The 221,184-nt window shown below is 36.3% G+C and overlaps 32 protein-coding genes and 1 pseudogene across 41 annotated transcripts; 19 read left to right on the top strand and 14 right to left on the bottom strand.

Annotated features, from left to right (window-relative positions):
* Positions 1-6,933: 6,933 nt before the first annotated feature.
* On the top strand, positions 6,934-9,452 carry LOC111788985 (indole-3-acetate O-methyltransferase 1). The gene is made up of 4 exons (XM_023669594.2): positions 6,934-7,107; positions 7,390-7,806; positions 8,112-8,387; positions 8,896-9,452. Exons 1-4 carry the CDS (start codon positions 6,997-6,999, stop codon positions 9,247-9,249), a joined length of 1,158 nt encoding a protein of 385 aa, XP_023525362.1. The 5' UTR covers positions 6,934-6,996; the 3' UTR covers positions 9,250-9,452.
* Positions 9,453-10,683: 1,231 nt separating this feature from the next.
* Positions 10,684-13,230, top strand: LOC111787619 (uncharacterized). The gene is made up of 3 exons (XM_023667636.2): positions 10,684-11,082; positions 11,415-11,573; positions 12,847-13,230. The coding sequence occupies exons 1-3, from the start codon at positions 10,804-10,806 to the stop codon at positions 12,952-12,954; spliced, it is 546 nt and encodes a 181-aa protein (XP_023523404.2). The 5' UTR covers positions 10,684-10,803; the 3' UTR covers positions 12,955-13,230.
* Positions 13,231-19,820: 6,590 nt separating this feature from the next.
* LOC111788978 (GDSL esterase/lipase At4g26790) lies at positions 19,821-22,978 on the top strand. The gene is made up of 3 exons (XM_023669586.2): positions 19,821-20,300; positions 20,735-21,230; positions 22,743-22,978. The coding sequence occupies exons 1-3, from the start codon at positions 19,929-19,931 to the stop codon at positions 22,940-22,942; spliced, it is 1,068 nt and encodes a 355-aa protein (XP_023525354.1). The 5' UTR covers positions 19,821-19,928; the 3' UTR covers positions 22,943-22,978.
* A 1,171-nt stretch (positions 22,979-24,149) lies between these two features.
* On the bottom strand, positions 24,150-26,814 carry LOC111787544 (uncharacterized). The gene is made up of 4 exons (XM_023667542.2): positions 26,039-26,814; positions 25,041-25,487; positions 24,624-24,948; positions 24,150-24,531 (listed from the first exon to the last, which is right to left on the bottom strand). Exons 1-4 carry the CDS (start codon positions 26,444-26,446, stop codon positions 24,395-24,397), a joined length of 1,317 nt encoding a protein of 438 aa, XP_023523310.2. The 5' UTR covers positions 26,447-26,814; the 3' UTR covers positions 24,150-24,394.
* A 6,695-nt stretch (positions 26,815-33,509) lies between these two features.
* LOC111788707 (GDP-L-galactose phosphorylase 1) lies at positions 33,510-36,474 on the bottom strand. The gene is made up of 7 exons (XM_023669157.2): positions 35,643-36,474; positions 35,293-35,417; positions 35,153-35,212; positions 34,803-35,048; positions 34,529-34,714; positions 34,190-34,438; positions 33,510-34,101 (listed from the first exon to the last, which is right to left on the bottom strand). Exons 1-7 carry the CDS (start codon positions 35,758-35,760, stop codon positions 33,748-33,750), a joined length of 1,338 nt encoding a protein of 445 aa, XP_023524925.2. The 5' UTR covers positions 35,761-36,474; the 3' UTR covers positions 33,510-33,747.
* Positions 36,475-40,132: 3,658 nt separating this feature from the next.
* Positions 40,133-44,316, bottom strand: LOC111789217 (prohibitin-1, mitochondrial). The gene is made up of 6 exons (XM_023669915.2): positions 44,155-44,316; positions 42,667-42,854; positions 42,416-42,532; positions 41,186-41,356; positions 40,697-40,909; positions 40,133-40,588 (listed from the first exon to the last, which is right to left on the bottom strand). Exons 2-6 carry the CDS (start codon positions 42,841-42,843, stop codon positions 40,394-40,396), a joined length of 873 nt encoding a protein of 290 aa, XP_023525683.1. The 5' UTR covers positions 42,844-42,854; positions 44,155-44,316; the 3' UTR covers positions 40,133-40,393.
* Positions 44,317-46,010: 1,694 nt separating this feature from the next.
* LOC111789276 (uncharacterized) lies at positions 46,011-53,334 on the bottom strand. 2 transcript variants are annotated; one of them, XM_023669992.2, is made up of 10 exons: positions 52,974-53,334; positions 52,498-52,569; positions 52,305-52,394; positions 52,138-52,180; positions 50,416-50,522; positions 48,659-48,754; positions 48,214-48,404; positions 48,072-48,141; positions 46,690-46,809; positions 46,011-46,431 (listed from the first exon to the last, which is right to left on the bottom strand). In XM_023669992.2, the coding sequence occupies exons 1-9, from the start codon at positions 53,157-53,159 to the stop codon at positions 46,699-46,701; spliced, it is 966 nt and encodes a 321-aa protein (XP_023525760.2). In that variant the 5' UTR covers positions 53,160-53,334; the 3' UTR covers positions 46,011-46,431; positions 46,690-46,698. The 2 variants fall into 2 exon arrangements, with proteins under 2 accessions (XP_023525760.2, XP_086977800.1); XM_087121674.1 differs by lacking the exon at positions 52,498-52,569.
* A 1,337-nt stretch (positions 53,335-54,671) lies between these two features.
* Positions 54,672-72,503, top strand: LOC111788824 (uncharacterized). Its single transcript, XM_087121486.1, has 23 exons — positions 54,672-54,958; positions 55,603-55,824; positions 56,078-56,108; positions 56,251-56,435; positions 57,986-58,145; positions 58,629-58,725; positions 61,569-61,738; positions 62,411-62,577; positions 63,171-63,347; positions 63,501-63,590; positions 64,152-64,232; positions 64,848-64,991; positions 65,170-65,252; positions 65,406-65,544; positions 65,636-65,719; positions 66,769-66,930; positions 67,068-67,155; positions 67,526-67,603; positions 70,230-70,296; positions 70,395-70,494; positions 70,702-70,818; positions 70,898-70,954; positions 72,094-72,503. Exons 1-23 carry the CDS (start codon positions 54,857-54,859, stop codon positions 72,226-72,228), a joined length of 2,736 nt encoding a protein of 911 aa, XP_086977612.1. The 5' UTR covers positions 54,672-54,856; the 3' UTR covers positions 72,229-72,503.
* Positions 72,504-74,714: 2,211 nt separating this feature from the next.
* Positions 74,715-76,623, top strand: LOC111787673 (mitogen-activated protein kinase kinase kinase 18). The gene has a single exon (XM_023667690.2). The coding sequence runs from the start codon at positions 74,763-74,765 to the stop codon at positions 76,188-76,190; it is 1,428 nt and encodes a 475-aa protein (XP_023523458.2). The 5' UTR covers positions 74,715-74,762; the 3' UTR covers positions 76,191-76,623.
* Positions 76,624-81,320: 4,697 nt separating this feature from the next.
* Positions 81,321-89,939, top strand: LOC111785978 (imidazole glycerol phosphate synthase hisHF, chloroplastic). The gene is made up of 19 exons (XM_023666336.2): positions 81,321-81,655; positions 81,742-81,824; positions 82,136-82,230; positions 82,362-82,465; positions 82,813-82,982; positions 83,097-83,211; positions 83,507-83,562; positions 83,659-83,697; positions 83,946-84,044; positions 85,065-85,127; positions 85,241-85,303; positions 85,411-85,493; positions 85,625-85,733; positions 85,819-85,872; positions 86,326-86,413; positions 86,671-86,708; positions 87,234-87,339; positions 88,405-88,571; positions 89,689-89,939. Exons 1-19 carry the CDS (start codon positions 81,475-81,477, stop codon positions 89,746-89,748), a joined length of 1,773 nt encoding a protein of 590 aa, XP_023522104.2. The 5' UTR covers positions 81,321-81,474; the 3' UTR covers positions 89,749-89,939.
* Positions 89,940-91,330: 1,391 nt separating this feature from the next.
* On the bottom strand, positions 91,331-98,683 carry LOC111788606 (Dihydrolipoamide succinyltransferase). Its single transcript, XM_023669001.2, has 15 exons — positions 98,529-98,683; positions 98,131-98,192; positions 97,952-98,026; positions 97,631-97,691; positions 97,497-97,527; positions 94,815-94,885; positions 94,429-94,503; positions 94,276-94,331; positions 94,128-94,172; positions 93,788-94,045; positions 93,576-93,670; positions 93,062-93,152; positions 92,853-92,963; positions 92,216-92,410; positions 91,331-91,858 (listed from the first exon to the last, which is right to left on the bottom strand). The coding sequence occupies exons 2-15, from the start codon at positions 98,179-98,181 to the stop codon at positions 91,667-91,669; spliced, it is 1,407 nt and encodes a 468-aa protein (XP_023524769.2). The 5' UTR covers positions 98,182-98,192; positions 98,529-98,683; the 3' UTR covers positions 91,331-91,666.
* Positions 98,684-100,197: 1,514 nt separating this feature from the next.
* LOC111788910 (uncharacterized) lies at positions 100,198-101,028 on the top strand. The gene is made up of 2 exons (XM_023669488.2): positions 100,198-100,513; positions 100,606-101,028. Exons 1-2 carry the CDS (start codon positions 100,230-100,232, stop codon positions 100,769-100,771), a joined length of 450 nt encoding a protein of 149 aa, XP_023525256.2. The 5' UTR covers positions 100,198-100,229; the 3' UTR covers positions 100,772-101,028.
* A 1,203-nt stretch (positions 101,029-102,231) lies between these two features.
* LPXK (tetraacyldisaccharide 4'-kinase family protein) lies at positions 102,232-106,416 on the bottom strand. Its single transcript, XM_087120998.1, is given in 11 exon segments — positions 102,232-102,596; positions 102,680-103,042; positions 103,115-103,576; positions 103,578-103,751; positions 103,937-104,017; positions 104,211-104,270; positions 104,560-104,769; positions 104,891-105,040; positions 105,272-105,502; positions 105,742-105,865; positions 106,195-106,416. Coding segments are annotated over 9 exon segments (1,230 nt in total). The 5' UTR covers positions 106,368-106,416; the 3' UTR covers positions 102,232-102,596; positions 102,680-103,042; positions 103,115-103,549.
* Positions 106,417-109,358: 2,942 nt separating this feature from the next.
* LOC111788062 (uncharacterized) lies at positions 109,359-115,134 on the top strand. Of its 3 annotated transcripts, none has more exons than XR_015419954.1 (10): positions 109,359-109,906; positions 110,310-110,355; positions 110,482-110,560; positions 110,653-110,698; positions 110,779-110,877; positions 112,054-112,122; positions 112,198-112,537; positions 112,653-112,798; positions 112,895-114,629; positions 114,765-115,134. XR_015419954.1 is itself a non-coding variant. In XM_023668208.2 (9 exons), exons 1-9 carry the CDS (start codon positions 109,466-109,468, stop codon positions 114,251-114,253), a joined length of 2,625 nt encoding a protein of 874 aa, XP_023523976.2. In that variant the 5' UTR covers positions 109,359-109,465; the 3' UTR covers positions 114,254-114,668. The 3 variants fall into 3 exon arrangements, 1 of the variants encoding a protein (XP_023523976.2); XR_002814096.2 differs by having other exon boundaries at positions 114,760-115,134; XM_023668208.2 differs by lacking the exon at positions 114,765-115,134 and having other exon boundaries at positions 112,895-114,668.
* Positions 115,135-118,011: 2,877 nt separating this feature from the next.
* Positions 118,012-118,760, bottom strand: LOC111787672 (protein S40-4). Its single transcript, XM_023667689.2, has one exon. It carries the CDS (start codon positions 118,611-118,613, stop codon positions 118,065-118,067), a length of 549 nt encoding a protein of 182 aa, XP_023523457.2. The 5' UTR covers positions 118,614-118,760; the 3' UTR covers positions 118,012-118,064.
* A 3,840-nt stretch (positions 118,761-122,600) lies between these two features.
* Positions 122,601-128,759, bottom strand: LOC111789373 (RNI-like superfamily protein). Its single transcript, XM_023670124.2, has 6 exons — positions 128,520-128,759; positions 128,212-128,345; positions 124,185-124,354; positions 123,979-124,056; positions 123,425-123,569; positions 122,601-123,150 (listed from the first exon to the last, which is right to left on the bottom strand). The coding sequence occupies exons 1-6, from the start codon at positions 128,680-128,682 to the stop codon at positions 122,740-122,742; spliced, it is 1,101 nt and encodes a 366-aa protein (XP_023525892.2). The 5' UTR covers positions 128,683-128,759; the 3' UTR covers positions 122,601-122,739.
* A 619-nt stretch (positions 128,760-129,378) lies between these two features.
* On the top strand, positions 129,379-134,753 carry AUG4 (HAUS augmin-like complex subunit). Its single transcript, XM_023667432.2, has 13 exons — positions 129,379-129,695; positions 129,889-129,936; positions 130,080-130,205; positions 131,335-131,679; positions 131,885-131,984; positions 132,245-132,290; positions 132,388-132,481; positions 132,574-132,645; positions 132,770-132,828; positions 133,188-133,256; positions 133,337-133,388; positions 134,406-134,483; positions 134,584-134,753. The coding sequence occupies exons 1-13, from the start codon at positions 129,561-129,563 to the stop codon at positions 134,659-134,661; spliced, it is 1,302 nt and encodes a 433-aa protein (XP_023523200.2). The 5' UTR covers positions 129,379-129,560; the 3' UTR covers positions 134,662-134,753.
* Positions 134,754-135,837: 1,084 nt separating this feature from the next.
* On the top strand, positions 135,838-137,245 carry LOC111788841 (protein translation factor SUI1 homolog 2). Its single transcript, XM_023669387.2, has 2 exons — positions 135,838-135,991; positions 136,754-137,245. Exons 1-2 carry the CDS (start codon positions 135,865-135,867, stop codon positions 137,125-137,127), a joined length of 501 nt encoding a protein of 166 aa, XP_023525155.2. The 5' UTR covers positions 135,838-135,864; the 3' UTR covers positions 137,128-137,245.
* Positions 137,246-138,821: 1,576 nt separating this feature from the next.
* On the top strand, positions 138,822-140,092 carry LOC111787671 (RING-H2 finger protein ATL32-like). The gene is made up of 4 exons (XM_023667688.2): positions 138,822-139,054; positions 139,206-139,339; positions 139,420-139,590; positions 139,967-140,092. The coding sequence occupies exons 1-4, from the start codon at positions 138,826-138,828 to the stop codon at positions 140,090-140,092; spliced, it is 660 nt and encodes a 219-aa protein (XP_023523456.2). The 5' UTR covers positions 138,822-138,825.
* Positions 140,093-140,733: 641 nt separating this feature from the next.
* LOC111785429 (OTU-like cysteine protease family protein) lies at positions 140,734-146,315 on the top strand. 2 transcript variants are annotated; one of them, XM_023665827.2, is made up of 9 exons: positions 140,734-141,183; positions 141,512-141,594; positions 142,705-142,750; positions 143,385-143,493; positions 143,852-143,943; positions 144,033-144,095; positions 145,476-145,594; positions 145,856-145,931; positions 146,012-146,315. In XM_023665827.2, the coding sequence occupies exons 2-9, from the start codon at positions 141,530-141,532 to the stop codon at positions 146,066-146,068; spliced, it is 627 nt and encodes a 208-aa protein (XP_023521595.2). In that variant the 5' UTR covers positions 140,734-141,183; positions 141,512-141,529; the 3' UTR covers positions 146,069-146,315. The 2 variants fall into 2 exon arrangements, with proteins under 2 accessions (XP_023521595.2, XP_023521588.2); XM_023665820.2 differs by having other exon boundaries at positions 140,735-141,089.
* An 83-nt stretch (positions 146,316-146,398) lies between these two features.
* Positions 146,399-148,980, bottom strand: LOC111785415 (actin cytoskeleton-regulatory complex pan-like protein). The gene is made up of 3 exons (XM_023665813.2): positions 148,522-148,980; positions 148,081-148,209; positions 146,399-147,988 (listed from the first exon to the last, which is right to left on the bottom strand). The coding sequence occupies exons 1-3, from the start codon at positions 148,978-148,980 to the stop codon at positions 146,498-146,500; spliced, it is 2,079 nt and encodes a 692-aa protein (XP_023521581.2). The 3' UTR covers positions 146,399-146,497.
* A 4,835-nt stretch (positions 148,981-153,815) lies between these two features.
* On the bottom strand, positions 153,816-159,316 carry LOC111785401 (heat shock 70 kDa protein 16). The gene is made up of 10 exons (XM_023665812.2): positions 158,937-159,316; positions 157,152-158,477; positions 156,744-156,956; positions 156,446-156,541; positions 156,268-156,363; positions 155,580-155,780; positions 155,124-155,270; positions 154,900-155,028; positions 154,688-154,818; positions 153,816-154,317 (listed from the first exon to the last, which is right to left on the bottom strand). The coding sequence occupies exons 2-10, from the start codon at positions 158,319-158,321 to the stop codon at positions 154,224-154,226; spliced, it is 2,277 nt and encodes a 758-aa protein (XP_023521580.2). The 5' UTR covers positions 158,322-158,477; positions 158,937-159,316; the 3' UTR covers positions 153,816-154,223.
* Positions 159,317-163,983: 4,667 nt separating this feature from the next.
* Positions 163,984-167,668, top strand: LOC111787881 (purple acid phosphatase 18). The gene is made up of 5 exons (XM_023667971.2): positions 163,984-164,263; positions 165,317-165,985; positions 166,731-166,919; positions 167,008-167,096; positions 167,272-167,668. The coding sequence occupies exons 1-5, from the start codon at positions 164,120-164,122 to the stop codon at positions 167,465-167,467; spliced, it is 1,287 nt and encodes a 428-aa protein (XP_023523739.2). The 5' UTR covers positions 163,984-164,119; the 3' UTR covers positions 167,468-167,668.
* Positions 167,669-168,113: 445 nt separating this feature from the next.
* On the top strand, positions 168,114-170,812 carry LOC111787880 (protein FATTY ACID EXPORT 5). Its single transcript, XM_023667970.2, has 3 exons — positions 168,114-168,428; positions 170,159-170,246; positions 170,527-170,812. Exons 1-3 carry the CDS (start codon positions 168,230-168,232, stop codon positions 170,597-170,599), a joined length of 360 nt encoding a protein of 119 aa, XP_023523738.1. The 5' UTR covers positions 168,114-168,229; the 3' UTR covers positions 170,600-170,812.
* A 15-nt stretch (positions 170,813-170,827) lies between these two features.
* On the top strand, positions 170,828-171,930 carry LOC147793396 (uncharacterized; annotated as a pseudogene).
* A 62-nt stretch (positions 171,931-171,992) lies between these two features.
* LOC111787879 (uncharacterized) lies at positions 171,993-176,068 on the bottom strand. Its single transcript, XM_023667968.2, has 7 exons — positions 175,550-176,068; positions 174,705-174,845; positions 174,260-174,625; positions 173,932-174,177; positions 173,058-173,150; positions 172,596-172,796; positions 171,993-172,504 (listed from the first exon to the last, which is right to left on the bottom strand). Exons 1-7 carry the CDS (start codon positions 176,024-176,026, stop codon positions 172,289-172,291), a joined length of 1,740 nt encoding a protein of 579 aa, XP_023523736.2. The 5' UTR covers positions 176,027-176,068; the 3' UTR covers positions 171,993-172,288.
* A 2,773-nt stretch (positions 176,069-178,841) lies between these two features.
* LOC111787977 (microtubule-associated protein TORTIFOLIA1) lies at positions 178,842-184,921 on the bottom strand. 2 transcript variants are annotated; one of them, XM_023668094.2, is made up of 5 exons: positions 183,844-184,921; positions 182,373-182,564; positions 180,837-180,936; positions 180,114-180,739; positions 178,842-180,045 (listed from the first exon to the last, which is right to left on the bottom strand). In XM_023668094.2, the coding sequence occupies exons 1-5, from the start codon at positions 184,552-184,554 to the stop codon at positions 178,993-178,995; spliced, it is 2,682 nt and encodes an 893-aa protein (XP_023523862.2). In that variant the 5' UTR covers positions 184,555-184,921; the 3' UTR covers positions 178,842-178,992. The 2 variants fall into 2 exon arrangements, with proteins under 2 accessions (XP_023523862.2, XP_023523861.2); XM_023668093.2 differs by having other exon boundaries at positions 180,114-180,760; positions 183,844-184,919.
* Positions 184,922-185,059: 138 nt separating this feature from the next.
* On the top strand, positions 185,060-187,347 carry LOC111787980 (uncharacterized). Of its 4 annotated transcripts, none has more exons than XM_023668099.2 (2): positions 185,060-185,212; positions 186,456-187,347. In XM_023668099.2, the coding sequence occupies exon 2, from the start codon at positions 186,570-186,572 to the stop codon at positions 187,074-187,076; it is 507 nt and encodes a 168-aa protein (XP_023523867.1). In that variant the 5' UTR covers positions 185,060-185,212; positions 186,456-186,569; the 3' UTR covers positions 187,077-187,347. The 4 variants fall into 4 exon arrangements, with proteins under 4 accessions (XP_023523867.1, XP_023523865.1, XP_023523864.1 ...); XM_023668097.2 differs by having other exon boundaries at positions 185,066-185,298; XM_023668096.2 differs by having other exon boundaries at positions 185,068-185,269.
* A 51-nt stretch (positions 187,348-187,398) lies between these two features.
* Positions 187,399-190,348, bottom strand: CHL (chloroplastic lipocalin). Its single transcript, XM_023668095.2, has 5 exons — positions 190,151-190,348; positions 189,092-189,215; positions 188,453-188,686; positions 187,919-188,209; positions 187,399-187,803 (listed from the first exon to the last, which is right to left on the bottom strand). Exons 1-5 carry the CDS (start codon positions 190,222-190,224, stop codon positions 187,525-187,527), a joined length of 1,002 nt encoding a protein of 333 aa, XP_023523863.2. The 5' UTR covers positions 190,225-190,348; the 3' UTR covers positions 187,399-187,524.
* Positions 190,349-195,757: 5,409 nt separating this feature from the next.
* LOC111789267 (septum-promoting GTP-binding protein 1) lies at positions 195,758-198,387 on the top strand. The gene is made up of 6 exons (XM_023669985.2): positions 195,758-196,274; positions 196,367-196,487; positions 196,559-196,655; positions 196,744-196,783; positions 197,654-197,737; positions 197,815-198,387. Exons 1-6 carry the CDS (start codon positions 195,846-195,848, stop codon positions 197,977-197,979), a joined length of 936 nt encoding a protein of 311 aa, XP_023525753.2. The 5' UTR covers positions 195,758-195,845; the 3' UTR covers positions 197,980-198,387.
* Positions 198,388-198,521: 134 nt separating this feature from the next.
* On the top strand, positions 198,522-201,718 carry LOC111789266 (uncharacterized). Of its 2 annotated transcripts, XR_015420037.1 has the most exons (3): positions 198,522-198,807; positions 199,470-200,984; positions 201,312-201,718. XR_015420037.1 is itself a non-coding variant. In XM_023669984.2 (2 exons), the coding sequence occupies exon 2, from the start codon at positions 199,636-199,638 to the stop codon at positions 200,626-200,628; it is 993 nt and encodes a 330-aa protein (XP_023525752.2). In that variant the 5' UTR covers positions 198,522-198,807; positions 199,470-199,635; the 3' UTR covers positions 200,629-201,115. The 2 variants fall into 2 exon arrangements, 1 of the variants encoding a protein (XP_023525752.2); XM_023669984.2 differs by lacking the exon at positions 201,312-201,718 and having other exon boundaries at positions 199,470-201,115.
* Positions 201,719-204,875: 3,157 nt separating this feature from the next.
* Positions 204,876-208,508, top strand: LOC111788804 (tryptophan synthase beta chain 1). The gene is made up of 5 exons (XM_023669321.2): positions 204,876-205,276; positions 206,011-206,367; positions 206,976-207,418; positions 207,517-207,611; positions 207,998-208,508. The coding sequence occupies exons 1-5, from the start codon at positions 204,932-204,934 to the stop codon at positions 208,171-208,173; spliced, it is 1,416 nt and encodes a 471-aa protein (XP_023525089.2). The 5' UTR covers positions 204,876-204,931; the 3' UTR covers positions 208,174-208,508.
* Positions 208,509-209,587: 1,079 nt separating this feature from the next.
* Positions 209,588-213,074, bottom strand: LOC111788855 (glucose-6-phosphate/phosphate translocator 1, chloroplastic). Its single transcript, XM_023669412.2, has 5 exons — positions 212,020-213,074; positions 211,465-211,690; positions 211,009-211,231; positions 210,296-210,509; positions 209,588-210,009 (listed from the first exon to the last, which is right to left on the bottom strand). Exons 1-5 carry the CDS (start codon positions 212,533-212,535, stop codon positions 209,998-210,000), a joined length of 1,191 nt encoding a protein of 396 aa, XP_023525180.2. The 5' UTR covers positions 212,536-213,074; the 3' UTR covers positions 209,588-209,997.
* Between the last annotated feature and the right edge of the window lie 8,110 nt (positions 213,075-221,184).

Raw genomic sequence — 221,184 nt, 5'->3', positions numbered from 1 at the left:
CACTTTCAACAAGGCTCTAGACCTTCTAACTCTCAATCGGGTTACCTTTTCAGGTCTCCTCGGTTCAAGCTCTCTTATTCTCTACAAGAAAAGACGTCATTTTCTTTGATGGCATAGGAATAAAATAGAACAATCGGACAAACCCCATTTTCAACAAGGCTCTAGACCTTCTAACTCTCAATCGGGTTACCTTTTCAGGTCTCCTCGGTTCAAGCTCTCTTATTCTCTAGAAGGAAAGACGTCATTTTCTTTGATGGGACGTAGGAATAAAATAGAACAATCGGACAAACCCCATTTTCAACAAGGCTCTAGACCTTCTAACTCTCAATCGGGTTACCTTTTCAGGTCTCCTCGGTTCAAGCTCTCTTATTCTCTAGAAGAAAAGACGTCATTTTCTTTGATGGGACATAGGAATAAAATAGAACAATCGGACAAACCCCATTTTCAACAAGGCTCTAGACCTTCTAACTCTCAATCGGGTTACCTTTTCAGGTCTCCTCGGTTCAAGCTCTCTTATTCTCTAGAAGAAAAGACGTCATTTTCTTTGATGGGACATAGGAATAAAATAGAACAATCGGACAAACCCCATTTTCAACAAGGCTCTAGACCTTCTAACTCTCAATCGGGTTACCTTTTCAGGTCTCCTCGGTTCAAGCTCTCTTATTCTCTAGAAGAAAAGACGTCATTTTCTTTGATGGGACATAGGAATAAAATAGAACAATCGGACAAACCCCATTTTCAACAAGGCTCTAGACCTTCTAACTCTCAATCGGGTTACCTTTTCAGGTCTCCTCGGTTCAAGCTCTCTTATTCTCTAGAAGAAAAGACGTCATTTTCTTTGATGGGACATAGGAATAAAATAGAACAATCGGACAAACCCCATTTTCAACAAGGCTCTAGACCTTCTAACTCTCAATCGGGTTACCTTTTCAGGTCTCCTCGGTTCAAGCTCTCTTATTCTCTAGAAGAAAAGACGTCATTTTCTTTGATGGGACGTAGGAATAAAATAGAACAATCGGACGTGAAACTAAAATATAACGATGAATGTGAAACATTTTAGGGTTTAGTTTGAAGTGTGTAAGAGAAAGGTAACAGTTTTGTCCCTTCATTGCTTTTAAAAAAGGCCCTAAAAGGCGACACCGTTCAGTCTCCGGCAGGCCGGCCGGCAAACCCACCTGAAAACAACCACTCATTTGGCCGTATGAACCCCTTCTGTTCGGCTCTGAAAATCTGCAAGGGTTGCAGAGATTTGAACAACATTTGCATCTTTTTCTTTCTTTTTTGACCATTCCACCATTTTTGCCTCCCTTTTTGTCTGCCACCTGGTAGATAAGGGTACGTAGTTTTGCATGGGTGATGAGCTTTTTTACAAATCCGACACTAAAAAGTTTCGGTCGGGGTATTCGAAAATTCGATGAACAGAAAAACTCGATCAACAGTACTGTTTGCGTTGAGTTTTGAGTTGGGTTGACGTCAAATAAATTAAAATTCTATGTCTTGAGTTGATTCATGAGTTTTAGTAATAATAGATTGTATTGAACCGAACCAACTGAAATTTATTGTTAATTTTAAAATATATATTTTTGTTTACGATATAATTATACTGTGAGATTCCACATTGGTTGAAGACGGAAACAAAACATTCCTTATAACAGTGTGGAAACCTCTCCCTAACTGACTGTGTTTTAAAATCGTGAGGCTTACGTCGATATGTAAGGAGCTAAAACGAACAATATTTGTTAGTAGTTGGCTTGAGCTGTTATAAATGGTATCAGGGTCAGACACTAGACGATGGGCTTGAAATGTTACAAATGGAATCTGAGCCAGACACTGAACAGTATGCCAGCGAGAATGTTGGGCCACCTGATTAGAGAGGAAAACGAAATATTCCTTATAAAGGTGTGGAAACCTCTCCCTCACAAACATGTTTTAAAATCGTGAAGTTGACGATGCTACGTAACGAACCAAATCGGACAACATCAGCTAGAGGTGAGCTCGAATGAGAAAAATAGAATAATGTGACTTATAAGACAAAACATGTTTTAAGCGACTATTAAGATAATCTTAATCTTAACAAAGAACGAGAATTTAAAAATTAAATTAAAAACATATTGGTTCAATCATTCTTATAATGATCATAGATGGTAATAGGGTTAGTTAATTTGGTAGTTAAAAGTTAGGAGAGAGAAGGCAAAAGGGGCAACCACCACCTTGTATGTCGTGCTCCGGCGACCATCACGGCGGCGATGACTTCTAGAGAGAGAAAGAGAGGACCATTTTTTTGTTTTCTTTTTGGTTGGATAGCGTGCAATTTTAACCGAATTTGACTACACGACCTCCAACATCCTCACTTCTATTTTATTTTATTTTTTTTATTTTAATTAAATTTTCAAAATTTTTAATAATATAAAAAAAAAATTTAAATTATATGAAACCTCATAATACTTTATTTTAAAAATAGCTTTAAATTTTTAATACCCTTTCAAAAATATATTTAAATTTTCAAAAATTTCATTAACCTTTTTGAAATTTTTTTTAATAATTTAAAAATATTTTTCAGTACTGTGTTTAAAAAAATACTTTTATAAAAGTAGTATTAACACTTCGGACTTTATAAAAAAAATTAAATTTAAAAATTCATGAGTATTTTTGAAACGTTGTACTCGTGATAAAGATTTTTTTTTTAATTTTTTAAAAAAATTAAAAGTTTTTTTAAAAAATTTAAAAATATTTGTAAAGTTTTTTAAAAAGTTAAAAAAATTAAAAGTATTTTTTAAATTATGCAAAAAGTTTAAAGATAAATTTTATGGGATCCAATTTCTCTAAACAATTTTTTCCCTCTTTCTTTATATATATATATATATATATATATATATATATATATATATATATATATATATATATATATATATATATATATATATATATATACATGATAATTTTCGGTGAGGATTAGGGTGGGTCCAAGGACAGGGAATGTAATTTCCTTCCCCGACTTTGTTTAGCTAACGAATAGAAATCTCTTATCGCTCCCTCCCTCCCACATTCTTCGTTTTAATGGGTATTTCCCACCTTCTTCGAGGCAGATCCTTATGAAGCCGTTAAATGAACGTCTCTAATCAAAATCAAAATTATGACTTCAATCGGTCGATAAGTTTGGCACGTCACGTCGTTGCAAGAGATTACGTGGATTGAAAAATAATGTCAATATTCAATAATTTAGTACTTAGTATATGTCTAAGTGGACAATTGAAATTTGATATCAAATCAAAATGTTTTATTTCTAAAGGGAATGATGATGTTTCAAAAAAAAAAAAAAAAAAAAAAAAAAAAAAAAAAAATATATATATATATATATATATATATATATATATATATATATATATATATATATATATATATATATATATATACTTTATTTTATTATATAAAAATATTAATTAATTTGGATTTTGATATCAAATCAACATTCGTACCGTGAACTCAACGTAATTTAGATTTTAGGTTCAGATCATATAACTATACAAAACAAATTTTGAACAAATTTTGTAAGAATTCAATGATTATAAAATCGACTGTGATAATTTCGTCTTATTTTAAAGAACGATTATTAAATAAAATTTAATGAGTTGATTTGATGTATGATTTAAGGGAAAAAAATTGAGTCATGTTACTTTTAATTACGAAAAACGTGGCGCTAGCCCTACCTTTTGTAGGGTTTGATTTTCGGTACCAAAGTTAGTCAACAAACAAAGCCTACAACCCTAATTAATAATTATAAAATTTTGTTACGTTCAGATTGGTTTAGAATATAAATTTAATTTTGTAACACATATAATGTTAATATGGATGTTCATAGGACGGGCGGAGACGGGAAAGCTCTTTTCGCATCCCCGTTCCTACCTCCTATTTCAATTCCCATCTCTCGAAAATTTTCATTTATTTTTTAAAGGATTGGGACGATGATCGAATCCCTACCGAAAATTTTTTACATTTTTAATATAATTTTTTAAAGAAAATATATTCATTTAAAGATTTTTTTAATGTATAATTTCAAATTTTCAATATAATTTTTATTAAAAAAATGTAAAACATCCTAATAAAAAGAGAACCATATTCATTTCTAAAAATTTAAATTTTAATATTAGAGTAATATAAATTTTTATTTATTTACTAAATAAATATATATACATGCATGTATATGTTTATTATATATATATATATATACATATATATATATATATATATATATATATATATATATATATATATATATATAACCGAATCATATTAATTTCTAAAAATTTAAATTTTAATATTAGAGTATAGAAATATTTATTTATTTACTAAATAAATATATATATATATGTATGTATATGTTTATTATATATATAACGGAACCATATTAATTTCTAAAAATTTAAATTTTAATATTAGAGTATAGAAATATTTATTTATTTACTAAATAAATATATATACATGTATGTATATGTTTATTATATATATATAACGGAATCATATTAATTTCTAAAAATTTAAATTTTAATATTAGAGTATAGAAATATTTATTTATTTACTAAATAAATATATATACATGAATGTATGTATATGTTTATTATATATATATAATATATATATATATATATATATATATATATATTCGGAGATTTGTCGGGGTCGAAGTTGGAGATGGGGAATATAATTTCATGCCCGACCAAGTTAGTTAACAGATAAAAATTTCTCTCCACTTCCTTCTCATTCTTCATTCTGTTCGGGTGGGTTCTTGTCCCACATCTTTAGTGATACATTTATAGACAACGCTAAATAGACAACATCATACAGTTACCTTTTAAGGAACATACATAATTGTTTGTTATCTAATTTGTTCGTTAATTATGATGTTAATTACGTAATTGATACATTATAATAAGTCTATAATTATTGATTAATAATTTAATTGTGGTGTAAAAGGGGAAAATTAATTAATTAATTAATTAAAAATTTGATTCATTGCCTATCATAATGTTGTCAACCATATTGCATGCCAAGCTTTATGATTCTATGTATTTAACAACAAGACAAACTTTGTTTCCCTATTTAGATTGTAATTATATTGCCTTGTTTTATTTTTACCTTTTTCTTTATTATTATTTTTTTTTCTTTCGATTTATTTTTCGAGTATCGTTAGAGTATTCAATCTTAGGTGAGATCCTACGTTATTTGGAAAGGAGAACAGAACGTTCTTTATAAGGGTGTGGAAACCTCTCCCAAATAGATGCGTTTTAAAATCGTGAGGCTGACGATAATACATAACTGTGATGTCTCACGTTGGTTGGGAGGAGAATAAAACACCCTTTATAAGAGTGTGAAAAAACTTTTCCTATACGCGTTTTAAAGCCTTGAGAGGAAGCCCGGGAAAGTCCAAAGAGAACAATATCGGCTAGCGGTAGATTTAGGCCATTACAATAACGGACCAAAGTGGACAATATTTGCTAGCAGTGGGCTTGAGTTATTACACTTAGTAACAAAAGTAGGTGTGAAATATTAGAATTTCAAATCTCGATTTAGATTAGGATTTGGAAACTAGATTCAGAATCTATAATTGTGACATTCCCGTTTGATTACAAAGGAACAAAAAATTGAATTTAGGGTTTCATCCATTTGGTGTACCAGTTATCGTGCCCACGGTAAACGCCGGGTAGCCAAGTGCGAAGCGGATAACTGCTGAAAGCATCTAAGTAGTAAGCCCACCCCAAGATGAGTGCTCTCCTATTCCGACTTCCCCAAAGCCTCCGGTAGCATAGCCGAGACAGCGATGGGTAGAATCTATAATCCTGACATTCCCGTTTGATTACAAAGGAACAAAAAATTGAATTTAGGGTTTCATCCATTTGGTGTACCAGTTATCGTGCCCACGGTAAACGCTGGGTAGCCAAGTGCAGAGTAGATGATTGCTAAAAGCATCTAAGTAGTAAGCCCACCCCAAGATAAGTGCTCTCCTATTTCGACTTCTCCAGAGCCTCCAGTAGTACAGTCGAGACAACTTGAGATTCTATGCCCCTACAGGGATGGAGTGACAGAAGTTTTAAGAATTCAAGGGAAGGTCACGACGAGATGAACCATTTATTATCACAATAGGTGTCGGTGTAAATGCAGTGATGTATGCAGCTGAGGCATCCTAATAGATCTGTTCCTACATGACATCAATTCCTTTTAGATTTTCATAAAATAAAAAAATAATAATAAAACCCTAATATTTCATATTAATTTGTCAAAATAAAAACAAAGTTTTTCAATTTTCTCTCTATTTAAATAAAACACAATTAAATTAATAGGGTAATATTACTAAATAAATAAATATATATATATATATATATATTAATCATTTGTACACCTATTATTATAGAATTTCTGTTAAATGTCGGGATAAACCACTTTAATTTGTTTAACCCCCAATTAACACAATGATTTATGTAAACTAATCAAAATTAGTGAAGATGATTTGTAATTAATGACTGTTCTTGAGTATGTACATATTAATCAGTGTGTAATTAGTAATTAATTTATTAATTTTATATTACACGTCATCATACCCATTTCTATTATTAGTAACTTTTTAATATAATTAAATTTTATTTGCATAATAATTATGTTTCTAGTCCCTAATCTTTGTGATATTTTGATTCTATACTTTAAAATAATAAAATATTAAATTACTCCCTAATCCTATTGAGTTTACGGTTAATAACAAAATCCGGCGGAAATCTAGGACTTTTTTCTTTTATGCATGTGAGCCCCAATATTTTTATATATTTGTATTTTCTGCCCATTAAATTCACCTTTTTTTTTTTTTAATTTTTTTTTATTACTATAATTTATTTATTTTTTTTAGCCCTTTTGTTCTTTATAAATATCCAACTCTCTTAAGCCAACCACTTACTCATAACTCAAGCCCCCCTTCCCTCCAAGCTTAGAGATCAAGCTTAAGCCCTTCCCATGGCTCCCAAGGGCGATAACGTGGTCGTTTCGAACATGAAACTCGAGCGAATGTTGAGCATGAAAGGCGGCAAAGGCGAAGGAAGCTATGCCGACAATTCTCAAGCTCAGGTACAGACCTTTTTTTTAGCTCGAGTTTAGTTACTAGTTAAGTTTGTTTTCATCAAAACATATAAACGTTCGTTCTCAATTATTATAACTCTATATTAGCGATTCTCAACTGGGTTTGTAATATAAAATTAATAACCCGACTTAATTTGACTATTCTGGGTTTTTAGCTCGAGTTGAGTTACTAAAAACATATGGTCTCAAGTGGGTAACTTAATTTGGCTGTTCTGGATTTTTAGCTCGAGTTGAGTTACTGAAAACATATGGTCGTTGGGTTTGTAACAGGCTCAACATGCTAGATCGATGCTTCATCTTCTTAAGGAAACATTGGACGGAGTTCATTTGAGCTCGATGGATGTTCCGTTCGTGGTGGTCGATCTCGGCTGCAGCTGTGGTAGTAACACCATTTACATTGTGGACGTAATCATCAAGCATATTATAAAGCGGTTCGAGGCTTTGGCCGTCGACCCGCCGGAATTCACAGCGTTTTTCTCCGATCTCCCTGGAAATGACTTCAATACCCTCTTCCAGCTACTCCCGCCGTTAGCCTCCTACGGCAGCAGCATGGAGGAGTGTCTGGCAGCTGACAACCACCGTTCCTACTTTGCCGCCGGCGTTCCTGGCTCCTTCTACCGCCGTCTGTTTCCGGCAAGGTCCATCGACGTGTTTCACTCCGCCTTTTCGTTGCATTGGCTCTCTCAGGTTTGTCATAATATTTGCGTGCTTTTTAAGTTCCATAATTTTCGTTTAAATATTATTATTATTATTATTTATTTTTGGTATTTGCATGGCATTAAAAAATGAAATTTTTTATTTTTTTATTTTTGGTGAAATTTAATTTTTATTCAAAATTTTTCAAATTTTTAATTATTTAATAAAAAAAATAAAATCAGCTTTTAACCCAAAAGGAAAAAAAAAACATTTAAAACTCTATAATAAATATTTAGAAATTAAAATCGAATATATTTTAATTTGATTGGAACATGTGGGTCCCACCGACACCACAGGTACCGGAGAGCGTGGTAGATGCGAGATCGACGGCGTACAACAGAGGGAGGGTGTTCATCCACGGCGCAAATGAGGCGGCGGCGGCCGCATACCGGAAGCAGTTTCAGACGGACCTTGCCGGATTCCTCCAAGCCAGAGCCCAGGAGCTGAAGAGGAGTGGGTCCATGTTCCTTGTCTGCTTGGGTCGTACCTCACTGGACCCCACCGACCAAGGTGGGGCCGGCCTCCTCTTTGGGACCCACTTTCAAGATGCTTGGGATGATCTCGTCCAAGAGGTACCAAATTGCAATTATTGAAATTATATGGATGGAATTTAATATATATCTAAATTATAAGGACTAAATTAAAATTTGTGGTAGGGGCCAAAAAGAAATCCCGACAAAATAATCACAGCCGTTGATATTTTTGTTTCATACGGAACTATCTTACGTAAAAATGCAGCTGAATAATTCCCCCACCACCTGTTTTATATCTCTCCTTTACCAGACCAAAAAGCAAAAATCACTTTATTTCAAAAGATAATGATTCAGTGCTGCCGGTCTCACTGAACCCCTTTTTTTTTTAATACTTTTATGATGAACATCTATCGGTCATGATTAAACCCCATCATTTCTACTCGTCTGATGTCCCCTCCGACAACTCCATCCATCCGTCCACTTGTCGGAAGGAGAATGATTGTGTTCCCCGACAATATTGTGTTATTATTGTTTCATGGAATTGCATGCATTATCCACATTTTCCTCTTTTTAATTTAAATATAATTTAATTAATTTTGGTATTCAGGGACTAATAAGCAATGAAAAACGTGATAGTTTCAACATTCCTGTGTACGCACCGAGCTTGCAAGACTTTAAGGAAGTAGTAGAAGCAGATGGTTCGTTTTCCATAAACAAGCTTGAAGTTTTCAAAGGAGGTAGTCCATTAGTAGTGAACCAGCCCGACGATGCTGCAGAGGTTGGTCGAGCTTTAGCCAACAGTTGTCGAAGTGTCTCTGGTGTTCTTGTTGACGCCCATATTGGTGATCGGCTCGGGGATGAACTCTTCTCTCGAGTCGAACGTAGAGCTACAAACCATGCTAAAGATCTTCTCGAGAAGCTTCAATTCTTTCATATTGTGGCATCGCTTTCCCTTGCATAAAAAAAACACAAAAATTATGGTTTCTTCGCCATTTTCTCTCATTATAACTTTGTTAGTGTGTTGTTTTGAGTCATTTTACTGACTGTGTATTGTTCATCTTGGCTTCTTGGAATCCCGAAAAGAAACATTGTAAAAAGAAGCTAAGTGTGCAGTGTAACCCTTCTCTTAGTTTAAGGCTTATTTGTATGTTCATAAATCTCAAACGTCTCTCTTTGTATGCAATCGAAAGACTTTATAAAACCAAAGTAGTTGTGTATTTATGGATGTACGTTCGATTGAGATCAGTGTCGGGGGCTGACAAGTAAGACCTGTTTCAAGTAGAGGAAGATTAGGGTTGTTTCGAGAGTATTATAACGTTCATATTATGTATTAGATTGAGATCAGTGTCGACTTAATGGCTAGTCGTGTACAGATGTAATCGTATTCTTCTTTCAAATAGCGGAATTCACTAAAATAATTGACAGACCGTAGTTCAACCTTCAAAATGAGCCAAACGCACTCCTGTTTAGTGTGTGATCTTTAGGATTTGAGTCGAGTATTGGATGATGGACAACAACATTGACCTTTGCCTGCTTATTCTTCATGTGTCACTCGAGGCTTATGTTTCTCCTTCTTCGAGGTGGAGCTTTCAGTGGTTGAGCTACAACGACCATCTTCTTCCACTGGCACTCGACGACAACGACTTCCTTGAAACCCTAAAGGCATGGCAACATGGTGAATTTTAAAGGAAAAATCATAGAGAACCAAGCCCCGTTTACCAACAAATCACAACCAATCCGAGAGAGTGTTCTAAGAATCAAATATATTTTCTTCTACGAGGACTTCCTAAACAAAATTACAATCGTAGTTTATCAACCACTAGCAAGACAATGGGATCGGAGAGGAATGAAGCTGCTTCACCGCAAAAGAACAGATTAAATAACATCGTGTATCACACTGCATTGACTGAAACCTAACAGAAAAGAATGACGATCCACAAAGCTTCAATGGCCGAAATCACCTTAGGAAGAACTTTATACTCTAAATCGATAGAGAGAAAATATTTACAGTGAGAATGTGAGAGGAATGGTGAAAACATTAACTCAATTGATCGTAAAAATGGTTAAAATGCACGATCTCGAAGAATGAATCAAAGACCTACTCGTGACTTGATCAACGAAAACTGTTGAATTTTTTATACTAATACAATAAAGTTAAAATGCGATCATTTTTTTTTTAAATTTAAATATATACTCGATTTCTATTAAAAAGATAAAACAAATTAATAAATTCAATATTATTCTATAATAAAAATATAATAGAAGATTGTAGACAAATATTTTAATATATATAAAAAAAATGAATAATTAACTTCCGAATTTATTTTTAAAATTTTAGTTATTAATGTAACACGTGAAATAAATAAAATATATATATATATATATTAAAAAGTAAGCTAACAATTCGGCGGTGGTTGTGTAGTTTAATTGGGAGTACAAAGATTCACCGACGCGGCGACTACGGTGTCAGCGCTGAAGATCACAGCCGAAACAAATCTTTGGGGCTTCAATTTCAATGGAGGGAATTGGATCCAGATTGGGCCGAGTCTCCTCCCGCTACGGTCCGGCCGCTACTGTCTTCAACGGCCCCGTCCGGAAGTGGAAGAAGAAGTGGGTCTTGGCTTCTTCCTCCTCCTCCGGTGTTGCTAATCAGTCCTCTTCTCACTCCCAATCCAATGCTCAGAAGCTTCTTCTCTGCCGCTGGACTCCGATTCCTCCGCCAACTTCCTCGGAAGATGACGGAGCCGCCGCGCCGCCCGATGAGCCGCCCAGACGGAAGTTCCGTTACACTCCTGTAAGTCTGAACAACTATCCGAATTCTTAAGTGAGTTTGCGATTGCGTTTGCGGTTGTTGAATGTGAATTGGTTTTGACCTAGGGAGTGTCGCTGATTTCTGAGGGAAATTAAGTGAGGGTTTTTTGAAGTTCTTAATCAATCTCGTATGTTGTTGATTTTTTAAGAACGATGCAATTCTCGGAACTAGTTTGTAAGAGTAATTTTGATTTCTAGTTACTGAGTAAAGCATTCTCTTCGTTTTTTGAAGTTCTTTACATTGTTGCCTGTTCTTCTAGATTAGAATTTAAGTACGAGCAAATAATTTAGCTGTGTTTTGGCTGTGATGTGCAGATTGCTGTGCTGGAGGAACAGAGAAATGCAGAATTGAGAAGTGTTAAAGATGAAATTAGAACAAAAGAAATGGATCAGTCTGCAGCAAAGACGGCTACTGTGAGCAATGAGGCTCAGGGAGAGCTAAATGTCAATGAGATTTTCAAGGAAGAATCTCAGGTAACTGACTGATTTCACCTTGGTTTGTTTATTGTTTTCTTGTTCTTGTTCTTGCTCTCTGTCAATGGCTGCCTTCTTGGTGATTTCTGATATTGATTGTTGTTCAGTGTTTGGCTGGATTGACTTATTAGATGTCTAGATCTTTTCAACAATTTACTATTCCTTACACATGATTGGAAGATATAGTTCACATAGTAATTGACCAGGCACAAGTATAACATGGCGTTGAGGAATCTTTTATGTTAATTGAAATGGTTACATGCTCATGTTGTTTATCAACAAACAATTAAGAACATGTAACTAGGTGTTTCTTTTTTGGCTTCTCGAGTTTGTAACGGTGAAATCTCATATTCAAGGCAAATGCAGGATGGTCAAATAGTATGATGAGAATAGCTTAGCGCATGGACGATCAAATAGTTGTCTGATGAGAATAGTTGAGCGCATGGACGGTCAAATAGTTGTCTGATGAGAATACTTAGAGCGCATGGACGGTCAAATAGTTGTCTGATGAGAATATTTTGAGCGCATGGACGGTCAAATAGTTGTCTGATGAGAATACTTAGAGCGCATGGACGGTCAAATAGTTGTCTGATGAGAATATTTAGAGCGCATGGACGGTCAAATAGTTGTTTGATGAGAATAGTTAGAGCGCATGGACGGTCAAATAGTTGTCTGATGAGAATATTTAGGGCGCATGGACGGTCAAATAGTTGTTTGATGAGAATATTTAGAGCGCATGGACGGTCAAATAGTTGTTTGATGAGAATAGTTAGAGCGCATGGACGGTCAAATAGTTGTCTGATGAGAATATTTAGGGCGCATGGACGGTCAAATAGTTGTTTGATGAGAATAGTTAGAGCGCATGGACGGTCAAATAGTTGTCAAATAGTTGTCCGATGAGAATAGTTGTGGTGCGCTCAAGCTAGCTCAGATACTCACAAATATACCGAAAGAGAGAAAAAACTCGTATTCAAGGGTCGGTGAAACATGGGTTGGTTGATTGGCACCAACTACATGGAAATATTGTAGGAGAGAAGAATTTTTTGTTACAGAACCAGATTTCTCTTTTTCATTCTGATCTCAGGGAACCTTGAGCAATGAACACCTGGTAGAATCGAAGCTATTCTTTACATACCACCATGGCAGACTCTAGGGATAACTTATCAATTCACATACTCATGAACTATGACATAGTTTTCCAGATTAGCATAATCATAGAAAAGTTGTAGATCCTTCTCAAGAACTTGATGAACCGGACACATTCTCTTCGCAGGAAAAGGGCAAGATTCTAAACAGCCTGCATGATGTAGGCAAGAACAATTTAGATTTGGCGTTGTGCTTGAACGGTCAGAACCAAGATTCTGCTGGTAAGAGCTCTTAGTATCTGCGAACAAGACCGAGCTCGAGCTGGCTTTGTCGTATGGGAATGGTATAGCAGAAATTAGTCTGTAATGTGATAGTATCTCATCCAATGGTTAACTTGGAAGCACATTATATTGTAGTTAGTGTTTGTATATGATTTAGGGCTAATGGGGGATGGATCAGTATATAATCTGGAAGAACCTTTTGGGAGTTTGTTTGTGGAAAGTGTATTTATTCTTCCTGAATAATGTGCAATCAGAATGCTGTAGGAAGAACAAATTGTGTTCTTTTTGTTCTTCGTTCTGTTGTTTAGAAACATAAACTTGAGCTCCATAGCAGTATTATGTCTTCAGACATCATTTGCCGAGTTATTTTCCAATGCTCGAGTTGTTGTGCGCCGAAAGCGGAACAAATGTACTCACAACACCAAAGTTATTCAAGACATACAATATGACACTCAAAACTTGATGATTTCAACAGCAGAAAGAATGGCATTATATAGCCTTCTGTTAAACCTAAAGATAAACTAACAAGCCAAAAAAAGACCTTGAGAATAGGTCTTGGTCCTAGAGAATAGGGCTTATGACAGTGTTCAACAATCTCCACCTTGTCATAAGATCTCCAAGTTGATAGCTAATTTGGTTGCTACCATGTCAACACACTACTCCCTTCCGACGTTGATGAAATCTAAACAATGCCAGAACTTTTCACGAGTGATAACCTTTGTCAACATATCAGCAGGGTTATCAGCTGTTCCAATTTTTAATAACCGAATATCCCCTTTGCTAATAATTTCTCGAATAAAGTGAAAACGGACATCAATGTGTTTTGTACGAGCATGATGGACTTGATTTTTTGACAAGCAAATAGCGCTCTGGCTATCACAAAATACATCTATATGTTCCTGCAAAATACCCAAGTCATTGATCAAACCATGCATCCAAATAGCTTCTTTAAAAGCTTCTGTTACTGCCATATACTCTGCTTCAGTGGTAGACAATGCAACAGTAGACTGCAATGTTGAACGCCAACAAACAGGTCCACCAGCCATAGTAAATAAATAACCCGTAGTAGATCGTCGCTTATCCAAATCACCAGCATAATCAGAATCCACATAACCAGCTACACGATTGTCAAGCTTAAACATTTCTTGTTTTTGAAACTTAATACCAACATCAATAGTGCCAAGAATGTACCTAAGAATCCATTTTACAGCCTGCCAATGCTCTTTACCAGGATTATGCATATAACGACTCACCATGCTTACTGCGTGTGAAAGATCAGGTCGAGTACACACCATAGCATACATCAACGCACCAACAGCATTTGTATAAGGAATGTTCTCCATATACCTTTTGTCATCATCAGAACTTGGACACATGGAAGCACTAAGCTTGAAATGAGGAGCAAGTGGAGTACTAACGGGTTTGGTTGAATTATTCAAACTAAATCTTGACAATACCTTGCGTAGATATTGAGACTGAGTCAACCAGACTGTACCTTTTTTCCGATCTCGCTCTATCTCCATTCCAAGTATTTTCTTTGCATTGCCTAAGTCTTTCATTTCAAATGTTTTAGAAAGCTCATCTTTGAGCTTATCAATCTCCATCTGTCTCTTTGAAGCAATTAACATATCATCAACATATAAGAGCAAATAGATAAACGATCCATCATCGAGACACCGATAATACACACAATGGTCAAATTGACTATGAGTATACATATGCTCTACCATGAAATGATCAAACCTTTTATACCATTGGCGAGGGGATTGCTTCAGCCCATACAAAGATTTCTTCAATCTGCATACTAAATGTTGTTGTCCAACTACTTGGAAACCAACTGGTTGCGCCATATATATTTCTTCTTCCAAATCTCCATGCAAAAAAGCAGTTTTTACATCAAGTTGTGCAAGCTCAAGATTAAATTGAGCAACCAAAGCCAACAAAATTCGAATGGAAGAATGTTTTACCACAGGTGAGAAAATTTCATTGTAATCAATACCTTCCTTTTGTGCGTAACCTTTAGCCACAAGTCGAGCCTTATAACGTATACCAGAAGAGTCTTCCTTTTTTGCAAAAACCCATTTACAACCAATTTCCTTCTTACCTTTTGGAAGTGGTACCAAATCCCAAGTTTGATTTATCTCCAATGATGCTATCTCCTGATTCACAGCCTCTTGCCAGTGTAAGCTATCCGGGCTCTGAATAGCATCTTTGTAGCTGTTAGGAACTCCATCAATCAAAGAGAAAGCATATGCTATCGTATCATCAAACCTTGCAGGTTTTCGAATTACCCTTCGTGGTCTATTCTTGGCGATTGACTCAGGTTCCTCCACTCTTTCATTCACAAGGCTTTGCTCCTCAAGACTTTGCTCTTTTTGTTCTAAGACATCAAAGTTATTATTTACCTGATCAATAGGTTCTTCGGTAGGAGCAACCACATCAGGAGAGAACACCACCTTCTCCACCTGCTTCAATGCCTCGTCATTATTTTCAATTTTCTGCAAAAACATTCCAGACTCATCGAATGTCACATCTCGACTATTAACAATTTTACTTGTTTCTGGACACCATAACCTATAGCCCTTCACACCTTTGCTAAAGCCCATAAACTTGGCTTTTTTTGCTCTAGGATCCAGTTTTGAGTTTGTCACATGATAATAAGCAGGACACCCAAACACATGCAATTTATCATAATCACTAACAGGACTACCTGACCATACCTCAAGCGGAGTTCTCCCACCGTTTCCAGAAACAGGTAAACGATTCACCAAGTGAACTGCATAACTGAGAGCCTCAGCCCAAAATGCCTTACTCAATCCTGCTTGAGACAATATGCATCGAACCTTCTCTATTAATGTCTGGTTCATTCTCTCAGCAACTCCATTTTGTTGTGGCTTACCAGGAACAGTGAAGTGTCGAACGATCCCTTCATCTCGGCATACTTTAAGGAATGGATCATAAGTATATTCTCCCCCGTTGTCTGATCTCAGCTTTTTGATTTTCCTATCCGTCTGATTCTCTACCATTTTCTTCCACTCTAGGAAGATTTGGAGAACCTCGTTTTTGTGCCTCATGGGATACATCCAAACTCTCTTCGAGTAGTCATCAATAAAGGTGACAAACCACCTCTTTCCTCCCAATGAGACATTCTTTGTGGGACCCCATACATCGGTGTGAACATAATCCAAAATACCCTTTGTTTGGTGTATAGCTGTACCAAACTTCACATTTTTTTGTTTACCAAATATACAATGTTCACAGAAATCAATTTTTCCAGTTGTGGCACCCTTAAGGACTCCTTGGTTCACCAATGTCTGAAGCGCCTTCTCACCAGCATGCCCGAGTCGCATGTGCCATAATTTCGATATGTCTTGTTCTTTCGAACTTGCCATAGCAGCATGCCCAATTATTGTGGTTCCGTTGAGGTAGTATATGCTACCTCTTCTAGTTCCTGTAATTGCCACCAAAGCTCCACGAGCTACTTTCAAATTCCCTCCTTCCAAAATGATGCGATAACCACTCGCATCCAAAACGCCAAGTGAAATCAAGTTTTTCTTCAAGTCAGGAACATACCTCACATCTTTGAGTTTTCGTATAACCCCATCAAACATCTTGATTTGTACTGAGCCGATTCCCATTATCTTGCAAGTACTATCATTACCCATATAGACAACTCCACCATTGAACTTTTTGAAGTCCAAAAACATCTCTTTGTTGGGACACATATGATAGGAGCACCCAGAATCAAGAATCCATTCCATGGTTTGGCTGGCTGATAGGGAGATTGTCAAGGCATCATCAGTGTCGTCATCTTTAACCACATTGGACTTCGACCCCTTCTCTTTTAAGATCGAACAATCTTTTTTCCAATGGCCTTTCTGTCGACAATATGCACACTCATTTTTATCAAGTTTTCTCCAATTATCAGATCTACCTCTCGACTTTAATCGAGACTCTCCACATTCGTTCCTTTTCCAAGTAGAAGTTCTTCCATGAGCAGTGAGAACATTTGAGCTGGAGTTTTGATACGTCTCCTTTTCCTTCTTTCGCATCTCATTGTTTATTAAGGCATTTGAAACATCTTCAAAATCAATATTAGTGATTCCATGTAGTAGGGTTGTTACTAAAAACTCGTAGGATTCCGGCAAAGAGTTTAATAACAACAACGCCTTGTCCTCGTCATCAATCTTAACATCAAGATTGAGCAAATCAGTGATGATTTTGTTAAAATCATCCAAATGCTCAGCCATTGAGATACCTTCCTTGTAGTCAAAACGGAAGAGTTTCTTCTTCAAATAGAGTTTATTTTCCATACTCTTCTTCATATATTTCGCTTCAAGCTTGTCCCATAATTCTTTCGCCATGGTAACCTTCATAAATGGATATTTCTGATCCTTGCCAAGACAGGATCGAATAATTCCACAGGCTTGCCGATTTAATTTTGTCCATTCTGCTTCTGTCATGTCTTCAGGCATCTCCTCTTGGAGAGAAACATCGAGGTCTTGCATGACCAGCAAATCGCTAACTTCGCCTCGCCAAACACCAAAATTATTGGTTCCATCAAATTTTTCTACTTCGAGATTGGAACTCCACACTCTCGATCCACGTCGTGATGGTTCGGCCATTTGCAATAATTAATCTGGATGTAACTCAAAAACACAATTCTTGAAAACTGATTTTCAAGAGAATAAACACGATTGTGAGCACGTCTAATGGTCGATGAGGCCCAAACTTTCACAATACCCCCAAATACCACAACAATGCTCTGATACCACTTGTTGTGCGCCGAAAGCGGAACAAATGTACTCACAACACCAAAGTTATTCAAGACATACAATATGACACTCAAAACTTGATGATTTCAACAGCAGAAAGAATGGCATTATATAGCCTTCTGTTAAACCTAAAGATAAACTAACAAGCCAAAAAAAGACCTTGAGAATAGGTCTTGGTCCTAGAGAATAGGGCTTATGACAGTGTTCAACACGAGTCACACCGACCGACTTCGGTTGGCCGAAGAACTCGTATAGCATTATACTTAAGACTGTCATAGAGAACATGAGAAAATCTTATCATCTCAACAACCAATGCAGTGTCTGTACCATACCAAACTGTTATACTGTACTAGTTTAGAAGCAGTATTTGCTAATGTATTAGTCAAAGTTACAAGATCGGTTAGAGTCGGGCAAGTACGAGAAGCTTTCTTTGTCCCCGTTCCTGTTACTAATTTCAATCTCCATCCCCACAAAATTTCTCACTTATTTTTGTGTGGATATGGTCGAGAAATCCGTTTGGGGAAGTTCTCTCTATTTTTGTTTAATTTTATTCTCAACCACAATAACCATTCTTTCAACCGTTTTTTTTTTTCCTGTCTAGATGTATAATTTTAATCTTTAACTTATAAAGAAATTCTAAACATAATATTATTATGCCGCCGATGAGATTCTACCCAAGAATTTGTTCATGTTGATTGAGTCTCTATTACCTATCCACAACTTTAAAACCATATTGAGTCATCTCCGCAGCTTTAAGATTTCAATTGCTCCATGCTTTAACAGTAGTATGTTGTTGCACCCCACCAAAGTTGCCGTTACTTGCTTGTTGATGAGAGGTAGAAGGAAAAGGTTCGGGATGAATTTAGGGACCTTTAGTCTTTTGATTCAAGTAGGAATCTCGAGAGAGCGAAGCATACCTTTTCCCTCATAGTCACGAGTATGTTGATAGTCAAATTATTCAATTTGAGAAATCAAGTCAAAACAAATAATCTTACTCATAAATATTTTTAGAAAAAACACAGATTTCATGATTGAAATTGAAATGCACGTAGCCCAGAGGCGCGTGGGGGAAGAAGGTTTACCTAGCGTAGGGATGCCTACAACATACATCATACATGCCAAGCAAAACGTGAATGCTTGAATACATCCAACGCGCATTTTTCGCGCGTGAAGCAACGTTGCAAAACAACAGCCAAGAAAGGACATTTTTTAATTATTAGGTTTGTTGAAGAGCAAACGTTATCTCATACCTCAAACAAAAATAATTAAATAAAAACATTAATTTTGAAATACGATTTCTTCCCTTTATTTACAAATAATTCTTATTATTTTTATTTCAAATTTTGCATTCCAAAGTCGAAAATTTAGAGACCCAAATAGACCTTTTGAAAGTAAAAGAACGACCAAATTGGATGTTTTTTAAGTAACAAAAGTCAAAACCAACGGGAGTCGAACCAAAATAGACATTTTAAAACATACCCTAATCACAATATAGACCTATACTAACACGAGTCGAGCCAAAATGAATATTTTGAAACATACCCTGATCATAATATAAACTCTATACCAACCTGAGTCAAATCAAAATAGGCATTTTGAAATGTACCTTGATTACAATATAGACCATACACCGACAGAGTCGAATCAAAATAGACATTTTGAAACGTATCTAATCGCAATATAGACCCTATACCGACACGAGTCGAACCAAAACAGATATTTTGAAACGTACCTTGATCACAATATAGACCCTATATCGACACGAGTCGAACCAAAACAGATATTTTGAAACGTACCTTGATCACAATACAGACCCTATACCAACACGAGCCAAACCAAAACAGATATTTTAAAACGTACCCTGATCACAATACAGACCCTATACCAACACGAGCCAAACCAAAACAGATATTTTGAAACGTACCTTGATCACAATACAGACCCTATACCAACACGAGCCAACCAAAACAGATATTTTGAAACGTACCTTGATCACAATACAGACTCTATACCAACACGAGCCAAACCAAAACAGATATTTTGAAACGTACCCTGATCACAATACAGACCCTATACCAACACGAGCCAAACCAAAACAGACATTCTGAAATGTACCCTGATGACAATATAGACACTACACCCGAAATCCAAATCTAAAATACACTTTAAAAAGCCTCCATTTGAAGCAACCCAAGAGATCAAAGCAAAAATTAATGGAAAAAACAGGCTCCTCCTTCATCTTCCTAGCGTTCTTCCTCCTTCAAACACTGACCAAACATGAAGCCACCAAAGTTCCAGCCATCATAGTATTCGGAGATTCCTCTGTAGATTCCGGCAACAACAACCACATCTCCACCGTTCTTAAGAGCAATTTTCCTCCTTATGGCCGTGATTTCGACGGCGGAAAGCCCACCGGAAGATTCTCCAATGGCAAGATCGTTACAGACTTCATCTCTCAAGCTTTTGGAATCAAAGCTACCATCCCAGCCTACTTGGATCCAAGCTTTAATATCACTGATTTCGTCACCGGGGTTTGCTTCGCTTCCGCCGGAACCGGCTATGATAACGCCACTTCTGATATATTTGTAAGTTGATTCTCGTTCTTTCAGAGATGTTCGTGGGTTGAATTGAGTCGGGTTGAGACATTTTTTAGAATCAACCTAATTGTTCAGGTTTTTTCAATTTAAACATCTCAAGAATCAACCTAATACCTAAAATTTTCATTTATTTGAACCGAACTAAATCCAAATACATTCGTAACCCGACTCAAACGGGATTGAATTGATCAAATTTTTCGACCTATTGAACTTTTTGAACACTGGGCTAAGGCTCGATATCGAGCCCGATAACTATTTATAGCAAAAGATGATAGGGAGCCTGATCATCTGGTCAATATTACTCCTTGCATTTTCTCTCTCATATGTCTATGTTCATTTGTCTGTCTCCTATTTCTTTGTGTTCATCTAGATCGAGTGTGTGCATTGTTGTACGATCCTAACACTTGATTCTTCTTGTACAGTCGGTGATCCCTCTATGGAAGCAACTCGAGTACTACAAAGAATACCAAACCAAACTCCGAGACTATCTTGGTGCTTCAAAGGGCAACGCCACCATAGCTAAATCTCTCTATCTCATCAGCTTAGGCACCAATGACTTCCTCGAAAACTACTTCCTTCTTCCTCGGCGATCGTCCAAGTTTTCCGTGGAAGAGTACCAGAGTTTTCTAGTGCGAACGGCTGCGGAGTTTGTGCGGAAGCTATACAAGCTCGGGGCGAGGAAGATGTCGATCGGGGGTCTCCCGCCGATGGGGTGTCTTCCATTGGAGAGGACCTCTAGCGTGGTTTTTGGAGGTGGTGGTGAGTGTGTTGAGAAGTACAATGGAATTGCAAAGGATTTCAATGGGAAGTTGATGGGGTTGGTGGAGATGTTGGAGAAGGAATTGGGTGGGATTCGGATTGTGCTTTCGAATCCATTTGATGTTCTTTCCGACATGATTGATCATCCTAGCTACTATGGTGAGTGTGTTCTTCAAATTCTGTTTGTGGTTTGGTTTTTTTTTCGAAACAAATGATACGATATGATTGACGGTTTTGTTAGGTTAGTGGGACGAGAGCAACTAAAACTAGGCGTGTTCAAAAAATTCTATGACTCGAAAAACTCGATCAAAGAATGGGATGGGTTATCAACATATTTGGATTGAGTTAGTGTAACAGTCTAAGCCCATCGCTAGCAGATATTGTTCTCTTTGGACTTTCTCTTTCGAGCTTCAGCTCAAGGTTTTTAGAACGCGTTTACTAGAGAGAGGTTTTCATACTCTTACGAAGAATGCTTCGTTTTTTCTCCTTAACTGATGTGGGACCCCCTAATCCACCCCTTTCGGGGCTCAGCGTTCTTGCTGGCACACCACCTCATGTCTACCCCCCTTTGAGCTTCAACTTCCTCGTTGGCACATTGCCCGGTATCTGACTCTAATACCAACTTGTAACGGCTCAAGCCTACCGTTATCAAATATGGTTCTCTTTGGGCTTTTCCTTTTGGGCTTCCGCTCAAGGTTTTTTAAAACGTGTCTACTAGAGAGATGTTTTCATACCCTTATAAAAAATGCTTCATTTTCCTCCCTAACTGATTGGGACCCCCTAATCCACCCCTTTCGGACCCAGCGTTCTTGCTGGCACACCACCTCGTGTCTACCCCCCTTTGAGCTTCAACTTCCTCGTTGGCACATTGCCCGGTATCTGACTCTAATACCAACTTGTAACGGCTCAAGCCTACCGTTATCAAATATGGTTCTCTTTGGGCTTTTCCTTTTGGGCTTCCCCTCAAGGTTTTTTAAAATGTGTCTACTACAGAGAGGTTTTCATACCCTTATAAAAAATGCTTCATTTTCCTCCCTAACTGATTTGGGACCCCCTAATCCACCCCTTTCGAGCCCAGCATTCTTGCTGGCACACCACCTCGTGGCTCGTGTCCACCCCCCCTTTGAGACTCAGCCTTCTCGTAGGCATATTGCCCGGTGTCTGGCTCTAATACCAACTTGTAACGGCTCAAGTCCACCGTTAGCAAATATTATCTTCTTTGGGCTTCCCCTCAAGGTTTTTAAAACACGTCTGGTAGAGAGAGGTTTCCATACCCTTATAAAAAAATATTTTGTTCTCCTATCACACCACCTCGTGTCCACCCCCCTTCGGGGCTCGGTCTGGCTCTGATACCAATCTGTAACGGCTCAAACCCACCACTAGCAGATATTGTCCTCTATGGGTTTTCTCTCTCAATGTTTTTAAAACATGTCTACTAGATAGAGGTTTCGACACCCTTATAAAGAATGATTCGTTCTCCTCCCTAACCAACGTGAGATCTCACACAACCCTAACTAAAACAGATAGTTTTTCCTCGAGACAGTCACAATGTAACTAGGCCCGAGGTATAGGTTTAAAAAATCGGAATATCTCGATAACGGTAGCCCTTTTTCTCTCGGTTTTTCATCTGTTTTTATGGAACTTTTGGACCCTTTTTGTTTGTGATGACAGGGTTTAGAAACTCAGCAAAAGCATGCTGTGGAACAGGCAGGTTTGAGATGGGATTCATGTGCTCAAGATTGAGTCCATTTACATGTGATGATGCCAACAAGTACGTGTTTTGGGATGCCTTTCATCCCACACAAAAGGCTCATTCCATTATGGCAAATCATATTGTTAAAACTTATCTATCAATCTTTCTTTCAACATAAAAACTTTAATAAATAAATAAATCCCTTTTCGTTTCACTTTTTTTATTTACGAGTTTACATAAACTATACGATTCGTGTTAAAATAGTAGTAAAATTTACGGGATTGTGCATGATTCGAGTTTACATAAACTATACGATTCGGGTTGATCGCTTGAGTCTATAGGCAGTTCCTCTCAAGGTCGGTCTCGTCTAATCGAAGTCAACTGACTCATGTAAAATATAGGGTGAGCTTTCACCGAACTGATCACTTGAATCTATATGTTGCCTCTCCTATCCGTTTCTCTACGATATGATTTTTTTTTTTCCTTCTGGTTGGATCAAACTTTGAGCAAGTTAGATTGGACTTTTGGAGTTATTTTCAAATTTGAAATTTCAAGTGGGTCGAGTTACATTCCTTAATGAACTGAATAAGGTTCATTGCCCAAACCAACCCAACTCTTTTTCTGGGTTGGATCGGATTGAATGGCTGGAACGGTTGATTTTTTTCTTAATTATTTTAAAAACTCGTATTTATCCATGTTATATAAATATCTAAAATCTCATATCAAACATTCGTAACAACACATCACCAATATTTATTACAATTGTCAAGTGGTCTTTTCCAGAAGTACACGAGTTAGGTCGAAGTTATTTTTACCAACCTAAAATTTTCAAACGGGTCGAGTTAAACTGACAAAAAGAAACTCAACCTGTAAACAAATCACCCTGAACTATTCGGTTTGTCGAGTCATTTAAGCACCCCTACCGCTAATGTCTGGCTAAAAAAAACTTCCAATTTTTGCTCACTCGATAAAATATTTTGATTTTTATTCAATTAATTTTTATCATAAAAGTGCTAATAAAATTTGAAATTCTATGATTATTTTGATTTTTTTTTAGGTCTCATTAGACCCTTAACTGAATTGCTAAACCTGAGTTAAGTTAAGCATGCGTGAGTGTGGTCACTTTATGGGTTTATGTTGGAAATCCTTTTTTACTATTTCTAATATAATATAATATAATAAAATACTTACAATAAAATAAAATAAAAATTTGTTAAAAGATAATTATAACTTGACTTTCAAGATTATTTAACGTATAAGTAATTATACACTTATAAACTAAGTCTAACCAAATTAATTCACCTAATTATTTCACAAGATTATTATTTCATTGTGGGTAAAAGTAAAGAAAAGAGGAAATTGCAAAAAAAAAATTAAAAAAAAAAAAAACAAAAAAACACTAAAATTTTCTATTATTTAACAGAAAATAAACTAGAAAATTAAAAAAAAAAAAAATACAAAGTAAAATGTAAATTATAAGAAAACAATAGGTGGGAGGGGAGAAGGGAACACTAATTAAACAAAGATCGAAGAATACAGCACACAAATACAAGGCAGTGGGAAGTGGGAATTAATTAATTAATTAATTACGATGATAATAATAATAATAATAAAAAGTTGAATTTGGGGTTTAAGAAAAACCGATGGTTTTGCCAAGCAGCCAAAGAACCAAGGATAACTCTATTCCAAAGATGGTGTGGAGTGTAGTCCTATCCAGGGTAAACCCGTATATGGTTATCCCAGCTCTGTTGTTCTCGAAGTACGTCACTGCATATTCACCAACCAAACCAAACCAAACCCATTAATCTATACTTAATTTCTACTTAATTTTCGATTTAGATTAGGAATTTTGGGATTACCTAAGGCCTGTCTCTTTTGGAATGAGATGGTGCTGTACGCGTAGGCTGGGATCAACTTGGTGTTGTCCAGTTCATCTTCTTCGTCGCAACCTTCCTCCCCCTCTGATTCCTCATCGCCGCGCGGTGTCACCGGAAACATAAGGTTTCCGTCGGCGGAAGCGGCGGCAGCCATGGGGGTCTCCCCGTCTGTCACGTCGAAAGAATCCAACGTCGCACATACGTGCCACTTGGCAGCAAGCGCCGTCACTGACTGCGCTTTGTGGGTGATTTTTGTGGCGCTCCGTAGTAGTATCATCAGACTTGTCAGTAGCGTCATCGAGCATAACTGCACCCATTTTCATACTTATTTTTAATTCAATCTAAAATTAATTGCAATCAAACAGATATTCTCCAATTTCGGGGTTTGATTTCACGTACCGCAAGTTCGCCGGCGATGTAGATGTTGAGGGAGGAGGACTTGGTAGTCATGAGTAGAGAAGTGAACTGGCTGCCGGTGACGAGGATCAACGACCACAATATGAAGGCGCGGTACCGGTGGCTGATGATTCTCAAGTGCCGTCTGATTCTCAAATGCTCGGAAAGGACCGACCCCACGTCGGAGTCTACCTGGAACACGGTGGCGAAGTCCTGCAGCCGTAGGATCTGGAGGTCGCAGATCAGACGGAAGAGGATGCACACTAGGAAGATCACTGTGGTTCTGTACAGCCACGACAGCAGCTCCATGGAGCACGCTACTGCGTCGCTCACTATAACGTTCCCCAGGAATGGGATTTGCGACGCGCCTGACGCGTACCACCAGATTTTGTACGCGCTCTCCGCTGCGAAGCATGGGACCACAAATGCTGATAGTACTCTCAGTGATCTCTGCAATAAATAAATAAAAATAAAAATAAATTAAATTAAATTAAATCGTCCTTTTCGTTTTCTTTTTGTTTAAAGTTAATTTCTAAGCATTATTTGTCCCTAAAAATAATTTTTTAAATTGTTCTTTAATTAAAAAAAAAAAAAAAAAAAAAAGAAAGAGGATATTATTTCTAAAAATAGAATTTGAAAAAATAAAACAAATTCGGAGAAGTTCATATTAAAATGAGTCTAAACGCTGAATGAGTTCTTACCATAAACAGAAAAATACCGCAATCAAAGGCAAAAAATTCCAAAGAAGTTGACAGGCAATTGAATGGACAGAAAACCGAATTAAACCAGCAGATTTGTCCAAAAGCCAGATATTAATCCCTAAATCTTTCACAAATTCAAGCTCTCTTTTAACTTCCATGGAAATTTCTCTAACGATTTACCTTGAATTCAAATTCAAGAACAAAAACGATTGAACAATCAAGGAATCAGAATCCAGATCCAATCAGTGGAATGCGAAGAAAGAGATAGATAGATGAATTTCGAGTTGGAATACAACTTACATTGAACTTGTTGGTGTATCCTCTTCTCACAGTTTCGCTTTCATCGCAGAGCCTATCGAAGAACAAGAATCTCCTAAGTCCGTACCTCCTGATGAAATTCGAAAGGCAGAGGAAGGAAACCGTCGCCACACTGCTAAGCGACAATTGAACGACGCGATCGAACGGCCTGGCGTGATGGCTATCACAGGAAGAACAGGCGAGATGGAAATGCGACATCGCTGGAACGACGATAGCGAAGAGGAAGAACACCGACCACGACAATCCAGCGCTCCAAATGTCCGATTGATCCACGCACATCCATCGCAAATACGATCTGAAGCTATGCAATTCGTCCTGAGCGTGAGAGGCTGAGCGATTGAACACCTTCGCCTTTCTGCTAATCAACGCCTCTCTGCTGGTGTCGCCCATGGCGATTGCGAGCGAAACTCAGGATTGTTGATTGTTCCTCCCTCCTCTGCTTGATTTCTTCGCTTTTTGTACAAATTGATAGGGACGAACAGGATTCCGATTGTGGATTGCTTGATTGAAGATGATGATAAGGAAATTGGAATTTCTTTCACTTCACCTTTTATAGGTTTGATTTGTTGAAGGTTGAACGAGAAGGGATTTGCAGAGAAGAACGAAAAAACTTCGCAACAATTGGGTTTAGGGGTTTTTTATTTTTATTTTATTTTTATTTTATTTTCATTTTCATTTTCATTTTTATTTTCTTAAAAGATACAAATGGAGGAGCGTATGTGGACAACATAAACAAGTGAAGAATCACAGCCAAGAAAATGACACGTGGCGATGCTTAATTCATTGCTTTTATTTATTTATTTATTTATTTATTTATTTTCAAAGTCTTCTAGATTATTTGAAAATAATGAAATTTATTAAAATTTCATCTTATAACCTAATCAAATTAATAACTTATTATTAAATTTATGCTCGATTTATGGTTATGTGTCGAATCTATTACGGAGGATTAAAAAAAAACATTTTAAATAATTCATCCACTCATAGCTAGCTAATATATTCTCGTCTGTCACATCTTGTCAAAAGAATTTTTTAAATTTAACCCTTTTATATATATATAAATGTTATTTAAAATATAATATGCTCGGGCGATCTCTTGAAAATTTTCCTAAATCTTAATCAAAATTTTGGGCCTCGAACGTTAATATAATTATTTATTTATTTATTTATTTATATGAGATTAAATATTTGAGTCGAGAGGATTAGAATAACATGATATGATATAATATAATGTGACATAATTGGGAGAGTAATTTTTTAAAGCTTGGACTTCCACATGGGCATGTTTGGTTTATATAAGAGAATTTCAAGTTAAACAAGCAATAATATTAAATTATATAATGATAGACAGTTGGCATAGATAACCAATTAAAATACACCACGTGGGATGCCTGAGATCGACCGATCCAGCGACAGGGGCTTGTTTGATGGTCAATGAACAGTTTTGTTGACTTTTAGTGATAACGTGGGTGATTTTTATTGGTTCCGTTCTCTCTTTTGTCTTTTTATGGTTTTTTTTAATAATTATGAAGTAATTAAATTACAATTTTTTATTAAATCTACACGCTTTAACATGATGGAGTTAGTATTTCTCGCTTATAAACCCATGATCATTCCCTAAATTAGCCGATGTGGGACTTCCATCATCCAACAAACATAATTCCGGTTGGGTCGTGTTAGTTTTTTTCTTGGGTTGTGTTGAACTATTCAAAAATCGAAAATTCGAGTTTGTTCACCGGTTGACATTTTTTAGTCATGTTAACCTAACCCACTCGAAAATAGGGTTATAACACAACTCAACACAACTCAATCCAACCAGACCCTACTTGCTTTACCAGATTTTACTTAATAACGTAAAATAAATAAAGTTTTTATAAATGATTAAAAAAAAAACACCTCGACAACCCTACCCAACTCAAAAATAGACGGTTAGTTTGAGTTGAGTTGTGAAATCTATTCAGGTTGTTGAAATTTCACGTTCGTACAAAAGATTTCCTTAACTCAATCCAACTTAACCCGTGTACACGCCGTGTAAAATATTGTTTAGGAGAATAATAAAAGAAAATTTGTAAAAAAAAGAAAAGGGAATAATGAAAAGATAATACAATAATGTAAAAATATATCTTATATTATACAATTCCCTCCCTTTATTGATGGGATTAATTGGGAATAAATAATAAAATAATAATAATAATAATAATAATATAATTGTAATTAAGAGACATAATTAATAGACTAAGATAGCTTCACATGCACTCCAACACAAACATCCTTGTTTAGTTGTCTGGTTTAAGGTTAAATATGAAAATAATTTAAGTTTAAATATTTTAAAAAATATATTTTAATTTAAAAATGGTTTATAGGATTCATTTTCAAAAATAAAAAACCAAAAATTCCGATCGTGAACGAATATTGCTTAAATTTTTCATTTTGAATGTTACGCGTTTTACACATTTTTGGCCTATTCGACGGTTTTATATTTTGTTTATATGTGTTATTATATCATATATTGTTCAACTACGAAGACCAAAAGAGATAACTTACTAACCTCGGACATTCATGACACCTATCGTTTGACACTGCATAAAGAATCGAGTGTGTGAAAATAGTCTTAGCAGTGACTCGTGCTTGTAGTCTGATACTTTCACTACAAAGTGTTTGGGAGCTGGAACGAAGGTAGAAGTGACAACTCGCTTTTTGTTCCTATGTGTTTTATGTCACGGTCGTACAGTTTCAACTGTGCGACGTCATGATCTTGACATGCTCATTAGGGGTGTACATTCAACCCAACAACCCGACAACTCGGACCAACCTAACCCGAACTATAAGGGTTGGGTTCGGTTGGATTAGTATTTCGGGTAGGATTGGGTTCATTTTTCTAAACCCGAATTGAATCGATTCGGTTTCGGGTTCGTGGGACAAACTCTCGGGTTGACCCGAGCGACCCGATCCAAATAAATATATAAAATATATTAAAAATCTTACAGTATTAATGAGTTTGCCAGAGTGATACTTTGGCCGGTCTAGTGAGACCCACGCCCGGATTTGATTTTTTTAATTTCTAATAATTTAGAACTACGATTAATATATATATATATATATATATATATATATATATATATATATATATATATATATATATATATATTTTAATATATGTATTTAGTTGTCTTTAATTTTATGACAATGTTGAACTATGTTAATTAAAAAAAAAAAATGGTTTGGTTGGACTGGGTTGTGAAAAGTTTTGGGTTGGATTGGGTTACTAATCCAACCAACCCGAACTTTTAAGTTGGGTAAAAAAAAATCCCTCAACCCAACCCAACCCGGACCATTGTACACCCTTCAGGCTCATGACAAACTTTAAGAGGAACTCGAGCCCTATGAACATTTTTCGCCCAACTATATGACTTTGTCGAAACTAATTAATTTAGTCTTATTTAAAAAGCTTTCTCTTTTTAATTTCTTGGTATAGAGATAATCGACATCTACAACAAATCTGACTTGTATACCCGACAATCTTTTCCGAACAAATAAACTTATAATAAAACCTAAGATGATATACTCCCGTTAAACAAAGAGCCACTCCGCCGGTCCACCACCGGCCGAGCAGCGATCCTTCGATGAATACAATGGCTTCCACCGTCCCTTCGGTTCGGCTAACCATATCCACACATACCATACACACAACGAACACGAAAACGACATTTATTCCCACATCTCCCACAATTAAACCGGCTAATATTTACATCAACACACAAACCTCTACAACATCGTCGCGGAAACGGGCAAACCTTACCACAAAACCCGCAGTTTTCGACGTCGGACCGAACATCAACACATCGATGTTTACAACACCTCATGATCTTCTTTCTCTTCCATCCATCATTTTGATTCTTCCAACAGAAGTGTTGTTTTCGGGAGCAATTATGGTTTTGAAAAAACTCGATATCGGCGTCGTGGTGGGTGTAATCGTGGAGCTTGTTGTTTAGCCACGGGGACGAGGGTAAGGGTTCGGGTTCGGGTTCGGGTTCGGGTTCGGCTTGGATGAGGAAGAAGAGGGAGAGGAGAAGGGAAATATGAGCTAAGGTTGAGAGAGGCATTAATGGAGGGTTTTAGAAGAAAGAAAGGGTGTTTTTTCATGTTTTGGTTGAACAAAAATCAGTGTTTTTTATACTTTTCTTATTACATCAGTTACGCCATTGCTTCACCTTCAAGTAATTAAACTCTTGGGAGGGAAATTAGGAGATGAGAAGGAAAAGAAAGATAACTTTTTTTTTACTTTTTTTTACTTTTTTACCCTTTTTTTTTTTTTTTTTTTTTTTAATTGAAAAAGTAAGAAATTAAATTTTATAATTTTAAAAATTCACCACCCCTTCAGGACCCAGCGTCCTCGTGCACCCCCGTTAGGGCCTAACGTCCTTGCTAGCACTCGTTCCTCTCTTCAATCGATGTGGGACGCCCGCCAATTCCATGCCCCAACCTTTAACGGGTCCCCAGCGTCCTTGTTAGCACTCGTTTCTTTCTTCAATCGATGTGGGACGCCCGCCAAATCCACGCCCCAACCTTTAACGGGGACCTATCGTCCTCGTGCACCTCCTTCAGGGCCCAGCGTCCTTGCTAGCACTCGTTCCTTTCTCCAATCGATGTGGGACCCCCGCCAAATCCACGCCCCAACCTTTAACCCTTATAAATAGTGTTTCCTTCTCCTCCCCAACTAATGTGGGATATCACAATCCACCTCCCTTCAAGGTCCAGCATCCTTACTGGCACACCGCCTCGTGTCTACCGGGGAACAGCCTCCTCGCTAGCACATAGTCTGGTGTCTACCTCTGATACCATTTGTGACGACTTAGGCCCACCGCTAACAGACATATTGTTCTCTTTGAGCTTTCCCTTTCAAGCTTCCCCTTAAGACTTTAAAGCAACTCTATTAGGAAAAGGTTTTCGCAACCTTACCAAGGATGTTCCGTTCAAATTTTTTATTTAACTGTTTGATAGTACGAAACGAGAGTCAAAAGCGGTATGATGAGGAGAACACGAGAGTTAATAATACCAATAAAAAAAGCGAGGGACAGTGATCTAGATTTTGAAGACGATATATCTTTATACGAGAGCAAACGAATAACGTATCGTTGTGCTCTCGTTAAGCAACGACAACATCAACGAGCGAAAATCGTATGCTCGAGTATACCTTAATATAGTGTACTCGTGTGTTCTTGAAGCTCAAGGCTTTGGCTTTAATAATTTTTGGGCTCAAAAATTAGACTTAGTTTTGTTGGGTTTGGGCCTAACTATTTGGATTTAAATTTTATTAATTTTATCCTTATTTGACCAAATTATTAATAATTATTAGTATTTTTAAACTGTTCAGTGTAAAGTTGGTAATAACGATTCACCATAAGAATCACTTAAATCAGAGCTAAAACGAAAAAGTTACCGCCGAAACAAAATGAAATAAAAAAAATATCTGACGTGACACAAAAAAAAAATATATATATATATATATATTATTTGAATTAAAAAATTACTCACATTATTATTTTAATATTGTATTACTATATTTATAATAAAGAATCGAAAAAATTCTTTATTCAAATTTTGGGAGGCAGTTAAGAAATTGAATAAGTCGAATTTGACCGAAGTAATATTATATTTGGTAACTCTTACTATTTTATTTCAAAATTATTATTGAAATAAATAATTTATTGCACCTTTTTTTCAAAATTGTTTATGATTTTGAATTGAATTATTTTTTATATACCGATATTAATTATCATTTTTAATTATTTCTTAAAAAAAAATTAAACCTACTTAAATAATTATTTAAATGGGCTGTGTAGAGGAGGTAGGATGGGTAGTTGGACAGATCTAGTATGGATCGTACATGGACGGTAGTTGGAGTCGGTGGCTCTCTTAGGGCTTCTTTCAAAAGGGCTTCCGCTTTAGGGGTGATGTCTTGGTGGAAGATGTTATTTCTTGAAACTGAGGTTTATTTGTTTTCACGTAAGTACGTAACTCAACTAGAAATTTTGTTAGCAGTTCAATTTCCAGTATAAATAGTCATTATCTGTAGATAATTGAGGCATATCTTTTTAATGTTTTTTTATTTAAATTTCGAGGTCGGTTTCTATAATATTGTATTAAGCTCCATAAAGAACCCGTAAATATATTTTTAAAAGAAATTTGACCGTAAATATATATTAATAATATATTATATTTATATTTGATCGATTAATTTGACCCGTTAATTCATATTCGTTTTAAAATCTACGGCCCACTTTATTTTAATTTAAAATAAGGCTTATTTCAACATTTAATTCCTTTATTATTATTATTATTTATTTATTTATTGAGGTTGAGGGTCAAATTCATGTTCCGAGGATGAGAGAGAAAAGAAAGCGTCGATTTGACCACAAAAAATCTCCCTTTTATTACGTCATCACTTAAAGGCGGCGGCGGTGGCGGCGGCGGCGGCTGGATTAATTTAATAAACTTCTACAAATTGTTTTCTAATTAATAGTTAAATATATCTTTTAATATCTTTTAAAATACTAACAAAGTGACGTAGAGGTTATTCGTTTTAAATAAATATTTTTTATTTTTAATATAATTTCAAACATTTTAACCAATCTTAGAAAACATATAATAAATTGAAATTTTAACGTTTAAAAAATACTTTCGAGTTTCATTAGGACCCGAAATCTCTTTCCACTTTTTCTCGGGTTCCATTTAAAGGCCTCTCCCGTGTCCTATTCGAGGGTCCCGTCTCTCTCCCGTTCCCCATTTCATAGGAGGCCCCACATTTGCATGCTAAAAGGACATTTAAAAGAAAAAATGTTTTTTACTTCACTAGAAAATACTACACTACAAAATCTTAAATGAAAACTGCCAAATTTCAAATTGACGTTCATTTAACTTAGATGAAAGTGTCAGATTAAATGCTGAATTAAATCAGTTCATTTAACTCAGATGAAAGTGCCAAATTTCAAATTAAGCCAAATACCAAATTAATTCAGTTCATTTAACTTAGATGAAAGCATCACATTCTAGAAATGAAATTACGTCATGCCTTAGGTCATACTTTGATTGAATAGTCATTTTCGTCGTGCTTTAATTGAATAGTCATTTTCGCTTTGGCTTTTAACATTATGAAGTTACTTTGTGACCTTCCATTCCATTCCATTACAGGTAAGATTGATAGAGATATCAAAAGAATATGGCAAAGATATCAAAGGGATATACCAATTTCTCTGCTAGTTCAACGTCTTTTGAATCTTGTCTTAAGCATCAAGTAGTTGATCATAATAGAGATTGACATTCGAGTTAAAAAGGTTAACCTTTAAAGAGGTTAATTTTATCAAAACTGTTAGATCCGCTCGAGATGTGTCTATTCGAATGAAGATTCCGGTTTTCATACACTACTATGAGCTCGTCTTAGAATTTATAAGAATCAAAAGTGAAGCTTTGTAGAAACTATTATTTCACTTGATGTACCAAACATGCATATATGAAATACAACAAATGTCCTATTAAAGCTATAGGAACAGCCAAGCTTCCAACCAAAGACCACAGAGTTATTATTCATAGCACCACTTCTACTACTCACACACACAGTTTCCACCATCATACACAGTTATACTTCTTATTCATCACTATCAAACCACCCTTGCAGACTAGTCACTGCATTGCTAAACTAAGCATTCCTGCGTACCGGTCACCGGGAGTCGAGGGGAGGCGTTTTTGGCGTCCACTTTCTTGACGCAAGCATCACTTTCCTCCTTTGGGCAACTCGGGCTACCTTCAGCATTTTCGGCATCGCCTGTATTGATGACTTCAAATATGAGCGCACACACTTCTTGAAACCTCTCTTCTGATAGGGATACCTCCGCGAGGAGCCTCCATGCGTTTTCCTCCGACGCCTCTTCATAATCCTCCTTCCTCTTCAATACCATGTGACCGCTTATCTCCCAAACAGCTGGGTTCACTTGGGTTTCGAGGAGCTCTGAGCTCACTTCCCCAAGTGCTTGTTTCTCGGCATAACACTGTTCGTTATGATCGGTCAGGTCGGAGTAATAATAAGAATATACATAATCGTAAGAGTAACGATACCATTCGAGAAAATCAGCTTACCTGTGGAAGAAGAAAGATCCGTTGCCCACAATCAGCAATTAAGACATTGAATGGAATGTTGTTTTCTTGAAGGCATATGCAGGCATCAGAAACCGAGTTCGATAGAGCTTGCAAAGAATTTCCGCCCTCAAACACAAGCCCTCTAACCGGATATTTAAGCAGTTCAGAGACCAACACTCCATCTTTCAACGTGATTATTTTCTTCATCGGCGCCTTCTCAATCGGGAAAGGGACCGCCAAGTAATATGCCTAATTCAATATTTTAGTTAATTCACATGTTCTAATGTCATTCGGGTGAACTTTAATTGGTTGTGAAATGCATATTAGAAGGCTAGATACCTGAAAGTGAAGGTGATTGATGGTGGCAAATGCGCCCAAGCTGTTATATCCGAGTCGAAAGTACGTATTCCCCGCCTCCGCTGCCATGTGAACAGCAAGCAAGAAGCTTTCTGGATCGATCCTTTGTGGGAAACACTCAAGAACACGCGGGATCAAAAGAACATGTCCATATTCAATAGGACTGACCTGTTGACATATAATGAAAATGATCTTAAGAAACAAGTATACATAAGAACTTAATCCAAAAACATGAAGAACAGATACAAGTGCATACATTAATGGCAACCACGCTAGGAGAATTTTCGACATCGACCGGGGCATTTGGAATAAACTCTGTATCACCACCATTCTCATTTGGTTCGAACCGAAACAGGACCTCTTCTTGCCCAACCTTTGTGAAGTTAAATTTGCTACCATCAAAGGGCTGGAGAACCTTATCAACTCGAAACTCAGTCGGCCTCTTCTTCAGATGGCGCCCCTCGTTCAACTGAGCAATGAAACCATACTTCCCAGGAATCACCTACAGGAAAATTCCCAAAAGATCCTTAGATTATATCCACATCCCAATTAAAAGATCACGATCCTCAACAAATCTTGTTTCATAAGCTCATCTAAAACTCGAACCTTGGTTTCGCAAGCAGTGACGTCGTAGCGAAAAAGCCCACGCTGCATCCGATCCTCCCACTACAACAATGGCACACCCTTTATAGATATTGAAACATAAGCATAATTGACAACCAAAGCATGTTCATCAACAAACTGACCTCCCCAAGAAGCAGTGAGTCAAGAAAAGCAACAGGAGGAACACTGTTCTCATATTGGCAGCACAAGCCTTTTGAACAAGCTATCTTGTTAAGCTCCTTGAAAGCATACAATGGAATCTTGGCTCCTAAAACAAGAACAAACGACCCGGATTTTCAACTAAATCATAATAAGCCAAGCACATCATCAAACATGTTGTTCAAGAAGATATTCAAGACTAACAAAACGGCCATAATTACAGCCCCAACACCCACAGAAGGAACAAAATCATTGTAGACTATGAATCAAGAATTCAACAAAGTAAAGCAAGAAGAAAATACCCAAAATCGTAGCTAGGCATTTTAACAAATACCTTCAATGCAACACTTATTGAGACAGTTCCGGCCGCACCCACCTCTGCGAGAGACTTCCTCGGCCTCGTCCTTTTGGTAATTAGATACCACAGTAGGAACGCGCTTAATACTCAACATATCGACTGCTTCTAATTCAATTCAAATCGAAAACAAAAATCGCCGCCCCAAGAAAAAAAAAACGCGAACAGAAACTTCCTGGCGTTAAATCTAAAATGGATAGAGCTAAAAAGAATAGGATCCTTAAAAAAGGGTAATACAAGGAAGAGGAGGAGAATTAAAAACCACCGCCGGCGAGAAAAAGAAGATCGGAAGGACTACCCCCTTCAGAAGGCAGAGCACCACGCCCGCCGTGCGGCGAAGGATTGGTAGGAGTTATACAACCCTTTCGTCGTACAGCCCGGACATGAATGAACAGCCGGGAAACTACGTGTATAGCCGTGATGTCTACAACTTGACAAACCCGGGTTTTACCCCCACTGGAAAAATCCCTAGAGAGAAATGGCTTCTAATTTTGGCGATCTTTCTCCTCCGTAGCAAAATCCAAGGCACAAGTTCCTCAAAATCGAAGGTGGGGTGTTGATTTTGATGCAAAATTTGCAGAACCCAGAAGGGGAAACGGAACGGGAAGACGAAGGAGAAAGCGAGAGCGAGAGAGATCGAGAAGCGAAGAAGGGTAAAGGGGTATAACTGTGGGGTTGAAAGTGGGTGAATGGAGAGTTTAAATGGCGGAGATTAGGATTATATAGAGGAAGATAAAGAGAACGGGTCGAGGAGAGGAAATTTGTGTGGTGGAAGAATGGCGGTGGTTGTGGCTATAGTTCAGCCATGAATCTCTACCAAATGCACCATGCCCTCTCCTCATCGACCAATCTAACATTCTGTTAATTTCAAAATTAAGTCGGTTTTCCTTTTCCGTTTCCTTTTTTTTCTTTTTTTTTTTTTTCAAAAATTATATTTCCTTCTCCTCTCCAATAAATATGAAATACCGCTCGAAAATGACTTCAATTACCTTACTGGTCGAAAAGGGTCGGAACTATATATAATTATATAATTTTTATCCAAAATTGTAAATTACCGTCAATACTTCATAAATATTTAAAAAAAAAAATACTGAGTATAAAGAATGTCGAAATATTAAACAAAAGGTTAGATGGGTATGAATGTTTAATATAATCAAATGTCTGAATCACCATGACTTTATGGAATATTAAAAATATTTTTAAAAAAATATAATATTTATAACTTTGGAAAGAATTTAATCGAAAATTTAATCTCTATTATATTCGGAGTTTATGTTGGGTGAAATAATTATTTGTTATAGCAAAATTTTTAAATTATTTAAATTATTTTATTATACATTTAATTTAAAATTAAAAATTTCAAGTTGAGATTGATAATTTTTTAATTATTTAAAAATACTATTTATGCATTATTTTAAATTAATAATTACATAAAAATCAAATTTCAAACTTTTCCGGTCAACGGACAAATGTTAAATATTATTAATCTTCGTGATAATTTTAAAACGGATAAGATTGGTAGAGTTGACCTGACAAAATGTCAACCCGCAAACCGACTCATGTTTTTCAATTTAGGAAGGGAATCTCAAAACCATAAATAAGGTAACTGTTTTGTCTTTACGAACAAGAGCAACAAATGTCATTGGCATGCGCTAGCATTATAACTTCACTCGTTTCTGTATTTGATGCGCTAGCATTACAACTTCACTCGTTTTTGTATTTGATTCATCTCCGGGTAGCCCTAGTATTTTCCTGTTTCACTCGTTTCATATTTTCCTGTTGGGCTCGTTTATTAGACTTAAACTTTTGGTTAGAAAGATTCACCGAAGTAGATAGAGACAGAAAAGTCATTCACATCCTGTCTTTGTCTCTTATTTCAATTTATATCTCCGTAATTTTTTTTTTTAATAATTAATATTAGTTCAATATTTAGTTTATTATCAATTTAATTTGTTAATTTGGTCGAGAAGTTAACTTATATGTTATTTATTTATTTTTATTATTTTTCTTTAAAAAAAAATGTCCCAATTTGGGTTGGATTATGAGAGTTATTCGAGTTATTTACAGTCATCCATCTAGCCAACTCAAATTTTCGAGTTAAAAATAAAAAATAATAAAAATATGAAAATATTATTTAAAGCAAGTTTTATTTATTTATTTATTATTATTATTTAAGAAATTGACAGTTGAGAAATTTTGTACGTTCCATATTTGCCTTTATTTATTTCTTTCTCGGGAAGGCATATTCATTTGAATCTTCATATTTCCAAGGGATTGATAACTTGGGGAGAAATTAATTCAACTTTACTTAAATTACAATTTTACCCCTATAACTTTTAGATCGGTGTCGATCAGTCCGTCAATGTAAAATAAAAGTCTAACGAGTCTTAATTTTTAAATTTGCACGGATATCTAATATGTTATAAGTTTATATGACACTTTTAAAATTTGCAAGTTTACTGCACATAAAATTAAAAGTTTAGGGTCTCATTAGACACAAAATTGAAATTAAGGGATCGATTAAATATATACATTAACGTCGACCTATTTGAGAGCGGTTTTCACGTCATCAGGTCTACATAAATATACGTCTATTTTTTCTAATATAAATTATTTTGTTTATATTAAATTGAATAACAAAAAATAAAAAGTTTGTTAAAGGAATAATGAGAGAACTTTGGGTATATTCCTCATCAAAAAAGTGTGATTTGTTGGAATGTTTTAGTTCTTTCTTCAAAATGATTAGGCGTTTCAAAATTATTTTCGTCATTTCTTCCAAATGGCTCACGGTTGCCCTAACTTATTTATTCTCCATGTTATTTTGAATGAAATTAGGCGCGTAGAATGATCTTGTATGTCTGCATTGTATGAAGCGAAACCGAGTATAATCTTTAATATTTATCATTTGATTCATAAACTTCTCTAGAACTAGACAACTTATTCTCGAGTATGTTTGTTGATCTTTTTGGATCAATTTTTTGCTTGCATCCTCTGTATTACCGCGGCTGCTAGCACAGAGTTAGCCGATGCTTATTCCCCAGATACCGTCATTGCTTCTTCTCCGGGAAAAGAAGTTCATGACCCGTAGGCCTTCTACCTCCACGCAGCATTGCTCCGTTAGGCTTTCGCCTATTGCGAAAAATTTCCCACTGCTGCCTCCCGTAGGAGTCTCGGTTGTGTCTCAGTCCCAGTGTGGCTGATCATCCTCTCGGACCAGCAATTCATCATCGCCTTGGTAAGCTATTGCCTCACCAACTAACTAATCAGACGCGAGCCCCTCCTCGGGCGAATTCCTCATTTTGCTCCTCAGCGTACGGGGTAGTAACAGCCCTTTCCAGCTGTTGTTCCCCTCCCAAGGACAGGTTCTTACGCGTTACTCACCCGTCCGCCACTAGAAACACCACTTCCCGTTCGATTTGCATGTGTTAAGCATGCCGCCAATCGAGTTGGGTAGGCTCTTGGCCGATAGATTTTATTGAAGAATCGATCAAAGTCTTGAAGTTTCGTGCATTTCAAATGCATTCGAGTTGCCTTCAAAGAAGTTTCGATCTTTGAAGCTTTTTTTTTTTTTCTTTTCTTTAAAGTCAATTTAAAGTTTTATGATTTGAAAGTCTTTGTTTTGTGAACATTTCCCTTATCTTAATCTTTTAAGGCGAATTATTGGGGTTCTATTTATAGAGCTTTTCATGGACATATGGGCTTCGCTTTAGTGACTTTTGGGCTCAACTATTGGGCTTGGGCTTTGTTAAATTTAGGCTTAGCTATTGGGCCTTGGGCCTTTTATTAGGGTCCATGCTAACCCGTTTTGATCAAACTCACATTAGTTATTGGGTAACAATAACTAATTTGCGTTACGAAAATGAAAAAAATACATATATACCGTTTTAACTTTTTTTAAAATAGACATTTTTTTCTAATTTTTAAATAGAATTCCTAAATGACAAAAATACCCTTTTAACACAACTTGAATACAAGATATTAAGGTTATCCATGGACTAAATACTAACATTTTTTTTAATTATATGTCCAAATTCTTAATTTAATTTGAAAAATGTATTACTAAATAGATAATATTTCTTGTAACGACCCAGATCTACCGCTAGCAGATATTATCCCCTTTGTAACGACCTGGATCCACCGCTAGCAGATATTGTCCTCTTTGTAACGACCCAAATCCACCGCTAGCAGATATTGTCCTCTTTGTAACGACCCAAATCCACCGCTAGCAGATATTGTCCTCTTTGGACTTTCCCTTTCGGGCTTCTCCTCAAGGCTTTAAAACGTGTCTGCTAGGGGAAGGTTTCCACACCCTTATAAAGGGTGTTTTGTTCTCCTCCCCAACCAACGTTGGACATCACATTTCTATTAAATAACCCTAAGTTTATAAGATTTTCAGTTAATAGTAAACTATCTCGGAAAATAAGCAATTACATACGATGCATGACAGTTGAAATCAAGTCACCACTATGTACCCACACAAGAAAACAGTTGAAATGGCATTAACAAAATGTGCTCTAATTATTATTATAACAGCAAAAACTACTGAAGAGGATCTAAATTGGCAGCCATTTAAAGCAGGCTGCTGCTCATGCTGTTCAAAAAGAGATGATGATAGTACTTACTACGTACACCATTCCATTGATGTAAGTAAATGCTTCAACATTCACAATTAATCAAAGAAACGAGACAAGGAAGTAATATAGCTTGTAAGTTTGAAGGAATGAGGATGCTTACTTCTTTCCACTTGGCTCCAATTTCATATCTTGAAGGTTCAGCAACAGATCATCTGAATTGAGGTAAACCCTGTTGGATGAGTGCGCGATTGTGTGCGCGATTTCTCTTGCTGCTTCGATCTTCCTCAGAGTCATGAACGCCGGGTTATTGGCAACAGCTTGCCCTATCAGCTGCCCACTCTTGGCTTCTCCCTGGTACCCACATCAGAGAGAGCAAACAATTTATGAACTGATTAATATATATTGCAAACCAACAAAGAAAGGTTGGTAATTAATTCTTTTATTATCTGTTAACCTCACCTGGGCTCTAATGACGGCACTTTTCTTGTCCTGTTCAGCCTTTTCGACGACGAATTTAGCTCTTTCGGCTTCTTGGGCAGCTACTTGTTTGGCTTCAATGGCAGCTGTAAACTCCTTTCCGAAAGTTAAACTTGTTATGGACACATCATCAAGAGCAATGTTGAAATTGGCTGCTCTCTCAGTTAAAGTCTTTCGGATTTCTCTACTTACAGCCTGAAAATGAACAAGCAATCAGCATGAAACTAATATAAGGAGGTAAATACATAACGTATAAGTAGAAGGAACAATATTCAGTTCGGCTATTAAAAAAAAAAATGAATCAATGAGATGAACAAGGCAGATACACATTGGAAACCTAAATAGCAGAGAATACCAAAACTAGCTGTCACCCCACCAGTAGTAGGAGATGTAAGGATTGCTACATAGAATAATTTTTTATTTGATTGCTAGTTCTTACTGTTCATATGTTATGATAAAGTCTCACTTTACCTCTCTTTGCGTGATAAGTTGGCTGGCATTATACTGGGCGACTACAGATTTCAGAGTTTCTTGAATGATTGAAGGCAGAACTCTTTCGTTATAATTTTCACCAAGTGTTCTATACATTGTAGGTAATTCATTCGGCAGAGGACGGGTAAGAACTCGGAGACCAATCCTAACCTGCACACCAGTCCGAAGATATATAATTAATCGGCATAACAATGATGGATAATTGAAATACCTACAGAATTCCCAAATTGGCAAAAAATAAATAAATAAAAACTAAGAACAGCAAGTAATGCTCATTGTAGGCAGGGCACAAAATGAACCTACAGACCAAAAATTAATAACCAAGAAAGTCATCTGAATGAGAAAATGAACTCATCAAATCCATTGTTTGGAGATTTAAAGGTAAAACAAATTTAAACAAATTTATCACACACAAGATTTCAAGGTTTTCCAGGATTTAAATAATATAATTTTTTTTTAATAGAAATCAGAAGACGATGATATTTATAAATCAAGGCGATACAGAAAAAGGGGAGATGAGATATCCCCACCATACCAAAGGGCTACAAAATGCTCCCAATTGGTGTAAATCTGAACTAGATCAGAATCTGGAAAGGGAAAAGAAAACTCGTGCAGCTGCAACCCACATAATTATTAGTATTGGTCATTCAAGTGTTATTCCACTAATTTCAAAAGCTTAAAAGGTCTTAAAGCAGTAGAAACAGTAAGAGTACTAAAAGAAGATCAATAAACATCATCATTCATTTTACGTCCTCATTTGAAATATTTAGAATTAATTTTAGAATTCAACTGAGTAGAATACAAAGCCCACACTCTATAACTTTACCTCACAGAACAAATAGAAAAGAAAATAATAAGAGAGAGGATGAAAGACAAATCCAATAGAGGGATAAACTAACTTGTTTATAATGACTTGAATCCTCGACAACATTAAATGGATGCTTTAAACAAAGGATATGACATGTAAACCCAGTTGATTGCTAAATATTATAAGTTATAAATTCCAAATGGGGTAACACAGAACACATGGAGACACCAAAACATCGGCCAGTTTTACACGTAAAATCTAAACATGTTCCAAGTTTTGAGCTATTTGCTTGAATGTTGAGTATTGAAAGTAGTCTAAAGCAGGTCCGAGCTTGCATTCATCAACAATAAAAATAAAATATTAGAAAAACATGGCATCTTCAAATAAAAGAAATATCACACCATCTGCAGGTCTCGGCTTCCAGAAGTACTCTCCACTAAATGGGGTCGAGCACGGACATCGTATATGATTGGCCTCTCAAACCAAGGAATCATCAGATGCGTTCCTTCGGGATAAACCTAAAAGTTATGACAAGGAGAAAATTGTTCAAACTATATTGCTTGAGGCAACCAGGAACCATAGATGCTTACATGCTAAAGTCGGCCAAGAACCAGGTATTATAAAAATGTTTCAAGAATGGACCAGATTTAACCTTATCTTTCACTCCAACTACACGATTAAACACAATAGCCCGATGCCCTCCCTCAACATTGTAGAGACTGTTGGCAGCTGCATATAACCCAAGCCCACCAATAATTCCAATCTTCACCAAAGCAGAAGCTGCACCACCACCAGGTACATTGGGAACCCTAACATTGTTCAAATTCATATTCCAAGATGCTGAAAATTCAAAAAAAAAAAATAAAAGGTTAGTATGGATTAACAGTAGAAATTAAACAGATGAGTTTTTTTACTCAGAAAAACATGCAGACAGTTCGAAATATGAGTATATAATATAAGACGACAAGAATCCATGAATTGTAGAACAGAAGATAACAGTAGGTCGATGAGAAAACACAAATAAAATTAATGGAAGGGAGAAAACTGGGTAAAGTCAGAAGATATACAAAATAAAATCTAACATCAACAAACATTTTCTCACAGCTGATTAAAAATAAATAAATCTTTTATAGTATACAAGTAAACTACATATTTTAAACTAATATAAATGATGAAATAGTTACTAATCAACTATCACGAGAATCCTAATTTTAAACAACGTATCAAAAAGTTCCCATCAATGCTTTTCTAGGCACTGAACATGTTGTAATAGTTCATCTATAGAAAATAAAGGGAACCAGCATTCAAAGTTGAATAGAAAGAGAGAGAGACAGGCAGGGCAAAGCTCAAATAAACAAGCAATCTAATGGCCCCCACACTTGCATATACATTGAAAAGCATTGTAGAAAAAAGAAAAAAAAAAACATAATAATCCATTTCGTATATTAAAATTTAGCCAAATACATTCGCTACAAAAAGGAATTGTAATCTTCGGTTCCAACGTTCTCGTTTAAATTTGGCCAAATCATCCTCGTCAAGTGAAGAATGATTCCACCTACTTGAAAGATCCCTGGTGATTGGATTTAATATTAGTTCGATGTAGGTGCACAAATTTGACGAGTAGCTGATTTTTTTTTTTTTTTTTTTTTTTTTTTTTTTTTTTTTGCAAAACTTAGGATGAAAGCAGAAAGTGGCACATGTGGAGGGGCTAATGACGCAAGATGCTGAGAAGGGCTCTAGTCGCAGAGGCCTCCATGCCACTAAAGATGATCGCATTCCGGAAGCTAAAATGCTCCAGGTAGGAAAAAATTTGAATTACTCAACAAATTCATTGCTGGGTAGAATATACTCATCGGATAACTCCAATCAAAAACACAAAAACAAAGAACCCCAAAAGATTTCAATTCCCATATACCGTACCAGCTTCCGTCCACGAGATTCAGAAGTACGCAAGTATCCAAGCACAAGATCATATAAATCAAGTTACAAATAATAGCCAGATACCGATTTTCAATCAAGTAAGAGAGGAAATTGCAAGAGATTGGAAATGAATTTGTCGTTCGACAAGTTTAATAGTGCATCAAATAGAAAATGTCATTGAATAATCAGAGAAAACTGAACCGAAAAGTTGAGAGTTTACCTGATGAATCTTGAACGCAACCCGGGGGTTTAGGGTTTAGCTGGTTGAAGGAGTGGAAGAAGCTCTGATTTCAGGGCGTAGGGTTTTATATGTCTGTCGGGTCCTCAACTCTGGGCTTTTCTCAATCGGTGGCCCATTTTAGTACCACCCATGTTCGAAAATAACATGATTTTTTTTATTAAAAAAAATAAAAATTTGACTATTTTACCTTTATTTATTTTTTAATAATTTGATTCAAATTATTTATTACCCATTTGATATTAATCGTAAATAATTTTTTACAATTAAATATAAATTCACATTTTCAACTCAATTTTCCATTTATTTGAAATTTATTTAATCTTTTTTAATCAATAATTCAGATGACTTAGAAATTAATAAAGAATATCGAGGAAGAGTGTTAGACGAGGAGTGAAATCTCACTTGATTTTTGTTCAAGATTTAACAGCCGAAGTCTGTCTCAAAATAACCGTACACTACCTATACTACCTATAGTACGAGCTGATTTGCTATTCATCCCTTGGAAAGAAAAAGGTAATATCGAAAAAAGGAAAGAGCGAGATAGTTGTTTTTATTGTTTCTGCGAACGGAAGATCATTTGCTTGACGAATGAAATTGGTCGACCTTGTTTTGGCTTCCGCTAAACATTATTTTCGTTGGTTAAGTTTTATATGACTAAACATTGTAAGAACGAGTTTTTTCCTTGTATCTACTCCCTCTGTAACGACCCAGATCCACCACTAGCAAATATTGTCCTCTTTAAGCTTTCCCTTTTGGGCTTCCTCTCAAGGCTTCACTAGCAACTCTCAAGGCTTCACTAGCAAATATTGTCGTCTTTGAGCTTTCGCTTTTGGGCTTCTTCTATATTGTCCTCTTTGAGCTTTCCCTGTTGGGCTTCCTCTCAAGGCTTTAAAATGGTGTCAGAGCCAGACACCGGACGATGTGCCAGCCTTCTCGCTGTTCCCTAAAGGGGGGTAGACACAAGGCGGTGTGCTAGTAAAGACGCTGGCCCCAAAGGGGGTGGATTTAGAGGAGATCCCACATCGATTGGAGAAAGGAACGAGTGTCAGCGAAGACGCTGGGGCCCAAATGGGTGGATTGTGATGTCCCACATTGGTTGGAGAGGAGAACAAAACACCATTTAGGTGTGGAAACCTTCCCACGGAAAACCCAAAGAGGACAATATCTACTAGCGGTGAATCTGGATCGTTACACCCCCATCGTAGATGGTTCAACCATGCCTAATACGAAATGATTGAGAACTACGATGAGGTTGAAATATCCGAACACACCGATGATTGAAGGCATTTTTCGATATCTACATTATAATTTTCACCGAATAAAAAGGTATAAATCAAAATATAGACTAACATAAAATTTTAATTTTAATGAATTTGAATGAAATTGTTACCGGTATACAAAAGTTTTTCATAGTGTGAAAACATTTGCTTTGTCTTCTTCAAAGGTTTTTTAATGACTACCTATCATAGATGAAAATTTCTACTGCATTACTTTCATTGTGACCTCGACATGTGGAATCATTTAACGTCATAGTACTAAGATTGTTTAAGAGACATAATACAAGTTCAATAAATAAATAACGAATATCCAAAAGAGTTCAAGACCTATCGGTGCCAGAAAGTACCCAACAGTAAGTAACTTAATACTCTCCCTTTGATCAGAGAACGAGTCAAAACCAAAAGAACCATGAAAAAAGATGTTCTATCTTTAATCAACAATCAAGATAACGAGTCAAAACCAAACGAACCATAAAAAATAAAAAAAAGCCAAATACTTGCCTAAGAAGGACAGGGCCAAGATTTACAATGATTTACGCCTTAAAATAGAGTGTATAATTAACTACAAATTGAGTCACTCTTTCCATTCTCAACGACTATCAAAAAATCCACAATACTCGACTTTCCAATCAAGTGCATGACAAATCATATAAAAATACAACACAATATTTTCTTTCCATACTGTGGTTTGGCTAAATTAAATATGAATCACAACACACCTATCTATGTTTACCTATTTTTACCATAGTAACAGTTGAGAGAATTGGAAGGGAAACTTTTTGTCTTACCTCCTCATCATTTCTCCCATTTCCTAGACAGGCATTGCAAGGAAAGACAGATCCCAATGTTAGGATTGACTTACAGATTTTAAGGATGAATTGTATGAGATTCATTTCAACAATGTGAAGTCCACTCGAGTCTGTTCTATTAGTCACGCCCTCTAGTCGAGAGTTTCGGAGAAAGGTTTCTCCGTTAGGACCTATCATAAAAGAAAATAACTAAAATATTCAAACACAAACAACAGTAGCAGCTAAAATGCAGCTAAAATGCAGCTAAATAGTAGCAGCTAAAGTGCATTTACTCGAAAAGGCATTGTTCAAGCTATAATACATTTTATATTTCAGATAGAACATCCCTGATTACAAAAATAATAAATTCTTACAGTTAAATAAATAAGTTTTCGCAATGCTGAAAACTGTGAAACTACATGACAATTCTGTAAAAATTAGAAACATACATTTGAGTTCTAGTTCACCATCATGTGGTCAAATCCAGCCCCTGCCTGAAGTGCTGGAACTCTACTCATTCCTACATTGTGTAGCAACTGTTGCAGCCACCTCCTAGTGGTTGCATCATCCTGTAAATATTAAAAGTTGGAAATGATTCAAACAGAACGCAAATTCATGGGGCCTATAAAGTGAAACACTTTTAGAATTGGAAGAAACATTGGTTTTGAGAATAGTTGATATGAACCAAAGCATCTCAAGAAGAATCAAGCTTTTGTTGCTTTATTTATGCAACAAAGGCTTCAAGATATTCAAGTGGGACTTCATTTATTTTTAGATGGTTACATGTGATGGATGATAATTTAGAGTTATGGTGTTTCTTTAATGTATTTTAAGGTTTATTTAAATAGCGGCTACTTATGATCATAAAGGATACATAGTGGCTAATTATAGTCATAAAGTATGAAAGCTACAACTCTTGGAATGCAGGTTTTCATTTTGAGGCTATATAATGTCATGTATGTTATCTTTGGAAAGATAGACTTGTAGTAAACAAAGCATTTGTGTTTTCCTTTAGCCAAGGACTAAGTTTTTTTTGCATTCTACGTAGTTTAGATTGCATATTTAGAATCATTCAAGTTTGACATGATCGATTTTGCTTGTGGAGTGATTCGAATCTCAATCAAGTGTTCTTTCCTTGAGATATTTGATCAACAAGATAATCTCAATTTTACTTTCCCTTGGAGTGATTCTTTATCATTAGGGCCAAGTGTTCTTACTTTTCCTTTGCAATTCTATGTAGTTTAGATTGCATGTTTAGAATCATTCAAGCTAGACATGATCGATCTTGCTTGTAAAGTAATTCGAATCTCAAACAAGTGTTCTTACTTTGAGATATTCGATCAACCAGGTAATCCAAATCCTACTTCCCTTGTTGTGATTTCTTATCATTTGGTATAAGCAGTATTTTTAACCGATTAAAAGCACCTTTTATTCCTCTACAAGTCATATTAAACCACATCCTAATTCAGTGCTTTCTCTAAATCACCGCAAAGTGCTTTTCAATACTCAAAAGAGTACATAAATAAATCATTATAACCATTTAACTAAACAAAAAAATTAATTTAATTAGTTAAACGCTTTTTCTTTTGTTCTTTTAGCCATTCTAAAAGTCATAACAAAAATCCCCACTTGGATAAATGGCATAATCATTCTACTCGAAATCTTAGCCTAACATTGAACATGAACTAAAAGAGTACATAACAAGGAAACTTCACTTGATTAAATGACATTTTTTTATATAACTATTATTCAGCATAGCTACTCGAAAATATTCTCTCTCATCAGAAGCCCTGGAAATGCAAATTGAAGTCCATGTAGAAAAGGCACTTACCCGGAGGCAGCCATTGAAAGTAGCATCTCTCAACATGTCTGGAAGACAGCTCCTTAAGGCATCGCAAGCTCTGAACAATGGCACAAGTTAAAGAAACAGGGAAGACGAATACCTCAAATGAAATGCGAATACTTTTACCCACTTTGGGTTATCGGACAACCGAAGATAACATCGGATTATGTGTTTCAACAAACGAGAGGAAGGCTGTTCAGAAAGAGCTGCTACCATATTCCCCAGAACTCGACCAACAGCAAAAAATCGCTCAGCTGTAGTACAAATATAATCCAACCCCACATCATCCAGCAAAATTTTCTGCACAATAAATGTTGCAACCTGCAGCTCAAAATCATTAGTCATTGTAGCTTTGGTGAAGTCAAATATTTAGCGTAATGAGCACATAGAATAATATTTCTAATACTTGGTTCAAAATATGGATTTCAACTCCCACAAAATGCCATTTACATTCTATAATAGATAATTTGCTAGTGATATAAGGTATAAAATGAGATAAAATTGCAGCCTGTTCACATTGGTAGAACATAGAAAGAAAGAAACAGAGAAATAGAAGTAGCATCAGGAAACTCAACTGTTTTTGACAACTCGCTTCCCATTTCCATGGTACGCAGGCATAGAGGAATTATTTCAGTTGACAGAAGAAAACTGATTACTTCAGTATCATCTACCTGGTAAGTCAAGGAGGAAAACAGAATTTATCACAATTTCAAAAGACCAACCCGATTTGACGAAACATGGCTTTCACCCCAAGTAAAACAAAATTAAAATGATATCACCTCTTAAAAGTGTGTGCATGTGCACCTTGAGATATTGTAGAGAAAGGTAAGAGGTATACCGTTATATTTCGGTATACAGGCTTTAACGAAACACTCTTATACATAGACTACAATATCGAATTCTCATTCAAATAATGAAACACTGACCAATATCATGTCTGCAGACCAAAAATGTAACGGCCCAGATCCATCGCTAGCAGATATTGTCCTCTTTGGGATTTCCCTTTCGGGCTTCCCCTCAAGGCTTTAAAACGCGTCTGCTAGGGGAAGGTTTCCACACCCTTATAAATAGTAGTTTGTTCTTCTCCCCAACCAATGTGGGACATCACAATCCACCCCCCTTCAGGGCCCAGCGTCCTCGCTGGCACTCTTTCTTTCTTCCAATCGATGTGGACCGCCCCCAAATCCACCCCCCTTTGGGGTCTAGCGTCCTTACTGGCACACCGCCTCGTGTCTACCCCCCTTCGGGGAAGAGCGAGAAGGTTGGTACATCGTCCGATAACCTGGCTCTAATACCATTTTTAATGGCCCAGATCCACCGCTAGCAGATATTGTCCTCTTTGGGCTTTCCCTTTCGAGCTTCCCCTCAAGGCTTTAAAACGCGTATGCTAGGGGAAGGTTTCGACACCCATATAAATGGTGGTTTGTTCTCCTCCCCAATCAATGTGGGACATCACAAAAAAAAGTTACCAGACATATCTTTTTCCCCCTGAATATACTGAAACAATTCTAACTTATCTAAGTTGATCACGCTAAAGCTTTATATGAATCATTTCTTAGATAGATTCTAAATGACAATATCTTTACCAATTTACCTTGGGGCACATATTAGGTTTTCTTTTTCTTTATTTTTTTCTTTCTATTTTTTCTGGCTAAGGAAGCCTAGAAAAAGGTCATGCAAAACATAGGCCATCACCACATACCAGAGCCCCCAAAAATAACTACAAGAAAGAGTTTCAGTCTTTAATGATCTAACCAAAGATCAATTATCACCCAAAAAGAGTTAGAAGCATAAGCCAATCAGAAAATACGTACAAGAAAGTACAAAAAGTGAACATATTAAAGCTAGTCACATAAACCAGCTTTTTCTAAAGTAAAGGATCAAGTAAGTTAAACAAATATTGTGGAAGTCCAGTGAAAATGATGTTAAAATCCCATCATTTTTTAACTTATTCTGATGGCTTCTTCAGTTATAAAGCAATGTTTAACTTGACATTAAAAGAAACAACAAAAACAAAAAGACACTGACCACACTTGATGTTTAGAAGAAAGATTTAGATCTTGTGACGTATTAAAAACAAAAGGTGCGGAAATTTATTATATACAAGAAAGATTTGGATCTTACGTGGTAATAAAGACAAAAGGTCCGGTAGTTATGCAATTAAAGTTTCATTTCATTCTCTCCACATCCTACTTGCATACTTTTGCATTTATATACAAGGTGAATCAAAACTTTGTAAGTGCCCATTAAAAAAAGAAAAAAAAAAAAAAAGAGAGTAAGCTCATGCTTTAAAGTGAGATAGAGAGAAAGCTCATGCATTGAAGTGAAATACCTTCACCAACGCACCGATGACACCCAAGCTAGTAAGGCGCAAGTACTCAAAAGGCCTTGACTTGCTTGTTGTGTTAAGGAAAGGATACAAATACAACGGTATGTGAGCTGCAGAGGATAAAATTCAGTATATTATTCAATTTTTGAAACAAGCAAGTTATAAGAATAGTGGGAAATATTATGAGAATTCAATCATCTTAAGTGAGTGAAATAAAATCCTAGGACTGCTAACTGCTCCGTGTCGCGATCGTATGTGGTGATTTTGACACACTCACAACAAGTCTTAAGGAGAACTCAAGCCCCATTCATATTTTTCGCCCAACTTAGGTGGACCTTAGGTGAGATTTGTCTTCGCTAACCTAACACAATATGCGCGGAGTCCAAGCTTGTTCGATCATACACGCCGCTCGTGCATGCATGTTCAATCGTCTGTGACTCTAGCTAACTTGCCTCCACACTAGGCCAAGGCTTGACCTCTCTACTCTAGGTCAAGGTCTCTCGTAAGCACATCATCATCTAGGTTCCCATCGAATGATCCATGCATCGTTATGTTGTCCCATGTCCCGGGATAGCTCGGCCATCGCGTTTTGCTTGGATATATCAATTGGAACTGACCCACACGTCGTTCATCTCATCGGGGCATCCCAAACATTCATCCATTTGAGTTCTATTGGGGCATTGGACCCTCCCGTGTCAATGTTGAATCGTTTACGGAATCCATTCCGGACAGCAAGTGCATAATCCAACCTTCAACACATGGGCTAGGGTGCAATATCGGCACACCCGTGCCGTCTGACACTGTCCTTGAGAGACCCTTCTCAAATGAAGAAATCTGAGACACTCGCCCCGCAACGCACGCCCATGTTGTGACACACGTATGTGCTGCAAGGTAGCTCGCTTAGGCCACAGGGCCTAGAGGTGGTGGAGAGCTAACACCATACCTCCCCCATAGTACATTTTGAGGCATTTCCAATCTTTCTCTAATAAACGTCATTTTGGCGAGCAGTCACACGACCTCATGCAACGCCCGTCGAGTTGACACCAAATTTGGTGAGCTTTCATCTTTCATATAGATGGACTTAACTCCATAGCCACATGCCGAAACTCATATCGAAACTCCGACTTCTAAGGTTATGGCCCGGCGCCCTACCCGACCCTTTTCGAGCTTGTCTTCAACACTCAAGCCGCCTCGTTCTCTCGAACCTTATGTATGTCTCAGCTTGGCTTGAATGCACACTCTTGGTGTGTTGGATGATGCACCATCCTCCTCCTCGCCCACATCATGGCACTTCTCAATCTTGGCCCTCACGTGGCCAGATAGGCACCATTTGAGGGTCGTCCCCTGTCTGTCTTGCATGTGGTGGTCACAACCTACTTCTCTCAATGAGGTTGTGACACTCAACACCCAAATCATATATGTATGCGGTTGTGACACTCAACACCCAAATCATATATGTATTCAAATACGTTTTGCCAGACATCCAATAGAGAAGTAAAATTGTGGCTTATGCAGAAGTCATATTTTTATGATGTCCCTTCTCCATTATGGTGCTGATCCTTTTAAAGTGTTTGGGAGCTATGCCCCCCCCCCCCCCCACCCCCCCCCCCCCCCCCCCCCCAAGAGTAACCAGTGTAAATTTTTTCAAGGACACGTTGACCGTGTGTTGATGAATGAATTAAAGAGCAAAAAGAGTTCGAACATTAACAAGACCAACAACATTACCATTGAGAAACAACATCCTTGTATCTGAGTGAGAGGCTACACACTGCAAAAGACGCGCAGAAAGAGATAAAGACAGCATAAGTTGTAGTTTTATATAACATGTGCATGTGTCCACAAAACCATATACAATTTCATTCCATGATGTAACAAGTTCACCAAGGAGTGACCTGAAGAAGAGCAAGAGCATTGCAAACTCTATTCGACTGCGCAGGTGTTAGATTTGGGGGTGAAAGAACAGGATATATTGATACAATCTCCTGTTAGAGCCCAAACAACAACAAAAGATTAACAAAATACACGGTGACATAAAGAACATAACATTTAATCACGGCAATACTTTGACAACTAAAGCAGACATACTTGCAATAAGGCAGCAATGGTTCCAAAAGAGTTCCATAACAATGGGGCCAAATCTTGAAACAGCTCCCTCTTCTAAAAAATAAAAACAGAAACAAATTATTAACTGCATGTATATACAAGAAAAGAGGAAGAAGACTGCTCTATTAGCTTGGAATCAAAAGGTCAAATTCTTCCTTTCTTTCTCTTAATCGGTTGGGTTAAGTTTCATTTGCTTTTGTCTCAGTCTATTCCATACAAAACAATTCACAGAGAAGCACTAACATGTCCAAGGATGAGAACTAGGTTCGACCTCGCATCAAGCCCCAAATTGGCTGTGATGAATCACGCAGCAACGATAACTTAATATCAAACAAACACTGCCGCTCACCCCAATTACTTTCAGCCACAGCAAGTTACGAGAAAGAAAGAACCAAATAAAGCACCAATACCACACCATACCCTCCTCCTCTAAGTCCTCAAAGATCAAGGAATTTTACCTTCGAAAGTTCAAGTAGAGCGTTCTCCCGGAGATCCGGATTGCTGAGGTCGAGCACCAACTGCTCCGAAGAAGCCATTTTACGCTCCTTGTTCGGTGGAGCTCCAGAGGCACTGGGGATGGACGGACCAGGACCAGGACCTCCAAACGCAACACTCATGGAGTGCGATTGAGGGAGATTCGACATTCTCGACGCTCAAGAACCTTCGAGCTTCTACGATGCTCTCCGATTTCACGCCGGCGAGGAGAAGTATGGAAGTTCGTTTTAGTTTATCAGAGACAACCTTGGTTTGGGTGCAGCCGCTAGATGTCCGCCTGGGGGCTGGGGCGTTCCTGGTCCCTGTCTGCCCTCCCACGTACTCCATCCGGCCTTATATTTGGTCTCGGGTCGGTTCAAAATTATATTAATAACTTTAATTTTTTTTTACGATAATCAAAATCATTAATCATTAACGATTAAGTAATTACGAGACTTTATCACATGAATTTCTTATGTTATGGTTTTTTAGATTCACCCGAAAAATACGTCTGATACTACTCGTTTCTCACCACGACAATGTATTACACCTTCACAGTGCACGTTTGGTGAATTTGAGATTGCCACACGTAAAATATCTTTTTATTTCCTTTTAAGTCCTTTTGTCGTTCTTATAACATCTGGAATAATAATTAATGTTTTCGTCGTCTAATATATAATGTTCGTATATCAAAGAGATAAACGACCAAACTCCTTGTAATATACAAACATTATACATTAAACGTAAACGAGCGGCAAACTCCTCCATGTCCAGTTGTGAAATTACAAAACGCAGTCATATGTTTAAAAAACCATTACGAAACAGACAGGCTACCTCGAGTCATTTCAACAAATTCGTTACACTAACGTTGCACTGCAACATTTTGAGCGGGTCTTGTGTTTGTTTTTTATGACGTTGCATCACGAGTGTGCTCTTTATACTCGTTGTCAATACAAGTTCATAAAAGTAAATTATACGTTCGTACACTCGACCTTTCACCTTTTTTGTGCCTCGAAAGTTGATAGAGTATCTTCTAGAATTACAATACCGTGATCTCACAAACCTCGTCCTTGTAGAAAAGCTTCTATACACGACTTACAATAACTCTAATCATCATCGTTTAGTTTGTCTATGTAACGACCCAGATCCACCGCTAGCAGATATTGTCCTATTTGGGCTTTCCCTTTCGGGCTCTCCCTCAATACTTAAAACGCGTCTGCTAGGGGAAGGTTCCACACCCTACCCTTATAAAGGGTGATTTGTTCTCCTCCCCAACCAATGTGGGACATCACAATCCAGCCCCCTTCGGGCCCAGCGTTTTCGCGGACACTCTTTCCTTCCTCCAATCAATGTGGGACCGCCCCTAAATCCACCCCCTTTGGGCCCAGCGTCCTTACTGGCACACCGCCTCGTGTCTGGCTCTGATACCATTTGTAACGCCTCAGATCCACCGCTAGCAGAGAGTCCTCTTTGGGCTTTCTCTTTTAGGCTTCCCCTCAAGGCTTTAAAACACAGTAGGAGAAGGTTTCCACACCCTTATAAATGATGATTTATTCTCCTCCAACCAACGTGGGACATCACTGATAGATTGTTTTCGCGGTTGACCCTAATATGAATGATCTTAATCAAACACAACCGAGGGACCTTAATTACAAGCCACTAACGCATCATAACACCTAGATGAACGATACAACGTCAATTTCTAGAGTAGAAAGAAGTAAAAGAAATGTCAATTTAATTGGCGAATAGGTTTTCACAAATTTTTTGAACGAACACAGAGCAACAATTTCAATATTTTGAAGTGTCTGCTTTGGATCGAATGCACAATTTCTATCGTGTGTGGAAAAATTGGAATCTCAAGTCTTGAATGGAGTTCAGACCTCGGGATTACAGTGCTGAAGCAAAGCTGTTTTTGCTGCATCGTGATCGCGCAGAAACGGATCCTCTTTCTGTTCCATCGTCCCAGCAGGTACAGATTTTGTTTTGTTTTGTTTTGTTTTTTTTTGGTTCGGTTCTCCGTCATTGAATCATACTCAACTCGCTGATACGGAAGTCAGTTTTACACTATCTTCGATTCATGCATGTGGAAATTTTGTGTGCACTGACATTAGAAGCCAAGTAACATGCTAATTGGTGCGTGAGCGTTGTGGGGAGGGAGATTTGGAGATGAAATTCCGTAGGATTTGGACAGAGAAACAGGCATAACTCAGAAGTCGGGGAAATTGATTACACTGAACAATAACAGAGCTCGGTGAGAAAACTCAAGTAGTGATGCGTGGGTTTGGTGAGAATGTCAGCCAGCTCGTTTTCAGAATGGAGGAAACTGAATATTAGGAGGTTTGTTAATAGCCTGTTCTTGGACGAAGTGATTATCTATCTATACATGTTTCACTGTGTGCACCACTGGGTTTGCAACTAAGCAAATTACATTTACAGAGTAGGTTCCTCGAGAATAGTCTTCACGCAAGAAATTTCAGTAACACTTACAAAACCATGGTGTTCAACGAAACAAAATATGTTTCCTTGGTGCAATGACAGTTATTTCTTTAAATTTTAACATTTCAATTAACCCTTTAAAGTGCTGAAACAAATTCGGTTAATATCTTACTCTAGGCCAACATTGCTGATGATCAAATTGTCAAATATGATGATCCACTTAGAGCGTCAGATGACGATGCAACTGTTTCAGGCGTCTATTTGGAAGATAAAGAAAATTCTTCTGCCACAGGAGTGCCTTCTGAATCTGTCTTTCCACCTGCAGAAAGGGATTGGTCCTCGTTCACGAGATTCATGATGCAGAGATTTTCTGTCTCTAAATTGGTCTCAGTTACTTCAGTAAGAACCTTTCACGTCTTCTTTTACTTATTTTAAACATTTCAATATTCGTGCTATATGAACTTCGATTTGTTCTTAAATTTAGGGGAAATTATGCTCTTTACGTGTAAGAATGGATGTTTCTACATAGCTTATTCAAATTCGTGAGCCATTAAATGTTCAGATTTTGGCATGACGTGAATATAGATTTTCAATTTTAGTTTCAATCCATCTTATTGTTGGTAATAATTGATTTTTTCCCCCTTGATTATAGGTGTCCAATGCAATATTAAAAGTTGGGAAAAGTATGGCACCTACTTTTGTTATTTTACTTTTAGCACCTTTCACTTCATTGGTCAGTACGATACTATATCAGTGGCATAAAGTTGCTAGAGCAGGTCATGTTTTTTAAGGTTACACTTACACATTGATGGCTTGGGGTAGCAGCATATGAGAGATCTTCAACTGACAAGCATTTGGAGGAACTTGAAGATCCTCAGAACATTACAGAAAATGAAGTCAAGGTTGTTACACGCCAAGATTATATTAACCGCTTGCGTGAATTCAAGGATGACTTGGTTCGTGCTTGGAATGCAAGTGATCGCGTGACATCTTTGAAGATATCTGTGAAGGTTAGTATTACTTAAAGACATACTACTTTTGTGTTCATTTCATAATTTGTTGTGTGCATGACCGTGCATCTTTGAGTTCTTATGTTATTCTACTTTTCTGTTGCAAATTAAAAAATCCTCCTAAAACTTATGTTAGTTACAATACATTTCTTGTATTTTAATTTGGTCAACCATATCCTTAAACTTTTTTTTTTTTTTTTTTTTTTTTTTTTTTTTTTTTTTTACTGCAATGTCACTCTTCATGTTAAATTTGTTAATTTTTCCAACAAATGTAATTATATAGCTCATTCCTAAGATAATAAGGTTGTTATCCTTAAATTTTAACTTTTTGGACTAAATAGTAGAGACTCAGAGAGATTGGCATAATAAGCATTACTTAATTGTGAATGAAAAATATAACAGATATAAGGATGTGGTTGAAAGAGTAGACGATTTTGGGAGTTAAACTTTGGCTCTTAAACACTAAAGAAGTGGATGAAAGGGGGAACTTCTTCAATTGGCTATTGCCACCACACGCTAACTGAGGAAGTTACAATTTACATCCTTAAATTTCAACCTTTTTGGGCTAAATAGTAGAGACTGTGAAAGATTGGCATTATAAGCATTACTTAATTGAGAATGAAAAATATAACAGATATAAGGATGTGGTTGAAAGAGCAGACGATTTTGGGAGTTATCTTTTTTGAAAAAAAAAAAACTCAAAGTTTGGCTCTTAAACACTAAGCTACTAAGGTTAGTGTTTAAGCTACTAAGTTTTTGGAGTTAAAGTTCATTTCTAAGCTACTAAGGTTGTTACAATTTACATCCTTAAATTTCAACCTTTTTAGGCTAAATAGTAGAGACTGAGAGAGATGGCATTATAAGCATTTCTTAATTGAGAATGAAAAATATAACAGATATAAGGACGTGGTTGAAAGAGCAGACGATTTTGGGAGTTAAAGTTTGGCTCTTAAACACTAACAAGTGGATGAAAGGGGGAACTTCTCCAATTGGCTATTGCCACCACATGCTAACTGAGGAAGTCACATGATTCACATCCATCTTGTTGCTAACACCTACAATGTCATGATTATATTGGTTTACCCTTGTTCTTTGGCAGCTTAATAGGTTGTTGTCCTTTCAGAGGTATAAATATGGAAATTTATTTGGCAGCTGGATGGGAAAATTCATGAAGGAAACTAGATATCAGATAAAAAGAAATAAAAGAAATGTTATCCCGCGCATGTATAAGGAAGAAAAATTGGGGAGTGTAACTTACAAGAGAAAGAAAGAGGGTATTCTATTAGATTGTTGGTATGATAAGTAAGAAAATAAAATAAATTAAAGGAGAGCCACCCGCTCCCTCCCAAAGTTTACCATTTTGAAACATCAAAGCTGAAAACTTGTGGATTTAATTTGGAATTTATCGGATTCAAAGCTTCACAATGTTGCTCTGTCTCTCTCTCATTTGTTTGTCATTATTCTCCTAGAAATATATGTATGACATGGGATGCTTTTTTATCTCTTCCTTAACGTTTTGTTCTTTTTTCTTTTTCTTGTTGATTTCTTAGGTTGCCAAGCTTCTGAAGGATACGTCTGTTTTGCAATTTTATCCCACACTTTTTGTTCTAGTCACGGATATTTTGGATATGCTTGGAAATTTTGTGTGGGATCGCATCAGGAGTAAAGCTGAGTTCACTGAAGATGGGGCCAGATTTTGCTCCTTGCCAGGTTCTTTCTTGACAAATATGTATTGTTTAAAGATCTTTACTTTCAAGCATAATTTTGAGTTTGACTATTGCCATAAATTCTAATAGTATTTATGGGGTAGGATTTACATAAGTTGCCACCTTCCTATTGTTGGGAGGAGTGGGGAATAACCTCTACATTGGATAAAAAAAGTTTGTCTTGAGAAAGGCATAGGGACAGCCATGGGTATTTTTTATTTAAATTTTAAATTAATTAATTAATTAATTAGTTTTTATGAATAACCAAACTTTCATTGAGAAGAAAATAATACTTGAGTTTTCTTTTTGTATGTCCTTGTATTCTTTCATTTTTCTCAATGAAAGCATGCCTTCTTACCAAAAAAAAAAAAAAAAAAAAAAGTAAGTATGGTTTTAGTAAGAGACACCAGGAAAAATGTTTGTTATTTATTTTTTAAAATTTCTATATAATCAGCTTGATTTTCTTTTTATTGTAATTTTGATGCAGAGCACTTCAAAATAAAGGACATTTGCCAAAACGCAAAGGAAACATGTTATAACTGGTTTTGCAAAGTTGGTGCCATTCAAGAACTTCTTCCGCGCATGTAATGTCATTTCTTTTTGTTGGTTCATTTTTAACTTATCAAAGTTTCCCGTTTCTTTTATTTTTGGGTAGATATATAATTATGTCATTTTGCTTTTATGAAAAGTGGAAATTGAAGATGGGATATATTCAATTTGATGGGTAAATGATCCATAGAATGTGGGCTCTGTCAGATCAGAATTTTTTTAGAAGGCAGAGTTGGTGGGTTGGTTGGCCATGGCAAATGGACTTGTACTTGGTCAGTTTTTGCATTTTTTTGTTCTGGTTTTCTGTTACTATTTCACTTGTAAATTAACGTTTTAAGAGAAAAAGATGAAAAAGAAATAGAAGTGAATGATTAGACGATGCATTTTACTTGCCCAGGTCCACACCCCACCCATTAAACTCTCACACATTAATATTAAGGTGAAGTAATGGATACTTACTAGTTGGTCCTTCACATCTTTGAAGATATGTTATTGAAATAGATAAGTAGAGTTGGCCTTTTTTTTTTCTTGGTGCTTCACACATTGGATGAATTAATTATTTTATCTCATATTGGATGATGTTCATCTCTGATTTTTATTTATTTATTTGGGTTGAGAATAGTTTGAATTTAGACCATTCTTTTGTGTACACATTTATTGCATGATTTATGCAATGCCACAAGCGCACAAGTTAAGTTTTAATATAGTGAATTGAGTATTAGAGTGTCGTTCATATGATTGGTTTTTCTAGTTCAATTAAGCACTTTGAATATGAACACCCAATTTTATTTTAGAGAACAAAATCGAATGATGAGTTCAAAACTTCAATAAAACAATAACAAGAAAATATAGGTTGGGAGAGGAGAAAGATATCTTAGGGAATAGACTTCAAGTATTAGCCCCACAATTTAACTAAAAAAATAACTAAGACTTATCATGCAATCATTCCATCAGTCAAGAAGTAATATGCATTACTGATTCTAACAAGAACAGTTAACTCTCATGCAGTGTTATAAAATCAACATCACCGTTTAGTTTTTACTAACATGTAAGGAATTTAGAACTCTTATTCTAACCACCTCTAAAGGAGCCGTAATTTTTCACTAGTCAAAAATGCCTTTAGTCATGTAATTAAGGTCTATTCTAGACTATCCCATTTTCAAGTGTAAATTTTGATACAAAAGACAAACAATTTGTGATCAAGAGATCATAGACATTAAGTACATAAAAGCATGAAGAGAATGAAAGATAATAAATCAAAGCATTCAATTAATTAAATTGCAAAGTCTAGCTGCATCTATTCCTGTTCACTATTACAACTGCTAAACTCAAATACAAAACCATAATGAAATCACATAGTAAAGGGAAAAAGAATGAAACTATGTTTATGTATTAATCTCCGTTGTTGTTGCAATCTCCATGATCACAAGCTTTGAAATATCTTCCTCTTGCTCCCAAAAGTCTCTTCTCACTTCCTACACAATGCACTTTTCGAATTAGGGTTTGTTCTCCCAAAGTTGGCTCCTCCAAAACAAGTCTAAAAAAGATGAATTTTTAGAAAATATTGCCACAACGTCGAGACGCTAGGGACAATGTCTTGATGTGCCCTATAAAAATTAAAAACCACGATCTTCAAATTTGGAAGTTGAGCGTTGAGACAATCCCAAGTAGTGTCCCAATGCTCCGGACAGAGGCACTCTCACACGCATTTTGACAGAGGGGACATGTGAATGGTTTTTCAAAGCGTCTTGATGCTACGACTTGCATTGCTAGACTTTTGGCTTGAATGACTACTTGTGAGCATGTCAACGCTTTGGTACACGTCTTTTGGCTTGTTTGGTGCATTTAGGAGCGTCTCAATATTGTCCCCTTGGACTTTTGGCTCGATTACTTCTTCTCTTGACTTGATTACTTCAAATGATGTTTAATTAGCAAATGATGTCTAATTAGCTCTGTTTTCACCACAGTATCTCCAGAAGCTCCGATTTTGCTCCAAATGCTCGAATATTGCAAATAACACAAATAAATGCGTGGAAGTAACCAATAAAGCCACAAAACTAGTAAAAACTAAAGTCTAAGGATAATACATTTTTTTGTGCTATCAGGCTTTGTAGTGATGCTCAAATCACAAGAATTTCTTTTGTAATTATAGCCAGTTCATGGTTACTAGCAACTGTGAGGCTCTTTTGTATTAGTTCCTCTTTGGGAGGGGTTCTCTCGCCCCACCCTTAGGGTGCCCTCTTTTGTGGCTTTTATATGTTCCATATCAGTTTCTCCCCCCCCCCCCCCCCCCCCCCCCCCAAAAAAAAAAAGCTGAAATATTAAATATAAATGAAAAATCATCAAATATTTTAGTTAGATTTAACTTTTAAACTTGTCTATTTAAGTTACTGACTACTGAGGCCTACAAGTAAAAATGAATTAGAGGTGTGTGTTCTTGTAGTCACTTTTGTGGTATCAAAGTTTATCCGTTAACCTTACATTAACCCCAGTTACTTGAACGCCAAAAGGAGGAGGAAAGTGTAGATGTTAATAACTATTTGATGCCTAGGAATTTGTGAGTCTCCTTTTATGAATTAGAGATTACTTTTTTGCGTATCTTAGTGTAGTTGGAACTATTAAATTCTGTATTTGGATCATTCTAGTGGCTTGAATTAAAGTAGGGTGAGAAGTTTTTTACCAAACTTTTTGTCATTGAGTTTTGTCTTGATCAGAGGACCTGATTATGTTAAAACTTCTTAGCATACATTGGGTGTTTTGTTGAACAAGGTCTTTTGGTGAGCTAACTGCCAGTTTATCATCAGTAGAATTGCAATAACCGTTTGTTTTATGGAATATTTAGCTAGCACTAACAGTAAGTTGTTTCTACGTATTTCAGTTATTTGGAGTTGGCTTTATTGCCTTGTTGGCAATTCTTGGATGATCAACCTGTTGTCGTCATACAGCGCTTGGTGATGATGGCTAGAGGAATAGCTGATCCTTTGGCATCTGCTTATTGTCGTTTGTACTTGACTCATTGTGCACAGAAGTTGCCCTCGTGTGATATAGGTACGTCAAATTGGCATACAATTGGTTTTCACATATTTGTTGCTTGCGTGGCCAGGAGGGGGTGACTATTACTTATTCCTGCGGGGTTATTTTTCCTGTTCCTAGTGTCTGGATTTATTGAGTTCAACCCTATAACATTATTTGTAGGGTTTTATATATTTTCCTATTGCCTCTTCTATATAAGTAGAGATATTTCTTGTAATTTCTTTGGTTTATACTTCTTTACATTTTTTATAGCTTCCCTGTACTAAAAAGACATGTATACATGAACTCTCTTGTGGCCAGTTGATGGACGTTTTTAACCTCCCTTGGCTTGGGGTTTTGTTTCTTATCAAAGAAAAGGAAGAGTTGATATTATGGTTGCTTCATTTGAAAATGTTTATACGTGAGTTTGGAAAGCAGATGCTTAATATTTTTCAGTGTAATTGCTGTTAGATGTATTATATTCTTGCTATATGATGCTAGTTTCATATTTAACTTCACATGAATTGGAAAGAACATGTTTATAGGCCAAGGAAAAGTTTTTAAGCCTGGGCATAAGATTTCCTCAAATTTCTTGGTCGAGTTTCTGGTTGATGCATAAAGAATATTGAATTGGCCAATTTTTGTTCGAGATGTGCTACTAAAATGATGATTTCATTCTTATCGTGAGAATCATGCACTTGTTACCAGGATTGCTAGTGTCATGTGTCAATGACACGAATGCTCAATTGAAACATTTCATACCAGCAAAAGAAACCAAAACTGGCAGTTCTACGGATAGCAAAGTCTTGCTTGTTGGTGTGATAGAGCCTACAATCGAATATATTGTAAAATGCATATTTAAGAATGTCTCTCAGGTATGCTGTCTTTGAGTATGAAATGAGGTGTTTGCAGTTTTTACACGGGGTTACATTCTGTCCTGAAATTGTCCTAAAATAGACACGAAACCAGTTTGATTATTTACTGTATACACACTCGATATTAAAATATCGACCACAGCTCTTTTATTCCGATTCAGTGATTTTGGGGGAGGACACAAATTTGAAGAAGACAGGAGAAATTAAAATGAAAATGTTAAGAAGTGCAGATGGGGATGTTTTGAGATTATCAATTAAGTTGATTAACAATGTCGGAAGAAAGAAGAGAAGTAATTTGAAAACAGAATTAAATTATATATGAGATTTAAAAGAAAGAAGCGAGAAAGGATGAGAGGAAAAATGTGGAAGAGATTCTCTAGAACAAGGGCATTTTTCAAAAGTGGAAAGAAGAAATCAAAACCACTATCATTTCTAACGAGCAACTTATGAAAAGTATCATCCAAAACATGGAATTCGAGAAATCAGTGAGCCCTTTGAAACCTTTTCAAAAACCAAAATACATATTACGTAATGTTCAAGCAACAAAAATTTAATTGACTGATATTCATCGTCTTGCCAATTTCTTCTTAAAGAGACAATTAGAGGGAACACTTATAGCGCTTGGACTGGGAAGAAATATGGAGAATTCACAGTGTGTCTCAATCGTTCTTCATTACATACTAAAGGAACTTCCTGTTGAAGTATTAAGCTCGAAGGCTATGGAATTTCTCCACCTTATTGATCGCAGCAACGATTCATCCTTCCGTCAGGTATTTTTTATCTGGAGATATGCAAATTAGTTCCTCTGCATTTGAAACCATCAAAACCAGTGCTGCAATATTTATGAGATTTTCATAATGGTCATTTATGTTATTGTAGTGACTTTTGGATCTTTCAGTTTTCTCATCTTTCTTTTGGTTCAGTTCTTGAATTACAGGTTACATGGGATCAGGCTTTGTGAAAGGAGACCTCCTGTGGATATTGTGGATGCCGTAATGCATAATGTACTTGAGGTAAGAAATTATATTTAGTTTCATTTTATGTTTCTTCAGGAGAAGTTTTGGAGAATTATTTTTTTTATTATTTTTAAACCAAAAAAGCTTGAGCTAATAGATTGGAGTAAATCAAACTTTTTCAGTATATCATTAGTACTCCACTTGTAGGCATGAATATTAGCATAAGGTCTAACAAGAAAATAATATTGTGAGGCTTGAACCCCATACCCATGGGATACATGTAAACTAGCAAAATATATTATTAGATAATGCTGTATATCATTTCATTCGCTAGCCATCTATATAATTCTACCTCAGAGTATAAGAAGTTGGCCTAGGTGCCTAAACTAGTAGCTTCGCTTTAGTTACAGTATGAAATATTCACTCTACCATTAAAAGTAAAACAATTTCTTTGATCCAATGTTGCGGCTTAGGGAAGGAGATGGGTTATTCTTTCTTTCTTATCCTTTTTGCATATCTAGCCAACAATAACTAGTTGCTTGAAGTAGTTTTTTCTTTTCGGTTTTGCAGCATGATGTTTTTGCTCCTCTTACCACATGAATGTATTTACTATACCAGGTTATTGCGCAAAATGAGAGCCTCGACGAGTATCTGACAGTCATTGATGCCTATTTGGATATTGTACTTCAAAATCATTTGGTAAACTTGAGCCAACACATGACCTTGATTAGGATCATTTATTACTTCATTATCTTTTTGCTTACATTATATTACCTCTAGCCTTTTGCATGAACTGTGTCTTCAATCCTTTTCTATGAAAGAGAAAAGAGAGAAAAAAGAACTGTGACAAATCTTGGTCATGTAACTTCCTGGCATATCCCCTTTTTCTTGCGAGGGTTGATCTTTTTCAGGCTGAGATCCTGGCCATTCAGTTTGTTCATTCTTCTTCTTAGAGAGAGGAAAAGAAAAAAGAAAAAAAAAAAAATTGAGACCACAAGGCCATAGTGGTGGCAGTCCCTAGAAATGCCTTTTATTTTCACTGTACCACATTTCAAGTTATGAATTTTAAATTGATGTAACTGTTCAACTAACAAACTAAATGCTTTCATCAGTTTTTGAAAATTAGTCGACTTCATATTTTTCTTCAGCTACTTTGACTTGTCATTTTGTTCATTTTTATGAGTTTATCATGATGACATCGGATATTGAAGTTTTCACTCGACATCTTCCAAAAGATTCTCCTCCCCTGATATCACTTTTTGTTCAATATTGTGTTTCAACGCATCTGAATTTGAATTATCATGAACTTTCCAGGATAGCCGTGTAAAAACGATTTTAGATGCGATTTCACAGCGAACATGCAATAGAGGGATAGATGAGAATGGACTCCTCAGTTTGCAGTCAATTATGGGGAAGCTTCTTTCTCATTACCAGCATTTGGAAGATGTATTTGCACTAGTATGGATCCTCGGTTCTTATCAAACTTCTTCTCCATGTTTCTGTTCTTTGTATTGTTTGTATTCGAGCTACTATAAGTAAATTTATAATAATCTAATTACTTTTAGATTCATATATGCAAATCGAGAGTTTGACGTCCTTATTAATTGCCAAGTCTCTTGGATTTCTTTCTTCCTAGAGCCATTTTCTGGAGATTTTGGATTTGCTTGTCGGGAGACCAAAAGGCATTATCATTATTAATATTCTTAAGATGGCTACAAGGTAACTCTTCAGTTGTTTTTGGTCATTCATTTATTCATTTTCTATATATATGTGCGAATGTCATGTATCCTACTTCCTGAACCATAGCTTTTTGCATTGGCCTTTGAATTCTATTTCTGGTGGTACCTGTAAAATTATTATTTCATTGGACAGGAGCTCCTATATACGTGATCCAGCAACCGTAGAATTGCTTTTTGAAATTTCCCAGGCTCTTAATGATAGCTTTGATTTTGCCAACATGAAAGATGATGAAAATCAACCAGCACATTTGCTTTCTCGTTTTGTCCAACTGGTAACTGAGTTAGTTGATATCTTCGGTTCTGAGATTTCATTTTCTATAGTCTAAGGGTTTTTGGTGGCTTTGTATGAATTTCGTCGTACAGGTGGACTTTGGGAAAGAGAGGGAGCGCCATCTAGCATTCCTTGTTGAGTGTCGTGGAGCATTTGGTACCATAGATGAGGTTAAGGTGGGGCATATTTCCTTATTGTAAAGTGATTGACAAATTGACCTTTTTCTATCCTGATAGCTTCTTGCAGTTTACTGTATAATTGATGTAAATCAGTAAAAGAATTTCTTGAAGAAATTTTATTGATGAAAGTCCATCTTAAATAAAAGGCAACAAAGACCTTAAGTAGGCTAATCTCACAATCAAACCGTAACTTAATAAATCAGTATATAACTAACTAAAAATGGTAACTTAGAAACCCGGTTACACATAAAATATCCCAGCCTGTACAAAATACAGAAAACTTAATAATGTGTTCTACTTATTACACCAATTACTGTATGAAAACGAGATTCAGGTCTTTTGGAAGGGAAGGTTCTTGGTAGTTCTTGATGAGGGAATCATTTTTCTTGTCGAACCGTTGATCTCCCTTCATTTTTCTTTTCTTCTTGTACTATATTTGTTGGATATGAAGATTTGTTTTCTTCAGAAGTTTTGCTATCGAACCCATGAACTGCTGCTTCTCACGCATATTTGTCTTTATTTCTTCAATAGAGCTTTTAACTGCCAACATACGTTGTGTCAAAGCTTGAGGGGATAATGGGTTTCAGAAGTTGAAGCATTTAGACTGGTTAGAACTGTGTCATCTGCAGTCGAGTCTGGGGGTTTTTCCAGCCATCAAGTCCCCTTCCCCGAGGGTGCTTTGATACCAAACACTGATGAAAATCGGTAAAAGAATTTATGGAAGGAATTTTTTTGGATGAAAGTCCATCTCACATAGGAGGCATCAATGGCTTTAAATAATCTAATCTACTATAAAACCGGTAACTTAATATACCAGTTATAATGAACTAAAACAGGTAACTGACTAATCCGGCTACACAAAATATCCTAGCCTATACAAAATACGAAAAACTTAATAATATTTTTTACTTATCTAATGATTATTAAAGGCAAAAGTTAACAAATACACCGAAGGTCACTGTGATGTCGAAATATCCCATAAGATGGATTCTTCTTTCCATACCAGTCTCAAGTCTCTTGATGTTGTTGCTTTGACTTACTTTCAGGACACTCTCGTGCATTGTAGCAATGGTTTAGCAGTAAAGGCTTTAAAAGATGCGAAGAAGCATGGCAATTTTGTCAAATCCTGCATAGCGTTTTCTGAAGTCACATTACCGTCAATATCAACTCATATTAAGCAGTTCAATCTTTACCTTGAGAGTGCGGAGGTAATTTTATCTTTCCTCTGTGTTGATGTTATTATTTGAAAATTGTAAACACTTGCTAATCTCTCATATAACTTCGTGGCCACTGAATTAGAGAGTTGCATAAATAATCAGATCCGTTATTCATTTTCTTATGTCAGGTTGCTTTGTTAGGTGGTTTAATTTCTCATTCGGGTGATTTAATAGATTCAGCAATCAGCTGTTTGCACAATGTGGACATTAAGGAAGGTCAGTTCATCACTTCATTTTTGGAAGCTACTGCAGTTTTTATTTCTAACATCACAGTCAAAACTTCAATTGGTTGAATAATCAAACTTAAATTCTGCCAAAGAGAATTATTTGAGAAACATGCACATTACGGCTAAAATGATTTGAGTCTTTTTTTTCTTTTAATTTAAATGGACATATTTAGCAACTCTATATTTATGCTTCATCAGTTTGCTCTGCATAAATGTTTGGATTTATTTCTAATTGAGCGATATGTTTCTGATTCTCTATTATTGGCATCCAATTATTTTCCCTATTGTTTAGAGTGGTTTGCATTCTTCAAATAAATATCATGTATCAAAGTAATAGAAGCATTAACTTCCTTGTATAGGCTCCCGCGCAGCAGCCGACGCTGATCTTTTACTCTCCTCAATTCAAAAGTTATGCAGCCTCTTGGTTATGCTTCCTGGTAGTAAAATTCTTTCAATTTTTCTTATTTTGATAAAAGAACTTGTTATTATATCTTAGTGCAATTTTTATTTTTCATCGTGCTAAAAAACCGTATTTATGAGCTTTAGTAGACTGCCAAGTATCTTCCCCTCTATCCATTTTCAAAGCAATATCTTAGGTTGAAAACTTCAACAATAAGACTTCAAAGAAATTCATTACAACCCAACTATGATATAACTTTTCAAATGATGAAGATTGAGGCTTGCATATGTTCACTTAGTTCTCTTTTTAACTTTTAATGGAATAAAATTATATTTATTCCAACAATGAAACAGTAAGATACATGATGACGTTTTGCACAGGAGAAAAGCTCAATGCAAGGAAGGAAAGAATAATAAGAAATAAGAATAAAAATTCATTAATAATTATACCAAATTAAGATATTTACAGCTAATATAAACTAACACTCCCCTCAAGCAATTTTAAATATATTTTCCACTGCAAGCTTGTAAATCATTCTATCAAATTGTGCTTTTGGAAGATAAGGAGTACATATCACACCCATATCAAATTTCTCCTTTTTGAAGTGTTTGTCAACTTTGATATGCTTTGTCCTGTCATGTTGAACTGGATTATAGAATATAGAGATGACATGCGTGTTGTCGTCGTAAACTTGCATAGGTGTTCTTATACAACTTTCACTTCTAAGCTGCATGTGTATCCATATTCCTTCATAGATACTGTGAGCTAATGCTCTAAATTCTGCTTTAGCACTATTTCTAGCTACAACAGTTTATCTTTTTGCTTCTCCAAGTGACTAAGTTTCCTCAAACAAAGGAACAATAGCCAAGGGTTGACTTTCTATCCATTCTACTTCCTGTCCAATCTGCATTAGTATAAACTTCAACCTGTAGATGGCTATACTTTTTCTTGTAGTTCCCTTTTTAAGCAACATACCTTTTCCTGGAGTTCCCTTTATAATTTTTGGATATGTGTGAGACAAATAAATGAGTTTTTCCACAAGTATTTGGTATGGTTCTTTATCCTTTACTTATTCATCTTTTGCAGCTTCCGATTTCAAATTTGGTTCAATAGGAATCTTAGCTACCTTGCACACAAGCAAACATGTTTCTCCAAGTAACTCAATGATATATTTTCTTTGATTCAGAAAGATACATTTTCTAGTTATTCCAAATTCCATTCCTAGGAAGCACCTTAGCACTCCCAAGTCCTTGATTTTAAAGGCCCTGGCAACTTTTTCTTTAAAATGGTAAGTTCTAGTTCATCAACACCTATAAGAATGATGATCCTCATAAACAACATTTCAACCTAAAAGCTTAAGTTGATAAGTTATGGTGAATTTAATTATATCAAATACTTAACAAATCAAAATCGCAAATAGTGTATAAATGATCACCTTGACTTTGAAGAAATTCGAAGTTCGCAACTACTTTCCCAAGAGTAGCAATAACACTTCCACATGCAACTAATAGCAAGAGATATAGACTGGCCTACTTGCTTAATACTTTTTTTTCAAAAAGAAAAAGAAACATAAAACTTTCATTCAAGAAATAGAACTGAAAGACACAAAAGAGTAGCAATAACAAAGAACGACAAAAGCTGAAAGACAATACTCTGAACCCACAGACACTTGAAAAATTAGAAAATTGACTAAAATGTTTATTGATAGTTAATTGGGTTTACAGTTTTTCTCTCTTTTTAGAGAGGTACATGTGCCTTTTATAGTAAAAGCTAGCTAAATCCCGGGATACTAGATAACAATACTAAAAAAATAAATCTAACTAAATTCTTAGATATTAGGTAACAATATAGATATAATTAAAGTTAGGGTTTACGCGGATATAATTAAGGTCATTCCTTCAACACTCCTTCTCAAGCTGTGGAATAGATATCATTCATTCTCAGCTTGGATACTAACCATGAAACATTGAGCTATGAAGTTCTTTTGTTAGTATATCTGTCAGTTGAACTATGAGGGCACATAACTAATGCAAACTATCCCTTTCTCCAATTTCTTCTTGATAAATTATCGACCAATTTCAATATGCTGTGTCATATCATAGTGAATAAGATTATGATTGATGTGTAATATTGATCGCACGACTTCGATGACACAACTTCAACGGTAGCTATAAAGATTCTGAATAAATTTGGTCAAGGTGGAGGATTGGTAGCTATGAAAACTCCAAATAAATTTGGTTAAAGTGGAAGATTGGTAACTATGGAGGCTGCGAATAAATTTGGTCCAAGATGGAAGATCGGTAACTATGAAGGCTGCAAATAAATTTGATCTAAGGTGGAAGATAGCTATATAGGCTACACCGATTAATGAGACCTCCCAGAATAGAATGACTTTGATATCATGTTGCAAGTGTAAATTATATTGCTCATATTCTTTCTTCATTTTAAGAGAGGTAAGCATTCCTTCGACATTAATTAATATTTATTGAGCTTTGCACCATGACACCAACCTGCCTGATTTATTGCCCAACTGTTTGGGAGTAAACCAATAGAAAATTCCACACGATCGTTTTCTTTGATTATGTTAATTTAGACTCTTGCACACACATGCACGTATGCTCGCACAGTTTCTCAATTCCCATCCCTTTGCCTCTCTTTTGAAGGTAATCCTGATCATGGAAGTGCATACTTCCCGAAGATTTTGGTATCATTTGTAAATGATATACCATGGTGAGCATTTACTGCATCATAATTGTTGCAAATCTTATTTCATTTTTTTTCTACTTCACCACTATCATTTGTACATGGGTTCTTGAACATCAATGCAGGATGACACCTAAAATGAGGACAAGGATTTTATGTGCTATACTTTCATTGTTGGCTACATGTTCCCAAAATAGACTCCCATATCATGCAGATAATGGACTGGTATGTTGTCTCCTTTAGTTGATATCTCGAAAAATATTGTTCTCCGTTCTAAGATCTTCTTACATGATACGACGACGTAATATATTTAGCAACTTTCCAGAGATGTGAAATTGATTGATGAGCAACATATGAACCTCCTAATTTTTAGAACCAACAAAATATCTTTGCTTGTTATGAAATGAGTCTGAAGTTCTATCTCTGTTGCAGTTCTGGGGTTCGAACAATGTCTTCTTCGGCGACTCGGCCTACTTGCATGAACTTGTCTCTTTGTCTGAGCTTATTGTACAGAATTTAGTTAATGCTATTCAGCAAGAGTCTTCTGGGGTAACTATGATTTCCACTTAATTGAAGTGCTGTAAAGGAAATCATTGGATCATTGTTACTAACCCTCTGTTCTGATTAGGCCGCACGTGGAATACTGGCGCTTGAAGTTTGTGATTCCATCTTATCGTCTTTCACTGTAAGTTCCCATCAAATTTTTAGACTTGAAAAATATCTTCCACCTAATATTTCCAATCCTTTGATATAAAGATAATCATTGGCGAGACATTTCTGGAATTAATGCAGAAAGATCCCACGTCGAGAGGGGAACTAAACATTCCTTATAAGGGTGTGGAAACCTCTCCTTAACGGACGCGTTTTAAAACCGTGAGGCTGATAGTGATACGTAACGGGCCTAAGCGGACAATATCTGTTAGTAGTGGGTTTAAGCTGCTAGAAATGGTATTAGAGCCGGACACCGAGCGGTGTGCCAGCAAGGACACTGGCCCCCCAAGATGGGTGGATTGTGAGATCCCACATCAGTTGGAGAGGGGGAACGAAACATTACTTATAAGGGTGTGGAAACCTCTCCCTATCAGACGTGTTTTAAAATTGTGAGGCTGACATCGATACGTAATGGGCTAAAGCGGACAATATTTGTTAGTAGTTGGTTTGGACTTGGGCTTGGGCTGTTACATAGGTAATCAAGCATTTTAATTGCATCATTTTGGTCACATTCATTGAGGAAAAATAGAAGGGAAGTACGAAGTTTATATCGTTTATAAACGCAATCACAAACTTTTTGAACTTATATTTTGTATCAATATCTGGTTCATTCTTTTCTCTTAAATTGGTGGGTGGTCGATTAGGAGCAAATTATACTTTCCCTTCCAATTGTCGTAACAACCATGGTTGGTGTAACAACTCAAGTTCACTACTAGCAGATATTGTCTTCAATGGACTTTCCCTTTCGGGCTTCCCCTCAAGGTTTTTAAAACGCATCTGCTAGGGAGAGGTTTCTACACCCTTATAAAAAAACGCTTCGTTCCCCTCTCCAACTAATGTAGGATCTCAAGCAAGAACTTGCAAGTTTCTATCGTAGATATTGTCCTCTTGGGGCTTTTCCTTTCGAGCTTCCCCTCAAGGTTTTAAAAACGCATCTGCTAGGGAGAGGTAACGCTTCGTTCCCCTCTCCAACCAACGTGGGATCTCACACAAGGACTAGCACGTTTCTTGTAGAAACTCCGTGAAATTACTAAATAATCATTTTTTCCTCTCAGTGCAGAAGAAATAGTCTAGCATATTTTCTTCTCATACTTTCATCTTATTGTATGACAGTTAAAAGACGAAACATATGCAATTTGCTCCAAGCTGATGGAGACTGCTAAACTGTGTATGAGTGACCGCAACAAATATTTGCAGTCAACCTTCCAACGCCTAGAGGAGAAGTCACAATCGTCAGTGAAATGCTGATGGGAATGTGTAGTGAATATTACGTGAATCAATTGGGCAAGTGGCCTGGAAATGGCCCCATAGGTTGAGATTGATTTACTCATTTTCTAAAAGTTGTGTGATTTTAGTGGTAGAAACTGAAAGTTGATGGGTGAGAATGAAAAAATGTAATAGTTGAAGCACTTCAGTTGAAAATGGGATAAAAAATGAGGGACCAAATTTCAATTAAGCCAAAGTTGGTCCCCCAAAAAATGAATAAAAATACTTAGTGTCCCTGCATGTTGCAGAGTTGTTAAGGGGTAGCTTTTTACTGCAATATTTTGCCCTTTTCATTTGCATCTTTATCAAGAAATCATGACGACAGCCTTATGCGTCAGTGCTTCCAAAAGCCAATATGCAAAATGGAGCCGAGTTTCTTTCACAACTTGAAGGTCCAATTTAATGCAATCTTTTTAACGTGTAACGTTCAAGTCTATCACTAATAGATATTATTTGCTTTGGTTTGTTATTCATTGCTAATAGATATTATTTGCTTTGGTTTGTTATTCATTGCTAATAGATATTATTTGCTTTTGTTTGTTATTCATTACTGTTAGTCTCTCGATTTTTTAAACATATTTAATTTTTAACAAAAGAAAAGGTTTTAAAAAGAGAAACGGTCCTCAATTTTATAAACTAAATGTTTAAGAGCATTAGTACTAATAAATTATTATTCATAGTTTAAGAGTATTATTGAAATTTTTAAAAATTCAAAGATATTTTTTAAACATTTTTATAAGTTTTAAGGGTATTGGTGAGACAAACCATAAATTTTAGCGAGATTAAAGAAAAGATGGACGTCTTTTCATAGCTATCCTAGAAAAAATATTCTTGTGATAGGGCTCGTTCGTGGTAAAAAAATATAGTGAAATCACACTTCTTATTCTTTGACCCTGCAACTAAAAAAGATGTTCACTCCTTAAAATATCATATATACATAGATGGGAACGAGTTGCATTGCAAAAAGATGTTCACTTTTTAAAATATCTCATATACATAGACGGGAACGAGTTGCATTAAAAATATTTATAGAATAAGGATTTCTTTTTTTTTTTTTTTTTTTTTTTTTTTTTAAGTTTAGGGGCTTAGGGCTAAGCCCCTGTTGGCAAAAAGAGGCAATTCTGTAAAAAAAAATGGATTATGGAAGGGCCTGCAAGCAAACCCTAAACCCAAATCATTTGGAATTACTTCCACGTTACTCATTCACATTTTCCCACCCAAAAAAAAAAAAAAAAAAAAAAAAAAAAAAAAACTCTCTCTCTCTCTCTCTCTTCTTCTTCTCTCTCTAAGATTTTGTACACGTCATCAATTAAAAAAACATTATTGTATTACACATTTACAAAACTAAGGGAACAGATGGAATTATGCTCGGATTGATAATGAGCTATGTTCACGTGACAAAAATATATCGATATACTATTTGAAAGGATGTCAGGGAGGTGTTCGTGGGTTCTGGAGTTTAGGGCATTTTAGATTCAACCCTATACACTCTGGGTTATCCTATTCTTGAGATCGCTCTTATTCAGATATGGTATTTGTTCATTTATGCATCCCTTCTTTACTTGAGTGTCGCGCATTCAAGTTTGTATTGAAAATGCGTAAAAGCAAGTACGAATTTTAAAAACTTAAGTTTAAAATAATAATAAAAACGAATGATTATTCAAAAGAATTTAATATAAAATTGGATTATTATTCTTTTTTAAAGAATTTATTATGATATTATATTTTGAACAAAAATTAGTTGCCCAACTTTAAAAAAAAAGTTAATTAAAAAAAATAATTAAACTTGAAAATAATAAAGGAATCAAATGCTTTTAGCGCCGCAAAAAAAGGAGAGACGAGAATATGCTTATTATGCTCATGCTGCTTGGGTAAGGTCATAATGGTAAATCAATCAAATCTGGGGGCCACACTAACGTTACCGACCTATTGGACGCACAGCTCCACGCGTCGTCAGGTAACTGGCTGTCTCTCGATACTTGCTAATTCTATACTCTTTTGTTTGCTGGCCTGTCTTCTCCTCCCTCCTTCCGCCACGTGGCACTTTTATAGTCATTTCAATTTTGCCCCTTCGCGCTCCCTACGAACTCCACCCAACTTGTCGTTATGGCCGGTTCTCCTTTATTTATTTATTTATTTATTTATTTATTTATTATTATTATTATCCAAAATAAACCCTTTTTTAAAATAATTAATTAATAATGATTTAAAAAATTAAAATTTTAGCTAATAATAATAAAAGTAGATATAATTACAGTTATGTCCTCAGGCTGTTAATTTGATTAATTATTTTTTAGTTACAAAAGTATTATAATTAAAAATTAAAAGTTTGGGAATTCAAAAAATAAATATATTTAAATAAGATTTTTATTTATTTATTTATTTATTTATTTATTTATTTTTGGTTACCATTGAAAAAGACGCGGCGTTGCGATGGATTATATAAATTCATAATCTCTTCTTCCTCTTCTCCACAATTTCATCTCTCCCTTTCTTCTTCTTCTTCTCTCTCTGCCATGGACTGGACCAGAGGCCCCGCCGTCGGCCGCGGTTCGTCCGCCACCGTCTATTTGGCCACCACCACCACCTCCTCTTCCTCCTCGCGCCAATTCGCTGTCAAAACCACTGACCTCTCTACATCGGCGTTGTTGCGGAAGGAACACGCTCTTCTCTCTAATTTGAACTCCCCATACCTAATCAACTGCTTTGGTTTCGACGTTGAGATTGAGAGCTCTAAGTCGCCGGTTTTCAATCTGTTTATGGAGTATTTACCGGAGGGGACGCTGTGGGATGCTATTCAGAGACATGGTGGACGGATGGAGGAATCGATGATCGGGGCGTATTCGCGCCAGATTCTTAAAGGATTGGAGTATCTTCACGCTAATGGATTGGCGCATTGTGATATCAAGAGCCGGAATCTGTTGTTGAGTGGTGAGGGCTTGAAAATCGCGGATCTAGGTTGTGCGAAATTTGTGGAAGGAGGAGGAGTTTCTGGAAATGGAGTTAGGGCTTTTTCTGGTTCGCCTGCGTACATGGCGCCGGAGGTTGCGAGAGGTGAAGAACAGGGATTTCCAGCGGATGTTTGGGCGTTTGGATGTACGGTCATTGAAATGGCTACTGGTAATCATCCATGGACAGGATTGGAGGATCCGGTAACAGCGTTGTATACGATTGGTTTTTCCGGCGAGGTTCCGGAGGTTCCGCGGTGGTTGTCGGAGGAAGCGAGGGATTTCGTCGCTAAGTGTTTGATAAAAGACCCGAAAGAACGATGGAGTGTGAAACGGCTTCTTGAGCATCCGTTTCTTCAGGGATTTGATTCTGAATCCGAAATTGAATGTTCGAGGAGGAAAACGACGAGTTCTTCTCCAAGCTCTGTTTTGGATCAGAGCTTTTGGGATTCAATGGAAGATTCGGAGACTCCATTGAAGGTGAGCCATCAAGCTTCTCTGGCGGATTCTCCGGCAGAGAGGATTAGAAGCTTGTCTGGAAATCTGTCTTCCAATTGCGATTGGGAAGGGGATGATGAACGAGATTGGTTCTTGATCAGAAACAACGACGTTGGCGGAAGAAGCCATGGAAATGGATCTGTGAGCTCAGATTTTCCTGAAGAAGAAGAAGAAGAAGAAGAGATGGTAACATTGAACTTAGAATTTGAACAAGATTTAGTGTCGTTCTGTTTGGTTGATGATGATTTTAGTATTATGAACATTGAATTTGAGACTGATTTCATGTTGAATACTGTGCAATTTGTAGGATCAAACGAGTATTGTTCTTATTCATTAATGCAAATTGATCGATTGTTGCCTCATAATCTTCTTTCAATATGTTTCCAAATTTCTACAAATCTCATCCCCTTGTTCAAGAATCATAGATTGATCAAAGTTTTTTCAAGTCAATTCAAGAACAATAAATCCAAAATATATTTTTACAAATTTGAAAAATGATTGAGATAATTTGAAGGCAAGTTAAGGTCACAAAATTTAAATGAATTGGAGGAATTTATTGATTTTATTTTACTTTTTAGATTACTTTATTTTTATTCTTTCCTTTTCTTTTTCTCTCTCCTCTCCTAACCCTAGCATTTTTCTCGTGGTATTATTATTATTATTATTATCATTTTCATCATGGCTTCTTGGTTAATTGTACAGTCGTTTGACAAATGGCATCAGTGTTTGAGTCAGAGTCAAACGTTAGTTAATTAAAAGAAAGATTCTGGGTATGAAAAATTAAAAGTAAAGTCACTATGACTTATGCTTAAAGTGAATAATATCATACTGACGTGTAAAGTCTTATTCTTTTAGTGGTATTGGAGTCATGCATTTATTTTAACTTAACCATGTCGATAGAATTCTTAATTGTCGAACAAAAAAATTGTGAGTCTCGAACGTGTAGTCATCGTGTGACTATGTGACTTACGTGTCAAACAAAAAAAATTGCAAGACTTGACTGTGTTTGTGTGAGCCACGAAGGTGTGGTAGAACTTTATTAAACTAGCAATGTGTTCGAGAGAAGTGGAGTGATCTAGAATAGTGCTAGATGGATAGATGACTGCCTAAGAAGAGTCTTTTGGAAAACTTCACGAGAGCTTATGCTCGAATGAACAATATCATACTCGAGTAGACGTTTGTTGTTTCTATCATTTAACGTTACTTGAAAGGTATTAATTTTATTAAGAGACGAACAAAGGCAAAAACTGGCAGACATTTAGGGTTGGATGACCTCTCGGATTGATTTAGATTCTCTACTAGTTAGGTATAACATCTTTAGAAAGGATCGTTTGGTCAATTCAAAGATAGTCCACTAGACGAGGCACCTTGACAATCCTTTCACTTGTAGGGCCAAACCATTATGGTTGACTCTCATCCCTTCTTGATGGGTTAGTCTCGTAATCAATTTTCCTTAATTTTACGCTTCAAACTTTGTTTTGTCTACGCAAACTTTCATGTCTTTGTATTTTTTACATCATCTTACCCAATTAATTAAAAATACATAATTCAAAGACGAACGTTAAAAAAAATAACAAATCAAATTAAGACACATTATTTAACTTCAAATAATATATATATATATATATATAATTAAAATAAAACAAGTGTGAAATTACACTTTAATCCATTAAAGTATTTGGATGTCATTCTCAACATTGGCCTTTGATTTAAACGTGGGATTTCAAATTTCTAAAAGCTAATATGAGTTTTCAAATTTTTAATCATTCCGATCCTAAGAACAACCAAAAAGAAAAAGTTACGTAATTTCTTTTTATTAATTATATTAATTATTAACAGGAAGCTGATACGATAATTATTTTTTAAAATTTTAACTATTAAATTAAAAAAAAATTGTATACAAGTCGACGTAGCACCCATCACATATTGTTGTGATAGGTGGTGGTCGCTTTCGTTTCTTTCGTTTATAATTATATGAATTAATTGATATATGTTAATGAAAATTAAATTAAATTACAATTTAAATATTTTTTTTAAAGTAATATGCAAAATTTAAATGTATTTTTATTAATTTAATCAGTTAAATTTTGTAGGTGGGTTTGTAACATATTCTGTTCACATTCAAGTGGTTTGACTTAGATGTTGAGTTGACTTGTGGTGGAAACTGCCCAGCTGTTTGACTTAAATAAAATAATAATAATAAATAATAAAATAACCATTTTGTAAAGTCAATGAATTTATTTGTACTTTTTGTCTCAATTCCATGAATCAATTACCTAAATGTTTTCAACCATTAATGGTGCATTGTCCATAGTTTATTTATTTATTTATTTCATATTTTATTTAATGATGAGGACCATATATTTTCAATATTAAAATGAGTTGACACTTCATAATGTCAACCCCTACTACTAGGTTGGAGGACAAAGTCATTGCTAATCAAGGTCAACTCTTTTTAATGGGCCCAATAATTTTAAAATTTTTTATTTTTAATATTTAAACTCCTTATCTTCAATAAATAAATAAATAAATAAATATATATATATATATATATATATATATATAATTATTGAATTATGTTGGATTTAACTTTTTTAAAAAAATGATATATTTAATATAATATTATTGATTGATTTATGAATATGTTTTTTTTTTATAAATTTTGTAGAATAATTATTTACAACATCATAATATATTATATTTTAACAAAAATTAAATTGATTTTATAACATAAATTAGTATATTTATTAGAATTTTCTTTTATAATTTTTAATATAATTATGTATTTTAAAATTTTAAATTAAAAATGGATAATAATAAAATATTTGAAATTGTTGAAGTTCTTCCATTAAATATATGTCATAGTTTCATAAAATGTCCATAAAAAATAATTATTTCAAATTTAAAATAATAAATTAACTAATTGACTTTTGAAACCAAGACATTGATTGTATTAATAATTAATAATGATTAAATTAATTATGTTGTTTTTGTGGCTTTGAAATATTTTTATTTAAATGTATTTGAACAATGCATGAAAAAAGTGCATATTTTAACATTTTTTAAATGGACCAATTTGCCATTGTTTTTACATGTAAAAAGTCGTATTTGCCCTTATGACTTTCAATAAATATGGATAAAATGCAATTTTTAACGTTTTTGGACTATTTAGGTCAAAGTTCGATCATTCATCCCTTCAATTTTTAGCTTAAAAAAAAAGACTGGTTAACACGATTATTTAAACATTGCATAACATATTGATCGGTTTAATTAATGTAGATTTGACCCATGAAGTCCGCTAGCCAAATAAAATTACGAGATTTGATGTGACACCCGAGTAAAGGAGAGGTACATGAATGAACCGAGACCACTTCCGAATGAGAGTGATCCTGAAAATATGATAACTAATAAAGACTTAAAAGAATTGAAAGTCACTGCTGTATCATCAAAGTGCACTTTCCTTTTCAGTGGTTGAATCATAGTAACTCTATGATTAAGCTGCTGGACATTTATCGTTAGGTATCGAATTTGAATTATGAATTATGATACCGAATCCTGGACGTTGGTCATTACATGTGAGAAAAAACATGTTCACTCGTCTACACAGTCATGTTTTTTCTGTTTGTTCACCCGTTCTTATTTTATTAACAGACTGCATGGTCGTTTCTCATATATTAATATTTAAATAAAAAATACAAATAACAAATAATTTTAAGAATCAAAAGCAAAAAACTTAAAAGTTGTAATTAAATCTTCAAACTTTAAAATTAAATGGATAATTTTTTTTTTTCATTATAATTGGAATAGTGTTTTCATATATAATGGGATGTATGAGTACTATGGTGGGCTTCCATTTTGTTGGGCTTTGTTAAAATTATTAAAGAACAAAATTGAAATAATATAAGTGGCTTTACACTAGGAATCACATCCGATATGGACCGAACTGTCTCACGACGTTTTGAACTCAGCTCACTTACAATTTTATTAGGCGAACAACCCAACTCTTAGAACATACTACAACCCCAGGTGGCGAAGAGCCAACATTGAGGTGTCAAAACATTGAGGTGTCAAACCTTCCCGTTGATATGAGCTCTTGGGGAAGATCAGCCGGTTATCCCTAGAGTAACTTTTATCCGTTGATCGACGACCCTTCCACTTGGTACCATCAAATCACTAAGGCCGATTTTCGTCCCTACTCGACAAGTGGGTCTTGCAGTCAAGCTCCCTTCTGCTTTTGTACTCGAGGGCCAATCTCCATCTAGCTCAAGGAAACCTTTGCACGCCTTCGTTACTTTTTGGGAGGCCTACGCCCCATAGAAACTATCTACTTGAGACTGTCCCTCGACCCATAGGTCCTGACACAATTATATATATATATATATATAGTCTATGAATATATTATTAAATTGAATGAAGGGTTAATTTACGAATTTGCCCTTAATTTGATGTAGTAATGAGAATACATGCCCAAAAGTTCCCAATATTTGGGAAATTTGTACGAATATTTTTTTTTTCAAATTTATATATTAAGAAAAGAAACAAATTTAATATAATTTATATTTTATTATATAAATCATTAATTAAAAAAAATAAAAATAAAAATAAAAAACTGTATAAGATCGAGTAGAATACTGAAGAAAAAAGGGAAGAATATATTGCTTGCAAGAATAAATATATTCGAATGCATATTTTATTAAGGAAATTTCAAAGGGTTTTATTTATTTTTCCAATTTTTTTTTTTTTTTTTTTTTTTTTTTTTTATGAACTATACATAATTATATTAAATATAAAATTTGTAAGACTTAAATAATTAAAATTTTGGACTTTTATTATGATTTCGTTCTAAAATTATCGATATATGATTTTTTTTAATTTTCTTATTCTCTATTTACTTTTAAAAATAAATTGGATCATAATTTTTATTGATATTTTGTTAAGATTTTATAATAATAACCATTTTATTTAGATTTTAAATAAAACAAATGTAAAATAATTATAAATTACTCGCAAAATATTTATAATTAACTAAAAAAAATCATTATTGAAATTTAAAATTTCAATAATATTCTTAAACTTTAGTTTGGAGGGAAAATGGTTAGTATTTTATTTTAAAATTTTAAAAAGTTTTAATAATATTTTTTAATTTTATTTTTTTTTAAATTAAAAAAATACCTTTTCAAATTAAAAAATAATAATTTTTTTTACATGTAAATGGAAAACGTCTATAATACTTTAAGATTAATCCAAATTTTTTAATATTCTTTTTTAAAGTTTACGAGTATTTTTTAAAAGTGATACTAACGATAAAAAAATATTTTTTGATTTTTGTAAATTAAAAATTATTTATTCTTTAATAAAATAGTATTTTCGAAATAAAATATAAACATATTTTTATTTTTATTTTTGAAAATTTAAGATATGTTTAATTTTTAAAATTTTTTTTTTGAAGGTATTATTAAATGTTGAAGAATATTTTTATTAATTAAGTTTTATAACCTTTTTAATAAAATATTGTTCCAATTCCACGTCAGTATTTTGTAGTATTTTATTTACAACACATTGACCAAGCATCATTCTAATGGTTATAATAATAATAATTAAAGAAAATTAAAATTAAAATTAAAATTAAATCCCACGGAGGTTAGTTGGCCATTTCAGTCGAACGCCGCCACACCGGTGCTCTCTTCTTCCTGCCATTGCCAATTCAATCAAAGCTCGAAATCTCCGTCGTCCAGACTTCACGGGTACAGTTCCTGCCGGCAGTGTAGTTCCACTGATTTTAATGGAAGCACCGCCGTTCTCTATCGCTGTTTCTTCTTCTCGGACTGTAATTCGATCATTTCCGTCGTCGTTTCCTACGAACTCTCTCGTTTTTCTTCGCAATAATCGTTACAAAACTTGTCATCTCAAAGTTAAGTCCACCGGTAAGTTTGCGGTTCGTGCCTCATTTTCGGGTGACTCAGGTACTCTCTCTCACTCTCTCTGTGCTAAGGAATTTGTTGCTCGTTTCAATGCTCTCCTTCTAATTTTCTCGTTCTTGTTATTATAGTCGTGACTTTGCTGGATTACGGTGCTGGTAATGTTCGTAGTGTGAGGAATGCAATTCGTTACCTTGGCTTCGACATTAAAGATGTGAGATTCTCTTTCTATCTCTTTCTGTTTGGCCTTGTATGGATTTTTCCCTGTAATAGGATAATGAAACAGCTAATGATTGAAGTTGCAGCAGTTTGTACTTCGAATTTGATTAAAATGGTTTTTGTTATCTGAATGCTTTTGATTTATGATTTGTTGAAAATCTTGTACTGATTCCTTTATTTTGAATTTAAGTGTTGTTGTTGATAGTTTAGTCAATGAGTAGTTAGTGTGCCTCATGCCATTTCTTATGATGATTTTCTTTTTGTAACAATCTAGCAACAACTTGACATATGAAAGCTGATTTTTAGGTGCAAACTCCAGAAGACATTCTAAATGCAAAACGCCTAATATTTCCTGGAGTTGGTGCATTTGCTCCAGCCATGGATGTGCTAAACAATAAAGGGTATCTATTTACTTTTAACCTCTTTTAATTTTAACACACATGTGCCATAAACTATCCAGAATGGGTTGAATGGTGCACATTAAAAGCCGTAAGCAGTATTTATGGTTTGGAGTACGTGTGATGTTTTGCAGAATGGCTGAAGCACTCTGTACTTATATTGAGAATGATCGCCCATTTTTAGGCATTTGTCTTGGGCTTCAACTACTCTTCGAATCAAGCGACGAGAATGGACCAGGTTTGAAACTGATCTTTGCATTTGTTTTATTTTTTGTTTGAATGGAGACTGTAAACATTTCGTTGAAGAGGATAAGAGGTTACAAAGAAGAGAAATGGCCAAGGCATAAATAAGAAGGGAGGAATAAGTTTAGAATTCTTTTGAGAGGATGCACCAATGTAAAGTAACAAAAAATATTAAGTCAAGGAATTCAAATTCTCTTTGCATATTAAATGTCCTTCAATTACTCTCCTTCACAAATTCCCATAACCCAACAGTGAGGGTCTTTTCTTGAGGTTGAATTAAATGATCATTTCAAAATCGCTTTTCCTATGATAAGATTGAATTACACTTGTTATGTGTTTCAGTAAAAGGACTTGGCTTAATACCGGGTGTGGTTGGGCGTTTCGACTCCTCCAATGGTTTTAGTGTACCCCATATTGGGTGGAATGCTTTGGAAATCTCAGATGACTCTGAGATCTTGGACGATATTTGTAATCGTCATGTCTACTTTGTTCACTCTTACCGTGCTATGCCAGTAAGATAATGTCTCGTTCAATATAATTCTTTTTCCACATGATTTTTTATGAACACTTTCCTTCTCTCTCAACATTCTGTATACGGGTGTCCTCATTCTTTTCTCATATTTCAGTCTGACAAGAACAAGGAGTGGATCTCTTCTACTTGCAGCTATGGTGACAGGTTTATAGCCTCAGTTAGAAGGGGAAATGTCCATGCAGTTCAATTCCACCCAGAAAAGAGTGGAGGTAAGATATAATTTGCTTGTGCTCGTTGTTCCCCTTTTTCTAAAAAAAGAAAATGGATGATAAGTTTCTTCCTCTAAATTTCAATACAAAACAAGTGGAAAAAGAAAAAACTTGATGTCTTGGTTGAGTTTTACTGCTTTAGAATAGTGGCATAAACTACTTCATTGTTACAGTCTTTCATGATTGATTTAATTCTATCTTGTTTGCTCTTTGACCTGTTATAACTCTTTGTTAGAAAATTTCAATATTGTTGCGTACTTTTTAATGATTAGTGGCACATATGTATAATTACCAGATGTAGGCCTGTCTGTTCTGAGAAGATTCTTGTTTCCAAAGTCAACTTTGACCAAGGTATGTTAACTTTCATTCTTTGACGTGAACATGTTATCTACATCACGTTTTTTTTTTTAAGATTAACTAACAATTTGAAATGTTCATTTAAGACAGAAACCTACTGAGGGGAAGGCATCAAGGCTTGCAAAAAGGGTAATAATCACTCAACACTAACAATATAACACCTTCATTTTAATTTACGTTTTCCACTTATATATTCTTACCCCGCAAGGCAGAGCCCTTAGAAGGTAATAAGCCTTGCAAAAAGCTCATCATTTTTCTTATCCCACTTGGGTATTTATGTCCATCCTTTCATCCTCTGTACATATTCTTGTTAAAAAAAATTGTCCTCTGTAAATGAGATAGGGGGGACTGTCACCAAATCTTTTTAATTCTCTTAGGTAATTGCTTGTCTTGATGTGCGGACTAATGATCAAGGGGATCTGGTTGTTACCAAAGGGGACCAATATGATGTAAGGGAGCAATCAGAAGAGAATGAGGTATACTAGTTTTTCATGCCACAATAAACGTTTTGATACAGTTTTCGAATAAGATTAGTAGCCAGTTGGGGTATGTGTAAGTTAGTTTCGATATTCAATTGTGAAAAAAATTTCTATGTAAAAGCTTTTAAACAATTTTCCCAGCTAGAAGTGCATTTATTATTTTCAGTTATAGTAAGGCAGCATATATTGATATAGTTGTAGTCTTTAAAGATGGAAAGAGGGAATTTTGAGTTGTGATGCATTTGCAGCTCAGCAAATCCCTCTGGGCCTCGAATACATCTAAATTTAATTACTTTCTTTTTGGGTAAAAGGTAGGGTTAATTGTTGTAGCTTTTGTTATATTATAGGTCATGGCTCTTGGAGAGTTTTCCTCCCTTTTGAGGACCCTTTTATGCCTTGTTTTGCCTGAAAAAAAATCTATTGTTTTTTTTTTGGGGGGGGGGGGGGGGGGGGGAGCATTTACACCAATTCACAATTGTATTAACTATAGCCTAGAAAAAACCCAAAGTAGGATTATTCCCCTTCTTGAAAGATTCTTCTGTTTCTTTCTCGCCAAATGTTCCAGCAAAAAGCTCTAATACAATTCTCCCACAAAATCTTCTTCGGCCTTGTGAAAGAGTGAACAAAAGGAGGTGTGGATCTTCTGGGAGGACCATATGCCAATTGAATGCCGAGATTCTTACGTTTCTATTTTTAAAAAGAGATTCAAAGAAAATCCTAATACCAGCTAAAAATCTGGCTGTCTTAGAATTTGCAATAACTTTTCTTTCTACTAGTTTTTATCAATTATGTGATCATGTCCTGGAAAATTTAGTTAGTATAAACATATAAATATAGGACCTTAATTCATAACTTACGTATTTTATAATGCTGTTTGGCAGTTTATTTTAATACCAGTGGTTAAAATGCCAACTTTTTTTATTTTGAGGGACTGATTAGGGTAGTGTTCCCATGATCTTTCAATTTGCTAGGAAGATGCTTCATTTTATGGTAATGACACTATTATTTTATGTTTAGGTGAGGAACCTTGGCAAGCCGGTTGAGCTTGCTGGACAATACTACAAGGATGGAGCTGACGAGGTATGCCTCACCACCTTTTATCTTAAAAACTGTCATCCTCCAAGTAATTATTACTTTCAAAATGATACTATTCGGCTTTTAATCTGCTTGGTTCTTATGATGTCAAATTGTAGGTCAGTTTTCTGAATATAACTGGTTTCCGTGACTTCCCTCTTGGCGACTTGCCAATGTTGCAGGTTAGTTAGATTGTATTTGCAATAATTTTCCACTATATTGTTGCCCGATAAATAATTTTTGTTCTAGTTCTTTTTCTAAACTCTATCCTCTATGGTACTCATCATAGGTGCTGAGATACACATCAGAAAATGTTTTTGTACCATTGACTGTTGGAGGCGGAATTAGAGATTTTACAGATGCAAATGGCAGGTGTGCTCTTTATATTAACTAAGGGTACTTATTGTTTTTAAATACTTTGATCAACGTTACTGGTAGTATGTTACGCAGTTATGCTGCTTTGATCTACTTCACGAACGGTTTGTCATGCATATCCTTGTCAGACACTATTCTAGCTTGGAAGTTGCTTCAGAATATTTCAGATCTGGAGCTGATAAAATATCTATCGGAAGTGATGCAGTTTATGCTGCTGAGGAATATTTAAGAACTGGTGTAAGTGTTATATCAATAATCTGTTTTGAGTTTACTTGTGTGCATGGTTGTTTCACTTATATGGTTCTTGAATATCTGCTATCAGGTAAAGACTGGAAAGAGCAGCTTGGAACAGATTTCTACTGTTTATGGAAATCAGGTCGGTAATAGCAATAGCGCCGGCTGTCATTTTTATCATTCATGTATTTGATCCTGGTACTGAAATATAAGGTCCAGATTCCAAAGGACTTGTTGATACTGCAGTGACTGCTTTTCCTTGTTACCTGCATTTTCTAAATAACATTTTTTTCTCCATTTTTGCATTCTTGCTTTATCTGTTTGGATGACGGCTTTATTCTTCGGGCTTCCGGTAATGGAAGCATTTAACAAATTACCTTACACTTCTCCTCTGTCTTTTTTTCTTAAACTCTGTCATGTCTAATTAACCACATCTATAATTTGTTCCTGTTTGTGATTAACTGATTCACTCACTGAAGAGGCTTGTATATTATGAAACAATTTATTAATTTAGTGTACATAGATGTTTAGTCTTTGTTCTCGATAGCCTGAATAATAGCAATCTCAGTGAGTTTGTCCAAAATCTACATTTCAGGCGGTCGTGGTAAGTATTGATCCTCGAAGAGTGTACCTTAAAAGTCCTGATGATGTGGAGTTCAAAGTCATTCGAGTTACTAACCCAGGTAAATGGATATTTCATTTCCATTGTCTCCTCAAAACCCCTCTAGCCCCTGTTGTGGATTAGAGGTGTACAATGATGGTGAATCCTGCCCTTGCAATGTTTTATTTCTCTCTTGATGAATGGGTGAAATGCATGACAATGGGAACTATTAAGCTAAGTGTTTATTGATAGACCAAGTTTACTGATACGGTTATACGTTTGAGAGAATCTGTTTGAGCTTGGATTGAATTTATAAAGGTGAATTTATGTTGATTTCAGGTCCTAATGGAGAAGAATATGCATGGTATCAGTGTACAGTAAGTACTATTTTTACTCTCACATTTACTTCGCAATGAAATTTTCTGAATGCAAATTTCTTTTCAACAAGCTGCCAATAATATACTCCTAGTTTTTCATGAACAAAATTGAGAGTTTGAGTTACTACGACACACTTTTGCTTCAGTTGAAACTGAGATTAGAAAACTCCCAGTTGGTTTTTATTTATTTATTGTTTCTTTTATCTTCCCCAAATTTCTCTTAAACAGAACTTATATTAAAAGCAAGGTGAGGGAAAGATCAGATTGGTTTTTAGAAAATTGTCAGAAAATAAGGGAGGGAGAGTCATAAAAGGTAGAAATAAAATTTACTCTTAATTTCAACGTGGGGGGAGACTTAGAGACTAAAAGAATGCCGTTTTTTAATATAATTCTTTTTCTTTTTTTTTTAATTCAAATTGTTTGGGCTCGTATCCTTTGCTGAGTAATCTAGAATTTGGAGTTTGTTGCTCAGTGCTTCCAACCTTAAAAAAATTTCTTTAAACCATTTTTTTTTTTGTTCGCTAGGTGAATGGAGGTCGAGAAGGTCGACCTATTGGAGCTTATGAGCTTGCAAAAGCAGTTGAGGAGCTTGGAGCTGGAGAAATACTGCTAAATTGCATAGATTGTGATGGTAAGGATGACAGTTCCATGCAATAAACATTTAATAATCACTCTCTTCCAAACATAAGTATCATCTTCGCTTTTTCCTTTTTGTTTTCTTTCAATGAGAAACCTCCTACTACATATTACAAGAACTACAAAGGTTGGAAGGATAGAAATCCTTCAGGTTAGTCCAGGGAGGACATTAACAAAAGACTTACCACTCGGTCATTATTGCATAACTTGGATGTATGAACTGGCCGTAAGAAATTAGCAAATGCATAAGCTCCCATGTCTCTCCCTCTATAGCTCTCTCTCTTTCGTAGTCTCTTTGAAGATTGAGGCTTAGCCCCACTGCTGTCCGCAGAGACCCACCACTGATTACTAACAAACTAGCAATGAATAAAAGCAGTTCCATGCTTTTCTCCATCCTTGTTCACATAACCTGCGAGGATTGAGGTAAAGGTCAAATGACTTTTTTGAACTCTGTCAATGGTGTTAATTGAGCATAAGCTCTCATGGCTTTGCTTTGGGCTTCCTCAAAAGGCCTCATACCAATTGAGATGTATATCTTACTTATAAACCCATGATTATTCCATAAATTAGCCAATGTGGGACTCTCTCTCAACAATCTTCAACGGGGTCCACCTGCTAAGACATTTCCTCATTTGAACTGGAAACTATGGACTTTCAAATACCCTCGATTAATGGGGAACCCTTGATGAGGTATGATGGTGAGGAGGGGGGCCTGTTTGAGAATTTATCTGAAGCCTCATAAATTCAATTTTCCATCTTGACTGAGATTGTCTAGCCTTCCATGATTGAAAGATAAGCCTATTTAGAAGCTTGATTCCTTAATCGATTCAAATAGTCGTAGACTGCCCCAATGCTTTGAGGTTGACTATGGGAAGAGCAATACGATTGGGGAATTTCAATATTCTTAGAAAGAACCTCCCAACTCCCAATTATTTGAGAAACATGTAAATAATTGTTTGAGAAAACATGCATGCTTTTACTTCTTGCTCTTGTATGGAGGATAATCTGTCTTCTTAAATACTATTACAATCTAATTTTGTTTCTGACTAAATTTTCTCAGGTCAAGGAAAAGGATTTGATTTAGATCTAGTAAAGCTGATATCGGATTCTGTGAGCATCCATGTTATTGCCAGCAGCGGTGCTGGGTGTTCTGACCATTTCTCAGAGGTGTTTAGCAAGACAAATGCATCTGCTGCCTTAGCTGCTGGCATTTTCCATCGCAAGGAGGTATTCCCTGAGATTCCTTTATCTTAGTTGTGCATACAAACTCCAAATGATCTGATACCATGCTTTAGCCTCGATTGACGATTTATTTAGAATAAAACTGTCGTTTGATTTAATCAAGTTTGAAACGTTCATTGCCCCTGATTTTCCGAGAGCATGTGATTAACTGTCACCTATATGCTCATTTAACATAGTGTGTAAGACGGAGAGCTATATGACATTTAATTCTATTAAGTCTGAACATCATTAATACTAACTTCTTAGATTTGATGCACCGTAGGTCTAGGAAAATCATAGCTCACACCCCGAATTCTTAACTAGTCTAAAATCAGTCAGCCTAGCTGTATTATCATAAGATTGTGATTAACCTTCTCCATTTGATAACCATTTGATTTTTATTTTTGGGTTTTTAAAACTGTGTTTTGTTTTCGCACTATTTTTTTTTTCCAATGGTTTTCATTGTGGTTAAGAAAACATTTGTATTTTTGGTCAAATTCGAAAATCAAAAAATAAGTTTTTAAAAACTACTCTTCTTTTTTTTTTTTTCGTTTTTAAATTTAGCTTGAATTTTGAAACTAATAATTAACTAAACAAAAAAAATTGTAGGTAAAAGTAGTGTTTATAAACTTAATTTTCACCATTAGCCGGTTGTACCTGAAAATCTGTCTCAGGACATATTCTTACGGTTACCAGTTATATGGGCAATCTTCCAATGGTTTGTTCCCTTCCATGGGAAAGGGAGCTTTTTATGAAAAGTCGGGAGTTTGACTTATTTTGTGAGATCTTTCGAGCTAGAAAGATATTATATCTTCAGGAGTTGGGATAGTTCTGGTGGCAATGGTTGGTCGGTTGATATTTGGACTTCTGTTTTTAAGTCTTTTGTAACTATCCACTAAATCATATTTTACTTGATAGAAACTTCTTGAAATTTGGCTTCTTTTTTGTGGGGTTCTGTTTTTGTATTCTCGTGTGTTCTTTCACAAATTTGGCTTCCTTTTAGTGGGCTTTTGTGTTCTGTATTGTCGTGTAATCTTTCACTTTTTCTACTTGATTATTAGAAAAAGAGAGGGAAAAAGCAAGGTTTGTTGTCCCTCTAAGCATCTAGTGGTGTGGATGACAGGTGGCTATTCAGTCCGTAAAAGGGCATTTATTAAAGGAAGGCATAGAGGTCAGAATGTAATGACATCAAAGGTCGGCCTGTGTCGCAGGAGAGGCATCAATTTTGAGGATTGCCAAAAGGCAAGTTGGAATACTACAACCTTTGTGTGGTATTTAATACCCTCTGATTTTGCTGTCATCTGATGCTGATTTAATTTATGCTGACCTCTAAGTTTGTAATTTATTGAATAATTGAATGAGACAAAAAAAAAAAAAAAAAAAAAAAAAAAAAAAAAAGAAAGAAAAAGAAAACCCCTTTACTTCAATTAGGAGAGAAAAGAAGACCACAGGATTGCATTGACTTCGTATTGATTGTTCTTATTAATTTCAGATAAATAATATTTAGTTTGACGATATCTGCCATAATGCCAATTCAAACCGAGTAATTGAATGTCATTTTTCCTCATAATTATTTATATTCCAAACGTATTAAATTGTCTTTATCTTCCCATGTAACTTACTGTAACGATGGAAATAAATATTGTGATGTAAAATCCTTGCATTGAATGTAGACTGATATATATAGATATATACAAATATATGTACAAAATGTTGTACTTGTTGAAGAACTTGAAAAGCTAGTCGCTAAGAAAAAGGTAGAACCATAAATACTATCCGAAATAGTAAGCGTACTTGATAATATTTCATTCTTTGAAAGCATATGAATACTAGAGCCAGTGAAACGGTAGCTACTAAAGCGTAAATTACTCTAGAGCCAGTGAAACGGTAGCTACTAAAGCGTAAATTACTCGTTTTTCTTTTCCTGTGAGTATAACATGATGAGCCCAAGTTACGGCAACTCCGGATGAAAGGAGAATAGGGGTATTAAGAAAAGAGATTTTTCCGAGGATCTAGAGATATTAAGAAAAGAGATTTCTCCGAGGATCTAAAACTCCAATCCGAGCGAATCAATTTAAACTTTTGTTTGAGGATCATTAGTATATAATTTTCACACTATTTTCTCCTTGGAGAATGTACGATAATTTGTATTGATTTACAGTAAATTTAAGTAAAAATAGTTACAAATTCCTAACAAAAGATCAAAATTGATTCAATTAAAAAAGTTTAGCCTTTAAACAACCTTTAAATTGATACAATGATCGACCAATAGTATAAGAATATAAATTGACCTTCTACAAAGAAAATTATAAATAAATGAATTCTACCTTGCGATGTCATGAACCTACCCTTTTTCACAATGTTATCATGCAAGCTTTTGAAATCGATATTTCTCGGGCCGTTGTCCCGAGTTATTAACTAATCTTAAGTTTTCATTTTTCAAATGCTTAAACCTCAACTCTTTTGTTTTGAGCGGGATGAACATGAAATTCCCATCAGTTGTAAGTATTCCTCCATTGTAAATGTAATTATTGAAACCTACTGACTGAACTTCAACAATGAAAGAAATAAAGCAATTACTAACCAAGAACTCAAAAGTTCGAACTAATACATCGCAGCCTCGCCGAGCTGAGTTTCAAACACAGAAGCTGTATTCGCACGAGGAAAGGAAACCATCCCTGTAAAACTTGTCAATAGAAGTGCTTACAGATTAACACAACAACAAAAAAAAAAAAATCAAAATTAGAACTTGAAACATTTCCAGGTTGGGCAATAAATCCCATAGATGACTTCATTATAAAAAATAATAACAATAATAATTCAACAGCATGGGCGTGGCAGTTCCCACAGCACAAATTCATGGAAAATCGCTTAAAAAACATGCTTTCCAACAAGATCCTCATTCAGTATCAATTATGAGACAAGCCGCAATTACTTATGGGAGCACAACAAGTATGGGAAAATTCTACAAAACTTTAAAAAATCTGAGGAAAACGAGTATTTATTTCTCAAATGGTTTGTGAAGGTTTTGGAGTTTTACCCTCTTATGGAAACACTCCACGCTGATGATATCTTCATGACAGCTTTGGTTTTCAGAGACTTTAAATGTCAAGGAGAAGTCTCCGTGGGTCTTCCACGACATCTTTGATGCGGCGCAAAAAGAACACCGCCTCTCTCCCATCAATGAGTCTATGGTCATATGTTAGAGCAATGTACATCATTGGCCTTGACACAACGTTGCCTCCAACCACAACCGGACGGGGGACAATTGAGTGCATTCCCAAGATTGCAGACTGCCAAGAAATTTCAGATTTGCAGATTTTTATCAACAAACGTACGAAACGAACATTTAAAAAAAGGAAGGCAAATCATGGATAAGATAATATATAATATATTTAATTTTCAAGGATGCGAAGTCGGGGTTGGTTGCTCGTATTAGCTCTAGAATTACAATGGTTATCCGAGTAGCAAACTATAACTGATTTAATGAGCCATATTTTCGTAAGTATCCATGAATTTCTTTGTTCAAAAGTTCCATTGGGAGTAAGGTGATATCATTGAGAAAGTAACTGCATGACATGGTTATTTGAGACTAAAAATGTGCATGATATTTTAGGGCGGGGGGAGGATTCATGACTATGAGCACAAACCTGAGGAGGATTAATAATGGGGGTACTCAAAAGGCTTCCATAAACACCACCGTTGGATACGGTGAAGGAACCTCCAGCCATCTCGTCAATTGATATGGTACCGTCGTTTGCCTTCTTTGCAAGGGTGTTTATCTCCTTCTCTATGTCAGCAAAATTCATCTTATCAGCATTTCGAATTACTGGCACAACAAGACCCTGCATGAAAAAATGATGAAACATAATGTAGCAACTTTATATCTCTTCATGATTCATGATCTACATCGTGAGCAGAAACTTTAGTTCTTTGAATGGATTCTGGTCAGTGCCAATCTATATTGATATCATGATCGCTAAATTCAATGCGGATTTTGATGTCATACTTCAGAGACCAGAAATCCTAGAAGATGGCCCCTTTAAAACTTCAGATGTGATGGACCTTTATAAAAGATTAGTCAACTAACAGGAGCAAGTGCCCTCACAAATTTTAGGCCTCTCTTGGGTTTAAGAGCAACGCCAAGGGAGGTCTAAAATACTGTAAGGAATCTATTGAGAAACTAGGAGGAATCATAGTCCCTTTTCTGTTATCCGTTTGCAGTTCACCATTAGGTTCCTTTACAACAAAAAGAAAACTACCAAGGCATGCAAAACCTGAACAGACCTTAGGAGTGCCAACGGCTATGCTAATGTCTACATAGTCTCTGTATATTATATCATCCCCATCAATCACAGCATTAATAATAGGTTGATTCTGAAGCCCACTGACAGCAGCCTGAAACATGAAAAGAAGAAAATGAATTGGCAAAACAATCATAATCACCTCGTTCACATCTGGAATTAACATATCCACAAAGTTAACAGAGTACATACTTTAATAAATCCAGACATAAGACCCAACTTGACTCCGTGCTTCTCAACAAAAGCATCCTTGTAATCAGAACGAAGCTTCATCAAATTTGTCCTACATAAAAGCAGTTCATAAGCTAAACATGAAGCAGCAAAGAGCTAACATAAATGCATGAAGATGTGAAAATAAAGCCAACTAATAAGATTTCGTACTAAAAAATGCATCCAATAGGGAGCTGCAAACCCCCAACATATACTTAAAATGCCCAAAGATAGCTACAGTCTAAAGTGGATTTACATGTTGGAAATGGGAGGATTAGATAAAGTAAGTAATCCTTTTTTTTAAAGAAAACAAAGAAATCACTAGATATGCATGACATGATGGATCAAAAAGGTTGAAACTAACAATGTTTAAGGAAGTAACCGGAAAGCCAAGCAAGGTAAATATGGGGCTGCATGGTAGTTTCTGCATGGGCAGAGGAAAACCAATGCAAAAAAACATGTGCAAAGACCGATAATACGATTGGTGTAAGCTTACATGTCAACTTCATTGAAGGTGGTCAACATAGCAAATGTGTTCTGAGAATCTTTCAATCGTGTAGCAACCCTCTTTCGAAGCCTTGTCATTGGAACCTAAAGACATGACAATCCCAAGGAGTAAAGTCATAAGGATAAGATCATAAACATACAACGAAAAATATATAGAAAGTGAATACGAAGGCCATGCAGAATTTAAATTATGGTCCTTACTCTTCTTTCCCTATCCTTGGGAGGAAGTTGGGGTTCAGTAGCCGAGCGTTTAGGAGGTGGTGGAGATGGTGCCTTAGGCTTCACGCTAGTAGGTGTTTCAACTTTAGGCTTTTCTACTTTTTCAGCTGGAGCAGCTGGAGATGCAGCTTGCTCTGGTGCTTTCTCAGAAGGAGCAACATGCGTTACACCTTCACCAGATTTTGAAATAACAGCAACCTTGGTACCTGGTTCCACGGTATCTCCTTCCTTGGCAACAAACTGCGAACATTTATATTAATTACCCATCAAGTTACAAGACGCATAGAAAGAAATTAAATAGTAGAAGTCCAGAAATAGTCACCTTCTGGATAATACCAGCTCCTGGACTAGTGACATCAATTGTAACCTGATAGAAAATTAGCAGCAAAGGATTTAAATGAAACGTCAAATCATTTTCAGAGGGAGAAGGGGAAAGAAAATCAATTTTCCAATATAAAACTAAAAAACACCTTATCTGTTTCAATTTGAGCAATTGCTTCATCCAATTCCACTCTATCACCCGGATCTGTACTCAACATATAAGAATGGCTTCTTAATAAATCACCAGAAAACCAGTGTATTATGTAGCAATAAGCAATATACTTAATAACCAAAGAACATACTCTTCAGGAATTTTGCCAGCGTTCCATCAGTAATAGACTCGGCCAATGGAGGGACAACAACGTCAAGCAGATCCCCTTTATTGCCAAACATGACAATAGGTTAATTACAAAAAGAAAAAAAGAAATGTGGCACTTAGACGACTAAAGTGGGCCTCTTCTTATGTGAACTAAACTTTTTATTGATGATGTGAAAAGCCACAGTAGGAAACCAAAGGAAATTACAAAAGGGCTCTCCTATTAGTGTTAGCTATAAGAGTCCTAATGTTTCTAGCATGACAAACAGCGTTAGCTAACCACAAAATTTTATACAAAGGCAACTAAAGCACAAGAAATGTTCAAGACAAAACACAAACAAAAACCATTAAGAAAAGACAGTGATATCGCACCATTATCTGAAGAGAATTTCCGGCCATTCATTTGCATCATAGGTCTTTGCAGCATACTCACAAAAGTTACCCTGATCACCATATTAAAATTTAAAAACCAAAGGGGACAATAGCAAAAGAATTAAAGAAAATTTCTCTTAAAAAATATCGTGATTACAAGGAGCCCTATTGAAAAGAAAATTTATACTTGCTTGGCATTCCGCTGAAACCAAGTTTTCAATTAGAAAAGCACATTGTAGTGGTTGTTATAACAAGTAACAAAAGATTTATTTATCAATCAAATGACCAATTCCTCACTCAAGATATAGTCTTTACAAGTAGAGCTCAAATAGGCTAATGACAAATGGCTCATGTTAAACTAAATAAATATTATAAGTTCAAGTGGGAACTCTTTGTTATATGTTTTTTCTTCCATTTGTGGAAGTCAAGTTTCAGGTTGAATTGGAATCTCACAATGCACATAAAAAAGATTAAATAAAGGGTTTGCAATAGCCTTGAAAATCTCAAATCCAATCCAGAACGATAATAAAATTTGTCGTTACTATTGGGAGACCAAAAACCCAATAGATTGAAATAGAGGATGGGCTTCCAACACTGCCTTCCATAAGAACAGAAGAATAGCACCTGGCATTGGATTCTAACTGCTTTTCTTACAAGCGGGTGCCAAACTAGGCAACAAGGTAATCTTTTCTTTTTTATATAAGAGAATTTCATTGATGATTTAAATTTACAAAAGGGATGTATAATCCATGGTGTTTACAAAAGACCTTCCAAATTTGCAATGACAGTCTACACCAAGATATAGCTTGGAAAACAACATTGTCAAAAAGTTTTGTATACAATCTAATCAATTCTTTGAAGTTTCAAAATTGCATCAAGCTCCTCTGACAAACTGACAAAAAGAAATTCTCTTTTGGCCATTTGCATTTCCAAATTACTAGAGCTGAGTTTTTATGTAACAAGGGTTTGGTTCCCTTTAGCCCTGAGAATAGTAACTTCCGAAAGAATTCACTTGATGCTCCCAAGTGTCCATTCTGTTTTATTTCCTCTCATAATACAAAATCCATTTAGCCACCCGAGAGCGCCAAGTCCAAATTCATAATTCCTCTGTGTCAGGACTCGGTTTACCCCTCAAACCTCAAACTAAATTCTCCTGTGAGGTTAGACCAGCCAAAAAGGCAAGAAGCCTCTTCATCAGTGATGCTAAATTCATAACTGGCCTCAAGTAAAAGCCTCCAAACAATCCTTAGAAAGTACTTATTTTGGGAGAATTGCGTGGGTGATAAATTCCTTTATCTTGTGTTTTCTTGCCCTCATAACCCATCCTCTTGGCGATTGTGCCGTGTCTTCTGTTATTTAGTCCTTGGCCACTTCCTCTTTATTTGAATTTGGTTTTCATAGCCCCTTGTCTAATGGGGAAACCTTCAACATTTTTACTTTAAACATTCAACATCTTTATTTATCTTTAAAGACATTCGTAATTGCTCGTTAGGGCTTATTCTTTCTTATTTGAACCTTTTCTTGATTTCAGGTTAGCTTCTCTTTGGGTTGTTTCGTAGGCTTATTTTATGCTAGCCCTTTTGTATCCACCATTTATGTTTCCCCACAGAAGCTTGGTTTCTCGATCAAAAAAATATACTAGAGAAATCATCAATGACATCCTTGGTTTTTTTATTTATTTCATCACGATTACTTGGTCCAACATGGAGAAAAATTGTTTCCTTTCTCACTTCATAATTAGGGGTCTTCTCCCTCTTTTTATACATTGGAAAACATAGTATTGACATGAGAATAATAAAATAATAAAGATTTTAATCATATGGAATTTTTGTGAGAAATTGGGGACAAAGAAAAAGATAACCTAAAAGTAGTTAAGAGATTCTTCATTATAAAAAGTTAAAGAATAAAATACGAATGAGAGATTCATAATACACTAAAGAGTGTGCACTTGGACTGAAACACACGACAAATTGTGTTTTAATGAGGGCACCTCGCTTCTTTGAAAGAGGTGCTCACCCCTCATTAATTCTATATTGTATTTATCAAAAAAGTTTATGTGACATTATATATACTTGTGTTTTAAATGCAAAACAAAAACAATAAAGACTAACAATGCTTTTCATGTAAAGTACCACATATGTTGGGTCTATGTTTGGAGATAGATGTCCCAAGATTTCTATCAAATGCAAAACAAAAATTCAACAATAAAGACTAACAACGTTTTTCATGTAAAGGATAGAAATAAAATGGTGAAAGTACAAGGACTAAAATAAAATAAGTGTAGTCATTCAAAGGCAAAAATAAGATTTAAACCTAATGATTCGTGGTAGAAAAAACAGTTTAGTGGGGCATCAACCAACAATTACAAAATAGTAACAATCATCTTTTTAAAAAAAATGGATTAGGATATAACAACAACATAAGTTCATGAATTTACCATTCAGTTGGAATCAACAAAGAATATGAAGGATTTCAAATGACATGGTATTAAAAACTAGAAATGATTTTGAATTCTCAATTTACTTTGGAATAAAATACATTTGAAATGAATGTACTAAAATTTTGTTGTTTGGATGTTATTACGAAAATGGAAATTTTGCAATTATATCCTTCTATTGGATGAGATAATTTGATCAGTTCAATCTGATAATCTCAAGGTATAAAGCGATTATGGTAACTGACCTTAGAGATTGTGGACTGCTAACAGGACCACCTACAACACGGGCATCAATCAATCAAACGAAATCATATATTTGAACCAGTTGCATGAGGTAGGAGCTTAAGCAAGTACGTAGAGAAGTTGTAATCAAACTTACCAGGTGAAAGGAGGTGAGAAAAGTTTCTGACATGTCCAAAGCTTCTACATTGGTGCAAAATCTAAATGTGTAAAAAAAATAAGGCATGTAAGATACATGAATAATTCATTGCATGAAAAAATTCCAAAAAACATCCCCGTTAAATTTCATTTCATTTCACAGAGAGGTTTGTTTTAGGAAGATTGAAGAGATACATAGCAAATACTTCTTGCGTACAACAGGCCATTCGTGCCTTGTCAAAACATATCCTATCTATCAACATTAACAACCACCTCCAGACAAAGCGCACAAGGAGACAAAGACATCAGAAAACGTAACAACCTCTTTCTCAGCAACGTTGCGAACTCTTCCTGCAGAAATGGAAGGTCGAATTGCCCGCAAATATTGCACAGAAAACTGAAATGAAAGCACTACAGAATCAGATAACTGTGCATACCGATACAAATCCTATACGCATCCCGTAGACCTTGAGAAAATGGATAGAATGCACTGAAACTCACCAGATTAGAGCCACCAGACGCAATCCGTCGTCTTACGACTCCAAAACTCATTTTCTCAGCTCCTGATCAAGCAAGTAAAACGAAAATCAAAGCACCAATCAAGTCACAGTATGAAAATCCACAAAAGTGCTTTCTTTCCCGATTAAGTCGATGAGAATACATCCAGAGACAAAACAGAAACGAACTCCTCAATCAAATGCGCACATCGAAACAAACCAAAAAGAAAAACGCAAAAACAAAACAAAAACAAAAATAAAAAGAACCTAAAATCAAAACAAGATCACAGAAACCGATTTCCTAATAACTCAAACAAAACAGAGAGACAAATTTCTCAGCCGCCAAACGAGAACTAAACAAATACAAACAAGAACAAGAACAAATCGATCGAAAGCACTTACCGGAACGACAGAGACTGGAGGTACTCCCGGAGATCAACAAAAAAAAAAGGGTTTCGAAGAGAAACAGCGAGGGGAGGAAGACGGAGTAGGGAGGAAAAGGAATGTCGAACGCGTTTCGATTTGTTTCCTTTACGCCATGATATGGAAAATTGGAAGGCTCGAGGCTCGCACAGGGTGTGGGCCAGTTCAAGTGAAACCGGACACGTGTCTTGTTTTCATTGGAAGATAGTAGAAAGTCAGAATAGGTGTGAGAGCTCTGTATATTAAAATATTATTTTCACACTCCCACTTATATTTTTTTCAATGTCTAAATTTAATATGGTTAAATAATAATTATAACTAATAAAATAAATAAATTTTTCGATGACCAAAATAGTAATTTAGCTAATTTTATTTTTATATTTCTAAAAGGGCAATTTCATTGGATCCCATTAGATTTTTTGTGGTTTGACCTATTTGCCCCTCGTTTTATTGTCCTATTTTGAATTTTAAAACTTTTAATAATTTAGGAAATAATAAATTACAACGAGAATTTTTAGCCGAATATAATATGGAAAGAAAATCATTACCCACCTAACTTTGTAATATTCCACGTGGAATTTAGCCATTTTGTTTTTAATATGATAAATGTGAGAGCATTAATTTGAACGTTTGGTTGTTTTGATCCGAGCTTGAAGTAAGTCATCAATTAACGTTTTTGAGATTTTTCGTGGGCGCACGTGTCCCAACAAAATTTCGACGTAGCCAAGCTGTTTTTCATCATGATTTACTAGCCCACCTCGTCTAGGTCAAATCCTTTTGCTCGTGTCAAGCTTTGGTCAACTTACCGATGAGGCAAGCTTCTTTAGTCAACCCTAATTTAATGGGAGTTCGATTTACACCATGAGATAGCGAGAGTCGTGCCCCATGGATTAGGCAAATTCAAGTCTTGATTCGGACCTAAGAAAATAAATAAAAAATTAAATTTAGGAACGGAAAGTTTTGCTCACTTCGACGTTATTATCTGACAACTAAATTTATAAACTAGGAACGAAACCCCAAAGTTTTCTGCATTCTTGATTATAAGTAATGGTTTGACCATTCAGTGGATCGATATGTTTCAAATTTGGCTCCTTATTGGAGCGTCATACATAGGACATTGAGACAACGACAGTCGATCAGTATCAACTAATCTATAAACTGGGAACGAAAATCAGGTCGGGTCTTTTGCATTCCTAGTTAAAGTAATGGGTTGACTATTCATTTGATCTATTCGTTTCAAATTTGGCTTCTTACTTATTCGAGCATCATACAAAGGACTTTGAGACAACGACTGTAATAACCCAAGTCCACCGAGCATTTGTAACCGTCCAAACCCACTGCTAACAGATATTGTCGGCTTCCGTCCGATAGGTATCGTTGTTAGTCTCACAGTGTTAAGACGTGTCTGTTATGAAGATATTTCCACACTTTTATAAGGAATGTTTCATTCTCTTATCTAACCGATATGGGATCTAACGACGATAGCCGATTAGTGACACAACGACGAGCACCGAACAATGATAGAAAATGAGAACGAGAGTCGATCTAAAATCAATTTAAAATTTGTTGCCACAACTTGTGAGGTCAAAATCGTCAAATTACTAAAATGATTTTTTTTTTTTTTCATTTAAATTTCGCATAAAAGTTATCCAAACGTACACCGCGAATAGAAACCCCAAAATGGCTTGGCAGAGTCTCTACCTTCCTCCGCCGGTAAAATCCGTTTTCCCGATGAATTGCGTTACCTCCGCCATTGAGTTGCCTGTTCTCCGATCTCATTTCAAGCCAAATCGCCGGCAACGGCAGCAGAACAACTCACAATCTCAGCCACGGATTTACATTTCTCCACAAAGCAACCGATTCGCTTCACTAACAGCCAACGCAATTCCAAACTCTCTAGTTCTCCCAAACAGTACTATTCCTCCGTCGCAGTCCGGCGACGTATCGGTCCTCCTCCAGACAAGGTGCGCTACTTTCTCATTCTTTTAGATTCGAAAATCGAGCCAATCTGAGATTAATCTCCTCAATTTCTGTTTTCTTTTGGCAATCTGTGTAGCGGCGTGCTTCTGATCGTGTATTTTATAGCGAATTTCATTGTGCCGGAGTTCATTATGAAATCGTACAGTACCGATGAGAGCGAGGGGAAAGCATTGATGGAAGACGAAGAAAAAGGCGCCAGTGAAAGGAGGAAGAAACAAGGCTTTGGCGGTAACAAGAGATAGCGAAAATTGAAGGTAAAGCCATTGAACTTTTTTCGTGTTCTGTACAGAAATTGCAATTTTCTTTGCTTTTTTTCGGTGCTTTTGTGTGGTGAAGGTGAATTCAGGATTGAGTTGCTTAGAATAGAGATTTGGAATCGGATTCTCTGTGATTTTCTTTTGCCATTTGATTGAAAAAGGAAATTCTTGTTGTTTGTTTGAAAATATTGTAAGATCACTTGTGAGAAATGGAATCTGGTAATGAATGGAGTTTTAGACTATTCGTTTATCACCGAACAATGTTAAAAAAAAAAAAAAAAAAAAAAAAAAAAAAAAAATCATCCACTTGTGCACATAAAATCTATCTTCAATGACTAAAGACGTTTTGAAGATCATAAGACTCAAGGCTAATGAAACGATTTCAAGGATTTTAACTAGAATTTGGAATACTGATTTGAATTTTAGGTAAGGTTGTTACAAGACGTGGTTCAAAAACAAACAAAGACGAAAGCTGGTGGGCATATGACACTCGGAAGAGGGGTACATGAATGAACCTAGACCACATCCAAATGAGAGTGATCATTGAGGATAAAATGGTTAAGAAATGCTTAAAAAAATTGAAAGTTACCTGTACCAACAACGGACACCTTCCTTTTTGGTGGCGCTTGAAATTTTCGTAGGATGCATGTGAGTGAAGACAAAACATGATGGGAGGACTCGTGTTGGTTTGTGGGGACAGTCTTCACTCTTGAAAGAGAAAAGCAAGATCCGAATCATAGGGCCGGGTTGTTACATCTAAAGCTATTGTAGATAAGCTAAAGGCATTTGAAGTGTAAAGATTTTAATAATGATCACCAAGCCAAAGACCGATCTAGTAATATCAATAGGCTAGAGATTGATCCAACAATCAACAAGTTGGCTCGAGTACAAGCTGTCGAGATATTTATACATTTTCGAAGAAAGAACTAGTGGAAAATATTAAACATTGTACTTCACCCAATCAAATCAAATCAATATAAAGACAAGTTCACATTTCTTTATTGTAATTACATGTGAATGATACGAGCTATTGGATAACTATATCAAAACTCAAATGTGAGGAGAAAAAAAAAATAATAAAAATAAGTTCACATGAAAATACTTTTATTAACAATATTTTAAATAAAAATTATAATACTATTTTAAGATAAATAAGAAAGCATCTATTACTCTACATTTTTGTTTACTCATTTATGACTTGGTACTATTCCAGTACTAAAAAAACAAAAATTATTAGACGATCTAATTCCAAAGAAACTGAAGATAATACAACGGAACAAATTGAAGAACAAAAAGAGAGGAAGGGAATTGAGCTCGGGCCAAGGAGGCATCGTCTCGCTTTGTGTTATGTTTGTGCATTATAAGCTTTGCTTATTTTCTAGTTCAATAAATTACAAGATGGAACAACCAACCTTTTCGTAATTTACTATAAAATTATACTCAAATTGGTAAACGAACATCAAAAATTGGTTCGTTTATTCGAATTTTAGTTCCAAAGAAGTAAAACATGAAAGTTCCCTCTTTCTTATACCAATTTTAGAATCTATGAGTGTTGATGTGTTCTGTTTGTTGGTTAGATTTTGTAATAGACGATCACATGAGAAATTGTTGAAGCCATGTGCATAGTTTCCTGTGGAAGCCATGAGCACAATACCAAAGCCAATAATTTATATTACTCTTTTATGCTCAATCATGTAAGGTAGGGCACGTCGTGCCCAACAAACTACTTACTATGGAAACTTCAAAACGTGACAGACTAGTGTCCCCAGAACCTGATTGAACTCCTCTCCCTCTCGGTGTCACTCGTATCCTAAATCATAATAAAAATTAATATGATTGAAATCGGCTAAAAATCCAACGAAAATAGACCAAACTAGTTGAATTGAACCATACCAGTTCGGTTGGATTGGACCAGCCGGATCGGATTGAATTGGATTGATCGCTCGTCCCTTAATTCATAGTGAGCGTTCACATGGTTTTTTTTTTCCCTTTTCGACAACTGATGAGCGCATGGTTTCCTCCTTGATAAACTTTGTACTTTATGATAGAGGGTAAACGATGCTGCATCAACAACATTTTGAGGTTGAAGTAATGAAAATAACTTCAAGTTGAGGTAAGATTTGAGTATTGGATTGAACTAGCCGGTCAATTGGTTGTCCCTTACTTCACAATGAGTTTCTTCTCTTTTCGACAGCCAACGAGCGTACGATCTCCTCCTCGATAAACTATGCACTTTATAACAAAGGGTGAACGATACTGCATCAACAACATTTCGAGGTTAAACGAACAAAAATATCTAAAAAATTAAGGTAAGATTTGAGCACTCACTCTCACAAGCGTGTGAAGTGATATTGGAGGCGAATACGAGACCGACCACGACCAATTAACGACTAGGAACAAACAGAGATGCTTTGAATGGTTGTAAATCTAAGAATGACAAAGCAATGAAATCCAATAGAAGGAAAAAGAGTGAATTGTGTATAAGAAACTAAACTTCAAATTGATCGATGAGAAAACTCGAAAATGTCTACTAGCTGTGAAACCCTTTTGAAATATAAGGTTGAAGACGACGGGCAACAAGATTCTATACAAGTTGTTGTCGATTAGTGAGACGTTGGTCAATGATTTCACCACCTCGATTATAATAACAACAACAATATTATTATAATTAGTTTTCCATGTTCTTTTTTTCTTTTTTAATTTTTCAATATTACATGAAACATATGCGATACATCATAATTGAACATGAACTATTTAGATGGTCTAAGATCTAACCTCAACTGCAAACTTTGAGCTCAGAAGACCTCATTACAGAAGACAATTTCAGTCGTACCGTCTTCTCCAACAACTCCTCGAAGCGATCCTCGTTACAACCTTTGATGTTCATGATTTTCAGTTGAGAACGAAGGGCCAAAACACGGTATGGATGCAAGTTCTCGAATATCGCTGGATCCCGATCATAATCCTGGGAAGATATAAGTTTTCAGATACAAATTCCACTCTAACGAAAGGTCAAGTCCAGGAGACGACACGGGTTCTAACTTCTAAGATAAAATTTTGAACCTAAAACCTTGAAAGATTACAAGGGAGGACTGACAGGCATCACAATCATGCATAACTTAGCAAGATGTGTATTGTTTGTACTCTCACCTTTTCTGTAACAACAATGACTGGTTTAGAGGCAAACGTCTTCTCCAATTCCTCAAGCTTTATTTTAATCAATGCCATATCCTATATGATTTGAAAATAGACAGTTGAGGCGTCAACAATACAAACGGAAAGTGGCGAAAAAGGTCGAGAGAAATAATTCGATTTATACATTTCTAGTTTGTAAGACCTGGATTGTTTGTGTAAACACCACTATGTCTATAATGTATAGGCTATTGTATGAGACATGACAGACTTGCAGTAGAAAAATAGTTACCCTGTCTTGAAACATGTGATGGTCAGTGAAGTCGAGTTGATCAACATGATATGCTCCTATCTGCAGGGAACGATTTTCCAATTACAAATGAAAACATTAGGTACAAAATGGATAAGACGATTGAAATGCTAATGCAAACAACAGAAAACATCGGTCAAGCTACGATCTTCTTGAACGCATAAAAACAAAGCCAAAAGTAATGAGAAGATGAAAACGAAAAATGGATAAGACAGATTGAAATGCTAATGCAAACAACAGAAAACATCGATAAAGCTACGATGTTCTTGATCACATCAAAACAAAGCCAAAAGTAACGAGAAGATGGAAACGAAACGAATTGTTGCGTTACCTTCTGCATTGTCTGCACAAAAGCATCAGCAGAGCCAATGGCAGAAACACATAATACAACACTGTTAGACAATGTTCCCAAAGATATTCTGGAATTGACATTTGTAACTTCAAAGAAGAATGAGGGAGCCATTTCGGTAAACACCACAGTAAGCGAATCCTTAATTTTCCGCAACGTTGTAATGATATCTTCGATTCTTTGTGCTGAAATCTGTGGTTTCAAGGATAAATTTCAAGTTTACATAGATTCAGACTTTATAACAGGCAGTTAGATCTTCCTGAAGAAGCTGCCAGCAGCCATATGCGATAAAAGTTCGATCCACGTTCTTTACCAGATTAGCATGATGAACAATGGCAACGTCTGCCTTCTCGAGTGCAGCCAATGGTTCTCTTAAAGGTCCAAGTGGTATTAATTGCCCATTTCCCCACAGTGTTATCCCATTGAACATAACAATCTCCAAGTCATGGTGCAAACTCCAGTGCTGAATTCCATGAACAATATTAAGCTATCACAGTCAAAAATCTGTAGCAAAAAATCCATTTCCAAAGTCTCTAAACAGCAAAACCTAGTAAAAAATCAGAATCAACAAGGCTTGTGAGTGCCTGATAACCTATTCATACCACTGGTTCTATCCGTCGCCCTTTTACAAATCTCGTGCATGAGATCCCCAGTAAAAGCATCATTAACAACTAAGAGTTAGACGATTACATACCTGCATTCCATCATCAAGAATAATAGCACCAATTTTTTCGGACTTCGGAAGATTTCTCGCTTGTTCTAAACAACGCTTCTCAGTCAATGTGCTACTCCGAGATCCAACATAACCATATTTGTTAAAATACCAAGCAGCAGTTGCTCTCCTATCTGCTCCAATACCTACTTTAACGAGACTCCCAGCAAGATGCCTCCTAAGCATTTTAGCTTCATCCCCACCAGCATAGCCCTGGCAGGCATCAACCCAGCAGGATTCATGATTTCCATCTTAGTTTATAGAATACCATAAAGCTATGGACAATTAACAAACAAATAATTCTTGAAGCACCACCAAAACTTAATTGCCATCTTACTTCAAGCATCAAAATCAATATTTCAAGCAGCAAAATCGAACTTTGGCACACATCAATCAGTACTGAAATTGTGAAATGTGGAAAAGAAAATCATGTTATCTTCAAATTGAGTTACCCTATTAAGAATTAGAGGTGAAATCCCAGAGCTCGCAAGCCATAAGGCAATGAACTCGACCATTGGTGTTTTCCCATTGCCTCCCCAAGTCAAATTCCCAACACTAATAACTGGCACTGGCAACCTTCATATCAACATACAGAAAACGTAAAAACACCAAAACGAAATAAAAATTACAAGAAATATCAATAACTAAAGAATGAAGATTAACACAATCCAGTGCATCAATTTCCAACTTGGCTTCGCTATTACGAAACAAATCACGCAAAAACACGCTAACCAGCACAAGCAACTCAACTCACTCATACTCCCAAATTTTCAAAAACCAGATTCAAACCTTTCAATGCGGCTAAAAACCGACCATAAAACAACATCTAGACCAGAAATTGATCTTAAGTTCATAAGAAATTGCGTTTCATGATAGTCGTGAACAGCTCAAAATAGGTCCTATACCGATGCTTGGAACATATGCCGTAGAGGTAGAAACGGTGACGAAGGGACAAACCGAGCTTGTAGAGAGAAGACGCCATGTAGAGAAAGGGGATGAGGGAACGTTGCAGAGAAGAGAGCTTAGCGTGGTCCCTGCTGTAGGCGATTTCGATCACCGACTTCTTCAGCTTCTCCATGGATGAAGACGAAGGAGCAAATGCTACAGCGATTGGAGGGGAAATTGAGAAAAAATTATATATATTTTAAAAAATATAATTTCAAATAATTTTTTTAGTATAATTTTTATTATAAAAATAAATAAATAAAATAGTCTCTCAAATAAAATAGAAAACCAAACAATAATTTTAGTATCTAATATTTTAAAAATGTTTCAATTATGTCTATTTAATTTAAGAGTTTTAAAATTATCTAATAATTTATTAAATTTTTTAATACTTAAAAATTTGTAAATTTATTATGCATAATTAAAAATTTTAAAAGCTGGAGACTAAATTATAAAAATACTCCGACAATTAGTACTCAAATGTAGTGGTGTACATGATTCGGGTTGAGTCGGGTTGGGAGAATTTTTTTGACCCAATCTAAAAGTTCTGGTTGTATCGGTAACCCAACCCAACCCAACCCAACCCAACCCAAAACTTTTTACAACCCAACTCAACCCAACCCTCTATTCTCGTGTTGGGAAATCTTCTAGGGTAAAAGGCTAAAGGTCGAGGTCCTATTACTTTCTTTCTTGAAGTCCAGCGCTGGGTCTGGTTGAGATCAAGTAGCTGTTGCTTTGCTAGTAGGCCCACTTAGGTTAGTGTGCGGGTTGGATTGTCAAAAAAATTTTAAAGTTTTTTCTTTTTATCAATAATTTATAATTATTCGGATTCAATATTACATAAAATATATTAAAAGTACACAAACAAACACAAATCACTGACAAAAAAAAATCAATAAAAAACATCGAACGAAAATTGTAACATACTAACATAGTTTTAACATTGTCATAAAAACAACTAAATACCGACATTTCTTGAGAATTAGTTAAAGTAACCAAAATATAAACATAAATCATGGAATTAAATAAACAATAAAAATGATTTTTAAAGATATTTTTTAAAATTAAAAAAAAATTAAAAAGGTATTAATCAAAATTTTTAAATACATTAATTTTTTAAACAAAATATTAATAATTTTTATCTTAATTAATGTTAATGTTATTATTGAAAATTTTTAAATAGTAATTTAATTAAATTATAATTTATAAATCCACCAGGCCCCACGTAGCACCAATCAAATTTTCATTCCAGTCGATTGTCGCTCCGATCGCCGCGTGGCTTCATCAGAGCCGTTCATACGATACAAAACAACCTAGAATCTGACTGCAATTTTAAAGAACAGCCACGTGGCAGACGAAGTAAACAGAAGGCAGAAGGTTGTAAAATGACGGAAATGTCCTGTCCGGCAGACGTGTGAAATAATATATCCTACAGTGGGTTGGACTGGGTCCCACTGTCGCTTTCGCAAACAAATTTTGAAAACTACCTCTCACTCGCCTAGGTTACGCGTGGGTTTCACGTTAAAAATTGGAAGGAATTAAAAAACAATATTTTAAACCGTTTTTTCTGTAATTAATCTAATTTAGTTTAATAATTACGATTAAATGGAAAAATAGTAATAATAGCAATAAAAAATTATTACCTTCTCCCTTCAAAATTAAATGAATTAATATTAATATCGTGTCCATTATTATAAATTTAGTAACAATATAAAAAATAGATAGATAATAAATAATAATTAAAAATATATATTTATATTTAAATTAATTACTCAATATCATTGAAAGGTGAAATGAACCCATTAATAATTATTCATATATTATTGCAGCTCAGCCTAAGCATATTTGTTCAAGATTGAGGGTATATTAGTCATTGTGGTCGTTGTACGTGTTTTTGGACTGAACATAATATTTTCGTTATTAATTGAATTATTAGTTGATTTACATGAATTAAAAATTTCACTTACTTACCACGAAGAACGGCTCAAAATTTATTAAGATTAAGAGTGTACATAGATTGGGTTGGGTTGGGTTCGGTGGTAAGTCTTTTAGATTAACCCAAAGTTTATACTTGGTTGGATTAACGACCCGAACAACCCAAATAAAATTTTCAATCCTCTATTTTGTAGTTGGGTTACCACGGTTTGTTACTTACCTACGATGTATGTTACATTAATAACTAAAAATTCATAAAATTCAAATATCAAATATTTACAAATCACAACATATTTCTAACATTGGTTACAAACGTCGAATATTTTAATTTTTATAATAATCTTAAAAGTAGGTGAGATTGAGCTCTAACTGTATTTTTTGGTTGAAAAAAATGTCAACTTTGTAACGGATCCAAATTTTTAATTATTTAAAAATTCAACTCAACCCATGATTCAAGCTGATCCGATTATTGGGTCATATATGTTGGATGATGAAAGTTCCACGTCGACTAATTTAGGGAATGATCATGAATTTATAATCAAGTGATACTCTCTCCATTGGAATAAGGCATTTTGGGAAAGCCCAAAGCAGAGCACGAGAGCTTATGCTCAAAGTGGACAATATCATACTGTTGTAGAGAGTCGTGTTCATCTAACATGGCCAATCGTGCCAATAGATTGGTAAATCCTCAAATGTCGAACAAGGGACTCGAAAAGAAAATGAGTCAACCCTTGATCAACGGGGCGTACTTGTCATGCCAAATATTCATGAAAGTTGGTCAATTTAATTTATTAAAATTTAAATTTCTACAGACTAAGTTTTGACTTTTATTTATTTATTTATTTATTTATTTAGATACTAAATTTATAATTTAATCTTAGATTATTATTTTTGTATCTTAATTCACGCGCTTTAAGCGCGTACGCTATAAAAGTGAGAGAGAAATCACGTAGAACCACGGGCAGGAGCAAAAGCAACACGGAAGGTGAAGCGGGCAGAGATCGGGTAGCGGGCAGCACTACACGCCGTCTTACAAGAGCATCGTTTTTACGCTGGAGGGTTAAAACAGGAAAAGTGGATGAATTTTAATCCCGAAGGGTGGTCAGAGCCATAGGTTCGGAAAACGAGGCTGCAGTTGTGGTTAGGTTCGGACCTCACAGATGCCTCACGAAAAAGCCAAACAGCATCGAAAATAATGTACCGAAGAAAAGGAGTGACAGAGAGAGAGAGAGAGAGAGAGAGACAGAGAGGGAGTGAATTCTAGAGAGAGAAAGTCTCGTAGTGAGAGAAAAAGGGATGGGTCAGATCGTGAAGAGGAAGAAGAAAGGGAGACCATCGAAGGCAGATCTGGCACGGCGGTCCGGTGGAGGACTGATATCATCGGAATCTGAACCGCGACGGAGCCTCCGCAGCCGGAATGTGCGGTACAACATCGATTTCGACGATTTTCTTGAAGAAGACGATGAGGATGAGGAAGAGAACGAGAGAAGAAGAGAGAAGAAGCTCAAGCTTGTTGTGAAGCTGAACCAGAGCAGAGACGGAGAGCATCTGTCGCCGGTGGCCAGACTTTCTAGGTCAGGAGCGCGTGGAGAGGACGCGGCGGAGTACGGTTCGTCGGCGTCGGAAGGGGAAGATGAACCAGAGAGGAAGCCATTGAAGAAGAGGAGGATTGGCGGAGGTGAAGAAGAGGATGACGATGAAGATGGAGATGAAAATGAAGATGATGACATTGATGAGGTACTTGAATACAAACAAGATTGATGAACAAGAGAGGCGTGAGGGCAGAAAGATCACTGAGATGTTTACGCCATTGGCCCAGACTTCAAAATTAGTGTTACTTCTTTTCCATTTCTCAAGCATCCGTTTCACTCACTCTCTCTCTCTCTAGGTCTTTGGAGAGGTTTTAAGGATTTTGGGGTCAACTGTCAAAAACTAACACCCCTACAGAATCTGATCACGCTCTCCCACCTTTCTCTCTCCACCACTCACTCACTCACATATCATTCTCTCTCTTTCCTTGTTGTCTGCCTTATCTGTCTCTGTTTCTGTCTCTTTCTCGACTTGTTTATCACTCGTGCTGTATTGCGAATTTATGAGTTTGTTTATATGCCCTTTTATTTGACACAATGGGTTTTGACAGGAAAGGGGAAGGAAGGTGGGCTCGAAGGGGTCCGACTCTGTTCCAGGTTTATGTTCTTTTCAATTCAATTTGTGATTCTAGTTTGCAGGTTTATTCCAATTTTGTCTTCTTTTGATCTTTGAGATTAGTATTTGATTTGGGTTTGTTTAATTTGTGGTGTTCCTTTGATCAGGGACTCCCCCAGATCGATCATCCGGGTTGCCATTACCTGATAAGAAGACATTGGAGTTGATTCTTGACAAACTTCAGAAGTACGGGGGGGAATTGAATCTCTTTTTCTTTTTTATTCTGTTATGATGTGAAAATTCCAAGTTCTTAGAATTAATATCTGAAATGATGGCAGGAAGGATACTTATGGTGTGTATGCTGAACCAGTTGATCCTGAAGAGGTCTGCAATTTCCCCCTCTTTAAATGGTTGTTTCAAGTGTTCTTCGGCATCCAAATTTGAAATAATGTTTGTTGTTGTAGCTTCCTGACTATCACGATGTCATTGAGCATCCTATGGACTTTGCTACCGTTAGGAACAAGTTGGCTAACGGATCATATTCAACTTTGGAGCAGTTTGAGGTGGGTGCCCAATTCTTTGGTTGAAGAATTTTCTTCGACATGCACGTGCCTTTAAGGTTATCCATTTGTGTCCTGGCTTTTCCAAGCCTTTGATGATCCAACGGTCAATTAGAGCTGTGGAATGCCGCTTAATTGGGGGCTGACTAAGCGACAAACATGATGCCACGAAGGATTCATCCCTTCATTGGACGTGTTAATGTGCCTGACAGTCCTATGTTTCTTTGTCTCCTTTTGGGGTGGGGGTTGGAACAGTTGTCAGAATATCATTGCTTTGTACGTTAATGGCTGATCTTTTCTCTTTTCTATCTTACTCTTCTCCTTTTCTTTTTTTTTTTTTTTTATCATGGGTTGGGGCCGGGGGTGGGGGTGGCGTGTGCCTTTAAGTTTCCTAGCCTAACATGTAAAACCACCATTGATTGCTCCATGGATATTTGGTTTTCTATGGTCGATGATAACATGCTGCTAATCTTCTAACCAGCTGAATTTCATCTAATCTTTAATGCGTATATCTAGATTTCAATTCTGAATGTTTTTAAGCGTTGGCTCATCCAGTGGAGCTTAGAAACTCATTTGGTTGTACTCTTTTAGGCCTATTGAAGTTTCCATACTCCTCTTGTAGGATTACCCTTCACCCCGGATGAAATTTATGTATTTTTTTCATACATACAGTTTAGTCTCAAATAGAACTGTGTCTCTGCATTCCAACATTCTTCGCCAAGTTTAATAGCAGCTTCTTCCATTCATGGAAATAAGTCAAAATAATTCTGCTATGTCTAAACTTTTGGAGTTCTTGAAACTTGGAATGGAGGATTTTTGACAATGGGAAGAGACTGGATGAGGAAACTTGGGATTTAGGTTGTTCCACGTCGTAGTTGACTAGTCAATCTCAGAAACTTTATAGCCACTCTCTTCCTCTCACTCATTTATGTAAATTAATTGAATCTTCTGGCTTGTTGGTTTTCAGTTGGGTTTCCTTTCCTTTCACTCTGTGTATATATTGTCCATCAAAGTATCAGTGCTTTGCCACTGCTGCCCTTGCGTTCTGAATATATTCTGTAGTTTTGCTATTTGGGTCAGTGAAGGTTCATTCCTTTTGATGTACTGATTTTGTTTTGAGAATAATGCTTGATGAAGGGGTTATTATATTTTGTTAATTATTGAGCGTCTTGGATGCAGCGTGACGTATTTCTGATATGCTCAAATGCAATGCAATACAATTCACCAGAAACCATTTATCACAAACAGGTATAGTTCTTCTGATGTTTCAAATTTCTTTATTTTGTGTCTTCTGAATTAGTTAACATACTTGGTTTTGTAAAGGCACGTTCCATTCAAGAGCTTGCCAAGAAGAAATTTGAGAGGGTAAGAATTGAAGTTGAACGCTCGGAGAAAGAGTTGAAGTTGGAGCAGAGTACAAAATTCAATTCATACATCAAGAAACAACCACCAAAGAAACCCTTTTTCAGGACTTTTCAGGAACCCATTGGATCTGATTTTTCCTCAGGTGCAACACTTGCTGGCACGGGCGACGTACAGAACAGTTCCAATCCAATCCATGGTGCTCACTGTGAGGTTCCTAACAATATTGATGGGCAAGTAGAGGGTAGTTCCTCCTTCCTTGATACTACTAATCTGGACAGGGCTGAAGAGCTCTTCTCAGGTATAGCGAAGAACCCCCCCCCTAATTCTCCAATGATTCTGCTTGATTCCTGATAACTCTGCAAGCAAGTTATTTGGGCGACATCGAAATCAGTTTGTTTTACTGACTTTTACAGGAAAGGGTCTTCTAGGTAAATTAGGGAGAAAGACATCTGTGTTTGATGACAACCGCCGTGCAACTTACAATATTTCTAATTCACCAGCGCCAAGATCGGAGTCGATATTTTCAACCTTTGAGGATGAAATAAGACAGCTTGTTGCGGTATTGTCACAAAGAAACTGGTCTCTGCAGTCACTTTTGAGTGGTCTTATCCTGTGATTTTCACATTTTCCCTTTCCTTTCTTTTTTGGCAATTAGGTTGGGCTTCATGCGGAGTATTCCTATGCAAGGAGTCTGGCTCGATTTGCTGCGACACTCGGTCCTAGTGCGTGGAAAGTTGCATCCCAGAGGATTCAGCAGGCTGTACCTGTTGGATGTAAATTTGGCCGTGGTTGGGTTGGAGAATACGAGCCACTTCCAACACCAGTATTATTGTTTGAGAACAACAACCAGAAGGAACTTGGTTTTAATAATAACAGCGAATTAAGAAAGGATGGAAAGCCTTCAGACACTCCTTTGCCAAAGAAGGAATGTCCTCTAAGTGCACCAAGTATAGAAGTGAATGGTCTCGCTAGAGGATCCACCTTAGATGGGAAGCCATCTTTCTTTAGGTCCACCACCCCAAGTCCCGGTCTATCTCCACGGAAAAACCGACAGACCAAGAATTTTACAGAGGGAGAGAAGGTTAAAAACCAAGTTGAGTTAAATTCCTTGCCCTCATTTAAACAAAGTAATGTTGATCTTGGTGTAGAGAAGCAGCTTCCAGCCAATCTGAATATAACTACTTCTAGATCTAGAGATATTTCGTCGGTAAACTTGAATCTTGTGCAATCTGCGACATATAAACTCCCCAGTGTTAATGGCGTGGTGACCGGAGGATTGCCTAATGGTAAATTCCCGAGCAATTGTTTGAATAGTCCACGGGCTGCTGTATCGTCTCCTAGCTTGCCTTCTCAAACAGCTCCAGTGGCAACTTCCCATGGACAGGACTTACACCCCAGTAAGCCAGTACAATTGATGAGAATGATGATACCTGAAAGAGCCCCAAAACAAGAGAATTCATCCAATCAATCTTCATCTGATTCTCTGCCAGCTTTATCATCAGCTCCTTCTGTAATGAGAAACGATTCTAATAATGCTGCTGCAGTGGCTTCTCGTGCATGGATGTCCATTGGGGCTGGAGGGTTTAAACAAGTCAGAGATAATTCCACATCTAAAAGTCAAATCTCTGCAGATTCACTGTATAATCCAGCTCGGGAATTTCATCCACAAATGACACGAGCATGGGGCGAGTTTCGTGCTGGAGGCAATCAGCTTCAGTCTGAGAAGAGTAATTTCCCTATGCAGGCATTTGTTCCACAAGCCACTCTTGTAGCAAATGAACAACAGCTGCAAAACCGGTCCATGATTTACCCTCAGCTAGTTCAGGCCGACATGTCTAAGTTCCAGTTGCAGTCGACTTGGCAAGCTCTCAGCCCACATAACCAGCCAAGGAAGAAACACGAAATGCTTCCTCCCGACTTGAATATTGGTTTTCATTCTCCTGGGTCTCCCGTGAAACAATCCTCTAGTGTTCTGGTTGACTCCCAGCAGCCAGACCTGGCTTTGCAACTTTAAGTGAAGGCTAGTTTTGCAAACAAGATTCATGTTAGTAACCTGCAACCTTTGGGGATGAAACCGAGACAACTTTTCCTCTATGTTGCACCAAATTACAAGAACAAACAATTTATCGGTACGACACAGATGATTGCATTCAGCACAAACTCGAAAATCCCGAGGTTGGAGAATTCATCCTAATTTATGTATTAGGAATGAGGAATATCCACATCAGGAAGCAATATCCACCAGCAGGATGTGGGATTGTTCTGTTGCAGTCGAGGAACGGATTTTAGCAGACAATATATATTATTTTTCGAGTTCTCCTACTGTAGAGAATGGATCACTCCACTGCCCTGCTGAGAGTCCCAGACACAGACACATTCCTAAATATCAGGTACCCCCCCACCATAAAAAATGACAAAAAAAAAGAAAATGATTTTCTTTGTGTCAATTGCTTTGAAAGTGCTGAAAAATTTGCTATCTGAGAAATTATTGAGGATAAAAATTCTATTTTTGGGTTGTAGAATAGTCACAGGTGGATTGATGAGCTATAGATCTCTGTAATTACATTACTTGGATAAAATCCCACTTTGGTTCTGCTGCTGCTGCTGCTTTGATTGATACATCCAAGATTTACGTACCAATGGCATAGTGCTGTAAGTAACTACTGTATTCCAGTTTGCTCCAATGAGATGATCTTGATTGTTGATTGGCTCACCATGTTCTTCATAAATGTTTGCATTTGTCATTTATTCTTAGATACAAAGAATTATGCACTTTTTCTGAACTGAGTAGATGCTTTAGAAAGACATGTTCACAAATCTAAATTGGATATGATTCCAAATTGATTGTTTGGTTTAAAGAAAGCCTTATATCCAACAAGCTAATATTTTCTTTTACACGTGATTGATTCTGGATGAGATTTGCCTTCTGCCTTTTGATTTTAATTTATTTTTTAAATCGAGTAGGTGGAGGTTGGGATTCATAGTATTGATTGTGTTAGAACGAGCACGACTCTCCACAATGGTATGTTAATGTCCACTTTGAGCATAAGCTCTCGTGGCTTTGCTTTGGGCTTTCCCAAAAGGCTTCATACCAATAGAGAGAGTATTCTTTGATTATAAATCCACGATCATTCCCTAAATTAACCGATGCGGTACTTTCATCATCCAACATACCGTCCGTCAAAAATATAATATCTTAATCAATTGTGTCGTGTTGACACCTTTTGATATTTCTATTTTTATTTGTTAAGATTATTTTTTATTAAATAACATACACTTTGGTTATTGGGATTTGAGCTTCGTTTTTGTTTGGTCTCTCAGTTATTTCTAAATGCTTCATGAATAGATAGAACGTCTTAGTCTTAGTCTGTAATAAATATTCTTTGCTAATGTTTATTGTTTATGGAAGAATCAATTTTATTAAAAATGAATTATTTTTTTATAATTATTTTTTTCAAAATTTATAAGTTTAACCGCGTCTAATAGGTACTTAAATTAAATATACGAGATAGAAGAAAATAGGAATCGTCGAGCAATTGACCACGAGAGAGACGTCGGAGAGGGGAGGAAAATAAAAACGTCGAGGTCTTTTAAAAAAATATAAAAGATTAATTAATAAAAAAATTCTTACTTTTCCCTTTTCATTTCCTTTTGTTATATATTTTTTCCTCTTAATTTTAGAATTATTAATTGAATTTTAAGATTTTTAAAAATTAAATTTATTTTTTACGATCTCGTTTCATCCAATCAGTTAAGACATACTCTCGATCAACAAGTCTAAGGTTTGAACCTCATTTCCACGGTCATAAAATATTTTTTAGAGTGAGATGTTCTTGTTCTTGTAATATTGATTATTTATTTATTTATTTATTTATTTTTTTGTGATTGATTGATATGTTTTTTTACGAGTTTTTTTTTTTACGTTTTGGTGAGAATGAATTTTTTACGAGTTTGATTTTGTGGCTAGGTTGAGATTAATGCATTTTTGTTATTTGATTTTGAGAGCGGACGACTTTAGAACTTTTTATTTATTTTATTTATTATTTTTTTTATCATAAAGTCTTGTAATTAACGGTTTATTATTTAATTATTTAATTTGTAATTTATATTATCAATTACATGTAAATACAAAGTCATTAGTGTAATCTTGAACACTATGAAGTTGACATTAGAAGGGGACCATGTCGAAGAAATAATCTAAGGGGTCTATAGTTTCAAGAAATAATCTTTCAAAGATATTGTATGTGTGGACATTGCGACCTCGTCCATGTGTCGAAGGTTGGAATTTACACTCGCTATTTGAAACGGATGTCGTAAACGACTTATCATGGACATGAGAGGATCCAATGCTTCGATAGAACAGAGTGGATGGATGTTCAGGATGTTATGACCGAAACATAGGTCTGTTCTCAATAGTATATATGAGCGAGCCGATGACATCTTGAGACTTGGGATGACATCTGATATGTGAGCTATATTGTTGGGAACCAAAATGACAAGATAGAATGTGACGCATGCATGTGAGAGACTTAGGACCAAGTAGAGGCAAGTTTGAGACTGATGACTTGACTAAGTTGGTTAAGTCGCAAATGATTGAACTTGCATACATGATGACGTGTTGTGTTCGGTTGGCGAAGACGAACCTTGCCAAAGATCTGACAAAGCTACAAACACAGAAAAAAAAAATTTATATGAGGTTTGAGTTTTCCTTAAAGTTTGTCATGAGCGTGTCAAGATCATGACGTCGTATGGTTGAAAATGTACGATAATAAAACGAGATAATAAAATTGAAAGTTGTATGAGGATGGTGACATGCACGTGATCTACGTATGGTCCGAGGTTGGTAGTTGCCACACAATTTGCAAAAGTCAAGCCTTACAACTTTGACTATTTTTTTTTTTTTTTCATTTTCTATTAAAAAATCTCATCTTATTGGTTTTAATTTTTAACCATGTACTTATATTTGTTTCAACTATATAATAATTTTTTTTAAAAAAGTTTATTATTATTATTATTATTATTATTATTATTATTATATTAAATATTTATCTTTATACTTTTAGAACTTTCCTTTAAAATATTAATTTTCATCTTTATCTTATTATTAAATCTATCGAAACATCCTTTACATTTTAAATTTATAAATTATAGAGATGACAGAAGAAAACCCGACTATCTATTTTATTTGATGTTCTCGAATGGGGCCTGCCCAATTTGACTGACTTTTAGATAATAAGAAGGCGAGTTGATCCGCTTTGATCTAGGAAAAACCCCAATAAGCCACCAACTCGATGCAAGTCACGTGATCTACCGCTTGACTTTTGCTCCACATCTCTACTCGTCACATTTCCATATGAAAAAAAATAGGTTTACCATGTTTCGTGAATAGCACCTAATCTATGCCGATTTTGACTAAATTATTAATAATAAAAAAATACTTTTAATTTTTTATTTTGTGAGTTTTTAAAAATATTATTAATATTTGTGATTATTAAATATTGTTTAAACGTATTTTTATTAATTTCGGTATAAATTATGCAATTGATTTCATTTGAAGAACTAACGGTTAGACGAACACTACTCTCCGCTTTCTGGTATGATATTGTCCACTTTGAGCCTAACTCTCATGGCTTTGCTTTAGTTTCCCAAAAGACCTCGTACGAATGAAGTTAATATTCCTCAGATGATCATTCTCTAAGTTAGTCGATGTGGAACTTTCATCTTCCAACGCTAACGACGCTAAATTATCACTAACCGAAATGGAAATGGAAATGGAAATGAAGAAAAGTTATTCACAAAGATTGATGATAAGTGCAAATGGAATGTCACAGTGATTCCAGAAATCCAGTTTTGGTAAGAACAGCATTCCTTACTTTACTCAGATCTCTCCCTTTCAATGTTCTTCCAACTCCTTCCAACACAGAGAACGACGAAATCTGTGCCCTAACTAACCTTTTTGCAATCAATTCATGCGGCGGAACTCTCTCCTCAAATCCTTCCTCCTCTTCCTCGCTCTCATCGACAACTCCGTCGTCGCAATCGAATTTCCATGGCGTTTCACTTCCGTTAGGTTTGAACCACTGCGGAATCGATTTCGGAGCCGATTTCGGAGCAATCCGAGCATTGCCTCTGCCGTTCAACCTCGGAATCATTCCGGAAGCGGAAACGGATTCAGAAATGGACGAATCGGCGAAGAAATCCAAATCATCGGAGGAATTTGAAGCTGTAATCGATTTCTCCTCGAGAACGTTCCACACGTCTTCTTCTTCGAAATCGCCGTTTCTGAAAGACCGCCACAGAGCGCTGCTCTGCATTCTCAGACCGTTTTCGCCGCCGTACATGGCTACAGAGAGAGGAATTTGAGATGAATCCATGGAATCTCAAGGTTTTGGGAGAATCCGTAATGAATTTGAAGAGAAGATTGCAGTGATTTTTAAAGAAGAAGAAGAAGAAGAAGAAGAAGAAGAAGAAAGAGACGGCTCTCTATCGTTTGCCGTAAAAGATGAAGTGTGCGCTTTGTGAAGACGACGTCGTTTTCATTGGTTTTGTTTGTTTTAATCGAAATAGGAAGATGCGTGTGACAACCAAAGTCTTAAGAGAATTAACATCATTTCATTTAACCTTATTCTTAATTTCATTTCTACTTTTGACCATGATATCACCAATTGAGGTTTTGCTTACTTTATTGTATATATATATATATATATACGCTCACGTTTTTTTATCCTTCGTATTTTTACCGATGATTTAGTTTTCTAACCATACTTGATAGATATAACGTGTCGGGTCGACTACCATCTTCTATGGGATCGAGCTAGCCTTGTGACTCGGGTTGGGATGTTAGTAAGGAAAAGTTGAATTTTAAACTCTCAGTGAAAAGGTACCAATCTGATATCATTTGTGACGTCCCATGTCCAAGTTTTCGATCTGGATTTGAAATCAAGATGCAACATTTGATGACCTCGACATTACCCGGCATCTCTTGCGATTTGACTGTATTATCGTGTTTTTTCCTTACTCACGTGCTTTCTTGAAACTTTTTCAAGAGGTCGCTTAATATAGAATTGTTTCGAGCTAAATATGTTAAAGCTTGGAGTTTCTATAATTGAGTCACCGAAAAAAAAAGATACACATTGTTGGTATAGATAGTAACTTCAATTCTTTTTAAATTTTTTTTCTCTATTATCCTAACCTTAGGATCACTCTCGTTCATGTGTGCTATTAGTTTATTTATGTATCTCTCCTTACTTCCCCTTATATATTTTTCATCCCGACTTTGTGGCTTCGTCGGACCTTAGGCGAGGTTTGTCTTCGCCAATCGAACATCGCTTGTGCAAAATCCAAGCTTGTTCGAGCACACTCACTGCCTACATGTGCATCCGACTTGCCTCTACGCTAGGCCAAGTCATTCAGCTCGACCTTGCTTCTGCTCAGGTCCAAGGTCTCTCAATACAACGTCGCATCTCTTCTTATCATCTCGATCCCCATCAACATGGTCCATATGTCTTGACGCCATCCCAAGTCTTGGGATGTCGTCGGCCATCATAACTCGCTCAGTCATACCATCAAGAACGGGCCCGAGTGTCGCGCATCTCATCAGGATGTCCCAAACATCCATCCATCTAAGTTCTATCGAGGCATTGGCCCTCCTGTGCTCATGCTAGTATCGCACCCCAACCTGCATATTAGAAGTTGCTACATACACCTGCTATCCGAGTGTCACATATGATTATAGTAGCATACTCTCTGACATAGATTATTATACAACTTTCATAGTACAGTTTTGTTCGACTAATAAAATACATAATAAAAACGTGCTCATAACCCAATATTATTTATATAATTATTTCAAAGATTTCATGACATTCATACAAATAACATTCTATAGTTTACTATATACTTCATACTTCTTAATTAAAAAATAATAATTTCACATGTTTATCAAATAATCATTATTAAATACACAGCTTTTTAAAAATATGATAAATATTAGAATTAAATAAATAAATAAAAAGTGGATCTTGTGAGGCTATGTCAAAGTTGACGGCCAGAGCTCTACCAGATAATTACTAAAGGAAAATAATAATAATAATAATAATAATAATAAGCATATAATATAAAGGATAAAAGTTAAAAAATAAATAAAAAAAAATATAAATTCTTTCCAAAGTTTTAATATATATTTTTTTTTGGTAAATTTTATGAGTATTTTTGAAACATGGTACTAAAATATTTTTCAACTTTTTAAAAATGTTTAAAGGTATTAATAACTTTTTTTTTTTTTAAATTACATATTTTTTAAACAAATTTCAAAATATAAAATGTATTTTTCGTATATAAAGTTTAAAAGTATTTTAATTAATTAATTTTAATTTTAATTTTTTATATCTCATTAATAAACTCAACTTTACTATATATATATATATATATATATATATATATATATATATATATATATATATATATAACGGATAAACCTCGATCTCTAGTGGTTGACAATATTATTCAACGTAGATCATTAATATAATTTTTTAATAATTTTTTTAACGTCATTCAACAAATAAATAAAATTGCTATTAAGTTTAATTTAGTATATAAATTTTTTAATAAGTCCATAAAATTTTTTAAAAGTCGTATTATAATTATTTTAATAAATTTATAGAATTTTAATTTTGTATTTAATAGATTATTCTGACCATTTTTTAAATGAATGGAATAAGATCGTAAAATTTAAATTTAAATTATTATTTTGGAAATTTGGCCTAAAAAAGACACAATGTGCTATCACTATCTTTTATAAATATTAAATTGAAAATATTATTTTTACTATACATAATAAATTGAGATTGTTAATTAAAGTTAGAAAATAAGAATTAAAAAAATATTTATTTATTGATTGAAAATAAATAAATAAATAAATGAATGTGTAATGATATGGACAAAAGATTCCTTCATTATTCTGTATTGTCGTTTAGTTAGCTGAAGCTGGCGGCCGACAAAAGCTTATACCGTACGGATTCTGAGAGGACGTCATAATGAATCTTAATTTTTGTTTTTTTAATCAATTTATTAATTTAGTAACTTAATTTCTTTTGTTTAATATTAGTAAGTTAAATTAATGAAAATATATCTAAATTAAAAGGACGAAAATCACTTTGAAATAAATAATTAATAATGAAAAAAAAAAACATAAAATGACATTTTTTGAGACTGGAGTAGAAAGCCGACCTTAATTATTTGTTTCAAATCGTGCAATTAAATTAAAAGCCATTTTTTTGGGCTTTTTTTTATTATTTTTTTAAAAGTTAAATAATTTGCTCACAAAATTGCAAATAATTTATAAAGTTAAAATATTAGTCAGAAAAAGCCATATTTATTGTACTATTTTTGTTCTTTTTTTTTTTTAAAAAAATATTTTTTAAAAAGGAATATATAATTGTATTAGATAATTATTTATTTTTTTTTTTTTTTTTTAAAGATTTTAAACTAAAAATCTATAAAATCATTTCTTAAGCTTAAAATGTTCAATCTTATTATGTATTTATTACTCAAAAATGAAAAAAAAAAAGAAAAAAGAAAAAAGAAGATGCTTTAATTTAACTATTTGATTCTTATTCGAATTTTAGTTTTTTGTTTTTTCTGATTAATATTTCATTACATGCGACTCGATTTTAATCTTAAGTGAGTTATGAACTCCTACCTGAGGTGGGGACTGAGTGAGTTATGAACTCCTACTTGAGGTGGGGACTGAGTGAGTTATGAACTCCTACTTGAGGTGGGGACTGAGTGAGTTATGAACTCCTACTTGAGGTGGGGACTGAGTGAGTTATGAACTCCTACTTGAGGTGGGGACTGACCAAATAGAGAGTTAACATAATATCATGAGAAATATAATATCTGTTAGAGCTTGAGCGGTTACAATAGATTATACGAGAAATATAATATCTGTTAGCAGTGAGCTTTGAGCGGTTAGATTAATTATTATTATTATTATTTTTATTAATTTTTAATAAAGTTAGAATATTGAGTAGAAGATATAGAAACTTATACCCTTTTGTGAATAATTTCATATATACCAAACAACCCATCTTTGGAAAAAAGAGTGAACAAATTAAGAATGAGTATTCTACTTATGTTCACCAATAGAAGTACTTTCCATAAACTTTGAACCGAGAACCATATTCGCTCGTTCATGTACTTCTAGAGTCGATCATAATCGAGTGTCTAAATTCCAAAATACAATGTGAAACACGTTTTCATTTGGCTCATCTTTGTAGCAAAAGCAGGCCACAGTCTTACTCGTTTTCAAGGTAATGCTCATACCTTGTTCCCTATCTCAAACGATATACACGCAAACGCCATTCTCAAGCATAGGCGAGCTAGATGAATCTTTATCAGTCTTGAAAAACTGTGTTGTACATAGGATTTTATCTCACAATCTTATATAAGTAAGACATTGTATGTTCTGAATAATGAAAACGTAAAGAGAAACAGTAGTAGCTATGTGTGACTCTGCAAAGTTTTACTTGCTTTAGAGGCCAAGGCCAGTGCCTTGGCTCTTGTACTCGTTGTCATCCACTCCCTCTCCGCACGTCTTTGATGTTGCCTCGCATTTTTAGCTCGTTTAGGAGCTAAGCGAGTGTCCCTTTCCAGGAATGCAAGCCTGAATTTTTCAGCCAAAGACAATTCTGAGGAATTCAATGGAGGAACTGGAGCCCTCGACGTGGATCTAGCCACTGCCCATGTTTTGGGATCGATATCGACAATGGCGTGTTCATCCAACGCGATATTTGGCAATGCTTCCCTTGGAACTCGCCTCCCAGTGAAAGCAAATGGTGATGGCTTCGGATTAACTGTGATGCGTGGGCATTCTGTGGAGAACATCTCCAAGGAGTTTTCGTCTATTTTTGGCTGCAGAGAGTAAAAAAGAGAGCAGGAATGATCAGAATTGGTAGGGACTCTAAGAATGCAAAATTAGTATGACCCATTTGATAACCAAAGAATTAGGCTTTCTAGAGGACTGTAAGATCTGAGAAGTGGTGTCTTCTGTTTCCTCGTTTTCGTGTCTTAGATCTTTCTAAAAACGTTCTTATAATCGGAATCCGATGATGAAATTGTTTAAGTATCTAAGAAAAGCAGGAACCATAATGAAAACAAATTAACTTGAGGGTGGAAGGTACCCTACCCAGACCAACCATCTTAGTGATTGTGCCCCATTAGCAATTTCAGCTGTATCAAGATCCTCCCATGAATCTCCTTCTATATCATCCAGTCTTGGTTTAAATATATCCAAGCACCTTCGCGCCGTATCGTCACTCCTCGGGCACCCTCTGCAACATTTTTGTTCATACCCTGTTATGAGGTTATGTTACTCCTAGTCAAAATACAATGTATATATAAAGAGAGAGAGAACCACAATGACAGAACGATGCAACAAGAACAGTAAATCAACAAACTTGTGTTTTAATCGTAAACTAAATAAAGACTATGTTCCACAGGCTAAAGTCGAAAAGGTATCGATCTACCAGATGAATTTGGAAAATTTGTTATTTGCTCAAGTTTTATGTACAAGAGGTGGTTAAAGCTTTCCATGGAGATACTTATAAGGCTAACTGGAAGTGATAGCAACTTCTTGGCAGTAAACTACCTATGTGATCTCACAACCATATAGAATAAATGTAAGAGAACCAATATTATATATTTCAATCGTGTATCAGTGGTGAGGAAATAGGCGAGTACCCGCAACGAAGTGTCTCCAAAGAGCAACAATGCTGGACGAGCTCAGAAACACCAGCAGCCGTAATCTTGTTGCATCGACTGCATTAAAACTCTTCTTAATGAAAAAATAAAGAACTTAAATTATCCAGCTATGCTATTGAACAACAGAAAATAAAATAAATAACAAACGAAAATAAATTCGTCAATGACACTTGTGAGCTGCACACCTTATATCCACAGCTCTAAGAAATTTACACGTCTTCGCAACTTTTGTTAATCCAAAATCAGAAACATCTGAACCAGAGACATCGAGTGTTTCCCACGAACTCTCTGCTAAGGAGATGACAACATCATCATCCAGTAATTTCCTTCTTCGGGCAATTGCCGTTATTGATTGCTGTGATTCCAGAAAACAGATTGAGAACGCACATGATAGACAGGTTTTTCAGTTAACAGTATATAAGATAGTAAACCTTGATAAATTGCAGTAATCCAAAGCCTTACAAGAGAAAATGGAAATATTCCAACCTCCAATTACAAAAGTGTATTTGAAGAAGGGGAAAGGAGGATTTTGAATTCCAAGAAAGGATAAAGCAGGTAGTTCCTGGGTACTTATTATGTTTAAATTTGAACTAAGGATAAGAACTAAGTAGTTTTTGGGTAGTTTTTGTTAAAAGTAAATATGTGGATATGAGCTTGTTAATCTGTTGTTAATTTTACCATTATTAGTTCAAGGTTCCCATGTCTATATATACTTGACTCTGCTGTCTAGAATGAAGTGAATTCTCTCATATTTGGCCTCCCAATCACATGGTATCAGGACACTAGATCGTTCATCGAGCAATTAGAATTTTGTGAATCAATAGGGATTTGTGAACCCTTAGGGTTTGAGGTTTGGAACACCTTCTTGGTGGGTTTGGTCTTTTACCTTGGGTTTTGCACATCAACGTTGTTGTCACCACTGCTGCAAAGGACGGTTACTGGAGCATTTTTTCTTTTCATCATCACCCATCCCAATCGCCAATCAGAAGGAACCCAATATCTGTCCAGAAAAACACCAGCGTGGGAGCTACACATGTTGTCAGTTTTGCCATCAATCCCACACTCCGGCGCATGAGTAACCAGAATTTTCTCCAGTTATCATGGCTTTCCTTGTTTGCTATTTCTGACTTGTTTGTGTGGTTATCGGTCATAATTGGTTCAGGTTAACAGCCGATTTTGAAAAGAAGTAATTTTTTTTTTTTATTGGAAACTCCACTCAAATAAGATTTTCAGAAGTTATGTGGTCATTTGGTTCTTATTTTGTGGTTTTATATTTGCCATTGACTTATGGTTGAACAAGAGCTTGCAGTGATGTCTAATGTGGCTCATTCAAGGACTCAATCCATCCATGGTTCATGTAAGAATCCATTTGTTAATTCTAGGGCCGAGTTTGCTAAATTTCAACACTAGTCCTACTACAACCATTGTTGGGTCGGGTAACTGAATTATTGTCATCTTCCATCCTCTACCAAATGGGACATAGACTTAATTAATCCCAATCTGTTTTCTACTCATTCTTCATCTACATTTCTTTCTCATGCTACTTTGGCAGATGAATCAAAATCGTCTGTACTTGGATATGGCACAATAAATCTAACCTCATCTCTTTCTTTGTCATCTGTTTTGCATTTAACTCAACTTGCTTTTAATTTGATCTCTTTAGTATGCTCACTCATGACTTTAATCGTTGTGTTTCATTTTATCTGGGCTATTGCTTGTTCCAGGAACTTGTGACAAATAAGACTATTGATAAAGGACATGAATTTGGAGGACTTTGTATTTCTTTAACATCAAGTACCAAAAGTTGCATGCTCCATAATAGTTTCTCCTCTTGTTGTCCATTGTCGTCTTGATCATTCATCTTTTTCAGCACTAAAAAAGATTTGTCCTCAATTTCATAACGTGTCTTCATTAACTTGTGATTCATGCAAAATTTTAAAGCTCCATCGTCTTAGTTCGAGCCTTAGAATCGATAAAAAAGCCAGTGCTTTTTGAATTAGTTCATTCCAATATTTGGAGTTCTTGTCCAGTTATGTCCAAACCTTGATATTTCGTTACTTTTGTTGGCGGGTTATTCTCGTATGACTTGGTTATATTTTATGAAGAATCATTCTGTTATTTTCTCACTTTTGTAATTTTCGTACTGACATTCAAATTCAGTTTTGTGTTTCCCTTAAAATTTTGAGACGCATCAATGTTGGCAAGTAATTCTTTGAAACACTTAGATTGTACCTATGTAAGCATGAAATTCTTCATCAATCATTTTGTGTCGGTACTCCATCTCAAAATGGAGTTATTGAACGAAAGAATAGGCATCTTCTTGAAACTACACGAGCATTATCCTTTCAAATGTGTGTTCCAAGGCATTTATGGGTTGACACAATTTCCACAGCCTACTTCCTGATTAATCGCATGCCCACCTCTGTTCTCTGTTTTTAAAGGTCAAATTCCTTATCAAACCTTTGTTTCCTATGTGTCAAAAATATTTGGTTGTACTTGTTTTGTTTGTAATAAACTAACAAAATTAGACTCCATATCTTTGAGGTGCATTTTCTTAAGCTATTATTGTGTTAAAAAAGGATATAGATGCTTTTGTCCTAGTTTGAATAGGTGTCTTCTAAGAAGCATAGACATTTTAGTTTGCCTAACATGTCTGTGTCTGACATCCTAACACTTGTTAGACACTTGTTAGCACAATAGACACGTATGAGACATTAATTGAACAAAATGAATATAAGTCAAACATTTGTTAGACACATAAAAAAAACTTGTTAAACATACTCGATAGACATAATGAGGCAAAAGGAGAAAATTAATAAATTTTATGAGAGAAATACATCAACTTGTTTTTTGAGCATATAAATGATAAATTTATTGACTTTGAATTCTTCCGATGTAAAAATGCTATATATATATATATATATATATATTAAATGCATATTTTAATAAACGTGTTCTTGTCATGTTTGTACCCTTGATTTTTTAAAAATGACGTGTCACTTTATTGGTGAAGTGTCGTATTTGTGTCTTGTATATGTGTATGTGCTTCTCAGGGTATCTTGTATCTTGTGATGTTACTTTCTTTGGGGACAAACCTTTGAGTTCAACTTTGTCTAGTATGAATTAGAGGGAGGATGATATCTTTTATCTATACACTCATGTCTCCTACACCCTCTCTAATTCTTCTCCTTTGACGTTTGTCCCTACTCGTCCCTCAAATACTCAAGTCTACTCTAGACGGAACCTTCTAGCAAATGTCTTGTACAAGAAGCTTCTTTACCATCAGATCTAGGACAAAGTGATGAGCTTCTTTTTGCTCTTCCATGTATGCTTATATATATTTGGTTCTACGGCATAGAATGAAGCGTATTCTTCCGTACTTGGTCTCGCAATAATAGTTACTATGTTTAAAAGTTTGAATAGGGAGTTATAACCCCATGGGACATTATGTTTTGTAGTTAACCCTCTCGTATTAAAGTGTCAATAGGTTGTAATCTCTAAGTTCTTATCGAATAGTAAATAAAAGAGATACCTATCATCCTCCATACAGAAGCTCTTGAAACATTTCTCCATTAACACATAGACTTTTGCCTCAATACTTCTAAATTTGCGTCAAGTTTGTCCATGGTTGATTGTACATTCAGAACTCTCAAATTCATCTCTACACTTCAAATTTTAAAATTTTCTTTTTGGGTTCAACAACACATGGGTAGGTGAGATTCAAACCTCTGATCTCTTAATCAAATTATATACTTAACCAATTGAGTTATGCTCATGTTAGCTCTCTATACAAAAATTTATCTATCCAAAAGTCCGGAAAATAATTGGTGTCATAAAATTGTGCAACCAAAATCAATCCAACATCAATCTTCTGCAGCATACTTGAAGTCTTGCATTTAACACAGCGCATTACAAAACTATTGAGGTTAATAAATTCAAGTGGAGACACGAAGTTGAATGAACATGCAACTGAAACCAGCATTGAAATAAGAAATGAAAGATATGAGGTAAACAAACTTTTTTTTTTTTTTTGTAAAACAAGCTAATTAACTGGGCACCGGGTTCATTAGTTTTTCAGCAGAACACATGGCCAAATAACGTTAAAGAGTGCAAGGCAACATTGAAAGAAGCAAGAAACCGACACAATTAATCCAATTCAGTCAATTTGTTATCCAGATTCAACATGAAGAAAAAATTCTAAACAAAACCAACCTTCACATCTGATGGAAAGCTGGCACTAATCTCATCCAAGTCAGAAATTATATCCTCCAAATGCTTGCCAATAAGTCCAACGCACAAACTGACTAAACTCGGAGTTTTCTTCCTCTCAAAGGGCAATCCTGTTCCTGTAAACAAAACAATACCTCGAATTACAAAATTACCGAACAAAATCCGCATTTACGATAAACAAATGCCACAATATTAGCAAATTGGCTCGCCGACTTAGAGCTCGACACATTAATCTTTCTTCAAATATTCAAAACCGATCAATCAATAGCAATCGAGAGAGGGGGATTTACCAGAGGATTGAGAAGTAGTAGCCTTGAAACTGGATTTGTGACTCGAATCGAGAGATAAAGATTCAGCAAAAGGATCAGAAGTAGGCTTGGAACTAAATTTCTGATTCAAATTAAGCTTCTCAAAAGTTTTGGAAATGATCTTCGCTTCTTCGATTGTTTCCATCAAAAATTGAAGGATTGGGGAGACGAACAGAAATCGTTAGAGAAAAAAAAAATAAAAATAAAAATAAAGGAACGAAAAGAAGAAAGCATTGACGGGAGAAACGGGGCAATCAAATTTGATTATAAAGGAACAGACACCACAATAAAATTGTGGAATTTTATTTTATTTACTTTTCAAAAATCAATTATTTTATTATTTGTTTTTAAAGCACTATTAATAATTAAAAAAAAAAAACACATTTTATCTTATTATATTATTTTATAATTTATTTAATTAAAAAACACTAAATTTACGTTAAAAAAAAGATATAACCACAACTCTGGACAATGGTAATATTGACTTCCCAAAATACCTCGTAACAATGAAGATAATATACTTTGATTATAAACTCATGATCATTTCCTAAATTAGGCTATATTGAGACTTTCATCCACCATTATAAATTTTTGACTAAATTAATAAAAAAATATATAATTTTTCGTCTTGAAGTAACCTTAAACTTTAAAAAAAAAATAAAAAATATCCTCACATTTAATTTGGGTGGAAAATGGTTAATAATTTATTTTAAAAATATTTAAAAAATTTTATTTTTTTAGCTTAAAAAATATCTTTAATTTAGGATTTTTTATTATTTTATTATTTTTTATATAAAATAAACAGAATTATAATTCAGGCTTCAAAATTCAAAAGGACACGATAAGGGTATTCTGGTAAATACAATTTAACATATCGCTTTTGCGCGCTGCAAAGGTTTCAACTTCCACTCTTCCAGGCCGGCCGGGGAGTAGTCTGCATCTGTGAAGAGATTTCGATACACTGGCTCACCGGAGCTCCGAGAACTGCTCTCAAAGGTCTCTGGTTCGTTCTTCTCATCTTCAATGGCGAAAAGCTTACAGGGCGGCGGCCAAAACCTCCCAGCAGACGTGACGCAGGTGATTGATCAGTTGGAGCGCCACTGCTTGGCTCCCGATGGATCTCTCGTCTCCAAGCCCGCTCACTACGACCTACTACTCGTATTCCATCTCCTTCATTCTCTTTTTCTCGATTCGTGCGTTTTATTGGTTGTCCAGGAAGTGTGGGTGGAATTGAGCGATACAAATTGATTTTTTTTGGAATTGATCCAGAAATTGACCTAATTGTGTAATCGAACTTGTTTCGGTTTGGTGTTTTTTACTCATTACTGAATACTGAAGATGAATTTTGCAGGCGAGAGAAGAAATGTCGAGGGAGAGATTGCGTTATTTGGAAGCCATGGTGGGTGGTTTTTACTTTGATTCTCTAGTTCTGGGTCCTGTAACATTTTAAAAATTGATTGAATCACTGGCTTAATTGCATCCGTTGGTTAGCTTGTATTTGTGATTATTTTGAGTGTGACTGTTGTTGTATGTTTCATGCAGGCAATCTACTCTGAAGCAATTGCGATGGTGGAAGAGTACCAACAGGCTGTTTCAATGGCGAACCTTGGCGGAGTTCGAGATGGTCAGGCTCTTTATCCACAACTAGGTTTGAAGAATTCGGCTCAGGTTTGTGATCGGAGCCATTGTATATATTACGATTCATAATGGAAATACGGTGGATGATGGTTGATAGCCTTCCAAGATACCTAGTACTCTCCCACAAATAAAACCAAAATCTACCTACCTCTTATACTCTATACATTCAAATTCAGTATGAATTAACTTTTTCTAACAAAATCAATCACTCACTAAAAATGAATATTGATAACCTTGATTTCTAACAGTTAGATTATATATTTAATGGACTGATTTTTCTTCTGCAATTGATCGAAAAAGTACTTTGTAATATATACATTTGATAAGGAAACATAAACATTTCATTGATGCTGTGAAGTGATGATAGAAGAATAGGTCTTATCTAGGAGTTACAAAAATATCTTCCCCTGAGATACGAGGGAAGAAAGACTAATTACAAAAAGGGGGTTGATAATTTAAACCACAAAAGATCTTAGTAGATGATAAGTTCCATAATCGAGTCGAAACTAGAATGCTTATCCGAGAAAATCTGAGTCTTGTGTTCCTTCCAAATGCTCCTAACTACGTTATAATATCACCTTTCTTATTTTAGTAGGAAGGATAATTGAGCTTAAACATGGATCTTTCTTTGCTTTTACCTTTAAATGACCTTTGGAAATTCAAATAGAATGGATCTGTTATATAATGGCTTGTTAAGAAAATGTAATGAAAAACTGTAAGGGTCGATATCTGCAAAATAGTGAAGTTGTGGAAACGCCACAAGTTTGCTGTTGTTTAAAGATTTTGTAACTTTTTTCAGTGCATGAACATGCCGCAGGTTGTTTTTGTGATGTTAAATTTGCTGCATATTGGTCTTCTGAACTCCTTTCTGCAATTCAGGCCTTGGAGACGATTGTTTTGTAATCATTTTTTTTTAATGTAACAAGTTATTCTAAGAAGCTTATGGTGCTTGGTAGTAGTATTTTTCTTCTTCAAATTTTTAATATTTTATTAGCCTTTCTCATGCTATGTCTCTATCAAATTCCCATGCATGTTAAAAGAAAGACAATTTTCTTTTATAGCGATAATCAATTTCTGAACTGGCCTTTAAGTATATGTCTAATTATACATTACACCATGTCTGTTTATATGGAGTGATAGCTTGCAAACCCTGTCTCAGGTTTATGAGACTCTTGAGCATCGAATGGTTGTAGCAGAAGCATCTCAAAGATTGAGACTTCCTCTTATATCAAAGGATGGTGAAATCCATGAGGAAGAGATTGAGAAGTTGAGTTTAGTATCTCGAAGTTCCCTTGATAGTACAAGCACCGGTGTCACAATCAGTTCAAGTTCTAACTCAACAAATTATGCGAGTGCGACTAGTGCTGGAAGCATAGTGAACAATAGTCTTTCGGTTAGCTCAAATGATAATGCAGAGCCTGGAGTAGGTGGTGTTCCCAATCGCTTTCTTGGAATCACCCCTGCCTTCTTATGGCAAACACAGCTCCATCAAGTCCCTTCCATGGTATGCTATCTATGTGGGGATGGATGAAGGGAATCAAGTAGTCGTCTATATTTCGTTTTTTCTGTTAGCTTTCATTGAATTGGATTGTTATGCAGCCCCCTGCTCTTACCAGACATTGTTTTTAACCACTTAATATTTTTGTTCTCAATATATGAAAGGCATCACTGATATAAGTTATCTGCAAATTCCTCTTATGTTATTATAGGATATGCCCGAATATCAAATGGCTCTTTCCCGTGAGATTGATGCTCGTTTGAAGACTAAATGTGATAAGGTAGCTGATGCTTTTGTGATGGATGATATTGGTACGTCTATGGCTCCTTATCATTTCTGTACAATTTTGCAAGCATGTTATACATGAAAGTGTGATGTTTTTTTTTTGGGGGGGGGCTTTCTAGCTTTAGTAGTTATATTTACTTTATTTTATGTACCAAAATGTTGATATTTACTAGATTTGCATGTTAAAATTATTGATCTGTCTTTTTTATCCTTAAACTGTTGAAAGGTTAGATTTAATAGGCAATTCACTATACGATGCATATCTTATGGCCTTACATTCATGCAGAATCATCATCTGGGCATCATAGCTCTAGTGCTCGGCTTCCAGAGAGGTCTGGTTGGCTCTTCCATGGCATTATTTCTTTGTTGTGTTTTTGTACCCCCACCCCCGAATTAGTTCATTTTTCTCACTAAAACTTCAATACATAGGGTCAAGTTGATCATTGAGGAGATTGAAAGGGAAGAAGAAGCTTTGCGGCAAGATCTTTACTCGGCAGACAGAAAGTTTGCTGAATATTACAATGTATATGACAGGAAGTTCATTTAATGAGTTTTTTTTTTATCCATTTTGTCGAAGGTTAATTGCATGCCTTTCTAATATTTTGTTCAAACTAGGTTCTTGAGCAGATATTGGGAGTATTAATTAAGCTTGTCAAAGATTTGAAGCTGCGGCATCAACATAAATATGTAATTATTGTTATTTTCTACCATAATGGATGGTTAAATTTGCGGGATTGGTTTCAGTTATTAGTTTTTGTTTTTAACTTTGTAACTTCAGCACATTTAACCTGGTTAAACTCAAATTATGTAGGACGATCTCCAGAAAACATGGCTGTGCAAAAGGTGTGAGACGATGAATGCGAAACTGAGGTCTGTTATAACTCGATGTTCATTGGATCCTTGTGCTAATTAAACAATCAAATATTCATACAAATCTTCTTTCATGTGTCAAACATCTGTTGAGCTCTCATGCCGGAGTGTGGCAATATCTGAAATGCGCCGACACTGACACTCTACAAAAGCAATAGTCTGCACTTTATAGTTCTTATTTGCATGTGTTCAATCAGCACATCCTAACTGAGCTCTTTATAGCATTGTGGAAATTCACGTTCATTTTCCCCTCCTGCATCTCCTTTTTGGAGCAGAATACCATTTTCACTGCAAATTTTGTTTTATTTCTCTAAATATGCGATGATCACGCTGTCGTAATTATGTACTTCATTTTTCAGTGTTTTAGAGCACGTTCTCTTGCTAGAGACTTACACACAGGAATCTATACCAGCCCTTCATAAAATAAGGTATTGTCCGAGTATATTCCTTTTAGTAGACCAGCGTATTATCTTCAAGGTAAATATAATTTGTAATGTTCTTTTTACAGAAAGTATCTTGTTGAAGCAACGGAGGAAGCTTCTATTTCTTATAATAAAGCAGTAAGTTTCTCTCTCTTTCTCTGTCTTGTCTCTCTTTATATGGTAAGAAACGGGAATATATTCATGGGAAATTGAAAAAAAGAAACAAACTAACCACCAAGGATAACTGAGCTCTGTTTAGAGAAAACTATAACAAGTAGCACCTCCAATCTGAGGCCAGTCAAAATAACTCCAGTAAAAATGCAATAAACGATTTTTCTCTATCTTGGAAGGTTCTGTGTTTTTTTTTTTTTTTTTTTTTCTAACCAATAAAGCCAAAAAAGAAAAAAGGAGCTCTAACCACACTTCCTTGGCACTTTAGCTTTGTTTTTCAGCCACCATGTACCATATAGAACAACTATATGTTCATCAATGGCATTGCTGTGTTTTTCAATCATACAACAACCATCATAGTATGCCTGCAGTCAGATGTCAAAAACCAAAGCAAAAAGTAAAAATAGAAAGAAGCAAGTCCTTCTCAAACAATCATCCCATGGATATCAGTGTGAGATCCCACGTCGGTTGGAGAGAGGAACGAAAGCATTCTTATAAGGGTGTGGAAACCTCTCCCTACCAGACATGTTTTAAAATCTTGAGGGGAAGTCTGAAAATAAAAGCCCAAAGAAGACAATATCTTCTAGAAGTGGGCTTAGACCATTACAAATGGAATCAGGTTAGTCATCGGGCAGTGTACTAATGAGGACGCTGGGCCCCCAAGAGGGTGGATTGTGAGAACCCACATCGGTTGAAGAGGGGAACAAAGCATTCCTTATAAGGGTGTGGAAACCTCTCCCTGTTTTAAAACATTGAGGGAAAGCTTGGAAGGGAAAGCCCAAAAAAGATAATATCTACTAGTGGTGTTTAGTTAACTCTCACAGCGTTGACAATTAAAGTGCAATAAGCACTCTTATTATTCTCCTTCTTTTGCAATCTAACCCCACTCTGAGATCAACTTGCAACCATGGTTTGCTTACTTTTATGTCTATCTTCGGACTTCGCCAGTGCGTTCTACGTCATTTAACTTTACATTTCTGCTAGGTCACTCGACTCCGTGAGTATCAAGGTGTAGACCCTCATTTCGACACAATTGCGAGGCAGTACCATGATATTGTAATGGTAATGTCTTGGGAAATAGCTTACCATTATCACCCTCTTTGTTGAAAATGGGTAAGAAGAGAAAACTCATAAGTAAGTTTTGCACACTTTTATTTTGCAGAAACTGGAGAATATGCAATGGACAATTCACCAAGTTGAGATGGACTTGAAACGCTTGCCAGATCAGTCAAGTACATGAAACATTTTTCATAGAATTTGTTCATTTGTCTGTATTGCTTCGTTTATTGTATTATGATCTGTTTGAAGTTAATATATTTTGTTTTTTCATCAGCAGCCTGTTCATAATGTATGATTTTTTGTCTTCTCAAATGTTTAGTTTCAATTGATCTCAGCCATTCTTCTGGTTTTTATGGTAAGTGTCACTACAAGAAAGAGAATTAGCCAAGAAAAATCTTGTTCAATGATAAAATTTTGAGAAAAAATATGGTGGTGCATAAATCCTTTAAAATTGCTCTAATTTACGTGTTTGCAAGTATTATTACGGAGAATTTCAATAGGTCAACTCAAACTCATCGCTAATAGATATTATTCGTTTTCGTTTGTTATGTATCGTTGTCAGTTTCACGATTTTTAAAACACTGTTACAGAGACGTTTTCACACTCTTATAAAGAATGATTCGCTATTCTCTGCAATCACAACTCCTTGAGGACTCAGCGTTCTTGTTGACACTGACATTTATAATAGTCCAAGTTTACTGATAACAAATATTGTCCGCTTTAACTTATTATTAGTCTACATTGTTTTTTAATTGATTTTAGGCTAAGTTTGGGATTAACCTAACTTACAACATAATAGTACGAAAGTCAGCTTTTGGTTAAAGAAATTAATGTTTTATAAATTTTAGTAGTAGGTTTTTCAGTAAATGAATATTAAATTATTGCTACTAAATTACACGTATTATTAAAATATATATATTGTTTGCATATTATTTATTGGGTATGGTAGGTATTTTCAAATAAATAATTTTAAAAACTATATATTTCGGATCATAGATATCTAAATTTTTTCGAGTAATCTTAAACTAATTATTTTTCTTAATTTACAGTTAATTTCTTTTAAAAATATTAATAGCGAGTATTATTTAAAATAAAAAAGTTTAATAATAATTAATTTTAAGATTTATTAAAAATGATTCATGTTAAATTGGGGCCCACCCAGAACCCCCGGCTTGGCCCACTTGGACCGGACCGTCCTTTTCTCCAATCGGATCCCGGTAGCGTTAGCGTTCAATGAACGCGTCTACATTCACCGCACTTTAACCATATTTTAAAAGAGACTTATTTTATTGTACACGTCAGCGAAGATCTGACCGTCCATTACTGATCTTGGCCGTCCACGTCATCTCCCTACATGTTCGAGAACAATCCTGACCCCATTCGGATGCGAATTCGTGATGGAAACATACGGATTCTTGCCGCTTTCCCCAAAATCTCTATAAATAATCCCCATACCGCTGAACGTTGGTCTCATCATTCGTTGTCCGTTCGCTGTTCTTCATTACCTTCTCGTAAGTCTTTGATCCCTTCTGAATAGTTGAATCAGTAATTTTGTATTCTGATTGTTAGCTCTACTTTAACTTGTGTTCCTGTTGTTGTTGCTGGATTTATCTTTTTGCTACTTTGATTTTGTGGCTTATGCTCATTTGACTTGATGATTTGATGATCGTCGTTGGGAGATTTCTGTTTAGATTGGATTTTAGTTTGTATTGGCCGGATTTTCGTCTTGCTTGATACGATTCTGTTGTTGCGTTCTTTATTGAAGTCGTGGATGATCTACGGTTTTTCTTTCTGGATTCGTTGTTTTGTTGTTTGAGTATTTGGTTAGATGATCGAGGAGATTCATCGTTCTGGATTCTTGTCCTGTGGTTCTCTTCATGTTTAGATTGGGTTTTAGTTTATATCGGCCGGATTCTCGTCTTGCTTGGTAAGATTCTATTGTTCGGTTCGTTTATTGAGTCATGGATGATCTAGGGTTTTTCTTTCTGGATTCGTTTGTTTGAGCTTTAGGTTTTATGAGTATATAGTTAGGTGATCGTCAGAAGATTCATCGTTGTTCTCTTCATTTGTTCAAGTGTTTTCTTATACGAAAAACCGTTTAATCCGGCCATGGATGAACAGGGGATTTGTTGTTGTTCATTGGTATTGATTGTATCTGATCCGCTTTGGGGTTTCTGTTGATTGGAAGCCATTGATTGTGGGAGTTGGCGTTTAAAGATGAGCCAAGGCTTACTTCTATCCATATTGATTTTGATATCTATGATGTGTTCCAGATTGTGGGTGTTCGAGTTTGATCCAAACAAGGTTGATGGTTGAAATAGACGTCCAAATCCCATCCGCTTACGATCCATTCGCAGACGCCAAGGATTCTGATGCCCCAGGAGGCAAAGAGTATGTTCATATCCGCGTGCAGCAGAGGAATGGCAAGAAGTGCTTGACAACAGTCCAGGGTCTGAAGAAGGATTTCAGCTACGAGAAGATCCTCAAAGACGTGAAGAAGGAGTTCTGTTGTAATGGTAACGTCGTCCAAGACAAAGAATTGGGGAAGATAATTCAGCTTCAAGGCGATCAGCGCAAGAACGTGTCTCAGTTCCTGGTTCAGGCTGGGATTGTGAAGAAGGATCAGATCAAAATCCATGGATTTTAAGCAACTTGTTTTATAGTTCATCGAATTGAATCTGTTTCTGTGTTTTCTTTTGAATGGATCTTGTGATGGCGGTCTGTGATGACGACTTGTTAGCAATAAAATGTTTGATTCTGGGTAACTTTTGTGGTCTTTCATGTTCTTAGCCAGGAAGTTTCAAGCTTTTAACCTCTCCTATGATTGTTTTAAATCATGTTCTTGTGGAAGTGTCAAAACCTTTAGCTTCAACTTGATATCAATTTCATTAAGCCAATATCCATGAACATTTGAATTCATAACATTAATTTTTAAATATAAAATTATATTTAAAGGGCTTCTTGTTTCTTGTCTTTGAATCATCCGCTACTGCTTGACTTGCTATGATTAAGTTGGCATTCATCAGCTACTGTTTAACTTGCCATGACTAAGTTTAAGGCATTCATCAGCTAAGTTTAGGGCATTCATCAGCTGCTTGACTTGCCATGACTAAGTTTAGGGCATTCATCAGCTACGGCTTGACTTGCCATGACTAAATTAGTCAGGCATGACTTTCGTACTATGTGAGATGAATACGACTCTCCACAATATTTGATATTGTCCTGAGCTTCTCAAAAGGTCTCACACCAATGGAGAGAGTATTCTTCGATTATAAACTCGTGATCATTCCTTAAACTAGCCGAACTTTCATTCACACTAATCGAGAATCATAAAAGAACGAATTTTCTAGAATTCTTGACTAGCTTAAAAAGAAACACATCCAACAGAAAAAAAAGAACGAATTCTCTATAACTCTTGACTAGCTTAAAAAGAAACGTCTTAAAAAATTAAATAACTAAAAATTTAACCGGTAAACAATATTTCTTTGTTTTATTAATAACTAAAAATTTAACCTGTAAACAATATTTCTTTGGTTTATTATCTATTTTTCTTTTCTACGTAGATTTTTAAAATTAAAACAAATAGTTTTTTAAAAATATATATTTTTTATTTATGGTTTTAGGTAAAGAATTCAAATATTTTATTATTGTGAAAAAAAAAACATTAATTTTTAAAACAAAAACTAAAAATTTAAAGACAAAACACTTTTTTTATATTTAAATTTTTAGCTCAATTAAAAAATGTCACATTTTTAAAAGCTACATTTTTTATTTTTTAAAACTTATTCTTGCAAAAACACCATCATAAAATCATAATTGATTTGAAAAAGAATCTCGAGATAAAGTAGTTATTTATTTATTAGCAAAATAAATGCGGCCATTAAAATTTAAATTTTTATCCAATAAATTTAATTAATTTAATTAATTTAATTACAATATGGAATATTTTTTTCATTTAATTCGTAAAGAAAATGGAACATTGACTTTGTTGTATATTGAACATTGACTTTAATTCTATCTACCGAACATTAGGTTCGATCATACTTAATACGTGTAACTAAAACATTAAACTCGTACCAAATCCTATATATGTGTGTGTCTAAATACACTAATTAAACTTTAAATACTCGATTACCGATCAATCTAAACATAAACTCAATTAATTAAAATATATATTAACGATTAAGATATCATAGGTTTGAATTATAGTCGGGATCCCGAAAAGATCATTTTTTCTCATTAAATTCACCGAATTGGAATTTTATCTACTTTCTGGGGGATTTCATTAATGCCTCTACCTATTCTCTAAGTCTTTGTTAGGTTATGCTTTAAAGACGTAAGGTCGATGGACGAAAAGCCCTTCTCGTCTCTGTTTCTACTACCTATTTTAATCTCCGTCTTTACAAAATTGCATATATTGAGTCAAGAATTTCACGGATTTTGCTTTACTATGTTGACGATGGTGTGGTGGTTGGTTGAGTTCAAGGAGGAAGTTTTCTATACGACTCTTTGCTTCTTTGTCAATTCGTTCAAGACAATCCTTTTTGCTTTGTATCTATGCCTTCTTGCTTTAGGTATGTATACGATCTTCTTTTGAAAAATTATTCGAGTGGCTTGACCATTACGAATCACGAGTTTCCACAATACTATGATATTGTCCACTTGTGGGACTCCCTCCCAACAATCCTCAACAGTAAATACGTATTTTACTTCTGACATTTACAGTAGGTGCAATGGTCGGGATAGTGGTCGGAGCTTTCAAAGGCCATGGCACCGACATCGACACTATTGTCGGTGCCACCGTAGCACTTCAACTATTGAACTACACAACGTTTGGATATAGATATTCTTTCCCAAATGTACGGTTTTCTTTTTCTTCTTCTTCTTCTTCTTTTAGTAAAACAAATACTCGTGCTTAACTTTTGGATAAAATTTTCAGGCGAGCGACTTATCGGAGCATATACACCGAGAGATATCGGAGTTCGTCGATGCCGCTGCCGGAGAAAGTTGTGTGAAAGGGATGCCAATGGAGAGTGTCCAAAAGTTGGCTGTTTCTGAATATGATCACCGCAAGATGAACAGCTCCATTTCTCGTTCCATTTGCTTAGAGGTATCATAATTTATATAAAATAAAAATATTTAAATTATATATATATATATATATATATATATATATATATATATATTTATTTATTTATTTGTTTATAGTTAAAGAATAAAAATAGAAATAGAATTGGAATCAAATATATTCTCATTAATATTCCTATCATTTAAATACATATCATTTAAATACATACAGGCTACCAATTAATACCTATGAAAATATAAACTAATTAAATATTAAGAATAAAATAAAATATACTATAAATTATAAAAGAAAGAATATTAAGATATAATATCTAAGATATATTTTATGAATAATATATTCTAAATATTATATATATATTTATTTATTGAGATTTTATTTTATTTTATAATATTTTCAGAAATTTGAAGATGGAGAATTTGGGAGGAGACTTCCAAATTGTGATCATTTCTTCCACGTGGATTGCATAGATCAATGGCTACGATTGCATGGATCTTGCCCAAATTGTAGAAAAAAATGTATTTAAATAATATAAAATTAATTTTATTTTTGTTTATAGAAAATAAGATATATATAAAAATTATTATAAATAGTATTTTAAATATTTAATTACCCCTTGGATTTATGGGTTTTATTTAATACGTCATAAATTTTTAATTTTGATTTTAATATATCTCAATCTCAAATTTTTTTAATTTTATATTTAATAAGTTTTTAATATATTAATATTTAAAAAAAATTAATGGGTTTATTAGATATAAAATTAAAAATTATCACCCTAAATATATAATATTAAAAATTTTAATTGAGATACAAAAATTTATAATTTAATTCATTTTAAAATTAAAATAAACCAATCATAATTAGAAGAATCCACTGGGTCGGGTCGGGTTAGACCTGAGCCGACAACCAAACAGCCCAACTCCAGGTTTGGTCCAGCCCACTAGTTACCTGTAGCCCAACCTAGAAGCCATGCCAGCTCATCCATGTTTCACTTCAGCCCGGCCCATATCAAGCCCAATTTCAGACTTCAACCCAGCCCAAGAAAGTTTATTAGTATTTTTTAAATTATTTTTTATTTTTTATTTAGTAAAATTTAAGAATATTTTTATTAATTTAGGGTTCATAATTTAATCCACAAATTAAACTAATAAAGGTTCCCAAAATGGATTGGAATCTACATACTTCAACGGATGAAATCAAGAACTGAAGAAAAAAATCGGAACCTTTTGGAACACTTCCAAGTTCACCTCGAATCTCGTTTTCTGTCGTAAGAAAAAAGCTCGTCGTCCTGTCAATGGTGGGGACACTTTCGATTCGCCTCGAGCGCCTTCATGTATAATTTAATTAGCCGCATCCAACAAAATCTGGCGTTAACGAGCATTGGCAACCGGAAATTTGAAACGGCTTCTTGATTGATTTTTTCTTCGATCGATTCAAGGAAAAGGAAAGCGTATCTGATTCCTTTCTTTCTTTCATCCATCTGTTATCTTCTATTTTCGTCGTCTTCGACTTTATTGCTGGTAAATCTCTTCTCCTTCTTCTGTACGCAGAATTGGATCTAGAAATTTCTCGGGTTTGAGCTATTGTGTTCGTGTTTTGGTCGAATTCGATCTGGTATTTGCAATTTGTGATTGATTATAGCGATTTAGTTTTGTAGTTTGAGAAGAGGGTTTTTCAAAGGATACGTTTGTGTGAGTTTATGTGTATAGCTACAAGGCTAGAAGCTTTGTTTTCTGAAAGGTTTTGCATATTTTGACTTTGTTAATCGCCTTCTGTTTATGTTTTTCTTTTTCTGTCTGGGCTTTTGAATGCTATGCTTGTGCATTGAGATGTTCTTGAGTGTTCTTGTTCTTGGTTATGTTCTGCTAGTGATTTCATTGCTTATTTGTGTATGGAATGTGAAGTTTATTGAAGCACCATCCCTTGATTGAATTGATTTCAGGTAATATTTACTCATACTATGGAAGGTACAATTCTTAGAAGGGTTATTCCATCAGATAACTGTTGCCTCTTCAATGCTGTTGGGTAAACTTCAAATTACTTGCCTATTCATTCCGGATAATGATTAAGAGATTAGGAAGCTGTATAGTCTATAAAATGGGTATATTTAAGTTGTGATATGTCAATATGTGAGATCCCACATCGGTTGGAGAGGAGAACGAAACATTCCTTATAAGGGTGTGGAAACCTCTCTCTAATAGATGCGTTTTAAAACCTTGAGAGAAAGCCTAAACAGGACAATATCTGTTAGCAGTAAGCTTGGGATGTTACAAATGGTATCAGAGCCAGACACTGAGTGGTGTGCCAGTGAGGACGTTGGACCCCTAGGGGGTGGATTGTGAGACCCCACATCTATTGGAGAGGGGAATGAAACATTCTTCCCTAGTAAACGCATTTTAAAACCTTGAGGGAAAGCCCAAAGAGGACAATATCTGCTAGCGGTGGGCTTGGGCCGTTAAAACTGGTATTAAAACTAGATACTGAGTGGTGTGCAAGCAAGAACGCTGGGCCCCCAAGGGGGTGGATTATGAGATCCCGCGTTGATTGGAGAAGGGAACGAAACATTCTTTATAAAGTGTGGAAACCTTTTCCTAGTAGATGTGTTTTAAAACCTTGAGAGAAAGCCCAAAAGGGAAAGTCCAAAGAGGACAATATTTGCTAGTGGTGGGTTGTTACACAATATGTGAGGGAGCAGATTAAGAGTAAAGGTTTCAAGACTAAAAACTGAAAGATTATAAACTTCTTTACATATGATTTTTAATTTTTTTCAAGACGAACTTTATCCCCCCTGTTTTTTGTGGCTCCACCAAGCAAATTAAGAGAGTTTGAAGATAATAAGCTATAGGCTTCTTGACATATAATTTTAAAGAAAAATATGGGTCTCCCTCTTGTTTGTGGCTGTACCACTGCCCGTTTCGAGTGTAAGTTCATGTACCAAGTTCAACTCTTTTTGAAACCGCCGAAATGTAATGAGCATACAAATACATTTGAAAATATAATGTTTAATGGGTCCTTTCCATTTTGATATTTTGGTGTTGTAGAAAATTCATTGTCAGTTGTACCCATGTCTCATGTTCATATTTGTGCTACTTCTGTTGTGCTTGATCTTTATCTTTGTTGTGTAATATATGTCAGTTATGTTATGGACCACGACAAAGACAAGGCTACCGAGCTAAGACAGGTTCTAATTCATCATATTTTATCGTTTTTGGAACCAGCTTTTACTGCTTTTCAATGCATCACTATTTCGGAGTTATTTTCAAATTCTAAATTCTTCGAAGGAAGATAGATCCAACCTGAACAACTTGCATTTAATTCCCTTGTAGTGTACATATACTCAAAAAATAAGTAGCAGAATTCTGTATGGCATGCTTGACCAAATTTTCATTGATGAAGAAGATGCATATCTGATGTGTAAAAATACTAGACTTCAAATGAAGGCATCTGTGAGATCCCACATCGGTTGAGGAGGATAACGAAAAATTCTTTATAAGGGTGTGGAAACCTCTCCCTAGCAGACGCATTTTAAAAATCTTGAGGGGAAGCCCATAAGAGAAAGCCCAAAGAGGACAATATCTTCTAGCGGTAGACTTAGGCCATTAGAGCATCGCTCTCCACCACACATCACTCCCAACACGCACACATAGAAACAAAAAGAACAAGGAAAAGGCATATGCTTAATCTATAGAATCATAGAGCCGAAAGAAATCTGGGATAGAACCCACACAGAAAAAGGCATGCTTAGCTACTTTTTTTACAAAATCGTATTTGAATTCTTTACTCTGAACATCTTGCACAATTGGTTCTCTTTTAAGGTCATAGCTGCAACAGTAGCTAGTGATCCAACAAGGTATTCTGAAGCGTTTCTTGGAAAGCCAAATGAGGAGTACTGTGCTTGGATTCTTGATTCAGAGAAGTGGGGAGGTTTGTATCTCTATTATCTTGTAGATCTTCTTGTAGATCTTCAATGGAAGAGTTTTTATGAGATTTTCTTGTAGATCTTCAAAACATGTAGTTATCCTGCTGTTTCTTGTTTTCTAGCATTAGATTATGGGTTTGGTGTTTTGTTGAACTTGTGGAATGAACCCTTTTGGGGGTTTTCCTGTATTCTTAAAAGTTGTAAAAGTGTTCTGCCATTATGTAGCAGCTGAACCCAAATCTATATTACTTGAGAGAACGTACTTTGGCATTTGAACGTGCCGGTGCACCTGGTTAGGCATCGGTTATATGCCATGTTAAGTACTCGATTTTCTTCTTTTCAAGTTTGTTTTCTCCGACGCAGGTGCCATTGAGCTTTCGATACTATCCGAATATTATGGACGTGAAATTGCAGCATACGACATCCAGACGACACGATGTGATTTGTATGGTCAGGTTAGGATTTTCTATTCTGATGACTCCATTGGCTCGGTAGGAATAATCTTTCTGACTTCCTGATGCTGATTATCTATCATCTTTGACAGGAAAAGAAGTATTCAGAAAGGGTTCTGCTGATATATGACGGACTCCACTATGATGCTTTAGTTGTATGATTTTCTGATTTCCTTAAATTTGCATATTCATACGTTTTTCGCGTATGTTTTAAATTTATCGTTATTTGGAAATCGGGGGTACAGAGAAAGAGCTGTTTACAATGCACATTATCGGGTTTTTCGGTTTGAACATGTAAGGACCCAGATCCATCGCTAACAAATATTGTCCTCTTTGGGCTTTCCCTCTCGGACTTTCCCTCAAGGCTTTAAAATGCGTCTGCTGGGGGAAGGTTTCCGCACCCTTATAAATGGTGATTTGTTCTCCTCCCCAACCAATGTGGGACATCACAATCCACCCTCCTTCGGGGCCCAGCGTCCTCGCTGACACTTTTTCCTTCCTCCAATCGATGTGGGACCGCCCCCAAATCCACCCCCCTTTGGGGCCTAGCGTCCTTACTAGCACACCGCCTCGTGTCTACCCCCCCTTCGAGGAACAGCGAGAAGGCTGACACATCATCTGGAACCTAGCTCTGATACCATTTGTAAGGACCCAGATCCACCGCTAGCAGATATTGTCCTCTTTAGGCTTCCCCTCAAGGCTTTAAAATGCGTCTGCTAGGGGAAGGTTTTCACACCCTTATAAATGGTGATTTGTTCTCCTCCCCAACCAATGTGGGACATCACAATGAGGGCAACAAAGAGATGGAACATGAGCTCGGAAGCCCGAAAGGGAAAGCCCAAAGAGGACAATATCTGCTAGCGGTGGATTTGGGCCGTTACAAATGGTATCAGAGCCAGACACCGGACGATGTGCCAGCCTTCTCGATGTTCCCCGAAGGGGGGTAGACACGAGGCAGTGTGCTAGTAAGGACGTTGGGCCCCAAAGGGGAGTGGATTTGGGAGCGGTTCCACATCGATTGGAAGAAGGAAAGAGCGCCAGCGAGGACGCTGGGTCCTGAAGGGGGGTGGATTGTGATGTCCCACATTGGTTGAGGAGGAGAACAAACCACCATTTATAAGGGTGCGTAAACCTTCCCCTAGCAGACGCGTTTTAAAGCCTTGAGGGAAAGCCCAAAGAGGACAATATCTGCTAGCGGTGGATCTGAACCATTACAGAACATGTGAGAAATATGCATAGTATTTCATAGGTCAGATTACATGATTTCAATTATACATGGTCAAGCTGTCACCGTGCCATTTCTTAATACAAGAACGTTTTGCAGATTTGCATTTTGTTTCTTGCTTTGAGATATTTGATTACATAAAATGCAGCAAGATGACCTTCATAATATGTTCTTTTGGCATGAACAGAAGACTGTAAAAACTCGTGGTTGTCCCATGATTTCGTGGTCTTGATTTCGCTCTGCCTGTTATCTTTCTACTCTGTCTTTGGTTGTGTCTGATATAGGCTTCCTGCATATTTGTCTCTGCTAGATGTCTCCATTTGAGGGAGCTCCAGAAGAATTTGATCAGACCATATTTTCTGTGAATAGAAACAGGAGCATTGGGCCCATTGAGGAGCAAGCTCTTCATTTTGTAAAAGAGCAGCAAAGGTAGGATCTTCTTCTGGTATCCTCTAAGCTCGACTCGTTTCTGGAACGTGGCTTGTTTTAGTTTACGTTTCTTCTTTGAATGATAAGTTGAGCTGCATGACTTCCCCCAAAAGTTGTCATTGGTACTATCATTCTCTGTTTGAATCAGTACAAATAACAATTCACAAGAGGAAAAGGTTGTAAGATAGTAAGAAATTCATTTTGAATATCTGTTTGCTTCTCACTTTGCAATGTATGGATATTTTCTTCTATCCGTTTTAGGAAACGGAGCTTCACCGACACCGCCAACTTCACTCTGCGCTGTGGGGTTTGCCAAATTGGAGTCATCGGCCAAACGGTATTCCTCGTCCAAATTTGATAGCTTCCTAAATTACTTCTTCAAACTCTTGTAACTCATTTGAAGAATCCAATGTCCAGGAGGCTGTAGAACACGCAAAAGCAACGGGTCATGTCAACTTTCAGGAGTATAGATGACATGAGGAATGTTGGGAAAAATAATTGGCTGATCGATTTGAGCTTTATCGACTCCTCCGATTGTTGAAGTACTGTGGCGTTCTGATTGTTGTAAGCTTATAGTACCTTTCGAAATCTTGATTGTCCAGGAAAGTGTCACATTTACTGACCAGAATGTTGTGTATTAGATTCAATAATCACAGAACAAAATCCGGCTGTTTTCCCAAGTGACTGAGCTTTTCTAGTAGCAGTGATGTTTCCTGAGTTATATGTAATATTCCTAAAATATATTGAGAAGCGTTCAGCATATCTATGGTTTATACCCGTAAAGGGAACTCGAACTCGAACAGATGTTTGGAAGGCTATTAATCGATTGATAAGTGAAATATTTGATACATCTGGAGAAAATAGAGGCATGAACAAATCTCAGGAAGCAATCACTCACTGCCTCTATATCTTCTGTTTAAGGGCATGCCTTAGCTGCAGTTTCTGACTATCTTTCACATTAATCTGGACTTTCCTTTGTCGAGCTATTCGAGCGTCACTTAAGTCGAAGGAACTCCACCGACCAATAAAATCTGGACTAGACCCGCCATTGCCTGATTCTGCTTCTGGTGATGATGCTATCCCATTCGACTCCTTTACTGGTATCGTCTTGATGTCCCCCCGACCGTTATTATGACCGGATTTCCATAGCCTCTTTGTTAAGTTTGATACTTTCTTTGATTTCTTTACAAGTTCTGAATAGACTTCACTGATGTTGATTGTTGTTTCCCAGTCTGTTCCACTCCCTGAGCCTGAGATGCTACTCTTTTTGCAATTCTTATTAGCAGCAGGTGGTATTGTGCATCCTTCCAGTGAATAACTCGAGTCCTGATCCTCAACTTGGCTCGCTGTTTCCCATCCACTCTCGTCGTCTATGTCGCCATTCTGATCAATACACGCATGTGAGGCCATCAGGGTGCCATCCACCCGTTTAGCTGCATCCACAGTTAAGTCGGGGCTCGTTGTTCCAGCTTTCGGGATCTCGGTAGCTGGACTGTAAGAACCATATGGGTTAACCTCCTTTTCTTGGTTTTCATCAAAGTTAAGTCCTTCAAGGATGGAGAAAATATCATCTGGCTTAGAAGGTTGGTAAGATAACCGCTTTATGTCTTGAACGTTCACTGCAGAAGCAGCCTGTCCTAGTAATATAGCTTCTCTCATCTCCTTAATATCTGAGATTGCTCCCCTTGATCTTAGGAAGTTTTCTAGATCTGAAACAAGCCTATTCATTTGAGAGTACTTCTCTTCTACAGCCACCTTGGCGTCGACCAGCTTCATTTGAATGCGCTCTTCGCGCCATACTTCTGCTAACTGCAACATCTTTCTCTCTTCTTCTGCTTCCTCTCTAAGTTTCGCAGATTCTCTCTTTGACGCCTCAATTTCCGCCTTGTCGTCTCCAATCTCTTTAGCAAGCTCTTCACACACTTGTTCAATCAACACCCTTTCCTTTCTTTCTTCTTCATAGTCCTGCATCAACTGCTTCACCAAAGACTTGGCATCAGCTAGCTCATGAACCAGCTTTGAATTGAAATGTTCTGCTCCTCTTCGGTTTTTTCTTTCATAGTTCAACTCAGTTCTGATACTTTCTATGAATACACGGATTTTCTCATGTTCCCTCATACGCCAAGCAGTCTTCTCCTTATCAACCTTTCTCAAGAAGCTCTCGAGCTTCTTTTTCGATACATGGCGTTCAGTTTCGAGTTCCAAAATGTGCACCCGTGCCTGCTTTAGTTCAGCTTGAAGTGCACATATAACCGAAACCAGGCTCATTTGATGGTCAAGAAGCTCTGTTTCATTGTAAATATGGCCCCTTTCATCTGAAATTTTCGAGCCGATAGGGTCCCATTTAGTTGCCCCCTCCATAACTGAGTCGGAGAATTGAAAGAACGGCTCAAGCTAATGGCAGGAATGGCAGAAGAAAACACTTCAAATTTATAGCAATCAATAAGAAATTGAAAGAGAGGAACATGAAAGTGATGTGACATTACCTTGCACAGAACGCCATTTCTCATACCAGAAGTTGATGGTTGGCTCTGTAACAGATCCCTTGTTTCGTTACTTAATATGTTGTTGTTATGATGGCGGAGAATTGGAACTCGAACATGGCCAGCAACTGGCTGCAAAGTGAACAATAAATGATCACAATGATGAACTGAACTGCAGAACTAGAAGCCAAATTACACTGAATGCATGCCTTGGAACTCATTTCGTTTCTAAAACTCATCTAATCACAGTTCTCAGCCAAAAAACAAAGATCCAATTCGAAACTACAGATCAGTTTTCATAATTTCGTTCCCCAGTAGGGAGAAAAATGCACATTCAATCTCCATCGAATGCAAGCAAATCACACAAACACAACAGCAATGTAAATTCCATCAAACTTTTCGTAGTTCGAGTCGATCGATTTCCAATTTACAAGAAACAGTTACCTGAAAACCGATCCCCTGCTCCTTCGTTCGTCTCAAACCTCTCCTTCCTCCATCAGCGCTCACCTCCGGCTTCTGAAACCGCCAAAAACCAGCAGCGAGCTTCCTTGCCGATACATTCACGTCTCTTTCCCGACTCATCCTCCGAAGATCTTTCCCTCCGTTCTCCGATTCCGACTTCTTCTCGTCCTCGTCTCCCTCACCTTCACCATCGACTCTCTCCTCGACCTTCCACTTCAGAAGCGGAGTCTGCGGCCGACTCCTCGGCCCAGACGGCGCCAATTTCCTCTTAATCAACGAAAGATTTCGGATCCTCCGCCGAGAATCCCTCCGTGAACTTAACGTCTGCCGAAGATCCAATTCCGGCGATTGGTTCCCCGACTTCGGATTGAGCGAAGAAGCGAATGTAGGAATCCGTTGAGATTTCGCCAACAGCGACAGCTTCACCGTCGTCTTCTCCATCCAGTTGGAAGATGGATGAGAGAAATCACAGTGAAGAGAATCGATTTTCCAGTTTTCTGAACGAGCTCGTAGAGCTATGACAGAGTCTAATTGACGAAAATACCCTTGAAAAAGATACCTTACGAAGAGATTTGTATTTAATTTAATGTTTCGATAATAAATATCTTGGTCAAAATTTTCTCTCCTTTATTAAATATCCCACACCTTTATTATCTTTTCTTTTTTCTTTTTTTTTTTTTTAGAATCTAGAGAAAGACCAATTACTTTTTTTTTTTTTTTTTTACCTTTGGATAAAAAAAATTTCACCTATTAATTAATTTCCTAAACTAATAATTTAAAATTTACTATGGGTCTTGCAATTTACCCAATTAAAATTGCACTTTTTCAAAGTTTTTACCTACTATAATAAATCTCTAATTTTTAATTTTGAAGATATATTTCATATTTAATTTTGTGAGTAATAAATCTCTAATTAATTTGGTATATAATAGAATATTAAAAAAATATTTTCAAAATGGAGAATAATTTAAAAATTAAGGAAAGGGTATAATTGTCAAAAATGAAAAGATATTTTAAACTTGCATATAAATTAATAGACATTTGGACAAAATACATTCAGAATTTTTGTAAATTGAACTAAATAAAGAAAAGGGGGCTGTGGCAGGTCGTCTCATGGATTCGTTTACGGGGAGCAAACGACACGTTCGTTAAAACCCACGCGCGTAAACAACCGCTGTAAAAACGCGCGTAAAACTTCGAACGTTAGGTATATAAATACGGCGTCGTTTTTGGCGCCGAAAAGACCTTTTTCCTAACATGGCGTCGCGCGTGAGAATCACTCTCCTATGTCTAGACTAACAAAGGATGGTTGCAAAGTGAACAGAAGTGGGCCCCGATTTGTCTGTGCCAGGTATGGATTTTAATTTTGAGAACCAATGAAAAGTTGACACGTGGATAGCGTTGTAGTTTGGTCCGAATATAATCGGGCTTCGAGCCTGTTGATGTTGTATAATAATTACTTTATAAATTAATATTTTTTGTTTAATTAAAATTTTTAATTTTTTTTTAACTCATATTAACATTATTATTTAAATATTGAAATTTGGATCAATCGAAAAACTATAGGTAAAAAAATCGGTGCATTGATGTGGAGTTATGTCACCCAAGCTTCAATGCTCGAGTTAAAATTGAATTTATGAAAAGCTAAAACAGTTGGAAAAGAAACATCGATTCAGTGTAATAAAAATCATCATTTTATTGAGTTGAAAATCCCGCTAGAATTTTTTAGATGCTCTACTAAAAAGACAGACCCCTATAACTTATCTTTTCAGGAGATGGTTAGCTTTGCCTTGAGCAGCTCGACCTTAGCTCGGTTTAATCTCAACTTGGGTGGTTCTTTCTTGAGTTGGGCAGCTCAACTAGTTCGACCTTAGCTCGATTCATCCTCAGTTTAGAAGTTTTCCTCTGTGTTTTCACCCACACATAATTATATATCGATATCGTAAGATTCATAATTTAATTTTAATTTAACATTAAATTTTTAAAGTGTTATTTAACAAAATAATAATAATAATAAATAAATAAATAAATAAAATCTTCTTATAATAAATAAATAAAAGCAACAAACATTTAAAAAATTGAATATGAAAAAAAAAAAAAACATCTCTATAATTATCTCCCTCAAAATTTTTAATTTTTACCGGAAGCAAATCTATGTGTTCAAAAAGACTATTTTACCCTTACTCGATCTTAAAAATTATATATATATATATATATATCAAAATGTCATCTAACATAAGGGAGTGAAACCCATGTTTGTTAATTTAGTAGAAAATCATGGATTTATAAGTGAGTAATGCTATATCTATTGGGATGAGACTTTTTGAAGAAGCCCAAGGTAAAGCCACGAGAGCTTATGTTCAAAGTGGACAATATCATACCATTGTCGAGAGTCGTGATTCTTAACACATAAAACTATTACAAAAGTGTATCTTGTTGGTATAGGCAGTGACTTTTAAGTCTTTCTTAGTCATTTTATTATCATAATCGTTCTCGTTCGGATGTGATCCCAGTTCATTCATATACTCTATTTTACTTGGATGTCACATAAAATTAGAAAAATGAAAGATAAATTAGTCGAGATTGAAACCAAAAATATAAATAAATAAATATCACTATCAATTGACTTATCACAAAATAAAACAAAGGGAATATGACTATCAAAGGCTTACAATAATCAAACATTCAAATTAAAACTATGAATTTAACTCTTTTTCAATAATACGACCACTTGACTTTAAACACTTAAAAATAGACGTGGAATTATCGTTAATATTGAACAACAACATTTAGAAGTAAGCAGATTCGAATCTCTAACCTATTAGTCGATGATACTATAAATGTTTGTGGTTTGGGGTTCGGTCGAGTTGAGACATTTTTTTAGATCCGACTTCATTGTTGGAGTCGATAAACTCTATTTATTTATTTATTATTATTATTATTATATATTATGGTCTAAATTGTTGTCTTGGATGGAATTGTGTGGTAGTATTTCAACGTATTTGACTAAGTTGAAAACGGCCCTTCAAAATGGCTTGCCTTCTTAAAAAGTCAACTCTTCAATTTATGTATGGACGTCGTTTGTAACACATTTAAAAAATATTCATACTTTTAAGAGTATGTTTGCTAGACGAACACGACTCTCCACAATAGTATGATATTGCCCACTTTGAGCATAATCTCTCTTGTGCTCGTGGAGAGAAATTCTTTGATTATAAACCCACGATCATTCACTGAATTAGTAGATGTGGGACTTTTATCGTATTAACATTAAGAATATTTCTAAATTTCTTAAATTTTTTTAAAGGTATATATATTTGAAATACAATACAATATTTATATATTTTATTAATTTAACTTAAAATTTATGAATAAAATAATAATGTAATTTGGTGGAAGCAAGCACGTGCGGAAGTCACGTGAGCATTAACAGAAACCCGATTCCTTTTCAACCACACGTTCACACCGAACGGATATTTAAAAAATTAAATTAAATTAAATTAAATTAGATAAATCCAAAATTATGTAAAGATTCTGCTTACTGAAATGTGTTCACACTGGAGATTCCATATTTACCCCTTTTCACATTGCTTTTAATATTATTACTTTTTTGCCTTTCGCCTTTTTTTATTATTATTATTTTTTGGATAAAAATGGAATTTGCTTTTGTTTGGCTGGCTCGGCTTATTCGGCTTGCTTGCTTCAGCTGGCTTCATCTCCCATTTATTTATTGTTTATTTCAAGAATAAATTAATAAAAAAAAAGGATCGGCTAATGGAAGCCGAGGCGTGGACGTGGCGGCGCACATTAAAATGCAATATGTATGATTAAAGAAGTGAATGGGAGGATGCCACGTGTCAAGGGCATAGCTGCAGTCACTCACCGCCTTGACTCTTTAACCACTCACAATTGCTTTGATTTCTTCAACTTTAAAACCGGCCAGTCCCTTTCCAGGTAAACAACTGCCACGTGTCCCACTTTCTTCATCCTACGTGGCACCCAATCCTCCACTACCCCTTTTATATATAACCCATCCACCTAATCCCCACACGATTATTACCTAAAATTCTCAAATTCAATTTCGCTCTCAAAAATCACAAATGGGCAACTGTCTGCGGCGGGACGGCGCGGCGGCGCGTTGGGCAGGCGAGGAGTGGGACTTTCTCGCGGCGGATGTGGAGGACGGGGGGAAAAGTCAGGGATCCACGGCGGCGTCCACGGAGGTGAAAATTAAAATCACGAAGAGGCAGTTGGAGGAGCTGTTGGGGAAGGTGGATGTTGAGGAGATGTCCGTACAGCAGGTTTTGGCTCAATTGATCAGTGCCGGTGAGTCTCGCCACCGTTCGTGGCGCCCGGTGTTGCAGAGCATACGGGAAGTTGACTGATTGTCGCCGACCAGTGGCGGCAGCGATGAGTGTCAGCCGGAAATGGGGTGGGCGCCATTGGGGAGAAGGTTGGAGAAAGCTTAGGGAAATTGAATGTACATTTTGTATATTAATTATAATATAGTTTTTAGAATACAATTATATTATATGGAGCATAGATTTCCACTTAAATTTTGTCTTTTTCTTTTAATACAATAATTAGTGAAATGATTATTGTAATAATAAGGTGAAAGTTTTGATGTATTTAATATTAATTAATGAAGATTATAAAGTCCAGTTAAGTTTATCTAAATCTATTTTAAGCAAAAGTCAAAATATTAATTAATAATTGTTCTAATGATAAATTTATTATTACTCACCTAAATTTTATTTTGACCCGAGTAAGAAAAAGATACTATGCAAACAACTCACCCCGCTAACCCTTTAGAACGTGTCACTAGGTAGAGGTTTCAACACCCTTAGAAATTGTTCTTCCTTTAGAACGTGTCACTAGGTAGAGGTTTCAACACCCTTAGAAGTAATACTTTGTTACTTCAACTGATATGGGACCTCACAATCTGGCTCTTGGGGGCTAGCATTCATTCTGACTGGCACACCATCCGGTCAGGCTCTGACATCATTTGTAAGTCCAACCCCACCGCTAGCAAATATTATCCTCTCTAGGATTTTCCTACAATTTTTTTTGAACTTCTACCTGAGAATCCCATTTCATTTACCACCATGAGAATCCCATTTCATTTACCACCATTTTCGACATCCACAACTATTGAACACAACTATTGAAATAAAAAAATGAAACGTTAATGTTTGAATGCTCTACTACAACTTATCTTTTTATTGTCGAGTTCGACACGAGTCTTTTTAACCTTGGTAACAAACGACCCAACACAATGAAGCTGAAATCCTGTTTTCCTCTTGTGGTTCATGATCACCATAGAATGTGTATATAATAAGTTATATGACAAAATCAAAATCTCAAACCAGACAAAGAATAGAAAGCTAAGAATCTAAAAATGGCTGCCTTCAAATGGTACCAAAATTGAGAGACAGCTCCCATTAGAATGATACAACAACAACAACACTCATGGAGGTTTCTAAGTGAATTTAATGACAAAAAAACACAAAAACATAAAAATCAAAGCCACCACTTGGATCTGTCATCACCTGCAGTTGCTCTACTCTTTGATCTCATCAGCTTCAATCTGACTTAGAAACAGTCGCAAGAAATATGATCCACTTTTGTGAGGAGCACAATGATCATAATCTTTGATTCATCTTAAGAGAAAACGATGTTGTAATTTATGAATGATTATCAGAAGGGTGATGATTTGGTTCCTTGGAATCTCCTGAATTTGTCTGAGAAGGCATAGCTCCCAGGATCATCTGGCATGTCCTGAAATGGCAGTTTAAGCAAATGGTCGGAGACACGAGTTAGAAGGGCATATCACCTTTTCGGTTCTAATCTAATACACAACAGTTTGGTTTGGTTCGGTTCTAATCTAATACACAACAGTTTGGTTTGGTTCGGTTCAGCATGACCAGAAGTTCATCGCCCAAATGACCATTCAAATTAGTTCACTTGCAACGTATGAACTTTCAGTTGTGTTCGATAAGTCCTTTAATTTTCAGATCTAATTTCTACTCTCACCAGATGTTTGAAGCAAAGAAGAAAGTCTAGTACTACGAAAACAAGACTAGTTTAATCCTACAGGAACTTTTAAGATTTCAATAAATCAAACGGAGAAGAGAGAGAAGTGTCATACTTGTCGAAATCATGTTCCCGAGTTTTGATTTCACTCGACCATAGTAAAGGGTCAATGTTTTTGGGTAACAATTCTTGTTGTTGACTCTTCTCTGTTAGCCACTGCTCCGTTCTATCGCACTCCCCAAGGATCTGGAGAAAAGTGAAGAGTTCATGAGAGAACTCAAACAAAACGAACTACGAGTAGTAACAGTAGAGGTCGTTAATCATTACCAATGCTCGAACTTGAGGTGAAAGTGAATCCCCAGTGTTCCTATAGTCAGAAATACACTTTAACAGATGCATTTTAGCTTGTGCTCTAGCTTCTTCGTCTTCGTATCGGTTCACTATAGGATCCACCAACTAACAATGGTAGAGTAGAGTAAGCAAGGAGAAGAGAACTTGAAAAGGCGAAAAAGTTAAATAAATTTGTATAATACAACAGAAATAGAAATAACCTTCTTAAGGTCATCTAGCTTAGAAGAATAAGCACTCTCAGTCTCATCATCGCCATCCTCATATAGCCAATCCTCTGTTTGCTGGAGGGTTGAGGAGATGCCTTCTCGCTCTTCATCACTAGCGAAACTCCGATATGTGTTGACAAGCTATTCAAAAACCACGTGTGATCGTTATTTATATACTGTAATACCAATAAAACTCGAGTTGCAACGTTAGATTTCTGTAAAGATCAAACGTTCGGTTCTACATAGAGCTTTACTTAAAGGGAAAGTCATACGGATACGAAATCACACAACAATGTGAACTTTCATTGAAACTAATGATGCTTTCATGATCGCACAATGACAATCAATAGTTCGATCTAAAACCCCGACGGAGTCGAAAGAATGTAGCAATAGCATTATAAGATTGAGTTCCATGTTTAGTTCACAAATCCATTGAAATAGGATATTTACCTTACTCCTCATCTCATAGACGTACGACTCCAAAGCGTTTTTCTTATCTTTGGCTCGTTCCATATTTTTATCCTGTTGGGCCAGTTGAAGTTCTCTTTCTCGGGCTTCTGAGAGCTCAGCCTTAGTCATTCCACCATATATGTGTTCACTAACTGGTATCTCAATCCTCCTTGTGCTTTTACCTTTTCTTGTAACATCAGACTGGAAGAACACAACAAATTAATACATTTGAAGACGGTGTGTAACAGCCCAAGTCCATCGATCGATCGTTAGCAGATATTGTCCTCTTTGGGTTTTCTCTTTCAGGCTTCCCCTCAAGATTTTTAAAACGTGTCTGCTAGGAAGAAGTTTCCACACTTTTATAAAGGGTGTTTCGTTCTCCTTCCCAACCGATGTGGGATCTCACAATCTACCCCCTCCTTTCGAGGTCCAACGTCCTCGTTGGCATATGTCTGGTTTTGATACTAGGTGGATTATGAGATCCCATATCGGTTGGGGAGGATAACGAAGCATTCTTTCCTCTTCCTAGCAAACGTATTTTAAAAACCCTGAGGGGAATCCCGAAAGGAAGAGCCCAAAGAGGACAATATCAGCTAGCGGAGTGCTTGGGCTTGCAAACAATCTTTTTGATACATATGAAGCTTTTGAGTGCTGATAAGGGGTTGCCTTCAATACAATCTAGCTTTACCTCAGAATGGGGAGAATCAGCGTGTTCGGTCTCCATTCTTTCTGTGTTTGAATGAGTAGCATCTCTCCTTTGTTCATCTACATTATCCTCTACGAACTAGATTCATAATTGATGTAAATACAGAGAGAAAAACCCTTAACTAGTTGGAAATCTGATGGAAAAAAGATATGATACTTACTGCAGCATATTCAACAATAACAATGCCGTTCATATTCAATTGGACTCTAACTTTAACCCTTCCATTCAAGTTGTTTGTACCTTGGACAGGACCAACCTGCATCTCAAATTACTTCACATTTAAGAATCAATTCCAAACCGTAAAAAATAGAAACTAAAAACGGAGCAGAAACAGGTTACGACACCCTTTAAAGTAGGCTTACGAACACTCGGACCGTTCAAAAGCTATCCAACTCCACAAGAACTACTACTACTTCAATAATATAAGATAAAAATAAGGAGCATAAAACTGAACATACTGTAAAACAACAAATTTTGGAAGATATGCCAGGGGGTAGTTCATCTAGATCAGTATAGACTGCTTCTAAATGGAATAAACCGTTACGCTGCAACGACAGAACTTTAGTACTCGGAATGTGCTGCCCTTTGGGAAATAGTACATCATTTAAGCCCAAGCTAATTGGACCCGTATCCGATGAGAAGCCAATGGAGAAAGGGTATGAATCCTGAACCTGCATTCATCGTCGATACAGCATTAGCATTTGTGCGACTATAACCCCACAAAACGATAATATAGAGAAGAAGTAGATAAAGGAAAACACACAATAGAAATCGATTAAATCATGTAATACAAGAACACGAAAGATAGTGTTTATAATTATGCCATGCTGGCCAGTGCAAGCTATAAATCTCAGGAAAGTACAGACCTCATACTCTCTGACCCTGAAGACGGGGCTAAGCATTGCACACTGTAGAGCACAACCACGAGCTACGCATTCACTAGCATTAAGTTTGCGACTCGGTTCCTTTTTAAATACAGAGGTCAATAACCTAGTTATCGCAGGGACCCTCGACCCCGATCCAACAAGCTCAACAGAATGAATCTTTTCTACAGTTAACCCTGCATCAGCTAAGGCTTTGGTACAAGGAATACTAATCTTCTCCAATAACCCAGAAGCAAGCTTTTCAAATTCTTCTCTTTTGATTAATCCCTTAACGTCTTTCTCGTCCATAAGACATTCGATATTAAGAGGCGCCTCTAAATTTGCACTCAAAACTTTCTTCAGCTTCTCACAAGCTGCTCGTAATCTGGTAGAAGCCTTGACATTTGAATTTACATCTATATCATAGTTCTTCTTAAATTCTGCAACAAAGTGGCTGAATAAAACCTCATCAAAGTCTCTACCTCCTAAATCTCTATCGTAGGAATGCGACATGATCCTCATATGTCCAGGCTCGAACGATACGATAGAGACCTGGGTATCACAATGACCAACATCAACAAATGCAACATATATTGGAGTTGCATTTGCGAAATCCGTTTTATAAATTCCATAGCTAAGTGCTGTTGCAGTACAGTCATGCATGAGCCTCAACGGCTTTAAACCAGCAATAGCAGCAGCGTTCCAATATAAACGCCTCTGCAAATCCGTAAAATATGATGGAATACCAATCACACAATCTGAAAATGGTGCTCCCAAATTTTTCTCAGCTACATCTTTCAAATGTGCAAAGAGCATTGCCATGATCTGAACCGGAGTAAATGTATGAGTCTCCCCTAAATATTTCACGTTAACCAAAATGCTGCCGTCGAGGGCTTCAGATGTTATGAAAGGAAGCATTTTAAGATCCCTTTGAACATCTGGCTCACCGAAGTTACGTCCAATCAATCTCTTTACCTGAGATATTGTAGACCTTGGGTTCATTGTTGCAGATGCAGCACCTGCAGACCCCAAAAACCGCTGTTTTTCACCAAAACATATCACTGCAGGGGTTTCTCGTTGTGATTCCTCGTTCAGCAGAACATCAATACCACGTTGCCTCGACACAGCAATAACACAATTCTCGTTTCCAATATCAAAACCTACTACACTCATCTCTGCTGGTCAGGTATATTAGCTTTCAAAAAGAACTGAAATAATGAACTCTCAATCCAATTATTTTCGCAACAAAGTCGAGTTATCGATCAAATAACTGAATAATCACCAAGTTCTTCAAAAGAACGCTTGAGAAACCAATGATCACATAAATAACTGCATAAATATGAGATCAACCAATCAGTAAAGAAGCTTGAATTCAACTTGAACACAATTAAACTATCAAAGAAAGGAAAAAAAAAATGAAAATCCCAGGAAAAGATCCAGTTGATTATGGAATCAAATAACACAGTCGACGAACTCAAAGATCCAAGTTAGTGCTATCATCAAATAATCTCCAAATTGTCAATTTCAATGTAAAGGAGAAAGAAACAATTTAATTCTAAATAATTACAAATCCGTATCACATTGCCATGATATTGTTCCATAAAAACAGCCCTAGCGAAGCTCAACAAAATTCTCCGAAAGAAGTCGCCATTGAATTCCTAAATTGATGCAGCGAATGAACTTACATTGAGCGCCAAGAAAATCAGAATTCCAAACCGAAGAATTCACATAATGGTCACTCAAAGCTAATCAAAAGAGAAACGTTAGAACAAACCCATTAAGACCTACCTGAGGGCGGCCTCTCAGAAGCTCACAGCGGCCGGAAACACCACCGGCGACGGCAATCGGAGTCGGAAAACGGGTATGAGAGAGAGAGAGAGACACTTTTCTCGTAAATTAGAGAGAGGGAGTGAGAGGGAAAGGGGGAAATTCGAGGGTTCTGTTACGAATTCGATCGGCTGGGCGACAATTGTGGGAAAATTATATATGGATACAAAAGCTCGGGTTTGAGAATTCCTTGTCGCAGGGTCGCCGCACAGCAATTGTTTCTTTTCCTGGAATTCTTGACTACGAATTTCTTCCGCTCAAAAACAAATTTCTCTTCGATTTACAGAAATCACTACACAAGCGTTCCTGTAACTCCAATGAATCAGAATAAATTTCTTAATTTAAATTTATGGAACTCGTAGTCATTTAAAAGATTAATCTCATTCTTTTAAATTCTAGTCGATCTCTTTTTTTTTTTTTTAATTTAAAATTTGTAAATTCAATTATCTCTAAGAAAAAAATCTAAAAAATACTTCTAAATTTAAAATTTAAAAATAAATCTTTCCAGTCACTTTTAGATAAAAATCGTTAATATTTTATTTATAAAATATATAAAAGTTTTTAAATCTTTTTTACTTTGAAAATTGTTTCAACAAAATAAGCTCTCAATATTTATAAATTCATGATCATTTCCTAAATCAGTCGACTCACTCTTAACCGTCCTCAACCCTCTCTCCTCAAACAAGGTACACTATAAGCCTTCCCTCTAGGCTTATGGAGCTCTCCAATACCCTTCCCTAATCCTTTATTTTGAGCCCTCGAACAAAGTACACCATTTGTTTGACACTTTAGATTAATCGAGGCTCGAATCCTTTATTTGTATTTGGAGCCCTCGAACAAAGTACACCATTTGTTCGACACTTTAGTCACTTTTGACTACACCTTCGAGGCTCACCATTCTTTCTTCTACATTTGAGGATTATTTGGAGCCCTCAAACAAAGTACACCATTTGTTTGACACTTTAGTCACATAAAGGAGCCCTCGAACAAAGTACACCATTTGTTCGACACTTTAGTCACTTTTGACTACACCTTCGAGACTCACCATTCTTTCTTCTACATCTGAAATTCTATTGTCATGGCTAAGTTTAGGACATGACTCTGATATTATGTTAGGAATCATGAATCTCTACTATGATATTCTCGACTTTGAACATAAGCTCTCATGGCTTTTCTTGAGATAATCTATAAGATGTGGATGGACGGCTCGACTTTGAACATAAGCTCTCATGGCTTTTCTTGAGATAATCTATAAGATGTGGATGGACGGTTTTCATTGACAGTAATACTTTTTTGAATTTTTTTTTTAAGCTAAAGGGTATTAATTGTAAAAATACCCTAAGATTATTTTTTAACTTTTTAAAAAAGTTTAAAAATATTAATAAAATGTCAATATTTTTAAAAGATTATTAAAATTTAAAAGTATTTTCTTTTAGACTTTAAAAATTTACGTACATTTTTTAGATAAAATATTTTTAATCTTCTTTCTATTAATTATTTTACTATTTTTTTAATCTTCTTTCTATTAATTATTTTACTATTTTTTTCTTTCTCTCGTTTATAATATTAATAATTTTTCTTTTAATTAGAAAGAAAACATACGTATTTAATTTAATAATCTTTTTAATTTTTTTTTAATTTCTCTTTTTGATATTTTCGGAGTTTGTAATTTTGTTAATTATAGTTATCATATTTTTAATATGAAATAAATGGTTAAAATAAAAGGAAAAACATTATTATAAAATAAAATATATTATATTTAGTTGTTTATTTATGATTATTATTATTTTAATTAAAAGTTATATTTATATATCATTTAACAATGTATTTTAATTACTTAAAAATATGAAAGAGATAATTAGTAATTAAACTCATAGCATAAGCTTCAAGCGTTTTTAAATTTATTTATAATTAAACTAAAAATATAATGGTTAACCGTTTTTAAATTTATTTATAATTAAACTAAAAATATAATAGTTAAGTTAGGGGTTTAAATACAACAAGATCCTAGGTTTAAATAAGATCCTACACTTAAATACAACAATATCCTAGGCGTGTACATAGTTCGGGTTTTATCCAGAAGTTCATGTTAGTTAGATTGGTAGTTCGGGTTGGATTGATGGATTTTTTTTTATCCAGAAGTTCATGTTAGTTAGATTGGTAATCCAACCCAACTCGAAAATTTTTGTAAAAAAAATTGTTTTTTAAAAAGTTTTATTTATCACAATTTATAATTATTGAGATATAATCTTAGATAAAAGATAACTAAAAGTTTCACAAAAGGTCAATTTATAATTATTCACAAAAAAAAAATCAATAAAAAACAACGAGCAAAAATTATAACATATTTATTTATAATTAAACTAACAATATAACGGTTAAGTTATGGGTTTAAATAATCCAATAGATAGGGGTGTACATGTTCGTGTACATGAGTCCAACGAGATTTTTTTTAACAGTACAGAAGTACAACGAACACAGATCCATCTATAATTATTCAAAAAAAAAAAAAAAAAAAAAAATATATATATATATATATATATATATATATATATATATAAACACAAATCCATCTATAATTACTAAAAAAATATATATATATATATATATATATATATAAATAAAAAACAAAGAAAAATTATAACATATTTATTTATAATTAAACTACATATTTATATTTATTTATTTATAATTAAACTAACAATATAACGGTTAAGTTCTCGGTTTAAATAATCCAATAGATAGGGGTGTACATGTTCGGGTTGGATTGATAGATTTTTTTTTACCCAGTCCAGAAGTCCGGTTAGATTGGTGTACATGTTCTGGTTGGGTTGATGAATTTTTTTTTACCCAGTCCAGAAGTCCAATCCAGGTTAGATTGGTGTACATGTTCTGGTTGGGTTGATGGATTTTTTTTACCCAGTTCAGAAGTCCAACAAACACAGATGAATCTATAATTATTCACAAAAATAAATAAATAAAAACAATCAGGAAAATTATAATTTTTTAATTTTTTATTAATAATTAAACTCCAACAAACAGAATCTATAATTATTCACAAAAATAAATAAATAAAAACAATCAGGAAAATTATAATTTTTTAATTTTTTTATTTATAATTAAACTATATATTTATATTTATTTATAATTAAATTAACAAATTGGTTGGATTTTGGTAACCCAACCCACAAATTGGTTGGGTTGTTGGATTATGGTAATTCAACCCAACTCCAAAATTTAGTTTAAAAGCTAACTTTGATTGGAATTAGAGAGTGGTATTTGATTGGTGTCGCACTCGGGTGGATGGTTTAGAGAGTGGTATTTGATTGGTGTCGCACTCGGGTGGATGGTTTTAATTTAGGACAAACTACCACTATGTCAAACTCATAAATTTCTTAATATATTTTATATACTTTTATTTGGCTCGGGTCAACTACAGGGTTTTGTCTCATAAATCTGAAACCGAATCGAGTCAGTTCAGGTTTAGAAAAATGAACCCAAACCAACCCAACCCAACCTTTATAGTTCGGGTTGGGTTGGTCCGGGTTGTTAGGTTGAATGTAGACCTGATATGAACCAAAAGACATCAATCATACAATATGCTCAATGAAAATATTGTTGAAATTATCAAAAGATATTTCAATTCATGTCACATCGAAGAAGAATGAAGTTTGATGTTATAAATTTTGGGTGGATTACAATTTAGAGTAATTTAAAGTTATTATATTTCATTAATGTATTTTAAGACTTTTTATTTAATTTAGGTTACAATTATTAATTATGGCCCGTATAAATGTTACAACTCTTGTAATGTCAGTTTCATTTTAAGACTATATAAAGTATGTTGTATTTGTAAGTAGACTTTGGAAAATATAGTAAAAGAAGCATTTGTACTTTTCTTTAGCCAACGACTAAGTTTCTTTACAATTCTATGTAGTTTAGGTTGCATGTAGAATCATTCAAGCTCGATATGATCAATCTTGCTTGTGAAGTGATTCAAATCTCAATCAAGTGTTTTTGTCTGAAGATATTTGATCAACAAGAATCATTCAAGCTAGACATGATCGATCTTGCTTGTGGAGTGATTCGAATCTCAAACAATATTCTTACCTTGAGATATTCGATTAACAAGGTAATCTGAATCTTACTCCCCTCGTAGTGTTTACTAATAGATAAAAAAATAGTATTATTTTAATATTTAATATATTAAAATAAATATATCACGTTAAAATTATATTTGAAGATCGTAAAATATGTCTAGTTGAATGTACTTTTCGTAATTACTTTAATATTCAATATATTAAAGATTTTATATTTAATATATTAAATATTAATTTATATACTTCAAATTACTATTAATTATTTAATTACTATTATAAACTAGAAATAGACTCGTATGAACAGAATTCTATTTAATTATAGGCCTCCGTACTCTAAACCTAAAGTTTTTATGTGCACGAAGATAAATTGTGTCCATGAATATGACGATTACAACTAAGTCGATCATTAAAAAATTATTTATAATTACAATTTGGTCGAGAGTCAATCATGTATCTCCCAGAAAAGATGAATGGCTCTCATTCGAATATAGTCTTAGTTCAACCATGTAAGAGTCCAAGTCTACAGCTAACAACACATTGTCCTCTTTGTGACTTCCGAGGTTTTAAAATGCATCTTCTAGTGAAAGGTTTCCACGTTCCCCTCTCCAACTAACATGCGATCTCACCATCTACCCTTTCGAGATTTAGCGTTTTCGCTGACATTTGTTCCTCTCTCGATCTATGTGTGATCTCACAATCCACTCCCTTTAAGGCTCAATATTTTTACTGACACTCAGTTTTTCTCTTCAATCGACGTGAGATCTGTGTTTGGATTTACTCGGTGTTCTAATTAAAAAAAAAAAAAAAAAAAAAAAAAAAAAATTTACTGAAGATGTTGCTTCCGTTTTTCATGGCGCGGGAGGTTCAGGAATGGAGGAAAAATCTGGAACTTTTACTTTACAAACAAAAGACAAATGGAAATCGTTTGACAAGTTGCTCTTCTTTTCCCCACACACAAACAATTTCAAAAAGGTGCGGATTCGTCTCTCTTTAATCATTGTTCTCAAGATATTGCTGGAAGCAATCCAACGCACTCGCGTGACGATGGAGGCCATGCCCAATCTAATGCTCTTCCTCTTCCTTTCAATCGTCTCGACTTTCAGCGCTGAATCGGATTATGTTCGTCCTCAGCCCCGCCAAACTCTGCATTTTCCATTGAGTCCGAAATCATCTTCTCAACCTCGGCAGGTTTCATTTCCATTTTGTTGAACGTTTGTTATGATTTTCTATGGAAACGATTGAGATTTCATTGTTGTTATATCATATTTTTGAAGTCTCATTGTGAATCCATGCTTGATTTTGCATTAGTTCGTTCCTTCTAGGTGAATCGAATTCTGGTTGCCTTTTCCTCAATTTACTCGGACCAGTTGAATCTTGGTATCTGCTATGCTATCATTTCTTTGTTACTGAGATATTGTAGTTGCCTTTCTACGCTTGGTGTTCATTTTTCCTGGATTTGGCAAATTTATTGTTCTTACTGCTGAAAAAAGAAGAACAAATGATTAAATACAATCTAATCTATTAGCTTATGCTTTTAGATTTAGCAACAGGAGGTTCGATAAAGCCCTGTTAAGATTGATGATCATTTGTTGAATTTTGTACTAGTTTTCAAGTCTTGAGGTAAAAGAGAATGCTAAGAATATGATAAATGATTGTGTTCCACGTTGGTTGGGGAGGAGTACAAAACATTCTTTATAAAAGTGTGGAAATCTCTTCTTAGCAGATGTGTTTTAAAAACCTTGAGGGGTAGCCCAAAAGGGAAAACCCAAAGAGGACAATATCGGCTAGCGGTGGAATTGGGCTATTACAAATGGTATGAGAGCCAGACACCGGGCAATGTGCTAGCGAGGAGGCTGAACCCCGAAAGGGGTGGACATGAGGCGGTGTGCCAGCAAAGACGCTGGACCCTGAAAGGGGGTGGATTGTGGGGTCCCACATCGATTGGAGAAGGGAACGAGTGCCAGCGAGGACGCTAGGTCTCGAAGGGGAGTGGATTGTGAGATCCCACATAGGTTGAGGAGGAGAACGAAACATTCTTTATAAGGGTGTGGAAACCTCTCCCTAGCAGACACGTTTTAAAAACTTTGAGGGGAAGGCCGAAAAGGAAAGCCCAAAGAAGACAATATCTGTTAGCGGCAGGCTTGGGCCGTTACACAACCTATCAACCGAAGCTGTTAGGTTCAGTCGTGATTTAACACATTTGAGTTGCATTTGTGTGATGTATTGCACTATTCCTTGTAGGTGCATATCTCTCTAGCAGGGGACAAGCATATGAGGATCACATGGATTACTAATGATCATTCTGCTCCCTCTTTTGTTGAATATGGGACACTACCTGGAAACCATACTTCTGTTTCTCAAGGAGAGAGCACCTCATACACTTACATTTTGTACAAGTCAGGAAAGATACACCACGCAGTAATTGGGCCTCTAGAGGCCGGCACAGTTTATTACTACCGATGTGGTGGGGAAGGTTCTGAGTTCCAGTTGAAAACTCCTCCTTCCCAGTTGCCAATCACTTTTTCAGTGGCAGGGGATCTGGGCCAAACTGGATGGACCAAATCAACATTAGACCACATTAATCTGTGCAAATATGATGTGCTTCTACTTCCAGGTGACCTATCCTATGCCGATTACTTGCAGCATCGGTGGGACACGTTCGGTGAGCTCGTGGAGCCTCTTGCGAGTACGAGACCGTGGATGGTAACTCAAGGGAACCATGAAAAGGAGAGCATAATTCTATTTAAGTCTCCATTTGACTCGTATGATGCAAGATGGAAGATGCCATTTGAGGAGAGTGGATCGAGTTCGAATCTCTATTATTCTTTTGAAGTTGCTGGAACTCATGTGATTATGCTTGGATCGTACACTGATTATGATGAATCCTCATATCAATATGCATGGTTGAAGGTTTGTAAACTTCTAACTTCCTTTCAGATTGAATCTTTTACTAGTTGATAATGAATATGGAGTGAGAGAGTTAACCAGTCGAGAGAAAACTGTTTAATGCTATTGAAATAACTCTTTAGGTGAGATTCTAAAGTTATTTCAGAATAGAATTCTCATTTTTTTGAAGTACAGGAACAAATAGTTTAATTAGATTGGAATACTCATTGAGAAGAAGTACGTGAGATCCCACATCGGTTGGGGAGGAGAACGAAGCATTCTTTATAAGAGTGTGGAAACCTCTCCCTAGCAGTCACGTTTTAAAAACCTTGAGGGAAAGCCCAAAAGGAAAAACTCAAATAGGACAATATCAGCTAGTAGTGGGCTTGGACTATTACAAATAGTATCAGAGCCAGACACTGGATAATGTGCCAACGAGGAGGTTGAGCCTCAAAGGGGATGGACACGAGGTGGTGTGCCAACAAGGACAATGGGCTCCGAAGGGGTAGTAGATTGTGAGATCCCACATCAGAACAAAACATTTTTTAGAAGTGCGTGGAAACCTCTCCCTAGTAGACGCGTTTTAGAAACTTTGAGGGGAAGCCCGGAAGGGAAAGGCTAAAGAGGACAATATTTGTTAGCGGTGGGCTTGGACCGTTACAAAGTTTAGGAAACTTTTTAACACGATTATATGAACACTAGTAAATAACAATCAAAGTCTATGGGAAATGATTGAGCTACATGACTGAGATATTTTTTTGTTCAATAGGCTGATCTTGCAAAGGTGAACAAGGAAAGAACACCCTGGCTAGTAGTGTTATTCCATGTGCCATGGTACAACAGTAATAAAGCTCATCAAGGTGAAGGTGCAAGCATGATGGCAGCCATGGAGCCATTGTTATATGCAGCTGGTGCAGACATAGTAATTTGTGGCCATGTCCATGCTTATGAACGCTCGGTATCTTCTCTTCGTCCTATTCGAACATTTGATGGGTTGCTTTTTCTCCTCTACTATTATCCTTTGATTCATGATCACTCTATGGCAGAAACGTGTGTATGCTGGAAAATCTGATCCTTGTGGTGCTGTGCATATAACTATTGGCGATGGAGGAAACCGAGAAGGTTTAGCTCACAGGTAAGGAATCACTCTAACACAAAGTTCAAACACCAAATAAACACAAATTCAAAAGTCGAGAACATGAAAACGTTGAACCATACTTCATATCTAAATGATAAGGGACGACATGTTAAAGCAAATGTATAGTAGACCAATTTGGTTCGAGTTTTATTGTGTTGGTTGTATTCGATAGGTACATCGCACAGCCTGAATGGTCGGTGTTTCGAGAAGCTAGTTTCGGGCATGGGGAGCTGAAGATAGTGAATTCAAGTCATGCATTTTGGAGTTGGCATAGAAATGATGATGATGAACCAGTGAAGTCTGATGAAGTATGGATAACCTCATTGGCAGACTCTGGTTGTGCTGCTGAGAAGAACCATCAACCGTAGAAATTCACATGAAGTTCCTCTCGGCTCCATTGTAAATAGTTTGTGTGAACATATATATACATATACATATATATGTTGTATATGTATATATCACCCTATTTACATATAATTTGATGTATTTTACCAAATTACAAATTTAGTCGACCACTCCTCGTTAAAGTTGATTCGAACTTTATAAATAGTCTCGGTAGTTTGATAAAACCGTCATAAATAGTCTTTATAAATTAAATTTTATTTTTTAAAGGGTTAAATTACAAATTGTCTAATAGGGTGTTTAATAAGATTCTTAAAAATATGAATTAAAATTAATTGATTTATTAAATAGAAATAGAAATTTTATGTTTTAATAAAACTCTAAAATTTTAATTTTGTATTTTTTTTTTTTTAAGTAGATTTATATTAGACATAAAAATTTAATTTTATATATAATAAATTATATAATTGTTTTTAAAAAAATTAAATATTAGATATAAAATTAAAAATCTATTACACATTTTAAAAAATAAACTCGTAATTTATGGACTTTTGGGTGAAGTTAGGCGAGGGTAATCATGACATTTTGAAGATAAGATAGGGGTACTATGGTAAAATATGTTGATGGCGTGTGGACAGTCAATTTTGACCTGTGGCGTCCCACGCGCCATATAGCTGATGAGGAAATTGAGAAGAACTGAAAAATCCTCCTCGTTCCCTCTTTGATCTGTGAAATTAGAGACGAAATCACTCAGTTTCTGACATTCTCGGAAGGCCCAATCGGGAACGATGCATGATTTCTGCTTCACAATTCCTTATGGATTGATTTTGGTGGGTGGTGGCATTTTTGGCTACCTCAGGAAGGGGAGCACAGCGTCGCTGGCTGGAGGTGTGGGTATTGGATTGGTTTTGATTCTAGCAGGATATTTGAGCCTTGGAGCTTTCAAGAAGAAGAAGAACTCCTACCTTGCTCTGATTCTTGAAACAGGTATTTCGGTTTTGAAATTCTCGTTTCCATGTTTGACTGTTCGTGTTTGATCTTGTTTTTTGTTCTTCTGGGGTTGAAGATCTTGTTTGAAACTAGTGATCCTGCTAGTTTTCTCTATTATAGAACCTTGATCAATCGGATCCTCTCCTCTCAATATGTTACTTCGTTCCGGATTTCCTTTTTGATGTTTTAGTGTTCTTGTTTCTGCAAACTAGAAGACGCTTATATCGTGAGGTTTTGGCTGTTTAATCTATACTGATGGAATCGATTATACCATACATTTATATTTAAACTCTGTTAAATAAGTTACGAAGTTCATTTTGTTTCAATTCCTATTACTGTTCTGTTCTTCAGCTAGCTTAAATTGTTAAGAAGGCCGCTACACACCATGCTTAGACATGGCATATGGACATTTCAAAACATGGTTGGCCTTCCAGAACTTGAGGATTGTGGGGAACTGATATAAATAAACCATATATGTTTCTTGTGTGTGTGTGTCTGTAAAATGGTTTAAGTCTCAAATGATTCAGATCCGTTTGTTTAAAGGAAGGGGAAAGTTTCCCAGTTAGGATTTGTGCCTTCTAAGTGTTGGTTCCTCAGAAGACACAATATCTGTTTGCCCCTCCTTGTTTGTCTTCTCTATTGTTCAGCCACTCTGATGGATCTCTCCTCGAGAAGCTCGTTACCTTTCGAAACCTCGATCCTAGAAGGAAAATGAATGAAGAGGCCTTTGAGTGGTGACTAATTCAAAAGTGGGAAAATTGTTGTAACCATTAAAGGTAGCTGAAGCTGGAAGTGTGGCTCTTTTGGCTATTCTCTTTAAGACCTTTGTTTGTGGATTTATCTGAAGGTAAGGTGGTGATTCCTTCACAATTGTGCAGGATTATGTGGAAGGGCGATAGCTCGAAGAAGATTTAAGTCTTTGTTTGGAGACTTCTTGATGTAGTCTGTGTAAGAAGGAAGAGGATCACTTGTCAGTTTGGTGTCCCCTTTTGCTTAATCTTTAGATCAAGCTCTTGAATATTTTTGCCTCAGCATGATCTTTCCTATCGATCCTATGAATATTTGTGTTTACTGCTTTGCATCATCTCCTAATAAAGAAGTCTAAAATCCTCCTTGTTAATATTACTAGATTGTTCTTATAGAGTGCTTTGCAACATTGTTGGTCAACACCTAGAAACATGTGAGAGAGATGATTCTTTGGAGTGAGTTGATTCAATTTACGTCGTACAGGAGCATTCTGTTTTGGTAGTGCTACGATGAAAAGTTAACAGACCTCTTTGTGTAACAACCTAAGCCCACTGCTAGTAGATATTGTCCGCTTTGGCCCGTTACATATCACCGTCAGTGTCACGATTTTAAAACGCGTCTACTAGGAAAAGTTTTCCACACCCTCCTAATGAATGCTTCATTCCCCTCTCCAACCGATGTGGGATCTCACAATCCACTCACCTTGGAGGCCTAATGTCCTCATTGGCACACCGCTCGATGTCTGGCTCTGATACCATTTGTAACAGCCCAAGCCTTACATTTGTGCCTACTAGAGGAAGCTTTTTGTAATTCCTTGGCTTTTGATTATGTTCCTTCATGTATTTCATTCCTTCAATGAAATTGGTTTCTTATATTTCAATGTTCTTTTCATTATACTGATCCACCAATTTTCTAAGTCACGTTAGCCATAAGTTTACTTTAGCACTGGGGTAACAATGACATAATTTGCCTTGAAACAGTATGTGCCGCTGCACTCACGTGGGTTATGGGACAGCGATATTTGCAGACTTCTAAGATCATGCCGGCTGGAGTTGTTGCTGGAATCAGGTAACTCGACCTTCTTCTAAACTCGAGCCATGCGTTTCTTTCGACTGAAACTAAACCTTTTTTTCTGCTGTTTATATCTCAATCAAAAGAACATAACAATGCTGTATAGTATAGTTTTTCGTTGGTTACTTTCTCCATAGCCAAACTCATTTCTGGATACCAAACTTGAAGTGCTTTCTAGAACTCTGAAGTCACCTGGTTTTATGTATGACACAAGGTCAATATTTGAGGTTCTTGGAGCTAATACACATTATACACTTCCGTTTTGTTACTCTTGCAGTTCTATCATGACTTTATTCTACTTGTACAAGCTCGCAACCGGTGGCAACCATATTTCTCCCAAGGCCGAGTGATGATTTCGAATACTTACTTTGGTACTTGATATAGAAAATGCATTGGATCACACGAAAAACTCGAACAATGTTTTAATGCACTGATTTGCTGTTTATTGCTAACTCTGTGAATGTCGACATATAAACTGAATGAATGTTCGTTAGTGATTATAAACAAGTTGGGGTTAAAAGCTTACAGAGTTCTTGTTTCAAATATATCGTGTTTTATCGGTTGATCTCTGAGTTGTGATGTTGCTTGACAAGTCTGTCCTTTTACATGTGTTCTTTCTTGGAATCAAATTGATGTTGCTTGATTATATTACAAGTTTTAGTTTGTTCTCTTCGTCTCTGTCATTAGATTTATAGCTCTGAATCAAACTTACTGGTTGCTGAAGAATGAATGAATCTTGCTGACATTTTCACATTGTGGATTATATTTACAAGGTCTTTTTAGGCAGAGGATGCACCAAACCACTATTTGAAACCTTAAATCACACGACTTTACTTTTAAGTTAGGCGAACTCGAACTTTCAAGTTTATGATTAATAAGATTTACAACACTTTTAATAGAAAAGGAAACCTTAGACATGTTACTCATTTCATCGAGACGTAAGAATGATGGTACACGAGATCTATTGGTCAAACATTGAAGGGGAACGCCTTCAAACAAGTACACTATCTTGGAGCTTAAAGCCAATTGGGAACTATTTGTAGCACAAAACTAATACATAGCACGTTTGAGCTCACTACACTAGACAATGAAAAGGTAAATTTATTGTCAATTATATAAATCGTTAGAAAACCATGAATCTCGAATGATAAAAGATCAACACACTGAACTATTTATAATCGAAATGTGTATGCAAAGCATGCATTGGGGACTTTTGTACATCTTTCAAGGTATGAAGTCTCACACCTTTAAAGAATTAGCAACTCGTGGCCACAATATAAAGCTTAGTATTGCTAGTTATCGAGATAAAGACATTTTACTTTTAAACATAAGAAACAAACGAAATGATATCGAGGTGACTTCAAAAGAGCCTATGGTTATCAATACAATCCTTCTCAAGTCGTCTATAAAAGAAAAAACACAGGAATGCTAAAAACGACGAGAAAATGAAAGCAGTTTGAAGGAAAGAAAAAAAAACTATTTTTTTCTTAATCATGTCATTCCTAACATGTACGAACATCTATTGGGCACACAACTGACCGGAGTTCCAAAGTGTAAGTGGCTAAAAGAAATAGAAAAAATCAATATTCTCAACTACTAAAGATATTATCGAGTCATCGGTCACTTAATAGAGAAATATCTTGTCCTAAAAAACGAACACCTTGGAGTCTCAAGAGATTAATATGAAAGAAAGACGAACACCGTGGAGTAAAAATTGTTCGATGAAGCAAACAACAGTAAAAAGATTCACAACAACTTCCCTTCATCATTTTAACAAATCTTACAAAGGAATGATCTGATCATGATAAAGATATGAGCAGCTGACAATTGAAGTCAACAGACATACTTGAAACAGACGTGCATTCCTCATGATCTTAAGGCATATGATCATCAAATCAACAGCTATTTTACATTGGGAATCGTGTTTAGTGTATTTACAGTTCATATTATTAACTTTTAGCAGCTACACTGATGAACTACTTAAAATCATCAAATATTCTACACAGACTACCCAAAGGAAACCAAATTTCAAGAGGTTTCTAGCAATTATTTGGACGGTAATACTCAGTGGGAAGAGAAGGGCACCTTTCGTTCATATTATGATAGGGATCGATGCTATTATAACCCGGTAAATCCATTCGATACTTTCCGAGAATCTGGCAATATGGAAGCTTGACATGATCCCCTCCATGACACCATTTCGGAAGGCGACTCGAATTGTTCTCGTAAAAGTTGAGAGTATATGCATCTTTTAGCTGCATTTTAGATGGATAGAACATTAAATTAAACACTCAAACCACATTCGAGCAGATAAACAACATTAGCCTCACTAATTCTGTAACTTACTGTGAATTCCGTAACTTGAATCGAGTTTGCGAGTGGTCCGAACAGCCCAGCCGCCTTGTACATTTCAAGGACAAACGCAACACAAGATGCTGATTTCCCGTCGGCATAGATCCAATCATCCTGTTCAGGAATAGCCAGTAGTTCGCCGAAAGATGATCCTTGCTTTTCAACTTCAACTAGAATCTCAGGAAGGTCAAGATCCTGCAACGAAAAGAAAACGACTAAACATATTCAACTCCACGACGTGGAATACATTGCTCCGATGACGAAGGAACAAGATCGATTGCAGGTTAGAACAACTTCAACTAGAATCCGCTAGCTAATTCTAACTAAACCCATCTAAATTTGACTTATTTAAGGTAATAACAGTTAGAACGAAGGAACAAGATCGATTGCAGTCATACTCCGACGACGGCTAAACCTAAGCTTTCTTCATTTTAACCAGACAAGCATTCTAGCTACCTTTGTTCCAAGACGTATGTTCAGAGCCTCATTCCACAAGTTCGCCGCAAGGGTTGGCCGGACTTGTTTCCATATTGTCATAGCGGAAGCAACCTGTAGTCCAATAGTGCCAACAATCAAAGCCAAAGAATTACATTATCCTTTAGGAGCTGCCATGGCAGGAGCCATATTGATTACTGAGAGCCAAGTTAAATATTAACATCCTTAAGAAAAGTTTATGGGCATCCCAAAAAAAGCACAAAAAGAAAGGGAATCAAGCTAAAAAACATCCTCCAGTCAAGTAAAATGAGGTCTAATGGGCAATTACGTCATTTCTAACGACCCAAGCCCACTACTAGCAGATAATGTCCTCTTTGAACTTTTCCTTACGAGCTTCCTCTCAAGGCTTTAAAACGTGTCTGCTAGGGAAAGGTTTCCACACCCTTATAAAGGGTGTTTCGTTCTCCTCCTCCCCCAACCAATGTAGGACATCATAGTCATCGAAGCCCACGAACACAGAGACAGTGGAATAACATATAGATTTTCGGTTTCGATTTACACACTCCCTTTTTAGTCACGTTGATAGGATGAATGCATTCATTGGAATCTAGAACTGTAACGACCCAGATCCACCGCTAGCAGATATTGTCCTCTTTGGGCTTTCCCTTTCGGGCTTCCCCTCAAGGCTTTAAAACACGTCTGCTAGGGAAAGGTTTCCACACCCTTATAAATGGTAGGTTTGTTCTTCTCCCCAACCAATGTGGGACATCACAAGAACAGTACAACTAGGAATTAACATGGTATCAGATGGGCATTCAAGGGAGGTGGATGCATCATTACTAACAGCTCGAAACCTTAAGATGAAGAAAACAGTAAAATAAGTAAATATTTATACCAGATGGGCATCCAAGGGAGGTGGATAGTTTCCATGTGTGGTATCAATCCAGCTAAATATCAAGTTATGATATCCATATGGTTTCCCGACCATGCTCCTTACATACTCCCACGCCGCCGTCTCGTTAAGCTTTGCCCGCAAGTCGGGATGCAAGGGAAGAAACGCAATGTGGGGATTGGACGAATCATTGTTGAGTTCGTAGTCCCACCATTTATCCCATGGCAAAACATCAATAATATCATCCTCCTGCAAGAAGATTAAGAGCACACATTTGTAATCTTTGGAGCACTAACAGTTATGTCAAACAGATTAGGATTCATAAACATACCACTCCATTTCCACGCCCAGATTCAGCAACCCACAGCTTTCCTTCAGGGTCCCTTAAGCAAACAGCAGAGTGACCAGCATATGATCCAGTAACCCACTTCTGCAAAGTCTCAAAAGCGCCCCACGGACCGCGAATTTTGGATAGAGCTAAAAAATCTCCGGATTGAATATCATCGACATTAACACTTGTAGTCCATGGATGAGGACGTTCCTCAAAGGTAGCACCCATGTGATTCTCAAGAAACTTAATATTCGATTTCTCGCCGTAGTCGGTCGTCGAAAACAACGGGAGGACATCAAACAATGCTTGAAAGGTTTTCAACACTCCAGCTTGCAAAAGGAAAATCGAAACCCCTGCCTTTTTAACCTGATTTCAGAAGAAACAACCGAAGTTTTAAAAGAAGTTGCTTAGTTTAAGAAAATCGTCTTGTCGACGAGCAACTTACGTATTCGAATTCTTCCTTTCCTTCCCATTCTGCAATCTCAAGAGTATGTTCTCTGGCCAGGAAATAGTAATCCCACGTCACACGGTACGGAGTAGCGAAGATATAAAAATCCATACACGTCCAACTGTGTGCATCGTTCGCCTGCATACGACATAGACTAATTGTTGAAGCTGCATTAAACTTGCAACTGGCAGTCATATCCTTCAAACATGCTAGAGGGCTGCAACAACAAGATAATACTAATAACAGCTAACTCTTTGTTATTTGGCTAATCACTATCGTCCAAATAAGCTAGTACAAATATTGTCTTTGTTCGGCTTCCCCTTTCGGGGTTCCCCTCAAGGTTTTAAAACGCATATGCTAGGGAGAGGTTTCCATCCTTATAAAGAATGTTTCATTCTCCTCTCCAACCGATGTGCGATCTCATAATCCACAACCCGAAACCAAAGATCAAAAAACACACAAACAAGCTTTTAAGATGAACTTAGTTTTCTATAAAGATCAAACACAAAAAAACAAATAAATGAAGGATTGCCAGGGCATCCACAGATCATAAAAGCACAAACAAATAATCCAAAGGGAAAAAAATCTCGGGTTGATAAATGATACGGATCATATGAACTTGGAGCTTAATTCTTCCAACTTACGAACTGCTATCAAACTTATAAATGAATCAAGAACTCACAAACTCAAATTAGGTTTATCTTATCGAATTAACGGCCCTACACTGTCGGGAAGCAGAAATTCAGCTACAATACAATGAACAAACAACACAAGATTTTGTCCGAATCTCCTAATTGATATCAAAAGCACAAAATCAAAACTAAAACAAAGTTCGTATCGACCTTTATATGGAGCGTACCACCGCCATATTCAGAGCCAGACTTATTATGAAACTCCAGCCACGCAGAGTTCTTATAGAAGCAAGACCCTTGCCACTGAATAGAGTTCTCAGGAGACGAGACACTTCCGACGAAAGCGGGAAGAAGATCGGCGGCGTTGTTGAGATAGTTGAGAATCGGCCATGAAACCTGTCTGGGTAGTAGCGGAAACACGTCGCGAGGGTCAAACAACGATTTCAGGGCCAGAGATTGCGAAGGAAGAAGAAAACCCACGATGGAAACAAGAAGAAAAGTTCTGGGAATCGAAGAACACGAAGAAGCCATGGATGGAATATTCAAGAAATTAGGGGAAGAGAGTAATTTGAAGAATGGAGTGAAAGAGATTGGCAGATGCAGCACGCAATGGGTTACAAAAGATTGGGCAAAGCGATTACGCAATTTTTCATTTGATTCTTCAGTCAACCATTGGCCTTGATTCATGTGATAATCGGCAAAATTTTGGAGATTACGTTATGATTATATGAACCATTGCCGTAAATGGGTGCAACTCAACTTATAACATTGCTGGTTCAAAACAGCTCACAATCATAAGCATAACCAAACATAGCTCCAACCGGTCGAGATTCATATCAGTTCGATCAACTAAAAAATAAGGTTACAATCCAACTCAACTCTATCATACATTTAAAATTATTATAAAAATTAAGAATACTTGACGTTTATAATGGTTCATTGTAACTATTAAATTTATAAATGTTCAGTTGTAAAATTAAAATTTGTGTAAGTGAAAAGGGAAGATCGTTATAGTCAACCTCGATACCGTTTGACCTTTGCCTCTCTCTCGGGAAAATAAATTAGAATCATTATAATTCCTTGCTTTGTTTTTGTCTCTACCTCGATTCTTCGTGATTAGAACAAAATAAATGTGCATAAGTCCAGTAGCTCTTGTCTTGATTCATTCCCGAGCTACATTTTAGTAGGGTGACCGTTTGAAATTTTGACTCGACACGTAATAGTTGACTTTCTTTATCCATTGAGATTATTTCTTAAATACGATGGTCTCATAAATCAATCACATATTATTTAATATTACACGAATAATTTAGAAGTATAAATAAATAATAATAATTTATTTTATAAAACAATATTCACCACTAAAATAAAATTTGGGTGAGACATAATAAATAAAATAAAGTTTGGCATTAAAAACGAAAGTGAACCAGCATTTAATTATTAAAATATCAAGCCGAATATTAATTGAAATTTTGCTTTTACATATAGGATATTATAATATCTATAAAATAAATAAAAAAACCGTTAGAATTCAACAAATCAGAGTGGCGCAGCGGAAGCGTGGTGGGCCCATAACCCACAGGTCCCAGGATCGAAACCTGGCTCTGATAGAGAAAGGCTTCCGTTTATCTTTTTTATTTTTCGACGTGTTTTTATTTATTTATTTTTTTTCTTTTGGGTATTAATGGAATTGGGCCCAACCGATTTATAAGACAATGGGCTTCGGCCTTTTGATGAACCAATTTTTAATTTATATTTTAAATTAAATAATTATATTTATTAAAACAGCGCATACACGTCATAATTATTATTTGTGAAAAATAGTTTTAAAAAAATTATTTTTAATTTTTTGTATAGACTTAAATGTTTATAAATTATTTTCAAATCTAATAATAAAAAAAATGATAACAGTTGAAAACCAAAAACAAAAAAGAAAAGGTCATTGATTTATCTTAACATAACTACGGGTAATTTGATTTCATGTTCTCTTGAATTGATGTTGTTGTTCGTACTGAGACTCTTGCCTTTATATAGAAAAATGTTAAATGTTAAATGTGTCAAAGTATTTAAAAAACCTCAATACGTGTCCTCATTGTTAAGGTCGAAAAATACAATCATATGCAATCATGCTTCATGGCGAGACTACTTTTCATGACTATCTATTAGACTCTGCTTTCTTTTCTAGGTAAGTTGGCTAAGACTCTACTTTCTTTTCTAGGTAAGTTGGCTAAACACGGTCCATGCATATATTCATGAACCTACTAGGTTGGCTTTTAAACGTACTCACTAAATCTGAGTTACTCACGTTTACAAGCGATTGGCGCAATTAATTGTATTATGCTTCTAAGCATTAACTACAATTGAGTGAAATTTTGATGTAAGATGAGAAAACAAACTCTGGGTTGGAAGAATTAACGACTACTCGCATTTCTCTATAATACATTTTGAAGCATTTTAAGTCTACTAGGCATAGACATGATTTTACCGAAACGTCATACTCTAATATTACAAGCTGATACAACAAGAAAGTAATAAAGAAATATAACATATATATAAGAGTTTGGCGTGACATAGGTATGTGGCCACGAACAACACACCTTGAATAAGCACGACCATCACACTAGTCACATAAAAGGAATTAACATACATCTAAATTTTTTATAATATATGTTTTTTTTTTTTTTTTTTTTTTTTGGTCACTTTAACACAATATTTATAATCAATCTGATAAAATTAAAGAAATTTAAAAGAATATTGAAGAAAAAATAAAAAGGAATTAACATATTAGAAAATCTTATAGAATATATATAAAATAAAAATAACATGTAAATCAACAAATCAGAGTGGCGCAGCGGAAGCGTGGTGGGCCCATAACCCACAGGTCCCAGGATCGAAACCTGGCTCTGATAGAGAAAAGCTTCCAACCACTATTTTTCCCTCCCTTTTCTGTTTTTGAGTTTTAACGAAACTGGGCCCATTGGACTTATGATATTGGGTTTGGGCTTTGTCCTGGGCCGCTGCCGAAAGCATCTCCAATAATTAATGATTTAATTAGAATTTAAAATAAAAAATGAAATAATTTATGATGTTTTCTTTTTCTTTTTCAAAATAATACTAATAACATAATTTAAATATTAATTAGTTGTATAACTTTTCAACAACCAAAAATTTATAAGGTTATTATAGAAAACTCTTTAAATTTTAGTTATTGTATTATTTAAATGTTTATATATATATATATATATATTATATAATTAAAGCCTGGAGTGCTCGAGAAATATTCAAACCCTCGAACATTACCTCTCAGTTGTATGTACAAGTTTTTGTCCTACCAATCACGGTCTCACTATACTCGAGAACATATTTTTGCCTGATAAAGCTTATCTTAAAACTCATTATTGTAATGTATTAAATCCACTCGAAAATATTATTTTTTATCGATCGACTTATCATCTGCACCAGCTTCAACTAAGAGAAACGTCAAATTTTTTAACAAAATTAGTTAAATGCTAACCCAAAGCAATCAACAATTACAATAAACTTGAGGATAGTCTATTGGTTAAGACATATAGCTCGAGAAATCTGATGAGTAGAGGATAAGAACTAAGGCATTCGTGACTCAGATTTTCGGGTTTTAGTTTCGATGATATACCCTATTGAAGTTGTCCAATATCAATTCTCCAAGCAGAGGCCAACTGTGACAAAAGTTGATGAGGTGAAGCTCCTTCCCAATCTTCAGGAGGTTCCATTGTTGAAGAAGCTTCATGAAAATTCAACAACACTTGTTTCTTCACTTTCATAGGAATCCCCACACATTCACCTCCATTCTCCATAACTATTTCTACCAACTCTTGAATCCAACATAAACATACGTCGAACAAGTTCGGCTCGACTACAAATTGTCCCACAGCGCACAAGATCTCGATGGCTATCTCATTTGAAACTCGGTCGACCACAGGACCGGTTCTTTCCATTAGCTTTATGAGCAAGATGTCGTCCCCTGTCGACAGGACTTCAGCATATGCTGTGTCCATATCACCTGCCTGGAGGGCATCCATTGCATTAGTCCATGAACTCCATACGGGATCTCGTTCTCGACTGCCATTGTCGTCTGCAGTCAGTTCGGGAATCGCCACGTTCGGAGTCCTGGATACTCCGTTGTCTTCCCCGGCCACCCGAATGGCTTCTAACGTTGCTTCGTCTTTTGATGCTTGCCAAACACTTCTAGCAGATGGCCCCTCACCAAGTCTTTTATCCCAGGCTCTTCTGCTACCACCTCCATTTTGGTCACTTTCCTGTTCTGATCTAGATGACCTATTGTCGATACCGCCATCTAACGGTCTCTTAGAGCCCATCTGCCCGTTTCTCGACACGTAAGCTGGATAATCTCTAGCTTCATTCACATCAGGTCTCCATCCAGCATTCCTTCCTCTCATGTTTGAACCAGTTCCTTCCGGTTGAATGAACCTCTCTCCGAACGAAACTCTCCCATCGTTGTTTCGTCCAAACTTGGCACCGGGGTAATCCGAAAAACCACTATACTTGCCTAAATTCCGACTAGACGAACCTTCAAATCCTAGAGCAAAATTACCTCTCCGGTTTGATGATACGGATAAATCACAGGCCATGTCTTCGACAACTCTCTCGAGACCACGTACTCGATTTTCCAAAGTGATCATGCTATCATGAGAGCCTCCCATGAAATCCTGAGATATAGAACGCGTCAAATAACTATATCGAATTCGAGAACTAACCCCACATATAGCATATGTACCTGCAACATGTTCATCAAATGTGCCTGTTGTCTCTCCAGCTGCAATAGCTGCCTCTGGATAGCAGACCAACTTCCTTTGAAGTCCGAACGGACGCCTGAAGCTTCCCGTTGAGATATATCGTCATTTTGATCGTTCACATTGTATGCTCTTGTTCTGGCGTCTCGTCCATTTATTTTCCCCTCATGCCACTTATCATAGTCCTGCAGCTTAGAATGAGAAGCAGTTTCGCCTCGTTCGGAGACTCGAAACTTGTTGAATGCTCTCTGAAAATCAACAGAGTGTGTGTTTTCAACACGATTTGATCTTCTCCCAGCATTTGCATCATCCGACTCCGATTTCTCATCATTTTCGTTCGAAGAACTGGCGTGTCTCCGAGGAAGAACCACCTCCACGGGCAAATCCCCGGACCCTCTAGTTTCAAGTTTCTGAAAGAACTCTGGATTCAACTCTTTGTCAGTTAAAGCAGGTACTTTCTTCTTCAATATTACAGCTGCTTTATCCGAAATACTACTGCATTTGGTTTTCGAAGCTGAATTTGTAACGGGAACGGAATCCTCGGGTTTATCTTTGTCCAGTGACCGCGCTCCCGGAGGGGAATTTGCACTTTTAAGGTCGGATGACTGTCCTGGTTCATGATTTTCACCATCTGAAACATTTATGGCAAGAAAATCACATCAAAATGGAACAAGAGTAAGAGGAGACCAGGGAAAAATAAGGTACACCTTGAGATGCATTCTGGATTTCTGCAGCTCCATCTGTTTTCCCACCAAGTTTTTTCCATAGCTGTAGTGCTTCTGTCAAGCTATCACGAACAGGTTTTATCTGTCAAAATAAACTGGGTACCATTACTCGAACATCATATATACTCTAAACGCCTTTTGCAGGACCTCGAGCACCTTTCCTCGAATATCTCGAGTTCTTATCACCAGGGCCATGGGAAAAAATCGCCCGAAATGTGAACCAAAAAGATCCGTAAACCTCATTCCATTCCAAACATGAGTAGCATCAGAAACAGCCATTGTAACGACCTAAGTCTACCGCTAGTAGATATTGTCCTCTTTGAGCTTTCCCTTTTAGGCTTCCCCTCAAGGTTTTAAAACGCGTCTGTTAGGAAAAGGTTTCCACACCCTTAGAAAGAGTGTTTTGTTCTCCTCCCCAACTGACGTTGGATCTCATAATCCACCCCTTTCGAGGCCCAGCGTTCTCGCTAGCACTCATTCTCCTCTCCAATCGATGTGTGACCCCCCCCAATCCAGCCCCCTTCCGGGCCAACGTCCTTTCTGGCACACCGTCTCGTGTCCACCCTCCTTCAGGGCTCAGCCTCCTCACTGGCACATCGTCCGGTGTCTGGCTCTGATACCATTTGTAACGGTCCAAACCCACCGCTAGCAAATATTGTCCTCTTTGGGCTTTCCCTTCCAAGCCTCCCCTCAAGGTTTTAAAATGTGTCTGCAAGGGAGAGGTTTCCACACCCTTATGAAGAATGTTTTGTTCTACTCCTCAACCAATATGGGATCTCACAGTCATGCTTTCCGACCAAATACCCATAGAAAGGCCATTGATACTAATCATCCAAAGAATCCAACTTTATCTTTATAAACAGCATTCAAGCAGCCACTAAAATATGACCAAAAGCTTCAAGTTCAACCTCTCTAATTATAATAGCCCAAGCCTACCGCTAGCAAATATTGTCCGCTTTAACCCGTTACGTATCGCCGTCAGCCTCACAGTTTTAAAACGCGTCTACTAGGGAGAGGTTTTCACACCCTTATAAGAAACGTTTCGTTCCCCTCACCAACTGATGTGGGATCTCACAACCCACCCCCTTGGGGGCCAGCGTCCTTGCTAACACACCGTCTGGTGTCTAGCTCTAATTCCATTTGTAAGCCCAAGCCCACCACTAGCAAATATTGTCTTTTTTAGGCTTTCCCTTCCGGGCTTTCCCTCAAGGTTTTAAAACGCGACTGCTAGGGAGAGGTGTCTACACCCTTATGTTTTGTTCTACAACCCAGCCATGCTTTCTGACCAAATACCCCGTAGAAAGGCCATTGATATCAATCATCCAAAGAATTCAACTTTATCTTTATAAACAGCAGTCAAGCAGCCACTAAAATATGACCAAAAGCTTCAAGTTCAACCTCTCAAACTGTCTCACCACACACAGATTTGAAAAGTTCATGTATAATAAAGCTTAAACAGAGATAGAGCAGTGTGAGTGAGATGCTTTATACAAAACACAAATGGAAGTAAAAAGTTACCTTGTCGAAACGACAGGCCTCAAGTACTGCCAAAGTGGCGGCACCTCCATCTGTGATGACATTGCTTGAATGCAATGCTAGAGCACTTAGTGTATCAGCTGCTGCCTTGCGTGTTGCCCAATCAGTGCTCCCAAGCAACTCATGAATGCTTGGTAGCAAATGTTCTAAGCTCTGTTGTCCAATAGCACCAACCTAAAACAAGTTCCACGAGCCTATTAACATAATTCATTATTGGTTTCTAATATAAGATAAACAATCCATCATACGTAGATATATTCGAATGAGCATGTTTCTCGTAAATTTTCTTTTGCCTCTTTAGTTAGAGGATTACTCATTATCTCCTATTCCTGTAAATAGTATCATATTTGCCTGTTCATGATTCCTTGTTGTTGTAAAAATATAGATAGTTTTGTGAGATCCCACATCGGTTGGAGAGGAGAACGAAACATTCTTTAAGGGTGTGAAAACCTCTCCCTAACAGACGTGTTTTAAAACTGTGAGACTAATGGCGGTACGTAACAAGCCAAAGCAGATAATATTTGCTAGCAGTGAGCTTGAGCTGTTACAAATGGTATTAAAACCAGACACTGAGTTGTGTGCCAACGAGGACGCTAGGCCCCAAGGGGGTGGATTGTGAGATCTCACATCGGTTGGAGAAGAGAACGAAACATTCCTTATAAGGGTATAGAAACCTCTCCCTAACAGACGCGTTTTAAAACTATGAGGCTGACAGCAATACATAAGGGGCCAAAGCAGACAATATCTACTAGCGATGGGCTTGGACGGTTACAAATGGTATTAGAGCCAGACACCAAACGGTGTGCCAGCAAGGACGCTAGGCCCCCGGGGGGGGGGGGGACTGTGAGATCCCACATCGGTTGGAGAGGAGAACAAAACATTCATTATAAGGGTATAGAAACCTCTCCCTAACAGACGCGTTTTAAAACTACGAGGCTGACAGCATTACGTAACGGGCCAAAGCGAACAATATCTACTAGCAGTGGGCTTGGACGGTTACAAATGGTATCAGAGCTAGACACTAAACGGTGTACCAGTGAGGACACTAGGCCCCAAGGGGGGTGGATTGTGAGATTCCACATCGGTTGGAGAGGAGAACGAAACATTCTTTATAAGTGTGTGGAAACCTCTCCTTAACAGACACGTTTTAAAACTGCGAGACTAACAACGATACGTAATGGACCAAAGCGAATAATATCAACTAGCGGTGGGCTGGGGCGTTACAAGTTTGTTCATCTTTTTCACATTCAAGTGACAGATCTTGATATCAAACTCAACTAGGTTTCTAAATAGCATGCTGCTAACTATTATCAGTTCTTCATGAATCTAAACTTAACTATCAAAATACCAACACCCACCTCTAAATATCATCAGTTCTTCATGAATCTAAACTTAACTATCATACCATGATGCAAACATCAAGAAAATCAACTCTACACAGAGTAAAACGAACCTGTGATAGATTGGATACCACAGGAAGGAGTGAAGCCTTTGCCAAAAAATTTGGATTGTTGAGCAACTTACAGATCCTGGGGCAAAGCTTCTGAAACGCCGTGATGGGTGGACTAGCCGCACACTCCACCATCTTAGCCATACACAATGCAGCACCAGACTGAACCACCTTGTTCTGTTCTCCCATTGCCTCATATAGAGGCTTAACAAACAATGCAACAACAGAGCCAAGACCGCCATTATCACCACCAGAGCTATCCTCTTTCAAGAACTGCGCCGACAGTGCACCAATGGCATCTCTACACGCCTCCTTCACCCCAGAATCCGAATCCTTAACCCTCCTTATAATGTGGGCTATAATTTTAGTCAAATGGGTCGAAGTAGAATCGCTATGAGTAGCACAAACAACCGTTAGAAGCCGCAATGACTCTTTCTTCACAGCGGGTTTAGGGTCAGCAGAGGAGTCGTAGAGGCAATTGAGAAGCATAGGAATAGCTTCCGGGGAAATGGACTGGATAATTTTCTCCAAGTCTTCAATGGCGATCTGGTGGGTATCTCGATCGGAGAGCTTAGAGAGAGCAGTGAGGATTCTTTGCTTGAGTTCAACCATGGCGAGATGGGATGACAGAGAAGAAGCCGAGGATCTTGATATGGGTGGCGACTGATTTGGGGGTTTTGACGGTTTCGACGACTTGGGTGCTTGAGAACTCATTTTGATGAACAACAACAATGGCGGAGACTCGTTCAAAGCATCAATGTAGGTTAAGGAACAAGAAGAAGAAAATTAGCAGGATTCGAATTGGGTCAGCAATCAAAGTTGAAATGAGGGCTAAACCCACGAAGCTCTTACGAATTGAAAGCAAAAACGAGACCTATATGACTGTTTTAACTTCTTTTTCCCGCAAGATTCAAAGTTCTTATGGATAATTCTACAAGAAATGACCCGATTAATGCCAAAATCATAAGACCCACTAAGCCAAATGGAGTTGATAATGGGAGGCGTTAAATAAGGAAGAACAACAACAAAAATGGGGATAGAAAGTGGAAACCACGTTCATATTCATGTTCGACCTTCATAAATTTATTGGAGAAATGTCTACATATTATAATGTAAAGATCAACCACAAGAATGATTAACTAATTACTATTACTTTATTTTTTTAAAAAAATAAAAAAATAAATGAATTTTTACATTTACAAAAAATGGAAAAAATGGATATTACGAAAATAAAAATTGTGGCGAAAGCGAGGAGGATAACCCAACTTTTTTCAAGCCGAAAATTGCAGTGAGGTTCACGTTTCAGTGTCTACCAACTTGAGATCTCAATCACTCAAGAACACACCCGCCTCTGGTTTCCCCTGTTTTTGTGGTTCGTTTCGTTTTTCTTCCCTTCTTGGCTGCGGATTTTGCTGATACTCTCTTCTGGGTTTGTTCTATTTCTCACTCTCATGATCGGTGAAGTGTTTTTTCTCTTGATTTTTTCAGTTTCTGTTGATTAATAGATATCGATTATGATTCTTTTGGGGTTTCTTTTGTTCTTGTGAAGTGATTTATGGTTTGATTCTTTCTTCTTTGGCACATCTTTTGAATGGTTTTGCTGAGTAACCTTTTCTGGTGATTGAAGCTCACTATCTATGGCTGTTGATGTGATGTTGATGTATTTAGTGAGGCTCCTAAAGCTTAATGGAATGATACCAATTGTGGGTTTCGTTTTTGTGGATAACTCCTGATCTTAATGGAATGATACCAATTGTGTGGGGTAGGAGGGTGTTTTCCCATGAAACTAATGCCTTATGGATAGCAAATATGGCTTCCTTCCTATGTATAGATGCCACTTTTGTTGGCAATGGCACTGAAAATGTGTGAGATCCCACTTCGGTTCGAGAGGGGATGAAGCATTCCTTATAAGGGTGTGAAAACCTCTCCCTAGTAGATGCGTTCTAAAACTTTGAGGGGAAACCTAGAAGGGAAAGCCCGAAAAGAACAATATCTGCTATAGTGGGATTGGACTGTTACAAAATGATCCCCGTTATTTGCATCATTTGCTTGAGTTTATAATTCTTTCGAGTTTCGGTAGGAGACGTGAATCATGTTCGTTAATGGGAGGTTTGATAGATTCGATATAGATCCTTTTGTGAAATGCTTTTCTAACCTCTACCATCTTTTCCTTGCAAAAAACTCCCCCATTTCTGGATGAGGGGCCTTCCCCATTGTTGTTTCATGTTAGCTTTTTGCTTTTCTAAAAACAGTTTAACCATTCCATTCTGTCACCGTCACTCTTTTGTACACCCACACCGGATATAGACCGAAATGTCTTACGACGTTCTAAACTCAGCTCACGTATTGCTTTAATGGACAAACAGCCCAACCCTTGGAACATACTACATTCTGCTCCTTCAGTTCCTATGTCTTCTGGTTTCCTCCTCCATTTATGATGCTCTAGTGGATTGATTATGAAATTGATGTCTCTGATCTTCAAGTAGAGCACAGGTTTCATGCTTAACTTCAAGTATAAATTTATCCGCTCATGAGTCACCGAGTCTCGCACAGTTCTAATCAGTAGGATTGCCTGCGTTACGATCAATTCTTATCATTCGCTCTCTTTTTTTCAGGAGAAGATACACTAGCAGGCTGTCAGATTACTCGAAACCTTGTCGTTTTTCACGGCAAGTCTCGAAGGTGTTCCGCTTCCCTCGTGGGAGATACTTGCTCACCTGACATAAAACATGGTTCTAAAACCGCAATCTACCAAAGGTGGCGGAGGATCCATCAAGGTTGGAGCGACCGGAACGATTAGTTCGTTGATGACGAGGGAATTAGAGACGATGAGAGCCGGCCCCCAGAAGTTGGTCACTTCCAAAAACAAATCTTCATCAGCTACTTCAGCTAGTTCATCTGCTGCTTCCATTCCTAAAAGACTGCAACAAACTAAATCATTTGATGAGGTAAACAATGGTAGAAGATATAATACTGTTAATAGCAGAAGCTTTGGGAACTCTCATAACACTACTAAGGCCGGTGGTTCGAGGGATGTCCACCGGATACCAATGCTTGGTTCTGATACTCATGCAAATGAAAATGGCTATAGAGACAAACCAGAAAGGAAAGGACTTAGAGCAGTTGCAATTGTGGACGTAAAGTGCAATAACCCTGATAAAGCTTGGGCTAGCCGTCCTCTATCAAGTCGACTCCGAAAACTCGGGTTTTCGAAGCTGTCTGAAACCTTTGCTTGACTCTTCAATGAACATTGCAGACCTATAGGCTGCTTTCTATCAGAATGTATAGAAGGATCTGTAAGGGAGGCTGTGAGCCTCATCAGTCGACCCGAAATCGACGGTTGATTGCATTATAGCGCATCAAACTCGTGCCCAGGTGAGTTTGAAAGAAAGCTAGCTTGGTTTTGTTATTTGACATGTTCAGATAATCATGTCTGACATCAACTTATAGTTCAACTAGTTCAAATATTCAATCATGAAGTCAGAAGTTCGAATTTTTTTATCTCTACCTGAATCTTTGTTCATATTATTCTCAAGTTTTCTCTAATATGATCGAAAATGCTAGCAACAGGCTTCCCACCTTTACTTGAATTTCATTTAAATCAATCACTGATGAATGAGGATTGGATCATGATCAGTTTCTTGGACATATAAACACAGAGCGCTCAATAACTAAGCCACAAAACTACTTGAAATAGAGCTCTAAAAGCTTTTTGAAAGTATCAAATACACTAGTGAAGGGGTTGAGTGCAATAGGAGCATCTAGCCCAAGATCTGGAAACTGGTTTGTCAACGCCTGTTGCATTCCAGACATTGACATCATTGCAGCTAGCTGACTGTTTGACATTACTTCACAATCTTGAGGAGTGTCCTTGATTTTACTTGGATCATACCCGAAATTCGCCAAGTACGACTTGTACTTCTCTATGAATTCGGGTCCCGGGTTCGGCGTTCTTGAATAGATCTGTTAGATTTTGTGTCCAAAAGAATCAAACAAAACAGTTCAAATAGAAGATGGGCAGCTTAGTTGCTGCTGATCATGTTTCAGAACTCAAGAACAGAAGCAATTTGAAATTTACCTGAACAAAACTAAGGTCTTTTGCACCAGAAACTAAAGCAAAGTTGTCATAATCAGTTGCAATGACATCATACGGCTCCTTAGGGATAAATGGCAATGTTGGAAAGCGCAGGTAACATTTCTCCTTGATCATCTCCCGGTTTTCCAGCTCGGTTGCGTTTTTCTGTAGATCTTCCTCTGAAAGGCACTGAACTCTTCCTCTTATCCCAGTTATATATCCGTCCGGGCTTCCATGAACACAAAAGGTATCTACTTGTATCGCCGGTGTCGCCATATCAAATGTGTATACACCCTGCATAAGTATGGTTGCTATTACTAAATTGACTAAACTGAATCATATGGCTGTTGAACTGCAAGTGATTGATAATTAACATCATTCGAAAGAACGATTAAGTTCATCGAAAAAGCCTTGTAAGGTCACGGTCGTACATTGACCAGTTAAGTCAAGTTCATCTATATCATTCAATCGGTTGGTTCCAATTCCAAGAGATGGGGAAACTAAGCCTATAAGCTACACCAAACCAGTCAAGTTCACCTGGGTGCAGTGGCAGTCTTCCTGACCTTGTCCAGCAAATCCGCGTTTAAGTGAAGCAACTTCGAACCATCTTCCGGAGTACCTAACAGGATCGAAATTTTTTGCTGTCATCCCTCTCATCATCATCAATCTCCCTCCTCCATCAGAATCACTCTCAAACGGAAGGCTTGCAGTATTCTCTGCACTTGCAAGCTGGTAAACGTTTTCGTGATGAGATAGATCGGCTGAGATAGCCTGATCAAGAAACCAGTGTAAGAGACAGGACGCTTTGGTTCTATACATAAAGTTCATCACATAATTTATATCTTCAAGCATTCGAAACTATTATTGTGTCAGGATTGTTGGGAGGGAATCCCACATGGGGCTAATTTAGGGAATGATCATGAGTTTATAAGTACGGAATACATCTCCATTGGTACGAGCCCTTTTGGGGAAACCTAAAGCAAAACCACGAGGGCTTATGCTCAAAGTGAACAATATCATACTATTGTGGAGAGTCGTGATTCCTAACATATTGCAAATGAAGGACCCATATAGTATGAATCAACTGGACTGAATCTCATGGAATTGAAGCTTTTAAGCGGAATCGTGACTACTATGCTAACGTTATTCTTACAATAACATCTTCCATTGACTAACCTGGTTTGGTTGAGTGAGGAATATCAATGAAGCAGCAAATCCAGATAGTACATGCTGGGACACAAGCTTTCTTAGAGGAGGTTGCTCAATATTGTTTTTCAATATTACTTTGCTATGCATTCCCCTGTATGAGAAAAGAGAACAAAAACCATTTTAAAAAAAAAATTCGAGAAACGAATCAGTAGCTGATAGAATGGATCATCAATTTGTTTGAACCAACAGTCATGATCAGAATGAGAAACAAACAAGCATTTCATCACTATCACAATCACAATCACAAGTAACTAAGTTATCCAACGTATCAGTTTGAGCTTCCTAGATCATGTGTCCAATTCCATCACTAACATCAGCTGCACATCAAACTCTAATAATAAACTGTAACAGTCCAAGGCCGCCGCTAGTAGATATTGTCCGATTTGGCCTGTTACGTATCGTCTACTAGGGAGAAGTTTCCACATCCTTATAAGGAATGCTTCGTTCTCCTCTCCAACCGATGTGGGATCTCACAATCCACCCCCATTGGGAGCTTAGCGTCTTCGCCGGCATACCGCCCGGTGCCTGACTCTGATACCATTTGTAACCGTCCAAGCCTACCGTTAACAGATATTGTCCGCTTTATTCCGTTACATTGTCGTCAGCCTCATGGTTTTAAAAAGTCTCTACTAGGGATAAGTTTTCGTACCCTAGTAAGGAATGCTTTGCTCCAATTGACAGGGATCTCACAAAACCGTCTGTAATCAATGAATTTGATCACCCTACGGAATGCAACCACAGTTCTAAATAACAATTCACTTCTCATTTTCAAAACCTAAGAAAGAACTTCAAATTCTTGTATTAAACCTGTATATTCTAGATCAAATTACAGTCCAACAATCCAGAACCTGGTTCGAAATTTCCGAATGCCAACACAAATTCCCTTAAAACACGAATACAATTACAATTAAAAACGAACTCAGACAAATAAAAGCAGAACTAAACACAAATCCAACCTCCCTCTAGAACACAAGAAACTGCAAAGATTAATGGAGACAAGATGAAGAATATGAAAAATTATGGTACCTGGCGGAGGTAGGAGGAGAAGAACAGCATTGGAGAAGAAATGAGGCTGATGAATGGAGAAGAATCTGCACCATTTTCCAATTAGAATGCTCTTTTTCCGCCGAGTTTCAAGCTTCCTGTGAGAGCAATTTGTCTAACATCGCCATTTTTGTTGCTTTGTTCTGCTTCGAGCCTTCATCAACAGTCGATCAAAACTCGAAAATATCTCGAAATACGGCGCCGTATTGATGCTGGTGTTGTGATTTTCCAACTTTTTCTAGAACAAAAACACCCACACAATTTTGTATTTGTCCAAAAAAATATATATATATATATAAATTCTTAAAATTTTTAAAAATATTTTTACTTATAATATTTAAAAAATTTAAAAGTAAATAAAAAATAAATTCAAAAAATGTTATATATATAAAATTTTAAAATTTTTAAAAATATTTTTACTTATAATATTTAAAAATTTTAAAAGTAAATTAACATATTTTACCTTTATAAAAAAGTAAATTCAAAAAATATTTTTCCCATTAATATTTGAATCAAAACTATTTATCGGTACTTTATAAATTATTTTCAATTTTTTTTTTATTGTAAAAGTTGGTGAATATTTTTTAAATATGTTTTTTTTTCTAAAAATTGTTATTATTATTTATTTATTTATTTATTTATTTATTTGGGCCCGATCAAATATAAAGTACAAGCGTAAGGATCTTGGGCCCGATCAATTGGGCTTAGACCCAATATTTAGGTTATTTTCAAATTGGTCCTTGTTAAGTTACTAATTTACATATTCAGTTGGATGGGTCAAATTTTTAAATATGAATAACTTGAGTCCCATATATCAAACAACATCTAATTTTAAAAAGATTAAGGATGAAAATGTAATTTTAAAAATATCAACGACCAATAATGTAAAAGAAACTAATTTTGTATATTTTATCAGTCAATAAATATTTTTGAAAACATAGCGAAAAAATAAAAAAATTACTAAAAAGTTCAGTAATATTCAATTGGTATGCTCGAGATATTGATTGACTTTTTAATTTTATGACGGTGACGTTGAATCCTTCCATCTATAGAAACATCGAGTAATTACATTTTTTCAAATTGCTGGTTAAGCTATCACTACTGTCGATGAAAAAGTCATGTAATTCTTTTAATTAAATACGATTTAATATTTGAATATAACTCGACTATGTAATTTCGTGTCTAATTGAAATATAATACTAAACTATATAATAAAATTTTATTATAAGGAAATATAGTTTGTTGGGTTATATTTTTTTATGGCCCATACTTTGGTCTTTCTCACCTACTATGCGACCAAATGCATGTTAGGTAATATATCGGGTGATGTCAATTTCATAATTTAAAATATAAAATGTTTTTTTTAACGGTATGACAATTTGAACATAGCTCAATTTATTTAAATATTTTATTATATATTTGGCTGGTATTTAATTCTTGTGTTTGAGTTCTTCTTTGATTAATAATTATTATTTTTAAATTAATTGAGTACATTTATTGAATTAATTATTTAGAGTATGATTATATTAACAAAATTTAACATGATGAGACATGTTGTTTATTTTTATATTCAATCAAATTTATATTGTTTGGGGAAATGTTTTTTTTTTTAATTTATATAAATAAAAAGTCAAATATTTTATTAAAACAAACTTCAAAAAGAATTATGGTTTTAAATATTCCAATAAAAGAAATTTCTCTCTTAATATTATTTAATATTGTTGGTTGAATTGACCATTTCAATTTCTGAATATCTTTTTTATTTCTATTATTAAGGGGTAGTTTTGTAAATTGGAGCACGTAACACTTGAAGTGAATTGAAGCCGAAAATATTTTGAAGGAATTTCTCGAGCAAGCTAGAGAAAACCCTGAAAAGTCGAGAGATCTATGGAGGGTTAACTTGTACAACTTTGTTGAGTTTATCAAAATCGAGAATTTTCACTATTTGTTTCGATTCTATATTTTTGTTATTTAATTTATTTATGTTTTTTGTTCGTGTAACTTCGATCCCATCAGATCTCACGAGATCGAGTGAAGGGAGGAAGAAAAGGATAAGCGACTCGAGAATAGCAACATGAGAGGGCTTGTAACACCTCTCCCTCTTCCTCGCGTCTTGTAAGAGCCCAGATCCACTGCTAGTAGATATTGTCCTCTTTGGGCTTTCCCTTTCGAGCTTGCCCTCAAGGCTTTAAAACGCGTCTGCCAGGGGAAGGTTTCCACACCCTTATAAAGGGTGATTTTTTCTCATTCTCAACCAATATGGGACATCACAATCCACCTCCCTTCAGGGCCCAACGTCCTTGCGGGCACTCTTTCCTTCCTCCCATCGATGTGGGACCACCCCCAAATCCACCCCCTTTGGGGCTCAGCGTCCTTACTGGCACACCATCTCGTGTCTACCCCCCTTCGAGGAACAGCAAGAAGACTAACACATCGCCCGGTGTTTGGCTCTGATACCATTTGTAACGACTCAGATCCACCGCTAGCAGATATTGTTCTCTTTGGACTGATTGTGATGTCCCACATCAGTTGGGGAGGAGAACAAATCACCCTTTATAAGGGTGTAGAAACCTTTCCCTAGCAGACACGTTTTAAAGTCTTGAGAGGAAGCCCGAAAGGGAAAGCCCAAAGAGGACAATATCTGCTAGCGGTGGATCTGAGTCGTTACACGTCTATTTGTTCTCTCGACTTCATAAGCTGACCTTAGCGGTAAATCATACCCATAGAATCAAAATAATATATTTATTTGAATTAAACTGCATTAACAAAACAAAATTAGCGTTTACCTTAGTCGTAAAAGCGACATCGAGCGACCCCTCGGTCACATGGAGGAGTATAATATCACCCATTAATACAAATATGATATCATATGAAATTAATAAATTTTAATTTTATTGGAAATGATATATTCAAAGCATGCAACTTTTTATTTCTTTATTTCTTTTTCACCTTTATTCTAAAAGCATCATAATCATATATTCCTTAATCTAGATCCACTAATTAACATAATGCCCTTTTTAATTAATTTTAAAATATATTAAATTACAAATCTCTATCTCTGACATCTGAGTAAATGAGGTACTGAGAATAAGTGACGCACAGTCGCCAAATCCATACGCAACGAGATTTGAAATTGACTTGACTCACTTAGTGCTGAGAGTGAGTGACGCACAATCGCCAAATCTATGGCAAGAAAAGGCGACTGTGACATCGCCCATTATTTAGTGGACGAAAAAAAAGATTAAAAAAAAAGGTGTGGCTTTCTATTTTATGAAAAACGTTACCTAATTAAAAAAAATATATAAATTAAATTTTTTTAAAAATATTAATAAAGTTCTAAATTGTAAAAAAACACGTTTTGAAAATAATTAAAAACGACTATAATGCAACGGAAAAAACATATATTTAATTTTAAATGATATTTATAAATCTTCAAATAAATTAAAACACTAAAATAATATATTTACGTGTACTTAAAAAAATAATAAAATATTTAAATGTTTCAAAAAAATAAAATAATATATTTACGAGGCAGCTTTGTTGGTCCACTCAACAAGATCAGGAAATGCCACGTCATTTCATTGGGAACTGTAAACTCTTTAATAATTTTCTTAGGTTTTTATTTTATTTTCTTTTAATATAATATTATTTAAAAAGTATATAAAATTTAATAAATATACTACTTTTGTCTTTTACTAATTAAAATATGTATCACATGATATTATAAATTAGTAATTATACAAAATTTATAAATTAATTAATAATAATTTGTATTAAACTTAAATTATATATATATATATATATATATATATATATATATATTTATTTATTTATATATATAGTGTTTAATTTCTTGGACTATAATATAATATATTTTTTATTTTTTTTATTTTACATTTAATATGTTTAATTATTCGAGAACTTTAAAAATTCTTAAATCTATTAAACACAAAATTCAATCGGGAATAAAATAAACACAATTCATTAGGTAAATGGCTATCAATCGAGAGGAATTTAAACTATTTTAAGTGTTGGTTAATAGATTCATAAGTTTGTAATATCGATAAATTTATGGTATTAACTCCACTAATTTAACGTTTATATTGCATCATAATTCATAACTACATTGTGAGCGTTAATTCATAACATACATTATAAGCGTTTAATTTAGAGTCTTTCATAAAATTTTATGATATATGAAATGACTAAAATATTTTAACGATGTTGGTCATCGACAACCACGGTGTAAACACTACTGAGTACCATCTATAACGACAACAATCACTTAAGGACGGTTGTCAATGACAATTTTTGGCGATTGATAACCATTTCTCATAATCAACAACCATTTTCAGTGATCGACTTCAACTCCAACAACCATTTTCAGTGATAATCGATAATAGTCACTTACAGTAACTCTAGTTTTGGTCCGTTAAGTTATAGATAAAAAAAAATAATAATAGTTCTAAACGTTCTTATAATAATAATTATAATAAATAAAAAAAACTTTAAAAAATGTTTTTTTTTTTAAGAACCATTCAAATTATAAGGAGAAATTAGGAGAGTATGAAAAAATGGAAACGACAAGACAACGAAATTGATGGGTTGTGTCAGCCGGTGTGTTTCGGACATGCACTTGCACGGTGTCGCGCTCGCAATCCATCGACGTTGACCCAAACGTCGCCTTTCGCGTGTCGCCGACCAACATTGGAAGCCGCCGATTTGGACTATCTCAAACACCACCCAATTTTTTTCTTCAATTTTTTCATTCTTTTAAGGTTTAATTATAAAATACAAAAATTAGATGAGCCACGTCTTGTTCATTAACATCTCCAAAATATTTAGCAATTATGATAAAATGTTATTAAAATATCATATCGTGTGTATGTAAAGAATAATTGATTGGATATGGACAATTTTAATAAGATTTTATTCTTGAATAAGAATTCATTTATTTATTTGTTTCGTCTATTTTAATTCCTTTATTACCCCTGGTTGGTATTGAGGGATAGAGGAAGCTTCGTTCGTCGTGTATTAAAGGAAAAGAACATAAAAAAAAAAAAAAATCAAACCACCAAATAAGAGAGAATAAAAACTTGGGTTGAAACCCGAGTAGAAAAATGATACATGAATAAACTGAGACCACCGTCCAAATAACAAAGATTCCTAGGATAGCTAAGAAAGATTTAAAGAGAAATGAAAGATACTACCTATGCTGACATGATACACCTTCCTTTTCAGTGGCTCAATCATAGGAACTCAATGGTTAAACGTGATTTACTTGGAGTAATTCTATGTTTGGTAATCTCTTATAAATTTTTCTATGATACATGTGAGCGAGAACAAAGAACGTTGAAATAACTCGTGTTGGTCTGTGGAGATAGTCTTCAAAGTATACAACGAAGTGTCAGGGTCATTAGGTGTCGTATCCATACAACTCAAGAAAACTAGAATTAATTATAAACGTAGCTAATATTAATATTTACTTATCTATATTTTAGATTAAAAAATTAGATTTAATGTTTAAAATTTAAGAAAATTTGAAGAAATAAATATGGATATATAAAAAAGAAACAAGAACAAAAACCGGGTCAACTGTTCGTTGTTGTTGTTGCTGGTCGAGTCTCGTACTTTAGCTTCATTGAAATTTCTTGGGAAGAGCGCCAAATGCCCACAAATGCACCACATCGACAAATCCAACGCCGCGGCCACTGAAATCAATGGCGAAAACAAGAACAAACGCCGCCATCTCCCTTCGCTTTTCACCTCCAAACTGAACAATGAAGCCGCCGCCGCCGCCATGACCAAGCTATGCCGGAGACTCGTCCGGTGGAGGCTCATCGAACGGATCTCCTTTGTCCGTCACTTCTTCCGCTTCATCTGGGATCGGGTTTTCGCTTGTTCTTCCGCAAGAACCCCCAAAAAGTATCGCCGCTTCTCCCATCGGTCCCCACCGGCTGCCGCGGATGGTGGATCGTCGCCGGAGTATCCGACGACTAGCGGCGGGTTTGATTCCGATTCCGATTCTGATTTCGATTCCGCGGAGTTGGTTCCTCTCAAGATTAGCCTCTTGGGGGATTGCCAGATTGGGAAAACAAGCTTCGTGGTAAATTTTTCTCTCTAATTTCTAACTTCCCCTGCTTTTTTCTCTCTCTTTTTCTAATCCTTTTGTTTGTTTGTTCATTTAATCTCGATTAGGTCAAGTATGTGGGCGATGAACAGGAGAGAAATAGCTTACAGATGAGCGGAATAAACCTAATGAACAAAACACTCAGTATCCAAAATGCTCTGATTTCGTTCAGTATTTGGGATGTCAAAGGTAAATTTAATCTTCCCCGGTTTCTTGAAGATTTCTGAAGAAAAATTTCTAATACGAGTAGTTCGATGAAGGTGATAGCAGTTCACAAGATCAACTTCCGTTGGCCTGCAAAGATGCTGTGGCGATCTTGTTCATGTTCGATCTTACAAGTCGTCGAACTCTAAACAGGTCTATTTCGTTCAAAATCTTGTTGTTCTTGCTTGAAATGGGAAATTTGAGTTCATTTTTGGTTCGATTTTGTGTTTGATCTTTGCAGTATTGTTGATTGGTATACAGAAGCGAGGAAATGGAACCAGGTAAAGTATTTGATTCCATTTTTAGCCATTGATTTCTTTCCTTCTACTGAATTCTGTCATTAAGATGCTTTTATTGCTAATGATGAGCAGTAAGTGTTTGATAAAAGTCCTGTGAGAATTTATGAGAAAGGGATGTGAGGCTTTTCTTTTAGCTTTTGAATTTGTGAACCTCTGAATGATGACTTCTTCTTCACCTAACTTGTTTGTGAAGAAAATGGTTTGGGATTACTTGTTAGGAGATGTTTCGGATATCGTTCGCTTTCTATATTTGGATTGTAAAAGAAAAACTGGTCATAAATTCTGAGTTCGTCTACGTTGAGCTCGTGAGTTTGTTTATACGTCTATGTTGTTCTTCGGTTCGGTTTAGGAATCGAAGCTTATGTTCTGTACGTGAGTTTGTTTATCATAGGCTACATGAACCATATTTCATAAACTTGAAACTTGTTGAACTCGTGAAATGTAACCACCAATCCACCGCTAGCAAATATTGTCCTCTTTGGACTTTCCCTTCCGGGGTTCCCCCATTTCCCTCTCTAACCAATGTGGTACCTCACAATCCACCACCCTTGGGGGCCCAACGTCCTCGCTGACACACTACTCGGTGTATGACTTTGATACAATTTGTAATAGCCCAAACCCATCACTAGTTGTCGTCTTTGGACTTTCCCTTCCGGGCTTCCCCTTTAGGTTTTAGTACACGTTTGCTAGGAAGAGGTTTCCACACCCTTATTAGGAATGCTTCGTTCTCCTCTCCAACCGATGTGGGATCTCACATGAAACCTCTTATAAGTCAATTCGTAAGACATGCTTTTCAAAGCCAACTACCGAACAGCCTCGAGTAATTCATGGGTCGACTCTTGTTTATTGCAGACAGCCATTCCCATCCTGATAGGAACCAAATTTGATGACTTTGTTAGACTTCCTCCAGATTTGCAGTGGACAATTGTGAGTCAGGTAAATCCTAATCAATTTTCTGTGTCTTTTTGTTTGTTCATCAAACTCTTCTCTGATTGTTGATTTTGTGTTCATAGGCAAGAGCTTATGCACGAGTCATGAAGGCTACTCTGTTCTTCTCGAGCTCCGTTCACAACATCAATGTCAATAAGATCTTCAAGTTCATCGCCGCCAAGCTCTTCGACGTCCCATGGTCTGTCGAGCGGAATCTCACCATTGGAGAGCCAATCGTCGACTTCTAACTTTCGTTACATTCGACCTGATTTCGATGTACATACGATACGACAGAATCAATCCGACTTTCTTTTTACTCAATGACAGAGCACATTTGCTTGCGTTAAAGGGATGGTATGAAAAGGCAGTACTAAAAGATTCTGGTGGCGCAAACTATTCTTAACTTTTGGGAGACACAATCCAAGGAGGAAGCAACACAACTGTCATGTCCAACTTCCATGTGATTTGGTGTCTTGGAAGTTAGCATATGTTTTTTTTTTCTTCTTGAAGCTAACCCGAAAGCGAACGATATTTGATGACATTTAGTTAGTCGGGTCTGTATAGATTGACATTATGAGATTGAACTCGAGGTATTTTTAAGGTATAAATTTGCTAAAACTATAGGTTACATTAGGAGGTCACGACCTTCGTGTGAAGTCGAGCTTTTATCTTTGAATGAGGGATGTGGTGTTACTACGTTAGTCATTCATATATGAATTATAAATTTAGTTCGTGAGATTTGGTGGGGTGTACATCCAACCCGACAATTCGGACCATACCCAACCCGAACTAGGCCATTACAGTTCGTACTAGGCCATTTATAAGTAAGAAATAAGAGAATTTTTTATTGGGCTTAATAGACGTCGGCCCAAAAAAAGAAAGTGGCAGAAGCCCAAGGTTTCTGGTCCAAACAACACAACCAAGTCTCAAAATATCGCCTAAACCCTCGCCGTTCTGATTTTCCCGCCATTGGGCATTTTGCTATGACGACCCAAGGCTTAACGTGGAGCCACTGAACCATCAAGGACTCGTTGCTGCTGTTTCGCTCTCATTCTTATTTCTCCGCCATTCAACCGGTAAGCTTACTGTTCTTTCGCTCTTTTCCGGCCACAATTTTCCAGTGGTATTGTGTTCATTGCTATTAGGAATAACGAGCTCTTCGATTGCACTACAGAATTGAGAAATGTTGTTGTTCTGTAAAGGAATGGAGGTGTTGGAAATCGTTGCGAACATCTAGGATGAATGTGAGGATTATTTTATTTGGATTTAGTTGCGCACATGAGAAATTTGTTTTGTGTATGGTCTATCGTGTTTGTTCAAGGCATGTTGCCTATGATTGTGTGTTAGATGTTTTGATCATGTTTGTTTGTTCAAGGCATGTTGCCTATGATCATGTATCAGATGTTTCGATCATGTTTGTTTAGGATGTGTTGTTTATGGCTGCATGACTCTTCCAAATTCCTTTTACTTGCTTTCTTGTTAGATAGACTTTTACTGTTATTGTTGTATCAATACGAGAGTGTACTACTAGTCATCAAAATCATGTCTACACCTGTTAGGGCTAAATGTCTCAAAATGTACTATAGGAGATATGATTAGTTGTCAATTCTTCTTATCCCGATTGTATGCTATCAAAGTTGTGGTCGTTTCTTTTTCGCTTTTAGCATATAACATTGATTTGTTTCAAATTGTTTTCAACGCATTTCTTTGCTCACGTTTTATAAAACATTTCATCCAGGCTCGATCATACGTCAAGGTTGTCCGCAAAGTCCGACTTCCATACAGCTGACTTGTTTGTCGGGTTAGAACAGGTGCTGCACAATCGTTGTCCCACTACTACAAGAGTGCGATTGTGACTAGTGGTATCAAAGTCGAGTCGGCTCCTTGAATCGTTGTACACAAATATGTCCACCCCAAAACAATTGGGCAAGTCCCAGACTGACCGATTGGTAAAGATTGAAGATCAATTACTCTACTCGAATGAAGTTCTTGATAGAATGAAGCTTTTGGAGTCTTGCATGAATGAGATTGCTACTAAAGCTGACAAGATCAACGAGATGACATGCCGCCTTGAAGCAATGTCTGTCCGAGAATTAATGATTAGGGTTGAAACCCTAGAAGAAAAGGCCGCAACGGTTGGTGGTTTCGAGTATGGGGATAGCTCGACAGACTTTGTTGCCCGAATGGAAGAACGCATCGAGGACTTAAACGATAATCAACAAACAATTGTTCAGATGGTCTCAGAAATGTCTAAAGGTCTGAGAGCAACCATTGGAGTGGTCAAGGCTGAAGTGGCGGATTTGAACACCAAACTAAACGTCACCATGAGAGCAGTAGGGAACCAAACCCCAGTTGGGGGTGTAATCCAATACATCAAGCTAAAAGTCCCAGAGCCCAAGCCCTTCTGTGGGGATCGAGATGCCAAGGCTTTAGAGAACTTTATCTTTGACTTCGAACAGTACTTTCGAGCTACAAATACCGTGGTAGAAGAAATGAAGGTCACAGTGGCAACAATGTATCTAGCCGACTATGCAAAGTTGTGGTGGAGATCCAAGTACATGGACATTCAAGATGGTCGATGTACTGTGGACACTTGGGAGAGCTTAAAACAAGAACTCCGCTCTAAGTTCATCCCACACAATATCGAGACAATTGCAAGAAGGAAATTAACGGAGCTGAGGCATACTAACAATATCCTAGACTACGTTAAGCAGTTTTCTGAGATTATGTTAGATATTCATGATATGTCTGAAACAGACAAGGTCTTCTATTTTGTTAATGGGCTGAAGCCGTGGGCGAAAACCAAGCTCTATGAACAAAGAGTTCAAGACCTTTCTACAGCCTATCTTACAGCCGAACATCTGTTTGATCTTAGGTCGATCAATCCCAATACATAAGGAGGAACTAGACTTCCACAAGTGGAGGTAATAACACGTCGGGAAAGTTAGGAGAAGTGACAGAATGACGCTTTTATGTTCGGTATGACTTTTTGATAATTTACTTCATTCCATACTTCCATGGTTTCATCTTTTGGTGTGATGTAGTGGCCAGCAAACTCCTATTTATGGTCTATCATACATATCTTAATGTTCTAATGTGTTCCCTTTGTGATTCCCTGAGATTATATTGCTGAATGATTCTCAACATATTTGATTATCTTTGCTATTTGAATGAGTAAGCTGAAAAAGAGGAGTGGCAGGCATTCCTACTCATCATCCGCCCTGCAGCAACCAACATGCTGTCATCACTTCAGGTAATCTGTCGTTTACTTGCACGGTCACATACAGTAATGCAACTAATTGTTAATTCTTTTTATCCTGTTATATGCTATCAATACCAATGTTGTCTCTTATTTGTTTGTTATTCTATGACATTGCTATCAAAATGTTTTTCAAAATCTCTCGGTCCCTTTTCTAAGACTTTTTTTGAAAAAACGATGTTGTTCATGTCAATGATGGCCCGGGTTTGAGTTGGTTAACTTACTAGTTAGTGAGAATAAGTGGTACACAATTATTTTACAAAATCCGTGAAAGTGCAATTGTGACGCCATGCTACCAAAATGGTTTTCTTCTCTTCACAGGTGAAATTACTCTTGGGATGGTATGTCTTGCTTTGGTCAAGCTTCCCCTCTATAGGGCCATGTCGTGTTCACCTGGTATCAACGTACCTAAGATTTAATATTTCTTTGGTAATCAAGTGTAGTATGGTTGGATTATTCATGCCCGAAAAACTTAGGCTTAGGGTTAGGCCATTTGTGGGATTTGACATTCCATGCTTTTATCATTTATACTCGAAACAATCTGAGATGGAATTGGTTCGATACCAGTTAGTTGATGTCTAATTAGTTTCTTCTCAAATAGATGGACGTTATGACCTCTTACAAACCAATCATTTGGTTTATTATAACCCGGAAAATTGGAGAGACGGCCCAAAAAATGAATCCCATCCAAATAATAATTTTGTTAGGATAAACTCAAAAGGTTTTCGGTTCCGACTATTCAAATAGTTTGGATATAGTTTCGATTTTGTTTCCAATTTCGACCTTTTCTCTATGCTATGAATTTGGTTCTTATAAATCCGTCTTTTGCTTAATCTCAAAAAACTTTACAATAAAGGCTTGGACTGGAGCATTGGGTACGAGAACCGGTTATTCCATTCTTTATGTAAACTCGACAAGGATTATTGGATACCCTGGTAAAAGTACCAACTTTTTTTTATAATATCGTACCCGTATATTTCTCGACTATTTTTTAGATATATTTCTTTCTTTTAAATACATTTATCTGTTTTTATTATAATTTTATTTTTATAATCAATTTATAATCGTGTGTTAAATTAGCTCAATCAATTATTACTAATAGACTTAAAATTAATTCTCCAATTTCTACTCTAAACTAGCTTACAAATTTTTTAAATTAATGAAAATCGAATAAAAAAAAAGATTTTTTTTCTCTTTAAAAATTTACTAATTTAAAATAATTGAGTATTTATTAAAATTGAAATATTAATCTATTGAATAATTTTGATTAATTTATTCCATAAAAATTATAGTTCTTCGTTATCAATTAATTTTTTAGATTAAATTAAATATAACCTGAAATGTATTTATTAAATTGGATCCAAATATAAAGGCTAAATTAAACTTTTAAAATTATATAAATTAAATTTAAATAAATTTATAAACGGTTTTTTTCAACGAAAAAAATGTTATTAGACAAAATTATATGTTTATCGTTAAGTTAAATAAATTTAAATTTTATTTCTAATCAAATTCTAAAATATTTATTACGTAATAATTCAAAAGTTTTAAGAGACTAATTTTTTATTTTAATAAATAAAATTTAAAAAATGCCTAAAATTTATATAATTGGCCTGTCCACAGCTTAAAATTGGTCAAAATTCAGCCACGTAGGCAGCTGTCTTCAACCACGTAGGCAGCCGCTTTTATTAAATAAATTGCTGACTGTAATGGGTCCCACTGCTAAAACGAAAGAATAATAAATGAAATAGCAGTAAATAGAAAGATATTTATGATAAAAAGACAAATATCTAAATATTTGTCTATTATAAGGTAGATTTCCATACAAAAGACTAGTTACTTACAAATGTAGAGTTGTCTTAGCTGATCTGGCTTGAAGTCTGATAAGTTCGGACCCTCTCTGAAAGAGTAGTATGAACTATGCATGCTCTGTGGGCTCTACATGTGTTGTGTTTCGTGATTGCTTGACGTGTATTATGTTATAAGTTGTACCACAAAATAATTATGTTATGTATGGATCTTGTTGTGAACTCGATGTTGTATGTTACATGAAACCTCTGTATATTATGTCACACGCTGTGCTAATACGTTCACTTCATGTTTTATGAGAAACGGTTGAGTCACGTATGTTATGAGGATTTCATGCATTTTGTATGTCATGTACATCAAGATACTTCTCTATTAGGATTAGTATGAACGTGTACATCAGGATACTTCCCCTACGACTTTTTCGGCTGTGTGAGTGAGTTGAAGACTAGGTCCAAGGGTACGTATACGAGCCTGCCTGTAGGTTCATGTGTGCGTGCATGAGTCGTGTGTAGAGAAGTATTACACATCCAATTTGACTTGGATTAGAACGTAGAGACCAAGACCGTGATGTTTTGTGAAAGGATAGGTCTCAATATGATTGTATTTCCTGACTATTTTTAAATACTCAAGCCACGTGCTACTTCTTTTTCAAGCAAAGGTAAGACGCCTTTATACGGATGACGATGTTGTTGTAGCCCTTAAATCCATGACATCGTTTATGCATATATGTTTTTAAATGGATTTCTATAACTATTAGATCTGTAAATATAGTAGCGAATTTATTTAAAAATAGGTTAATAAAATTTTTCTTTTTACTGGATAGAGGTCAAAGTTTAAATTTTCATACCTCATATTAATTATTACTCGTAATAAAATTGATTAGTGGTCCCTAAACTTAATAACTTCTCGAAGAATCTAGAAGAGCGGATCATGAATTTTTAAAAGTTTTAAAAGCGTTACGAGCCTCTTTACAACTAAACGAGACAAATTTTATATATTTGGGTTTATTAAGAGCAAAGGTAATTATTTTATTTTCCAAGAATTTAAATTTTGCAGCTAAATTTGATATTTAAGCCTAAACGACGTCGTTTATAAACGGACAAGAAATAAGACAAAGATGCAGACAATAATAAAAGAAAACTGACAACCACAAAAAACAAGAAAAAAAAAACTATTTTATTTTTTATATTTAGCCCCTCATATTATTTTTAATTTTTTTTATCTTTCTTTTTAAATATATTATTTTAACAATAAATACAATAAAAGATTTATACTAATACTTGAATTATGTTTAAATTGATTATTAATATAATTTAAGAAACGAAAAACTTATACTTGAGTGTAATTTAAACGAGGTCGATACTCTTGATGTAAAAATAAATTTTTTATTATTAATTTACTTAATTGAAGCTTTTATCATAGACTTAAATTTTAACCGCCAATAATTTAATGAGCTAAATTAATAAAATATTTTTTATTTATCTCTAAAATATTCTTAAATTTTTAAATTTTTTTATAATAATATATTAAACTTTTGAACAAAATTAAAAAGAGATTAAAATTTTAAAATATGCCAAATTAACTTGAAATAAAAATCATTAATATTTTGTTTTTATTTTAGGGAATGCTATTAGTTTATAATGAAGGAATACTCTCTCCATTGGTACGAGACATTCTGGGAAGTTCAAATCAAAGTCATGAGAGCTTATACTCAAAGTGGACAATATCATACTATTGTTGAAAGTCGTGTTTGTTTAACATGTTATTAGAGCTAAACATCAGACGATTTGGGAGCGGTCCCACATCGATTGGAGGAAGAAAAGAGTGTCAGCGAGGACGCTAAGCCCGAAAGGGAGGTGGATTGTGATGTCCCAGATTGGTTGGGGAGGAGAACACTCGTGGGTTCGTCTAAGGAGTAAGAATATTTTTTAATTAAAAAAATTTATAGATAATTTTAAAGTTTTTAAAAAGGGTTAAAAATAATTTTTAAATAATTAAAAAAAGGTAAAAGTTATATATTTTTGGGACAAAATTTCCGTATTATAAATTGTTGGAAAAACCTAACGAAGTAAAAATATAAAAACACAAATCTCTCGTTCTTGCTTTCTCTCTCGCCCTCTTTCCCTCTAGAAATGGTTGCCTCTGTGGAGCTTAGCTGCAAAATCCTCACCATTCCGCCGTCATCTTCTCATTCAAATTCCAAGATTTCTTCTTCTTTCTCTCGATTTCCGGTTCATTTCCGGCGATTTTTGCCCAATTCATCTCCGGTTTTCCGGTCGTGTGCCGTCACCTGCACTTTGACTAGGGAGACGTCTCTAGCAATGGAGGACAATAAAACCCAGAATCTGGGGCAGAGACCCGATTCCTTTGGGCGTTTTGGGCGTTTTGGGGGGAAGTATGTGCCCGAGACCCTAATGCATGCTCTTGCCGAGCTCGAAACCGCTTTCCATTCTCTTTCTGGAGACCAAGAATTTCAGGTTTTGGGGAATTTTGTTTTGATTTGATTTGTGAACCGTATTCTTTTTAAGATTATTTGTTTTACTTGTTGTGATGGGTGAAGTCTTGTTTAGTGAATCTCATTTGGTTTTACTTAACCAATTGATTGTTGTTTGAGGATTTTGAATCTCATGAATGCTTATTTGATGAATAGGTTTAAGTGATAATGATTTCATAATTGATTGCTTTTTCTGGGATGGAATTCATTGGACTCTATTTGTTGCTTGAGGGATAATTGATGAAATGGAGTTTATTCGTCTGAGGATTGAGAATCTTGTGAGTGCTTGTTGTTTGAGTTTAGTTGTATTCTTGTTTGGTAGATTTGAATGAAAATGATTCTTCAATTAACTAATATTTTCTGGGAATGAAGTGTATTTATTGACAAACAGGAGGTTGTTTCTATGTAGTGTGGGTTTTAGAATCAATGTGGATTTTGACAAGGAAAAAGGGAACAATGTGCTCGAAGATTAGCATGATTCTTTCTTAACTATTGTGTTGATTTATGTTTAACTCTTTGATAAACTTAAAGAATTGAAACTTTTCTTTGTGAAGAACTTTTTTCATGTAAAATCATCACGTATGTGGATATTATTTTGGAAGAGAAGGCTTAGAGATAGTTATTAATTCCATGTTTAGAAATTCAGTAGTTTTTTTTAATAGGATGTCTAACAAAAGATTGTTTGTTCTTTTTTTACATTCTCTTTTTTATCATCAGAAAGAGCTGGATGGTATTTTGAGAGACTACGTCGGGAGAGCGAGCCCTCTATACTTTGCAGAGAGGTTGACTGAGCACTACAGACGTCCCAATGGTGAGGGGCCTCATATTTTCTTGAAGAGAGAAGATCTTAACCACACAGGGGCTCACAAGATTAATAACGCCGTTGCTCAAGCTTTGCTTGCTAAGCGTTTGGGAAAGAAACGGATTATAGCTGAAACAGGAGCAGGTCAGCATGGTGTTGCAACTGCTACTGTTTGTGCTAGGTTTGGACTAGAATGTATCATCTACATGGGCGCCCAAGACATGGAAAGACAAGCTCTCAATGTGTTCAGAATGCGGCTTCTTGGGGCCGAGGTTTGTCCGTTACAATTTTTGTTGTTTTTCTCCATTATTAATTTGCAGCCTTTGATTTGGAGGACTCTAATTTCATCATCCAAACTGTTATGATCAATTTGCACCTTCAAAACTGTGAATATCTTATTTCTGTTGAAGAATTAAGGTCCTCGAGACGTCTGTGTCCCGTGCCTATTTAGGATCCCTCTAGTTTTTCTCTGATTTCATTGCTAGTTATCACTCCCTTAACCAATGAATCAAACTTTCCCTGACTCGCATCCTTAGTATGAATTTGATTTGAAGTGCATCTTATTTAGTCGAGGAAGCTGTGCGGCATGTACCGTTATTTGTTACCTAAGCTTTCCATCATTGTTGGTAGAGAAAGTTTTGCAACATGGTGACAATGTTTATATTTTTTCCAAGAATTTTCATGACGTTTAGCATTAAAAGGTCTATCCTAACAACGAATCCACAGTTGGAACCCATCCAAGGTGCCTGATGATGCCTCGTATACTTGTAGTACTGCCTTATATGGTTTAAATAACTTCTCTTTCTTGTTGGGTCGATAGTCCTTGGCTATTTACATCTGAAAATGATCAATCAAATTATATATTATGCTTCCCTTGCAGGTTAGGCCAGTTCATTCTGGTACTGCCACACTGAAAGATGCTACTTCAGAAGCTATAAGGGATTGGGTGACTAATGTAGAGACTACCCATTATATCTTGGGATCTGTTGCTGGGCCCCATCCATATCCCATGATGGTTAGAGATTTTCATGCAGTGATTGGTAAAGAAACAAGACAACAGGCCTTGGAGAAGTGGGGAGGGAAGCCTGATGTTCTAGTGGCCTGTGTTGGAGGAGGTTCGAACGCTATGGGACTATTTCATGAGTTTGTTAATGACGAAGATGTTAGGTTGGTTGGTGTCGAGGCTGCAGGTTTTGGCGTGGATAGTGGTAAGCATGCAGCAACTCTGACCAAAGGGGAAATCGGAGTTCTACATGGAGCCATGAGTTATTTACTACAGGATGACGATGGTCAAATAATTGAACCTCATTCGATCAGTGCAGGGTAGGGGATATACGCAATCTTCTCGCTATGAGGTTAGCCTTTTGTTCCAGCTTGCTCCTTTCTAGTTTAATGCATGTTATCTTCTTTGTCGTCTGCAGTTTGGATTACCCTGGGGTTGGACCAGAGCATAGTTATTTGAAGGATGCAGGTCGTGCCGAGTACTACAGTGTCACTGATGACGAAGCACTGGAAGGTACTGGATTGCCATTATTCGTTTCTGGGTATTTTTTTGTTAGATGTCACCCATATATTGTAAAGTTCTCTTTTTATTCTTGAAACTACACTATTCATTTAGGTAAACGTATCGATAGTCATCAATTACAATCACTTTTCTCTGCTCTGTTCAATATGTTTCTTTCTTTCTTTTCGGGCTCAGTTTTGTGAACCGTGGTTCGGCATATGCTCAAAACCAAATATCTTGGTTCGTTTTAAGGTTTTTCTGATGAGAAATTATCTGTTCTTTCATGAAGTTTCCAATAACATTTGTGCCAATATATCGACGGTTGTCAATCTCGCTTTTGTCTATTGTTCTCCTGATCATTAGAGATATTAAATTCACAATCTGGCTTGTGACTGCAGCTTTCAAGAGATTGTCACGGTTGGAGGGCATAATCCCAGCTCTGGAGACATCTCATGCTCTGGCTTATCTCGAGAAGCTGTGCCCGACCCTAGCGGACGGAACAAAGGTCGTGCTTAACTGCAGTGGCAGAGGTGATAAGGATGTTCACACAGCGATCAAGCATTTGCAAGTTTGATATATAACAATGTTGCTGCCAGTAGTAGCAAGACTAAAGGTTATCCATCATCTTCCTTTCTTGGTAGAAGCTTAAGTCTTAATTGAGTTGCTTTCCAATATGAGATCTGAGTTTGAAGACAATAAAGCATACCTTAAATGCCGTAGTTTCCATACAAGTTTGGATTTAGATACACAGATTCTGGCAAAAGAAAAAAAATCCGAGAGCTCTTGTGAGGATATATATAGATTTTACTATTTCTGGATCTTATTAGACACTTGCCTATGCAGTTTTAATAAATACTAGTCTGTGTTTGCGTTTGGATCACTATGCTGTATAAAGATTGTGCTTTGTTATGATCCTCATCTACACTGACATGTTTGATCTCTTGATGTTTGAACTTGGTTTCTAGTTGGTCTTTATCGTTGAAGTTTCAGATGTGACATGTTTGATCTCTTGATGTTTGAACTTGGTTTCTAGTTGGTCTTTGTCGTTCAAAATTAGGCGAGCTTCGGAAAAAATAGGAGTAAACAAAATAAGAAGTTTGGATAAAGACAGTTGCAGCGGATGATCGAGATTATTCTGAAGAAAGCCTGAGGGCACTGTTCCTAACCGCTCTTGCACATGATCTTTTCGCTTCCTTCCTTATTTCACTTATGCCTTAGGACAACCTATTTTACGGGTTTCTCAGGCTGTCGTCAGCTCGTGTCGTAAGGTGTTGTGTTAAGTTTCGCAACGAGCACAACTCTCGTGTTTAGTTGCCAACCGTTGAGGTTGGAACCTTGAACAGACTGCCGATGATAAGCTAGAGGAAGGTGAGGATGACGTCAAGTCATCATACCCCTTATGCCCTAGGCGACACATGCTACAATGGCCGGGACAAAGGGTCGTGATACTGTGAGGGTGAGCTAACTCTAAAAACTCATCCGACGTCAAGTCATCATACACCTTATGTCCTAGGCGACACACGTGCTACAATGGCCGGGACAAAGGGTCGTGATCCCACGAGGGTGAGCTAACTCTAAAACCCATCCTTAGTTCGAATTGTAGGTTGCAACTCACTTGCATGAAGCCATCGCCGGTCAGTCATATGACGGTGAATTCATTCCTGGGCCTTGTACACACTGCCCGTCACACTATGGGGACTGGCCATGCCCAAAGAGCTCTTCCCTTTCAAATCTTGCTTTCACCCCCTAACATTCGTAGTCTACTTTGTTTTTAGTGCGCATTTTTAGCCTCTACCTTAGGTAAAGTTGCCGATTAAAAATCACTACTTATATATGAGTCATCTAATATTTTAACCAAAATCTTTCATAGACCGAGCTAGTAACAACAACAACAACGTTAGAATCCAAGTATTGATTAGACTAAGCTAAGCTACCTAAATATCGAGCACGAAAAGGGGCAAAGCCAAGGCTAATTATGTTGAAGGGAATAATCCAAAGAAGATGCTTTGTGAACACAACACACCATGTGAATCTTTAAAGCAAAAGAAGAAACAACTTTATGATTCATAATGAAAAAAAAAGACAAGACAAGCTCTTGTCTTGTCATTATTCTCTATTACAAACCATTTCCCCTCTCCCCTATCCATTCCTCTTCCCTTCCCCTCCCCTCCCCTCCCCTCCCCTCCCCTCATCTTCTCCAACAAAATGCTTAATAATCCTAAACCTTATTCATATCTACACCAAAAAAGCTTATACGTTCCGAAACGAACCTCCTCTTTGGCTCTCTCTTTCCCTTTATTCATTTTATTTTCTCGCCTCGAAGGTAATATGAGACACACACCACCCTCTTCGATACGCTATTGTAAACCTAAGTCCGTGGTTCTTTCATTTTCTCTCCTCATTGCTTTGCCTGCAAACACACGAAACCATTTGGTCAGTCAGCTCATTGTGGCATACTCCACAGCTTTGATGCAGATGAAAAGAATCGATCAAAGATTTTCGAGAAGTTTTAAGCGAACACAAACGTCCAGTTCAAGAAATTATACGTCAAATAACGAGTTCTAATATCTTCTTTTCGTGAACACAAAAACCTTATCTTATCCTAACACAATAAGTATGGACCAATCCATTATCTTCAAGCCCCAAACTATTTTATGATGAAATGATAGTAATCAAGGAGGAGCAAACGGACTCACCTGCGAGTATATAAAGGTTCCGAGAATCGCAATGGCAGCTCCAAGAGCATTCACTGGCTGCACAGGCGTGCGGAAGATGATGATGGAAGAAACGATGACAGATATACGTTTCATGGTGTTTCCGACGCTGAACGTCAAGGGAGAAATCTCGTCCAAGGACATGTAAGACACTTGGTTATAGAGATGGTAGAATATACTTTGTGCTGCTACCCACCTATATTTCATTCAATTACAAAATTAAGTAAACAGAAGACAATCAAAACAATAAAATCATGCAATGCAACAAAAAATAAGCATAAAGTTAATACTCGAGAAACCAAGACGAGAATCGATCATGTCAAGAACATCATGAAACTCGCTAACGAGTCAAAAATTGCCAAGCTTATCATGAAATTCGCTAGTAGTGGTCTCTGGTTTAATCTAGTTAGGTAAATCATTTCGACAAATTATTGTTCGAACAACCATCAGGACGTTCCCGTGCACGAAATTGACAAAGAACTAAACCACATAAGCAAGACATTCCCAGAATTAATCAGTATGGTTTCCTTTGATCAAGAACAGCTCAATCATATCATTCTAATATATTACTTTAACCAAATCAAATATTCATCGTACGGGCGATTAGATATCGAGAAAATATGAACAAATTAGATCAACTGTTAGTGCATAACTTCCCGAACGACGACAACGAATAAATAAGTAAACCGAATTACCAAACAAAATGAGGTCCGATTTGAGATATGGCTGTTTTCCATCCAGCAGCCCATAACTGAGGCCCCTCCACAGCAAATGCAAATGGTGTAAGGATTAGCAAAGATAAAATCGATAAACATGCATAGTAGTTCATCCCGCTAACGGATTTTCCCTTCATGCCCCTCTTCGAAAATATGTTACGGAATACGAATGCCAAGTTCGATATCATGGCACCCATGAAACCTGAAGGGATAAAACCATAAGAACAAAATTACATAACTCCAAGGAGATATGAAGCAGAGTTAAGATAAAGAAAGCAGCCCAAACGATGAAACATTCGAAACGCAATTATATCCGTTTGATACAAACTCAAACTTCAAGCACGAGTGCGTGGTTAATGTGATATTAGATATCAAACTTACTAAAACTTCACATAACAAGTATACTTCTAATAATGAGATGTTGATTTTCCTTACCCGTCATGTTAAAGTTGAGCTCGGTCACAGCAGCAAGAGCGCATCCACCAATAATTGGGAGGAGCGACAAGTAGACAGGAAGCGGGAAGGTCTCGCCCAACAAGAACCTCGAAACCAATACACTAAAAGCAGGTTCACCACTCTTGATGATGTGAGTGAATGAAACAGCAACCTTTGACATACTCACGGTCGCTGCAACATGTCCAATTGTATGGGCAATAGCAACCTTAAAACAAACAACAACAACAACATCAACATCGACAGATACAAACGTTACGATTATCGAAAACGAACAACTCAGAAGAATCTCTAGTCTATCCTCAATCTATTCGAATGAAAATAGACACTAAAAGTGCTATGATATACAGATAATTTCAACTATGGTAGATATGTTCTTCCATTGTAATTGCTTTGTTTATCTAACTCTTCTTATCCTCAGCCAAGAAATTAACTCATTCAAACATCACAACATAACAAATAAGAAACTTCTATCCCTTTTGTCTTCTTTATCAAAGGTTTCACATCACAAACCAAACAAATCTTAGTTCAACTTACAGGGAACAAAGACTTCCAGAACTCCAAATCGGTTTTAGGCGTCTCTGCAATTCTTGTCATCCATGAGATCAACATGATCAGAGATCCAGCGGCTAGGGACAGAGTCGAAGTCAGCCATGGAAACGGGTAAGCGTTCAAAACCTTCTTGTTATAGATATTGAAGACCACGTTCAAAGCCCACCATAGAGCGAAGTATGATCCTATTTTCAACTTCTTGGCGGCCTCTGAAGGGGTCGGAGTCTGCGGCAACTCAAAGCTCGACTCGATCGGCTGCGATCGCTCAGCCTCGTAAGCTTCGCATTTGATCAAATTAACTTTACGAACTCCCAGTGGTCCAAATTTCTCAAGCGATGAAACATGTACAGGTTTATGAACAGAAACAGCGGAGTTTCGAGGTTTTTGTAGCGGAAGTGGAGGAAGAAACGAGGATCGCTGAGAGGGAACGGAGATTTTGGGCCGAATAACAACATTCTGGCAAATGATAGCCCTAGGAGATTGTTTCACCGCGCAGATCATGGTAGAAATCCAGATGGGTATCACGAATTTCCAATGAAAAACACAACAAATCAACAATCGATCTTCTGGGTTCGATCAATAAGATGAACAAAACAAAGAAAAGGGTACAAAAACAAGAACTCAAAGATCAAAAAAATCAAGAGCCGTCAAACGAACAGGTATTGCACAAATCTAAAAGAACAAAGAAGCAATGACAGTAGAATCCAAGAAGCCCTTAAAAAAAGTGATAAAAACGGAGGACCCAGAAACAGGAACAAGCAAGAAAGTGGTGTTGAAGGGGAATATTATAAAGAGATGGAACAAAAACCAAACGAGAGGGCGAGAATGTTAAGGAGGGTGTGTGGAAATTAGTATTATTTAGAAAACCCACAAAAGAATTTGTTGTTTAAGAGCGATGAGGTGAGTGGGGGAGCTGAGAAATAGGTTAATCTGTGGGGAGTTTGTAAAGGGAGTTTGAATTTGAGAGAAGATCGCGGTAACCATGTGACTTTTCGGATCGATATTCATAGCAAAAAGGTGGTGCTTCAGTTTTTTGTATTGGAAAGTAGCCATTGGAAAGCTTTGTTTTCTTACGATTCATCAAGGCTTGCCCCCACGTTGTTCCTTGCCCTCTTCTCCCTTGTTGGTAGGGTGCATGTAGTCTTGTTGAGAAATTTTTTTTGACCAACCCACAATTCGGGTGGGTAGAGTGGTAACCCAACTCAACAGAAAATTTTCACGACACAACTCAACTCCAAAATTTTAGTTTTAGTGGTTAAATTGGTAACCGACCATTTCACAGTCCAATCCAACCCTCAAATCGAAAATTTCACAGTCCAATCCAACCCTCTATTTTTGAGTTAGCTTTAAAAAATATATATATTTTAAAATTTTTTATTTATCATGAAACTAAAAGAAAATTAAAATATCGACACTCATTAAAATTATGAAATAACCTGACCTTGACTAAGTTAGGGGTAGAGATGATAAAGTTAAAGAATCCTAAACTATTAGAAAAAAAAAAAAAATATATATATATATAGTGATATAATAATGTTGCAATAATAAATATATTAGAATTTAGAATTATTGTTTCTAGGTTAGAGAATCCTAAATTATTAGAATATATATATATATATATATATAAATTGTGATATAATAATATTGCAACGAATAGATAACACTCGGGTGTAATTGTTTTAAGTTAGGACAAAATACCACTTTGGCAAACGTATCATTAAATGTAAATTTATTAGTTTTTTATATATTTTTATTTGGTTTGGGTCAACTCGAGCATTTTGTCTCATGAACCCAAAACCAAACGAGTCAATCCAGATTCAGAAAAATGAACCAAAACCAACCAAAAGGCTAATCCAACTCGAAAAGTTAATTCAACCCAACCCAATCCATATAGTTTGGGTTGGGTTGGTTCGAGTCGAGTTGAATGTACACTCTACTTGTTTGAATACTCTAATCTCTCCTAATATTCAATATATTATTTTTTTATAAGGAATTTAAAAAAAAAAAATTAAAAATATATATTTTATTTTTTTATTAAAATATACACACTTTTTTAAAAAAAAAAAAAAAAAAAAAAAAAAAAAATATATATATATATATATATATATATATATATTTTAATTTAAATAAAAAGTTTTATCCATATTTATTTTGGAAACATATCCGAGCATATTTATTGAATGGAAATTATTATTAATTTACCAATTTTGGAAAGAAATAAAATAAATAAATTCTTATTTTGCTTTCAATAAAATAAAAAAATATTCAATTGGAGGATACATCATTTTTTATACTTTCGACTAAAAGTTAAAAATTCGAACCTCTCAATTTCCTTACGTTGTTGAATTCATGAAATAAATATCGTGACCTGAAATATGTGTCCTAACGTCCTTATATGAGCATATAATTAAGTGGTAGATGACAAAATAACAGTATTAAAAATGTCAATTGGTCCAGATATTTATTACCATTTCAAGAGTAATTAGCTAAATCTCTTTAAATATAATTTCATAAAATAAATACCATTATTTATTTCCATGATTATTTATTTTTTATTTGGGTTTAGGAAATAACATTCCTATTTTTTTAGTATTAACATTTTAAAAATATTTCAATGCAAAGTTAAAATATACATTAAAAGAAATTAAACTATGTTATACGATATCTCGACTCCGTGATCTCCCTTGCAACTTTTGTGCCAAGCAAACGGATAACGGATGATGCTATGATTGGCTTTGACTGCATCATGCTCTAAATTTCAGAAGGAAAGGTAAAACGGGAAGTCATAGTAATAAGGATCGTGGTGTCCCACAAGCTTCAATTGGACTTATTATATGATTCAAGACCAAGAAGATTCAACGAGCGTTAATTTTTTGTTTACAAAATTGGATAGGCTCGATTCAAACTCCCTTTTACGTGTTTAAGCTGACTTAGAGTGAGAGATGACCCTTTAGAACTTTAGAAGTGGTACATTTGCAAGGTTGAACTGGAGCGTGAGGTTGCCATAAATAGCACTTGATTGATAAGTGATAACTTTGTTAGCCTTGGTGAGGACATTCTAAACACCCACTAGGGTGGAAAAAGACTAGTGATGAGAAAATACGACACTTCAGTTTTGTAACAGTTCAACCTTACTACTAGCAAATATTATCTGTTTTGGTCTGTTACGTATCGTTGTCAGTCTCACACTTTTAAAACAAATATTCTAGGGAGAGGTTTCCACACGCTTAGAAGGAATGTTTTGCAGATATTGTTCGCTTTGGCTCATTACGCATTGCCATCAGCCTCACGATTTTAAAACGAATCTGTTAGGGAGAGGTTTCGACACCCTTATAAGAAATGCTTAATAGATATTGTCCACTCTGATCCGTTATGTATCGCCGTCAGCCTCACGGTTTTAAGACGAATCTGCTAGGGAGAGGTTTCCACACCCTTATAAGGAATGTTTCGTTCCCCTCTCCAATCGATGTGGGATCTCACAATCCACCCCCTTAGGGACCAAGTGTCCATGCTAGCATACCACCCGATATCTCGCTTTATATCATTTGTAATAGCCAAAGCCCACCGCTAGCAGACATTGTCCATTTTGGCCCGTTACGTATCACCATCAACCTCATGTTTTAAAACACCTATGCTAGGGAGATGTTTCCACATCCAGGAATACTTCGTTCCCTTCTCCAACCGACGTGGGATCTCACAATCCACCCCCTTGAGGGCCCAATGTCCTCGCTGGCGCACAGTCCGATATCTTGCTCGGATACCATTTGTAACAGCCAAAGTCAACTGTTATCAGATATTGTCCACTTTGATCAGTCACGTATCACCGTCAGCCTCACGGTTTTAAACCGCGTCTCCTAAGGAGAAGTTTCCACACCTCTATAAGAAATGTTTTGTTCCCCTCTCCAACCGAAGTGAGAACTCACAGATTCTCTTTGTAAAAAGCTCTATCACTTAACAACCTCATCAAACGACTCTATTCATGAATCATCTTCAGACTCCTTAGAGCCTAAAGAACAGTGGAGGATTATTTGGAAGTAGAAAGCTATTCCTAGAGATAAAATTTGTCCGTGAAAAGTCACTAACAATTCAATCCCCACTAAAATAAATATTCAAAGAAGAGAGATCAACACTAACACCACCCTTTGTTTGTTTTTCAGGGATAAGGAGTCTAGTGTCACGGTCATGCTCGTCCAGGGCGTGTTGCCCATGGCCGCATGCCCATGACAAGCTAAACCCTTGTCATGTCTTTTCATTCTAGTGTTTTTCTTTTTGTAATTCTAGAGCGTACGACGCCTCAAAAATATCATGTCTAGGCCTGCCAGACATAAAATGGCTCAGAATGTACTATAGGAGATATGACTAGTTGTCAACTTTTCCCTACCCAAGGTTATATATTCTAAGCCGTTTGTCTTTCTCTTGCTTGCTTATATAACGTCTCTTTCCAAAATCTCTCTTTCTAAAATCTCTCTCTCTTCGTTTTCTAAAACCTTCTTTTAAAACCGAGGCTAGAGACTCGATCATACGTCGCTTGGCCGTAGGCGACGCAAGAACAAATTGGCTTAGCTCACTTGTCGTTGGAAAGTGAGTGCCGCATGTCACAATCTGCAATATGATTGTGACCCGTGTAAGTCATCGAGGACGATGACTAAGTTAAGTGGGGGAGAATGTCACAACCTTACTATGAAGAGAGTAGGTTGTGACCCTCACGCCATGACAAGCAAAGGGGTGTCCCTCAAGAGACGCCCATCCGGCCGTATGCGGGCCAACGTAGAAGAATGCCATGATGCGATCGAGGAGGACGATGCATCATCCAACACACCACCACGCAAAGTGGGTATTGAAGACATGTTGAGACACAAGCATAACAGAGACATCAGCATAGACATGAAGGACAAGATAGGCTTGTCAAAGGGCCGGGTAGGGCCCCGGGCCTTAACCTCAAAAGTCGAGGTTTCGGAAGGAATTTGGTCATGCGGTTTGGGAGTTAAGTCCGTCCATATGAAATATGAATGCTCGCCAAGTTTGGTGTCAATCGGACATTGGACGGACAATGCACGACACCGTATGACACCTCACGAAAATCATGTCTACTCCTGGTAGAATGAAAATGGCTCAAAATGTACTATAGGGGGTACCATGGTGTTAGCTCTCCACCACCCCTGGGCCCTGTGGCCTAAGTGAGCTACCCTGTGGCACATACGTGTGTCACAGTGTGGGCGAGCGTGCCGAGACGAGTGTCTCGGGCGACTTCCTTTGAAATGGGTTTTTAATGGACAGTACCGGACGGCACGGGTGTGCCGGTATTGCGCCCTAGCCCGCGTGTTGGAGGTTGCTACATACACCCGCTATCCGGTACGGTATCCGTAAATGACTCGGCATGGGCACGGGAGGGCCTATGCCTCGATAGAACCCGGATGGATGGATGTTCGGGAAGCCCCGATGAGATGAACAACACGCGGGCCCATTCTCGATGGCACGACCAAACGAGTTATGATGGACGACGACATCCCGAGACTCGGGATGGCGTCAAGACATATGGACCCCGTCGATGGGGATCGAGATGGCAAGATGAGATGCGACGTTGTATTGAGAGACCTTGGCCCGAGTAGAGGCAAGGTCGAGCCGAATGAGTTGGCCTAGCGTAGAGGCAAGTCGGATGTGTCGTAGACGATTGAACATACACGCGCAGGCAGCGTGTGTGGTTGAACAAGCTTGGATTCCGCACAAGCGATGTTCGATTGGCGAAGGCAAACCTCGCCTAAGGTCCGACGAAGCCACAAAGCCGGGGCGAAAAATATATATGGGGCTTAATCCCCCTTAAGGCTGGTCGTGAGCGTGTATCGGTCACGACGCCGCACGGTCAAGAATGTAGGACTGTGACAATTGGTATCAGAGCCACACTTTGTGCGTCTAGTCGGGCAAGACAGTCAAGAGAAATGAACCCAAGAGTTGATCGAAGACCTTGCAAGTGTGTCAAGAGTGCCGAAGTGGGCAGGACAGTTGCCGGTCAGAATTATAATCAGTTGGGGGTTGAAGCCAAGACTATCCGAAATTCATTAGTGTCGTGTGTCGACACCTCAATATGGGTAGATCTACCCGTCAAACAAGACCAAGCTCACCTGACAAGAGCTTGCTATTCCGAAGTAAGACAAGACAGCTGACACAGAAAGCACCATGACGGTGCCTTCCAAAGAACCATTCACATTAGAGGAATAGTGTCGGTGGTTGCAAGCAGAGAAGCCGAGAGTCAAGAAAAGACAAGCGTCGGCCGAGTGCAAAAGCCGTATACAATGTAAGTCCTTATGGGGGGACGACCTTGCTGCAAAGAGACAGCTAAGTTCGAGCGGGGGAGAGCAACATCAATAAGTCTCTCACCCCGTAAAGGTGCTCGGACATACGAGCATACGTGTATTCCTTGAGTCACCACCTTGTGCCTAGGGTGGATGACTCCACCAACCGATGTCAAAACCAGTATCCGCTCGAGAAGTGAGCAACAAGCTGGAAGTTCACGCACAACAGTAGTCACACGATGTGACAAAATACAAAGAGTTGGCCGAAAGTTAGCGCCAACAACTGAAGAGACTGTCAAAGAGTTGACTTTGCTCAATAGGAGAAGTGGTCGCAACCAAAGAGCGTTGCGACCGGGCTTGCGAGCCCCACCCCAAGGGGTGAATTAATTCACAGGAGAAGTAGTCGCGACCAAAGAGTGTTGCGGCTGGGCTTGCGAGCCCCACCCTGAGGAGTGCACTAAGTTCAAAGTTGAAGTGGTCGCGACCAAAGAGTGTCGCGGTTGGGCTTGCGAGCCCCACCCCGAGGGGTGCACTAGTTTATGTGATCCGAAGAGGATACACACACTGGGGCCAAGTTGGCCAAAATAGGGCAAAAGTGCCCTTGAAGTCCACACTTGTCTGGTGAGTGTCTGCAAAGAGAGTCAGCCTCACCCACAACTATGGCAAATGCTGAAGAGTCACGTCTACGTTGCGAGTCTCGGTGGCCGAGTCCAAGATGGGCGAACAACAGAAATAGGTCCGAATGGGGATAGCCGTAGATAAAGGAACAAGCCTAAGTGAGGACAAGTTCACCCAACAACTGACCAAGTCAAGAGTCAGAACGTGGTGCCACCTGACGAAAGAGAAGTCAGAAGCATCCACTCGAACTTGTCCCAAGTTGGCATAAGACGTCAGCAGGGAGAGCATTATGACAAAAGATCGTCAGGTGCTCAACAATAGAAGATTTTTCTGAAGCACAACAAAATCCAGCGAGTCAAGTCACCGACAGACAAAAGAGTCGGATCGTCATCGGGACGATGCCGAGATTGAGTGGGGGAGAATTTCACAATAGGTGGGGCGAACACGCCCGAGAAAGTCATCGAGGACGATGACTAGATTAAGTAGGGGAGAATGTCACAATCTGCAATATGATTGTGACCCGTGTAAGTCATCGTGGACGATGACTAAGTTAAGTGGGGGAGAATGTCACAACCTTACTATGAAGAGAGTAGGTTGTGACCCTCACGCCATGACAAGCAAAGGGGTGTCCCTCAAGAGACGCCCATCCGGCCGTATGCGGGCCAACGTAGAAGAATGCCATGATGCGATCGAGGAGGACGATGCATCATCCAACACACCACCACGCAAAGTGGGTATTGAAGACATGTTGAGACACAAGCATAACAGAGACATCAGCATAGACATGAAGGACAAGATAGGCTTGTCAAAGGGCCGGGTAGGGCCCCGGGCCTTAACCTCAAAAGTCGAGGTTTCGGAAGGAATTTGGTCATGCGGTTTGGGAGTTAAGTCCGTCCATATGAAATATGAATGCTCGCCAAGTTTGGTGTCAATCGGACATTGGACGGACAATGCACGACACCGTATGACACCTCACGAAAATCATGTCTACTCCTGGTAGAATGAAAATGGCTCAAAATGTACTATAGGGGGTACCATGGTGTTAGCTCTCCACCACCCCTGGGCCCTGTGGCCTAAGTGAGCTACCCTGTGGCACATACGTGTGTCACAGTGTGGGCGAGCGTGCCGAGACGAGTGTCTCGGGCGACTTCCTTTGAAATGGGTTTTTAATGGACAGTACCGGACGGCACGGGTGTGCCGGTATTGCGCCCTAGCCCGCGTGTTGGAGGTTACTACATACACCCGCTATCCGGTACGGTATCCGTAAATGACTCGGCATGGGCACGGGAGGGCCTATGCCTCGATAGAACCCGGATGGATGGATGTTCGGGAAGCCCCGATGAGATGAACAACACGCGGGCCCATTCTCGATGGCACGACCAAACGAGTTATGATGGACGACGACATCCCGAGACTCGGGATGGCGTCAAGACATATGGACCCCGTCGATGGGGATCGAGATGGCAAGATGAGATGCGACGTTGTATTGAGAGACCTTGGCCCGAGTAGAGGCAAGGTCGAGCCGAATGAGTTGGCCTAGTGTAGAGGCAAGTCGGATGTGTCGCAGACGATTGAACATACACGCGCAGGCAGCGTGTGTGGTTGAACAAGCTTGGATTCCGCACAAGCGATGTTCGATTGGCGAAGGCAAACCTCGCCTAAGGTCCGACGAAGCCACAAAGCCGGGGCGAAAAATATATATGGGGCTTAATCCCCCTTAAGGCTGGTCGTGAGCGTGTATCGGTCACGACGCCGCACGGTCAAGAATGTAGGACTGTGACACCGCACAATCGCTAATCCGCTGCCTTCGAAAGTGCGATTGTATCATCTAGCAGCCATGCCATTTGGATACGCAAATTTTCAACTAAAGCGGGGTTAAAACTTATTCCTAGCTGATACATTTTTATGCTATTTTTAGGGAGAATTGGACTATTCAAGATGACTGGAACATTATTTGGAGTATCTGGAACTATAGGAATCAAAGAAATCAAGCTACTCATTCTCCTCAACAAATCAATCTAAGGCTAAAGATCAACACAGTAAGCAGATTCATTCTCAATGTGCAACAAGATTCAGAACTATAGGAATCGAAGAAATCAAGCTACTCATTGTCCTCAACAGATCAACGCAGTAAGTAGATTCATTCTCAATGTGCAAGAAGATTCAGAACTATAGGAATCGAAGAAATCAAGCTACTCATTATCCTCAACTAGATCAATTTAAGGCTAAAGATCAACACAGT

Source organism: Cucurbita pepo, chromosome 2 (genome assembly GCF_057944985.1).
Source record: "Cucurbita pepo subsp. pepo isolate OVF chromosome 2, ASM5794498v1, whole genome shotgun sequence".
Taxonomy (NCBI): domain Eukaryota; kingdom Viridiplantae; phylum Streptophyta; class Magnoliopsida; order Cucurbitales; family Cucurbitaceae; genus Cucurbita; species Cucurbita pepo.
Note: the sequence above shows the minus strand (reverse complement) of the source record. Positions and strands in the feature narration are given on the sequence as shown.

What these genes read in the sequence shown, in the direction of transcription:
- LOC111788985 (XM_023669594.2), top strand. Translation starts at nt 6,997, where the DNA reads ATGGCTCCCAAGGGCGATAACGTGGTCGTTTCGAACATGAAACTCGAG. An exon ending in CCGACAATTCTCAAGCTCAG is followed by an intron (nt 7,108 to 7,389) that starts GTACAGACCTTT and finishes GGTTTGTAACAG; the next exon opens with GCTCAACATGCTAGATCGAT. An exon ending in CGTTGCATTGGCTCTCTCAG is followed by an intron (nt 7,807 to 8,111) that starts GTTTGTCATAAT and finishes CCGACACCACAG; the next exon opens with GTACCGGAGAGCGTGGTAGA.
- LOC111787619 (XM_023667636.2), top strand. Translation starts at nt 10,804, where the DNA reads ATGGAGGGAATTGGATCCAGATTGGGCCGAGTCTCCTCCCGCTACGGT. An exon ending in GGAAGTTCCGTTACACTCCT is followed by an intron (nt 11,083 to 11,414) that starts GTAAGTCTGAAC and finishes TGTGATGTGCAG; the next exon opens with ATTGCTGTGCTGGAGGAACA. An exon ending in TTTTCAAGGAAGAATCTCAG is followed by an intron (nt 11,574 to 12,846) that starts GTAACTGACTGA and finishes TTCTCTTCGCAG; the next exon opens with GAAAAGGGCAAGATTCTAAA.
- LOC111788978 (XM_023669586.2), top strand. Translation starts at nt 19,929, where the DNA reads ATGGAAAAAACAGGCTCCTCCTTCATCTTCCTAGCGTTCTTCCTCCTT. An exon ending in ACGCCACTTCTGATATATTT is followed by an intron (nt 20,301 to 20,734) that starts GTAAGTTGATTC and finishes CTTCTTGTACAG; the next exon opens with TCGGTGATCCCTCTATGGAA. An exon ending in TGATCATCCTAGCTACTATG is followed by an intron (nt 21,231 to 22,742) that starts GTGAGTGTGTTC and finishes TTGTGATGACAG; the next exon opens with GGTTTAGAAACTCAGCAAAA.
- LOC111787544 (XM_023667542.2), bottom strand. Translation starts at nt 26,446, where the DNA reads ATGGGCGACACCAGCAGAGAGGCGTTGATTAGCAGAAAGGCGAAGGTG. An exon ending in ACATCGCCGGCGAACTTGCG is followed by an intron (nt 24,949 to 25,040) that starts GTACGTGAAATC and finishes AAATGGGTGCAG; the next exon opens with TTATGCTCGATGACGCTACT. An exon ending in CCAAAAGAGACAGGCCTTAG is followed by an intron (nt 24,532 to 24,623) that starts GTAATCCCAAAA and finishes GTGAATATGCAG; the next exon opens with TGACGTACTTCGAGAACAAC.
- LOC111788707 (XM_023669157.2), bottom strand. Translation starts at nt 35,760, where the DNA reads ATGTTGAGTATTAAGCGCGTTCCTACTGTGGTATCTAATTACCAAAAG. An exon ending in CTAGCGTGGTTGCCATTAAT is followed by an intron (nt 34,715 to 34,802) that starts GTATGCACTTGT and finishes ATATGTCAACAG; the next exon opens with GTCAGTCCTATTGAATATGG. An exon ending in TCAATCACCTTCACTTTCAG is followed by an intron (nt 34,439 to 34,528) that starts GTATCTAGCCTT and finishes ATATTGAATTAG; the next exon opens with GCATATTACTTGGCGGTCCC.
- LOC111789217 (XM_023669915.2), bottom strand. Translation starts at nt 42,843, where the DNA reads ATGAATTTGAACAATGTTAGGGTTCCCAATGTACCTGGTGGTGGTGCA. An exon ending in GAAGCCGAGACCTGCAGATG is followed by an intron (nt 41,357 to 42,415) that starts GTGTGATATTTC and finishes ACTGGTGTGCAG; the next exon opens with GTTAGGATTGGTCTCCGAGT. An exon ending in AACTTATCACGCAAAGAGAG is followed by an intron (nt 40,910 to 41,185) that starts GTAAAGTGAGAC and finishes GTTCATTTTCAG; the next exon opens with GCTGTAAGTAGAGAAATCCG.
- LOC111789276 (XM_023669992.2), bottom strand. Translation starts at nt 53,159, where the DNA reads ATGTCGAATCTCCCTCAATCGCACTCCATGAGTGTTGCGTTTGGAGGT. An exon ending in ATGCTCTTGCTCTTCTTCAG is followed by an intron (nt 52,181 to 52,304) that starts GTCACTCCTTGG and finishes CGTCTTTTGCAG; the next exon opens with TGTGTAGCCTCTCACTCAGA. An exon ending in GAAGCGAGTTGTCAAAAACA is followed by an intron (nt 48,405 to 48,658) that starts GTTGAGTTTCCT and finishes TTTGAGCTGCAG; the next exon opens with GTTGCAACATTTATTGTGCA.
- LOC111788824 (XM_087121486.1), top strand. Translation starts at nt 54,857, where the DNA reads ATGGAGTTCAGACCTCGGGATTACAGTGCTGAAGCAAAGCTGTTTTTG. An exon ending in CTGTTCCATCGTCCCAGCAG is followed by an intron (nt 54,959 to 55,602) that starts GTACAGATTTTG and finishes ATCTTACTCTAG; the next exon opens with GCCAACATTGCTGATGATCA. An exon ending in CAGATTTTGCTCCTTGCCAG is followed by an intron (nt 58,146 to 58,628) that starts GTTCTTTCTTGA and finishes ATTTTGATGCAG; the next exon opens with AGCACTTCAAAATAAAGGAC.
- LOC111787673 (XM_023667690.2), top strand. Translation starts at nt 74,763, where the DNA reads ATGGACTGGACCAGAGGCCCCGCCGTCGGCCGCGGTTCGTCCGCCACC.
- LOC111785978 (XM_023666336.2), top strand. Translation starts at nt 81,475, where the DNA reads ATGGAAGCACCGCCGTTCTCTATCGCTGTTTCTTCTTCTCGGACTGTA. An exon ending in TTGGCTTCGACATTAAAGAT is followed by an intron (nt 81,825 to 82,135) that starts GTGAGATTCTCT and finishes GCTGATTTTTAG; the next exon opens with GTGCAAACTCCAGAAGACAT. An exon ending in CATTCGAGTTACTAACCCAG is followed by an intron (nt 86,414 to 86,670) that starts GTAAATGGATAT and finishes TGTTGATTTCAG; the next exon opens with GTCCTAATGGAGAAGAATAT.
- LOC111788606 (XM_023669001.2), bottom strand. Translation starts at nt 98,181, where the DNA reads ATGAGTTTTGGAGTCGTAAGACGACGGATTGCGTCTGGTGGCTCTAAT. An exon ending in GCAACGTTGCTGAGAAAGAG is followed by an intron (nt 97,692 to 97,951) that starts GTTGTTACGTTT and finishes TTACACATTTAG; the next exon opens with ATTTTGCACCAATGTAGAAG. An exon ending in TTCTCACCTCCTTTCACCTG is followed by an intron (nt 97,528 to 97,630) that starts GTAAGTTTGATT and finishes CCCGTGTTGTAG; the next exon opens with GTGGTCCTGTTAGCAGTCCA.
- LOC111788910 (XM_023669488.2), top strand. Translation starts at nt 100,230, where the DNA reads ATGGCTTGGCAGAGTCTCTACCTTCCTCCGCCGGTAAAATCCGTTTTC. An exon ending in TCGGTCCTCCTCCAGACAAG is followed by an intron (nt 100,514 to 100,605) that starts GTGCGCTACTTT and finishes CAATCTGTGTAG; the next exon opens with CGGCGTGCTTCTGATCGTGT.
- LOC111788062 (XM_023668208.2), top strand. Translation starts at nt 109,466, where the DNA reads ATGGGTCAGATCGTGAAGAGGAAGAAGAAAGGGAGACCATCGAAGGCA. An exon ending in ATTCTTGACAAACTTCAGAA is followed by an intron (nt 110,561 to 110,652) that starts GTACGGGGGGGA and finishes AAATGATGGCAG; the next exon opens with GAAGGATACTTATGGTGTGT. An exon ending in CAACTTTGGAGCAGTTTGAG is followed by an intron (nt 110,878 to 112,053) that starts GTGGGTGCCCAA and finishes TCTTGGATGCAG; the next exon opens with CGTGACGTATTTCTGATATG.
- LOC111787672 (XM_023667689.2), bottom strand. Translation starts at nt 118,613, where the DNA reads ATGGATTCATCTCAAATTCCTCTCTCTGTAGCCATGTACGGCGGCGAA.
- LOC111789373 (XM_023670124.2), bottom strand. Translation starts at nt 128,682, where the DNA reads ATGGAAACAATCGAAGAAGCGAAGATCATTTCCAAAACTTTTGAGAAG. An exon ending in CTTAGAGCTGTGGATATAAG is followed by an intron (nt 124,057 to 124,184) that starts GTGTGCAGCTCA and finishes GTTTTAATGCAG; the next exon opens with TCGATGCAACAAGATTACGG. An exon ending in TTGGAGACACTTCGTTGCGG is followed by an intron (nt 123,570 to 123,978) that starts GTACTCGCCTAT and finishes AAAATGTTGCAG; the next exon opens with AGGGTGCCCGAGGAGTGACG.
- AUG4 (XM_023667432.2), top strand. Translation starts at nt 129,561, where the DNA reads ATGGCGAAAAGCTTACAGGGCGGCGGCCAAAACCTCCCAGCAGACGTG. An exon ending in TTTTGTGATGGATGATATTG is followed by an intron (nt 131,985 to 132,244) that starts GTACGTCTATGG and finishes ACATTCATGCAG; the next exon opens with AATCATCATCTGGGCATCAT. An exon ending in CCAGCCCTTCATAAAATAAG is followed by an intron (nt 133,257 to 133,336) that starts GTATTGTCCGAG and finishes TTCTTTTTACAG; the next exon opens with AAAGTATCTTGTTGAAGCAA.
- LOC111788841 (XM_023669387.2), top strand. Translation starts at nt 135,865, where the DNA reads ATGCGAATTCGTGATGGAAACATACGGATTCTTGCCGCTTTCCCCAAA. An exon ending in CTGTTCTTCATTACCTTCTC is followed by an intron (nt 135,992 to 136,753) that starts GTAAGTCTTTGA and finishes GATGTGTTCCAG; the next exon opens with ATTGTGGGTGTTCGAGTTTG.
- LOC111787671 (XM_023667688.2), top strand. Translation starts at nt 138,826, where the DNA reads ATGGACGAAAAGCCCTTCTCGTCTCTGTTTCTACTACCTATTTTAATC. An exon ending in TCTATGCCTTCTTGCTTTAG is followed by an intron (nt 139,055 to 139,205) that starts GTATGTATACGA and finishes TGACATTTACAG; the next exon opens with TAGGTGCAATGGTCGGGATA. An exon ending in ATAGATATTCTTTCCCAAAT is followed by an intron (nt 139,340 to 139,419) that starts GTACGGTTTTCT and finishes TAAAATTTTCAG; the next exon opens with GCGAGCGACTTATCGGAGCA.
- LOC111785429 (XM_023665827.2), top strand. Translation starts at nt 141,530, where the DNA reads ATGGAAGGTACAATTCTTAGAAGGGTTATTCCATCAGATAACTGTTGC. An exon ending in TGATTCAGAGAAGTGGGGAG is followed by an intron (nt 143,494 to 143,851) that starts GTTTGTATCTCT and finishes TCTCCGACGCAG; the next exon opens with GTGCCATTGAGCTTTCGATA. An exon ending in GATGTGATTTGTATGGTCAG is followed by an intron (nt 143,944 to 144,032) that starts GTTAGGATTTTC and finishes CATCTTTGACAG; the next exon opens with GAAAAGAAGTATTCAGAAAG.
- LOC111785415 (XM_023665813.2), bottom strand. Translation starts at nt 148,980, where the DNA reads ATGGAGAAGACGACGGTGAAGCTGTCGCTGTTGGCGAAATCTCAACGG. An exon ending in AGCAGGGGATCGGTTTTCAG is followed by an intron (nt 148,210 to 148,521) that starts GTAACTGTTTCT and finishes TTCACTTTGCAG; the next exon opens with CCAGTTGCTGGCCATGTTCG. An exon ending in GAAATGGCGTTCTGTGCAAG is followed by an intron (nt 147,989 to 148,080) that starts GTAATGTCACAT and finishes TCCTGCCATTAG; the next exon opens with CTTGAGCCGTTCTTTCAATT.
- LOC111785401 (XM_023665812.2), bottom strand. Translation starts at nt 158,321, where the DNA reads ATGAGTGTAGTAGGTTTTGATATTGGAAACGAGAATTGTGTTATTGCT. An exon ending in CTGATTCTCCCCATTCTGAG is followed by an intron (nt 155,781 to 156,267) that starts GTAAAGCTAGAT and finishes GTGTTCTTCCAG; the next exon opens with TCTGATGTTACAAGAAAAGG. An exon ending in CGGGAACATGATTTCGACAA is followed by an intron (nt 154,318 to 154,687) that starts GTATGACACTTC and finishes CTGCCATTTCAG; the next exon opens with GACATGCCAGATGATCCTGG.
- LOC111787881 (XM_023667971.2), top strand. Translation starts at nt 164,120, where the DNA reads ATGGAGGCCATGCCCAATCTAATGCTCTTCCTCTTCCTTTCAATCGTC. An exon ending in ATCAATATGCATGGTTGAAG is followed by an intron (nt 165,986 to 166,730) that starts GTTTGTAAACTT and finishes TTTGTTCAATAG; the next exon opens with GCTGATCTTGCAAAGGTGAA. An exon ending in CGAGAAGGTTTAGCTCACAG is followed by an intron (nt 167,097 to 167,271) that starts GTAAGGAATCAC and finishes TGTATTCGATAG; the next exon opens with GTACATCGCACAGCCTGAAT.
- LOC111787880 (XM_023667970.2), top strand. Translation starts at nt 168,230, where the DNA reads ATGCATGATTTCTGCTTCACAATTCCTTATGGATTGATTTTGGTGGGT. An exon ending in TGCTCTGATTCTTGAAACAG is followed by an intron (nt 168,429 to 170,158) that starts GTATTTCGGTTT and finishes GCCTTGAAACAG; the next exon opens with TATGTGCCGCTGCACTCACG. An exon ending in GGAGTTGTTGCTGGAATCAG is followed by an intron (nt 170,247 to 170,526) that starts GTAACTCGACCT and finishes TTACTCTTGCAG; the next exon opens with TTCTATCATGACTTTATTCT.
- LOC111787879 (XM_023667968.2), bottom strand. Translation starts at nt 176,026, where the DNA reads ATGAATCAAGGCCAATGGTTGACTGAAGAATCAAATGAAAAATTGCGT. An exon ending in GAAAGGAAGAATTCGAATAC is followed by an intron (nt 174,626 to 174,704) that starts GTAAGTTGCTCG and finishes TTCTGAAATCAG; the next exon opens with GTTAAAAAGGCAGGGGTTTC. An exon ending in ACATACGTCTTGGAACAAAG is followed by an intron (nt 172,797 to 173,057) that starts GTAGCTAGAATG and finishes TTTTCGTTGCAG; the next exon opens with GATCTTGACCTTCCTGAGAT.
- LOC111787977 (XM_023668093.2), bottom strand. Translation starts at nt 184,554, where the DNA reads ATGAGTTCTCAAGCACCCAAGTCGTCGAAACCGTCAAAACCCCCAAAT. An exon ending in TGGTATCCAATCTATCACAG is followed by an intron (nt 182,565 to 183,843) that starts GTTCGTTTTACT and finishes AACTTGTTTTAG; the next exon opens with GTTGGTGCTATTGGACAACA. An exon ending in AGGCCTGTCGTTTCGACAAG is followed by an intron (nt 180,937 to 182,372) that starts GTAACTTTTTAC and finishes TTATTTTGACAG; the next exon opens with ATAAAACCTGTTCGTGATAG.
- LOC111787980 (XM_023668099.2), top strand. Translation starts at nt 186,570, where the DNA reads ATGGTTCTAAAACCGCAATCTACCAAAGGTGGCGGAGGATCCATCAAG.
- CHL (XM_023668095.2), bottom strand. Translation starts at nt 190,224, where the DNA reads ATGGTGCAGATTCTTCTCCATTCATCAGCCTCATTTCTTCTCCAATGC. An exon ending in TCTCCTCCTACCTCCGCCAG is followed by an intron (nt 189,216 to 190,150) that starts GTACCATAATTT and finishes TTTCTCATACAG; the next exon opens with GGGAATGCATAGCAAAGTAA. An exon ending in AAGACCTTAGTTTTGTTCAG is followed by an intron (nt 187,804 to 187,918) that starts GTAAATTTCAAA and finishes AAAATCTAACAG; the next exon opens with ATCTATTCAAGAACGCCGAA.
- LOC111789267 (XM_023669985.2), top strand. Translation starts at nt 195,846, where the DNA reads ATGCACCACATCGACAAATCCAACGCCGCGGCCACTGAAATCAATGGC. An exon ending in TTGGGAAAACAAGCTTCGTG is followed by an intron (nt 196,275 to 196,366) that starts GTAAATTTTTCT and finishes AATCTCGATTAG; the next exon opens with GTCAAGTATGTGGGCGATGA. An exon ending in CAGTATTTGGGATGTCAAAG is followed by an intron (nt 196,488 to 196,558) that starts GTAAATTTAATC and finishes AGTTCGATGAAG; the next exon opens with GTGATAGCAGTTCACAAGAT.
- LOC111789266 (XM_023669984.2), top strand. Translation starts at nt 199,636, where the DNA reads ATGTCCACCCCAAAACAATTGGGCAAGTCCCAGACTGACCGATTGGTA.
- LOC111788804 (XM_023669321.2), top strand. Translation starts at nt 204,932, where the DNA reads ATGGTTGCCTCTGTGGAGCTTAGCTGCAAAATCCTCACCATTCCGCCG. An exon ending in TGCGGCTTCTTGGGGCCGAG is followed by an intron (nt 206,368 to 206,975) that starts GTTTGTCCGTTA and finishes CTTCCCTTGCAG; the next exon opens with GTTAGGCCAGTTCATTCTGG. An exon ending in TGATGACGAAGCACTGGAAG is followed by an intron (nt 207,612 to 207,997) that starts GTACTGGATTGC and finishes TTGTGACTGCAG; the next exon opens with CTTTCAAGAGATTGTCACGG.
- LOC111788855 (XM_023669412.2), bottom strand. Translation starts at nt 212,535, where the DNA reads ATGATCTGCGCGGTGAAACAATCTCCTAGGGCTATCATTTGCCAGAAT. An exon ending in TCTGGAAGTCTTTGTTCCCT is followed by an intron (nt 211,691 to 212,019) that starts GTAAGTTGAACT and finishes GTTTGTTTTAAG; the next exon opens with GTTGCTATTGCCCATACAAT. An exon ending in ATCGGACCTCATTTTGTTTG is followed by an intron (nt 210,510 to 211,008) that starts GTAATTCGGTTT and finishes AATGAAATATAG; the next exon opens with GTGGGTAGCAGCACAAAGTA.